Source organism: Gallinula chloropus (genome assembly GCF_964237585.1).
Source record: "Gallinula chloropus genome assembly, chromosome: 3".
Lineage (NCBI taxonomy): Eukaryota > Metazoa > Chordata > Aves > Gruiformes > Rallidae > Gallinula > Gallinula chloropus.
The window spans coordinates 10,344,472-10,597,748 of NC_140087.1; the positions used below are offsets into that span (position 1 = coordinate 10,344,472).

General features: G+C 42.8%; 4 protein-coding genes across 7 annotated transcripts; 1 reads left to right on the forward strand and 3 right to left on the reverse strand.

Moving 5' to 3' along the window:
• Positions 1-5,128: 5,128 nt before the first annotated feature.
• On the reverse strand, positions 5,129-17,501 carry RPF2 (ribosome production factor 2 homolog). The gene is made up of 10 exons (XM_084261263.1): positions 17,454-17,501; positions 16,830-16,962; positions 15,942-15,979; positions 15,210-15,249; positions 13,252-13,333; positions 13,083-13,159; positions 11,538-11,637; positions 6,630-6,732; positions 5,834-5,978; positions 5,129-5,509 (listed from the first exon to the last, which is right to left on the reverse strand). The coding sequence occupies exons 1-10, from the start codon at positions 17,474-17,476 to the stop codon at positions 5,330-5,332; spliced, it is 921 nt and encodes a 306-aa protein (XP_084117389.1). The 5' UTR covers positions 17,477-17,501; the 3' UTR covers positions 5,129-5,329.
• A 1,233-nt stretch (positions 17,502-18,734) lies between these two features.
• Positions 18,735-24,987, reverse strand: GTF3C6 (general transcription factor IIIC subunit 6). Of its 2 annotated transcripts, none has more exons than XM_084261376.1 (6): positions 24,857-24,987; positions 23,692-23,772; positions 20,918-20,981; positions 20,327-20,371; positions 20,078-20,188; positions 18,735-19,366 (listed from the first exon to the last, which is right to left on the reverse strand). In XM_084261376.1, exons 1-6 carry the CDS (start codon positions 24,938-24,940, stop codon positions 19,071-19,073), a joined length of 681 nt encoding a protein of 226 aa, XP_084117502.1. In that variant the 5' UTR covers positions 24,941-24,987; the 3' UTR covers positions 18,735-19,070. The 2 variants fall into 2 exon arrangements, with proteins under 2 accessions (XP_084117502.1, XP_084117501.1); XM_084261375.1 differs by having other exon boundaries at positions 20,078-20,191.
• Positions 24,988-48,604: 23,617 nt separating this feature from the next.
• On the reverse strand, positions 48,605-66,371 carry AMD1 (adenosylmethionine decarboxylase 1). Its single transcript, XM_084261842.1, has 9 exons — positions 65,855-66,371; positions 55,881-55,967; positions 54,331-54,457; positions 53,762-53,864; positions 52,870-52,912; positions 52,627-52,771; positions 51,464-51,556; positions 51,228-51,383; positions 48,605-50,724 (listed from the first exon to the last, which is right to left on the reverse strand). Exons 1-9 carry the CDS (start codon positions 65,983-65,985, stop codon positions 50,584-50,586), a joined length of 1,026 nt encoding a protein of 341 aa, XP_084117968.1. The 5' UTR covers positions 65,986-66,371; the 3' UTR covers positions 48,605-50,583.
• Positions 66,372-94,067: 27,696 nt separating this feature from the next.
• On the forward strand, positions 94,068-217,569 carry CDK19 (cyclin dependent kinase 19; the record flags this gene model as incomplete). 3 transcript variants are annotated; one of them, XM_084261241.1, is made up of 13 exons in its annotated part: positions 94,068-94,195; positions 112,110-112,239; positions 141,785-141,895; positions 153,507-153,647; positions 181,336-181,393; positions 182,703-182,834; positions 199,089-199,232; positions 199,469-199,538; positions 203,092-203,164; positions 206,965-207,062; positions 208,582-208,660; positions 212,572-212,838; positions 216,000-217,569. In XM_084261241.1, the coding sequence occupies 13 exons, from the start codon at positions 94,068-94,070 to the stop codon at positions 216,129-216,131; spliced, it is 1,563 nt and encodes a 520-aa protein (XP_084117367.1). In that variant the 3' UTR covers positions 216,132-217,569. The 3 variants fall into 3 exon arrangements, with proteins under 3 accessions (XP_084117367.1, XP_084117368.1, XP_084117369.1); XM_084261242.1 differs by having other exon boundaries at positions 112,164-112,239; XM_084261243.1 differs by lacking the exon at positions 182,703-182,834 and having other exon boundaries at positions 112,164-112,239.
• Between the last annotated feature and the right edge of the window lie 35,708 nt (positions 217,570-253,277).

The following is a 253,277-nucleotide window of genomic DNA, read 5'->3' on the forward strand; positions in this document are numbered from 1 at the left end:
GGAATTATTCCCCTGTGCAAAGTAAGCCAACAGGAGCAGAAATCCATCCCCTCATATGAATTAAAAGCTTATTACTGCTTCTTGGCATGCTGCAGGGGCACTTTGGAAGGTCTCAATTATTCATAATAATCTGTTTCCAATCAAAGAGAATTAAAAGGCTGTGATGAGAGGTGAACACGAGCTCTGCATCAGGCTTTTTGCTGCAAACCACCCCAATACAAACTTCCCAGAGGTGGCTGCCCGTCTTTCGGCGGCGATGCAACCAGCTGCGTGCCTGAGAACCAGGAGAGCTCAGCTTTGCTTAGAGACACAGCTGGTCGGTAGCCTGGCACAAAAGCCTCGCTGCTAAATACCTCCTGTTCCTTGCTTGCACCAGTTTGTGTCGTGACATGCCAGGAGAGAGAGAGGAGACATTCTGCCTCAACCTTTTCTTCCCCCTTCCTGCCCTTCCCCCTGAGGAGAGAGCAACCCCGGAGCCAGGGAGCTCAGTTTCCACTGCAGGAACCCGTTAGCAACCTGCAAGGAAATCTGAAAAGCCAAATTCATTTGGATTTGGGAAGCAGAACCCCTGACTTAGCACAAGGCACGTGCCTTTATCTGAAGAGCAGGCCAAGAGGGAAGAGGCTCTCCAGCTATCTGTTGGCACCAGGCGGGGCTAGGCCCCAGCGTGACCCTGGGGCTAATGGTGATACTGCTGCTGCTGCAGTAAGTTTGGAGCGTAGAGCAGCGTCAGGAACTCTCCTGCAATTTTTGTTTGAAGCCCTTCACCTGAGCACTGCCCTCCCCACAGGGCACACACTGATGTTAGGAAAGGGGAAGGTAAAGATGAGATTTTAAATTCATCTTACTTTGCAACACCAAATGTGTGAAAAGTACTGTTCATGGTGCCTCGCGCCGAGCTTTGCATGGCAGATGTACAGAACCCCCTGGCAGGGGGGAAATAAGTAAATGAATGAAACCAAACCAAGGATCTCCTTCCAAGTTTGCTAAGCAAAGCCTGGCATCATTCAAGCATGTTCTGGGCTCCATCAAGAACAGCGTGGCCAGCAGGTTGAGGGAGGTGATTCTGCCCCTCTGGTGAGACCCCACCTGGAGTGCTGGGTCCAGCTCTGGGGTCCCCAGTAGAGGACGGATATTGAGCTATAGAAGCAAGTCCAGAGGAGGGTTACAAGGATGATCAAAGGACTGGAGCACCTCTCCTAGGAAGACAGGCTGAGAGAGTTGGACTTGTTTAGCCTGGAGAGGAGAGGGCTCTGGGGAGACCTAACTACAGCCTAGCAACACTTAAAAGGGTCCTCCAGGAAAGCAGGAGAGGGACTGTTCATCAGGGAGTGTAGGGATAAGACAAGGGGTAATGGCTTCAAGCTGAAAGAGAGCAGGTTTAGGTTAGACATGAGGAAGAAATTCTTCCCTGTGAGGGCGGTGAAGCCCTGGCAGAGGCTGCCCAGAGATGCCTAATGCTGCGGTTGGCAGGACAGCTCTTCATCCCATCCCCTTTTGATTCTGGCTCCTGACTTCTGGTTTTAGAGACTGACTGTGGACGCTGAACATGGCTCCTGATTCCTTGTTTCAGTTCGCCCAGGCGTGCTCAGTAAGTGTCTCCATTGTTACAGCGACCAACTCAACACAGGAGGCATGCAGCAGCCAGGGCAGAGTCCAGAAAGCAGCTGAGAAAAGCAGGGGAGACCAATAGTGAGACCACCAGTAGAGCAGAAAGAAGAAATTAATGTAACAATCACAGTGAACAGTGAAGAACCAGCAACCCACCTTCTTGCCAGCACAAAGGGCTGATCTGGACTAATGGCAGGAAATGATGGGTCACAGCAGCTGTGTCTGGTTTGGAGGCTGCAAGAGCAAAGGAAGGCAAGAGGAGAAACTGGCAGCGATCAAGAGAAGACAAGGACTGTACATACATACTTTGGTATCACGGACTGAGAAGTACAGGTTTTATAAGTGTTGTGTTGCATCACAGGAAGAACTGCAGGATTATCAAGGGGAAAGAGGGAACATAAGGAGAATTTGGGGGAATGTCATTAATCACACATGCTGAAGTTCTGCTCAGAACTTTACCTCTATTTCCCCTGAATTACTTCGTGCTTATCTTAGAGAAGTGGGAGGGAGGGGCATCAAGTAGAACATGACTGAAAATGAAAGAAATTAAGAACAAACAAGGAACAGATTCCTCAGAACCTTCTCAATCTGTGTACATCTGCTGCATTCAGTAATTGCTCTTAGTTATTTTCCCCTGTGTTATTTACAATTGGGCTTAAGCCCAGATAACCTATACATTTTTCCTTTCCACAGCACTTAGGTCCCTCCTGCCTACCATGATGTGAGAGATACTCAATTCCCAACCTTGTGAGGTAGGTCCCACAGAAATCCCACGTCCCCCAAAAAATACCAACTCCTCCTCACCATCTCCTGCATAAACACACGAGAGCCAAGCTGTTATTCTTCCTGTACGTGTGAGCCACATCGCTCACTCTGAACATTCTTCCATTTACCTACACAGGCTTCCCATTCAGGAGCCTCCTGTCTCTTGTGTATTTTCAGGAAACCCAACTTGTGATACAAGTGACCCATTTCCCAGCTACATCACTGGATCACAGCTGGGATGCGCCAGCACTGCTAGAGGCACTTCAGCAAAGTCCAAGAAGGGGATGAACTGCACTTGGAAACAGAGAACATCTGGACCACAATACCCACGTGAGCACACGTTATGCACAGTTGTGTTAGATGTATCATGCACAGTTAACATTTTCCCCTTCCCTCTCTCCAATAATGAGAGTGCCTGGAACAGGGGTCTGCTCTGGCCTCCTCCCCCTCACATTCGATGGGCAGCAGAATAACCCATGGTCAGCTTTTCCTCCCCTGGCCAGCAGTCAGTGCAACATCCTCCCCTCATGGTGTTTTCCATCCTTCCCTAGCTGCAGCCAAGCCAGTGGGGGAGGGAAACCCGCACACTCAAACCCTGACAGCAGTGGGGAAAACAACAACAACAACAAAAAAAGGGGTTGCTAGGGAACCATAAACTCAAACCCACAAAATCCAGGAACAAGAAGGGAGTTCACATGCTCTTATCAAACACGCACCACTCCGGGCTGCCTGTCACATTATACCAGCACTGAGCTAAGGCTGTGATTATACACGCCCAGGGACCGATTCCCAAAAACATGGGAATGCTGAGGACCCAGCACGTTGCACCACTCTACATCTACCTCTCTTCCCACCTTCTCCCTCTAATCTTCCTGAATTACACCACACATAAAGAGCCAAATAAACTTGGAGTGCAGGCAGACCACAAATTCGGTGTACACCATGAGCTATATCTAACGGCAGCAGCCTAAGTTATCAGCAGCAGCAACACACAGCTGGGCAACATCAGCACACAACCCCAGGATGCAGAGAAGGCACAAATCACACCCTTCCTGCCAGAGCCATCCTGCCCGCGGGACTGAAGGCAGCACGGGCCTGACTGCTGATTTACAACCCCTCCTCCGCGGTACCGCAGAGGTGCAGCGGGGGGAGCCACGCTTTGCCCGCGGGGATCTTCTTGAAACCAAATCTATTACCACACTCAAGCTGTAAATAAAGCCCTCCCCGGTGCGTTGGGAGGTGCCAAGATGAAAGCCAGGAGAGAGGGGTGAACATGCCAGTTCTGCCTTGCCTGTGCCAGGCAGACCCTGGGCCCATGTGTACGTGGTTTGGGAGCCTGGTGAACTCTGCAAGCAAGGGGCAACAGAAGCAGCAAGACACTGTCACCAACTGGCCTTTGAGCGCCGCATGTTCTGTTCCCCATGCACACAGCTATGCTGCAGCACCTGACAGATTTTCTCATGCTTTAAAAGACTCCAGGAAATAAGAACATGCCAGTGGAAAGGCTATATTTAGCCCTCCTATCTCCATTCACCTTGAGTTAAATCAGATACTCAGAATGTAGCAATTGCCTACCGTGCAGAGGTGCAGCTGTACACGCTGTACATCCTAAATCACGTTCAGCACCGGCCTTGTGGCTTAATCAGTGCTTCACAGCGAGGCTGAAACTTCTCTGAAAGAAATTAGGTGAACTCAATTGCTCATTTGGCTTCATACCATCTTGTTACACAGTAGATTTGTGCCCTCAAAAAGACACTCAACTTTTAAAGCCCTTTTTCACACCACAAGCAGTATCAAACCAGCGCAGCAAGAACATCGTGTGCGACATTCGCACGGCCACCACTGCAGCTCAGCTCTCACATAAGGAGAGCAAAGCTGCCCAGCAGCTCCCACCCAGGACGCAGAAGACAAGTGAAACCAACAAACTGCTCACTGCTAATGTGACGCTTCAGCCAATTAACACAGAGAAGACTAGTAAGAAAGAAAGATCTAAAATGTAACTAGTATGAGCAAGATTGCCATGTTCATGTTAAAGGACATACACTTTTATCATATTTATACTAAAGGTCAGAGCAATAGCTTCCAATGAGACAAGCAGAAGAGAAAAAGGAAGGGTTTTCAGTATGTTCCAAAACATAGAGCACCATAGCAAAGTCTCACTAAGCTCTTAAACTCTCACTCCCTTCACCCAAGGCTTTAACTGAGTCTCCAGTAACTCAGGAGCACAAACTTTGTAGGAAAGCAAGGTAAGAAGAAAAGACTTGTACCTTTCATGGTTGCTCCACATACTTGCATTCCGGGCACAAATCAAGCATCAAAGATTGAAATTCAAACTGCAAAGGTTTCATTTATGCCTAAAGCAAACATCAGGTACTTTGCTACCATGGTGATGAACACAGTGAAAACACCTTAATCGCTCCTGGTTCTGCAAGCGTAAAGCAGGGCTTGGAGCAAGAGTTAAAAGCGCAGTGTGGCTTCAGACTAAGTGTATTGTGAGTTCACACTTGGGAAAACAGCTCAGTTTGAGCACTTCAGTTGTGCAAAACCTGAAATACACAGACAGAGAAGTTCCGTTGTGTGTATCATGCACACGCTACTCTGGTCCTGCGCAGAACATGGGATGAGCTGGTCGGAGAGGGGTTCCCAACACAACAACCATACAACTGTTTGGGAAATGAGTCACCTGCTTCAGTAGGGCATGTTTGCTAACACCAAGAGAATAAATACTCAGGTTTGGAAAACTAAGCAGGTTATATCACATTTTTTATTTTAAATAAGAGAGTTCCATGTTAAAGCCCCATGTTCCCCTTCAAGTGACAAACCATTTAAAAGATTTTTTGTTATAAAACTAAAGCTACCAGCAGCTGTATGTTTTTTGCCTGACGCATTTACACGACAATATATATACCAAATTTGAAAGTACAAAGAGTTTTCAAAGCTGTTCCAGACTATATCAAGCTGATTTTGACTTTTTGGGACTAACCCCACCACCTTCAGCCAACTTCTCCGCCGGCCTCTTTCTTAATCCTTTCATCTTCCGCGTCTGCAGTTTACCAAGGTCTTGCTTCTGCATGTGGATTCGACCGTAAGTTGTGCCAAACACATCATGGGAGATATTCTTTTTCTTCTTAGGCTGTGAGGGAGGAACAAGGTTAGTATTTTTGAGGAGAGTGCACCAGAAGCTCTGGTGAGAGTGAAGTAAGTAAAAGCAAGGCCGCATACACTGTTTGGAGCTTCAAGATTAAGATTTGTTCTGGGTGTTCTATGTGTTTCCAGAGGAGAGTTTGTATGTCAGCACAAAGGTGCTGTGGTACAAAGAAATAAATCTCAGTTGGTCTATATAAAAAGTAAAGCTGTGATCAAATATACAAGAAGTATATTTGAAGCAATTAATACTTCAACTTTTTCTCTTCTACGCAGATAGAACTGGGAGTAATACACTTTGTAAGGTGCGTACCTTCAGGGCTTTTGGTTGTTTTAAAGACAACTTATAAAGGTCATCTGAAGCCAAATGCGTCCTCCTCATAACCAGGTCTAATGAAGGTCCCATCTCTTCCAGTTCAATTCTTGGTATTTTACAGCCAGATTTCTTCAGAAGCACCCTAGGAGGGAAAAACAACCAAAATCAGTTACCCTCTGTGACAAAAGATTTCTCCATCTTCCTAAACGGCAGATTCAATCCTGTAGTTCAGAAGACTATTAGAAGCTCCTTCTGCTAACCCTCTTAATCCAGAAAGATGCCTGTCAATGACAATTCATAATTGTCCCATCACAATTTGAGCACACCCAAAATAAAACCTGGCTAATGTAGCTTTTAAGCTTCACCCCTGCCCCAACAAGAGCATTATTATCAGTACTACAGTGAAAACTCCGTCCCAGTACCCCGAAAGCCGCATCGCTCCTCAAATTCAAAACAGCACCCTGGGTATCAACAGACATGAAAAATATTTACTACCGTTTACAGAAAAACACTCTGAGCACTAACCAAGCAAGTTTTCTGTTTGTTTTGAAGAATGAGACAGAGGAAAGTGATTTTCTTATAAGATAAATCAAAATCACATGGGACACAAGCTATGACTGCTCACAGCCCACTGGCTTGCTCTGTGTTACACAGGAACACTGCTACACATGACACATTTTAAACACAGCAGACTGTGTCTCGAACCAGTTCAGACACCAAACTCCAGGCTCAGTTTGGGGAGAAGTCGACATGTGCACCGAAAAGCAAACCAAGAGAGAAAACTCATACTCACTTATAGCTTCGCATGTAAATTTTCCCATCCACAGCCGTGAAATGCAAGACATACTCTAAACCCGCCAGGCGAATACTGGGCACGCTAGGACCTCTGAAGAAATCTGAAAGGATTATTTTTAAAAGAATAAATTCCAGTTTCTTGGCTGAAAAAAAACCCCCAAAACCCCAAACCAACAGATGGCTATGAGAAGCCGGTTTATTTCAGAACAGACCCCCACATCACATCCCTGATGCGAACCCCTCGCCTGCGTCGGTGTTTTTATTGCATCTAGCTAAACAAGCCTATGGGTGGGATGGCTCTAGAAGAGCCAGATCTGTATGTTTAAAGGGAATCTCACAAAGGAGCCACTACTTAACGCTGCAGCCCTGCCAAAACACGGGAGAGAAGCTCAACGTTCCGTGTGTGTGAGCTTCTGCACTGGCAAGACCAACCGTGCGTAGAAACCCTGACAGGAGCACAGCGAGTTCCCAGAGATAACGTGGTAGTAACACACACTCTACCTAAAAATAAGCGCCCGGAGGAGAGCAAATATACTTTCAGAGCAGTAGCTCAGTTTTATTAAGCTAACAGGAATATTTGCATTGTCTGCTCTTCTAAACAGTCGTCAGCTCCACAGTCAGCAGAGGGAAGCGTATCCTATGTTACGCCGAGGCCAGTTTACGATCAGCGACGCGGGGATCGATATCGCGAGGCCATTCGCTCAGCTGTCTCTTTGAAGATATCATTCTACAAACAAATACTTCAGATTCTTAATCAGAGCCAGATCTGGACAGGTACAAAGGAGGATCAAACCCACGACAAAACAAATCGGGACTCTCAAACTAAGGCACTTCAGATACGTGCTGGGTGTGCGAAGGGAACACTGAAACACGGGTTAAACACGAACTGAGCCGTCTCCAGCGAGGTCCTTACATGAGGCCATAGAAATAAATAAACAAATACCCTGCAATCAGAGAGCTTGCAACCAGCACAACAATCTGTCCAACATATGCAGAGGGTGGAGAAAGAATGTGACCTTGACTGAGGGAACAAGGTGTGCTAATAAACATGACAGGGCAATACTGAAACTCGGGAGAACTGCTCACAGATGCAAAACACATCAGCCCCTTCCCTTGTGTCCTGTTTCCAGATCCCCCGGCCGGTCGTCTTTCCTCCGCTACCTTTTTCAAGAGTGTCAGCGCCCGAGCGACATCCAAAACAAAGTCCTGCTGGCAGATATCAGCTGGAGTGCAGCCAGGAAATTTCCTTGGTCAATTAAACTCTCTCCCTCCTCCTCTTGTGGGTTGAGCTGGCAGTTGGAGGAGCAGTTGCAAATAAAATATTTTGCTCGGTTCTGGGGTGTATTTTCCCTTCGACCGGCTCTCTGTGGGCATACAAAGCTTACAGTGGTTGCACTGGCAACATCTCCCTTCCCTACTTTCCTGTGGCATCATACATCTTTTTACCCACAGGATGATCTCTTCCAACAAATGCAGGTGGTCAGGAATTTCTGTTTCCTGGCAATGCTCAACAGCTGCAGAAACCTTACACTTCCCTACACCCAGAGAGCTGAAGGGTTTTTTTTTAATGTACTCTGAATCTACAGCTCTTGCTTTGGTTGGACTACAGACTTGCTTTCTCCTTTCTTTCCATTCCCTGTCCTCTCTCTCCCTTGCCCTCAACATGTTTCCAGTGTAATCTACTTTTTCCTGCAGAGAGCTTCACAGGACCTTTCCGTTTCCAGATTAAACTCCTAAATTATTTTGTAGCAGGAGCCTATACACTTCTTTTTCTATCAGTCTGTATCTGAAAAGCTGGTAACACTGGTTGGCATTAGCAGAGTTTAAAGTCAACTGCAGACATTTCCCAGTGACTCCCTTGTAGGGAATCCACCAATCTTTTGAGACACCCAGAAAAAGTCTACGTGAGAAGGGCTGCATGAAGAAAACACTGATGGTCAATATAAAACTGCAGAGGTCTCCTGGAAACCAACACTTCAGAAAGCATGTAAGCAAGTCACATAGCATCTGGGCATGTTTAGGATGAAACTGGTGTGAAAGCAAAGGACTTCAAGCAGGCAGCGTTGTAAGAGATGAGGCATTTTGTAAAAACAAGCACTAAAAGTTACTAGAATTGAATGAACTGCATTCCAAGGACCTACAGTGCAAACTGATTCCTACTCTACCACATCAGTAGGCAGTGAAAACCAGAAGAGAAAGAAGGGGACATCTTTGTCTTCCAGGTCTCTAAAGAAAGATGGAGCTGCCATTTACTTCTCCTGAGTAACCTCTTCCACTCCACAATTTAAGCACACTATTAAGGTTTGGTTACTGTGAAGACAATAATTCAACCTTGCCTTTAATTTTACCAAGAAACTGCTGTGATATGACATCCCAAACATGCAAAAATCCTCTTGGTACCACAAAAGCCAGTGAAAGTTTGGTTGCTCACCAGCACCAGTGGCATCGCGCTGCTTTGGCAACCAGCAGCCCTGAGCTATCTAATACTCCTTCTGGGATCCCAACACTCCTCCTACAGTAACAAAATATTTGCTGCTGCTGCTGTAGAGACCTTTTTCTATCTTTCTTACAAACAGGGCAGCACCTTAAAAGCACAATCTTTTGTAAGAACAAAAACAGTTCTTCCCCATCAGTCACAGGGAGTTTTGAAGCAGCTCAAATTAGTGCCCAAATTATTTTAATTGGTTAGTGATACCTTCAGGCTTTTACCCTCCTTAACCTTCTCCTTTGCCTATTGTTTTGCATGTAGGTATTTCTAAGAAGTCAGCAGAATATTAAGACCAGCAGTACTTGGAGTACATTCAAAACCAGAAGTTGTGTGTTGATCTGAGTGTGTTTGACTGCAGAGTCATTCCAGGCAGCTAACACGGGAGAGGAGAAAGGACAGACGAACATCGAAAGAAACAGGACAGGAAGGACTAGTCAGCTGTTTGGCAACTATTTGGCAACGTGTCTTCCATTCAAGGTGTCAAGCTGTGTGATCAGGGGGTGCAGGAGCACATCTGGATGCCAGTCACCAGCGCCATGCAGGTGCCCAAACACGATGCGTTCCCAAAAATACGGCCCCTCCTTCCTGCAGCGCAGACACTCGCTCAGGGGGGCACAACCCCGCAGTAGGAAACCTCACCTTCTCCACATGCAGTACTCACCCACCCTGAACAGCTTGTAAGGGCAGTTACTACCCTTTCACCTACCCCAAGAACCGGTTGGCTCTACTGAGAGGACATAACTCTTCTCCTGTTCCCTCTCCCGTCTCATTCCAGACAAAGCATCATGCTTTAAGGAATTACAATACCAAGGTGTGTGTGGGGGGAATATCTTAATTTTTAAGGTCTGTTTCTAAAGAGCACTAAGTTATTTGTTTGCCTAGGAGAAAAGAGCCTGACCAGCATCCGACTGATATGAAAGGGAGATTCTGCAAAGGTGTACAATTATAAATTGGTACAATCCAAGAATGGAACCAGAAGAACAAGACTGTTCTTATTGGGCCAAATTCAGTATTTTATCAAGAGCCTAAAAAAAAGTAATCTACTTTTAGAAAACCTATTAAAAAGAAAACCCACCCCCCCACACTTACTAGATCTAGCTCTACCAAGCAAAATGCATTTTTAAGTCTCAAGAGGTACAGTGCCATGTGATTTCTATGTCCCAAAAAGATGACCCAAGTACAGTAATTTTCTGTAGTTCCCCAGATAAAACCCATGATGTGCTTTATCACCCAGAGCCTCCAACCCTGAGACAGCAAAAACCTTTATGACAGTTTGTTTACAGAGCTCCAATCCTGCCTTGAAGTTATGACACAGCTATGATCAAGAGCTAATTTTTACTGCGCAAGTCCTTTCCAAGTATTCTGATCAATGGCACTTCTGTCAGAACAGGTCAAATTTCCAACAAAATAATGCTTTCATTATAGCAACACAAGCTCAGTTCTACTGATTGGACTTTTTTTTGTAAGCAAAAAGCACCCCACCTTCTGAATTTAATCCACAGACTTCAAATTAGATACTTCAAAAATATTATTTGGTTAGAAAATTGATGGTCCAGTACAGTTATGAGGTAAAGACTTTTTGAAAAATGCCAGAGTTTTCCCAGAATCAAAGTAATGAATTTTAGCATGTGCTGGTTTTGGCTGGGACAGAGTTAAGGTTCTGCACAGCACCCGGCACGGGGCTGTGCTGGGATGGAGCTGGAAACAGCGCTGCTCACACAGGGGTGTTTTAGTCACTGCTGAGCGGTGCTCACACAGAGCCAAGGCCTTTGCTGCTCCTCACCCCACCAGCCAGGAGGCTGGGGGTGCACAGGGAGTTGGGAGGGGACACAGCCAGCACAGCTCACCCCAGCTGACCACAGGGACACTCCACACCGTATCACATCATGCTCAGCATATAAAGCTGGGGGAGGAAGGAGGAACAGGGGACATTTGGAGTGATGCCATTTGTCTTCCCAAGACACGGCTATGTGTGATGGAGCCCTGCTGTCCTGGGGATAGCCAAACACCTGCCTGCCCATGGGAAGCAGGGAATGAATTCCTTGTCTTGCTTTGCTTTCTTTTACCTGTTAAACTGTCTGCATCTCAAGCCATGGGTTTTCTCACTTTCACTCCTCTAATTCTCATCCCCATCCTGCTCTGGAGGGAGGGAGTGAGCGGCTGCAGGGGGCTTAGCTGGGGTTCAGCAAGAATACAGTGAGCACAGAGTTTCATCTTCTGTTTTAGGCCAGTTCTTCCCCCCCAACAGACATAATGATTAGTAAATTTTAATTTCATTTGACATGAAACTTCCATGTGCTTGACGTGTTCTTCTGTGCTGAACATAAGCAAACATTTACTGTCAAACCAGCACTTCCCCACAGATCATATTACTACAGGTTTACACAACCCTACTGCTCACACAACCAAAATACTGACCAATAAGGAGGCTCTTCAGTCTTCTGTACTCTTCGTTTACCTCAAACGTGTCACCGGCAAATATCAGCATCGGCTTCGTCCCCTCAGGACATTTACTGTTCTGTGGAACAAGAATTGTACAAGGGAAGTCCAGACCATGTCAGGGAACATATCATTGGCTTAACAGGTGGTTGGTCATTCATTGTGGCCTGTGATCAACATGGACAGAAATGACACTATTTTTTCCACTGAAGAGCATCACCCGTGCATGGAAGACATTTGTTTTTTAAAGGGCAAAGTGTATGATTCTTTGTGCTGTATTAAAAAGAAGATAGATTTTCTTTCCTAAAAAACGTGTAAGATAACACCTTCTGGTGAGACTAAATTAATTGGCACAATTAATTGGCCACTGGGGAAATGGCATGAAGCTGTGCCAGGGCAGGGTTAGATTGGATATTAGAAAAAAAAATTTTAGTGAAAGAGTTGTCAGGGGCTGGAACAGGCTGCCCAGGGAGGGGGTTGAGTCACCATCCCTGGATGTGTTCAAAAAAAGGGTAGATGAGGTACTTAGGGATATGGTTTAGCATAGGATGGGAATGGTTGGACTTGGTGACCTTCAAAGGTCTTTTCCAACCTTGTGATTCTGTGATTTGACTGCAACTACTAACAAGAAAACTCAATTAGATGCAAACAAGTCTACTGCACTTCTGACACTGTAGAGTACATGAAAAAGGCTAAATGAAGAGTTTAGTCCATCACCTAATTTTAATTCTGGCCAACAAATACATTTACCTCATTGTAACCTCCCTGCTATAAACAGTGTTATGAAGGAACATGCTGTAATCTGGCTTCAAGGGAAAGATTCACCTTTATAAAATGTAATTTCTTCACCATCCCTCTCGACTGCCCTGTTAATTCATTCACTGTGATGAGAATAAGGACCATGGAAATTCCTTAGTTTTGCAGTGTATGAACTGCTTGATACACAAGTATACACACATGAAATATGTTTTAGTCTTGCCAAAAGGATCCTAATGTCACCACAAATGGTCAATTTTCTTTGGGTTTAAATAACCAAGATTTAGCTCCCTGTCTGAAACAAGTACAGTTCCCTGGAAACTGGCATTTATCTGCTACTAAAAGCTAAAATAAAAGTTTCAGAATCATCTCAAGTCAGCAGTGACCCTCTTTGGTTAGAAACTGAGAAGAGGGCTTCCACTTTTCAAATCCTACACCAGTTTATATGGGAATCTATCATGAACAGAAGCTGATCAATAAATTTTGTAGATGTAACTACAGTTAACAAGGAAAATACTAGGAATACACTAAGTTTAGGAAAAGAATTGCCAAGGAAGGAAAGGTGTAAGCTTACTCAAAGGAACCAAAATAAAATAAAAAGCAGAGCATAAAAATAACATTCTGGGTTACACAAATTACAGGTCCTCATATACTGCATGAGATACTTTTTAAAAACCACTCCTGTCCTTCAACGTGAGAAAGAGCCAATGCATCAAAAAAATCCACCAGTAGATGTCACTGAAATATAACGAACCAGTGATTCCTTACCTTTACATCTTTTAGGGATACAAACTTCTCAACGCCTAGCTCAATCATGTCCAGGACATGATAGTCAAACATACGACCTGTGAAAGTGAGAAAAGAAAATCCAGCTCTTCAAAGATTCATTTTAAAGTAGACCTTTCATCCAGATAAAAACCCAAGTGAGACGTATTACCTATTATCAGGTTGTTAGGTCTCTTCTTGTTATGGGAGCCAAACAGAAACAAAGAACAATCTGATTTCTTGGAAAAAAATTCCTACAATTGAGGAAAAGATCAAAATTAATGAGTTCCTGTTCACAATGAGCGTTGTTCACAATATACGGCAAACGTGTATATCACAAACATGTGAGTTCAGGAGCTACTTAGTTGAGAAGAGCAACTGTACTTAAAGAGTTTTGAGAACGTCCAGGTCCACATAAACTACACGGGACAGCTGGGTTCAATGTCACAACTCAGTTCATGATTCATTTCCTTTTCTCTTTCCCAGGCCATTTTATCTGTCATGCCTTTTTTCATAATTCCCCATGAGTTGCTTTTATATGAGGTAACTTCAACCCCTTCTCCTTGCCTGAATAGTAAGCATTTGCAAATTGGCTGCAGTCCTAATGCCCTGCTTTTAGTTACCCAGCAAGGCTTTATGCAGGATGTTAGCTCTGCCTAACAGCTTCTGAACAAGCAGGTGATTTCCTCAACAGCAGGCACAGGAACACATTCAGGATGGCTGCATCGCTGTGCTTCGTGCCAAGAACAGAACAGGAGCACACAATGCAACCCCTTGGCATCAGCATCAATGCAGATTAAGTAACTTGCTATGTTGGTGTACCTATGCTGGAGTCATGGTGATTTTTTTTTGTTCCTAATGCATGAAAAACGCTTTAGTTCAACTGTCCAACACAACTTCCAAGCTTCTGGCACTCACTACCGGCTGCCTTCCCTTCACTACCTCCCCCCTCCTCTCCCTTTTTAGTTAAGGGAACTCCTGAGATAAGTTTCCCCTTTATTTTCACAATCCCTTTCAGACAAGCAAGTGCAGTTGTGTCTGGTGTGTGTATATGAATATTTTTTTTCTTCACACAGAGATTTAACACAATTATCCCCAAATATTCAGGGAGTTCTCTCAGCAACACGCCACACACAAGCTGACCCTTGTTTCCCTACATCAGTCAGCAGTGGCACAGGGCCAACATTACCAAGTCATGACCACTGGGAACCAAACAATTTATTTGGGGAAAATTAATTTTTATCTTTATTGCAAAACCACAGCTGTACACCCCTGCCTCCTTCCTCTCACTTTGCTGAAGGAAACATCCAGGGCTTTTATGATGGATGTATTTCAGCAGTTAAGGTAATGCTTCAATTGAAGTACAAATGTGTGAGAGATCATCTTAGGATTAGCCCCTCTATTTTTTGCCTTCCAGCTCATAAATTATCTTGAGCTTAAAAGACTGAATCAACACCAAATGCAGACAGAGGTGTATCACAAAATCTATTCAAACACGACTCCCCTTCCAAAATACACTCCCAAGCCCCTGAAGAGCCACCTCTGCAACCTCTTTGCAGGCCAACTGCATGTATTTAACTGAAATCACACATTTTTCTGACTGTTCTTGATGGATTGTTGGAAGAGAACTCCCAGTGACCACCTTGCACTTGCACTGCCAGTGCCCAGGGTGCGCCGCTGGGATTTTCTCCCTCTCTTCAAACGCAAGGAAGTCACAGAGAGCTGAGACTCTTCCATTTACCTGTTGTAACCTATGAAGTCACCACACTGAAAACAAGTTGTTCATAAGCTATGGCACTTTAGAGGAGTGACTTTTGGAAAACCAAAATAAAATGCTTCATTCCTCCTTTCATACCAAGCACTGTTACCTACAGTCACACTGCAGACGCCGGCATTCGCCCGTCAGTTTACAGAAGGTAAAGTCCTCATAACATGACAGCTCTGTTTTGCAGCCAGAAGAAAAACACCTCTACTGGCACCAGAAATCTAGACACAGCACTAAGTCCAACCTACCCAAAATCCCTATTAACCTTGTTTCTCATCTAGCTCCTCACAGAGCAACGGCAAATTGCATTCTTCATGACTTTCGGGCTGTAAGATGTCACAAGAGAAGGTGTGGTTTGTACTCACCAGTGATGTCTGGTCCTCAAACGGCCTTGTAATATTTTTCCTAAGAGGAGGGGGGGGAAAAAACAAATGAAAAAACCCCATGCACAGAGAAGCACTTCTAATTAGTTCTCAATAACATTAAAACTCTGCATTCTACTGGAAACCCTGGCAGTTCTAGTTCAGTCCATAAGCTACGTTACTACTGCCAGGAGTTCCTTAGTGCTGCAGCTGCCACTCCAAGTCCTCTCTTCCCTGTGCCCCACCTCCTGGGGCCTGACCTCCCGACCACCACCAGAAGACGCTTCACTAACAACTGCCTTTGCCTGTTCATCCAACGTTAAACTGAGCTGTTAGAATGAACACCTCTGAGCTACACCCCTACAGATGCTGAGCTCCCATCCTGAGCAAGGCACATATAGAACCTGGAACTCCAATTTCTAAGAATTTGGATAGAAGAACTCCAGCCTACCCAGCTGACACAGAACCTCTCCAGCTGTTTGCACGGGTCAGTCAGGGAAGCCAATTGTCCAAGTCTGCTGAATCCTGCTCCGTAACATTTGGCACAGAACCAGGCTTGGCACCAACACTGATCACCTGTAGCTTGCTTTCAGTATACTGAGATGATTCTCAGTCACCTTCTGCAGCCCCTTCTGTTGCCCAAGCCCCCACATCAGCCAGCATCTCTGTTCCTGCTTTGAAATTACCAAATGCTCTTGTCAGAAGATGCAAAGATGCCAAAGTCAGACCACTTACTTTTTATACAGTACAGCAAAAGGTTTCTTCACAGCATACTGCAAAAGACAAAAGTTAAGCCTGTGTTACCTCCAATAAATTTAAGAACATAGCACTGCTTTTTCTAAGACACTGCAACTTACATGATCACATGAAATAAAGTAATTGTGCAAATCAGTCTAGAAGAGGGCACCTCAAAAAGGTTTGCTCATAATAATACCCTTCAAGCTGGTAGCAATCTTGGCTGCCAATTAATTGCAAAAGGGCTTATTTCTAGAAACTAAAAAAATAACAAAATAACTGAGAAACAGATTAAATCAAAGCCATGAAATGTCATCTCTCTGCTTCTAGGGGCACAAGGGAAAACAAGGGAGTGAACAACCACCTGACTGTCAGCAACATAAGATGGTAGGAAAGCAACACAGCAAGGAGAGAAAAGAATGTAGGAAGAGTTATAATATTTTCAGGTATGGAGTTAGGAGACAAGATTGGTAGGTTAGAAGTTTCAGGAGTGTTGAAAGCTCCATATCAATACACACAAGCAGTTCACAGGATTCTGTGATATCACTTCAGCTGAGCGAGCCAGTCCCAGTTCTGCATCTAATCGTTTTAAATGGACTTGTAACACTTCACCCTCTGTAGTGGGCAAACATGCTAAAAATAATACCAAAGAATAAATCTGGAACTTCCAGCAAAGAGGAAACTAGAAGAAAATAATCTCCATCAAGGGGTAGGTTGACCAGTACTCCAAGGGTGTTACTACCTAAGATTTGGGGAAGGGCAGAGTATGAAAATACTGATCTTGCAGCAGAGAGAATACACAAATTGCAAGAAAGAGATAGGAAGGTATCTTGGCATGACACAACAGGCTACAAGATTAGAGGTTGCATGCTATGTCCAACAACTTACAATGTCTTTAAGCACTTCAGTCACCATTAAGTTCGCGTTTCCTCCTTTTATGAGCATAGCATTTTTTGTATTTTCTTTAAGTTTGGGTTCTCTCTTCTCAAGAAACCTTTTTGCTCTCTTGGTTTTAGGCTTACTGCAACAATAAGTGAACAGTCAAACACTTGATGTCAGTAACAACACCCGACACGGCAGAAAACAGTAAAACAAAGCAAGGACTGGAACGAGATGCGCTCGAGTAACCTGTTTCAGTCAGTCGAGCCAATCCCAACCTAAGGAACTGCAAGCAACGCTCAAAGCCCGGTCTCAGGCGGCTTACAGCCGCTGCTCTTCCTCTGTCCCCATGAAGCCTTATTTTCTGCCCCAACAGCCCAGCCAAACACCCCACGGACTGAGGGAGCTGTTTATAAACGCCACAGCAGCTCCTTTCAGTCACCGGCCCAGCAAGGGCTGCCTGGCCACCGAGAAGAGACGGCAGCGCCCCGTTTTCCTCCCGCCGCACGTTGGCTGCGGGCCCCTTCCCCCCCTTCCCTCTGCTGCCCCCGCCACCCCCAACCCGCAGCGGGGCCACCCGGGCTGCGGGTGTCCCGGGCCCACTCACGCTCCCGACGCCCCCCCCCCGCTTACACCACACGGTCCAAGGCGTCCATCGCTGCCGAACCGCCTCACGTGCGCACCCCGACACCGTCACGCAACATCATCCGGTACCTCACATCCGCCGCAGGGAGAGCGCCAGAAAGGGCGCGGGGGGGAGCGGCGAGCATGCGCGGGGCAAGCCGCGCCTCCCCGCGGCCGCGCCTCAGGCGCCTGAGGCCATTGTTCCCGCCCGGGGACGCCGGCCCCGCCGCGCCTTCAGCGTCTCGCGTTACAGGCGGCTTTCCCCTGCTCGAGCCACCAGCCCTTGCTGCGCGGGGGCTGCACTCACCGGTGCAGGATCCCTACTGTCCTGCCGCTTGCTCTACCACTGGCCAGCATGACATCATACAGAACAGAATAGCCCCTGGGATAGCTTGGGTCGGCTGTGTCCCCTCCCAGCTCCTTGTGAAAGGTCCCCGGGCTTAACACCAGGACAGAGGCTGGAGGTGTGCAGCACACACTCCCTCCTCTTACCCACCCTCTTCCTGCCCCTCTTTCCCCCATGATTCGAGCCCCCTGGACAGAAAAAGCCAACAGGGGATTGATGGCTTGGAACTCACACTGCTTTACTGGCTTATCCTTACTGACCCTGTGCTGTGCACAGCCTCGGGGGTGACCTCTGATCCTTACTAATTATGTGTCACATAATTCTGCTGGAACTAGACCTGCCCATCCTCACAGCATCATTGCAGCAAACTAAGGTAGGAAGGAACAAAATGTTTCCAGTTTAACAAAAACCACGTGCTCTTAAAAACACTGTAATTAATACACTCAACTTTTACAGGAAATACTGTGTGACAATATAAATGATGTAGCAGTATGTAATAACCCACAGACCACCTAGGGACCACAATCCAGTCACATGGATCAATCTGGGAACCACTGAGGCACCATCACAGGATCCTAGGCATAAAAACCAGTTAGAAAATGCTGGAGGAGAAGAGACACTTCTTTTGTATACAAAACACATCATACAGAAAAACAAGAGATGTGGGAAGGCAGAGCGACAGATGCCACATTAAGACCCAGATTTCAGTTCCTGAGGTAGGTATGGCAGCAGCCAGTTAAGAAACCTCCTGAAGTCCCTTCCCACATGGGATTTCTCAGGCCTGTCAAGGGGACAGGACACTCGAGGAAATTCAAACTCAACAACTTGATGAGTAATCAGACAACTAATAAAAGCCCCATTTACTTCATTGTTTTATGTTCAGTAACTGCAGTATAAGAACAGACATAATATGCAGCTGAGTGACACACAAGGGGAAGCTACACTTGAAAAAAACCTCAATTTTATTTTAAACTTTTTCCCCACAAAGTGTCCCAGACTGTACAATGCATCAATATTTTTCTAAGGTGGGGTGGTTAAATTATGCAAACCATTCAATTCTGAGGGAGAGATACATATTTCCAATCAGCATTTAAAAAAATACTTAAGCCCTCCCCACCATAATCCAACACAGAAGCAATGCACAAGAAGACAATGTCCATTTTCCACACTATTAATTGCTCAGATAAGTTGGAAATCATGTCCTGGCCTATAAAAGTTGTCACTTAAAAAAGTTGACCCATTAACTGCATGAAGAAATCCTGAAAAGGATCTGTCTGGTATCACGGAGGGGCATCGTCTAAGGCAACACTTCCAGAAGGAGAATCCTCTGCCCCAGAAGCAGAGCTGTCCGGCAGAGGAAGAGAGGCATCTATTTCCAAGCTGTGCTGCTTCTCCAGATCACAATTCAGGCCATAAGTTCCTCCACCACTCACCTCTCCCTCTGACTCTTCAGGAAATTTGTCTTGGGCCTGAGTTGACTCCTCAGAATCTTCTTTTTCACGCAGAAAGCTGCAAATCGTATTAGGCCTGCTGTAGGAAAAATCTCTGTCCTTGATCTGCAACCACTCCACTCCACCTGATCCAGAGAAGGATAATTGGGATTGGTGAGAAAAGGAACTAACAGCACTTTTTCCTTAGTTAAAGTTCAGTGTCATTAAGGCAGAGCCTAACCAACATTTAACTGAAAGAATCAGTTAAAATAGAAAGGTAAAAGAATAAAATGTTTGTTCACCTAAGTCTTCAAATATCTGATGATATGGAGTGATATCAGAGACAGTGTAAGGATTTGTGTCATCTACTGAACTCAATAGATGTTATTATAACACTTATCAACTGGACTCCCAACAGAACTGGGATTCCTCTCCCACTTAGATTTCTAGGTATTATACATTGCCAGCCCGTAAGATGTTGCAGTTACTTTGCAAGCACAACTTGTGCCAGGGTACAGAAACAAAGTGGTTTTCAGCAGGTATCATCATCATTATTGCTGCTTCAAACCAAACAGGCCTTTGCATTAAGCAACAAATTCTCTAGTCTACTTCACAAAGTAACAGGTTCTGTCTAAGATTACCTACCAGCTACTTCAAGGCAGCACTGCTCGAGTATTTTTTGTATGTGTGCGTGCATGTTTTTTGTATTTTTCTATTTAAATATACACACTTGCCTAGAGAAGGAAGTTCTTCTAACTTCCTACATGCTCTTGAATCAAACACTTAATCAAGGCTGACACTAACACCCCTAGGCATAATCCATCCATGTACTCATGAATAAGAGCAGAGGCACTTACCAACACTTTCTTCTCCTTCCTTCTTCTCTGTCAAAAGCGTCCGTGTCATGTTCAACTTCTTCATTGTGTGGCACTTGTATTTCAGCTGTACTTTCTGGTTGCCTTCTGCATCTACTATGAAGACAGGAGGAAAAACTATACCCAAACCTCAATCACTGTAGTGAATTCCACTATCAACTGAAACAAGCTAAATGTAATTTTTAACCTCCCAGGCTACAAACGAACAGGAAATCAAATCATGCCAATTACCATGCTCGGTGTTTTCTTCAAAGACCACACAGGTTCCCAAGGTATCTATGGAAAACAAAGTGAGAAAGTCTTAGACATGAACTTCTATCAGCTGCAGATACCACACACACTGGCACTGCTCTGGGGGCATTCTGACTTCCAGCCCCTCGCAAAGGCCCAGCATTAGTAACCACTCTGCCAACTCCAGGACAGACAGGAGCATCACGGCCATTTAAAGCCACTACAAGGGGGGACTCCCAACTGTTTTCTTCCAGACCACTGTTGTTACAATGTTGTAAGGCAAAGGGAAGAACTACAGACTGCAAAACATGTCAGACCTGCTTACACAGGAGACAAAAAGCACTTAGTTTAAGGCATTTTATGTCCCATACTGTTCCCTGCCGAAATGCCAGCGGGAACACCTTGGAGTCAGCTTCCAGTAACATGGACACACAGCTGATTTAGCAATTAACTCAGACTGTACAAGCACCACCCAGAACTTCAGCACCTCACAGGCCCATGTTCTCTATTTGCAGTGCAATTAACTGACGTTAAGAAAGTTCCTTGGGTCACATGAAAAAGGAGATATGGCATCTACATCCGTTTTCCTACCTTCATATTCTCCTGCAAATACGTATCTGTCGACCTGTAAAATGGGCCTCTCTGTCTCTATGCCCTGCAAAGAAAGGGACAAAACGGCACAGACGTCAGGTCTCTATTAGTCCAGGCAAACTTCTTGCTCTGAAAGCAAAGAAGACAGACAGCAGGATCCAGATTACATCATCTCTTGAAAGATAAATATCTTAAAAAAAACCCCACAACAGTGTTTTAACAGTAAAATACATATTCCATAACACTGTAAACATATTCCATAACACTTTTGGTGTTGCAGAAAAGGAATGGTTTCCAGACTGCAAAGCTTTCTGAAATTATCAACTTCATATCAAGAAAGGTACATGTTTAAAACAGGATTTATGGAAGCAGGTAAGAGTTCTGCAGAGGCTATGATTTTACAGAAAGCACCAGATTCACGCTTTGGCAGGACATAGAATTAAATTTAGTAGTTTACCAAAAAACGTAATAAAAGTAGGTTTAGTCGTTACAATTGACCCTGAGGTCTTCTGCAATGTTAAACATTGGGGGCAGGGGAGAGGGGGTTTTCTTTCTGGCTTTGTAAGGGCCTTAGTTAGGCCATGGTAACAACTGTTACAAAGGGTTTAGACAATCTCACTACAGAATCAGTGTACTGGAAAAAAACCCAAAACATTTTAAAGGACAATTTTCCTGTAATGACAATTTCTGCTAAATAATAACTGTTCTAGTGATCACAACAGAGCCAACGATGCTGAACTGGTATAGAAAATGCTCTAGTATGTTAAAAAGAGCCAAAGAAATTTAGGTCAAGCTGCAGCCAACTGACTATTTAAGTTACAGGAAACAAATTTTAAAACTCTTATTTCCTCTAGGAAATTAACTTAGCCATAGTTTTAAATTAGCAATTAGTATTAGTGTTCGTATGAAAAAAATTAGTATTTGTATTTTAAAAAGGATGCTATTTTCTAAGCTCCAGTTAATACCAGTCCTGTGAAGCCAGGCAGCTTTCAAAATTCTTTGGAAAAGACACAAGGGGAAGAAGCCCAGCAGAAAGCAGAGGTGCAAGTCCAGGGTCACAGAAGTTGCTCTGATTACTGTGTGTCTATGTTGTGAAAGAATTAGAAACCACTGTTACTTTATTTTATTTTGAATAAGGAGAGGAAGGCAGCAGTACTATCAGCTCATCCCCTTCCTCTGAGGCAGAGCTTTTCCAAACACACAGGGCCAGAATCCCATTACTCCTAGAAGCTATACTTTTATAGAAATTAATGCATAAACAGAATACACTAACTTAAGGCAAAATGTCTTTACACTAAACATGAACATTATTCAGGACATCAAGATAAGCATGTGCTAAAGGTTTTGAAGATAAGGCATTATGCGGTGAATTGCACAAAATAGAGACCATCACACAGGTTAATAGGAATCTCTGCAATTTTCCTCTCATACTTTCAACACAAAAATATCTAATACCAGCAAGATTTAAGCTCTGGGATTCTCTTTCTGCTGCAAAAGTTGAGACCACCAATAGCATCAAGCTAGCATGTATAACATTTTTGATTTATCTTTTTTTTACTACAGAAAATTGATATGCAGCACTAGGCAGCAGCCTCAAGACTTTTAGTATTCAAAACTTTACTTCTTTGTCAGACTGCATTCAGTTTTGGACTACATAACAAAGGAGACTGTCTTCCCCTTCTGCGACCAGCATCACAGAAAACTTGCTAATACAAAGCAGAGTCTTTTACTGGAGATTAAACAACAGTAACCCATTATGAAAAACCTCAAGGAACCCCTACTCTGTAGAGCCTGGACTGGTAAATCTGGATACAAGTAGGATACTGTATAGATACTTAGAAGTTCTTCTAGCAACGTTCCAGCAGAAGCTCAAGGCATGATTTTTAAAACAATCTCATGGACAGTACTGAAAAATGTGCAGCCATTCAGTCACCAGTAATGAAGCATCTGTGTAATGCATTTCAAATGACCTAGGTCAGAGCCAGGAAGCAAATCTGCTTATCCATCTAGTGATGGGTAATTTATAAATTTTTATTTTATTTCTGCATTTTCAGAACTGACTTAACCACCTCACATACACTCTTATCAGTGGCATACACTTTGCAGTCCAGTTTCACAAAGTGTTTGCATATTGATAGTACCTGTACTATCTACCTACACAGCTCACGTAGTCCAAGTAGATTTTGAAAGGTAAATAAAATTTGTCCCATAAAAAGTATTTAAAAAAAAATCAAAATAAGAGGACAAGTAAGCCAGAATCTTATAACAACTTCAGCGAAGGAAACAACATCCAAAACCGTTCATCAAATGCTTCAGACCTAATTATCTTTTGCAAACTTGAACTCGCCAGGCAGTATCTAAAAAACCCAAAACCAACCCAGCAAACAGTGCAATTCAGAAAGATTTTGCTTTTACTTATCAACTGATTTCAAGCTCCTGGAAGAAATGTGCTTAACAATACTTCTTATTTGTGTTAAATACAAAAATTAAAATACTGAACTAAGAGCTTGAACTCAGAAGGAATAATGGTCCTACCTTATAAGTACTTCTGAAAGTAATTCCTATTTACACGACACCTATTCAAATATCATAAAGCCATTTCTGACCTAGAGAGCTCACAACCTGCTGCCAATTACAGTAAGACAGTATACATAGCTCTGTATCAAAGATGTGATCTAAATTGTTGTCGACTTCAAGGAATTCAGTTATAACCTCAGTCCCTTGTTCACATGTGTACTGACTTACCCCTTTCCTATTGTGCTGTAATCACTCACCAAAATCTTGCATTTGTTTTCACATCTTTCTAAAAAGTCTGAATCAATAATTCCTGATAGTTCCACCATGACCAGCTGCTCCTGCAAGGTAAGTTTATAATGTGCATCTATAGTTGATAGATGTGAACTCAGGAGAAAACCAAAACAATCCCACAGCAAATGTCTGGGCCCTCCCCACCCCCAGTCAAAGGCAACACCAAAAGACCCAGACCTTCAGAAAAAAAAAAAAAGCCCCCAAATCTGACTTATTCTGCACTTTGTCTAAAGAAAATGCTGGACAGATATTGTAAAGCCCAGGGGAACACAGCAACCCACTACTCCATCGTACACCTTCTCCACACCCAAGGTTTCTGGCCTTTCCTTTTTAACTGGCAAGGCAGACGATTTTTCCCCAGTGAAATCAATGTGTAAGTCCATTAGGAATGGCAGCAATGTAACTAATTACGTGATCCAAAGTGTAAGTTCTAAAACTTTGTCACCTATGTAAACAGGACACTACAGTGAGGGGTTAAGCTAAGCAACGTGCTGCTTAGCTCTGTAACACGTTGCCTTGAAAGCAATTTCTGTTCATAATTCCTGGCAGCTTTGGGTAAGGAAAATTAAAATATATAGCCACCTTTTTGTCTTTTATTCAAGGCAAAAAAGCGCCACTTTTTAAGAATGATAATCTACTAAATATCCGATAATACCCGCAGTATTAGCTGAGCAACAGCGTGCGGTTTTGGATGCTGCGGGAGGTAGGAAGCAACTGGCACGGGAAGAGCGTTTTGTGACAGCACCGCTCGCCAGAAAGCCTGAGACACCCACCAGGCCCGGGGGGATAGGGCTCACCCTGGGCCTGACCCCGCCGCTGAACCAGGGGCAACCGTGGCAGCCCCCGCGCCCGGCTCTCTCCTCACACGCCCGGCCTGCCCCCCCGACTTCCCTCAGGCACCGGCTCCCGGGAGCTAGGGGAGGCCTCACAGAGACACGGTGAGAAAGGCAAAGCCGCCCCTTCCCTCACAAGGGCCGCGGAGCAGCTGCTTGGCCCCGGCAGCCCACAGGAGGGCGAGGGGGCCGGCCCGGCTCCACAGGCGGAACACGCCCCGAGGGGGCCGGCCCGCGTCCCTTCGTCTAGCGCTGATCCGAGGATGGGGAACGCGTCCCGACGCGGGCATCCACCAACCTCCACCTCGTCGTCGCCGTCGTCATCATCATCTTCTGCTTCACCTTTCCTCCCGCTCTCCTCCATACTCTCTACCGCCGCCATGTCACCCGCCAGCGTCCCGTTTCCCCCTCACCTCAGCGCGCACCACGTGAGCCCGGCGCCGCCATTTTAGGGGGGACCGGTCCCGCCTCCCGCCCGCTCGCGCGCGCGGGTTCTTCCCTCTCCCTGCGGCGCCTCGAAACGGCGCCCACGGCAGCGGCGGCGGCTCCGCCCCGAGCTCCCGCTCGCGCCGGCCGCCCCCAGCAGGAGGCGGGAGCGAGGCGCACGCCTCAGCGGCCGTTAGGCGTTGGGCCGCGAGGTGCGGCGCTGGGTACGCAGCTGCGCTCAGGGGGAAGAGGGTGCAGCTCGGCCGGGGAGGAGCCCGAGTGGCTTGTGCGCATAAAATACGGGGCTAGGGGGGCGGGGGAAAAGAGGTGTGGTGGTCAGGAGGTGTGGCGGCGACGACCCCGACGAAGAAGGGTTTCCCAGGGCGGCTGGTTGTGTTCTAAGCAGTCGTCTTGTCCCTCCTGCCCGCCCGCTGCGAGCCCTGGCTCACCCCACCCCGTTGTCCTGCCGGCAGGGCGTTGCTTCCACCTGAGCTTGCCAGCGCCTGTGAGGTGTCTCACGGACCCAGCCCGTTCTCCGCGGTCGCGCCTCGTTGCTCAGCTCTCGTTTTCCAGGTTGGACGAGGCGCATCGTTCCTGTCACGCAGAGACTGGGTTTCCCTCTCCGCTTACGAGCCCGCCTGGGCACCTGTGCCGCTCCTCTCTCTCCTTGTGAGCTACCCTTACATAGAATAAACCGTGCCAGGCCCTTCCTCAGTGAAAGGGAAACGTTTTGCTTTGTGCATGATTATTTTCATGTCCTGATCTTGATGCTTTCTGGTTACATTGCCAGGTTTGAATACGTTCCTGTCCGATTTCCCTCTGACAGGGATTTCTGAGACAATGTGTTAATTTATTTCTTGGCAAGTGTGGGATGTTTCACTCAGTAATTCTCAGTCTCATACTGGGTTTTGTAATGTAATTTTCCCTTGTTTTCCTTCTGTATGCCAGGTTTCTGATTCTGTACCCAAAGTGTCTCCCTATACACAGTGTCAAAGTTACTAATTAATATGTTAAATAAAAAAAATAACCCAACAATTCCAAAGAGCTTCATGGTAGATGTTCTTCCAGCCTCCACTTAACCTCCATCTTACGTAAAATAAATATATCAGCGTAGAACCATATCTAGTGTTTAGTCCTGTCCAGGTATGAGTGCTCTAATGTGTCTCTCCTGGCCCTAGAAAAATCACTGATCTTAAACATACCAAGTAAGTTTAGCAGGAGTTTCCTTTGGGAAGGCAGCATTAGGTTTCATCTCATTTTTTGAAGCTTCATTTTTTGTATTTTTTGTAAGCTTTTTTATTTCTTTTAAAAGGATATTGTATACTCCTGTGGTAAGAGCAGCCTATACATTTGGATTAGCTCTGAATACAGAAAATGATGTTACCTTTTTGTCAAGCAAATTACAGCAGCTTGAAGTTTGACTGCAGGGGATAATATCCAATAAAAAAAAAAAAACCAATCACAAGTTTGCTATATCACGAGTGTGATCTGTCGGGTAAAGTAATAGTTCCTGTCATTTGCTCAGTGTGAGCTGCTGTATGTAAGGGTTTTAGAAAATAACACGTTTTTGAGTATCCAATTTTATGTTCTGCCACTAGAAGGAGATAGATAAATTATTCTTAGCTTGTTCAGTGTTTCTGATGGAGGTTTAAATGAGCTTCTTTTAAAGCTGTGTGTAAATGCTGGTAACTTGAGCTAGTTGATCTCATGCTGGATGTGTACATGTGTAGCAAAACCAGCCTTTAAAGGGTTCTTAACTACTGGCTGCTATTTGGTATTTTATTTGACAGTTGGACTTTTGCACTAGGTCTTCCTGCCTCTAGATGAAATTTTTGTTGCTTTAAAGAAAAGTTCTGGCTGAATAAAGCAGAAGAAACTCTCTGTTCTGGAAACACGTTTAAAAATTGTCAGAACTGACAGTGTGTCTGTAACATTACGTTAATACCACCCTTCTCTTTTTATAGACTGGGGGAGGTTCAGGGACTTAACTAGGACTGCAGAAAGCCCTTACAAGAGCATAAACGTGTGCCAGGCCAGCCCGTGTAAATAAATCACAGACTGGCACGAACTGCTGGTGAAGCAGGACCCAGTACATTTGCTTGCTTTTATACCAGCCTGAGTGTCACGGAGTATCTGGGGTCACCTCAGTCTTCTTGTTGTCATGAGTCAGGGTGTGCAGTTGGATGTTGGGAAATTTTTGGCACTTCAGTGCCAAATGTATTTTGAAAGAGACTTACCTTGCTGTGGGGCTAAACTTGGCGTGGGCATTAGTGGTTTGCCTTGGTCTATCGTACCCTGGCAAGAGCCTTTCAACAGCTTACCTCTTAAAAGACACTCTCTTCAGAGTCTGCCAGGGAGATTGAACTGCTTGAAGAGATAAATACGGAAATAGATGTTTGGAGGATCCAGGTTTTGGATTTCTGGGGCCTCAGCTCACAGTCCTGTCAGTAGTTGAACTGATTTATGTGTGTGTGCTGCCAGGGGCAAGTACCTATGTGGCACTTAGGTCAGTTTCGGTCAGTGACAAAAGAAATGGTACATTTAAAATAAACAATAGCATTTGGGATCTGTGGATGTGGTAATTTAAATAGGTTCACTTGCAACTGAAGCATGTTAATGCATATTTTGTTTGGGGCCCTGTTGTTTACAAATTTTATTTGTGGAAGTTCCTAGATTAGAGTCTTGGACTATTTTAGCAAGTAAACATTATTGCAGTTGAATTACATTACAGGAAATCACAGACAGTTCACCGAAACACATAATGAATAAATTCTTTCTCCTTTGTCTCATTTTTTGATTTTCTTTTGATTTTGATCTTCATTCCTGGAATTCCTTCTCAGTCCTTTTGCAGAAGGCAATTGCCCTTCCTCCATTCCTCCTGAACACTTATTTTCTTTGTGAGGCCCTGGCACTTTATCTAAGTAAAAGGTTAAATGTTTTGTAAAACACAGGATAAGATAGTCTTTGTTTAAGTTTTTGAGTTTGCCTGTTTTAGACTGCTTCTGGTCGAAAACCTTTTTTATTATGTAGTGAAAACCCCCAGAATTTAGTATTTAAAAATCATAACAGTTGATATATGTGTGCATACACATACACTGTATATATAGTCTATGTAACTGTACTATTTGGTGAACTGACTGCCTCAGGAGGAGAGTGTTGTAGTTTCTAGGCTTATTTTGAATTGGAAGTGTAACTAAAACTGATGATGTGCCAAAAGGTGATTGTGAATTTCAGAAGGGACTCCTTAGTAAAATGTTACCACGTGCAAAGGATACAGGTGATAAAGGTGTAAGGTGCAGAGAGATGCAGGAGAAAGCTTGTAAGACACTAAGTGTGTATTTCTGGCCCCAGCTGGGGCTACAAAAGGTAAATCAGCCCCAGGACATAGGCGATTTGCCGACAGTATTACAGAGGATGATTTCTGCTTCCCTGCAGCTTCATTGTTGAGCCTCTTCAGTTGGGAATTTGGAAGCCAAACCAGCTCACAGGCCTCACAAAAAAAACCCACCCCACCCCAAAACAGACTAAAAAACCTAATCAAAGCAACAGACTGCTGGATTCCTTTGCATCCATGCTCTGTCTTTTCAAGAGTCATGTACGGAAATCATAGCAGCACTATTGGATGAAACACTGAGAAGAGCAGGGTGCTGCTTCTGTCTCAGACTATGGAGTGAGATGCATCACTACAGCAAGAGGGACGGAAGAAGTTGAGTGCAGGAGACCTTTCAGTTCCACCAGTTCCTAATCTGGACAGTCTCACTCCAGTTGTCTTGGAATGAGCACAGTAAGGAGGGAGAAGTGGGGCTGGGAGGGAAGCTTGGGCACAGGTTTTCTGGGTTCCTCTTTTAGCAGCTTGAATCAGATGCCAGTATACTAGGAGGTTAAAGAAGGGGTTGGATGTTCCCTGAGCTTTGTGTTTGGAGGCTTCATGCCAGTGTAGGTGTCATACAAGGATGTCTGCCCAGGTGCTTGTTACCTGGCCTCTGCTTCTCCAGCCTCTTTTGTTTCCATGGTAGGAGCAGAAGCAGCTTGTGAGAGCATCCTGCAACCCATCACATCACAGCTGTGAAAGGGGAATTGAACTGAGAAGGGCTGAGGAATTGGAGGTAAAGAAGAGGCAGATGAGAGTGAGCACTTCTTACTGAGAACCTCTTATGCTTGCCGTGTGTGCACATGGAGTGCAAACAGCACCCCTTCTGCCATTCCCCCAGCACATGCTGTCCTGTGTGGGAGAAGAAGCACCACAGACTGTTCTTCTCTCCTGCTTCCCAGGCTGAGGTAGCAGATGGAGAAGAGTTGAGAGCAGGAGACTTAGGAGAAATTGTTTTACTATCCTTTTAAAAAAAATAACTGAGAAATCGTGCATATCTTAGCCTCCCAAGTTCTGCTTCTGGACAGATATTAACTTGTTCCCTATAGCCCCTTAAAAAGATCCATGTTATACACCAGCTCATCATCTGAAATAGTGGATTTTGCTGAGCTGTTCTTTGTCTTGTTGGACATGACTTTGAGCTAAAGCTGTTGTCCTTAGAGTTTGAAAGGGTTCTCTTCCGGACCCAACTGTTTCAGCTGAACATGCTGCTGCCTCCAGCTTCTGCCACTGCTGGGCAACAGGAACCTATCACTCCTAATCTGGCAGTTAAATCTTAAAACCACACAGTTAAAAATTGTAAGACAATTAGTAGCCTGTGAGATTACAGAATGGCTGAGGTTGGCAGGGACCTTTGCAGACCATCTGATCCCTTCACCCTGCTCAAGCAGGACAGCCTACAGACCATTTTCCCAGGACCATGAGCAGGTGGCTTTTGAGTACCTTCAAGGATGGAGGCTCCACAACCTCTCTGGGTAACCTGTGCCAGTTCATGGTCACCCTCACAGTAAAGCAGTTTCCTGATGTTCAGAGAGAACCTCTTGTATTTCAAGTTGTGCCCATTGCCTCTGGTCCTGTCACTGGGCACTGCTGAGACGAGCCTGACTCTATCTGCTTTGCACCCTTTCTTCAGGTGTTTATAAATATTGCTAAGACCCCTCTTGAGCCTTCTGGTCTCCAGGCTGAACAGTCCCAGCTCCTAACCTTTCCTCATACGGCTCCAGTCCTTTAACCACCTCAGTGGCTGTCTCCACCATGTCCATATCTCTATTGTACTGGGGAGCTCAGAACCAGACTCAGCACTCCAGGTGCGGCCTCACTAGTGCTGACCAGAGGGAAGGATCATGTCTCTCCCCTCCAAATGTAGCCTGGATTACTAATAGCCCTCTTTGTGTGAGAGCAAATTGCTATCTCACTGTCAGGGTGCTGTACACCAGGACCCCAAGGTCCTTCTCTGCAAAGTTGCTGTTCAGCTGGGCAGCCCCCTGCATATATTCATGCCTGGGGTTATTCTGCACCAGATGCAGAACTTCACACTTCACCTTGTTGATCTGCATGAGTTCCTGTCAGATCATTTCTCCAGCCTGTTGAGGTCCCTCTGTATGGCAGTGTGACCTGCTGGCATGTCAGACACTTATCCTAATTCTGTGTCATCAGCAAACTCTGCCCCATCATCCAGATAATTAATAAAGATGTTAAACAGGATTTGACCCAGTATTGACTCCCTGGGGTACACCACTCATTATTGGCCTACAACTAGAGTGTGACACTGGTGACCATGCTCTGGGCCTGGCCATTCAGCCAGATTTCAATCCACCATGTTGTCTGCTCATCCAGCCTGTACTTTTAACAGCTTGTCTAAAGCCTTACGTAAGTCATGGTGGACAATATCCACTGCTCTCCAAATCAGTCATTTCATCACAGATGGTTATCAGGTTGGACAAGCATGACTTCCCCTTGATGAAGCCATGCTGACTGCTCCTGATGACTTCATTATCCTTTGCGTGCCTGATTTCCAGTATTAATTGCTCCATCACCTTCCTAGGATTGGAAGTGAGACTGACCAGCTTGTAGTTTCAAAAGTCCTCTTTCTTGCCCTTTTTGAAGATGGAAGTAACATTAGCTTTCCTCCAGTCTTTAGGCATTCCTCCCAATCACCATGATGGATCAAAGATTATCAAAGAGTGTCTTCGCAGTGACATCAGACAGCTTCCTCAACAGTCATCCATCACTTGCATCCTACCAGGGATGTCCAATTTGCTTAAGTATTCCCTGACCTGATCCTCTTCCACCAAAGGTACCTCTTCGTCTCTCCAGCTTTTCCTCCTGGTCTCTGGGGTTTAGGATTCCTGAAAGCCCGTCTAGCTAATAAAGCCTGAGGCAAAGGAGGAGTTCAGTACCTGTGCCTTTCCCATGTCCTGTGTCACCAGGGCTGCTGCTCCGTTCAGCAGTGGGCTGACATTTTCCTTAGCCTTCCTTTTGTCACTTAGGTACTTACAGAAGCACTTCTTGTCTTTGACATCCGTCACCAGCTTCACTTCCAGCTGGGCTTTGGCAATGTCTCTGCATTCCTCACAGGTTTCCCATCCTTGCTTTCCTGCTCTGGCAGGGGGGTTGGACCCGATGATCTCTCGAGGTCCCTTCCAACCCCTACAATTCTGTGATTCTTTTTGTGTTGGATTTTGGCTAGGAGCTCCTTGTTCATACATGCAGGCCTCCTGCATTTTTGCCTGAATTCCTACTCATTGAAATAGACCACTCTTGAGCTTGCAGGAGGTGATCCTTGAATGTTAACCAGGTTTCCTGGGCCACCTCCTCTCTCCAGGGCCTTATCCCATTGGACCCCACCAGGAGTCCTTGAAGAGGCAGAAGGCGGCTCATTTTGTCATCTTGTCTTTTCCTCTAGGTAAAAGGGCTTAGGTGTTACAAGTGATGAGTGCTGCCTCCTTCACACAGCAGGCTCAGAGCTTCAACTCCTCCTTCCTTACAGCAAGTTCCCTTCTGCTGCTGTTGTGTCCTGGAGCACATATGGGGAACAGCAGTGGGAACATCCTGGGGAAACGTGCTGTATCCACGTGTGGGAGGAGTGTGTCTTCGGGTCTGTGAGCGATGGGGTGGGAGGAGAGTGGCGTGGCAGCACAGAGAACTGCTGCAGTGTCCTGCATGGTGGCCTAAAACTGGGACCCTTCCCAGTATAACTCAGCAGGTGATAATCTTGTGAATCAGGTGGTAACAAATAGGGAGTGAATGATGTTTACGTGTTACCCAGCTAGATCAGAAGAGGATGTCTATCTATAGAATTGACCTGCTAATTTATGAAATGTTAATGTTTGGAATCTTTTACATGACCTCAGATTATTTGGCATCAGTTATTTGAGATACCAAGATGTAAACTCTTACGCCTGCTGGGCCGAAAGCAGTTGAATGCCCTTGACTTTAAAGGCCACTGGGAACACTCATCCTTTTTCAGGGCCAAGCTGTTATTTAATCTCATCTGGCCTGTGTGTATTTGTTTAAAATATGTTTAAAACAAACTGATATAAAAAGCACTTGGATAACTATCTTTTTTTTTTTTTGCATATGTTTATGAAAAAGCAGAAGGTTATTTTTGTTTCCTATTTATTTACTGATTTTGATCAATGCTCCTGGGGCTTGTTTTTCATTGAAGTGAAATGTTTTTATTGAATTGTGTGTTGTTTCCCTTGTATGTGATCACTGCTTTGCTTGTTAGAGAAGTGTTGTTAGAAGCATGTTGGTTTTTACACACCTCAAGAACCACCAAAGCGGTTTGTAGTGCAGGAACTGAAAAATACTTATTAGTCAGTCTGCATCAGAAACATCAGAGTCTTCATTCAGTAGGTTTTTATTGAGGTGTAACTTGGCAGCAGTTTGGAATTCCTGGTAGTTCAGTGCTTTGGTAGGTATGCCAACTGACCTACAGAAAGTGTTCCTTACCCAGTATGAAAAATAAGAAGCGTATTACTGAAACCTGAGGGTAAGTGCTGTATGGCTTTGGATTTCTTACTGTGATATTATTACTACAAGGTGTTAGAATGATGCTTTTTAAATTGTAGTTCATATTATGTGGGTGAAATCATACAGGCATTCTATATCTTCAAAGAACAGGACGACTGGTGAAAGTGAAGTAGGAAAATAGGGAAGAGTAAGTCCAGTTGTACAGCCAGCAGATGGATGCACTGACTCAGTTATCTGTGTGTGCATCTCTAGAAGTACTAAAAATCTATGGCTCCTTAAACAGCGAAACCCCCAAATCCAGGAAAGGAGAATATCTAGTTTAAATTGGGATGGGGTGTTACTGTGCATGTCAGACATTTGAGGGAAGGAGGATGAATTATGTAGGCAAGGTGAATACAGCATATAAGGTATGTATGTCACCAAGATGAAAACAGCCTTTTGCACTGCTGAAGGATGTTGAGTCAAAAAAAAGAGTTACAACATCCCTTTAAAACTAGTAATGGACAACTTCTGTAAATCCTGTGTAGGAAATTCATCTTGTTATGACTGCAGTATCTGGAGAAGAGGAGGCTGAGGGGAGACCTTATCACCACCTACAACTACCTGAAGGGAGGTTGTAGAGAGGTGGGCGATGGTCTCTTCAGCCAGGTGACAGGAGATAGGACAAGGGGCAATGGCATGAAGCTGTGCCAGGGCAGGGACAGATTAGGTGTCAGGAAAAAAAAATTCTCTTGAAGAGTTGTCAGGGCCTGGAACAGGCTGCCCATGGATGTGGCTGAGTCACCTTCCCTGGGTGTGTTTAATAAAAGGGTAGATGAGGTACTTAGGGATATGGTTTAGTTTAGGATGGGAATGGTTGGACTCGATGATCTTCAAAGGAACCTACAGGATAGGAGCTAGCTCTGGACCTGATTCACCATTGTGCATGGTCTGCTTCAAACTTATTTGGAAAGAGCCATTCTGTAACAGTGATCCTAATGAACTTGCAGCTGATGCTCTTGCACCAAAATGAAGATGTTTGCATGACAGAGTGCTGCAGAATGGGGGTCTTGAAAGTAAGAAAGCTGCCAAGGAATAAGAAGTTGTTCCTATGGACTGATTAATGGTTAAAAGTTGGGAAACAAAGGGTTAGGAATAAAAGGTCTGTTTTCAAAATGAAGGGAGATCATTAGTGGAGTTCCACAAGAATTTGTGGTGCTAAATGTATTTCCTAAAGGAAAGCAATGGAGAGTGAGGTACTGAAGTTGGGTGACAATACTGTGTTTTCAGAGTTGTAAAAAATAAAAGCCTGCTGTGAAGATTGGCAGATGAATGATTGCATAGTCAAATGACAGATGAATTGCAACCATTCTCTGGCTAAGGAACTTCTCAGCCAAAGATAGCTGAAGACTGGGGAGATCCACAGGGGGGAATATGTTTGGGTGCTATTCCTGCCTGTTCTGTTCTTTTCCAGGCACTCACTGTGGGCTGATTTCCACAACAAGGGTACTGGCTAGGTGGATCTTTGATGTATCTGAGTGTGTGGCTGTTTTGGGCTCTTAAATACCTGTTTCAGGTACTAAGCCTGCTAGATGCCCCCTCCCCCCCCAAGTTTGTAAAGGCAAAACTCAATGGGAGACTGGGCAACTACTTGAAGGAGGGATCCACTGGACATTTTAACATGGGCAAATCCTATCAGGCTCAGGGCATCAGCTGAGGTGGGAACAGTTGGGAGTACACAGTACATCATACTCGTGTTCTTCACTAGGAGGCTGCTGTGGACACAGTGCTGAGCTAGCTAGACCTAAAAGATGAGCCCTTGTGTGAACCCTGAATTCTGTTTAATAGTTTCTCATTCCTGCTCTTGAACTCAAGTTTTGTTTGTAAAGAAGCAGAAGAATGTAACAGAGTGGATAAACCACTGCAAATGGCAGAATGGGAAGTGGAAATACCCTCGCAGTGCCCACTGCCAGTTAACAGCCCCTGACATTTGGCACACTCACAATTACTGCCCTTTACTGGTGAAGGTGTCAGCATTTGTAAAAGGCCATCACTGAGCTGTTCAGGAATTCTGTGTGGGGAGACGAAAAGCGCTGCTGTGAATGACTTTTAAGGCTTTAAAGCTATTGGAAAGTAATTCTGAGGAGTTGTGTTGGCTTGGTGTGATGCAAAGCATCAGAGCACTGACCCACTAGCACCATGTCTTGCCTCTGTTTTCAAGAGGAAGGGAGGGTAATGAATGGAAAGAAGGACAGAGCACACCTACCGTTTCCACTGCTTGAGTGGAAATGCCAGTCAAAGAAGAAAATTGTCATGGCTGACCACATTCTTTGAGTAGTTCTGATTTGCCTCATTGTTTGATAGACACTGTGTTTGGAAAGCAAGGCAACTAATGCAACATGATAATCTTTCCCAGGACAGCTGGATCTTTTTCAGTGTTTTACATGAGCTGCTGTTTTAAGAGCAGAGCAATGCTTCAGATGCAGCGACAGAAACGATCCTGCCACAAGTATTAGATGGCAATACAGACACATTCTATAGAGGATGTTTCCTGCTACAGGAGAAGATGTAAATTTTGGCATGTTTTTTCAATAATATTGAAAATTTAAAAAGAAGGAGGAAGTTAATGGATCTGTTTGGCTTTTTAAGTTTTAGGTTCATAGAGATGCTCAAGTGTCACGCTGCTGTGGCTCTGTCGACACACACTACTGTGTCCTGTAAGGTTTTGTTGCTTCATTTCCAATATGGTTTCTATTAGGTAATTAAAGTGCAATTATTTGGACAGCTAATCTTTTAAAATAGCTTTTGTTACAGCACACAATGCCTAGGGTCATTTGAGGATATATCTACACGGGTGGGTGAGGACAGTGATGCCTTCACTCTGCCTGTGCCCTGAACCAGCCAGCTGGGAGCCAGCGCCAGTGCAGCAGCTGTGATTCCTGTGAGCCCGAGCTCACCAGGCTGGCTGTGAGGCAGGATACATTGCACTGGGCTCCAAACTGGCCTCCTGTAGCCACATGATTTCTGGAAAGAAGCTGGTCTTGTGTCCAGCTGCCTCAAAAGGTGAATAGAGCAAATGCACGACTGAAAGCTACTTTGTAAGCAAGTCAGAAGTGCAGGTCAGGAGATGAAGTGTGAGAGAATTTCATTTTATTTCTATAGCTGCTATCTATGAGATTTTTTTTACTTTATTAAAAAAATCAATAATAAAAAAGTCAATGCTGGAAACTGCCTCAGTACAGTAAGTTCACACTACTGTACAAGGTCTGTACACTCCTGGTTCCCAAACTGTACCGGGCAGATTCTTTTTTAAAACATGTAAAGATTTTTCCTTCCTAGAAAAGCAGGTGAAGAATCTTTTTTAAAACCGAGGATCTTTTAGCCCTAAGGCTTAAAGACCTTACCCTCCTTTATTACTTGCATTTGCAGGCAGCAGAGCTGGTTGTTTTCCCAGCAAGCAATTGAGAGAGGGAGATACAATTGCCAGCTCAGATTCCAAATTGGACCTAGGCAGCCCTGGAGGGAGTTTTAGCTGTCTGAAAACACCTCACCAGTACTTACTGCTGATTTGATTTTTTTTTCCCTTGCTGTAGAGATCTGCTCTGAGAAGAGATGAATTTACACCTTCTCTTGTGGATTTCTGAATGGTGGATGGACTTGGGCTACTCTATACAGGTCTGTAATAAAAATGGTGATGAGTGAATTCTGATGGCCTTGGCCTGTTTAGCTCTCGTTGCTCGCTCCCTTGCAGATTCCAAAGACATGTTGTTTACACTTAGGATCACCTTCTACAGTCACAGCAGCACACTTGTATTATACCCTCTGCATACTGTTAATTCAGGACTTTCTTCTCCAGTTCATACAGGCATGTGTTGCATTCGCACTCCATTCCCAGCAGGTGAGCTTCTAATACCTTCTTTTGTAACTAATTTCATAACCTTTTATTGCAGTTCTTCCATTCTGAGCAGTTTAGACTGAACAAAATATCATTCATTGAATGCTGACTGCTGCTACATTACATTCATTTCAACATGTGCAACATGGGCTTTAAAAATCAGATTGCTATTAAGTACTGCCTTATCTGCCAGGGCCTTCACACCGTAATTGAGCAACAGAATTATAGGAGATGATGCCTTTAGGTTTGACCAGTCATATCTGTGTTTTGATCTGGTGTCATTGCTTTATCCTCTGAACATGACTTCCAAATGTCAGACTTGAACACTTCAGCCACAAGCTCTATCATTATTACTCACCGTGCTCCTGGGATTTCCCTGCAAAGAAGTAAGAGGTCTCTGGTTTAACAAACAGAAGTTTATGTTGGCATTATGTTTTGATGAAAAAACACCAATTTTAAGATACAAAAATACTTTCATTTTTAAGGGGGCAGTTTTTAAAAAGACTTGATGGCAAACCCCAAGACACTCTGTCTTTAAGTAATGGTTCTATAATGCAGTGTGCTTGCACTGTGCATGAAAGCATGCCCAGTCGCTTGGAAGCAGAGTGGTTTTTCCCACTGTAGAAGGTACAGAGTAGCACCTTCGACTCGCTCGCTCTCATAACCAGTGTGTTAAAGCACATAATGATGTGTAACTGGCACCATCTCAGTTTCTCTGAGCCATCACTCTTCTGGCAACCAGAAGAGGCAAGGCAAAGCAGTGCAAACATTACAAACACCCCTCTGTCATCTTCATTTTGGGATCAATCCAGATAGAAAGATTCCGTTGATACCAGGCCAACTTTGGACTGGTCTGGGCAAGGGATCATGTGTTTGGCAAGAGCTACAGAATGGCCAGTTCTGGCACTGCTAGCAAGAGCAGTGGTGGCTGCCAACATCTCTCTTTTACTGCAGCTCCTCTAATCAGCTCAGAATTAGCAGCCAGCAGCCCTGAATTTGTGACTAGAAGCAACAAATAAATTCCTCTCTTGCTGCTTTCTATGCTGCTCCAATCTACTTCCTCCCATACTAGCAGATACACAGACTTACCAGCACTAAATGATTCATTTAGTTGGCCTTGCTGCTTCTCTGGAATTCCCCAACAACACCCTCTTCTTTCTTTTTTTTTCTTTCCAGGAAGTATTCTCAAGAGTTTTAGAAACTGTGAAACTCCTCCTGTGCAGCACTGAAACAAGAGACACTGTGGTGAGCATTTTCACTCCTGGAGGCAGCAAAACACTTCACGAAAACTTCAGCCTCTACAGCCTTGGGCTGGTGACGTTAATCAGTGTCATCTTGGTTATTCAGGAGAGGGCGAGTAGCTCAGACCTCTTGACCTAATTTAGGGTACATGTATTTATTTTTATGTAGCCTTAAGATTGTCTTATCAAAAGAATCCTCATTGTATTGGGGAGTCAGGGCAGATACTAACGTAGGCTCATGTCATACAGCCCCTGCATGTTGCCACCTTTTCTAATGCTCTCATCGCCACTGGTGTTTCTGTGAAGCAGAATATTCTTATTAACATCCTCTATAACTGGTTCACAAGGTCATTAAGAGAGCAAGGACTTCCATTCCTGCAGGCAGTCCCATTGGATCACTAGAAGCCTGAGTTTCAAGATGAAGACCTGCGTTTCAAGATGAAGAACTCAGGTCACATCTCGTTCCCATTTGGTCCTTAAAGAATTTAAAGAGAAGGTTCTTTTCTTTTCCTGGGTGGTTTCAGACCATGTCAGATTTAATTGTATTTCAAAACGACTTGCAGTACAGTAAAATCCTGCTTGTCTCTGTTGGGATGCATGGCAACTTGCACTTACAGCTTCGTGCTGTGGTGTTCCTCAGGAGCCTGGCTGCACTCAGAGTGTTCTTTAAGGGGGACACACACGTCATGTTTCTATCCTCAACAGCAAACAAGCATCATTCCTCAGATCCCTGTAGGCTCCCTGTCATGGTGGGAAGAATGATCCAGCATCCACAAAAAAGGCCAAACTTCAAATCTTCCCATGGCTGTCCCAGGATACTCTCCCCTGGCTGGGACAGAGTTAAGGTTCTGCACAGCACCCGGCACGGGGCTGTGCTGGGATGGAGCTGGAAACAGCGCTGCTCACACAGGGGTGTTTTAGTCACTGCTGAGCGGTGCTCACACAGAGCCAAGGCCTTTGCTGCTCCTCACCCCACCCCACCAGCCAGGAGGCTGGGGGTGCACAGGGAGTTGGGAGGGGACACAGCCAGCATAGCTCACCCCAGCTGACCACAGGGACACTCCATACCGTATCACATCATGCTCAGCATATAAAGCTGGGGGAGGAAGGAGGAACAGGGGGACATTTGGAGTGATGCCATTTGTCTTCCCAAGACACCACTGTGTGATGGAGCCCTGCTGTCCTGGGGATGGCCACACACCTGCCTGCCCATGGGAAGCAGGGAATGAATTCCTTGTCTTGCTTTGCTTTGTTTTACCTGTTAAACTGTCTGCATCTCAACCCACGGGTTTTCTCACTTTCACTCTAATTCTCTCCCCCATCACAGCTGGGGAGGAGTGAGCGAGCGGCTGTGTGGCTCTTAGCTGACAACTGAGGTTAAACCACAACAAGTATGTAAAAATGTATTGTTGTGCAGAAGGATAGAGGTGCATTAAGAAATTTGATGGGACACACGATGCCTGGAATAACAGAAAATCCACATGACATTGTCTCTGAGCTCAGGAGTAGTCTGGTTATATCTGCCAATGGAGCGATCGAAATAATTTAGAGTGCAGTCACAGTCTTGGACAGTCTTGAGAACTATGGACACCAAAATAAAAAGCTTGAGGAACTGTTGAGCAAACAGTACTCTAGAATTGTTTGTTTTTTGTGTGTTAGTTTATAGTTTGCATACTTATATATAAATATATAACGGCCTAGATTTGTTTTGTATCTAAAATACACATTGCATATGGAATACAGAAATTGTATTAATTTCTTGAGGTTCCATCACATAAACTGAAAAACAGAATATGCTGAGAGATTCAGTTTGAGGTGACCATCTATTTCTGTAACTGTCTATCTTTTGTGATTTAACCCCTTTCCCCACTCCCCCCCCACTCCTTCCCCGCCCCTAGTCTTTCAAATTCCCTATTTTGCATACAATGCAATAATATTGCCTATCCCAGCACAGAGTCCTGCTTCTCTGAACACTGAACGAACGGAGTGGAGACTTAACCTTGCTCAGAGCTTCCACTCTTTTTCAATTAGCACCCCACCTAATAGTTTTAGTCATATGTATTTCTTTGAAGGGTCGTATTATTCACCCTTCTGTTCCTTCTGTAGCTATTCCTGTCTTAGTTCTTCCATCTAAAAACCACACACACAATGTAAATACACATGGAATCATACCAAGCAGTTCCCTCCAGTTTCTGAGCAGGCTCATGTAGGTGTTTACTTCAGACAACGGCCTATTTTGAGACCTCCTGACCTGGACAAGCAGTGGCTGCAATTACACACGGGTCTCAGCAAAGTTTAACCCAATGTACAATAATGGGCTCTGTTTAAGAACAATGCTGATGTGCTTCTCCAGCCCATAAAGTAGTTATGCTATAGAAGACAATGTGCCCTCCTGCCTTTGCTTGACTGAGGCCTGTAAGATCCAGAAACAAATGTCATCTGTAGGTCAGGTTTTACACTGGACTCCTCTAGTCAACCTTTATTACTGTAAGGAACTGAGAAGTGGCTCAATGAGGTGGCAGTTGTCCGGGTTCAGGAAGAATAACCAGGATTGTAGGTCGCTAAAAAGGAGTTAGGACAGTTTTATGAATGTGATTTAAACATGTGATTTCAATGTGTCTGTAATATTTTCTTTATGAAAATTAAAACCAAACCAAAAATAGATTGCTTTGCCCAGTAGCTGATTCTTTCCTTACCTACTGCTTGACACAGTAACATGAGGAGCTGAAGAGAAAATCGCCGGTTTGCAACTTGTCTGCTGAGCCCTTCTGGGTGGTCTGCATAGCTGGAATATTTTGGGAATGAAGTTTTTAAGAGATTACACTGGTAAGAAAGAAGGTAATCAGAAAACATATCTTCCTGTTATGTAGCAGCACATTAAATGGGCTGGGTGAAAGGCACAAACACAAACGGTTGGGCTTTTCCGCGCCGTGGTGCCTCACAACAGAGCGCAGCTGCAAAGAAACTTTTCACCAAGCTTAAAACTACAGAGTTAAAACCTATTAATTTACAGTTGACTGTCTGCCTAAAACCAGTGAAAGCACAGCTGAACAAATTAAACACTGCCATTAAACCCAATATCAATCATAGAAGGGTACACACAATTACAAGGATGGCTGCTTTGTTTGCTTTGCTGTTTCCACTGGTCCAGTCAGCTCCATGCTGAGAATCCTTCCATTGTAGGTACTGTAGCTTCAGCAATTACACCCTGAAGCCTTTGTACCTTTGTCTTGTTCTTATTTATGCCGCCTTTCACTACAGCCCACTGGGTAAAATACACCTTCTGGAATGGGAATGACTCATTTTCTTTATCTTTTTTCTCTGGTTTCCCTGCACCAGCATTGCATTTCACAACAGTTCTGGGGAATAAATAAATAAATCAGGTCTTTATTTAAATCAACAACTCTGTCAATGCTTTTGGTTCATATCAGGTTTTAGCTCTAAATGAAATCTGAGAATTTGAGAAACTATAAAATGTTTAATCTTCAAATAAGAAAAAGCACCCCAACTGCTGCATTATCTGAATGTGCCTGTAAAATACATGTCTGTAAAGACCCTTAAACCTAGCAAATTTGGGCTACAAGAGAGATGGTTTTGCCAGAGCCTCCTGGCTATAACCTAGCTCATAATGTGGCTTCAGGCAATATGCAGCAGATAGCATCTATAAGCAAATAAACACACGAGTACCCTTTATGAATCGTGCCTTGCAGGATGCTGTACCAGCACTGGGAATGCTTTAACAGCTGAATGAAACCCAATTCTTCCCTCTCCTCTGCCATAGTGCAGCGGCACTACCTTTGCTTTAGGACGGCATCATGAAATACAACCAGTAGCAAGATGTGCCTATCAGAAAGAAAAGGGTGAGTTTGGAGGGGGGGTACCTGTAAGGAGCCCCCAGGCTAACCAGGAGCTTGGGCCCTCTGGTTAGTTTTAAGTTTCACCCTGGAATAGTACAGAAGATGAAGGTTACTGCTGTCTAGGCTGTTAGGGATTCTGGCTGCAGGACACCAGAGCAGCTAAGAAGGCATCCGGCAGTCGAGTGCAGTCTATCTAGCTTCACCTGTCTTTTTATAGCCCAGATTCTAGCTTTGTCATTGGAAATCCAGCCTTGCATTCAGCTACACGTTTTCTAACCCTTAAGATCACGTGCTGTTAAAGATGTGCCTAGTGAAGCCAACAGACAGTTGCTCCAGAGTCAGTCCCTCTGGGAAGGAAACAAGCCCAAGTTTAGGGACCAGCAATGGCTGTGAAGCCGCAGTGGCTGGTGGGCTGAGGGAGCTGTCAGAGTGATTTAAAGAATAATGTCTGGCAGGTCAGTGCCTCTTCTGGAAGAGGTGGATGAAGAGGCACCAGCTTGCTCTAAGTTTATGAGCAAGAGAAATGGATTTGGCCCAGTTTTGTCTTGTGCTGTTACATCTGTGTGACTCCTGTCCCCGCAGAGGAGAGGCTGGAGGGCAGCACTCCAGCTGCAGCTGGCAGCTCTGTTCAGTCCTAGCTGCTCTCCTTCTTTTTATAGTTTCGCTGGTTAATAGCATAAAACAAGTAGCAAATCCTTACTTTTGCCTGTGAAGTGAGGCAATGACATTTAAGGTGTGGGAATTAGACCGGTGGAGTTACAACCTCCACCTTGCAAACTCAAGCCAGAGATTTGCAGCTTTCTAATGCAGAGGCGCCTGTCAACCTACCAGCAGCTGTAACACAGAGTGATCCATTTGCACAACAATTTCCTGCTAACGGTGAAATAAGAACACAATCACATGATAAACAACCTCCAAACAGAAGTTCTCAGAAAGATGAGGTATAATATCTAATTGTGTAATAGCTACACAGTCTGCATAGCTGTTACACAATTAGATATTGTACTTCAGATACCATTAATAATTGGAGATTCTATGTAGGCTGCGTGGCTGTTACTTAGTTGTGTTAGTGGCTCAATAGGTGGGAGTTGGACTTGATGATCCTCATGGGTCCCTTCCAACCTGACATACTCTATTCCATGATCTGAGACACATTTAATTGGCCAAACAGATCTAACAGTAATGCTTGTAGGTTATTCACTCTCAAAGTCAGAAAGCTGTGGTTACTTTCAGGGAAGTTTGTTTCAAAGCCCCCTGGCATTTCTGAATTACAGCCCCTAAGGTTCATCTCACTCAAAATGCATCACTACTTTGGACGCCAAGGTGAAATTCCAAAGATGTTCAACGAGTTACCATCCATTATGGAACATGCTCCTGTATGTCATTCCACTGAGCTTCCTGGGATTGAATTTACCAAGAGCAAATACTCATTGCAGCTCACCTTTCAGTGCCCCATCCCTTCCACTTTACCCTGCAGCAGTGTCAGCTGTGAGTTAAATGCCTGCCTGATTTCACAGCGAGTCCTCTGAGCTACTTCAAGCTCCAAACTGGAGAGTTTAGAAAGGCTTCACAAAATACATGTGTATGTTTTGTTTTAATATTCAGTAGTTATTTGTTTAAAAAAGAGAATGGGGCTTGCTTCCTGCAGCTTACACATAGGCACCTGCAAGCTCTGACACGGAATAAACTAGTATTATCTAGTCTACAAGTAGCTTGGAGTAAGTATCACATTGTTTTCTGCCTCCTCATGCTTGCTCCCAATGTGCAGGAAACCAAGCTGTAAATTGACAGAAGCTGACGTTATTTTCCTTATGTTTGGATCCTTTTTCCACGCGGCTTCCAGAGTCTCTGGAAGCCTGCTGTGCCCTGGTTTTAGAAGTAGGCACAGTTTATTAGCAGCCTACCAGCGGCTCAGGGAACTTGCAGTTTTTAACTGGCCATGTCCAAATCCAGTGTTTATAAACTGTGTGGCTGAGACTGAGCAACTGGTTCTGCAGCGAAACCTTCACTTCGCAGTGAACCGCTTCAGAAGCCACGAGCAGGAGGAGGTTGCGTTCCTAACTCACCTTCCACAACGGACATGTTTTTGGCCAGGGAGACCTTCAAGGGAAGGCCCAGAGCTCATCTTGAGCAGCCTGTTTGATGAGCCCCCATTTCTGCTCCGGAGGGTGTGGAGAATTGGAAAGCAGGGATGTGGGCTGGGGTCTGCCTGGCTGCATTTGTCTGTGCTGCATGCACCCTATGGTTTTGCATCAGGGCTGATCTTGCTGACCAAGCAAAATGATTCTCTTAACTAACCCATGCTGCTGCTCATGAGTTTACAGGAATTGATGCAAACTGTAGCGACAGCAACTCCACATTTACACAGAGTGGGTTTCACGAGGGATGTCTGAGGCCATTACACTGTCCCTAACACTTAACTGAGTAGTGCAGGAATGTTCTGAAAATCCATTTCTAATTCGGGCTTTGAGGTGAAATACTTGGCATATCATGCCTCAGTAGGGGGCTGTTTTCCAACTATGTAACTCTGCAAATGCTGCTGAAGAAATGAAAACTTAAAACATCTTTGCAAGCCAGTCAAAATTAGGTTACATATTGCAGGTAATTTGGTAGTTGTCCCTGGACTCACGTTTATTGCCATGAAGCTTCTGCAACGCTTGAAGCAGCAGCGAAACACAATTCCACAGCTAGCAGGGGAGGAGAGGGGGAAGAGAGGCTTGTACTTTTTCTATCCTGGGGTGCATCTCAGACTGCAGAGGTCAAGGAGACACTAAATGAATGGGTAGGTGTCAGTCACAGAACATGCTGTTCCCTGCTTAGCCTGTCTGGAAAGATCCCCAAGGATCCAGCTTGACGTCTCCTCTCGGGGGTAACAGGTTCTTTCTGGGTTTGCATGGAGCATCAGGCACCTTGCACCAGCATGCTTACTCACTCCAGCTGTCAGCAGCAGCTGCAGTGCACATCTTCAGATGTGCAGGTACCCTGCCTGCTACTCTAAAATCTTAGTATTTTAAGAGAAATTTAGTGGACTTGGTAGAGGGGGAGGATCAGTATAACCCAGAAAAAGGTATGCGGGGAAAATAACAGGAATGCTATAAATGACATAACCCCTACTTTAATTAGGTAAAGCACACACATAATAGGAACTAGACAATAGCAACAATGTTGTTTCACATTCTGGCTAATCCAGGAATGAAAAATGCTGAGATTGTTGTATTCATGTGTCTGAAGTTGCACCTAAACATGACTTTTACACATAGGCACCTGCAAGTTCTGACACGGAATAAACTAATAGTATCTAGTCTACAGGTAGTTTGGAGGGAGTAAGTATCACATTGTTTTCTGTATTAGTTTCATAGGAGCCGTTTCATAGAATCATTAAGGTTGGAAAAGACCTCCAAGATCATATAGTCCAACTGTTCCCCAACCACCTCAATTGCTTACTAAACCATGTCCCTAAGTACCTAATCCAACCTTTCCTTGAACACCCTGAGGGATTGTGATTCTGCCACACCCTGGGCAGCCTGTTCCAATGTCCAACCACTCCCTCTGAGAAGAAACTTCTAATTTCTAACCTGAACCTCCCCTGGTGCATCTTGCAGCCATTCCCTATTGTCCTATCGCTACTCATCTGTGAGAAAAGGCTGACCCCCAGCTCTCCACAGCTTCCTTTCAGGTAGCTGTAGAGCCCAATAAGGCCTCCCCTGAGCCTCCTCTTCTCCAGACTGAAGCCCCAGTTCCCTCAGCCACTCCTCACAGGCTTGTGTTCCAAGTGTTCAGTTGTGTATGTACATTTTACATTTATATTTAAGTGTACACATACCATTTAAATTTATCTCTCTGCAAAGGGAGAACTAAACATGTTACAGAGAACGTAAAATCTGTACCCAGTTACAGCACTCAGACAGCTGCAGAAGCTGAGAGGACTCTCTAGGGCCTGCTTTTTTTAAAAAAAAATTAAGTCTAAGAGCAGCTCTGGTACTGTAAGTACAGCAAGGAACAAGGAAGAGAAGCAAACTGAACAGTTAAACTGAAATCTGGCTAAACCTTGTTCCCAGCAGTGCTTCCTCGTGGGTATGAAGTATACTAACAGCAAGTATCCTGAGCGATTTTTACCTTAACCCCATCTCCCAAATAGCAGAGGCCTGCCTGAAGTGTAGCTACCATGCTGAATGCCCCAGGGACTGAGGCACCCGTAATGCGCGCTATGGAATGGGGCGGGATGAGTGGAAGTGTAACTGAACCCGAAGTCACAGAGGCAGTAAGGGCAACAGCACAAGCTGTCAGGAAATGCCCATCCCAGCAGCTCTCTCATGGCAGTGGGCTCTCTGTGAGTGCTCACCTGTAGGCACTCTGCAGTGTGGCTGCACAGGCACTGGAAATCAGGTGTTTTACTGGAGTGCATTTAAGAACACGCAGGGGATTTGCTGCACTTCACACAGGAGCCCTGTTTGCTCACCCTTCATCCTCAGTTGTCATTGCTTTGGGCCCCCAGAGCTGACAGACCAGCACTGAGCAACCCTGCTCCTCCCCAGACTCACCACAGGCTCTGCTTTAGCACTTCAGCAGCCTTCAGGTTGTGCACAATGTGTTTGGAAGGAATTTTTTCCCTCTGCAATGTCCCTCAGGCTGATCAAGGAATGGTTGGATGAGATACTTAAAGACACAGTTTAGTAATATGGATGGTGGGAGACAGTTGGACTGTATTATCTTGTCTTTTCCAACCTTAAAGATTCGGTGAGTGCTCTGGCTGCACAGCTTGGGGGAACTCCCCCCCCACTTCTGGAGCACATTCTCAGCACTGCTTCCTTGTGCCCTTCAGTACTAGTGGCCCTGCTTTTGGGACCATCACTAGGGAAACGTATCACACCACCCCAGGTGGGAAAGTGCACCATCTCCCTGCAAACATGCAGTCCCATGCCACTGCTGACAGCCAGTACCAGCTCTGAGTTACTCTGCACTCAGACCTGAGCATCGCAGCAGATTCATCTCTGCTGCACCAACAAATCCCATCAGAGGCCAGGGGCTGCAACCCAGCAGCTGAACACCAGGTAAAGGGCTGGACCAGCACTGCTGCCCTATGCTGAGTTCATACAGCACATGGAACCACCTTAGAACATCCTCTGCCATGGAGTAATCACCATCTCTTAGAGGCAGCCCAGCCCCCAAAGGTGACACCCTCCAGCTTTGCAGCAACCAATGCTCTTCAAATTGTCTCCACCACTTTTGAAGCTCATATCTTCTCCCTCTTGTTCCCCATCCCCCCCCAATACTCCTGACTCCAGACCAAGCTCAAACAAAGCATGTGCTCAAGAGAGGGAAGGACAGGCTACCAATGGGAAACATGGAGCAGTTCTGGAGCACACAGAGATAAAACTGGAACAGCCATTTAAAAATTAATGAGGCAGGTGACCTAGGACCAGCAGAAGCCCAATATGCTCCATGCCCCCTGCTGAACCTGTGTTCACTGAGCCAGTCCCCTCAAACCAGACCAGTGAAGTCTGTGGAGATATACTCCCTATACTACAGGTAACATCAAGTTAGGCATTAATAAAGCAGAACCTCACAAGCCCATGAGATTTTTAGGTGTTCTGGTGAGAGTAGGAGATCCACCTCTTTAAAAGCCACTATATTATTCACACGAATTAACTGGACACATGGACTTGCAGCCAGTTGCTTCCTCAGTTGGCCTATGAGCAATACAAACATCTAAGAGGTAAATGGCTATAGTGAGCTTCCTGTCTATGTATTGCTGCCATAGATGGAATTAATGTAGATACCACATCCTCAGGACAGGTACCAGTGCCATTTACAGGCAAGAAGGGCTGGCCTGAAGGTGTTGCCATTGAACACTCCTGAAGCAAAAAATGTGGAGATAAAGTAGCTTTACAGTAACCCTGCAAACTTCAGGCTAAGTTAAAATAGAGACATTAAGATGAACCTTCAGTTTTCTGAAAGTCAGCCTGGAATGTTCTTCAGAGGTAGGCTATGCAAGTGGCACAGCTGAGAGCTATAATGTCTATGCCTATAAGCTGGAATTTCTTCCTTTCACAGAAGACTTAAGCATGGTCAACAGTGTGAAGTACTTAAAATCAGTCCAAGTTATTCCTTAGTATCCCAGAACACAATTAGAAAAGCCTAACTCATAGAATAGGTTCTGGGTGACTACCAAAACCTGCATTCAGAAAGAACAATTTGAAGTCACTGGGCCTTCAACATAACACAGCTTTTCCCTACTGAGGTGGCTGTGGGGGACATCAGCATTGCTAAAACTCTACAGGAACAGTTAAACCCCAGCTGCTATCTTTGTACAACTGTTCACTTGCAGACAAGGAAGTTCCAGCTACACAGGTTGTATCTGCTTATGGTCTCACTGACTGTCCAGATTAGGTACCTGCCTTTTGAGGCAAGCTTCACCTTCAAGTCTCAAAGTCAGTCTAACCTGCAGTACCATAAATGTATGCCAGGATTTGTTACTTAAGACCAGCAGAAACTGTTGTTTTACTCCTCTGAATTCTAAATATTTAATGCCAAGGAGAAAAGACAGGCCAGATGAGATAGCAAACCTCAACTCTGTTCATCTGGACAAACATTTTTAGCCTCAAGAACAGCACAGCATTTTCTTTTGGCTTCCTCTGACACCACCTCATGTTAGGCTACCAACATGCAACAGATGAAGCTCAACTGTTAACAAGGGCAAGGTAAATTCAGAATAATCTTGGACAAGAAACACACACCTGTATTTCAGAATTAAACCATTTAGTACCAAAAAGCATGACATGTGAAGGGCAGAATTGCTGGATCATCACTACAAACAATTTAAGCGAACTTTTATTGAAGCATTAAGTTGTGGTACAGATATTTTTAAATGATCAAAGTCTAACACCACAGAAATTATAAACACCAAACTCCCCCATCCTGATCACCTTAGATAGTTCAATAACCCATTCAACAGCTTTCATTTTTATAGCCGAGGCTTATGCTTCTATTTGTCAACGGTGTATTACTTGAAAAGGGATCTTCAGTCTACTTAAAGGACCTCACACCAACAAATGTCAGGTCAGTTGGGACAATGTTTAAAAGAACAAAAAAACCACTGAATTGGTCCTCAATATTAACACCAAAAAGCATTAGTGCCATTTACAGCATGTACTTGGTAACACTGGTAAAGAACATTAACAATGTGCTTAAAAAAAAGTGTTCCAACCACTTGATTTGTAACCAAGCAGACTTGAGTTTAGAAGCACTGAGAAAAGGCTTCAGTTATAAATACAGAAGGAACAAAAAAATTGTGTCAAACCAGAAAGTCAAAACATCACAAGGACAAGAGGGGAGGAAAAATCATCTCAACAAGTTAACATGCTGGTCTCGCAGCTGTTAAAACCCCAGTATTTGCAAACATAGCTGAAAGTGTGCCAGCTCTTTAAAGCCTGCATTTTAGTCAGTAGCCATTAAAGTGACTTAGAATTACACACTTATTCATGTTCTAAGAATAGTGTTCTACTTCACCCCTGTCCAGGTGTCCCAGACAGCTCTTGTTCTCTGCCTTCACTTAATGCCCTCAAGTCACAGTAAGAGGAACCACCTTAGTAATTAGGAGGAAAAAACAGATGAAGTCACAACACTCAAATACAACATAAGTCACATGCACAACAATGTCACAGGACCGTCACAAGATAGAGGCATTAGCTTTGCTTGGAACAACAAAATGAAGTGACACTGGACCAGTTTAGAAGCACTTGTTACAGTCAGAAGTGGTAGGTCACACATTTTACTGACAATAACCCAAATCAATCACTCAGCCTGGCAAACTCCACTCCTTCACTTGATCTACCTGCCAGCACACGAGAGCACCGGCTCCTCAGCCTGACATAACCGGTGATTAGGAAAGAACAGGTCTGGTGCCCATACGAGCCTGCACTCTGCAGAGCTGTCACACAACTATGCCACAGCACTTGCATCCCGACTCGGCTCTTCCCCTGTCAAGTCTTGGACCTTTAAATCCTGCCACTGCATAGCAGGTGACAGCTTGGGGATGTGGACAGAGAAGTGAGCATCGAGGTCAGATGAGTTTTAACCTGCATTAGTACCTATACCCAAGGCTCTAAAGGTGAAAGACCAATGCGTTGGCCCAGCGCTACAGTACAGCTGAGCAAACTCCTGTTAGTTTGAGAGCATGAAAAGTCTGATTGAAAAATAAACCAACCACCACCTGTAGTAGCAAAACAATTTGTAACTGTTTTAAGAAACTTTCTCCAAACATGAAAGTGTTAATTAGGAATCAGTTTCATTAGAAATCATAAAAGTTTCTGACAAACTGTTTTAGACTGAAATCACAACATAGATTAAAAAAGTGACAATTTAACAGAGAACTGTCCCAGGTGAGTAAGCTGAGGCTGAAGTCTAATGAGGACGAAAGCCTTGTCTGTGGGGAATTTTTGGTGAGACCTGGAGAAAAACTATACTGTGTGTAATTCTACCTGAATCATTTTTACAAGTGTTGTAAAGTTCCATACAGTAAGATTTTTCTACATGCACTTCAATTTCACAGCAAGAGTGGCATAGAGTACCTAAACACAGAAGAGAGCATTCATGCAAGATATCTAACTCCTTGATATAATAATGCATACAATTCAAAATGGTTATACTATGATTACACCTAGGGCTTTCCACGACTACGAGGTGGTGGGAGTGGAAAGCATGGCCCCCTGAATCATTAACTAGAAAGCAGCCACCACCTTTTACACGGGATTTCTTTTTGCGCTTTTTCTTCATTCTTAATCAACTGTGCTGTTGCTGGCGGTTCTTGGTGAAACTGGTAAAAACAAAGTTGTAATCACTGAACTGGGCAATCTGGTGATCAAGACGTTTAAACCCTTCTATCTTCTGGGCAGAAGAAAACACTGTACGACATTTAGAGCTCTAGAAAACAGAAAAGGTGGAAGTTATTTAGCATTTAAAGATGGACCAGCACAAACCCCTTTTCCTTGTGCAGTTCTCGTGATGCTGTTACTGTGTTTCAAACCCGTGACTGACAGTGCTGCAGGATGCTTCAATCCCAAGCAGTGTTCTGCTCTGTATGGCACTGCTGTTCTGCAAATCCCTAGCTGGCAGCATCCCCATCAACAGCAGCGCCTCTACTGACAGCTAGAGCCAAATCCACAAGATGCCAAATCAAGAAGTTATGCCAGTGCAGAACTGTGCAGGAAGCCAGAACACTGAGACTGGGCTGCCTTAAGCTTTCAGGAAGTCAGCCTTAGTGCATATCAAAGCAATATTTAAGAGTATTTTTGCTTTCCAAAGAAGCTACACCATCTAAACAGAGGCAAACTGGAAACTACTAACACTCCCATGTAAACATCCCCAACCTCACTTTGTGTCTCTATGCATTTCAGAAGCTGAGAAGCTAATGCAAGAAAACTCACCTGATTAACAAAGAGTGTTGTCACAAATTTTCCTGGCTTGAAAACCTCTACAACTTTCCTAATCAGGTCATCGTAAGAGGTCTGACTTATGTTAGTTTCAAAACTAACATAAGAAAATTCTGGTTCTGGAGTGATGTGAATAGTCCAGTAAGTTCCCTGGAAAAAGTAATTTATTATTACTGCCAAATAATTATTATTTATTTTTATCATTAATTATCAATAAGCTTAAAACTTACATCCGATTTCATCCCATTCATTGAATACCCACAAGGATTGAACATTGTAGCATCAATAACAGAACCTGGTATCAGGTCACGAATTCCACTCATCTGAAACAGAAGATGAGATTAAATCACTCAGTTTATCATGCACCTATTACTTGTTCAGATTTAACTCAAAGGTGTAACAAACAACTTAGGGGACAGGACACCAGAATTCTCCCCAGGACAAGTCAGTTTGATAGCCTGTACCACTGTAGGTGAACTTGCTTTGCATCTTGTCACCAACTAAGTGACTGAGCGAGAAGTTGCATAGAAGCTGTCAGACACTTTGCCTCTTATAGAGCCAAGCCACATCCCTCCAAGAAGGGATTACAATTCCAATACAGAATTGCTTCTGCAACTAAAATATAAGACAGCTCCTGTTCAAGCAGGAAGCACAGTGAAGGCTGCTTACATTTACTCCAGAGCAAGAACATACTTTATAGTCTAGAATGAAGTGCAGTCCCAAAAGCACTCTCATTACCCACACAGGACTTGAGCTACAGGTGAGTCTCAACAGCCAATGCACTATGACAATCAAGGCCTAAGATGGAACACCATATGAAGTCAATGTACTGGTCAGGAGAAGCTTATTTACTTCACGCTGGGGTTTTGAACTAGATCTTTTGAGGTCCCTTCCAACCCGATTCTGTGATTCACAGAACTGTCTCATTTGGAAAAAAGTAGTAACACCATCAAGTTAAACTCTGACCTTAAATCCACCCCATTACAAACTAGCCAAACAGCTCCATGACTTGGCTTTTCTTGATACCTAGGTTCCCTTGGCATTCATTATCTTCAGTTTAAGTCTTATCCCTCTTAACCTCCACCCCTCAGTGCAAGTTCATCAATTTTTGAATTTTTATTCTTATTCCTCTGTTTCAGAGGATAAGCATCCAATCACCCACAGCACCACAAACTGCTCAAATTGCTCCTTTAAATAGATTAAGACAGGTGCATTGAAAATGTGAAGCTACATTCCCCCAAAAATATTCAAGAGTTAAATCCATTTTCACACTCAAGGCATTAACCTATGAGATCTTTCCTACCAAAAGATAAACCTTGTATTAAGTGAGTGAAGTACTTTGCTGCTCAATTTCCACCACTCTCTGAAACACTTAGTTTTCAAGCAAACATACACGAGTGACATCATTTGCGGTAACACCATCTTTCATGTAGAACTGGTCCATAACTACTGGGTCAAGCTCACTCATCAGAATTTCCAGTGTCTGATCAGGCTGATTGGATATCCGACTCTCTGGGAAATCCAGGGTGTACAGGTACCTACATAGAAAGAGAAATCACTTCTGTAGTAACTCTTAGCACCACCAAGTTAAGTTCTACTCCAAGGCCCAAAGATACCCAAGTCTTCCCATACTTACCAGCAATCAGAGTTCATACGCCCCATGCAATAAGCTGCTCCATCTGGCAAGACAAAGAGCATCCAGTCAATACACTGCATCTGATCCTTTATGTGAAGCTGTACTTCATATTTAAAGAAAGAAATCTTTCACAGAACACTAAGAGGGTTCAGATACAGCCAGCATCTGTATCAAATAAGCAGGTGTTTTAACTATAGCAATGTGAAGCTAATAATCAGAGGATGCTCAAGAAGGTAGTCTTGACATCCCAGTTTAGAGCCTACTGGCAGGAAATTCAGATTACAGCTTTTAGCTCTGCACCAACAGAAACCCTAGTTCTCTTCAGCATTTATGTAGTGAATTGGTGATTAGCATTTGTTTTCAAGTAACTCAGGTAAGTAGCACACCTCCCATGTTCTCTCAAAAACCCCCACTTTTCTACCATTAGTTAAAATTCACAATCATTCTTGTAGAGTTCATTGAATGTTTGAATTACATTTTAGTGCAGTGACTTTTCTGAGAAAATATTACATTTTTCTTTGGTGTATTCATTGCCTTAAATTACTATTACACCTTTTTTAATGAGGATTTTAGGGTTAGTCATAGCTGGATTCTGCCAACTGACTTACTGCACTCCATGTGGGAGTCTGAAGATGACCTCCATTAAAACAAGGTGCTAGTACCAACTTTGGTACAATTTGAATTTTGATCTTAGCAGCTTAAGCACTTGACAGAAGTATTTGTAGCTTCTGATTTTTAAGCAGCTGAAGCTTGTGCTGGCTGCAGAACTGCAAGCACTGCTGAAGGAATGGCCTAGTAGCCTGTACATGCTGTAGTGCAGCACTACCACTTCTCACTTCCTATCAACAATTCACACCAACTGTGCCACTTTGCTCAAGTTTCATGAACTTACTTGGGAAAATTTCATTAAGAAACTCTACTTCTTCCTGGAAATTCCTATGTGGGTACTCCTGGTGGGAAGGCTTCATGAAATTCTTACGTGAATAAAAGAAGCTCTGAAAAAAATAAAGATGCATCTTAGATATTAAATATCCACCTTCAATCTAAGCACGTAGAAAGATGCAAACATTTAGGAAAAGCTTTCATAAGACCTAAGTTTCCATTGTCACAATGCCACTACCTGTATTTCCATTAGAGACAAATTAAGCTAGGAAAAGCTTCATTTGTAAGCTACATAAGAGAACACAACTGAGCTCAGTACTGACAACACAGGCATGGAAGTTTTTTGCCCTTAAACCTTAACTCAGCACAACAGCATTTGAAAGTTTATGCCCTTTAAGGGGCAAAACTCAAGGGCAAGACTAAAACTTGGAGCAGAGCAAGCAATCTCAGATTACAATCTTCCATTATGGGAAGCATACAGAAATGGCAGAGCACATTTCAGAATATTTAATAAAGCAAATTAATTTGAAATATCAATAAAAAACTTTCAAGGAAGAAGCAGCATTTTTGGCACCTTACCTGAATTGAGTCAAACCCACTGTACTCCCTAGCAAGCTCCAACAGGGGAACCAGTGCTTGCAGTAAGAGGGTGGTACCACACGTCTTCAAAATGAAACGTCTCTTGGAGACAAACATGCTACTCTCACTGTGAAAAAAAACAAGATGTGTTAAAAATGATATTAAATGGTCTATATAAAACAAGCCAGGAAGGAATGAGGTAAGAACTGAGATTAACCAACCAAATGCATTACTTCAAGTGAACATTCAGCATATGGTACACAAACCAGCTTGGTAAATGGATCAAATCAGTAAGTTTTATTTAACATTTGAGAGTTACAATTTCCCAAAGCAAATACCTGCTGCAAACATGGTATTACACAGCTACCACACTTAGAGAAAGAGGTACTACAGACACTACATATCCTCTACCTGAGTAATACAAACATGCAGTTTCACTTAACCCAGACACAGAACAGGGTCTGACTCATGAAATGAGAAAAATTAACTCAAAAAATTGCAAAAGCCTTTAAATTGTCTGCCTTGCATCTTCTAGGATGGCTGACTACTGGAAAGCTACAAATCAGCACCCATCCACAGGAAAAGAAAGTCTCATAATGAGTATAGGAACATCTATACAGTATGCCTTATGCATAGGAGAAATTAACTATACAGGAACTGTAAATCAGAAAACCTGGGGATTAGCATTGAGAATACATCCAGACCACTCAAACATGTGTGTATCTTCTCACCAACTGAACAATGGGAGTAGGTCTAGCTTAAGTAACTCTATTTGGAATGCTGCTTAAGAATTCAAAGCAGAGGTTATATTTCAGTCAAGATAGTTGTAGCTTGTTACATTCTTCTCAGAATTTTGTTTTAAGCTTCCAGAAAACAAGGTTTCAGCAGTTCCTTTGACTAGTTTGCTCTCAGCCCAACCTTGCCCTCCAGGCAGTCTTTCAGAGTACAAAAGCTTCGTTTTTTGTAATCTGAAGTAAACCAGAGAATGTCAGTGTGCCTGTAAAGCTCATGAAGAAGCATGAACTTATTTTGCAAGATGAAAAACACATGGCAAAAAGTAGTGTCCTTACAACTAGCTGCTGCACAGCACAGGAATTCCAAGACTCCAGGAAAACTCCATTTTCACAGATGTCCCTAGCTCAGCTTTGAGAGTTGTTCCACTTGATTTCATTAGCTGGAGTTAAAGCTGATCTATCAACACAGTTTTTGCTGATCTAGAAGGGACACTGACATGCACTACTCTGAAATAATCTTAAATATCTTAATTGGGAAGACTTTATCCCTGGACAAAATTCAGCCATCAGGTGCAGAAACACCACTGCCCTGTCCTTAATCCTTTTAAGGAAAGACAACAAACACTGATAGCTATGTAGACATTTCCACTACTGAACAGCAGCATGACAGTAGTATGATTAGCAGTTAGACCCTTGCAACTTCAGCAATCAACAGCAGAACCTTAACCCAAGACTGAATTCTCAGCCAAGTGGATCCCACATGACAGCTTTTAGCTTTCTTACCTCTTAGACTAAAAGAATAAGCTAGTGGCTTACCTGAGTACATAAGCTTCCTGCTTGTCAGTTTTTGTCACACTTATGATCAAACAATGCACATTCTCCAGAAGTTTGTCCCACTCAATCCTGTGGAGAATTTACAGAAGCACATCAACAATTAAACAAACTGGAGCTTTCTGGTACCATGGGTAAAAGACACAGCAAGATGATAGCTCATCTTAAGTTGCTGGATTGGAGAGTACAAAAGGCAGAGGACATTTTATATAGCATCTGTCTACACCACCAAAGTAATACCCAACTCTTAGCTCTCAACAAACAGCTAAGTATACCTCAAGGTCTGTTACTGTAATCTGCTGCAGGAGGACAACTGTCAAACAGGCAAGTCAGAAAAAAAACCAAAGCCCTACACTCCATATTTACTAGGATAAAATTGTTGTAACTTAAAGTACACCTTTGGTTGAATCTCCATGTACTTCAGTTACAGTAATCACTGGCAGCTACTAGAATAAACCAGCAAATTAAGCTGAACACAAATGTTAACATTAAGTTAATCATTTAACTAAAACTCATCCTTAAAAGCTAATGCATCTTGATGACCTGAATTCCTCACAGATCAATCAATATCAACTCCTCCCTCTAAAAGATATAACACTTAGCAAAAAGTTTAGAATATTACAAGAAAACAAACAGAACTATTTTCACACAGAAGTCAAAGCTATAGTACTAGATTTTCTGTATAGTGGTAAAGTTTAGTATTTCAGTTCTTTACTGTCATTAGTCATTCTACAAGGAATTGTATTAAGAAACTAAAAAAAAAAACCCCAACAACAAAGGGCTCAAATTAAGCCCAAATACTTCCAAGTACTCATGAGAAGTGAGAGACTTGCAAAAACTACTTTTGTTGTCACTTCAGTCTCGTGTCTGTTCCTGACTAGTAGAATCCAGTGCTCGAATATGCAAAGCAGACAGGAACAAATATAGTTCCCTGAAGTTGCAGAACTATAAGGCTGCCAGCTGCCCTACTTATCTCACCCCTCCCCTTCCTACAGCATATTCCACCTGAAGGTTTGTGCTGGCTCTTGTGGTCAGAAAAGGCATGAACCAAGAAACTTACTAACCCAACATAAAACTAAGCTGCCCATCAGTAGAGCTGGAACACCTACAGGACACCCCAGCAGGGAGTGCAGAACTGCATTTTTTCATCACCAAGCAAGCTACTGGGCTCTGATGTCCACACAAATATCAACCTAACCCCTCCTCAGGAGTCAGACCTCTCTCCCTTCACTGACCCTGCAGAAGTTTCAATTTTACTTCAGGACAGAGCACTCACTGTTAATTTTAACAGCAGGGCTCCTCCAGCAGCCACCAGTCTTTCCCCTTAGAGAACTGGTCAGTTTGCCAAGTTGAAGTTTTAGATTCTGCTGTACTTATAACTATTCCTAACATGTAACTATGCTATACATATAACCAACAAATATTCCATGTTCTTCTAATCCCAGCAAATAAATGCTTAAATTTCTCCCTCACCAAAACCAAATTCTGTCCCTTGAGAAGGGAAAATCCTCAACTTAGTGAAGTGTATGTTGCACTAAACCAGTGTGTTTATACAGGAGTCAACTAGAACATACACAAACTCATTCATTATAGATGAGACTGAAGCTGTTAAAATGAGTTGAGGAGAACCCTATGCATCTTGAAATCCCTCATAATTAAGTGCACATGCAAACAAGTTTATGAACAGTGATAGCTGCATACTTAAAATCAAGTGGTCTTCTCTAGCATCACTTTATGAAATACTCTTCTGCAACTTTAGACACACCAGCACAGAGCATTTAAGTCTGCCTGTCAAAAAAACAATACTATTTTTAATGCTCAGATAAAGTCTCATACTTTTATTCAGCTCTACGCTTAGGTCATTGAAAGGGTTTAGCTCTGTTACTGATACTCAAGTACACATGAAAATGCAGGTGTCTGATCTTTGAAAAATCTGGTAAACACAAAGACTGCAAGAGTTTATACTAGTGTCTGACAGTATTTATGGAAGCTGAGGCACAGTTCCCTTCCAGTGCCTGATGCTGAGCTACAGTAACCTCATTTGTACGTAACCACAAATCTGATTTTGTACTTGTTTGAGCATTAGTGGGCATGTAACCATCTCAGGCTTTGCAAAAGCATACCCCTCTGCTTTCACAAGCTTCTTACCTGGCCACACAAGTCAAAACCTTAGCTTTCTGTAGACAAATGGGAATTTTTTTAAAAGTATCACTGTGCTGCAGCACCAGACATCTCAGGAAAATGGCTCATTTACGTTTCAATCACACTTTTGGTGTTTAAGCAAAAGATCAGCTCACAATATTGCCTGGTAAATCCAAAGGCTACCATGCAAAGAAAATTCCTGCTTATACTCACTAGTACTCTAGGTGGTATTCAGGTACTACAGCTGAAATATGCAGTTGCACAAGACCTTTGTATATTAACAGAAACCATAGCTAAGGATGTGCTAAACATTCATGTGTTCAGCCTCTACAGGAATAAGTTCATAATTCGATCTGAGTAGCATGAAAGCAAAAAGCCTGCTAGCTGAAAAACAGACAAGATGTCAGGCTTGATGTCTGCAGGGGGGTTGGACTAGATCTTTCCAGGTCCCTTCCAGCCCCTAACATCCTGATCCAGCAGCATACATGAAATAGAATAACAAAGGGTTTTAGCACCCAGGATGAAGCTTGGCCACTTCACGGAGACATTTCTGCAGAGATAGTGGCCTGTTACCTGTATGCATTTTAAAGTTAAAACTACAGAAAGGCCACTAACATGCTGGATTTGATCTCCATATAATCTGTGTAAGGATAACCTTGGTATTTGACATTCTCCATTGTTTAAAGAAGAGCTAAGGAAGACCATCTGGGACTACTCTGTACCAAGCAGACTGAGCTCACTAAAAGCCTAACTGCTGCATTTTTTCTTTTGCTTTAATCTATATAATTATTGCAGTGTTACCAGTTAGAAACAAGTAGTGTCCACTCCTACTTACTGTGGAAACAAAAAATCCACCTTAAAAATAGTTACATGTTACAATTAATCCCATTTTATGTTGTCAAGTAAAAATCCTCAAAGTAACTGTGAAATACTTCTCTCATTCCTCCCTTCCCATAGCATATTCCACCTGGGAAGCAAAGTCTACAGACTACTGCTTAATAGAACACCATCATGTGCTTCTACTCTTGAAATTTCTTCTTTCCATGGGAAGTATGTTGTTTGCCATACTACTTCCTAAATTATTTGCCATAGCCAGACATCAGGACAGTCCCAAACATTTTGGACACTTCCCTACTCTCAAAGCCAAGCATACTAAAATATGATGCTTGAGAATCATTGGTACCTAAATCAGCTCTGAGGCAGACCTCCACTGGAACTCCTTTGTGTATGGAGGCTTACTACACACTTCATTTCCAAAGCTGTAAGGCCTTGTTTCTGAAATTTCAATTAACTGACACCTACTGGAAGTCAAAAAACATCCAACAGGCCAGTGACATGCATCTTACATGGCTGCAGAAAATAGCTGTGTTCAATGTTCAGTGTCTTATCAGCACAGAGCTGTTACTGAGCGCAAATGACTTCCACTCAGGCTGCCACCCAGGTATGTCACTGCGGAAAACTTATTCACCAGAACTGAGAAGGATTTCAACTTTTTTTTTTAGGAAGCATGCTTAAAGCATGTAATGAAACCAACAGTCAACAGAACATTTAACCAAGTTACAAAGTATCACACTTGCTCCTTTATTTCATGTTTCTGTGAGGTAAAGAATAAGCTAAGAATCAAGTTTGCCTTGCCAGAGAAAAAACGTATTTTTGAATACAAGTTATTGGCCTACTGTGAGCCTCCCCCTTCAGGGATGAAAGATTCTTAACACAGGAGTTGAGCACATCAGGCAGTAGCACAACACTGCTGTTTCAGGCCAACTGGGAAGGCTACAACAGCTATTTAAAGAAAAAGAATACAGCATCAAGAACTTGTATAGTTTCTCATTAAAATAAAACAACAGACAAGTCTATATTAATGAAAATAATAAACTTTTTAAAGTTGTACTGTAAGATTTTTAAAAATAAAGCATTTAACTGCAGAACAGCTTTTATTCCCTCACCTGTTACCTACTAAGTTTATTTAGGAGACAGTAAATAGATCAGGTACCTCATTAGGTTAGTTAGGAAGGCAAATTCCTAACAAGTCCGTGAGGCAGAACAGTTAAACTTAATGCCCTGACTGAACTGCCCATGAAGAGGAGCTGCAGGAGGCACATGGAGCTGGCCAAGTATCCCCATCAGCAGAGTTGCAACATTGGTTTCAAGACCACCTACACAAAAATCCCCTCCTAGTAGCTGATGCCTTTTCATACAGACAGCTGCATGTGAATTGTCTCGTATCAAAATTCTTAATTTATAAATTGCTGTTGGAGATAGATTATCTTGAGCTACGTTCACACCCTGAGTTCAGACACAGGGCACTGGCAATTTGATAATTCTACTTCCGCAGTATCTGTGAAGTGCACAGGAACTACACACCCTCTACACACTCTGAACAGGGAGAAGGATGATCTCTCCCCAATCTTAAAACTCTCCAGGGACACATCACTTGACCTTGAATTCAAGGCAGGCACATGAACAGAAAATTGCATTCATATCAAAAGCAGTACTCATCACAAAATACTTTTTCTTACCAGGAAGATCCTAAACCAACCACTCCAGAGTATCATTCCCAAAACAGAGGCATTTCAGCAATGGCTCAAACATGGACACAGTACTTCAAAGGCTGTACATGGCTCCTGTCACAGGCCTTTCGATCATTACCCCAGTTACAGCAGTATACATGGAATGGCAACTCCATCCTTCACATCCAAAGACACTCAATGGGCATTCACAAGTCCATCATGCCAAAGGCAAATATTTGAGACCCAAGATGTGTAGGCAAGCATGAACCCCAGCAGGCACATCAAGGCTTCAACAATACTTGCAGGCAACATTTAGCACAGGTTTGAGTGTAATCTGCTCTAGAAGGAGCATTCCATAAGGCAGTAAGTATCTCCCATAAGCCTCAAATCTTCCTGTTCTCCTGGCTGAGCCAGGAGCTACTAGGAAACCCCTTTTATGAATACACTATATGCATACATGCACACAGCCCAATATACATTTTACCAGGACATCCTATGGATTCTCATTAAGGGACCAGATCTTTGACAGAAAATGACTAACGAGTTTCAGTGGTAAGCTAGGAAAATACCAAAAAGCCTTCAACGTTAGTCTTAGCTTCCCATAACCAGTTTCACAATCAGTAGTAGTATTGATCATGACAGGGTTTGTTAATTACAAATGGGAGTCAAAAGCAAGCATTTTACCTGGACTTTTGAGTGTTTGCTAAAATCTAGTTTATGAATATAAGTTTTCATGAGAATACTTAGTCCCTAACATAAAAGCTCTCCACATTACCTTTCATTTCCCTCTAAGAATCTCAACAGGTACAGTGATGGAAGCCCTCACAATGGCACAATGCTGTTGACCCCACCTTCTGCCCAGTCTCCGCACAGTAGGTCTACAGTGTTTTGTTCAGCAGCTCTGCAGGAGCAGTAAGAAACAGCAAGAAACAGCTCTCTTGGCTCAGCCTCCTCATACCTCCACTGTTTGAGAAAACAGGCAAGTAGCACTGCTATGGTCCTAAGGACTGGGGGAAGGGGTAGAGATGCAGCACACTGCAGCAGTGAGTAGACTCCGGCTATAGGGTGCAGCACACAGCAAGTATTTGCAGGACTATAGACACTTGGCTGTATCAGTGCTTAGCAGTGTTCATGTAGGCACAGGATGAGAACCTCCTATCAGTGTCCCTATACTGCTCATTACCAGTTTCTCTAGCTTGTCTGCCCACAAAATATAGACAAAAAGGAAGCACATTAAAGGTCCATAAACAAGCTTAATTTCAGAGTATTCTTTAAGGTTGAATGCTTCATAGGGACTCTTAAATGCCAGCATCGTTAACTTGTGGTTTCAAACCTGTGTATATTTAAGATCATGGTAAGACACAAGATGGGAAATGCATAGCTGCACATCGTCTGAAGAAATAAACAGCTCATTTTGCTGCAGGGCTAATGAATGCACTACTCAGTCACCACAGAGCTTCAGGGCTTGCAGCATGTTCATTGTATTTTCAGCAAACTCTCCTTTTTCATATATAGTTTAAGGCTATTTTTAACAAGCATGCTTTACAAAGGGTAGTGAAAACAAGCACTAAAGTTAAAGCAAGTTATTTTGAGACCACAAAGACATTAACTGCATTCTGCTTTTGAGTATGAGTAGGGTAGCCATCTTCAGATGCTTGCTACTACTTCAACCATAAGACCTTTTTGTGGACTGATTAGCAAATTAACAACCACCTCCCAAATCTTAGCCACAAAGTAAAGCTCACGCTCAACACCTAAGTTTTTTATCTGGGACCTTTACTAAATGTATGAAACCAGAAAGCACAGGTCTTTTCTGAAATACATCTATGAAAATTAGTCTCTAGAAGGCAGGCTCACCCATAATAAAAAAAATACAGAAATTTTCTTAACCACATCAGTTCTTGAACTTTTTGCTGATGGTATCAAAGGACTTTAACATATCTAATCCCTAGCAAGTGCATGCAACGTGGAAATTTTTAGCTTTGAACACCAGCTTAGTCATTCAGTAGATGAATGGCTCACATTTCACTACTAAGCAGGTATTACAATACAAAAGGCAAGCTCAACTGGTTTGCAACTTGACTCTAATTTAGCTATTGTTCTAGAGTTTCAGCTTTGATTTCAAGTTCTGTTCAACATTACTAGTTTGTTCAATAGCCAGTACAGAATTAGCATAGTGGGACATGTTGCATTCAGAATTTTTAAGAGAAGATGTTTGTAAAACTTCATTTCATGCTAGCAACACTGACAATTGCTCCTGGACACAGGTTAACAGCGATTTTCAGACATGTCACAGTTTCCTCCCAAAAAAGAACACCGCTTCAATTAACATCTTGTATTAAGAGTCAATTAACAAAGGCCTTCAAAGCTTGCTCACAGCTCTGAAACTGTGTTAAAGACCACATGTTCAACAGTAAACGGTTTGTACCTACTCTATTAAAACTTTACAGCCGTATCTAACCCATATAAAGGAAGGGTCACCCTACCTGCCTTGCAGTCACATTAAATGCCATTGAGCAGTTTTAAAAATTAAGTTTGCAGTTCTTTACACAAAAGCCTGAGCTGAACACCAGAGAGCATGAAGGAAAGCACTTGCAGAATACCATCCCTGAACTAGATCTCTATACTCCAATACCAGCAAATTAACACAGAGTCAAAATAAGTACTTTTGGAATCTCTTGCATTTAAAGTCAAACACAACAGGGATCCTGAAGTGCCTACATAATTTGCATCATCCACACTCTTTAAGCTAGGTTTTGCAATAGTCTACAGGTCTATATGCAACAGTCTGGACATTAACAAGTTGTTACCTTGTGGTTATCTGCTCCAGCACTGAACCTGGTAACTGCATAACCGCATCTGATTATTTCCATGTTAAGCACATTTTCCAAAAAGGTCTAAATAGCTTCCAAGTCATAAAGTTACACAAGGAAATTGCCTCCTTACACCAACAGGTATTTTGCAGTGCTTCTGGCATAGCAGAAATGCAGCTTCTATTATCTCTGAGCTAGTGATGTATATACATGTACATATACACACATGCACATATAACATGGGCCATTCGTTATTTCAGGAAAGGCAGTTATCTGCCTACTGTAACTCACACTTTTGGAGAGCTAACTCCACCAACATATACACACAGAAAATATGCTGAGAAATGCCAACAAAGGAAAAGAAAAACAGCATATGCTAAGCAACCCTTTAAATGGAGACACAACCATCATTACCATACCCCAAACACTCAATACTCCTCAAGCTCCCTGACCACAGGGTAACAGTGATGCACAAGCAGATCTAGATAATTGAAAACACCAGATCCTCCAGCTACCACCTGAACAGTTCAACAGTCAACCAAACCACTGACATAATTGTAAGCATAGTGGACAAATCTGAAGGTTAAGGCAAGCCTGCTTTTTTCAAGCATGTCAGCTGATGACATCTACATCCTAATCTTGTCCTTCCTACAAACCTGCACATAGTTCTGGGTCCTACAGGAGTGCAGCTCCTATTTTCTGACACTTCCAGGACACTTGTGCCAGAACATCATTTTCCACAAACCTACTGTTGCACCCCTTATTCCAAGCCCAAAGTCTAGGTATTCTGGTCAAAACCCTCCCCATCCAGTATCACAATGGGAAGTTTTATTATAGATTAAAGACATCTCACTCCTGTCTCGCCCAACACGGTTTCAAAGACGCCCTGTGTGCCGGCAGGTGGTGGCCATGGGCTATACCGCGCGAACAAAGGCCGAGCGTGCGTACCTCCGATACAGGAGGCAAGAGCTGCCGCCTGCCAGCGAGGGACGAGTTTGAAACACGTGTACGCATGAAGCTGTGTGGGCCTCGGGCCTTTCTTCCTCCCTCCCTGGGTGGCAGTGAAAGAAGCGCCAGCACATTCTTCAAATGCCCATTGGGTGACAGGCGCGGGCCCACCCCTCCGCGGCGCCCGGCTCTCATTGGCCTGAACTTGTCAATGGGGGGAAAAAAAAAAGAGGCAGCGCGATCTGGGAGCGGAGCCAAGAGACTCACGTGTAAATCGTGGCTCCAGCCACACTTCTGGAGGAGGAGGAGGAGGGGGCATCCCCCCCCCCCCCCAACCCCCGCCCGCCGGCTCACGCCGATGCCTCACCACGCCACAGGGAGACACGGGAAGGGTTCCCACGTACCGCCCGCTTCTCCCCCTGAGAGCCGCTGCACGAACCTGTCCGGCTGCGCAGTGCCGGAGGTCGCTGCGAACCCGGCCATGTGAGGAAACCACCTACCCTCGCCGCGACAGCGGAGCGGGTCTCCCCTCTCCCTTCCCAGCCTTGGCGAACCGGGGAGCCGGCTCCTACCCTCCGCTCCCCGCAGTACAGCGCGGCCGGTCCCCGCAGACAGGGATTTTCCGCGCCCTCCCGTTCAGGAGCCGGCGGGAGCAAGAAGCGCCGCCGTACGAAAAGGCTTCCAGGGCTCTACCTGACGGCTGCCGGGAGCCGCAGCGCGCGCGGGGGCCTGGCGCAGGCAAGTGGGCGCCGCTGCCATGCCCCCGGCCGCCAGCAGCACTGCGACACTCCGCCACCCGCCTCCCCCCGCAGGCACTCCTGGCCGGCGCGGCACACGCCCGGCTCTCCTTTCCTCTCCCCGCCGCCACATGTTGCCAGCAGGGACCGCACAGGGCTGCACGAGTTGGCGGCAGGGAATGGCTTCCGCGCCGTCCCCGGCACTGCCACCTTCCACCTCACTCCCCCCATCGCCCCCCCCCCCCGCCAACTCCCCCGCCTGGGACGAGGGGGAGATCCCAGCCTCCGCGGGCCGGCATCGCGGCCTTGAAGGGGAGGGGGGTGGTGTCTCTGGAGGGCAGGGGAAGGTCACCCCCCCCCCTCCCGCCTCCTACCCGCCCGGCTACGGCGACGTTACGCCGGCGAGACGGGAGAGGCCGGGGCTGTCACCGAGCGAGGGGGGGGGGGGGGGGGAGGAGGCCGGCAAGCCCGGCGGCCGCGCCAGGAACGAGGCCGCCACGCGCGCGCGCGCGGCCGTTGCCACCAACGGCTCTCCCGAGCCACCCCGGAACCAGCCGCCCGTCAGCGCTGCCGCCAGCCCGCGCACGGCCATTACCTCCCCCACCAACCCCCGCCCCGCTCCTCTCACACTCTCGCTCGCCACCTCCCTACCCAGCTCCGCACCGCCACCACCACACCCGCGCCCCGCCAGAGCCGGCCATTCACCGGCCTCTCCCGCCCCCCCCGGCCGTTAAGGCAACCCCCGAGAACCGCTTCCCCTGCCACCCACCCCCCCCCCCCCCCCAACCCCACCCCGAGTGTTCACAGACCTGGGTATGGTGCGAAGATCCCCGGACCCCTTGCTCTGGTGCGGCTCCTGCTGCGCGGGCTGCTGCCGGGCGAACCACACCTCCAACAGCTTCTCGGTCCCTTCGAAGAAGTGTGCACCGTTCTCCTTCATGGTGAGACAACTCGGCAACCAACAACCACAGAAATTAACGACAACCAAACTACCGCCCCCGGCCGCTACCGTTTGCTGCTGCACGGGCCGCGCTGCCGCCGCCGGGTCCCAGTCCGTCCCAGGAGGGTTTCCACCTTCTAAGGGATTTTTTTTTTTTAATATTAATTTAGAAAAAAAAATAAGAAAAATGTTTTGGTTTTTTTTCTTTTTTTAAACCAGCGAAAACCACCCGGAGTGCGCGGCGGCGGATGCGGCGTGAGCGTGTGTGAGAGGGTTACAGTCCGAGCGGGGGTGCGGGCGGGCAGGCGATGCGGTTCGGTTCCTTGTAGTCCGTGTGTTCCCCTGTTACAGAGAAGAGCGTTGAGCGAGCGCTAGCTAATGTCGCCGGCCATACTGTGTAAGCGAGGAGCCAGCGCGCACGCAGCCGCTTTTATAGCCCACAGGTAACCGCATCATGTAGGCTTGAGCTTGCCATTGGGTCGCCGCCGTTAGTGCTCGCCCATCCCCGCTTCCTATAGGGCGGCGCTGACGCCCGTCGAGGCATATGCCGGTTCCTCTGGCCCCACCCACTGCAGCCCGCCCGCCCGCGCTCCCCTTCTCCCGCTCCCGGCGGCCGGGCGGCGCGGCAGGGGCAGCGCCCGGGGCCTCGGTGTGGCGGTTGCGCCGGGGTCGGGGGGGAAGCGCAGGCTACGGCCGGCAGTGAGAGGTTGGGGGGTTGTGGGTGTGTGGTGCGAGGGGGAGCAGCGCTGAACATGGCCGAGAGGCGCCGGGGGAGCAGACCCCGAAACAAGTCGGCGCGTAGCGAGGAGGCAGCCCGAGAATAAAGCCTCTGGCCGCCCCGAGAGCTGCAGCACTCCCTCTGCGCCTAACGCTCCTCTCCCTCTCCGCTTTCTCCATTGGGAGCTAGTAAAGGGGGGGCTTAGCGGAGCGTTCGGCCGTAATCCTCGCCCCCCCCCCCCCCCCTCCTCATCCCTTCAAGGAGCGTGTGTAACCGCGAAGTTAGTTGTTGCAGGCGGGTGTGTGGCAGGAGGGCATGTGCAGCTGTACGCACCGCACAGGGGCCGAAGCCTCTGCCAGGCGGCAGCGGGTCTATGGCCGCGTGTGAAATGTTTGACTACTGGCAATATTTTTTTTGGTTAATATGGTACAATAAACAGCTTTATGGTGGCTTAAAACGTTTATTTTCATCAATATTACAATACCTCGCAGCCCGGTATTATTAATAGTTTACAGTCCGAGGAAACGCTCGCTACAGGAGAGGCGAAGAGAACACGACCTGCCCCGATGAGCCTGCAGCACGAAGCACGGGACAAGCAGCAGCAGATGGCTGGGGAGAGATGAATGAGTCCCTACTAGGAGACAGTGAGATCGTATCGGAGAACATAATAGGCAGTGGGCCCTGTCCACCAGAGGAGAAGTGACTCACTTGAGTCAGTGAGTCATTCCTGAGGCAGCTGGATGTGAATCATTCCCTAGGTGGCTGGTCGCCACTGTATGCACCCTTAACACAGCCTTAGAGCTGCCAGGGAAACATGTTCCCCAGTGCTGTGGTTTCACTGGTCTTCATTAACTTTGTGTAAGTTGTTACTACCGTCTTCCTTGCTCAACCAATTATTTCTGCCTGCGTTGTGCCAGCTTCTTTGTGGATGCACTTTGTGGCTACGTAGTGGACTGCATCAGGTTTAATGCTGACTACTTAGTTTTAATCACAGTTAATAGTTTTTCATAGTGATCAGCTTTAACTTGAATCCCAAGCCATTTCATGTCCCAGCTGCAGACATGCTTGTGTTGGTATAAATAAGAGGTTGTGCTTGGGCACGCACAAAAAAATTATGGATGGGGAGTGCAGGACCAAAAAATGGGGAGTGCACTTGTTTCAGTAGCCATGATAAATTACATCGGCTTGAAGTGCTTACTACAGCTGAGAGTTTGTGGGATCTCTCCAGCCATAGTACCCATTTATTTTTAATACCACTCCCCCATCCTTGTTTCTGGATCTGTGATACTAGTTTCTAGTCCTGTCTTCTGTTGGTTTAATGTTAGTCTCTGGTTTTCACTGAGGTACTCAACCCTACTTTCTGTTTGCTCCTGATCTGTGGGACATTGCTCCAGGCAGGTGTGTCTTGTCTTGGATCCTGTTTTATAGAGTCTCTGACTTCCTGATCAGTGACTGTAGTGTGGTCTCACTGCGTGTCTTGGACCACGTGCACGCAAACTCCAGCATTTCCAGAAGTCTGACTGTGTTCTTGTCTGCCCCTTTCAACTGGTGCTTTCCCTGACTTTTCCAATTCAAGACTTCAGTGTCTTCTCACCCACCAGCCATGACTGTTGTCTCTTGGTTTTAAGGGACATCAGTCATCCACAAGAATGTTTCTAAGACACTGCAGAGGGGAACAAGGTTCAAAAAAATGAAGTAAATTCATTTTTTATTTCTAGGAAGCTTCTTGGTGTGAAAGATGACCTATGAAACGATATGAAGTACTCGTTTGAAAGTCTAACAAGGGATGGTACAGCCCAGGATCAGCAGCTGACACGAGGAGGGAAATGATCTCAACACTGAGTAAGATGAAACAGTGAAAGAATTTGAAAACAAAGGCAAGGACTTTGATGTGATAGAAAAGTAGCAGGGTGATGTAGTATATTGAAGCCAGAGGGTATGGGTATGAACACCTAAAAAGAGGCTTATGTTAGTGCTGAAGGCAGCAGGGCTTCCTTCATGAGAGGCTGGATTGCTGAAAGATACACACGAAACAGGTGGAGGAGAGAGAGGAGGGAAACACTGAAAGCTCTTTTTTGAACTTGACTGACAACGAGACATGAACAAAGTATTGTCTGAGAGACAGGCTGAGGTTTCATGAAGGACAGAAGGAGATTGTTGTGGATTAGAGGGAGGTTCTGTGAGTCATCATTGGAAAGATGGTCACTGAATTCATGTTTACAACTGAGATTACCCAGAGATAAAGGGCAGAACAGGAGCTGAAGGACTAGCAGGTTTGAAAATGTCCATTCAGAGGGGTTGCACTAATTTAACTAGAGCAGTTTTTAACTTGGTTTAATAACATTAATCAGACATTTGAATCTGGAGGAAGGGAGGGCTGGGAAGACAGGAAGGCTCAGATATCATCATATGATTGTGACACTCAGGGCCAAAAATTGTTTATGATCTGATTCTTTTGTAGTAATCTGCTGGCACAACAGGCTGTAACTGGCCAGGGACATTACGCTGTGCGCAGGGGGAAATTCTATGTAGTAAAAAACTGTTGTAACCATATCAACTCCTTTTTGTAGTTTTTCACGTCAGGGGTATAACCAAGCCCAAGAGTCAAGAGTGGTTCAGAGTTCTTGCAGGCCAAAACTGAGCTTTGGGATGCAAGCCTGTACGTTGTCAAAGCTCTTCCTCATTTTCATTGATAAACTATCTGCAGAACACAGAGCCCACAGAGAAACAATCTCCTGAAAACAATCTGTGCTCTTGCCCATGTTCTACAATAGGGCAAGATTGGTGTCGACAAATAGTCGAGTCCAGAAAGAGAGATGAGAAAGTACGAATGTTTGATTGTTCGGAAGGACAATGATGAATTCTGCATCCTTACCCAGCCTCTTTACATTTTCCCAGTAGCACAAAGGGGCTGCAGAGTTCCTGAAATTTCTTCCTAGGGAATACTCCCTGTCTAGAGGTTTCCTCGCTTTGAACAGCTACTTTGAGCCGCTGCGATGATCCATAGGGGGCTGTGGCAGCAAAGTAATTTAGAGCTGCCAACTTAGATGAGAGGCACTGCCAAGAAAAATGAAGAATCAAATACAGAATAAAGCAGCCTTTACCAGCCCTCCACCCAACGGGCAGCAAAGAGTCGTGCTCAGTCTCTGTGAAGGAGAACATTCCTTGTTAATATTTATGTAAAGGTTATGTTACACCAATTCTATGCAACCCCGGTACGTGACTGTGAGAAGCAAGAACTACAGCGTGCTGTGAGGAGGAGCACTTTTGCTGTCTTCCTCAATTGTTTTGATGGAAAAAGAACACGAAATCAAGTTGCTACAGGGCCAGTGTAGGCACAGAGAATGCATGTCTTTCAAGGCAGTTTTTCCCCCCCTACTTTTAAAAACAAAAGCACTCATCTCTAGTTTTGCCAACCTGGCCCCGTTCCTCCATTCCCATTCTGATTTACTAGCCCCATGCTTGGATTTCTGCTTACAGAGAGGCCAGCAGTCGCAGCCAGCTGTGCAGCTCAGAGTCAAAAGTCATGGAACAGAATTTCCCAGCAAATAGGGGCTGTTTTTTCTACATGATAGAGATTCTGAATTGTGTCATAGTAACAAGCAGCAATGATCTTTCAGTAACCTGAGTTATTTTGAGCTCAAAATAGCGATCGCAAGCACCTCATATGTTTATTTCCTACTGAATAAATTGTCTGTAACCAGTAACTATCCTTCTAAATTAAGCAAGGAAAGTAAATACTAAGAATTGCCTTTCTGTGAAATCCTTTGCAGGATGCCATTATGGTTTCCTCTTCAGTTAGTTCTGATTTGACTGATATATCTAAGTGTAGTACTACCACACAGTTTATCTCCTGACACACAAAAAAAGGAAGTTTTAACAAGTAAGTCTTGTCAAATCCTTTGTATATTAAATCATATAGTCAAAGTAGCATACATGTAATGCTTGGACAGTGTATGTCTTATTAAAACCAGGCTATTTCAGAAGCTTCTCAAAGTTTAGCTTAGGTATCCAGCAGCAAATATTTGACAAATAGAATAATCAATCAACTGCATTTGGAAAAGATGAAAGAAGTGAAAAGACTAGGAATTTCAATTTTGGCTTAAATTGTAATGGCTACTAATTTATGTGTGTTCTGCAAGCCTGGATGTCATGGTGATTGGCTATAAAAACCCTGCCGCTGGAATGAAACACCTTTTCAGTGATAGGTGTGAAATTTGCTCCTCTCCATTCACCTGGCTCTAGAACCATGAGCTCCCATGCTAATTCCTTTCAGGAACAGGGTGGAGAAGATGTGGTCTCTTGAACAGGCTGCACTAATTTTCTGAGTTCTGTTCTACCTTTGTTCTGAACCATACTTTTCCACACACTCCTGCCACTATCTAAACTGTCTTTTCTCCCATGATCAGTCTCTGTACTCATTAAAAACTGAGGCAAAGTATTTGTTTCAGGCCAATAGCAACATGCAATTTATCTTTTGCCAAGATTATCTTGCATCTCTCTCCATTTCATATTCCGTAGCACTACAGTCCTTTCTTTATTGTCTTTCATTTAAGGGGAGGAAGAGTCTTTTTTGTTGTTTGCTTTTCCTATCTTTTTGGAAGTCTAACTCAGCTTGACTTTTGGCAATTCTCACTTTGTCCTTCCTTTTCTTGATGTCTTAGATAACATTTCTTTTATGCTTTGTTCTCTTTGCCATTTTGTAGATGTTTTGGGTTTTGCTTGTGGTTATTTATTCAATTAGTTCTGAAGCTCTCCAGTAGAACTTTCCCCACTTTCTTAAGACACAAAGCTCACATACTTTTCACTTAAAATATTTCTATTATCCTCAGTATTTGAATTCCTCAGTTCCCAACTTCACAAGTAAGTTCCCTTGTTTATCAAAGCTTCTCTGTTTGAAATCAAGAACATGGTTTACATTTTGAAGTAGGAGCTCTTACCATCTTTCCCCAAATCAATTTTGACCTGATAAAATTGTTTTATATCTTCTGTAGCCCCCTTCTTCTGTCATTAGTACCAATTCCTCTTTGTTAGGTGATGGCTATCATGCCTGTGCACTTGTTTATATGCATTTGATTAATTAATATAATGCACTGAAGGCAATAACAAATGTCATTCACAATGCAGGGATTACAACATAAATGTTTTCTCTTTGTCTATGAAGATTACTTAGAAATACTTCTAGCTCAGTTGTAGTTACCTGCCAGTTCACTGTCTATTTGTACCTAATTTACTAAATGCATATTATATAAACATATTCTGGACCAGTTACTGGTGATCTTAAAAGAGGGACTGAGGAAAGAGGACCAGGTAATCCTGCTTTTTTCTTATTGATGGGTTTTTTTTTCAGTTTCTGAAAACCTGTGTCAGTCCCTACATTTGGATAATTAAAAACTGTACAGAATCTGCTGCTTGAGAGGTTTTGCAGTTGTGTTGCCATAAAAGAAGACTCACTTAAACTTCCCTTATCCTGCCCTATGGCATCAGTTGTATCTTTGAAGCAATGTTGATTTGCAGTCACCACTACAAAGCAAGAAAATTACCATTTCTGATCCTAATAACATCCAAGACTGCCTTACTAAATGAGGCAAACCAGCATTCTTTCTTTATGACCCTAATCTTCCCCTGGCACTTGAAAGCAAAGCTGTCAGTCAGTAGAAATCTTATACATCGTATAAGCACAGCTCATACTTTCTCTCTTTCCACAATCTCCAACCCCCCCCCATGTCACACTGGTCATTTTAGTCCAGTCTGAGGGAAGTCAATATGCAAACAAAGGCTTTGCTCCCACAAACATTTACATGTTTAACATTTAAACCAAATTTGAAGTTGATAGAATTACACAAATCTGTGAAGCTATTCATGTACAGAAGTATTAGCGTGCAGGACAGAATGAGAGAGGCACATTCCTTGTAGCTCCTTTGAGAGGAAGAAAAGGTAATTTACAGTATTAGCTTTTGTCAACTGTCACAGGGATACAGGATAGTCAGACCTGACTTTCAGAGAGGGATTTCAGGGAAGGAAATGAACCACACCCTTTGTTCTTATGATTTTTTGGTCAAAGCAACATTTTATTCTGCATAGTTTAACAACCGGAATTCAGGTTGTGTCTGCTCTACATTCTCTCCTCCATCCACCTGTGTTGAGAGAACAAGAGACACAGCACAAAAATAAAATATATTAATGAAATTCTTTCATTGCATTGACATGTACTGTAGCTAAATACTAAATGAACACAAGAGAGGGCGTTATTAAAAACTTCCATGTCTCAGTTCCTTGGTGTAGCTTGTTAAGAGTCAATATCTGAGACCTCTCTTTCCATTCCCTTCTGAAAAGCAGCTGAACCAAGAAAGGTACAGTAGACAAAGAGGAAAAAAATGCAAAGGTTTTTTTATACTTTGAGGAAAAGATAAAGCACCATCTTTTCACATACCTAAGCCAGTCTGTACAGAAAACTGTATTTGAAGGAAACATGCCTGGGAAGGATGGAATTGCGACCACGCAGAGGTGTGTTACAAAGATGCTCTCATTTTCTTCTAATGACCCCATATGCAAGGCCTATGGTCAAAGCTAGAAGGATTCTCAGGACAATGCCACTGTACCACTGAAAGCCTTGTTTCTCCCAAGAGTTCATAGGTATTGCCAAAGTTCAGTTGAAAGTTATATTCCTTTTTGTTTTCATTTAGTCTGTCTTGAAGGTAAAACATACTCATTCCTTATTGACTTGATTGAGGGAAGCCATGCTGTCTCCTCTTTGCACTGGTTGCTTCTGCAGAGACATCTGATTGTGATTGATTTATAATCAACTTTCTGGAGGGAAAATTTCATCACATTTATCACAAAAGTAATGTAAAAATACTTATACATCTTGTAATTGCTTACATTGTTTCTAATTACTCATTTATATAAAGAAAGGATTTACATTGGTTGTATTATTCTCCATTTTAATAAGGCTAAGCATAAAAAATAACCAGTTAGGTCTTAAACTAATGAGATTTGTTAAAAAATAATGAGATTTCAGACATTAATAAATTGGGATTTGACCTCTGGGGCATTTGTCACTGTGTACATTCAGAATTTTAAAACTCTGAAACCAAAGCCAAAAGAAAACACGAGGCTATGACATGGATAGAAATACAAACCTTAAAACGAGATGCTGAGCGATATGGATATGATAAAAACAAAATGGCTCTTTACGTGGCTTTATACACATCCATAGCAGGAAAAAGATTCCTTGCAACAAAGAGAAGCAGATACCAGATTTAATGTATAATTAGCTGGTTTACAATTGAAATAATTTATTCTACTCTAGATGACAGCTTCATTTAAGTCTGTCTGTAGCAGAGTTCCCTGTTGACAGTGCTACAGCTTAGCTTGTTGGCATTTCAAAAATAAAAAACAAAGGTCATGACTCATTTCTGAAAGTTGCTCTAAATGATGGCAGAGGGCATATTTTTTGATGATACAAAAAGGTAACCTAGATGTTTTGGAGACTAGAAGGCAAAGCATTTACAGTTGGACCTAAATGGAACTGATCATAACATCCAAGAAGGTGCTGAAAAAAAAAATCCATTTTTGATGACTGTACTCCTTTTTTTTTAACCACAGATCACTGGTCTTCAGTTAAACCAGACTGTACTTTGCACCTTTCCTTTTCATAAATATTTCCATTGTAGTTTAATACTTCTCCTCCCTCTGTATTTTCCAAATACTAGCCTAGATCTGAATTGCCCAACTTTCTTTGATTGCAGCTTCGAATTCGTGCACCAGCCAGGCCAACTGTGGTAGAAGGCACACACTTAGTACTGACTGCAAGTGCAGGAGCCTTTTTGTAATTTGATCAACACATTGAGTATATCTTACTAGTGATTTCATTCTGTGTGCAATTATAGACTATCTGGTTATGAAGAAAGGCACACCTTAAGCAATGCAGTCAGTTTAATAATGATTTTATTTTTTTATTTCATTTTTAACTCAGTACTTGCAACTTATAACGTAGCTTGATTGTACATTAAATTGAAGTGAATCTATTTTATTCTCCTACTTGCCATCTCTCTGGTTTCTTAATTCATATTTCAGCAAGGCGTTCAAGGCTTTTCATCTGAAGAACTCTTCTGATCTGAATACTCTATATCCAAGCTTGGTCCCAAGAAGGAAACAGGTTCTTTGTAGTAAGAGTGATGCACATAAACAATCGTAGGAGACAGTACTGGTTTTCTTGTCTCACAGTCACCCGACATAGTTGGGGGCAGAAGAAAAGGTTAATAATTTCAAATTAGTTCTTTGAATTTCAAAACATCATGTACAAACGTTACTTTAGATTTCATTTCTGGGATTTAGAGCAAGGAGTTAATTCAGACAACCTCTTCAATCTTTAGTTTTATTAGGAAAATGGCAAAATGTATGCAGGTAATATAAGAATCTTTATCCAGGTCTATTTATGTCAGGAGAATAATGGAATTCAGCACACTAATGCAAGTCATTCTGTATCACTACTATAATAATGAAGTCTTACTTATTTCTCAGTTTAATTTTGTAGCCTATAATGGGATATATTTCAGTTTGAGAAACTTTCCATATTGAATTTTACACACAAAACTAGAAAATATTCTTTATGTAGACCCTCAGTAAATTCTGCCAGGTTCTACCTATTTCCTCTACCTCAGATTGTGGGCTCTGCACCTCTCTGTGTAGGTGTATTCTTCTCATCAATGTCTGTGTGCACAGTTTAAAGACATTCCATCACTCCATGGGAAAAAGATTCACAAAAAGGCTGATTGATATCTTCCTTTGGTCAAAGAACTCTGAAGTCCTTCCTTAGCTTTCAGAAAACACGTATTTGAGCTCCTTGGAAGATGTCATATGTTTCATTTTTGCTGAGAAATGTCTGAAGCAATTACAGACACCACCAGAGAGATTAATGTCATTTAACTTTTACATATGCAATGCAGAGGTTGATAAGTAAGATGTGTCACTCAGGGCTTCCCTTGGTGGTCAATGCAGAAGAACAGGTAGGTTTAGAGCGTGAGTCACCTGACCTATTTTAGACAAGGATGCATTATATTTTCTAGGTACACCAAAGGGTCTACTTGTTCTACTGGAAGAGTAGGCGTAAAGGCGGCAGTGAAACTATATGGTCAGTCTGGGAAGGGTGAGCAGTGAGTGACAGCTCACTTTAGATGTCTGCATCAGGCCTAGTTCTCTAGACTTCAAGCCAAAGCAGAGTAACTGGCAATCCCAAGGTTTAACAATATGACCATGCAAGAAAGTATGCGCTCAGCCAAGGGCCGCTGACACTGCAAGCCCAGCGTATTTCCACGCGTAGCTGCTCAGCCTGACACAACCCAGCTTCACCAAGTGTGGTTGTACTGGGTGGAGCCACGACAGAATGTGAGGAGGAGGTCTCTCTTGTGCTAACTTGTACTGAGCTCCTCTGCACAGAATTTTTTTCCAGTGGCAAGATAACAACATCAATTTCCCACAGTTCTCCTTTGCACAGTTTCCTAAAATATAGGGTTTTTAAAAAAAATCCATCATTTGCAATTTTCTCTCTGCCATCAGCATGAGACCTGTAAAAGGTCATGTACCTTACATTTCAGGTTTGCATACCTCTCACACGGGTGGAACTTAAGCAAGTCCTTCTAAAACGGTGATTAGTGATGGGAGGAGAATGATGAAATGTTGGAGAGGAGGAAAAAAAGTAACTTCACACTATGGATTAATGTTCCAGGGCCTAAAAATACACACCAGAAGGTGAAATCACATGTTGCAGGTTTCGGGTAACTAGCAGCAGATGAAGAAATTCAGAGTGAAGAAAACCACATAAATGAAATTGTATGCTAAAGAGGTACTGGCCCTGGTCTTCATCAAAGGGACACCAGAGTGAGAGCTGCTCTGATGACAGATAAGCAAATAGCATTCATGCTCTAGAAGTCAGCAATGCTCACCTGCCTCCCAGGTAGTGGGCAATCCGTTGGGCTGGAAAATCCACAGTGGAAACAGTTGTCGTGCAGGTCTGCAAGATCATTAAGCATCCACGACTTTCCTGAAATTATGAATCAGGGTGGTGCCTGGGGCACAGAGGAGTCTGAAGCAGGGGATGACGAGGTTGTGGTAGGGAAATAGGTTGGACGCATCCTGAGTCTGCATCCTTTGAATACAAATGGGCACATTTGTCCATGATGTAAACCTTGGCTGATGAAGGGAGATACACAGTGTTACAGGAAACATTTTTCTTTGTCTCTTTTTTTTTTACTGAAGCGTGGGTAGCGAAACAGCCTGTGTTTCCCAAATACAGAAACTAAAAAGAAGAGATTCAACATTTGTTTCAGCAGGGACAAGGTGAATTTGAATGATTTAAGTAAAATCCACAAGTCGCACATCCTATTAAGCCCAGTCTGAGTGAAATGAGCATGCTGTTGTAACCCTTGCATACTTTCTGTGCAGGTTTTGTGAGGCCTGCTTTAAGCAATAGGGAAAGCATTGCAGTAGATTGGCAGGTTGAGTAGGCAAACATCAGCCTAGTTACTATGGCGTTGTTTGGTTAAGGGAAACATTAGAACCCCGTAGAGTTGTGTTCTCGGGAGGGCTGTTTGCTGATAGTCAGTTTTCCCATTACTGACCTTAGAAACAATAATCGGTTTCAAATTAACCACATTCATTACTGAATTCTCCTCGGTTTGAGGACAGAGTCCAGAGGCTGAGGGAGGGTTTGGAAATATCCAGAAGCACAGGAACACACTTCAGAAGCAAAGAGAACATCCAGCACTGATGTAAGTTACTTCTGGAGGGTCCTCCTTTTCCTGCCGCACGCATGATCAAAATGTGAGCCTCTAGGAATGGATCTGCAGAACAAAAGATCTTCCAAACCAAAATATAAACATGGGTGCACTCACTGTGTGGACAGAACATTCTCCCTGAGGTTCCCTTCCCTTCTCTCCCCACCCCCAGGAGTTCATCACTGCAGTCCACACTCTCCTGCCAGTGCAGGAACTGCGTGTCTGCAAGTAAGTCAGGAAAGACAAGTAAAGGGGCAAGGCAGACTGGGCTGCTGGGTGTTAGAGACAAGGTGCATGGATGTCTGGGACAGCTAGGAATGAGGAGAGAGCTGGGAGTCAGACCAGAGGGCCCTAAGGACAAGGGTGTTGTACAAGGACATGCACTCAAGCTTTAAATGCAAGGGTTTTTACAGAAACTTTTGCTATTCAGTCAGCAGTGTCATTGCAAAGCAAACCTGTTTTTACCCTAAGGAAACTACTGGGGATTGACTGGTTTTAACATTAGTTATGAGCGCTCAGTGTAGTGGGAAGGTACTCTGCAGCTTTCCATTCAGAGAACAGCTGAATTGGTACTATAGACAACTTCACAGGGAGTTAATTTTGTAATTTAAATATGCTTATTGAAAGCAAACACTCAAAAAATAGTCAGTGATAGAGTACATACACAATCAGAAATCGATCACCACTGCGTTGGATTGTTTGACTAATGGGCTAAACCTGTTCTTACACTGCAGTGCCTCTTCTCAGCTAGCCAGTATGGTTTCTGTACAGGCAGTCACATTTTTGCTGGTTTCCCTGGCTAGGGAGTCAGGCTGGTGAAGAGGCTGGAAAGAGCTGCTGTTCACAGGGCGGGCCGGGAATTACAGCTGGGCAGCCATGGATGTTTGAGAAATTCCATGGAGGAATTAGAGAGCCTGAGGGAAGGCTTGTTTCTTTTGCTCCATGATTCCTAAACTTGTCGTCTGAAGAGCTGATTGATAGCAGATGCACCTATCTGCCTTTGTTTTTCTTGAAGCATGTTTTTTTTTTTCCAGCAACAGGATTTTTCCTGTGATCTCCCCAGGATATTTCTCTCTCTACAGTGTATGCTCCTGGTCAGCATTCTCTATGGAATAAAAAGGCTCTGGAAGTGTATTATCCCTTGTTTAACCTGCTTTTCCCCTTAATCCACAGCTGTCCTTCAGCAACTAAAAAGACTGTGTTTTTCTAGGACCCTCTGTCAAAGGTGAGATTGTCAGATTTGCTCTGTAACAGGAAGGAGAAGGAATTTGGAAATTCCTGAGACTTCTTTCCCTATAGGAATATGTGGCTCCTTCCAGACAGCTTGCTCTGGGTAAAGCATTGCTGCAGGGATGCTAAATTGCTGGGGACTGCCTGTGAGTCCTATGAAAGGGGGAACTGATGTATGAGCACTGGAATAGTGCAGTCAGGGTAAAACTTAGTACAGAAGCAGTGGTTATGACCACCATAACATCCCCAGCAGTGACAAAGGCCTGGGTACACACAGTTGCAGGTTCTCAATCATCTCCACTGCAAAGATCCAAGGACATACCTTCACGGAGTGAAGAGAAGAAAAGCACAAGAACCCAAGAAAATTACATGAAGGGATCAAAAAGGATCCAGGAGGATAAAAAGGACATTTTTCTATGGGTAAAATATATATTCAGAGGAAATCAGAAAGCCAGAGAAAAGCAAGCTACCATTAAAAGCCCCTTCCTTTCTTATGCTAAACCACAGAAGACAAGAAAAGGCTGTTCCTTTGATGAGAAAAAAGTCAAGTTCAAGCATTGCCACGAAGGTAAAAGCATACCTTTTAAATTAAAACACAGAGGACATCCTTGAGCTCCTGTCCCCTCTCCTTGCTGTATTCATCTTGACTCTTTGGGAATCTGTCTCTAATCCCACCCTATTTCAAAGAACCCCTGGCTCTCCACACTGATGCCTGCCCTGCCCTAACGCTTTGCTCTCTGCCTGCCTTTCAGAGGTAGGGGGTTAGCTCTGTTGCAAGTGTGAGTTGTTTGGGGGAATTATTCAGGCAACACAAAAGCTGAGTTTTCACATCAGTTTGATGGTGGAAATGTGACAAAATTTAACACTTTAATTGGGGTAGAGTATGTAAAAAATAAAAAGCAACTCTGTGCTATGGCATCATCATGATGGAGGTCGAGGAGCAGAGCATGCTCCCTGCAGCCTCCTCTCGTTTGCTTTTCACAATGATACATTCCTTAAAAGCAAACAGATTTATGATCGATAATCTGTTTGTAGGTCACAGTAAAATATGTGGTCAGCTCTTCCAAGACCTGCTGTACCAGAGGAATGAGAGGTACAAAAACATCTCTAAACCTGAACCTTTGGCTCCTAGAATTGCATCCAGCTTTGATCAAAACTGCGGCTGTTCATGGGCTCTCACATCATACAACAGAATTACTTGAGCAGGGTTGTTTATTCCCAATCCTACCAAAAGCTCTGGGTGAGCCCAGTTTAGTCAGGTGTTGAATATGATTAACTGCAGTGGCTTTGGGTGGCTTAACGTTTCATTCCCAACACCTTGTTCCTTCCAGCGCCGCAGTACACGAAGCAATCTGAAGATAACACGGCGATTGATTTTTCTAAATGACACAAGTGCATTGAAGTGCAGTATAAAAAAAGCAAGAGCATGTATGGTTAGTATCAGTATGTAAGGTAATGTAATAAACATAATGCAAAAGTAGTATTTTTAGTACAAATTAACCACTAAAATGGTTCATTTTGCCATGTAATTGCAACTGATAAATGGGGACTATGCAGAGGTTGAAACCTTTCTGAAAACGTGCCAACACACAGCTTGGGTGCTTCATTGGTTCAAAAATCAATAGGGACAACAAATTCCTTATTGTCTGGAATTCATACTAAATTTCTGGAAGATAACTGGCTCTCATACACCACCTTAAGCCTGTCAGTTAAATGACAGACTGCCTTCCTGCCAAGCCCTACCTCCAACAGGACTTCTGCCAAGGCATGGCAAAGGATGGGCACAAATTTGGCGCTCTGAGCATTGGGTTTATTTAGCTCTTGTGGGGCATGTTGCTCCCTGGGCTGATACAGCACCATATGTGAGACTTTATGCAAACCACTACAAGGTATTTCTGTCTGTCAGGGACACACCTTGGACCAGTTGCTGAGCGGTCCCACATTTTCTGCATGAATTCAGTAGCAGCAGATAGGTGTCCTGCTGAGATAACGTGGAGGCACAGGGTCTGCGATCCCTGGTACAGCACAGCCACATGTTGGTCTACTGGAACTTGGGGCAGTGAGAGATGCACGTTAAATGCTCTGTGCCAGGAGTTGAGATCATCTCTTCTGAAAAAAGGGACATGCCACTCCCTTGTTTTCTATCAGCAAGATGCAAGGTGGCCTTTACTACACAGGAGAGTGCAGTGATAATACTGCAGCCTGCCCACCCAGAGTACCAAATGGTCCAGTATCTTTCAGCTGCTAAATGATACAGAGTCATATTTTGCCAGACCTCTTATGAGACAGGGTGTAAAGTTTTGGGTTTTTGTGTCCTGACTTTTCATAGGAAGTGTTAGTTTTTTGCTTCAGGGGTGGTTTTTCTTCTGGGTCCTTCTCATGGGTTTCTGATTCCTGACGTGGGAAGACTTGTGCATTCTCTATCAAACTTGCTCTGTTATACATGGTTATTCTAAAAGCAGGAAAACATAGTAGCAATCTCATTAACTCCAGCAGAATTAAATAACTCTTACAGCCTGTCAGTATGCAGTCCCAGACCTTACCTCTTCTCTGGGATACCCATACACAATATACCATCATTCCTGGGTATCAGCCTCTTTTTAGTACCTGTCAAAATGTTTTTACTCCAGTAAACTGAGCCTTGGCTAGAAAAAATAGCTAGATCTATGTCTTAGTGTACAATCTTTCTTAAGTCTCACTTATCTCAATTACTTAAATCAAGAAACTAAGCTTCTTGTCTGCATACACTGGGCTTGCTAATTTTTGTAGTAGCACTCTCTTTCTTCTATTAATTACACTGGAGCTTTCAGAGCGACTTAAGCTTCAAATCCTCTGACTAAGAAAGATATCTGAGTTTGCTATTTTCATGCAGAAATTGTCCCACAGGATAAAATGATTGGATTTGGATTTGCTATAAGATTACAAAGCAGGAACCTCCTACCAGGATCAGAGTGCTGCAAAATATTTGCATTCCTAAGACTTGTAGAGTGCCTAGGTGGAGCTTTTACCCAGAATTAAGCCACTTCTGAAGTCTCTAACTCTGCCTTTGGGAAGGTTGACCTTGGGTTCTTACTCTGTTAGGGACCTGGGTGGCTGACAGCCACAGTATGGGATTACTTGCCCACCATGTAGCCCCTGCTTGCCTGGAAGTATGGCTCCTCAGGTCTGGTGTGTGTGTATGCAGCTTTACAGCTCGCTCCCTTCATCAGGACAGTAGGTTTTGAGGGCTTTGTGATTCAGGAGAAATGAAAGGGAAGAGCAGACCCACAGGCAGAAGGCGTGGTGCTGAGCTGCACCAGAAGGAAGGCTACACCTCAGGCAGTGATTCTCCAGCTATCACACTGACAGCATGCAACACTGCTATACAGCACGCTCGCAAAGCGAAGGTACAACCAGAAGAAGCAAAGCAGGTAAGTAGCCTCACCCATTAATGCAACCTTACAATTTGAAAAATACAATAATTTTATGTTATGTATTTATGCATCCAATATATATTTGCATATAGGAATGACTTCTGGGTAGGTTTCTCAAGAAAGATATTTTCTTAATAAGGAGCATCACTGAGAAATATACTTTGTAATAAATACAATGATGGGCCCAAAGGATTTAAATATCAGAAGTTACCCATTTATTCTGCTGGTTTATTTGGCTTCAAACTGTAGCCTTTCACATGCCACAAAAAGGGCATTCAGGAGACCTGGATACAGTGGGGGGCTATTAGCACCCCGCTCAGTGTGGCACACTCCGTGCCACAGAGCATGGGAACAATGTAGTAACTTCCAGCCTGTCTCAGATATGTTGCAGCTTCATCTGGCCCTGCTCACTATTTTTGTGTGTTCCTTTTGCTGCATTAGGCTAATAAAGGCGTCCCAGAAGTACTTAAAAATCGCACTGTTTTACATTAAAGTATAATTAGATAAGATTAAATTAAAACGGTCCTGTAAGATGATAGATAAAGAAGTAAATACAGAGAAGTGAAGCTACTCATCTTCTTTTGTGCTTATATATTGGCTCAGGAAGCAGCACAACTTCCTGCTGTAGATTATGATAAAACAACATTGTATGGAGATAAATTTCTAGGAATATCACATCAGTGAAAATAACGCCACGTTTAGGATGCTATAAATACACTTGCACGAGGGGTTTGCCAAGATGGCTGTACTGATTTCTAAATCTCTGTAGCAAGAACAGCACACAAGGCTGTGTGCAGTCATGTGTTTTTAGCTCTGTTTATACTGGTTTATCCATCAGCAGGGCAGCAGACTGCCAGTTCCTTCCCAATGTAGCTGTAGCAGATGAAGATAGGACGTCTCGCTGCTTGTCACCATCCTCCAGCAGGCTACTGTACCCACATGTATTGCGTAGGCGCTCCTGGCTTGTCCCCTTGGACACTTCACTAGAGGTCATTCGCCAGCCTCCCTGGCACAAAGAGACCCATTTTAGAGCAGGCTGGCAGAGCTGGGCTTAGACATGGCCCTCTGCAGAAGGTCAGTGGGAAGGGCTGGGGAGCAGTAACATCTTGGAGTGGAATAACCGTTTGCAAACTTAATTTGCACTCATGGCTGAAATGCAGCCGTCAAACAAAGAGATAAACATAGTTTTAAGTCAATATAAGAGAAACCACACACCAAAAATTAACTTGCTTAGTTAATACCGTTTGATTAAGTTCATATAGCTCCTGGATGGAGGAAATTGCTCCTGAAGGAGAGCAATTCCTGCTCATCAGTAATTTAACCAAATTTACTCCTTTATTTTCAGTCCATTCAGTACTGGTATAACCACCAGATTGCCTTCAGGCACTAAGTTCTTCTTAAACAGCTTTTTGACACTAGATGGCTTTTTCTACCATTTCAGTGACCTGGTACACTTCCAATTGAAACTGAATTATTGACAGAAATAAATTCATTTGTAATGCCCCCGAGTTCTGTTCATGACTTTGTTTTCTTTCCATCAAAGGCATATCAAGGTGAGTTTGACATTTGGCTTCTCCTCCCCAACTTTTAATGTGTTCTGGGAGGAAGAAGGCTGACATGTGGTATCAATACCTAAGTGATAGCAAGCAAAAGAGATTACACACAAAAGAAAGCATGCAATTTTATCAGACTTCAGAACAGGTATCACATTACCTGCACTGTGCCAAAACAAGTTCTTTTCATAACTGAATTTAAGTCAGATACAGTCTGGGATGTTGAAAATGCGTTAAAAAAACCCCACAAACACTTAATAATGGCAGAAAATAGACTTACACATACACAGCATATGATTCTCATCTGTGGATGTTCAAGCAGAAGACCTTTCATATGCAGGAAGTCCAAAAGGCAGTGAAAATCTTTCATTCAGCAGAGCTGCATAGTATGGGCCTATGAAGAATACTTTTTCTTTTCAATTTATAAATAGACTGCCATAGGTTCTGACAACAAACTACATTTATGTATGTTTGGGAAATGATGCCTAACTGCTGGAGCAGAGATACCTGACAAAGCCTCATGGTCTGGCTCCTGAAATGTGATCCCAGCCTCTACTGATTTCTGTATTAATCCTGATGAATCAAAACAACTGTAGGTTTTTTTCTGCTGTAACGTCACTAAATGACTTTGGAGATTGCCCTTAGAAGTTCTAAATTGTATGTAAACTTTACATTTTGCCCAGATCTTCTGTCCTCAAACCTTATTTATAAACTAGTGGGAATTGTATCTACTATATTGTCAAATTTATGTATTATATTGTGACTGTAAGCCTCAGGAATCAGAGCTTAGGTGATATGCTGTTTACCTACCAGTCCTGTCAGATCCTCCTGTAATAACTTTTGAACCTATGAGGTCATTTCAGTTACATTTTACGCAGGAATAGAGAACTTCAGGCTATGAAATTGCTCCAAGTTTCATGAAACTTAACAGCTCAGTAAAGAAAAGATCACTCCCTTCAAATTATTACTGTGACTGAAAGGCTGTTGCTGGAGCTCAAAGGTTATTTATTATGTTTAGTTTGCTGGCAGCCAGCACACGCCTAGCTCAAAACCAGCCACATCCCCTTGGTTCTCACCCAGCTGGTAGCTGGGAGGCAGGAGGAGGGAGCTGTGGACTCTGAGGGAAGGGAAGATTGATGATGGGCAGTGATCCTGAACTGTGGACACCAGGAAAGGATGAATGGGACAGGGATCCCAAGGCTTTTTTTCTGCCGTATCATGATCCCTACCTGAGGATGACTTCAGTCAAAAGCTTGGCCCCCAAAATGGATTTTTAGATTTTCTTTATGTTAGTTTATGTTCTTTGCTGTAAGCATCCAGTCCGTTATATACAGTATTCAGGATTTCACCACTGAGAACAAACTGGAAGGCTGATGCTAGTCTACTGCCACTGTTTCTGTTACCACTGATCCTACAGTTACTTCTGTTCCAAGCGTTTGCTCGTGTAACAAGCAGCTCCTTGCTTTTGTCTTACACCAGAGTCCATTGCAAGTGACCGACCTGATAGGCTATATGAAGAAGGTTTTGTTTGCACTAGCAACTATGATTTTGCAATAATAAAGTAATAACAATAATGGTTAATAGTGTCCAAAGTTTCCAATTGGATTCGAGATAGCTCCTAAATATTATTGTACTTTACTTTATAGACGCAACAACTGAAGTACATTCCGATGGTAACAATGAGTTTTGGAACAGGCTCTGGAGTAAACATGGCTCTGTTAACTTACTACTGAAGATCCATTTGGTTTAAAGAATTGTATTTCCCTCCCTAGAATTAATTTCAGTCCCTAAAAACTAAGTCTCCTTATTCTGATAAACAAAAACCCTTCCTTACATGTATTTTGCTTCCAGATAGTCCTGAAAAACTCATGCATTTGTAGAATTCAAATTCCTATAGTTCCTCAGAAGTCACGGGGTTACCAGAAGAGCTTATTTTGCCACAGGTTTACCCAACGGTAAGCAAACTCCAGTCAGAGGAAGATTTTGGTTTGGCTGTCATGATATCAGACTGTAGCTGTGCAGAATCAAACAAAACAGTTTCCGATTGAGGAAGATGAGAGATGAAAGCTCAAGTTCATGTGACATCTCATCACGCTAAGGAGAGGGCAAACTCTGTAAAACAACATTACAGGCTGTTGGTAAGCATTCTGGTGGAGAGTAGACCCAGGTCCAAGGTGACAGAGTAGTTTTGGCTTCAGTGGCTCAAATTTGTTTACTTTTTCTGACAGATGGACACACAGAATGTGCAGGAACTTCTGTACTTGCACTGCCTGCTATCCATCATACAGTTTAGCCCTTGCAGAAACCACACACAAGCATCATGTGGTTTAAGCACTGCAGGGATTGCCTATTCCCTGCATTAGAGGTTGGAAGAAGCAGCATGTTTTGTTTGGTTGGGTCACACAACAGGAACTGTTATCAGTTTGTAAATCCTTTTGAGATCCATACTGGTTTTTTGCTTACCCCAGTAGATGGGAGAGAATGAATTGTACTTCCACCCAGTCCTAACAGTAGGTATTTGTTAGCTTCCACACACATAGCAGAAGATGAGAGCCATGGCAAAGCAATTAGCCTTGTAAGATGCATCCTGATTCCTTCCCATTCTTTCCTCAGACCTTTCCTGTGGGTGGTGGGTTGACCCCAGCCAAAAGCTAAACACCCACCCAGCTGCTTGCTGGGGGAGATAATCGACAAAAGCAAGAAAAATGTATGGGCCAAGATGAAGACAGTTTCCTAAGTCAAGGAAAGAAAAAAGAAAGAAAGAAAAAGAAAGAAGTGATGGAAAGGCGCTTACTCACCACCTCCCACCAGCAGCCTGGTGCCCAGCCAGTCCACAAACAATGGCAACTTTGCAAAAATTCCCTCCTAGTTTTATCCTTGAGCATGATGCTGTACAGGGTGCAGCATCTCTCTGGTCAGCTCGTGTCGGCCCACTTCTTGTGGGGGCAGAGTGAGAAACAGAGGGGGCCTTGATGCTGCTCAGCAGCAGCTAAAACACGGGTGTGTTATCAACACTGTTTTGGTCACACATCTAAAACACACCACCTCCAGGCTGCTACGAAGGAAATTAACCCCATCTCAGCCAGCCACAATACACTGTTGGAGACTACAAGGAACCAAGGGACACTTTATCCTTCAAAGGAACATTAATGCACCAGCTGGAAGTACTGCAGCTTAGAAGCATTAATACTTCTGATTGCCTGAATTTTGCTGAACGTCTCTGTGTAAAATTGGAGTGAGGGTAACACAGAAGTGAGGGATATGGTAAGAAGTCCTACCCAGCAGCAAGGGCATTCACGTTCTGTAGCAAGAGCAGCTAGTGATGGTCTATGGATGCATCATCCCCACTCTTCCCTTGTATCAACTCTTGTTTCTGCATCTGCTGTGAGGCCAAAGTCATAGTCACCTTCTCCTTAATGCTTTTTCCAGCCAGCAGCACTGTAGAGGGTTGACAATAAAATTTTGAGGTATAGTGGCAAAGATCTAAAAAGTATTTTTGCTTCAACAGTTAGTGCTTGGCTTTTTCTCTATATGATATTGACAATAGGTATTTATCTAATCTTTTTTTGAGTTGTAGTGACAAGATCACATCCCCAAGTATAAAAATACTTTGGTCAGTTCATTTTTTCAGGCTGACTGAAATTTGGCTGACTACAAATTCTTTACTGGTCGATGCATATAGCTTGTAAAGCTGATAGGTTTAGTGATACTTTAATCCAACAGTTCTCCAAAAGATGCAAAAATATTCTGCCTTGCATTACAGATAGAAAACCTGGTCCCCAAAGAAATAAAACCATGCAGGATAATGGAACTCCTGGTTCCTGTTCTTATTAGACCATCTGGCTTTCTTTTAAAATTTGGAGTTGCTCAACTTGTTCAGCATAGTGAGCCAGCAGCCGATGCTGTCATTTCCTATTTGGCTGTAAATATAGTTCTGGAATCTAGATAATTCAGGATTTTGCCACTGAGGCACGGACAGAGTTTGGAAATAATAAAATTAGGGTGGAAATAAGAAAACCAGGACTTCAGTAACACACTGAGGCTCTCAGGATAGGACTTCATAGATTTTCCTAAATCTAATTCCACCATAGTTTCACAAAGCTCAAAATCATTCACAGGCAGGAAGGATTCCCCTCCTGGATCGCTCATTTCTTTTGTTGCTACATCTTCTCAGGTTCTAACAAGCTAACTGTCTTTTAGTGAATTCCTGAGCAAGAAGTTTCCCCTGGACCATGGTACATAATAGCTGCAAATGACAGTTAAGTATGCCTTTTGGATCCATTTATTGTTTATCATTTATAAACCCCTAATCATTTATTTCCCAGCTAACAAATACAAATGTATTTAGCCTCTCCTCGTGGAATTGTAAGAATGGTTTAAGTAGATCAGCACAGAGGCCCATCTAGCACACAAGGGAAGAGAATAAGAAAAGGGCAAGCAGATAGCAATAATCCCTACTGTGTGCCTTCCCAGCTTCCTGTAATCTGAGTCCTGCAGACTCCCTGAGACGGAGACAGGGTTTTGTGTTTAGGGGCTGCTAGTGTATTTGTATCCCAGCATTTTGTCATTATATAGTTCTGAGTTTTGCTAATCCAAGCCCAAACATTACCATAATCCTACCATATGGATTTTGAGATGGGGCAGCTAGAACTGAAAGCAATATGAAAGTAGTGCACCCATTACATTCAGTATTACAGATGTGGTTTTTATTTTCTTACCCTTTTCCTAAAAGTTTAGCTTTTCTATACTGTTAAACCACTTCTGAGCAGTGGTGAGCAGTCTCTTTGTTTGGAGAACTACTTACAGTGAGTTTAAGACTTTATAACTGACTTTTAAGAGTTCATCATCATGCCTGTGTGTTTTTACCCCAGGGTGCATTACATTGCACTTTGGAACACTTCTTTTCAACCACCACTGCTACTCACACAGTGTCGTGGGAGCCTCTAGCAGTGCTTTTCAATCAGCTTTATATCCGAATTACTAGGTATGTTCTTCAAATGTTGTCACATTTATATCTTCATTCATTCCTTTCCCCTGTTCATTTATGAACTGTGAACAGCTCAGCTTTAAGTATGAATCCTTGTGGGATAACTAACTCCTCTGCCACAAAAACTCATGGTTTATTTCTGTCATTTGGTTTTTGTCTTTCAATTGGCTAGTCTATGAGATGAGACTCCTCCTTATGTCCTACAAAATAACAATCATAGAAAAATAGGGCTGGAAAGAAAACCAAGAAATGTAATTTCCATCCCCTCTCCTCATCATGTCAGAGCTACCTTAGCTAAAAAATGCCTGACAGAGGTTAATCTAACCTTTTCTTAAAAGTATCTAATGATTATGATTTTTGTCTAATGATTGTACAGTATCTGCAGACAATTTCAGTATCTAACTGCCTTTTCTCACTCAAAGGTATATATAAATCTGACTTGGTACAACAGAAGTCTGTTATTCCTTGTCCTATGTCTTCTACCCAAGAGCAACTTATTAAAGCCAAAGTTGAAAGCGTAACAGTAGGATCTGATAAGGTTCAGGTTATGTGTTTAGCACAATTATGTTTCTTCTGTGGGTACAGATTTAGCTTCAGGAATCTATCAGACAGTGCAATCTTGCCATATTCTCCTTTATATGCTTCAAGGATAATTAAAGAAACATCTTTCCTTTTTCATTATGAGCCACTATCTTTCCCAGTTCATGGAAAAAGATCAGTTGGTCCTATCGGGAAGTTTAGAATGATTTTAGCTTCTGAAAACTTTTAATGGCCATCAAGGAAATACAGTCGGTAGAATATAGTGGTGCTGGAATAAGGGTGCCAATGATGCTGGTAGACTGAAAACATATGTACCAAAAAAGCCAAAGAAACTCAGTTACACTGCCTGTGCAGCTCCAAAGCATGACATCAGGGGCTGCTATGTTCAGAATTAGAGCTTTCTCCATAATTGTGTAACTTGTGTGTTTATGGAATTCAAAGCTTTCTCTAAATCTCTGCTGTGGAGGTACTGGCTGATCCTAGAAACCAGCTGGCATGCCGATTCTCAAATGTGAACGCAGTGGCAGTACTTAACAGTATCCTCTGGCTTTTGTGCTTTTACTCCTAACAAACTGAACTAAGTCTGCAATACTGCATGCTCTACCCCAGAGGAAATAAGCTCATGCATCTTGCTTCACAATTGGCAGGGAGTAAGTGGATATGCTAAGAAAGATACACACGTGGTTACACCAATTGACCAGCAATAAGGTTGAGCTGTAGTTGTGCAGTGATGAAATGTGGCACACCACGCAGTGCAGTTATTTCACTTTTACTCTGCTGTCTCCCACTGGTTTTAGTCACTCAATGCTGAATTCCCTTGGTTTTGTCAGGTAACTTCCAAATTGCTGGGTGATAAAGAGAAGGTAGGAAATGTTCTGATTTTCTGAGGGTTTTCTTTTTCTCAGGAAAAAGAAAAAAAAAAACCATGGTGAAAAGTGGTGTAGCCTATTTTGAGACTGCTTTCTTGGATTATACTCAAGAAAAGCAGCACAAGGTTTCTATTTTAATACTCCTTGGATTATGGTACTATAAAAACGAATTAAAAGAAACAGGACTAGCCAAATAGTTTGTGCTGGTTTTGGCTGGGACAGAGTTAAGGTTCTGCACAGCATCCGGCACGGGGCTGTGCTGGGACGGAGCTGGAAACAGCGCTGCTCACACAGGGGTGTTTTAGTCACTGCTGAGCGGTGCTCACACAGAGCCAAGGCCTTTGCTGCTCCTCACCCCACCCCACCAGCCAGGAGGCTGGGGGTGCACAGGGAGTTGGGAGGGGACACAGCCAGCACAGCTCACCCCAGCTGACCACAGGGATACTCCATAGTGTATGATGTCATGCTCAGCATATAAAGCTGGGGGAGGAAGGAGGAACAGGGGGACATTTGGAGTGATGCCATTTGTCTTCCCAAGTCACTGTTAAGTGTGATGGAGCCCTACTGTCCTGGGGATGGCCAAACACCTGCCTGTCCATGGGAAGCAGGGAATGAATTCCTTGTCTTGCTTTGCTTTGTTTTACCTGTTAAACTGTCTGCATCTCCACCCATGGGTTTTCTCACTTTCACTCCTCTAATTCTCTCCCCCAGCCCAGCTGGGGAGGAGCGAGCGAGCGGCTGCCGGGGGCTTAGCTGCCAGCTGGGGTTCAATCCTGACACTGCATCAGCACAGTTAACAAATGACAGGGCATTACATACTAAAAATGTTACAGTCATTTCTCTTTTGACAAGAAGCGAATGATACAATTCGTAAAACACTTTTAAAAGATGTGAATGCTATTAAACACCTATTACCAGTATCACAACCATTCTACTGACATGCTAGAGCAAAGGCCGATCTGCTGCTGCTCAGATTCCCCTCTGCTGCCCACCACTGCTCCTCCTCTGAGGACCACCCGGAGAAGGAGATGCCAGGCAGCTGTTCTTCAGCAGGCCTGACGGCGTCTGTCCACACAAGCAATTTTCTCCACCTTGCCGAAGTGGAATCCCACCATGCACTCTGACCTCAACAAGAGGCAGATGTGCTCAGTACCATCTTTTAAGCGTGGCTCAATAAAACTTTTGCTTCAGATGAGAAGGAAGCCTCAGTCTTCTCAGCCTCTGAGCTGGCCTATGCTTGGAGCTGCTTAGTTGATTCTACCCTTTTCATGGCTTCTACGTGGCAAACATAAGGGTACAGAAACTAGAGGCAGGGCTGTGTCATGAGAAGGAGCTGGGGCACAGGTAGCGTTCTGTTCCTCATAACCAGCTTTGTACTGGTCCAGCTTGCACTGGGGGGGGGGCTCACGAGGGGAACAAGAAGAGCACAGCTTGTTTAGTCCAGCAAAATAAAGGCTGCGTGTGGATGAGATTGCTGTCTATAAATACTTTTGGCAGGGAATACATACAGGAGAGCGGGAAAGGCTACTTTAGGTCAGTATTTGCACAGGAAGAAAAGATGGATGTGGGCTGGTGAGAGGGAAACGTGGATTTGGAATTTTAGAGAAGCTTACAGTTAATAGCGGCGTCTCTCGGACAGGCTCCCAGTACAGCAGCCAGGGCCAAAACGTTTACTGGCAAGGCAGAGGTTATGGAAGGAAAAATAAAAAAGGCTGTTTGCAACACTAGGGAGCTGGGTACAGTACAGGGGCAGGAACAGCTGCTATTTGGTCAGAGGGCAATGGGAACTACTTGCAGAGTTTGTTACCAACAGCAAGGTGGTACTTACTCCTAGTGACTTTGAGATTGGATGAACACGACTGGGTAGCATAACCTTCTACAGCTACATGCTTGTCTTTTTAAGTCTGTCCCTCTCCTAGTGTTGGCTTTGACTACGAGGTGATGAAAAAGATGAACGCTTCACAAATTTAAATGGCTATCTCTAATTTTAGCAAATGTCTTTAATGTTGATCCTGAAAGATCAATGGCTTTCTCTCTCTCCTCAGTGTTTAGGTAATTTGCCAGTTCATGATTGAGCCTTGTTCAGAAAGATCCCTATCTGCAACTGCAGAGAAAAGCACTTGTAGTTCTCTGGAAAATATTACTTTGGTAGAGGAGTGATGAAGTTTTCCGCTAATTTTGGTTGTTAGCTACCTGGCACAAGGGGAATTTTGAATCATCTACTGCCCTCTGGAAGAAATAATCACTTCAAAATGGTTACACGCCTTCTGCCACTGCTTGAGAAACAAATTTCTGGTTAGGACCTCATGACTTAGCTATGCACTAGTAATCACATACAGCACCTTGCCTTACAGTGCAGTTGACCCCTCCCTTTGCACTGTCAGCGATGACAGCTTCTCATCAGCTCATCTACCTCTCCCATCCGGTGTGTTAGGCAGTGGCAAACCTTTCCATTTAGGTAGCACATGCTGGCTGGGCAGGTGATGAACCCAGATGGTTTCCATACATGGAGAGCCCCCGTTTTCTACTTCTCTAGTCTTGCTCTGTTTCATTCACTTGTTCCTGGCTGTTACAAACTTAAAGTCAAATACACTGGGGGAGGATGATTACTTGCTTGTCTGACAAGACAGAAGCTTGATACTCAGTCAGCTCTGCACAGTGCTTCCACAGGGCAGGTGGGCTTGCAGAGAGTCACGTTTTTCTCCCTGAACAGGAGAGCCTAAGATGCAGGTTTAGAAGGCCTAGATATTTCTGTGATCTCAAAACACAAAGCATGGATCCTTAAGCTGGAAGTAGCATCGTTTGTCTGAGCTCAGGCTCTGTGCGTGGAGCTGGAGGGACACAACTCTGCTACCACACTCCATCAGGCAGCCTCAGCAATCAGCCCGGGCTAGCGCGGGCAGGCAAGCCCTGCCACCTGCCCCCGCCACCCTCGGTGTGGGGAAGGAGTTACCCAGCAGCGGCTCCGAGCCCCGGGCGTCCCGGCTTCCACCGTGGAACCGCGCGGACACAAAGGTGGCACCGTACAGGCCGCCCCCGCCTTCTCCACCCGGCCTCCCGCCCCTCCGCCTGCTCCCCCGTTCGGCCCCAAACGGCGGCGGGGACGAGGCCGAGGCCTCTGGGCGGGCGAGGGCGCTGAGCGCTGGTCCCCAAGCCGAGCGTCGCCACCCGTCAGGCGAGCAGCGGTTCTTCCCGAACGCCGCCATCCCGCGGGATCGAGCCGCCGCCTTGAAGCGGCCCCGCAGCCCGGGCACGACCCGCACCGCTCCCCCGGCGTCGGGCGGAGCCAACGTCAACCTCCCTTCCCAGCCGCCCGCAGAGACCCTCGGCCGAGCCACCACGGAGGCGGGGCTAGGCTGGCCAATCAGAGGGCAGCGTCCAGAGGGGGCGGGGCCTGGCCTTGAGTGGCAGCTGGCGAGATAAACAAGTCGCCGCACTATTCGGCGCCCTGAGCCCGCTACGAGGCGCGGCGGCGGCGGGCGGGGGCGGCGGTGGGCATCGCGTCCTCCCTGCTTCCCAGCGAGAGGCGCGGAGCTCGGCCGCGCTCGCCGCTCCCGCCTCTGCCCCGCAATGTGAAGAGTCAGCAAGTTCCCAGCGGCCGCTAAAACGCTCGGTGTCCCCGGGGAGGGCAGTGCGCCGACGCGGCCTGGCCGGAGCGGCCCGGAGCATGCCGGGAGTTGTAGTTCTCCCGCCACCGCGTCCCGCCCGCGGCGCCGAGGACGGCGCCCGCAACCGCACTACGACTCCCGGCAACCCCCGCGCCGCGCCGCGAGGAGCCCAGTTGAAGCGGGTGGCGGCGGAGCGCACCCCCTCCCCCCGCTGAAAAGCCCCAAACCAAAACAAAAACAAACCACCCCCCCCACCCCACCCGCCCCCCGCCTGCCGCCCCCGCCGAGCCCCGGAAATGGCGGCGCCGGGAGGGGACTCCGCCAGCCGGGGGTGCTGATCTGGCCGCCGCGTCCCCTGCCCGTCCCTCCCCGCCCATGGGCGAGACATGGACTACGAGTTCAAGTCGAAGCTGGCGGCCGAGCGCGAGCGGGTGGAGGACCTGTTCGAGTACGAGGGCTGCAAAGTGGGCAGAGGCACCTACGGGCACGTCTACAAGGCCCGCCGCAAGGACGGGTAAGGGCCGCGCCGCCCCGCCGGGCCGCGCCGCCAGCGGCCGGCGGAACCCCCCCCATTCTCCCCCCGCCCCCCCCCCCCCATCCCCCGTGCGCCGGCGCCCTCCCCTCCCCGGAAAGTTTCTGGCGACGCGCGGGGGCCGGAGCGCGGAGGCGGCTCGGGCAGCCCCCGCCCCGCGCCGGGAGCGGGCCCCGGTGCCCCCGGCCCTACGGTGAGGGGCGGCCCGCGGGCCTGTGCGCGTACGACCGGCGATCGGTGCCCGGCTGGCTGGGCGCTGGAAGGAAACCGAGCCCGCCCGCCTCTGTCCCGTGTCCGCGCCCGCCGCCCCGCTAGCGCCGTCCCCCGCCTGTGCCCTCCGTCCTGGCGGCCATGGGACGCGGCAGCGCTCCGCCACCGTCTCGGTGGTGGCGGCGGCCGAGGCCCCGGTGGCGCGTCCCGCTTTGCCCCCCCCCACCCCCCCCCGCTTCCCTTCCCTTCCCCCGCCGGCGCGGCGGGCGGAGGGTGCTGTGTCAGCCGTTGGGATCGCCTTTGGCTCCCGTACCGGCTTTCACGTCATCGCTTTCATCTTTTGTGTGGCCGCGTTCGCGCTTTGACGGTTCTGCTCCCGGAATCGGCCGGGGATGGGGAAAGGAGCAAGTTTGAGGCGAGGAGCCCCTGGCTACCGACCGCCCCTCCCCCGGCGTGCCCGAGCGGCCCGGGAAACCCCCGGGGAGCGCGTTGGGGCCGGGGTGCTGACCCCGCTGCTGGGACAGGCTCGGTTAACGGCGCGTCTCCCCACAGGCAGAGCTGACAGCGCCTGGCAGTACGTACGCACTGGTGTACAGGGGGGTCGCCTCCATAGGCCCCTTTCCTACCCGAGAAGGGGACCTGTCCCTGTCCTCCCGCACAGCTGCCCGCTAAGCCCACGTACGCTGGGTAAGCGGGGCTTCCTTCTTTACCCTGGGGAGCACACAGCTGCCCACACGGGACGGGTGACCCGTGGATGCCGCTTTCGCTGCGCGCTGGTTAGGGGAGTCCGCGGGGAACTCCGCTTGCCCTGTGGGATCGCCTGGCCGGTGCGCAGTGGTTGGGGAGGAGCGGTCCTCGAGGCCTGAGTAAGGCTCAGGTGCAGGTGCGAGCTCCGAATACCACCCTAACTTTGATAAAATACACTCTGGAGCGGGTGCTTTTCCAACAGTAAGGCCGAGAGTAGCAGCCTCCCGTTACAGGCCACTGAAACTTTGAAAAAGGGAAGACTGGATACTGGGGAAAAAATAGCTATTTTACAAAATAAAGTTCTGGAAGTGGTTAAATGGAGCGCTGCTGCTTTAGATTAATGGAGAGATCCAGGAATTTTTCAGTGGGAGTAAGTCTCCTTCATGTGTGTCTTGAAAATTTAAACTCCGAGCTAAGAGGCTGTAGTATCGAAGTGATTAATAACTGAGGGGTGGCACGCTCATTCAGGTGGAGGATTAAACGCTGGGAAATGGGCTCGGGTTTTCATTAGCTCGCTCTGCAACCTGAAGGATGCTAAAGCATCGCCAGCTTGAAAGGCTTTAAGGTTTCCTTTGCTGGGTATTACAGCTGCCACTGAGCTCTTCTGGTATTTGTGGGTTTAGTGGTTGTGGGGTTTTTAAAAAAGTTCTAATTAATTTATATTATATATAGAAATATATATGAGAGGAAACACCCAAAATGCTGGTTAAATGTGTTTTGCTATTCTGTGATATAGTAATCCTAAAATTGCTTGTTAAGAACTGTATAAAAGAGGCAGAGCTTTGAGTCAACCGTTTTATGAAGCAAAACAAATTTGATGTCTGCTTCAAGCTTGCAGTTTCATTTATGTCATTGGCAATGGAAGACCATTGCAAGACTTGCATTGATACGACGAAGCACCATAAAGGCCATATCTTCAAAATCCTTACAATAATAATAGTATTATAAATACAAATGGCTAGTAAAACAAGAGTAAACGTGATAAAAAAGGATAGCTGTTGTGTCAGAGCTGGGATTAATCAAAGTGAGACCTCGAAGCATAAGAAAACTGCCTGGTAAAAGGAAGTACAGCGTGTCAGGAGGCAGCCAGATTGAAATCCAGATGTACTGTACACTCAGAGGTTTTACCTCATGAAGCCTGGAAACTGGGTTATTCTTCCTTTTTTTTTTTTTTTTTTTGATTTTCCTTTTTATGGCTTTGGGGAGTTCATTCTCAGTTGTGCTTGCCTAACTTTAGGACCTTGGGTGAAAGTAAGATGTGAACCAGCTAGGAAAAAAGTAATTAGAAAACAACCAAAATCCTTAAGATAAGGTGATTTCCGTATGAAAATATCTGACTAAAATATCTCTGCATGGTGGAGGATGCTTAACATGAGTTCTTAACTTTAAAGGGTCCTTAATGATGGAGCAAAATGTTTTCCAGTTCTGGCAACCGAAACTCAGCAATGGTAGATATTTGTAGTGTGCTCATCACTGGGGGATTTTGAGCCTTGTGTAAAGGAATTCTTCTTTGGCTGATCATAGAGGTTCAGTATCTCAAATTTGCAAGGCATTCCTGTATAAAAGAAAAAGATTGTGGCTACTTGCTGCTTCCTATAGTCAACTTGTTACCTCTGGAGGCTGAGGGCAATCAGAGCCTTGTAGCTCTGCAGAAATTCCGCTGAGAGCCTGTCACTTTATGTTTCAAAAACTTGGCGTATAAACTTTATGAAATAGTAAAATGTGTTTATATGGAGCTTGGCAAGCTCTTCGACAAAATGCTTGTAAAAAAGAAAAAAAAAGAAAGAAAAAGTGGTTGCATTTCTTAGATCTCTGTGAATGTTTTGGGCACAAAAGCAGTTTTTTGACAAAGTAACAGCTTAGTTTGGCTTTTTCACCCTTGAGTGAAGTATCATTTGGGCAGGTTTCTAGTGAGAGGATTGATTTCTGCAAAAGCTGAGAGATTTTTTTCTAATTTTTAATTTTTTTTTAAATAGGTTTGATGGATGCTGGTGTGATATTTGCATGCACTGCATGAGCGTATTGGGAAAGGTGCTGAGCACCTGCAGCTCCCATTTGCTTCAGTAGTGTTTGTGTGCTCTGACTGGGGCTTAGAGGCGTGTTCCCTGCATTATGCATTGAGCTAAATCAGGGACCTGGGTTTCCAAAATTTGCATTAATATCTGTGTGATTCAGAAGGGCTTAAACATTGGGGTCTTTTCTGTAAAGCTGTGGTTTATTTCAGTGTCCACAAAAACTGGACCAGTGCCTTTGAGGGGGGTAAATAGTGAAAAAGGCCTCATGATTACAATCTGGTTGCCAGTGTTTTTACCTCTCTGTGTAGCTGGAAAATCTGTTACAATTTTTTGTGTGTGTGTGTATTACCTCACATAATGTCATATTGACTTTCACTAACCTTTTTGGTTGTTTTTTTTGGACACTTGTTTGCATTTGCCCAGTAAAACAAAGAATGTGATTTTTCCAGTCACGGTCAGGGAGGAATGATTTAATTTCATGCCTTACTTCTCCTTGCCATGTTCCTTCCCACTTCTTTGGTCACAGTTTAAGCCATGATGTTGTACTTAGTTGTTTCACTTAACGTGTTGCCTTGTCATGTGGGAGGCGGTTTTCAGGATGGAGGGAGGGCTGGAGGTTCTGTTTGTTTGCTGTAACACCTGAATTATTTTCCCTTTGCTCTTCAGCCTGTCGGCCCAAGCCACTGGAAGGTATTTCTGTTCCTACCCGAGGATGTTTGGACCAGTCAGCCAGCTGAAAAGACACTGCTGTTGGCTAGTCAGGAGCACGGCAAGGAGTATTGTGTCCAGTTCTGGGCTCCTTGGTTTAAAAAGGCCAGGGATCTCCTGGACAGAGTCCAAAGAAGGGCTACGAAGATGATTAGGGGCCTGAAACATCTCCCCTATGAGGAGAGGCTGAGTAAGTTGGGACTCTTCAGCCTTGAGAAGAGAAGACTAAGGGGGGACCTAATTAAAGTCTATATCTTAAGCAGGGGATGCAGGGGGAATCAGCCAGCCCCTTTTCAGTGGTCTGTGGGGACAGGACAAGGGGCAATGGCTGCAAGTTGGAGCACAGGAAGTTCCGCACCAACATGTGGAAGAACTTTTTCACAGTGAGGGTGACAGAGCCCTGGGACAGGCTGCCCAGGGAGGTGGTGGAGTCTCCTTCTCTGGAGATATTCAAGACCCGTCTGGACGCCTGTCTGTGCAATATGAGCTGGGGAGCTGCTTTGGCAGGGGGGTTGGACCCGATGATCTCTCGAGGTCCCTTCCAACCCCTACAATTCTGTGATTCTATGAATTCTAATGGGATGCACAAGTCAAGTAGAAAATAGGCCACTCTGTTCTTCATTCAGTAGCTGCAACAGCAGATGTAACGCTTGCAAAAGCCGAAATTTTCATGTGAATAAAAGCCTTTCTAGTTGCTGCTGCTGCTTACCTTTAAATGATTGAGCTGGCTGCTTTCCCTCATGCCATGGCTGTGTTATTTATCTTTGACTCACTCAGTACCTGGCTTTGGGCAACAGAGGTAATTAAAAAAAAATTGCAAACATCTTTTTTTTTTCTTTTCTAATAACTACAGAGGTGAGATTTGTTTTTTAATCTGTATGTTTCACAACACCTTCTAAAAAGCAGGTATGTGCTTTTTAACCGTGTTACACAGGGAATGATGGAAATACAGGGTGATTGGTGCCCAAGAGGACGGCAGCAGAAGGTCCAGGAGTTGTACTCCAGGCAGCTCCCAGGCTTGCTGCCTGCTCAGTGTTGGGCGCTGCCTCTACAGACCTTCCTGCCATGTTATCTTCTGGCGGCTGAAAAGGGTTTGGCACTGCCCTGTGCTGCACAATGAATCAGCCGAATCAAGTATGTAGGTGTATATGCTGATACAGCAATGTACTTTTGTGTAGAGAAAGTCGCTATTTGTAACTTTTTTGCTAATGGATCTGTGACTTTCAAACAAGGGAACTGGTGTAAAACAGGCTTCACCTTAGTAGGGGAATATGGAATTCCTTTGTGGAGACTGAGCAACCATGGTACAAGTCCAAAAACTTCACTGTAAAGTGCAGGCATAGGAAAGGGACACAAATGAAATCTCTACACCCCACCTCCTATCCCCACCCCCCCGCCCCCCCCCCCACCCCGCCATTTTTGAGCACTATAAGCTTTGTAACGAAAAAGGAGTCTGTCTTCCTTGGTGGACTGATACCTGTGTGCAGAAGCATTAATGTAATGTTCTTAATGTGGCTCTGAAGTGCTTACAGCATCCAAGTCCACATGAGAGTTGAGTGAAAGTTAGTGCATGGAAAGAAAAAGGAAGGGGAAGTAAATATGCAAGGCAAGTGTGTCATCTAACCTAGGATTGCTGGCTGTGGCCCTGGCCGTGTCACCTCTTGCTTGTTTTAGTGTGGTTTTTTTTTTTAATTTGATAAATCTTAATTTGTTTAAAGAAGAAGTGGGAACATGTTAAGAGGGGGGAAAGTCGCGTGCTGTGAGGCATGGTGCTTGTAGGAAAGCAGGCTCTCTCCTGGGGTGTCTCGGTGTGTTTGGTGTTCCTGCTAATACTGTTATGGTTCAGAAGCTGCCTCTGGTCACACTTATGGCTGAGATTGCTGTGGTGGTGGAAGACTTTCAAGTGTAAAAGAGGCAAAGGTAATCAATCTGCTTATTAAGTCAGTATTTGTATCACAGGAATCCATGTGCTGTTCTCCCCATATTGTTACTCTGCAGAACATGACTGAAGTCACACAGCACAAGTGCATTGGGAGACAAAGTGAAACGTGCACTTGAGTTGACTAAATGTGACAGATGAACAATAGTGGTGGTCCAATCACAGGGGAGTGGGTACGTGTGTACTGCAGTTACATTTATTCTTGAGAGGCGACTGATGTGGCAAGGACTGTACTCTCTTGAATGTGGAACTGGAGTGTTATATACCAATTCAAGTATGTACTTGCAAGATAGTTAACAGTCTATAATAATTTATGTGTATATATCTCATTATTTCCATTATTTGATGTTTTCTTGGATGGAAGCAATTTGAGTTTTCAGCTGTAGTTGCTGTTTACTAGTGTAATCCTGTGACAGACTAAGTCAGAAATACTGACCCAAGTGAAAAGCAGTGTATTTGATCCTGGAAAATTACCTTTCTCTGCAGCAAAATCTCTACCAATGACAGCAGCTGAAAAACCTGTCTTGCTCCTCACTTTTTTTTTTCCCTTCATGAAATTTATCTTGAGGAAGGTAGGAGGATGGCTGAAGGCATTCATGCCTCCCTATAATCTCTGAAGAGCTAAGTAAATGTAAATACTAGATTTACCTGCAAATCCTGAAAATGCTTGTTACCACTGAGTGCTCTTAAGATGTGTGAGAAGGAGCAGCAGAACTAAACCCAACCTGTCTAACTAGTTGCCTGCAATATATTCTAATAAAACCCCCAACTACAGGAAGAGGTCATTAGTATTTCCTAACTCTGCCATGCTGAGAGCTGCTGGTGTGACTATACAGTGGCTTTTCTTCTTGCCTGAGGAGGGTAGTGTAAGTGGCAATGAGTAATTTTTAGTCCTTCCCACAGGCTCTTGCATATGCTCTCTCCCTTGGCTATTCCGTTTTGCTTCTGCTGCTCCCCCTGAAATCAAGTGGAGAAATGAGGAGTACAGCCCATAGCCTTTCAGGAAGCAAACAGCATTCAGCTGGTGTTGTGTTTGCTACTGTGGCAAGGACAAAGGTATGGTGGTGGTAGGAGGATGAGGAAGAAATGAGTGTGAGAAGAGGTTGAATATGTTTGAAAGAGAAACAGATGAAGACTTTTGCCAAGCCTGCAAAGGAAGACTGGCAAGAAAATATGCAGGAAAACTTCTTAAGATTTAGTGAAGTAACAAGTAACCAGAGTTTCTGTGGTATGTTCTAAACAAATTCCACTGGAGGCTTGTTAGTAACATGAACTTTTTTCATATCTCCTGAAAAAACCCTACTGAATGGGTGGGTTTGCCTTTTCTGTGGCCTTAACCATGCTCATGATTTCTATTGATGCTTCTGACCCAAGTCTTCCTCTTCAATTTTTAACTGTCAAGTTTCAGGCTGTGAATTAAAATTCTATTTGTATTTGCTCACTGCTGCTTAATGTACAGTTTGGGAGATGGTATGGTCCACGTGTCTGGTTGAGGAAGGGATCGTTAGTGGAAGTGATTAGCAGCTCTTATATTCTGCTTCCAAAGATACGTTTCTTGAGCTTCTCTGCTGGCATCCAAGAACTGACCCAGGCTCCAATTTTTTATTCTCTTACACTGAAACAAAGTACTGGAGTTTTAAAAAGATTTATTTGTTCCAATAACAGGGTGTTTGCCTGAAGGAATGCTGAAACTGGTCCAGAACAACTGCTTTTAGAGAAAAACTTGGCTAACTCAGCATGTGACTTTAGGAAATGAACAGTTTCTCCTTGTGTAGCAAATACAAAAATTTTACTGTTTTGACTTGACTTAGAGTGTCCTGTATCTAAATAATTTAGGCTTATAGAAGACCTCCAAGCTCTGGGGACTTGATTTATATGGATCACTTGACTCTTAAGTTAGATGACTGACGGATAGAAATGCTAACTGTGATGATACTGGAAGTTATTATACCTCTTGTGAACGTCAACTATCTTAATAGATTCAAGAAGGAAAAAAAAGTACAGAAACCTCTTAGATCAAAATTACTTGTTAACAAAATCCTGTGAGTCTTTAAATTAACTGAAACTTGTGTATCTGGATTTATTATTAATACTTTCTTAAACTTTTATGTGGGAGGACAATTATTTCATCTAGCAGTGGGCTTTTTAAAAGAATTTTTGAAACATGAGTGTATCTAATAAGACTGTCTGAAAGGGAAGGAATCTTGTAGGGGTAGTGTTAACTAACCTTTGCAGAATTCATGTCTGTAAATGTAGGCTGGGTTTTTTAGGGTTTTTTTGGGGGGTTTTTTGTGGTTTTTTTTTTTTTTTTTTTACTTTATTGGAAAGCAGAATTGACTCCTCTGGTTGTGAGAAATTTTGGAGAAGCTGTGATTGCTGGAGCAGTGGATGTCTGAATGGCATTGCCTGTGCTTGCCTCTGTCTGTCCTGGGATTAGCAGTTTTTAAATGAATGTTTTCAGATGAGGCTACTGCATAATTGCATGTTTCTTCCTCAGTTGTCATCTGTTTTCTACAGAGTTTGTGAAATGATATTTGAAAGATTCTAGGGTCACCTGTCTTGTAGGTGAAATCACGCTGAGGTCAGGCTTTCCTATAGGTGAAGCAACATCTATAGGTTCCGGTGCGTGCAGGGGGTATTGGATCACTTGCTTATGGTATATGGGCTTTGGTCTAAAGAAGAGCAGAGGTGCAGCCTGGGGACAGTGTCAGACAGTGCACAGGATGATTAATTTCTTTTTTGTCCCTTCCCTGCTGACATAAGTAGAAGGTGCTGTTGATTTCTTTTTACAGTCAAGTGAAAGTAAATGTTACGGGTAATTGACTGGGAGGCAGAAGTTAGATCTGCTGCAGTGGAAAATAGATCTGGAGGTATGTTTCCTTGTTTTGGTTTCTTCATGTATTAACTGCAAGAAGAATCAATCCTTTCCATGTGGCCAGAAGGTTTTCTGCCTCTTCTGTCCCTCCTTTCATTCTCTGTACTGGAACACTTGGAAGCATTCACACAGGTAATGCTGTGACTGTGGTTGTCCTTGACTCTCCCACCTCTGTGGTATGTCATAGGGTCCAGAGTGCCTGAAGAGATCTGATGATACAAATGCCATTCAAGCATGAAATTTTAGCAGCATGACATTAACTGTTTGGCTCCTAAGTAGATTCTTTTGAGAGATGTTTCTTACCTCATGGCTCATTAATTCTGCACATCCAAAGGAGTTCAGAGAAAATTCTTACCTGTATTAATATTTGCATGGATTACCACAGACTTATCACCTTGCTCATTCAGAAATGCCATGTTTGTTGCTTTGGTTCATTATCATTAGTGTAGCTAAGCGTGGGTTCCAGCCTGTGTCTTTCAAAGTGCTGTTCCTGTACAAGTTGTTACCATGTTCTCAAGGGTGTTGTAGACTTCAAAATTAGCTTTTTATTCATACCTTTTGATTAAAACCAGTTATTGTGCCGGATAACTGGTTGTTCCCTTGTCCAATTCTGTCATGCTCCAAATGGGAAACAAAGTTAGACAAATTGCCAAATTTAATTTGACCTTCAGTTCAGAACAACCAGAAGACTGACAGGTCAAATGGTGTTTATTCTACCTTTAGCATGAGTTCAGTGGTGGGGGAAAAAAAAAATCAGTGTAGAACTTTATCCAAATGATGAAAGAGCTTTAGAGAAGCATGTTCTTACAATGAGATGCACACTTTTGACGTTCAAAGGGGGCAGAATGTGACTTGGATTCTGTGGGAACAGATATGATGATTGCTGACTAAAGACCTTGTTCCTTATTGGGAAGTACCAAGACTCTCATAGTGGTTGGAATAGAGACATCTGTAACTTTGTGAAATCCTAATTGCCTGATATTGACGGGGCAGGGGATCTGTATATGGCTCCATTAACAGTAATGATTTTTTTTCCATTTCAGACTGAATTAAATTAGACCCCAATGTGATTTTCCAGAATTATATTCTGGTCCTTATACCTTCTCGTGAAGGTATTTTTTTCTATTCAGTAACATTCCAATTATAACAAATACACTGTTGTGCAGAAGATGTCTCTGATAAATCTGAGCTTTCTGTGTGCTCAAGAGCCCTTTCTGTGTGCTCCTTTTCTAGCCCATTGCATTTGGTTGTGCAATGGGCTAGAAAAGGAAAACTAAACAACTGGAGGTTTTAGGCTGTTGTCCTTGACATAGCTTGACATTGAGCCAACGGTGTGTGCTGTTGAGTTGCCACAAGCTGCATCTGGAGCTTGTGGCTGGTGTGTCTGGTGTGGCCCATGCCAACCGTCTGTAGGTTGAAGATGTTGATTTTGAGGATATTGCTGGTTGCTGGAGTCAGTTCTAGTTCCATCACTGCTACTGTGCTCAGAGTTTGTCCTTCATTGATTTGGGTGATTCTTACTGTAATACCATTGATAGAGCGTATAGCAATTACAGTAGTGTTATCATACAATCACAGGGTTATTTAGCAATTAACATCAGACAATTTAAATAATAGGCTTTTCTTACCCAAAATCCGATCTGCTTGGGGTACAGGTGGGACTTTGCCATCCTTACACATCACCCACCAATTGAACCCAGGTCGTTGAGCAAAAGCAATCCCATGGATGGGTTTGCCTTTGCCTGAAGCAGGGATAACCCAGACTGTCTTCCCTAACAGATTCTTCATGAGCACCACATTGACTTTATCTTCTTCTACAGTACATGGAAGCTTTGATTGGGCAGGGCAGCTTGACTGGCAGATCCCTGGGTGTCAACTAACCAGGTGGCCTTTGCTAGATGTGCGTCCCAACATTTGAAGGTCCCACCACCTGTTGCTCTCAAACACATAGTCTTTAGCAGTCCATTTTTTTCCCCCATGGATCAGGTGTGATGGTAAATCAATTCCAAGGGGTGTCATCTGAGGTATTGGATGCAACACCATGTACAAATACCAGCTTAACCTCATGATCAGTGATGTTACGGTATTGTAAGTCAACATTATGTGGTATGGCAAAATGAGAATCCTGATCCCTCTCCCAGAGGTGGTGAACAGTGCTGTAGGGAATACACACAATAAGTAAGTTTTTGTGTAACACAACTATATAAACAAAACACCACTGTGACCAGTGACTGTTTAACTAATAAATGCATATAACAAATCTAACACACTCTGTTCGGATCTGTCATTATCTCAACCCTTTGTGCTCCATATTGGGTGCCAAAAATAACTGGGGTGGGGAGGAGAATCAGATGACAAAGGCAAAACTTGTGGGTTGGGATAAGGATAACTTACTAGGACAGCAAAGGGAGAGGGAAATAACAAAGCTGATACTATAACGGAATATACAAAGTGGGTGATACACAATGCAATTTGATCACTGCCCAGAAACGGATGCCCAGCCCTTCCCCAAGCAGTGATCCTCCCTCTCCAGCCACCTCCCTCCCTTATATACTGAGCATGACATAATATAACATGGAATACCCCTTTGGCTAGTTTGGGTCAGCTCTCCTGGCTGTGTCCCCTCCCAGCTTCTTGCGAAAAATAACTCTATCCCAGCCAAACCCAGGACAGCAAGTCTCTAAAACTAAAATGGAGTAGGAAACCATGTTTAGTGTTCAGGAATTTGATATTGTTGCAGTTTTAGAAGAATAGTATCTAAAATGATGGGAACTTCTGCCTTTTATTTCTGCTGTTGTTTCTGTTGGTAGATTCCACAAGGGCTTCAGGTATGGACTTCACGTCTTGGATGTGGCAGAAGATGGGAGGAGTGCTGCCTTCTGTTGTTACTGAATGCATGTGCTGAGATAGCTGGTGTCTGGGATGTTTGGAGGGAGACCTAGCAGAGTTTAGTGGGTATCATCAGGCAGTGACAGCAGTGACCTGCGTAGCGTTCAGGCCCCTCTTTGAAGAGTGAGGTTGTAAGGACTTTGAGAGGCAAAAGGTTCAGAAGTGCAGTATGAAATGTAGCATTTGTTTCTATTTCAAGAAGTGTTTTCCTTGGGGTGTACCTGGATGAGCCCTGGAGATTAGTTTCTCTTTTTACTCTAGTTCTTTTGATACTATGTAGTAAAGACCGGTCTCTTTTGTGGGTCTGTTGCCTTACTCTCTCTCCCCAGTGTTGTTTTTAGATGTTGTTTCAGCCAAGACACTCCCTCAGCTTTCAAATACTGCATAGCAGTTGCCTGCTGGGGAGGTTGGCTTCCCACTCTGCCACTAAGAGAAAAGCCCAGGCCCAGGCTCAAGCAGATGAGGCAACGTACGTGTCTGTGCTCTCGGTATGGGAAGTCCTTTCTTGTGCCCTGCAGACATGTAACACAGAGAAGGTTCCACAGACCTCTGAGGGTGCATCAGCAGGCAGACCAGCTACGCAGTGCATGGATGTTACCGAATCAGTAAACTTCTCACCTGAGCAGGGTGAGGTGAATGGCCACTGGTTTAATCTGTTCCTTTCATGACCCAAACCAGCCAAACGCAACTCGGGTATCTGTGTCATGGAACTTGCCTGGTACTGGGCTGTAGGAACAACCTGTAGCTGCTGGGAAGTTTTTTTTTTTCAGCAGAGCAGCAGCCAGCTGTCCTTGAGGTGAAGACAGACAAACCTTTCAAGGGATTGATGCGGTCACAGTTTTTTTTTACACTTCTGCTTAATGTCCTTACTGGCTCACATTGGGTTTCTTGCGTAGCTCTCAAAAGGAGCTCCTATGTATGCACTGAAATTCAGCGTGTGTGCTGTTCTCTAGGAATGAATTAAGATCTACCTGTAGATTCCCAGCTTCTGTCATTTGTGGCTGGCTGCTGCGTGGGTGACAAGGAGCTGGCTGGGCTGTTGACTGGATAGGGCTCAATATGGCTTGAGGATAATGATAAAGAAAACGACTTTCCTCGTCTGTTGAAGCACATGTACCCTAGTGACACCGTGTGTGGATTCTTCTTCTCTCTTTTCACCTTGTAATTCTTTCGTAATTTCTCTTTGTGGCTATTTCTATATCCATAAAAAAGCTACTAAAGCTTAAGAACTGATCACTTTTGGGGAAAGGTCAGGCCCCTTTTTCCAGTCCATCACAGGCACTTTCATTACCTTTGCTAGGGGGCTGTGGCCACGTGCTGTGCGTAGACGTAAATCTGGGAGCAGCTTGCGTAAGGTGACCAGTGCCCAACGCCACCAGTTTAGTGGCTTAACCGCCGTGCTCCAGATACCGCAGAGGGGCTTTCAGCTAACTTCTCTCTGTACTCCAGTGGCACAGCTCTGCCTTATCTCGGTGGGTGGGGAAGTTTGTAACTCTTGCTGAATGATTAACTTGGTGCTGTATGGCAGCAATTAAAAAACCCAGTGATTAGAGAGTAGCTGGATCTCTGTATGAATGTTGTGTTCCAGGCACTACCGTGTTTGAAGGACATGGAACTCCGTAGCCTTCCCAGGCTTTGTCCTACAAAGTCACAAATGTTTAAATTCCTTTAGTGTTGCTTACAAGGGTGAACTATTGTTGTTTTCTATTAGTTTTTTTTCCCCAGCTAGGTCTTGGAATGGTTTTATGGTGTACTTAATTTGTATTAAGAAAATGTGCACTGTAATCATTACTTACATGTATTTATGATACTGTGCACTTTAAGAAATTTATTGTTAGTATATGTTGTACTGTTAATATCTGTATTAACTGGTGTGATAGTCACAGCTGTAGGTTTGGTGCAATTGTAGCCTTTCAGGCCAATTCCTTGATATGGGTAATTCATTCTCAAGTTGGGATGTATGTTAAATTATCTGTGAATTCAAGAGGGAACACCATCAAAACTTTAAAAATGTGGATGGTAGCGATAAAACAATAGTTTGAACCATGCACTGTATCCAAATCCTCCTGTTCTTTATTTATTTATTTTTATTGGATGGTCTTGGGCAAGTTGTTTCTAGTCTTCCAGTGGCCTGTTTGTAGTTTCTCATATGGTGGGAGTACTCTGAAGTACAGTTGTAACAGTTAAGACAGTTTAACTCCTTTGAAATGTTTTAATTATTACAAGTCTTCTGAACTGCATCCCTCTAAAGTGAAATTGGTACTACTTTTCAAAGCATTTGGGAAATGGAAACAGAAATTGTTACTCAGGAGTAGTAACCATACTTTCATTTTCTGCATTGAATACTGCAGTTGGACATAAGCCAGCTGAGTAAGATTTTTTTTATTTTCAACAAAAGGACAGAATTATCCTTTGTGCTGCACAAATCAAAATGTTAACTTCAAGGGGTATTTATTGGGGGTGGGGGAGGAAGAAAAGCTTCGTCTCAAAGCCCAAGTTACAGCCTTTACACTAATGCAGATTTTGATAATGCTGTTCTCAGTTACCGCTGGTAGGTGTGAGGACCCCTGTGTTTGGATGCTGCCTACGGCAACCTGAAATGCCCCCCTCCTGCCTCTGTATCTCGTATCAGCATTTTCATTCCTGTAAAAAGTTAATCCCTCTTAAAATAGCATGAATTGTAATGCCTCTGGAACTAGAAACGATGGTGATTTTAGTCTTTGTCCCTGGTTTTGGAGAAGCCAACTTGAAGTGTGAAGAACCCAAATGGTGGTGATAGAATACCTGTTTTATCAGGCAGGTTCTTCTGCATCAGTTTTCGAAAGGTTTAATTAAAAAAAAGTTAGGCTGCTGTCTCTTAAGGAACAGAGTTCCCTTTCAGTTCTGTTTTGCTATGCTTTTTGCTCAGATTCAGTAAGCACGCTGCTGCCTTCAGCCTGGGGTGGCTGTTTAATGGCACCTGCCTGATTAAACCTTGGTCTGTGCCGCTTGCTCCCTGCCCTCAGCCAAACCCCCACGCAGCAGGACCTTCAAGTTAGCTGGCCTGCTCCCAAACCAGCATTTCTGTGGATGGGATGAAAATGATTACAGATTGCTCCTGTTTGGCTGTCCCTAGCATGGGTGCTTTTTGCCTCATGCCAGAGCTGCCTCATTTTTTTTTTGTTTGGGTTTGGTTTTTAAACTTACTCATGCTTGCCCCGCTCACTAGTGAGAAATATACTGATACAGGGTCTGTGAGGAAAGGATTTGTGAAAACTTTCCTGCTGGGTAATTCTGTACAAGTTCTTGAAACACGTTCAAAGTTCACTACAGTTTTTGTGCATATTCAACATGAAGTAGAAATACTTCCTCCTGCCTCAAGTGTTTCGCAAGAGGATAAGTGTTTAGGGAGTTGAATGGTATACTTGCCGATCATACACGTCGTTTGACGTTATTTATTGAATTCTTACAAGTGGGGAAATAGCTAATAAAGTGCCCATTTATCTTTTTCTTTGGCTGTTTAATACCATTTTATTCAGTAACCGTAATTGTGTATCTCATCAGATTGCACTGGCTGATTTAGTATTGAAGTTTTAAATGTATTTCTTTCTCAAATTATCCTAAGGTTACTACCAAATGGGAAATATTACTGGTTAAAATACCAGTTGGTAGAGATCTTTTGGAAAGTGCTTTAAACAGTTATTATGTTTGCATAACAGAACAGTTAACTTTGGATAAGTATTTATATAGTCTTGCATTTCTGCCAAAGCAAGTAAATGATATTTATATGTTTAAAGGAGGATGTGTTTATGATTCTGAAGCTGTTACTTAACAAATCATTTTGTGAGATCTAGAATATGGTATCTCTGAAGTTCTTTATCCCTGATACTCATTTATTTTAGTAAGTATTTAATTACCTCAATTTTTGCTCAGTGTTCACAAAACCCAGTGTCCTAGAAGTAGGTTCTTCGCGGTTCAGGAATATTGCCTTCTTTTCCCACATGCTATAATATGTTAAGTTGTTGGATATTATTGAAAAAGAAAATAATAAAAATCCTTCATCGTTTTTCATTTGTATCTTAAAATCCTCCCTAGAGTGGCTGGCTGTCAAGTGATGACAGAATCACAGTGGCGGTGGTGTTAAGCAATGCTGTTGGAGGCGGCGTGTGCCAAATACCATGCCCAGTATCTGCAGTGACCTTCAGCCTGTGAAGGTCTGAGTGACTGAATGCAATGCTTGCATCTGTGGAATTAGTTCAAGGGTAGACCAGCCAAGGAGAAAAAAAAAAGGGTATACTGCACTGATTTGGGATTCAAGCTGGTGGGTGTGCATAGGATTGTTCTGTACCATGTACCTTAAACATGACCGTGGTTTAAAAGCCACAAGCAGTTTTAAATGTCCAGAGTTAATTTTGATTTTGCAGACAGTGTCATTTTCTCTTCACAGTCTCAGTAAGCGATTGGAGATATGGAGTTAATACTTTGCAGTTTACACAAATGTTGTGTAGGAGAGGGGATGAGCTTTGTTAGTTATTCTTTAAAATTAGTAGTGAAATCAAAAGCAATTTCTCTTAAATAAGGTATGAGCTTATTACCTGTAATGTTACACATTCCTTGGTTCTGCATCTAGAGCCACGCTCTTGTAAATGACTAATGTAGGATAATAAAGGGCTGCTCAGTGGGGAGCAAAGGAGGAACCTGAATCATTCTATCACCAGATCCTGGAGAACCCTCCTGCTTAGGAAGCAGACATGTCCACTTCTGAAGTTACCACTGAAAGTGTACATGGTGAACAGCTCCTACGAGCTGTTATGAGCTGTTACTGCTGTATTTGGCTCAATTTTACTTATGGTAACTTCATGGGCTTTCTTTTACCCTTGAAAATATTTGGGTGTCCCCACCCAACTACAGATTCAGAAGTTAAAAGCTTAAAATACTGTGATATGAGGCCATTTCATTTCAGTTAGCACAGAGGAATAAAAGTTTGGTTTCGAAGAGTAGAGTCCAATCTTCCTGTGCTTGTTTTTCATGGGTGTTAATTAAGATTTGCATCTAAGTGTCTGCACAGGTGAAGGTGGTGGGAGTAGTTGGAAGGCATGTTGTGAGTTGCCATCCTCATCTCTGTGCAGAATGAGAACATATTTCTTCTCTATTTGGCAGTTACAATATTATCTAGGTCACCTCAAAGTAACCCATTCCTTCAGTGTCAGCTGCAGAAGGATCTTCTGATTAATCTTCCAACCCTGTCTAGAGAAAGAAGTCCTTCAAGCCTGTAGCCTGACATGCTTGGCCTTCCTTCCCATCCACACTGGAACACCATGCTTAAAATAAAGCAGATTGTAATTCCATTAGAACTGAATTTCTCTGGGTGTGTTTTCAGTTTCGTTTTGTTGTTCTTGGGGGTTTTTTTGTTGGTTGGGGGTTTTTTTAGGTGGGTTTTTTTTTGGTATGTTTCTTTTTTAATTTGGAGGGAATATCTTTTCAAAGATTTTCATAACTCTCATGTAAGTGTTTGTTTAGGGGAGGAATAAAAACTTTTTCTGAGTTAAGGTGCAGCACCAGAACTTGGTTTTCCCACTTGGAAGAGCCACTGAGTGACTCCCTCCTTCAAAGGCAGCTTTACTTGTTGCAAAAATTGCAGCAGAGATGAGTTTTCATGTGTTATCAGAAAACATCTGGAATTTTTCTTGAAACAAAGTCAAGTGAAGTTTTCAGCTTAGCAAAAGGAAGTGATTTGGGACTGGAAGAAGTGGGAACTGAAGTCTATCAAAAATACCATTGGGAATTTGGATGGTGGCTTGTGGGTGTAACTGGTGAGCCCGCAGAAGTGCATCAGGACTGTGGGTGTCAGTGCTTATCAACACCTCTCAATGACAGCTGAACCTTGCAAAGCCTCAGCCTAGGCAGTAAGCTGTTAGGTTGTATCACAAGGGCTTTGAGATGCTACTTCATTTTCTTGTTCTGTTGGGCTTCCCTCTAAATGACTTCAAGCAGATTATTTAGAAGGATGGTACTGGATTTGGGCTGAACAGTTTCACGTTCTCCAGCTTTGTACCTCAGAGCACCCAGTTTCATATGCCATGTAGGGGTCTGTCAGTAGACAACGCTTAGGTAATAAGTATAATTAGTTTAATAGTATTTCAGAAGTAAAAGTGGATTGGAAGTGGCTCGTAAAATCAAATAAGAATCTTGCGGTTCCTAGGTATTTCTAGGAGAGTTTTCAGGGTATGGGATACAACTGTGCAGCATTTTTGTGGTAGTACCTGGTGTCCTAGAATTTAAGGAAAAGGGTAAAGCCTCCATAGATGTGTTTGCAGCTGTCTGTGTGGATTCAGAAAGGAACAGATAGAGGTTAACAAAGACTTTCTTTGTGCATGACTTTCTGCGGGGAATTTTTTGTGGTCTGAGTTAAAACTTTTTCTTTTAATATCAAAGTGTAATTCATGCATAAAACCAGGTTGACTCTTGAGCTTCTCAATCCACAGCAAATTAAAAGAAGTTGTTATACATGTATTGATCACTGTAATATGTCAGAGCTAAAAATATTTCTCTTTTGTTTTTTTCCTTTTTATGTGTGTATGTGTACAGAAAAGATGAGAAGGAGTATGCACTGAAGCAAATTGAAGGTACAGGGATATCCATGTCGGCCTGTAGAGAGATTGCAGTAAGTGTACACAAATGAAAGTATTTTTACTGACTATTATTTGATACATGTTTTATTTCTCTGAATTAAGTGACATAAAGATAGTCTAAATGTTTTTTTTTTAACGTGTGCAAGCCTAAAGGTTATTGAAGCATAAGATTTTCTGAAAATACCTTCTAAATAGTAATAATTTTTCTTTAGTGGAAAGGGGTGTTCTTGCTAGGTAATAGTAATACCTTTCCCTGGTGTAATTTTATCTGGTTTTGTGTTGAGAGGGGAAATACACAAGAGCCTTTTAATAAAGATTTAGTTTAAATAGGGGTGTTTTCAAAATGCCTTGAAGGAAAAAGGTTCTGAAAGATTGCAACTGCCATAAGAAGTCTGCTTGATAATAGTGTTTTTTACTTCAGACTAATGGCAGCTTGCTCTCCTTTAATACCCAAGAACAGTTTGTTCTCCTTGTTCCTTATTTGTTTTGTGAAGTGTGGAGAAATGTCTACCACTTGTGTCTTAGTAGAAAAAAATGAATTCAGAAACTGCATGCTTTGGAGTGTGCCCATCGTTCCTTCACAGTTGGTAAAAAAGTAGGTGTTTGTATATGAAGGTAGAATTTGATCTTTAATTGTTTATTTTATGAGTGAAAATGTGCATTACTGTCCAAGTGATGGACAGCGAGTGAAAGTTTGTAACGCAAGAATTTCTTGCATTGCAAAAGAAGTGCCATGGCTTGATTAAATATTTACCTTGTTTTAATGCTGTCACTGTACCGAGGGCTGTTGGAGTGTATGCCAGGATTGTGCCTGAAGCCCTCTCTAGTCTGTCAGTGTGGCATTGAAATACAGCACTCAGGTGTGCAACGCGGTGCGAGGCATTCAGCGCTCCTCGATGTTCATGAGCTGAACAAACCACTGCGTTGTGTTCAGCACAGTACAGTACCAGTACAGTACTGTGTGAAGAGACTTAGCAGATAAACCTACTATCCTTTTAAAGTACTTGTCAATATCAGGTCAAGGTCAGTCATGGATTTGAGAGGTGGCTGTGTGGTTGTCTGTCTCTTTACACAGAATCTGACCAGTGACCTTTTTGCTGATATTTCTGCCTGTGGAAGAAATTAAAAAAATCCTCTTTAAATATCAGGACCAGGTTATATTCCTGTTACTATAAAGTCAGTTTTGACAGCATTTGAGGCTTTAGGGTTTTATTTATTTTTCTTTGGTTCTTGTCCTTTGTCTGTTTTAAATTGTACTAAAAAATTAAATTGTTTGGAGATGATGTGTGGAAGAGTCTGAAGGAGACTTTCCTGTTGTCATGGTAGCACTGTGGTATGGAGCTGGTTCCATCATACCTGGACACAACATTGTGGGGAAGTGGTGTGTCAAATTATCTTTTTTCCTCTGATGATACATCACCATTTCAGGATTTTTGTGCTTTTTTATTTTATTGTATGAATCTCAGTACAGCCTGGGAAATTTTACAACCACTGTGGAAGTTGCTTGGAACCTCACAGTGGGTCTTCCTGTAATTCTTCCTTAAATGATGTTTTACTCCAGACTTTCTTATAAAACAATATAGCTTGAGATACTGTAGCAAATTGCTGTTTGCTTCACTGTAATTTCAGGTTGGTCAAATATGAGAAGTGTGAAAAAGGTTTAAGGTGAAACAGTTGAAAAAGAAAGGTGAACTTTTTGTCATATAGAAACAAGAAGAAACAAGTGTGTTTTCCATAAAGAGAAGCAGACCTATAACTAGTGCATTAATAGTTAATCTTATATTTCAAAGCTTAGGTAATGTTTACTGATTAAATAAAGATTATCAGCATGGAAAGAGGCCACATTAAAATGACACGAGTAGTTCTTCTGACGTTTAAAACCCCTCCTACATCCCCCCACCCCAGCACCAAAAAAACCCCAAACCATGTTCTGTGAAAGGTGAGTAAATGAAAGAAGCACCAGTGTACGTGGTTCTCCACATGTTCAGAATATTTTAATGAGACAATAACTTTGCTGATAGTTTAACAAGAAGGTGATTTGTAGTAGTGTGGATTTACAAAGGTGAAGTTGTCCTTAACCACCCTGATAGCCTTCTGTGATGAGATGACTGGCTTGGTGAAGGAGGTGAATGCTGTGGAGGCTGATTACTGTGACTTTAATAAGGCTTTTGTTACTGTCTCCCATAACGTTTGTGTAGACAAGGTAACAAACTACAGGTTAGGTAAGTGGAAAATTAAGTGTGTTGAAATCTGGCTGGGCCCAGAGTGCTGAGATCAGTGGTGCTGAGTCCAGTTGGAGGCAAGTCAGTAGTGGTCTACCCCAGACCAAAAACTCTGACAAAGTGGCTGATAGACCCCATGGTTGTGCTGCTGTTTGGAGAGTTCTCAACAGGCTGGAGAAATGGTCTGAGAGGAATCTCATAAAGTTCAACAAAGGGAAATGCAGAGTCTGACATCTGTAGTGGAGTAGCTCCAGTACATGCTGGTGGCTGACTGTCTGGGAAACAGCTCTGCAGAAAAGGTCCTGGGGGCTCTGGTTGACAGCAATCTGACCACAAGCCAACAATGCACCTTCAGGGTCAAGACAGTCAACAGCATCCTGGGCTGCATCAGGCAGAGCGTTGCCAGCAAGTCAAGGGAGGTGATCCTTTTCCTCTAATTTCAGCACTGCTGAGGTGATACCTGGGTTCTGTGTCAAGTACCGGGTTCCCCCAGTACAAGAGAGACTTGGAACAGTTGGAGTTAGTCCAGTGCAGGGCCATGAAAATAATGAAGGGACTGCAAGTATCTGACATGAGGAGAGGCTGAGAGAGCTGGGACTGTGTAGCTTGGAGAAGGCTTGAGGGATCTTGTCAAGATACAAAGAAGCGGAAACCAGGCTCAGAAGAATAGTTCCCAGGGATTGGACAAGAGGCAATGGGCATGCATTAAAATACCTGAAATTCCATCTGAATATGAAAAGACACTTCTGTACTGTGAGGCTGACAGCACTGGGGTAGGCTGCCCAGAGAGATTGTGAAGTCTCCATCTGTGGAAGTGCTTAAGAGCTTGACTGGACAGAATCGTGGGCAGCCTGCTCTACCTGACCTTGCTTGAGCAGAGAGGTTGGGCTAGATCTCAAGAGGTCTCTTCCAACCTGAAAGATTCTGTCATACCATCTTCTCTCCATTTAGAAGGGATAGAGCCATGCCTTTCAGATGTATGTCTAACAAACATAAGCATTTTGTACTAATACAGGAGGACTTGGCAGTGAAATACAATGAAGAAACATTGGTTTGATAAGTTCCACCATGCAAGTCCCTCTTGTATCCTGAGTTGTTTGTCCAAGGTTCCTGACTGGTCACTTAAATTGTCTTACACAGTGTTCTTGGAAAATTTTGAATGGTCTGAGCTTTATTCCCAAATTAATTTTTGGGGACTGTTTCTCACCAAAATACACATTTAATCTAGCAGTTACAACAGTTCTCAGGTATGAGTTGCACATAATTTAAAAGAAAAAAAACCCCACAAAATTAAAGTTCCATAGAAGTATATTAAATATGGTAGTAAAAGTGTCCTGGAAACCAGTGAAATGTTTCTAATGGTCGCTTGCACTGCAGTGAATATAGTCTTGCCTTGATACTCTTCTTAACCTAAACCAGGACCATTTAAGGCTATATTCTTCTAAGATCTCGCTCCCAAAATCCCAGCCTGTGGACAAAGAGGACTACTACTAAAGGTTCCATGTGAACCTATAGCTTGAGTTAGGTCCTAGGAGGGTATTCAGTCAATTCCTGGTCCTTTCCATCTTTTTTTTTTCCCACTGCTAACACTGAGACCTTCCCCTCTTCCAAGGATAAATTACCAGGTCCTAGCCATCTTCTCTGTAAATAATGATCTTATGATTAATTCTAAAGTTAATTAGATTTTTATAAATCAGAGGGTTAGGGTTTGGTTTTTTTTATAATGCTGTTACAGGTGATTTAAATGGGAGAAGTATAACCACGAACCAGCAGCATTTCTCTCCAAGCCTTGCATGAGAGTGCCCTGAAATGCTGCAGTTTTGCCCTGCGTGAATATTGGGTCTGGGACACACAACCAGTTTAGTTGCCACATCCTTTTGTGCCTGTGTGTGCTGGCTGTTAGCAAAGCTGCTAGAGGCAGCTCCTTCTGGGAGACCTTGAAACGCTGCCAGTGCACTGTGGGACTCCAGTGGGAGCATTAGTTGGCCTTTGTGTTCGTACTTGCATTTATGGGTACAGGCTAAAATAATTTGGGCTGTGGTGTTAAATGAGTTACTGAAAGCTCATTTGAACAGTTTTAGTGTGCACAAATCATTCTCAGGCCTTTTGCCTATTGATGCAATGTATAGGGCAAAGTGCAGTTTCTGAGGGTAGGCAGGGTTTTAGGAGCCTTACAGGTTAAACTATAGGTTTACTGTAACCTTTTTTCATGTGCTCCTCAGCTGTCTTGAGCAAGGCTGTGCCTCACTGTATTTATGTTCTTCTTGTCCACCTCCCTGCTGTCCCTGGCCTCCCCTTGCATGTAGGCAGCTCTTTGGGGGATGCATCTCTTGCCTCTGGGCTTTGGGGCATCAGTGGTGCTGAAGCTGAGCCAGGGAGGGCTGGCTAGATGTACTGTCTCTGTCTTGAAGCACTTTGTGCCTTTGCGTGTGCTTCTTGGCAGTGCCGCTGGCAGCGTGATGCAGGGACACTCAAGGGGACATGTCATGCCTTGTTGGTAGAGCTAATAAAGCTTATTTACTTTATTATTATATTTATTGTTACAGCTAATTTCCTGTGTCAGGGGCTGCACCTCACTTAGGAGCTGCTTTTGGCCAAACAAACTGAACATGAAGCTGCTTAGTGTGGATCTGTAGCCCAGGCTGGCTGTATAGCCTGTTGGACCAGACCAGCTGCACAGGAATAAAGTATAACTTCTCAGTATTAATACAACACTTGGAATTACAGTGCTATTGCTTTTCTTCGACTGCAGTGCCCTAGAATTTTGTAATAGATATGAGTCCTCTGCTTTGGCTGTATTGACCTTGTCTTTGACCTTGACTATCACAGCAGATTGCAGTATTTATTTACTGTTATGTAGAAAAATTAATTCCTAACCTTGGTCCCTGGGCTTTGTTTAAGGCGAGGTTAGGTGATACAAGGCTTAAAAGAAAGCAGCCTGTGTCCCTGAGTATATTTGCTGTAGGAGATTCCTTTTGAATGTCAGAACTTCTTTTCCCTTGCCAAGATAATATAAATGTGTGGAATATTTGGCAATGTAATATCTCCCCATAAATTCCCTACTACCTAATTAGAAAAGATTGTTAGATTTGTTTGTGGAAACTTTGAAACTCCACTCCCTCTTTCAATATCTGGAGGTAGTGAAATAAATAGAAGTTTAAAAAAGAGATTAATTTTTTTTTTAATTGGAGAGTTAAGGCATGTGTTGGCTAGGGGTGTCTGTGCATTGTGATTTTATAAGTATGAATCAGCTGGAAAGAGGTTTTTGGTTCGGCTACATGACAACTCATGTTTTGCATGCCGTAGGAAGAATAAAAGCTCTCTGTGTTACATGGCCTAATCTTGTATAATCTGTGTAATTTACATGCTTTTTGTGTAAGGGAGTACTTACATTCTTGCTTTGGTTATTCTTCAAAAGGGCTTTGTGGATATTTTTTTGTCTTTTATTTTATTGTATCTGAAAGAACAATTAACTTCATTAAATAAAAAAGTATGCAGGTAGTAAATCTGTGGAATGAAAAGAGATTTTTTTTATTTAATCAATTAAGCTTTTTTCTTATGGGCCCACTGGCACTGTAATGTTTCTGAAAACAAGTTTTGCAGCTTGAAGGATCATTTTTTTTGTCAAATAGTTGTAAGGAAAGTGGAGCATCATCTGGAGCAGGTAGTCAGCTCCATTGTACAGCTACAGCCACCTTCTTCAGCAAGTGAGCAACAACAAAGGACAGCATGCAGAGGAGAAAGGAAAAGGGAAACGCTCCTTTTAGCACACCATTGCTTCCTAAGTATAACATTTGAAGCTTTTTTTAAAGAGAGATGTTACTTTTCCTTTTCTTGAAATTGTGTCTCTGCTCAAAGCAGGAGAGCAGTATCAACAAATCTGTGGCAAGTGTGTTAAGAAGAAAAAAGATTTTCCCCAGTCTGAACCAGTGTGAGCCAAAGAAGCTTCTCTAAAAATTTGGTGCTTGACATCAGTTAGGATAAAATCCAAATTCCCAGTGCAGCTGACAAGGGAAAATGGGTGTTCAGCGCTGTCCAGGCTCGGTTGTGCTCACTTGGAGTTTGCTGTTTGCTTCTGAATCTGAATATCCTCAGAACACACAGATGAACAGCCAGCTGACGGTGCCTTCAGCAGAAAGGAAGGAAAAAGCAAAGCCAGGCCTCTTCAGGGTGAGCTGTAGGCAGCGATGCACTGAAAGCAAACAACTACTTTATCACTCAAAGAAAAACACAGTTGTAAATAATGCAGGAAAGGCATTTTCAGATACTTATTTGCCAAACTTAAATACTCCCTGCAAGATTGTGTGTGCGTGTATGTGTGGCCTCACATGAAGATAAACGTTTTAAAGCTTCATTTGGAATGTTTTGTAAATTTGAGGTTCTCTTCTGCATCTGTGTAGCAAACCTTTTACTCCTTTCACATTTTCTTTCTCATTCCATGTTTTCCTTATGTTTCTCCGTTTGTATTTTCCCCGTAGTCAAGAAAAAGGAGTTTATACATGGCTTTATTTTATTGTGTGGAGTTTTAAGATTGTTTAAATGATATTTTGACTTTACATAATTCTAGAAAGTGTCATTCTCTATATTAATGTTACATGTGGCTGTTTTCGATGCCTCAGACCAAGAAGTGATGGCAGAGGGGTTTTTTGGATTTTTTTTTTGAGGGGTCTTCTTTTGGCAACAGGCTCATATTTTCTTGTTCAGCCTTTCACAACCAATTCAGTGGCAGAAGCTGCTTTTGTTGCCCTCATTCCTTGCAAGTGTCAGCTCAAGGTGAGCTTTCCTGACACCATCCCTTCCCGCCTCTAAACTCCTCCTACATAGTCTGTCCCTGTTTGCAGCCCTCTGTATACTGTCCTTCTTGGTTGGAACTCTGACGAGGTGCTTAGCTGAGCTGGTCTCCTGATAACTTGTATTTTTGAGTAGACCTACCAGGTTTCCTGAGCTCATTTGCTCTTTAGAGCTGCTTCCCATAGCCGCCTACGAGTTCCTTCAATAAGCCGAAGTCTGTTCTCCTGAAACTCCAGGTCTGTGCTCTGATACTTAACCCTCTTTGGTCAGGATCTTGAATTATTACAGTTGATGATTGCTACAACTAAAGTTGCCTTTGATTGCCACATCTCCAACCAGTTCTTCATTGTCCCTCATACCTCCAAAAATTACCTGAGTTGCTTGTGCCCTTCTATGTTGCCCTTCCAGTGTCAGGGAGCTTAAGGTCTCTTAAGAACCAGGGATTACTGTTCAGAGACTTCTTTGAGTTAGAGAGGAGACTTCATCTGATTCCCCATCTTCATCAGGGGGTTCTGTAATGTACACCCAACACAATATCATCCTTACTGGTGTCTCTACTGATTCTGACTCACAAGTTGTCAGAGGCTTCTCTGTGCCGATTGAGTCTGTGAAGCAGAAATAAAAGGTTATTAGCAGGGCCTAAACTGGATAAAGTAATACAGAATAGAAGATAGTTGGATGAAAATGGAACATCAGTGGAAAAATCTATAGGGCTCAACCAAACAGTAATAAAAAGTTGCTTTTTTCAATGCATTGTTTGGCATCGGTTTGTCCTTTGTATGGCTAAGTGGATAGTGGGTTTAGTCTACAGCTGTATTTTACTATGCACATTTTTGTATGTAAATTGTAATTAGCTTTCTTATTGAAGACAAGATGTCACGTTACCATCTACTGAAACTTTACTTATGTTGTTGTGTTAAAAGTTCCAGTGTGGTGTTTGTTTTCTGGTGAACCTCTGTGTCTGTTTTTGTGATAAGCTGAAAAATAGCTCAGTTTAAATACAGCTTCCACTGTATCATACTGATTGTTTTTTATTGTCTTTAAGATGACTTGATACATTATTACATGGGGATTTTGAGACTACAGTTTCCAAACTGTAGTTAGTGGTACAATAGTCACTAAATAGATATCCTGGATGTCTTTAACTCTGCGATGTGTCTTGCCCACAGGCTTACAGTGGGAGGCTGTTACTATGCAGAATGTGCTTAATTTGCATTTTGATAAGAAAGATGTGAGCATCATGGTTTTGTTCTCTGCTCTGTTTAGCCACCTGACTGGCAAAATGCTCTGCCCTGTAGGAAGATCATTGTGTGCATCCTTTGTACCTCACCAGCAGCGTCAGGAAGCTTCCCCAAACCTACCTGTTGTCTCTCGTGTACTAAATTGTGGGGACGTGTCTATCTGTGCTCAGTATACATGACGTTGAGCTCTTTCATGTGCAGCCAGCCACCCAAGGATGCTGAAGTTAGGGTAGTCCAGACAGGCTATACTATTGGAAAAAGTTATCAGTTTTTTGAATATGTGAACAGCATCATGAAAGAAGCTGTCAGTAAAATAATTTGGGTTATAGACAGTTATGAAATTAGAGATCTGCTGCCAGCTTTTGAAGACGTTTGAGGAAGCCTCCGCCTTTTCTTTCTGTTCTAATAAATTTATCCCATCCCATCACCCCTGCAGAGTTTGTTTCTCAACTCTCATTGTCTTTCCATATTTTCACTTGCTTATTAGATTATTCTAGTTTCTTTTTCACCTCAGTTGCCTTTTGTACTATTTTACTTGCTTGCTTCCCCCTTTATCTCCAGATGCTTTTAATATTTACAAGCAATGCCACAGTTTCCCATCCACTAGCTCTGTCTTGGATCCATGTTGGTTCGACTTCTCTAAGCTTCTACTAAAAAAGAAAAGAAAAGAAAAGCTTCCTATTACTATAATTAATGATTTCTGTCTCACCAGTCTCCAAGGTTTGTTCAGTGTCCTCATCTGCCTTTAGTATCTTTGCTCTTCAGATTAATAATTGTTCCTTTTTTGACATGTGATTTTTGTTATGTATTAGTGATTTTTGTTCTTGCCTATGTTCCATTTAGCCAGTTTTATTTTTCTGAGGATCCACGTGGCTTTATGTTATGTTACTTAAGTATTTATTATACTTGTGGCCTAAGGAATATTTTACTGCTACTAAAATGTCTCCTGTACTGTTACACATCTGAAATTCACTTAATTTGCTTGAAGCTTTGTAGTCTAAAAAAGGAATTCTACTGTGATTTTAAGTTTTAATCATTTTTAGCTATCTCTATTGTTCAGATTTTCAGACTGAGGCCAGATGAGTTATTTTTCTGCCTTCGGGACATCTCAAATCCAGACCATTTTCAAGCTCTTCTTATCTTTTTTTCAGGACTCCCAGAACTCATGGTTTGGTGTTTTAGGTTTGGGGCTGGAAAACCAGATTTATATTCCTATCCCACTGGGATTACTTTAAGTGTTATCTTTCTCCTATGAAACCTTGCTTTATATGGTGCTGCTGTCGAAGACTTCCTTTAAACCATTTCTGTTTTAACAAATTAAGTGGCCTTGAAGTCCCCTTTAAAATGCAGGATCTGCAAAACAAATAACACCACACTTATCTTCTATGGTTAAACTTTATGCTCCTCATTGCTCTTGTTAATGCTCAGATTGCCATCTACTTGCTTATCAGATGTTCGTATAATGATTTTTGTGTTGTTCCACATACTAGTGGAAAAATATGGAAATGCAACTTGTCAGAGCATTCCCATAAAAGTACTAGTCATGTTTGCATTAGTAAAGTCCTAAAGTGTTCGGTTCTTTTGTGTGGTCTGTGGTCAACCCATTGCTTATATGTTGGTTTAATAGCCTTTTCTCCTTTTCTTGCTTGGCACTTGTTGGTCCTGTTGGCTTGTAGTGACTGTAATGTGAAGCTTTAAATATATAACCAAAGTATGATTGCTGTTGCATGTACAAAAACAAAGGTATAAAAGCTATAGGTGTTCTACTTAAGTTCACCTCCCTCGCAGCCCCAGTAGGGACATCTGCAGTATGCATTTGAGGATAGACAGTGCTGCTCCTCTTCTTGCAGCCAAGGTAGGAGAGGGAGAATGGAAAGTATTTTAGCATGCTGTCAGTGCAAAGATGGAGATCAATTTAGGGTAATAGTTGAGTGGTGGGATTGTTTTGTTTCTTCCTCTGCCCCAGTGAGCTCTTTTTTCCTTTCTGAGTGCTTAATCTGTAGGTTTCATCCATCATTTGAGTTTCCATGTTTGTTGGTCCTCCATCACATTCACGCAGGAAAAAAATCCATCCATGTAACGAGAGCACGCAGAGAATTTGTCATCTGGTGCACTTCATTGTTAATGTTTCATCCATACCTTTACAACTGTGGTGAGTTTGCTAAGGCAACCAAAGACATCTTCCAAAGGTTAACCTGCTGCTGCTTTCCTTAATTTGACTGGAGGGCACTAGTGAATGCTGGTACGGGATGAGTCCTGATGGTGCTTGAATATCTCCAGTAGCCCAGGGGCATGGCAATGAAGGTGACTGCTGCTGGACACCGTTCAAGGGGACTGAACTAAGATTTCTAGATTTGATATGAGTACTCTTGAGAGCAAGTCCCAAGCTGTAGCGCTTTCAGCTTGACAACTTGGCAGTCACAGGAGTGGAAACTGGCCGGTTACAGTGCCTCAAAGTGACTGTTGCTTGGCCAAAAGACAGTAACACAGCTGTTACTTTTAATGTATGTGAAAGTGGGCCTGATTTTATGGGACCTGATAAATACAGGCTTAATGTTAAAAAGTCATGTCGGTTGGTTGCATTAATGATGATAAGAGAGGGGTGAGGGGAACGAGTATAAAGTGTTACTTAGGTTGATATTGCCCTTCTATAGTGCATGATGCTCAGAAGGATTCTGTTGTCTAGGTAACAGGGTCTGTACTTCATTTCTTAAGAAAGATAGAACAGATGTTCTTGCAAGAAGCAACCAATTATCACCAGTGAGAATATTGGCAGTATTTAAACTAATTGCTCTGTTGTTGCATACAGTCCAATTCATGTGCTATGAATAGTAAAGAAAATTTAAAGGAATCTTCTCTTGCTTGCTTTTCCTGAGGTTTTTAAAAGATACTTGCAATTTATAAAATAGTACTCATCAGTGTGTCTTTTCATACTTCCAATTATCAGCGTATTTTCTTCAGTATCATTCAGTCTTCTCATTTGGTATTTGTAATGTCTTTTATGACTGTTGGGTCCTATTGCTCCATCAAATCTTGGTCGTATCACATTAATTTTGTTCACTTAAAGTACATACAGATCTGAAAGCCATGGGGTAAAAGAATACTTGCAGTGGAATAAAAGACCAAGGGGCTTTTCTTAGTCATGTAATTCTGTTCTGAGGTTTGATTTTTTTGGGTTTTTTTTTTGGGGGGGGGCAAAATGCAGGCACAGCTGCTCAGATAGGGACTGTGCCATAAAAAGCTGGGAGAAAAAGGAAGCCATATAGACATGTACATCCATGGAACCCCACTATGTGCTGCTTAGGTGTGGACAGAGCATGTGTGGGGTGGGATATGCAGGTGGTGACAGTGGCTAGAAAGATAGAAGGAGGAGAGCTGAAAGGGGCAGCCTGAGCTCTCTCACTGCAGCACCCATCAACAGTGTGTCTTGTTTGTGACACAGGTTGTGCTAAAATAACTTCATATATCTATTAAAATACTCAATGTGCTTATGGATATAGGGTGATTGTCTTGGGATATTGTTGCAGCCTTTAGAGAATAGGATATACTCTTGTTTTTATAAGAGGTTGGGGGCAGAGGTATGTAAATATGATTTTATATCTTTGTAATAAAATCCCGTGCCGAGTATTAAGTAAAAAGAGAGGATGCTGGGATGAGATTCTCAGGGCGCTGTTTGTGGGTTCTCAGCAAAGCCAACTAATTATGCATTTTAACAAAACATCTGGCCCCTTGCCTGAACTTTTCCATGCTTCTTGCCAAATATAAAAGGTCTATTCTATGTCTTTTAGGTAGGGCATTGCAAAAACAAGTTTTCTGTCTTGGCAGTAATGGGATAAAGGAAGAATCCTTGACCTACTCTCTTTTTATCAGCTCTGATTAAAGGACGTACTGTTGTTGATTTTTATCTAACTGTGGAAAAAAGTCAGAATGAGTGGAAACAAAGTGCATGTTGCACTACTTGGAGTATTTGGCTGAGTTATCCTATTGTATAGTAGTGACATGTTGATTGGGACAAAATGTCTTATTACATTTAGTTATTTCAATACCCATTGTAAAACGTTTGTGGTCTGAGTAAGAAAAAAATAATATTTGTAGGGCTTTTTTAATCCTCTTTACCAGGCTACTTGCATGTAACTTCTAATCTTTTGCTTGTCATTCTTCCTCTGACTCTGGCTCCTGGCTCTCTTTTTGTGAACTCTTTTGCACTCATCCTCTGTAATTTAATGCAGACGATGCATCTGGATGCATAGCTGTATGTAATAGCTTGTGTTTGCCTCTTCAGTCAGGGGGCAACACCAAAATGCTCATGTTCACTACCAGATCTGCTCTTTTGTTGCCCTTGTCAAATGCTATTGTCTCTCAAATTTGTATTCCAAACCTTTTCTTTGACATATAGCTTCCTCTTTGTGTAAGTATCCTTCATATTCTGTTGGTTGGACTTCCTTATATCTGGTGTGTAAGTATTCATGACTTCTCATATCCTCTTGTTCCCACTTGCTTCCCTTCTCTTGATTCACTTTTTGATTCTCCTCATGTTTCCCTGTTCTATCACAGGGTCTGTCTGCAGTAAGATTTACTACTTTTGTTGCCTTTTCTGTATGCCACGGTTCTTACAATAAAATCTTACCACCAGCTTCTGCAAGTTCTCCACCTACTTCCGAGAGTGTTTTCTCCATTTTTTCAGTTTAATTAAGTCGCACGTTGTCAGTCCCAGGTTCTTTTCACCACCCTTGACATACTCTTTGTGCCCCCCTCTTTTTCTGCCTTCCCTTTTCATACACATCTGACTGATTGTATTCCTGAAGGCCACACTGAAATGAAAAAAAAAAAAAACCAAAAAAGGATTTGACAGCTACTACATATTTTTCGATTTTCTATCTTGAAAATACCAGTGTCTTCTTTATGCCCCTTCTGGTTTTGGTTGGCTTTTTTTTTTGTTGTTTGATTTTGTTTTGTGGTTGGCTTTTTTTTCCAATGTCTGTTCTCTTATGCCTCATTTTCTCTTCATTTTTCCACAGTCATTGTTACCCTGCAGTCTTAAGGTGCCTCACTGTCATGGGAGCTAATGCTGGAAAGAAGAGGAGGGTGTGCTTTCCAGAGGCTTGGTGGGCTTCTAGACTCGGTGCCAAAGTTAGGAGGGGCGTTTGCTGTGTTGGACACTTTTCTGTTTATCTCTCTCCCCTTCACATGTTCTGTATTTGCCCTTTGCTTTCCCTCCAGTAGTCTTTTTGCCTTAGTCTTGTTTTTCCTACCTAGTTCATTACTTTTGTTCTACTCTTAGTCCCATTTTGCACTCTTTGCCTCACCAGCATTGGTTTTTCTTACCCCCCTACAGCTTTGCTAGTGCCCCCTGCTTTTTATTCTTCCTTTCCCTTCTGTTTTCACTGATACACTACTGTAGTCCATGTATCCTTTTCCCATGGTCCAAGCTCTTCTGTAGTGTCCTTCTCCATGGTCTGGTGTGTCTCCTCACTTCTGATTCCAGCTCCACTGTTCCTCTCACTCCTGGTGTTGCTGAACAGAACAGCCAGGGAGCTGCAGCCGGTGTCCCTCTCCTCCTCCTGGCTGCCATGCTGGTTTCCTTCTCCATAGGGCACTTCTGATTGACTTTTCCTTCACTTTTTTCCTACCTATCTTTTTTCTGGAGTAAGCTTTGTGTCCCTTGCCCCAGAAAAAAACCAGCCTTCTCCTCAGAGATTGAGTTAAGCAGGAGAAAAATGGGGGAAACTTTCTCGTTTGTTTTTAGTGTCAGAGCTGTCTCTGAGGTGCATCATTTAGCAGCTCTAGAGGTTTCAGAAGTCCATTTCTACAGAGTAGGATGTGTAAATAACTTTATTTTTCCTGAGGGAAAGTGAAGCATCAGATGGCAGTTTGACGATACAAAATTGCTTTGCCTGGTGTCCCTCTTTGCTCGCCTGTGCAGAAGCACAAAGTATCTCATAATACTGAGTAGCTTATGTGATAAAATTATGTTTGTATCTATCAGCACTGAATTTTAATGTAGTGGAAATGAGAGGGGAAACAACCCAAGCTATTTACAGTCAGCAATTGCTTTTTTGAATGATCATTATGCTGGTGCAGGTTGAGGGTAGGGGGAGAGTCTTTGAATCTTCATCACTGTTTTTCTGGAAACAGCCCCAATTTCAGGAGCAATAAAAAAAAGGCAAATCCAAAATCACTAGAATGGCTTTAAAGTGAATTACTGAAGTCAACACCTGAGAACAAACCAGACTTGGTCAACCTCATAAATCCCTGGTGTGTTCAGATGTTGACTGCCTGTATGCCATCCTGATCCCATTCCACTGCAGAACAGATACAGCAGCACTAGAAAAGGTAAAGGGAAGGGGACTCAAGATAAGCTTGTGCTACAAAACTGCTTCCATATGAACAGACAAAACAGGTTGGAAATCTCTGAGTTATGAGGGGGGGAAGGTGTGGGATGTCTAAATTCAGATTTATATGGAAAAGTTAATGAAGGAATTGTCATTCAGGATTTATCAGAACAGAAGCACTAGGGCAACTGAAGGAAGATAGCCAGTCTCTCTCAAATCCAACTTAATTTTGAAACACAGGTCCTCATCTTGTAGGGACCAGGGGTATGACTAAGTTGGGGAGGAAGGATGTGGTTGGGGCCTAATAGAGCAAATGCACAAAAACAGTGGAGAACCTCAATTGAAACTGGTTCTCAAGTCCCTGGTCTTTGTTCCTGATCTGTGGTCTGCTGGAAACAGACTGTGCATATGATGAAAAACTTGAAAGGCAGCACATAGACAGCACATGCTCTTTGGTATTTGCCTCAGCTCCGTTGTGTCAGGGTAGCAAGCAGACGTAAAACAAATCTTGAGTCTGAATCAAGTACAGCAGCTTTACTTCTTTGAGTAGGAACATGCATGTCTTATAAGTTTGTCCTTAGTGGTGTTCTTGTAAATGGCTAAATGACTTATGCAAACAATCAGATGTTCATTAGTGCCCAAACTAGGAAGATCTCAGCCCAAACAACTAGTTTGACAAAATTAGGAGCTACAAACAGGCAGGAGGCTTGCTGTAGTCTTAGGGATTTTTAGTAGTGAGTGATGACATAATTGGGTAAGGATTTTCCTAATTTCTGAAATACGTATTCTTCCTGGCAGTCTGAAGTTCTTATTCTAAAGGAAGATGCACATAAATGAACTCTGTTAATCTGGTTAGGACTGTAAAAATGTTACTTGCTGCCACTAAATGAGATATTCCAGATCTAGAGGAGTTCTGTTGTAGGTCTTCAGAGTGAGTGACTTCCAGTTACTCATTTTTGCATAGTAAACAGGGATGGTCTCTGCAGGGAGGGTATCTGTGAGTGCTCCTGGTATGTCATTTCATGGCTTTTGCTGCCTTGGGCAAAAAGTCGGTTCAGCACCCATTTGCTTGCAGTAAAAGTTACTTTAGAGAAAGATTATATTCAGTGGAAGATTAAATGCAGAATGCCACATGCCTAACCTCTCGTGGTGGTAAATATTAACCAGTTACTAGTTTCTACTAGTTAGTAATTCCTTTGCCTTATTACCTGATCTTTTTTCAAAACCACTCATACAAAACTGATTTTGTTTGGAATCCCTATGGGTTTCCATAAGAGCACATTTACCATACCTGGCTTATATTTGCTCACCAAATTTCCTGAGTTGCATTAAGCCACCTTTTGAGGCTTCCCAAACTGTATCAGTCCTTACTGGGGGAAATACTGGTTTTTCTGCATTTGTTGCCTCATTTTAGATTTCTTTTCATATTTAATCGAAGAATGAGGAAATAAGATTTATGTTCCAAACTGACTCTTTTTTTTTTAATCCAGTTGCTGTCTGATCCTGAGAGTATGAGAGGAATCTTGTGGTAGGCGTTTAATGACTTGGGAGACTGCCAATGAACGTTTTCATTTTAGCTTGCTTCACACATTAGATTTGTCTAATGTGTGGCTAAAAAGATTGTGGAAAATTTGGGTAAAAAGTGAAAACCTGTCAGCAAAAGCAGAACAAATGTAATGGATAATGTTGTTAATAAACACTAAGAACCACGTAGCCTTGTGCTTCCTGAGTGAAATGCTGAATTTGCTTTAAATCACAGAATTGTAGAATATCAGGTTGGAAGGGGCTTTAAGGATCATCTGGTTCAGACTTCCTTGGCAAACTCACGGTCTAGACAAGATGTCTCAGCACCCTGTCTAGCCAAATCTTAAGTGCCCAGTGTTGGGGAACCCACCACGTCCTTGGGAAGATTATTCCGACAGCTGATTGTTCTCACTGTGAAAAATTTTCCTCTTGTGTCCAATCAGAATCTCTCCAGGAGTAACTTGGAGCCATTGCCCCTAGTCCTTTGGTGGCCTTTGGTCATCCTGGTGGCCTTCCTCTGAACCCTCTGCAGCCTGTCCACATCTTTAGTTGTATAGTGGGAACCAAAACTGAGCACAGTGTTTCCAGGTGTGGCTTGACAAGTGAAGAGTAGAGTGGGGTAGTGACTTCATTATCTCTGCTGGTGATGCCCTTGTTGATGCAGCTCAGCATCCTGTTGGCTTTCTTTGCTGCTGCAACACACAGTGCACTGCTTGTCCACCAAAACCCCAGGTCCCTCTCCACAAAGCTGCTCTTCAGCCAGGTAGATCCCAGCCTGTGCTGCACTCCTGGATTTTGCTTTCCTAGGTGCAGGACTTTACCTTAAATAATTGACAACAGACTAATGTCTATAATTCTTGAGTAAAAGCTCTGAAAGAGCAGTATTCTTAAGTCAGTCTTAGGCCAAAACAGCATACAAGAAACCTGAGTGCATAAACTGCTATTTTGGACAGACCCAAGTTAATGAAGAACCAAAAAATACATTCTCACCTCTAGTCTGCAGGTGTGTTTCTCAGTCGGACCGTGGCTTTGGACTCAACTTATGCTTGCAACTCTAGGCTTGTCTATTAGCTTCTTTAACTAGAGGCATAAGACATTAAAACAGATCAGTTGAAGTACATCAGATTTTAATGGATGCTGTCATTCAGACCTAAAGCAGCTTTAACTTGATTCCCATAAGGAACAGAGGTTTAATGTGTGTAATATGTTTTGAATTCATACTTCTTATTTGATTTAATTTTCCATTTAAAGAAGACTTGAACTATAAATTATGTATGTAAACTCTTGCCTCCCAGTCTGCAGTATGTAGAATTGAGTACATATGAAGAATAATTGTTAGTTTTCCTTCCCTTCTCCCCCCTTTAAATGTAATAGTGTCATTTTTTCTTTTAAAATATGAAAATATGTGCAACTTATATCACATAGTACTGTCAATGGAAACTTAGTGTGATGTACAAGTTTATATTAGTACTTCCTGAAAAAATATAATAATATTTATAATATAATCTAATCAGGACCTACCAGGATTGCACCCTGACTGCAGGTTGCTGTTTTGTTGGTGAATCAGTGTTTGATCCAGATTGGGGCATGGGCACACGATTTATTTTCTACTCATTTTCTTACAGCAGTGGCAGTCTGGCTGCAGGACGACCAACACCAAATCTATCACAAAACCAGTAGATGCAAAGTTAAACCATCAGTTGTTTTTCCAAACAGTTTGGAATCACAGGAGAGTGTTGGATTAACACTTTGTATTGTGAAATGAATGCCTTTTTAGTATGCCATTGCAAATTCTAAATTACTGTTATTTCGCTGCCTAATTATAACACTTGATTTATATTCCTGTGTATTTTTGTATCTGAGAAATAATTGTATGCAAGTTGAGGTCTTGGATGTGATGGTTTTCAGCAGCAGTATGTTTTTCAGTCTTGAATAATACACCGAGTCCTTTCCAAAGCAGGAGCCAGAGCTAAATTCTGGAGTTGGATTTGTAACATTCAGTCTGTACACTTGAGAAGCTTTCTCAGATTTAAGTTACATGACTTATACAACATTCCTTGGTTCTTTCCAGAGCTGGGATACTTTGGGTCAGGCTGCAGGGAATCACCTCTTACTCACCTGGAATGTTGTCATGAAGTCTTGCATGCTTCAACTGTGTCCTCTCAGGCCTTTCAGCAGGTTGGAGTGGTAGAGAAGAAGACTGAAGCCAGGTTTTCACTTGGTGGGAGTGCTTTAGTTATTGAGCTGTTAGATTGAGGAGATTCCAGTGGTCTCCCAGCCAGTTTGTCACTGAGCCCAATCTGTAATGTATCATCTGAGAGAACTGTTCATGGACTAAGCTTTACAGGTGGCTTTGGCAGAGATTTTGGATTCTGAGTATAGGTGCGAGAGGGATGTTGAGCAGCTCAGTGATGTCACACTTGATGTGCTCTGGGTCTTCATAGAAGCAAACCCAGGAAATTTTCATATCATATGATAGTGAACTTCAGGATCAAAAGCAGAAACAGAGTTGTGTTTTTCTCTTGAGTCCAGTAGATGTATTTACCACGTTGGTGCCATAACTGATTGTGTTGAAGTTGGAAAAACATATTTTTTTTGGCCACTGTTCTGCTGAAATACTGTTTCTCTTAGTTGGGTTCATACAACATTTATCTTTCTGAAGTCTTTTTGAGAGGAAAACCTAATTTGAAAAATGGATGATTGATAAGATTTCATCAGGTGTTTTGGAAAACCACATTTGCTGTCACTGTTTATTTTCTATGAGGCACAGTGCAGAAACAAGGTGCTAACTGGCTGCCAGCAAATCAGAAAAGTGTAGAAATGTTGGAATAAATACTGCAAGGGAAACTAGTTTCAGTTTAAAAACCCAGACTGAAATGTAGGTTTGGGGAATTATATGATTCTGCTAATTTATCTCTAAAATTCAGAAGTGGTGTGTCATTGCCCCTGCCCCATTGTGAAGACTGTACTAGTACAGCCTTGGGTTTAAGAGTCTTTGCTAGTTTGATAGAAAACTTCCTTATCTTCTCAGTAACAGAAGAAGTGTCTTTTTTAAATGACCAAACGTGAATCTGGGGTATCTTAGGATCTTTAGAAATGACAAACACTTCATATTGCTTTATAGCAGGTTGCTTTCTATGGATAAAAACATCTGTTTTTCAATTTAGCTGTTTGTGTTACCTGAGTGGATGAATGGTCTTTTATTTATCTCTGTTGGGAGAGGTGAAGTTTAAACTTCTCTATACCTTTCAGCTGGGAGGAATATAGTTGTTAAATCTGTCGGACTGACAACATTTGACTACAGAGCTGCTGTTAAGAGAGACCAGAGAACCTGGCCATCCTAAAGGAAACAAGGCTTTCCTCTGTGAAGATGCAGAAAATAAAAAATAATTCAGATATAGGGAAAAGATATGAAAATAACTGATATATTTACTGTATGCCATGGAGCTAACTTGATACTGTATGCTTCTAAGGTTGGCATTTCTGTATACAGTTGTAATAATTTTACAGTAGTTCTTTCTTTTTACTTAAAGGTCTGAGCCGTGGTATGCTGTGTTGCTAACTATGAAATGGGAAGAATCCTTATACTTGGATTTCTGCCTCTGTTCTTCAAGAAAGATGCTGAAGTTACTTAGTTTTCTCATGCTGGGAACCTCAACAATTAAAAACGCAGTTACCCTAGTTTCTATTCCTTTATTTTAGTTAAAATGCAATACTTTCAAAATGCCTTTTGCCAAGCTTTTGTTTCAGAATAATAATGTCATTTAGCAATGCCAGACCACTTTCAAATCCCCAAATGAAAATATTTATAGAATAAATACTTTCTTAATCCTTGTCATAGGAGGAGGGTGGGGCAGGTTTTTGTCTTCTTCCTGTCCTGACATTTGCCAATTTACTGACCAGATTCTGTTCAGTGTCTTTTTACTTAGTTTTAAAAAATTATTTTATCTTGTGGGAGTTTGGTGACTCTGTGCTTTAGAAAGAGAAGCCTGAAGAGGGAGAATGTTGAAGGAAGTGTACAGCAGACTTGGAGGGATGTTTAAATGTGAATGACTGCCTGGGATAAAACTGATGAAAATTGGGTAGGAGAATTGGAGGGAAGAAGAAAGTCTGCTTAACCTCTTGCTTTAAAATGTTTTAGCTTTTTGTAAACTGAGGCAGCACTCCCAGCAGTTCTTTGAAGTTATGTCAGTTATAGTTTTGGCAGTTCAGTCTGCATCCACAGCTTGGTTTTAAGCTTAAAAACTTCTAGCTTTCATTCTAACCTCTTTGTACAGTTTACCTTAACTTTTTGGAGGTGTGTGCATCCGTAACCTACATCTTCTATGTGTACCTGCCACAGTTACTTTACAGCTGGAAGGACAAATAAAGGCTTGGTTCCTTTTTTCATTTTTTAAAAAACAATACCAAAAAAACCCCCCACCCACAACCTTTTAATTATATAGTAACCCTCTGAGGGGGAATTAGTTTCTTCAGCTAGAAAAGGGAATCCAAATTGGGAAGTCCCAAACTTGAGAATCAATTGGGTCACTAAAAGCTGAATTTTGAGTAGTTTTTTATGTGGTATGCAGAATTGCCCTCTATTCCTTTTCTTCCTGGTAACTTTGGGACCTTTAGCACAGTTAACAAAAGACTGTTCTTACAATGTTAATAAAATTAATAGCTGCCTGCTTTTATTTTTTATTTTGAGGGGTCCATATATACTTCCCTAAGGGAAAAGCTGCAGCATGAGCTCAGTGTGGTTGGTAATAGGCATCACAGGGTCTATGTAGAAAGGATAAGATTAATAAGAGAGGATCTAGACTTGATTAATAACATCTAAATAAGCTGGAATTTTTAAAGAGCTTCTGAAGGACTAAAATTATGATCTTTACATTCCTTTGAAAACCCAGCTTCAATTTAAAACCAGCCCCAGTGACCCTGGAGGTTTTGGATGTATTCATCACGCAAGAGAGCGGCTTTAAAATTCTGCTGCATACAATTGCTTTTATGAGCAATCAGGCTCGTGCTTTGGTCTTTCCTATGACTTCTTGTGACCCACATCTGTGAGTCTGACAGCTAAAAGTTTTGTTCTGGCCTTGGAAATGGTGACATGTGTGACAAAGTGCATTTCTAGCAAAGAAGCTACCAAGCTTCTTCCAGGTCGGTTTAGTGATGTAGATAAAACAGCTGGAGTAGGCTGCATGAAAGAGAGCAAAGCTCTCAGATGAGGTTGGCCTCAGAATAAATTTCAGAAGGTGATTATGGGTTTTGTCTTCAGTGACACAGAAATACATGTTTACTGCAAGATTTACTAGTGTGAGAGCAGTGTTTGTCTTTCTGTTTTCTCTAATTCTTCTTCGGTGTCCTTAACAGAGAGATGAAAGTGTCTGTCCTCACCCCGCTTTAGGAGGCGGTGACTAGAAAGCATTATTCATGCATCCTATGGTGAAAAAGTGTTTCTGTGGAAGCTGTTTCCTTGAGGGGTGTATCACAGAATCCTAGAATGGCATGGGTTGGAAGGGACCCCAAGGATCATAGAGCTCCAACCCCCCTGCCACGTGTTTTAAAACATGCTAAATGCTTGCATAATTGATCATGTTATTTACATTAGGAACAGTGCAACTCTTCTGTCTCACAGAAGATGTCTTTTTCTTTGGGGGGTGGGGGGGTGGGGGGGAAGGCAGATAACTCCATACCTCAAAACAGCAAGAGGCTTTGTTGTTGGCAGCCTATGTAGCATAAAAGTTACTCCTGTTGTATGGCGGTGGATAAGTTGTAGCCTAAGTTCAAAGAGTTTAAACCAAGTTACTGTAGGAGTTGACTGTCAATCAGCACGTGATCTTTTTCATCTGCTGGAAACATCAGTAAAACCTCACCAAACCCACACTTCATCCACAAGAGCACATACTACATAGACATTGCATCACTGAGTCTAGTGGCTGGCTGTTCAAATAACTTTTTTTCCAGTGAGGATCAGGCTACAAATGAGAGATGCTGTTTTCTTTACTATTGAAAAACTCTTCCTGAACCTTCCTGTTCACAGGATTCCATCTTGCTGGATTAATTTATCTATGATCAGTTGTATCTGTTTGTTTGTTCTCCAACAGTCATTGACATCTAGGGTAATTATGTCTTTCATCTTCAGTTCTCACGCCTTTGTATTTCAGTGGATATCAATCCCATTTTCTTTCAATATTTGATTAGCTACAGTAATTGAGCAAGCTTTTTCTACCCTGTTGAGGGATAGATTGTTTCCTCCTTTAATCACCCCTTTGTCTCTTTCAGTGCAACTTCATCTTTTTCAATGTGTGTGGAGAGGGTTGTGTGTGTGTTTGAGCAAAGGTAAAGAAAACTGTATATAGTGTTTTAAAAAAGTATCACAGAAGCCTTTTATGTATTGGTATGGATACAACCCTTTCTGTCCTGTAAGTACCTCAACTAGTGTATCTAGTGTCAGATTTGCCCTCTTAATCTTCTTTGTTTTATAGTAGTCCAGTTATATTTTTCTTTTTTCACTTGCACCTGATGACTTCTCAGGCTGTAGTGGAAATTCTTGGTTAGTTTCTAAGTGCAGGAATTCAGATTTTGTGCCATTTCTGTTACCCTTTGTTTAGTCAGTCATAGAAGAAAGCATAGTAAAAGTTTTCTTCACTGGGAATGGCACCTTTATTTAATCACATAGTTTCATTCACCCTCATGATTTTGATGCTAAGATGGGTTGTATTAATAATCACAATACCTATTCTTTGATAACTCTGCGAATAGTTAATATATAGAACAACTTTGGAATATTTTCTGCCTTTTTAGGTGGCTTCTTGCTCACCTCAAACTTTCAGTCATCATCTTTTCCATCTGACAAAGTACTTAATGCTCTTATAAAGTTGAAATTTGAACACAGATCTTCTGTCTCTGAAATACCAGCAAGAAAACCAGCATACTTTCACACCCTTTTCTTAATATTTGCTGTTTCAAAGTGTTGGGGTTTGGGTTTTTGCGTGCTTTGGATTAACATGTCTGTGAATGTCCTGTCCCCTTTTTAAATGTCTTTATTATATTTGCTAATAGTATGATGCCGCCTCTGAGTTCTGCTCATATCTGTAATTTTAACTTTCTTGAACATGAGACGTTTCCCTTATCTGCGTGTTTCTTCTTCCTGTGATCAGTATCATGGTGGTAGTTAAAATTAGATCATTATTTTTGTCTTTGAACTTTGATACCCCACTTTTTCTTTCTTGTACTTGCACGGTCTCTTGTGCTCCTTCTCAGGCTAGATGATCTTTCCTGGTTTTTTTCACCTCCCATGCAAAGTCTAACTCAGCTTGGCTGCTGACACTTTCCATTTCCAATGCTTCAAGCTTCTATACCAATTGTGTTGCAGTCTTCACTTGTTTTTTCTTAGGCATCACAGAGTTTCCCATCATGATCCCCTCTCCTCCCCTGCTATAAGAGACATTCATTTGTGAGGGGAAAGCTCACAAAGTCTCCTTCATGAGAGAACTTGCTTATCATACAGCAGATGAAACTGTGAGCACTTCTGCATCTGCGGTGTAGCTGCCTGGAATCCTACACGCTGTTCCGTGCTCATCAGCCTATCCAAACACAGCATTTTAAAATTTGAGACCGTGGCATCAGCCAAGAGTTGTAACAATCAAAGAAGTTGGTATGATTCTCTTGAGCAGAAGAGTAATTAAAAGGAAATCTAATGGGTTTACAAGAAAGGTGTTGTACAGGACAGTTACACAGATGTCGACAGTTCAAAATGATGTCCTTCTCAATGACATTCTGACTAATGCACTTTGTGTGCTGTTACCAAGAAAGAAATGTACTGTAACTCACCTGAGACAGGGTTTTATTAGCATTTTACTGCAAGTTGGGCATGATGGAACTTAAATTTTAGAGCAACAATAAGCTGAAGTACTATTAAAATATGTTGCTGTGTTCACATCACAATAAATTCCAGCATTTCCAGATCCTTTTTATGTTCAGGTAGTTATTTTGTAATAAAATGTCAGTTACACTGGAATCTTTCAATTACTAGGACAGTATATTAATTTCTCCTAACTTTAGACTTGAATTAAGTCTCCAAACTGATTTACTTCTGCACAAGACTGAAGAAAAATAGTATCAGTGTGATGCTTCCTTTATCCATTCTGTATGTTTACAGTTTGTACTGCAATTTGTAGTACAGAAAAGCTGTGGATAATGATTTACCACATCTCTGAAGTTGTCCTTGGAATTCTCAGTATGACTAAAATGCAAATTTGTGAAATGTGTTTTTGGTGATGAAAGAACATAAAATGATTCTGGAAAAAGGTGTGTGACTTCACCTGTTAGATGTATATGGCATGTGACAGCTAATAAAGTGAGTGGTGGAAGGGCAAGACAGGAAGCTGAGCCACTAGACTAAGCTAAAGTCTTATCTACATGTAGTCTTCTGAACTGTATTTGGTATTTGGACACAAAATTAGTTCTGAGTCAAACAATTTGAAGTCATGTTTGTTCACAGCCTGCACAAAGGCAATAGGATTCCCCACCCCAGCTCTTCATAGCAGAAGCTGTTGGAAAAGCTGAAGTGGCAAATCAAACAGGGGATGAGTAAGGTTTTTCTTTTCAAGATGAGGGTTAGCTGAAGAACTAGGTACTAGCTGGCATCCTTTAAAGCAGTACATAATTCAGAAGCCATTTAGACAGAAATCAATGACAGTACAGTTAGGTGGTTGGAGTAGGAGTTAAATAGGGAGAAAATTCTAGTCAAGCATAAAAGTCATAAAGGTAGGTAGTTGATACAACTGTGATGCATCTGGCTTTAAATATGTCCCTGTGTTTTCACGTTAATGGTTTCCACCTGTCTGCTTTAATGAAAATACAGTTTTCAAGGTCTCTGATTTTTTTTTTAGCTGAACCTTAGATCAACCCTTGTCTTTGAAACACTTTCTCCAATTCGCTCTCTCTTGATTTCCATAGCTATGTGTTAGGTTCTGTCCTATAGTCCTTTCTGATCACGTCTTTCCAGTGCTTTTTGAATGACTCTCAGCATCCCTGCTCTTTTTGTACCTGTGAGAAACGTGAGCTCAGTCCTTGTGGTCACCTTCTTGTCTGTCTCTAGTGGAGATTATTTTTAGACCTAAATCTGACTTAACTTTTCTGTTCATGACTCACACTAGTGACTACCCTAAGCTTTAGCTTCTGATCCTGTCTAGTTGGTGTCTAGCATGGATTGCAACACCAGCACAGCTAGGGCAGAGCTCCCGTTGCTGATGCAGTGCGTTGTATGTAACAAGTCCTTTAGAATTGTTCTGGTTTGGATGTGTGATGCTTCTTTCCACTTTGAGCTTTCTATTTCATGTGAAATTGCTTACTGTCTCCTGTTAACATAAGTTGTGGCTCAGTAGAGGAGGAAGGTATAAAGGTCAGTTACTTGCTAAAACTACAAAAACACTTCTGAAGTGACTATCCATGGTAATTGCAAAGCATTCATTTACAATAGACAAATGAGAATGACAGATAAATGGAGTTGTCTTCTTCCTTAAGTAACAAGTTTCTTCATCTGTTGGAGCACAGAATAGATGATAATGTGTTACTTAAATATTCTTAGAAAATACTGGTAAGTTGTTATTATTATTACACACTGTTAGATGAAGAAAGATATTGATAAGTTTTCAGTCTAGTTTTTTATATTGGTTAGTATCCAAAACAACTACAGAATGAGTTTAAGTCAGGGAATCAAAACATTAAATATTCTATATAAATTTTGAATATCCTTTAAAATATAACTATTAGATAAGATAGATGTATTTTGATAAATGTTCATGTCCCTGATATGTTTTGCTTTGTAAATGCTTCTATTGAGGGAAAAAATAACACATTATTGTTTGTAGGGCTGCTGTAGCCCCTATGATTAAGCTATCAGGAACATCTCAGCATCTTCCAGATTGTAACTTTAAAAATAACCATACTGTTTTTAACATGTTCATTTATGATAGGGTTTAGCAAAATTGCTAGGTTTTCCAAATAGAACAGATTTGAGTGGTAGGGGAATAGAGAGTGTCTCTACCGTTAGTGTAAACAGACATTTAGTTTGGTGGGAACTCTTGCCATCTATGGCTCTGTGGTGGTTTGATGCTGGCTGGAGGCCCACTAAAATCACTCCATCACTCCACTTTACAGCTGGACAAGGGAGAAAATAGATATTGAGAGGCTTAGGAATTGAGATAAGGACAGGGAGAGATCATTCTGCAATCAGCATCATGGGCAAAACAGACTCAACACAGAATTAAGGAAAGAAAACTCTCTAATTTATTACACTACATCACACACCTAGTGAGACCAGAGTTGGTCTTCTAGTGAGAAGTGCCACCAGATCTTAAAGCACATTCCTCCACCCCTCCCTTCTTAGCAGACTTTGTTCAGGATTTTGCTCCCTTCTTTCCCCCCACCATTGTGGCATAGGGTTTCAGCTCTTCACCAGCTGCCCCAGCATGAGTCACTGCTATGGGGTGCAGTCCTAAATCATAGAATGTCTCTCAGGCCCAGACAGCTCCAGCCTGGTCCCCCATAGGGTCACAAGCACCCCCTCAGCAAACCTGCTCCGGCGTGGATCTCTCTTGCTCTCGCTCATCTCTATGTCCCTTGCTCTTGCTCATATATGTCTCTCCATGGGCTGCAAGTGCAGGCAGGGGCTTGCTCCAATGCGTTTCACAGCATCTTCTGTATGTCTCCATGGGCTGCAGGTGGGGTCTCAGCCTTTCCTATGGGCTGCAGGGGGACACACGCTGCACCATGGGTTTCTCCACAGGCTGCAGGGGCATCATTCTCGCTGGCACCTGGGACGCCTCCTCCCCCTCCAGCTTCCCTGGCCTTGGTGCCTGCACAGCTCCTTACATCTTCTCACTCCCTTCTCTGGTGGCAAAAAGCTGCTGCTTGATTTCTTTTCTCCTAAAGGTGATTCCCAGAGGCGCTGTGACTGTTGCTGATGGGCTCGGCCTTGGTCAGCAACGACTCCGGCCTTGAGCCAGCTGGTGTTTGCTCTGTGGGGCCTGCAGAGAGCTTCTGGCTGCTTCCTGCAGAAGCCACCCCTGCAGCCACCCCTTCTCCACCAGAACCCAGCCACACAAAACTACAATAGGCTGCAACTGTAACCAGTCACCCAGTAGCTGAAAAATACAGCAATGGAATGTTTTTTGCAGAGACTGTTCGCCTTTGAGTGCTTTATTCTTCTGCCTAAGGTCAGGTAGAGGTGTTCTCTGTTAGAAACAGCATGTGTGGTATAGAACTAACATAATGATTTCTTCTTCACAGTCTTGGTGATTTTACAAAAAAGTCAGTGTTTAAGATCATACACCAGTAACAGTTCGATTCTGTCATGTGAAAGATGGTGGTTTTCAATAAAGATTCTTGTGTCATCTAAGTTTAATCAGAAGGGGAGAACAGTGCTTTAGAAATAAGTTAATTGTAAACGTGTGTGTGGCAGTGTTGGTTTGGATAAGAAATCTACCAATTTCTTTAGTAGGAAGGTATCCTTTTTCATGACTTGCATGAAAAGGACAGATGTCAGGTTTCATTCAGTGGGCCGGCTGTTCCTGGTAGATGGTGACTATTCCTGCATCCAGCTTCTCTGTGGACTGACATGAGAGCTGCAGAACATACACAGGCTCATTTTCATACAGCATCTCTTGGTGCACACCACTTCTGGCATTCTTTCTGTTCTTATGCTCTACATAGTATTTCTGTCTGTTTATTTCTCATGTGCTAGTGTTTGATATGGAACTATATTATATTCTTTTTGGATGTTTCTTAGTGCAGCGTGTTACTAGTTATGAGAGAACACTTTATTTCACCTTAAAAAAAAAAAAAGCCAAAACAACAAAACAGCAAACCCAGAGAAGTTGGAGTTCTTTTAATGTTGCAGTCAGTGGTGTCTTTGAGAAAAATCTAATAGTAATTTAAAAAAAAGGGATTTTTTTCTTCCCCTAGTTTAAAAATTATCCTAAAACGAAAAGAGCTCTTTATTAGAAAAGAAAATAACAAAGGCACCACAACAAATCCATATTGGAGAATAGCTTAAATATTGCTAATGATGAGGTATATAGCAGCATGTTGAAGAGAAACCATTTTAATCTCTAGTGTTTTGTTAGTTTAGAATTCTGCAAATTGTTACTATTTGTTAAGCGTCAAAATTATTTTTACTGTAATTTGAAAATGATACCTGAGTGTGACTGTTGATCAGTTCATTAGGGTGAAATTTCTGTCTTCTACAGCTGGAAATGCTGGGTGTTAGGGAGAGGAAGAAACAAAGAGAAAACATTTCCTTCATGGTAGAAAAAGCATTTAAATTACTTCTTTTGCTGGAAAACTAGAATAGATTTAAGCGGTTGCAATATTCTTTACATTTCTTGTCTTGACAGATATCTGTATAGCCAAAGGATAGTATAATTTTAAATTAATCCTTTTCCTTATTCCCCCTTCTTCCCCTCCCAAATAAACATCTCGAGTCTTTTTCTGTAAGGTGAAAAAAGATTCATTTCTCTCAAATGTGCCTTGGAACCTGCTCCATTTACTGTTTTGCCATTTTAAATTGATTCTGGGCAATTTATATACTAGTGCTGCAGATGCAAGCAATTTCCAGATAAAACAGAAGCGATCAATCATTCTTGTGACTGCAGTATGGTGGGGAGGGGATGGGAAAAAAAACTGATTCCATGGAAATGATATTTTTGGGAGTACTGCTTCCCAGCTCCTTGGAAGGGCTGATTTAATCTGGCAGAAGGGTGACTTCAGCAATGGTTCCTGCTTTAATGTGCTGTTAATTAGTCACAAGACATAGGGTATTTTTTTCTGGCAAGCAGTAAATAATTTTGGGTTTATTTCTGGATTGCAGGACAGTAGTAGAAACAGCCATTAGGAAAATGTTTTTTGGTAATCTTTTCTCTGAAAACACTCTTATGTTCTGGGAAGAACAACTCTGTAGGATTCTGGGCAAGTGAGGCAGGGGTCTGATGCAAAAGAAAATAACTGGTTAATACAATAATTAGATGGTGGTCAAGAGCTGTGTGGCCCCACAAAGAATTGGCCCAGCTGCACAAGCTTCCTTCTTGGCATCCTTAAATCCCTATGTTCACCTCTGATAAGAGAAACAGTCACATTTATGTGTAATAACATCCTTGAAAATAGAAGTTGAGGGCAAGCGGGGTGAATAGAGTGGGTGGGATGGGCAGCTGTTTGCTGAGCAAGGGGCAGAGGCACAGGTAGCCTGTGACAGGCAGCTGCACTTGCAGAACAGCCACTTGTGCCACGGGGGCTGTGGGTATCCTGATGTTGAGGTTTTGGAAGATAATGTGCTGAATTGGTGACATCTTTTCTTCTGGGGCCTGTTTAAGAATTACTTGTTTGCTGTAAGAGCCGTTTGGCATCTGTGTTTTTGTTGCTGTGGTGGTTGCTGTCCTTAACGAGCACAGAAGTAACAGCAGCTTCTCTGTTTCTCCGTAGCTTTTACGAGAGTTGAAGCACCCGAATGTGATTGCGTTGCAGAAGGTTTTCCTTTCTCACAGTGACAGGAAGGTTTGGCTGCTGTTTGATTACGCTGAACATGATTTGTGGGTAAGTACAGATTTCCCTGAGTCTTCAAGGTAGTGTGATACCAGCTCCTTCAAACCAAAGCTCGCGTGGCATACCTGCATTTAGTGTAGAGATGCATACATTTCTTGCTCTTTAATTAAGGGTCTAACTGACATCTTCTTTGTACACTTTAAAACCTGCAAAAGCCTGTGTAGAATTTTTTAAAGTCAGATTTTATTTGCAAGCTCAAAGAATTTTCCTGCAATGTTTTACTGGAGATAAAGAATTCTTAAATTGAGACTTCTTGAAAGAGTTTGGAGTTTTCTTTTTCCTGCAACATGTGCACACACAGACCAAAAAAATTACTTTGCTGATTCCTCTCACTGGGATACACTGGAAGTGATCAACATTCAATCACCTAATTCTAAGCAGTCAATTTGTGGCAGTATGAGGGGAAAGCAAAACAAAAAAGAAAAGCACTATTAATTGGGCCTCCTGATGGTCTGTCACTACATGGAAGAGCAGTAGGGACTTAGACATCTGTTTTTAAGTTTCCCGCAAAATATGATATGATTTGATTTCATCAAGAGGTGGATATCAATGACATCATGAGTTGAACTCAGATAGAAATATTCAAGCTCCACACTTGCTGAGATGTGAGTTGCTTGCACCTGAATTTGTGTTTAAACTCGAAATATATCAAACACTTAGTAAAAGTACTCAATAGGTTTATAATTTCTTTGAAAATACTGGCAAGGAGAAGAAGTGGTAATATTAATTCTGATTTCTTTTTAAGACTTCAGTAATATAGAAGTTGCTGTTACATATTTTAGTGACAAATTGCTCAGGTTTTTTGTACTTAACTCTCGAGAGCTAATGAATATGTACGCCTAGATAACACAAAATTGTAGTCTGGAAGAAAAGTAAACTTAGGCCATGTGAAAAGAGATTTCTGGCTCAGAACAAGTAAAGCCATAGTACTGCATTTCCCCTTCATAGGCTTTAAAAATGTTTGGTTTCTATTATGGTGTAGCAGCTTTGTGTTGTAAAAGTGTTCTTCATCAGTGTTCATTGTGCACTGAGTTTGTATTTCTCCCAACTGGTGACAGTCATGATGAACAGGAATGCAGCAGCTAAAATCCTGTATGGACAGAAGTTGTGCATCAATTGAGTTTACTCATTTTATAGAATAACCACAACCACTGAATGGCATGTTTAAAACACCTTTTTTCTAAGCTTTTCCATTTGAATTTATTTTGGGCATGTGTTTTGTACACTATATGGTGATTTCTCACATGATTTACTAGCTTTAAAGAATCGCTTCAGTCTGATGTTCTTACCTCTCCTCACTTTGGTTGGGTGTTGGTCATAATCTCAGCGAAGTTTGTTCTTTTCTATTATTTGAGACTGAAATGTTTGTTACCCTAGTTATTTGGTGTCAACTGGTCTCCCACTTCCAAACTCTCCTAATGTTATTTTGGGTTTTTTTGTTTTGGGTTTGTGTTTTTCCTATGGGACATGCTACACAAATCATTTCTCCTTTCCTGTATAATTGCCCATGTTTCCTTGCTTCTTAAGCCTTTGCCAGGAATTCTTGTTCCTCTTTTGCATAAAGTTAGCCATTTTCAAGGCAGTCTTGGTTCTGGCTTAACATTGGTCCTCATTTCCTTTACTGTCAGCACTTCCCAAGCATCGCTCTTAATTCCCCTTTGTCTCTTTTGCTCACTCCCAACTTTGTGTCTTTTTCCACGCTGCCTCCTACACATGGAACAGCCTCCCAATTAACGTACGTAAAGATCCTTCACTATCCTCCTTCAAAAACCTCCTGAAAATCTGCTTATTTTGTAACGCATTTCAGTAATAACAACCACTTGTCATTCTGTCTGTGTTGTGTTGTGTTTTGCATTTCCTGTGCTTTACAGCTTGTGCCCTTTCAGCTCTTCGGGGTAGAAATCATAGCAGGGGACTGGCACATTCTGTTATTGTTTAGAACCATGTGCTCCCCCCAGCACTACATAAAACCAAAATGAGCCTATTCATTGTGGGTATCAGTTTAGGAGGGTTTTAAGTTTTGGGATTGTAGATGTGCTGTCATTAGAGACATGTAGATTCCCAGAGACCAGCTGTCTCTAATGTAGGTAGCTTAGAGTTACGTACCAAAATTGGTCTGTAGGTACAGGAGCCATCCTTCTGTTCAAAGCTGCCCAACTTTAGTAGCTCCTATTGGCTTCAATGAGAAGAGTAAATGCTCATCACTTACAAACATCAAATTAATTAAAATTGTTACATTTTCGGCTTCTGTACTGGAAACGTTTGGCAAGAGATGAATAAGCTGCATTAGATGCTATCTTCTTCTGTTCGTTTTGTAATACTGAAAAAAATCGTCCCGTTCTAATGAGGAACAGTGGTGGTGCCAATTAAGCTTATTAAAAAATTCTTTTATGGTGAGCAAGAACACTTTTTCCACTTTGCATTTAACTCCCAAGGATTAGACTGCTCAGATCTGAAAGCTGAGTATAGGTAGCAGCATACTTTTAGAATTTGCTATAAATTCTGTTGATACCATTACCAAGGGATGAAGAAAGCTATGCTAAGTTAAACTGCTTTTGACAAGTATCAGTGAAGACTTACTGTGTTGTCCTTGCCTACAAACACATTCACCGTTTCATAACTAAGCCCATCGAAGGTTTTTCCTTCATCACCTCTCAAGTTACATTATACAAATCAATGCAAAGCCATTCATGAGATTTACAACAAAGGATGTCTGCAGAATATAGGAATTCTTCTGACCAATTGATTTATAACTCTTGTTTGCTTTAATTACCAACATTCTTAGTATAATCCACAAATGACTTCCTTATGATTTTTCTTGGCTATTACTCTCTGTCAACTGGTAAAGTTCTTAGGCTGTTGGATGTGCCACACATTTTAATTTATGGTGTATTGTCTACACTGTCATCAGTGCTTATATATGCTCATGCTATGAAGTAAAATTCCTTAGCTTGTATTTCGGTGTAAAAGGAGCATCTGATGCAAGGTTAAAAACATGTATCTCCTCAGATGGTGTTGAATTTCTTACATGTTTTAGGTCACATCCTTTCTTCATTCCTGGTAACCTGCTTCAGTCTTACACCTTTGTATTCCAAATGTCTGAAACTTCCAGCTTCAGATGTTCATAGCCATAAACCAACCATCTCCTGCTCCTTCTCTTGTGAGGGACATTCCTTTTTCAATGTCTGCTCATAAGATCTTGGATGTTTTTAGTCCAATATTTTTCTGCTGTTTTTTTCTGCCTTGATTAATTTATGCTGTTATTAATACCCCCCCCCCAAGTAATTCACTTAACACATAGTTGAGTTAATCTGAAGTCCACGAGTGGAACTGATACTATTTGAAAGTTACCTCTTCCAGTACACTGTTAGAATTTCATAGTCTTACAAACTTCATGGATGAAATCTTTCCAAGAAAGAGTAATTCCTTCAATTGATAGGTGTATTTTTCTGCCGTGTTTTTTATTGACTTTTAATGAGCTTTTTCTGCTTTATCACTAACTTATTTTTCTATACAGCTGTCATATATGTTCTTGTTTTACCTTAAATTTAAGTCGTATACTGCTGACCAGAACTGCCTATGTAAAACTCATGCACTTCTAAATGTTATTTAAATTTATATTAAATAGATTAAATGCATAGTGATTAGGAGTTTTCTTAAAATTTGATGTAAAAGAGACCTCTGTAATATTTTTAGTAGTATTTTTGATTGTAAGGAACACTTTCATAACTCTTAACATTTTGCATTGATAGGGTGTTTGCTTTTTCTAACTATTGTCCAGAGTTAATTCTTAGTCTGTGTGTGTGTAACTTAACCTGTTCTGGAAATCTGTGTTGTACTTTTACATCAGAAACTTCCAAACTTATTTTTTTATCTTAATCTGAAAAAGTGACACTTTTATCATAGTAAAATGTGTTGAACATGCTTTATAGCAATAAAAGACACTGTTGGTGCTGAATCAGTGATTAAATAAATTATTAAATGTGATTTTCTAAAGTTGAATGTGATGATGCATTCACTCTCTGAGACCAGTTAAACCATGATCTGGGTATTTTTTAGGCTTGGTTGCATGTTTCTCTCATATGATTAGCTTCCTGTTATCTCTAACAACTAACTGCTTAGCAGCAAATACCACTGACCTTGGAGTAAACTTCATCCTGAAACTATCTTTGATAATAAAAATTGTGTAGATAGACTGGCATTGTATTATATGAAATACTTGTTATGTGTATATTCTGCCTTTTTAAAACGTGGGATAGAGATTCTAGGCATAGTCACGTGTACCTAAAAATAATCAAGTATCAGAAAGGAGAAAATAATCTTCCTACATGTGAATTTCATGGTTCTAGCTGACAGTCAGTATACAAATAAAAACACTTAATTGCAGCTAACAACATTTTGAATAATGTTCTTATATGCTAAATGGACTTGTGAGGGTGTTGCATACTGGCTTGTGCAATAAACTCGAACATTTGTTTAATTACATAACAGATCTATTAGAAACATTTATAGTCTTCAGCTCTTGTGTAATCAGTTGTTATTCTTGCTGCTTGCTTCTAGGCTTTTTATAGTCATGAGGAAAATTCAGGTGCTAGCTGATAACAAACATTTTTGTATACATGAAAATACTTTTCTCAGTGTATGTATGGGGTTTGTTGGGTTTTTTCTCTTCTAGTTTTCTTCAGACATGTGTATGTTTTGATTTTAATTCAGTCCTGCTCCATTAGGTGATTCTTCATGCAGCCTTTCCTGTTGTTCCTTATTTACCAAAGTAAGATTCTGCTACCCAGCAAAAAAACTGGAATATAAGATTTGTTGGGGCAGAAGGGAGTGGGCTGGCATAGTTTTTACTTAAAGTTACAATTTTTAACACTGGCCATTGTTATGGGAAGTCTCTATGACAGGATTTATCACCTGAAAATATAACAGATAAAGTCTCTTTGACACTGAAGTGAGGGTTGGATTTCTTAGAGAGCAGCGCCATTCCTTGGCGACAGCTGTCTGTTCTGAGAAGGCACTTGTCACCTCACAAAACTCACTTTTTCTGGCAAACTGTAAGGGATTTGAGGGTAGTTTCTCGGTTCATTTTCTCTACTTCAAAGCATAAGAATTGGAGGAGACAATGGGTAGGAACAGACCTCAAAGGTGGAGGCAAGCATTCAAAAGTGTAGTGTGTGAATGAAGTGTCATGAATACTGGTTCAGGTATATGCTGAAATGCTGGTATAGACTGATGGCTTTTATTATCTTTATATAGAGTCATTTTGATACCTTTAGGTTTGAAGGATTTGAAGACCTAGAAAGACCCCAGCAAAAGCTGGGAAAATGAGGCTGATTCTGTTTGTTCTGTGCTTCAGAGTTGAGGTATTTAAAGCAAGTTGGAATAAGCAAAAAATAGTGTGTTAAAGCTCCTTCCACTGTTACTTAAAGTGTTGACCTCTTGTCACTTGGAAATATTTGTTTCATTAGGCACTTTGGTTAATGACGTTCTAGAGAAGATACTTGATGATGGCAGTGTGCTGACATTGCTTAGAGGAAGCCTGATGAGGTGTATTTTTTTTCCCTCCTCCTTTTCTGAAGGGCTGTTGAGTTGATTGCTGCAATGCTCCCAAAATTGGAAGCTTAAGTGATGGTTGTAGAAATACTTAAACCTGCTTCTTGATGTTATTTTACTTGTGATATATCTTTGAGTGGTTTTTGGGGTTTTTTAGTGTCTAAAGACTTGGTGTCTGAAATGAGTCCTGTGTGTAGGTTTATGGTGCTGCGATTTATTTTTGGAACAGCAAACAAATGTTATTTAGGTTAGTTGGGTCTATCTTTGCTTCCTCTTTCTGAAAATTTTGCAAACAATGCACCTTTAGTTTTTATACCACCTTTAGATTTTGATTTTAATTGCTTTACACCTAACACTCAACAATATTTGTCACCTTTGTTTTGGTATTGATTGTAATGTGTATGCAAGCTTCCATCTCTTCAATATTAAAATGTAATTCTGCTTTATACTGATGTATTGACCTAGTTCTGCTTTGTTCTCAAAGGTTGGATTAGGGATTGGATAAAAAGAAGGGTTTTTTTTCTAAAGTGTAGGAGTGAACAGGCAATTTACTTCAGCAGGGAAAGGCGTCTGTGTTCACTTGATTGCATTTTGGTTTGATGGAGATAAGCATTGCTGTAAGCAGTAGAACTCAAGGAGTCAGGTGTTTCAGTGGATGGTGTCTTGGTGTCAGTGGGTCATCTCATGTCCATTGAGGTGGGAGCTCACGCTGTGTAAGCTCATTTAGTGAGATGTACATAAGACCTCTTGTTTAGTTGGCTTCCGCTTCCATGAAAACTTTCCATTTCTGACTTGTTTGTTTGTTTTAATGTCTGTGATGCTGAACAGCAATTCTTGGAATCAGGAATGGGGTAACACATACAGAGAGAGTATGTTTGCATCAGCTTGGCTTTCTTGGAAGCAGGCTAAAATTAGGATCTTTTTGAATGCTTATTGAACTGCTGGGTAAACAGTGGAGGTTTTCATGGAACAAACTAAACGAGTTTGCTCTATATTGTCATGCATTATGTTTACCTTGCTTATGAGGGAGGATTTGGAAAATGTACACAGTTCCTCATCAGCCAATTTTCAAACCAATTTCAACACAGGTAACATAGGAGACAGATGAACTACTAGATTGAATACTTTTTCATGACTCATCGCTGTATTTTATTTTGGAATGCTTAGCTCTCTTTCACTTCTTTGTTTATTATCATTTATAAGGTCTGTGCTTTGCTAAAACTAAAATGGTTTTGCTGAAATAAGCTGTTTCATTTTTCTCCCTCAAAAAAAAGTCATAATAAAATTGAAGTTGAAAATTGGGAACAGGCAGTTAGTAAATAAGGTCGATAATTCTGGAGGTTGCAAGCAGCAAATTACAGCAGGCCTCTGCGAGCTTCATTACTTTTCTAGAATGTTAATTAATTTATACTGTAATGGTGGTCAATGAAGTATTAATTTAATTTAGAATACAGACTTAAAGCCACTGCTGCAACGTTAATGCCTTGTTTAAATTTAAAGCAAAGTATGTAAAAGCAATAGAAATATTTTACTTTATGTTTATTTTCAGAAGTGAATGTCTAATTGGCTCACAGTGTTGTTGGAATCCAGTCAGCAGCAGCATGTTTTAAAGATTTGGAAACCTGAAAATACAGTTGTATGGAAAAGAAAAGGGACTTGGCTACTGTCATGTCCTACCTGGAGGGCAAACCAGGGAGAATCATACCTGTCTGTCCCGTCCCAGTAGAGTTAACCTTTACTACCTGCCCCAAAGACTAGGTTAACCCTGTCTTAGCTAGTCTCTTTTAACAACCACACCAGTGAGACGGGCTTCTGTAATCCTCTGTGCAGTACTCAGGGGTAACAATTACCTAGGAGGTCCAAGGAAAGCACAACTTTACTTAAAAGCCAGTAGGATTTGGTTTAGCATAGGATGGGAATGGTTGAACTTGATGATCTTAAAGGTCTTTTCCAGCCTTGTGATTCTGTGATTCTAAAGCTTGCAAACAAAACCACACTACACTATATATTCAGAGCAACATATTACAACTAGGAGAACTTAGCAAAAGTGGAAATGCTGTTAATATTATGTTCTGAGAATACAGTTGGAAGTTGAGAGAGAGAGGTTGAGAAAGAGAAAGGGAGAGATTAAAAAAAAGAGAAGAAAAAAACCCCATGTCACCACCCAGGGATCCAGTGTAGATTGTCATAAAGCCATAGTCCTTGGATAATGGGTGCATGCTAAATGTCTTGAATCAGCATCTATGCCTCGTGGACCCATCCTTCTGGGGTGGGGTGGGGGGGAGCTACCATATCTTGCACAGACCCATTGCAGAGTGTTCTGGAAATGAGTTGGTGGGGAATGGGGGTCCCAAGTGGTCATTTGTCCCCTGCCCCCAGCTGGGCTGATGGAGCAATGACCCCATTCAGCGGCCTCACACTGGATTTTAGCAAGAAGGCGCTCTGCGTCTGCAGGTCCCCGCTTGCCTGCCACTTGTTCCTTATCGGATAAGGACAGTATCCTGTTTATCAGGGTGGCTACTGACTGAGGGGCTGGCCTTGCAGGGACAGTGTCCAGATGGTTTATCAAATGAGGAAGCATAATGTCCAGTTTGTCAGGGCGGCTGCTTTGAGATCACGAGTCTACAGGCCCTTCCCGCCTGGGGAGGATGGAGGCGCTAGTCCAACGCCCCGCGGATGCTCACAGGAACGAGCCGCTTGTGAGGCGAAAGCCAATCCACAAAGTGTTATCCTGCCTCTGCAGGTTCTGTTATCTTGCAAGACAGATTGTTTGAGACAAACCACTCATCCCGGTTCCCACGAAATGGTATTTGGAACAATACAGCTACTCTTGCTGAATAGACTTGAGTATTGCTTGGAGTTTCCTTTACCTTGTATGACAAACATTCTTCATTTGTTTTGAGGCGTCTTAGATGTCTCACAAGGAGAGCTTGCATCTACAGTGTTCTCATAAACTCATTAAAATTAAATTGTGTCTGGCTACTGTTGGGGATGAGTTTCTGTTCTGTAGCGTGCGACTGATACAGTGCACACTGGCCCCTAAGACTTGCCTAAACATTTGCTGAATGTGGCTGGCTGTTTCCCAGTTGTGGCCAGTTATGTGTAAAGAACATCCCAGTCTGCAGTGGCATCTGCACCTGTTTCTACACCTGAGGTCTTGGATTTACACTATTAAATCCTAACTGTTTCCACCTAGAAAGAGTACATCTCCCTGCCATAGCAGCAGTCAGCAGAATTAGTAAATGTTGAAACGTTCCTTTAGCTTATTCACACTGGTATGGCATCCTTTGCTTTGGAGCTTTCTGTACATCCAATCTCCAAAACTTCTGTCAAAGTGTTATGATCATTCATTTATATCTGTTTTGAGGCTTGTGTTTGAGTTTGGTTTTAATTTGAGGAATAGTTTCCCACAACAGTGGTAGGGCCATATACGTATATTTCTGAAAATACAAAGAATGATGAAAAAGCTTGAGCTTGTTGCCTCCAGTAGAAGAGATGCTGATCAGCATCTAATCTGTGTCTCGATGGATGGTGCAGTTAAAATGGCTGGGACAAACTGGCATCAGAGCAAGATGATTTAGGATGTGTCTAAGTGGCATTTTAGAGGCAGGTAAGAGCAAGCTGTGCTTTGGTAAGTGTGGTGGTGAGCCTTGGCTGGCAAGTCTGGCTGGGTAATGTAGCTTAGCATTGTGCTGATTTAGTTGTGCTAGCTCTGCTTTAGAGGTAACTTGCTTACGTAAAACTCAGCAATTCACCCCAAAAGTTCACCTAGGTGTTCCTGCGGAATGAAGGGAATAAAGAGGGATGCTGCTGCTTTGAGTCATGGCAGGAAAACTCCCTCTCCTCCATAGTGGTATAAACTTTATTTTGGCTATCTAGTGGACGGCCCTGGCATACCAGTAGCTGCCTGATTAATAAATAGCTTATTGTTCCTGAACAGATTTTTCCATTGCTTTGAGCATCTCCTTATCCTTTAGTTTCTCACAGGACAAAACCTTCATCAGGGTTCCCAATCTGTTGGAAAGAACCAAGGAGCCACGGTGGAGGGAAGGGACAGAAACCAAAGTCGCTCTTTCAGTTTCATTTTCTGTATGCCTTTATTGTAAGGAATAACATTAAGGGTGGCTACTGCTCAGTTTTTAAATGAGTACAGAAATTCCTTTTAGTGTTTTCCTGCACCTTGAAATTGGGCCAAACTTGGGTGTATTGGTCTCTAGTTGTGACCTTTGCTCCTGTATTTTTTCATGCTGTGTGTTAATTAGTTTAGGGAGTTAATGTATTGTTACTGCTTTATAAATCATGCTGTAATTACACATGAAGGTTTTTATCCAGTGACCATTGTGTGGTACTGGAAGGTAGGGGCTCTCAGCTGAAGTTTTGGCACAGAATCTTCTTGTGACATGACAAGAAAAAACTTTCCTAAGGAAATGATCCCTCTAAGGCTTTCCTTTATCCTTTTCAGGGTGCTTGCACAATTGAAAGATCAGTTATGAAGAGCTTAATTTGTTTACTAATCCTTACTTGTATATTAAAAACGGGTGATTCTACAGACTTCCTCTGTACCGCTTTTCAGTATGCCGCCGTCACTGCTGTACGTGTGGCATGTTGCTGGCGATGGGGAGTAAGCAGGCTCCTGTTCTGATTCATCTGGGGAAGGTTGCCCCCCCCCCCCTTTTTTTTTTCCCCTCTTTAAACAATATTGTCGACACCTTTGCCAAGTACAGTTTGACCGCAGCTGAAGTACTGGTGACGGTCAGAGGTAACGTTTAGCATGAGGAAACATGAACCCGTTACTACTGTTCCCAGTGCAAATGGTGACAAACTTGGCAGGGGGTGGTGGTGGAGGGAGCAGAGGTCTGATGAAAACGCAGCCATTGGCTACCTCTTTAACCTGAGGAGGGGGATGATCTTGAAGGAGACAAATCCTATTTAAAGAATCGGGTAATTAGCAGTCCTGTCACTCTACAGATTAGCATTGGGAATCGCTTTCAGTAACTGCCTTTATTATTTCTGTCTTTCAAAAAGCACATAATGGAAAACTATTCTGTTATTTGAGATGCTGCTTTGAATTGCCTACAAAAAGAGTTGGATTTTTTTCATCTGAATGAATGGATTTAGTTGTTTGCTGAATGCTAGTAAGTTAAGATTGGGTTTGTACCTTGCAAAGTCCCACCTTGTCTGAGGATTGAAAAGGTAGAACAGCCTCACCCCACTTTATTTCTTACACAGGGTAGCAAAACCAAACCTAACCCATCATCTCAGCATTGATCTTACAATAAATATTAATTAGTTTATGAATATTTCATGATCTCTCAATAATCTTTTCACAATCTTTTGTTCTTTCCTTTAACTGACTAATGCTGGGGGTCCAGCATTTCTACGTTCCATGATTTCAAATGGTGTTTGTCCTTACTGGAAATCAGTGGGCTCACTGACTTCTGTAATCCAAGTAGCTTGTCATCATCAATGAAGTATGCAGCCAAAACTTGGAAGTGAGAGTATAACCATTTTTAGATGTTTGAACATGGTATCATTCTGATATGGTGGTGTGGGGTGTTTGGAGTTGATTCTCCCCACTCCCTGAAATATTTTTTAGTGATCTACTGGGATTCTGATTTAGGAGGGAACAATAATGTAGTTGCAAGCACTGTGGTGGGCCTTTGGAGAGGAGGAGGAAAGGTGTGAAATGTAGAGTGCAGTCCTCTTCCTGGTAAGGTATTGTTGGTTTGGAAGCTTCTGCTCTAGCAGCTAAGGATAAGACGATCCCAAATGGGGGAGGAGGGAGGGAGGAAAGAAAATGTCTAAGACCCTTTACTGCAGGTAAGTAGCCAGTCTTCAACTATTAACAAAAGCTTGACAGTTGTTCTTTCAAGTGACTCAGAAAAAAAAATTGAAGAAAATTATGAGCACATCACTATTACTTTAATTGCAAAGTTCAACAAACTTTGTATTTCATTCCATTATTTAGTGTTTGTAGTTTTAAAAAAATGACAAAACCCCTTCTTATCTAACATGCTTCATATTTCTGCTTGTTTTATCTACTTTCTAGCATATCATCAAGTTTCACCGTGCCTCAAAAGCAAATAAAAAGCCCATGCAGTTGCCAAGATCTATGGTTAAGTCCCTTCTCTACCAGATCCTCGATGGAATCCATTACCTCCATGCAAACTGGGTGCTTCACAGAGATCTGGTGAGTGTTGGGTGTTACCTGGCTAAGTAACCTCCACGTGCGTGTTGTTGTGTAGAAGAAAAGCCCCTGTTAGTAATCTCGCGTATCGATCCCTACAGCTTTTCCTGTTATTGTTGTGGGAGACCAATGGAGACGTTAAACATGAAAACAAACTGTGTTTTCCACATTGTTTTGATCTGAGTCATCTGAGCTCAGACAATGATGGTAGATCCGGTAAAAGGACTGCAGATATCAATATCCCAAAACACTACGTGAGCTAGCTGATACACGTTGGGTGAGCATTCTTACAACTCCGTGCCCGGCTTTGTAAAGGCGTTTAAGTAGGAAAGTGATTGATACCCTCATACATTGTTTGGCTTACGTGCAAGTTACCATATAAGCTAGTGAAAGAGTAGTTCTTTCGTGGGGTATTTCTTTTCCATGTGATATTTTTTTTCTGACCGTGGGAAGAGAACTATGAAAGAGTTGTCATCTTGAAATTTCTCATGACCTAAAGTAGCTCTTTAAGTTGACTGCTGATGATAAGGACAGCAGCCAGTTGCCTTGTCCTAGTTACCCTTTTATCCTTTAAAGTTTCCCACCACTCCTCATACTGAACTCAAGTGCTAGCAGGAGAAGAGTTGAAAAGGAGTACTAATATGTGTATCATGGTTGCTGTCACTTGCATTGTAACTAGAATTTTTGGCGTGAGACAATGATGTTTAATATGCCAAATAGTTATGCTGTTACTTATGAGTAGTAGGTATGGCAGGAAATCTGATGTAATCTGTGTGTAAAGCCACTGCTTTTATTTGGCTGTATTTCATAGTTGCCCCAGTATGTCAAACTAGGGGATGCGTGACCAGAAACTTTCAATCACTAATTAAGTTTTGAGAAGCGTAAGATTGTTCTGGAGTCGTTAATGGTAAATAGGAACTTGGATTAACTATTGGAGGTGGAGCAAATATTTTTGTAAAATATATGAGTTAACTGAGGCAGACCTGGAGTAGAAGTCACAGACGTCTTCTGAAATAAATTTTACCTGATTTTTGTCATAATACCTAATAATGGTGACCAGAAGCGTGGGGTTTCAGGTTTTGATATGGATCACTGATTTTACACTTGTTCCCTGGTATTTATTGTCAGTTGTTCTGTTTAAATTCCAGATGTTACTATATGGGGGGTGGGGCTGATTTTTCCCCTTTGGCATAGTAACCATGAGCAAAAGCAGGAAGCAAATACAACCCTGATTTTCATGCTACAATTCTAAGATTATGACTTTCCTAAGGAGACAGCTGTTGCTTTGGCAGAATCCTGAGGTGTAATTAGATACAGCTTGAGAAGGAACACCTGAAAAGTCTTTATTCAGATATGTTTAAGGGAATCATATGTGTTCATGGAACCATTAAATATATATATATATATACTCTCAAATGCCATACATGAACTTGATATCTTGATAGGAAATACAAGATGGTCTCTAGGATAATAATAACAAATACCCTAGAGACTTTACTTACCAGCATTGCTATTTCCAGCCTGCAGCACCAGGTGTTTAGTGTGGCTACTGCTGCTACTTCACAGGTCCTATCTGTTGCTGATGAGTTGCAGCAACGCTGGTGCCTGATGCCTCTGCCATTTCTCTTGATACTTTGGGAGGTGATGGTTGCTGTTATGCAAGAGGACTATTTTTCCTGGCTCTGAAATGGCAGTGCTTGGCTGATGTTGGCATAATTGAGAAAGAAGAAGAACAAAATTTGTTAAGTCCTAATGTGGTTTTGGTATGTGAATACATTTTAGCTGATGGATTCTGGGAACCTCCATGACAGAAAGGAAAGCATTAAAAAAATGGTTTTGGTACACTGGTGACTTAAAGGTATATTCAGAATCTTTTGCCTTTTTAAAAACAGGTAGAGATTTCCAAGGAATTTGGGTTTTCCAAATAGCTGTTTTGTATCTTGAACTCAGTAAGAAAAAAACTGATGTCATTCTGGATGTGTCCTGTCTGTTCTTGAACTTAGGAGAGAAACTGATTACTGAATGATTCTGTTAAATTCTCAGTTAATCAAAATTTTTACATATCTCTAATTTTTATTCCAACCTGTGAGATTTTTTTTTTTTAATGCTTCTAAGAATGTTACCTTAGGCATGATTTCCCTGGGATCAGTTTATTACATAATACCTAAATACTGATTCTTCAGTGCCATCTTAATATGGGAAGCAGTTTCTCTGATGTCTTTCTCTGAGCTGTTTTAATTTATATCTGTTGGAAAAATATTTTTCTATTCTATGTAAACCAAATTTTGTGCTGAGACACCTTGTACTTTCCTGGTTTAATATAACTCTGTTCTTACTATTTTTAGCATGCATTTGGATGTAGACCAAAGATGGTGACATCCATAAAAGTCATGTTATGCTTATTTCATTGCTGTTAAGAAAAATAAATCAGATTCTTCAAGAGTATTTATCATAATATTAGTTAAATTCTCCTGATCCATGGAAATGACCTTTAGAATTTATTTAACAAATGTTGCAATGAAAAACAGAAACATGGGAGGTTAGGTATTTGCAAGAGTACTTGCTTGGTGGTATGTGAGGAACATTGTTTAAGTCTTAATTTGGAATTGTCTTAAATCAAAGTGTTTTTAAAGAAGCTAGAATACAAAACGTGCTTTTCAAACAGTATTGTTTCTCAATGGATCCTTATTTTTAGATACCTTAAAATTGTTATATTTAAGATCAGCAGTGGCAGGAAAAAGCATGACTGAGTAAGAAGACCAGTGAGCAGTGTGCTCTTGCAGACTTGCAGTACAAGTCCTGTCCTTGGGCTGACCTAAGGGATAGTTTCTGCCACAAGGAGACAGCCTCGTTCCCTCTTTACTACCAGGCATTGCCACTCATTTTAATGGCCTGGTAGGTGACACTCACCTGAGTCATGGTGAGCTTAATTGGTGAGTTAAATCCACAGAAAGTTTTCACTCTTCTTCTCCAGAGCTTGTTTTCTGCAGGATTAGCTCCTTGGGGGATCTCATTGGGGGCCTACAGGTGTGTTGGAGCTGTTGCAGAAGCAGCATGAGGCTGGGGGTGGTGGCATAAAGTTCAACAGGTCATTCTAGCATCATCTGCCATTAGAGCAGATTATTTTATTGTTAAAAGGCTCCTTTTTAACTCTTGGATGGAAGTCCAAGTGGTTTTGAAAGATTAAATTCAACTGTGGTTCTAAATTAGTCAACTTTTATGTTTACCTTGAATCTCTTCTGATGTAAGGCTTACGTCAACTTAAACTCTCATAAGGCAAGTCTGCATTTAGGAAAGTACCAAACCTGAGGTAAATGATAGCACAGAATACAGTCCTGCTTCTAGAACTATGAAACATTTCTTGTAGTGCATCTTTCAATTTCTTTTAGCATTGGGGTTATTTTATGTCTGACTTTCTTACCCTGTAGGTAGCTGAAAGGTGCTACGTGATATTTTAGGTAGAATTCTTTGGCTAAACTGTTAATTTCTGTCACTAAAAATATTCAGCAGTAACTTTATGGCGACATTCGAAGCGGTACATTAGTATGGGACAGGGAGGAGGGAGGCTTTGCTGGTTCTGCTAGCTGCTGGGGCATTTCACTGTGAGCAGGAGTTTAATATAGGCAGGTATTTTGGAAAGAACCTTTTGGTGCTCAGCTTCTGTTTTTTAAAGTGCTCTGTCTGTGCTGTGGGCTGTCCACTTAGAGGACATTTAAAATTGTGCTCTATACCTCGAGTCAATGGCAAGTTAGAAAATGCAGCACAGGCAGTACGGGATTTCAGGGTGCTGGGATGTTGTGGATCCTGTAGGAATGTTCAGGAAAGGCCTTACTTTGCAGAGACATCTCAAAATGGAGATTTTCTGTGTGCTGTTCACAGTGTGTGTTCATGTTAGCAAGCGAAAGGATTTTGGCACCTTTTCTTGTGCTAATAACTCTTCTGTAGTTGATGTTAGTTGCTTACGGACAAAAGCAGGCAGGGATCATATCCTTTAGAACTCGATAAAAGCAATTTCTGTTTGTAATAGGATGTATTTTCCTGGAGGGAGGTATTATCTATGAGACGTTTTATGTGCACAGAAACCATATTGTGGAATTCATTTAATATTCCACTTACGTCCTTGAGCATTCCTTTAGCATACTGCTTAACGTTATTAAAGCTGCTGGTTGAAAAAACAGTGTTGGAAATCAAACTCATCAGAGAAATGTGGATTATTTCCCCCACCCCCTTCCCTCTAAGGTTGTGTTAATCTGTTGCTTTCAACATTCTGAAATCAGAAACCTGCTCGTTACGATACTCATATAAACTGAGTTTGTAAAATAACCCAATTTCTTAGTGGTTTTATTATAAATACTTGTTGGCTAAAGACTTTCTCAGCTTCTCTTGTGTTGTCCCTCTCAATCTTGAGAATGTTAAATTGACTCTGTTTTACAAATTAAAGAGAATAGTTTGTAGCAAAAGTCTTCTAGATGGAGCAACAAGGAAAATACTCAATGCACACCTTTGAATTCAGGATTTTGGTTAGTATGCAGAGGGGCAGAGTTAATGTGTTCTGATAGAGCAAAATGTGCCAGTGAGTCTGCAATTACAGAGATTGAATAAGAAATTTGTTTTCACTCTAGAAATGGATTTGTGTTGTTCTGTGTAGAAAAAGATTCAGGTGTCTGAAGTGTAAGACAAAAGGTAGATTCTAGATGAGGTGGTTCCCTGGATGCTATAACTTACTGTTGATGCAGAAGGTGGCCATGCTGCCTCTATTCCTCTCCGCTCCATCATGCTGCTGCTACTCCTCCTCCAAGCTGGGGACTGGCAAACTAAAATTAGACCCTTGAGGAATCCAGCTGTGGTGAGGACTTTGCCACTGGTTTCCCATGTCTAGCTTTTGTGTTACGGTCCTCTTGTCCCTTAAAGCAGGAGAAGATCATGTATGCATTCTGTAGTTCTTCACTATGTTGTCTGTATTAGCAGAAGCTGTTTTCATTGTGTGCTTAAGCTAATGAGTTTGTTTCTTTCCGGAGTGGATTATGGAGTGTCCATGCACTTCTGCCACCTGCAGAATTTATGGAGTGCTAATCTGGCGGTTTTGATGGAAGGACATAGCAGACAGCTGAGGTTTGATGTAATTTTGACTCCACATGTCTGTTTATATAGCTAGTGTCTATAGACAGAATAATCAGACACATGAGCTCCCAGATTCAGGCTTCTTAACAGGTCCCCTGAATATCTAGCCACTGTAGTAACACTAAATCCAGTATCTTTCCAAGGGTGAATCTTTAGTAGAGCCAAGAGGTGCCTGTGTGGTGACTGGTACTGGCTCTGGCTGGCAGTGACTGTGCTTAGGGCAAGCTGTCTTCCCCAGCGCTCCCACCCTACATGTCCTGAGGAGCGGTGTGTAGTGGACAATGCAACAGTTGTCCTCTCTCAGGGAGGTCTGGAAACTGCAGCCATCTGGAGACTGTGGATGTTCTCTCAGAATTAAAGCAGAAAGGGAAAGCCCAAACTGACAGGACTAGATAGATGACTTTCTGTGGGAATCAGCAACTTCTGTTTCCCTCAGAGGCACAGCTTATTCAGAAATGATTAAAACAATCAGTGTTTCATCCTCCAACTCCAGTAATCTGTGAATTATTATTTTATCAGAATTAGTATTGTAAATAATCTGTCATGATGTTTATGTAGAACACCAACATTTTAGTATATTTTCAGCAATTCAGTTAAATTCAATAGAGCTCCAACAGTTTTCAGATTTTTTAGCTTAGGAATTAAAAAAACAAGAACAACCCCACAACAGTTTTTTTTCTTATAATAATTTTCCTCTAGTCAGTTCATAAAATCTACAGTCTCTTACTGTGGACCTAACACCTGGACTCTGCTCTGGAACATTGCTGTCACATTACACAACTCATTTGTCTTTATTTTGCTTCCCAATCTTTTAGCTATTTATGTGTTATGCAGTCTTTGAGTGAAAGCAGTGTATGTCTGGTTTGTGTATTTAATTATTTTTTGTTGTTATTTGGTGCTCCTCAAATGAGCTGGAAGTATTGGACTAAGAATGAAGAGAAATTGTGCATTGTATGGAGGCAGCAGAAAATGTCTTTAAATTTTTTGAAGTGGATACTGATTTTTACTTCTGCTTTCATGTTAAAGCCTTTGAGAAATGAGAAAAGTCTCTCAGTGCTTATTATTACTAGTTTGTAGTGTTTAACTATTCCCTCCTCTTCCTCCCTGTGGCCTCCTGAGAAGATCTGCCAGGCCAGTAAATACTTAGGAAAGTTACCTAAAAAGCAGCAGAACTGAAGTGGTTTTTAAATATCCCAGATGCATTATGCTAAGCAAGCAAACTGTGGGTTTGAAAGATAAAATGATGAGTGTAGGGAAACTCCCCTTTCACCAGTAATTCTAAAAAAGGATTTTTATGTGCTGATATCAAAAGGTAAATATAGATGTAGGTTCGTGCACCCCTCTCTTGACAAGCAGCTGCTGCGCAGGAATGCAGAACTGTTGGGTCCTGCCTTCTGCCAGTAATTTTGCACTGGCTTGTAAAGCTTCTTGGCCCCGTGCACCCTTTTGGGTGCACACACCTCCTATAAATAAATAACGAGTCAACCTGTCTGCCAGTTTCTTTAAACTCTTTAAAAAACACCGTAATTGTAATCCCCACCGCTCTGTGTCATCCTGTTTGTGTGTGCGCCCATCAGAAGGGTGCATGAATGTGTGTGGACATGCACCCCTGACTCATGCCCTTCCCTAGATGTGCATGAGTTTGGGCCTCTTAGTTCTTTATTGTTCCATCTCCATGATCTCCTTGGGGTGACGGGGGCTTTCCACAGTGTCAACGAACTTTACAAATGGCCACACTCAGCTCACAGGTTTCCCAAAAGAAAGGAAATGCAAGCTAAACCTCTGTGCTTTGAGGGGTTAGACTCTGTGAGGACTTTAGAAAGTGGTTTGAATTTCCTAGCTGATACCTTTTGTATCTGGTTAGAGAGAGGATACACGTCTGTCTTTATGGCTGAGGAACAACAGTCTGTGGGTGCTTGTATGTGCACCTACATGGATACAGGCTTCTAGATGGATAAATGAACCAGAAAAATTTACATGCTGAATAGCAGAGTGAGTTTACCAGCATAAGCTTTTCTCTTTCTCTGTTCAAGTATTAAGCATATATTGAGGGGCACCTACTCAAAACCAGCGCATTTCCCATTACTCAGAACTTTTTCGCCTTCAGTTGTAAAAACTAATCTTCATGTGATTTAGAAAGGTGTGTGAAGATGTGCAGAGTTATTACCTCTCTGTGAGTTCATGGAAACAGCAGTTTTTCCAAGACTGACTAATGCATACCTTTTGGTTTGTGACAAGGATATTAATAAGATGTTTGTAGATTAATTTTTACTAATAAAAATAATTACACTTGAAGAAAAATGTTTTACCTGGGGTTCTAAAACAAGCTTATGCCCATAAAACCCTGACTAGATATAAATTCAGATGAGTCAGAAGAAACAAAGGCACTGATTTAAGGTTCTTTTGGCTGCGTTTTGCTGCTAAAGTCAACAGATGACATATGGTTTCAGTGAGCTTCGTATCTCTTTTCCTGAGGTGGAAAAAGGGTGAGAAGGAAGCAAAAGTATTAAAGTAATTCTAGAATTTATTTTTATATAACTATTTTTTTAATATTTGTTTTATATAAATTCTAGAATTCCTTTAGTACATCCTAGAATTCTAGAATTGCTTGAATACAATTCTAGCATTACTTTAATACAACCTAGCAGATACATGTTGTATTTAGCATATTGGTGCAGCTTACTGTATGAGTAAGCAAAGTGGGATTTGCTTTCTAAATGAGAAAGGCAAAGTTTAGAAGCAGCTTTGAAAAGTTTTCTGTTTGTAAAAGGCTTACCACTTCTTTTTTTTTTCCCCCTGTTGGAGAAAAGTACCTTTGGGATAATGGGATTGACTACAGTCATTAGAGATTATTTCTGTTTGGTCTCGTTACCCCTCCTGAACAAGGCTACAAAGGTTGGCGCCTTGAAGTGTTCGTATTTATAGCAGTAGAAATTAGTGAAGCTTAAAAGTATGCTGAAATCAATGAAAACACAGAACCTAACAACATGTAGTTGAGAAAAAAATGGGAACACTGCGTATTGCTTGCCTTCTTGTGCTTTCTCTTGTGCATTTCCAAGGGTACTGTAGTTATTACTGCTGTACTGGAAATTATTTTATTCTACTTAAGTAAGGCTGTAGCATTTGAAAAATAGTTTATATGGTGCTGGTTACAGTTTAGAGTTCTGAAACAATCCCCCTAATTCCCATGCTGGCCCCCTTCTTTGATGCTCTGGTTCCTACTGGTATAATAAACTTTAAATATAAATTGTGGTTGTTTTTTTGTATTAGTACATTTTATTTTTATTTAATCACTTCTGTTTCAGTTTATTGTTGAAGAGTTTTACCTAAAAAAAGAAAATAATCTAAACTCTAATAAAAATGAAATCAGGTGGTACTAAGAGTTTACACTTGCTTATTCTGCTCGCTTAAATATCAAGACCAAATCCAAAAAGTTTGCATTATAATGATCTGTGCAGCTCATGTTTGGAAATATAACTTGGGTCTCAGAAAATAATTCTGTAGACAATATTTTGCATTCCTGAAATTCCCCTTGGAATGGGGGATTTCAGCTACCCAAGCCATTTTGTCTTATGCTGTAATTGTTGCCAAAGAGTGGGGTTTTCACAAATGTGTCTGGTTCTGTTCTACATTTTTCTTTAATCCATTAAACATGCTTGTACATTTTTACTTTGATTTTCCTTTCACATAGTTACTTTTGATGTAACAGTTCCAGATGATATTGTTAGAATTATGGATCAAGTGCAAACTCCAGTGGGTTGCATTTTAATGAGCTGATAGGGACTTCTAATCCTATAAAATAATAATAATAAAATAATACTATAAAAATTACTTTTGTGGATATTGAACTGTATTAGTTGTTTGCCAGCTCAGCTGAAAATAAGTCTCTTAAATGGCATGTTAAAGGCTTTGTGTCTCAAAATTCAGGGATGTGAATTCCAGTCTCAGCTCTAAATCTGATTTCTTATCAAGTAGGTATTAATTTGAATCCTTGATAGGAAAAAGCAAGAGATTTGCAGACCCATGTAGGTTTTGGGTAGCATATGCTTGAAATTCTGGTTATCTAGACAGTATAATAATTTTGCAGTAGCTTCTTACTGATTTCACTGCCAGCAAATACAGGTGTGCTGTGGCTGACTGCTCTTTGCTAGGACACAGGGTGTTTCTCTCGGAGGCTTATTTCTCTGTGCATGTCCCCGTGCGCTGGCAAAGCCTGCATTAACTGCTGAAACATAACTAAATTGTGTTACAATTTGTGGCTGTTCTGAGTGATCTGAGAACTGAGTGGGGCTCAGCTCAGCTGTGCCGATGTGAGGTGGGGCCGTCTGAGACCACCCAGCCCTTTGCCTCGCTGGAGACGATGCTGGGTACCACACAGTTGGTGATGGGAGTGCGGTTCTCCGCAGCAGCTGTCCCAGACTGTGGTCCCAGTACTAACTTTTGCCTTCAGTAAAAGTATATTTATTCCCATCAAGGTGCTAAAGTGGGCTGGAGGGCTGCAGCTGAGGAGCCTGTTCACTGCAATAGTGTGCTGTCTGGTGACTATCTCCAGTGGAGAGAAAGCATGGACTGCTAGAGGCAGTAACGTTTGAAACTGTACAGATGTTTTTCTTGGTGCATGCAGCTTGGAACCCTTGTTCAGTATTTAGGTAGTTTAGTTTTTCAACTAAACTTAAACTAAATCAGAGGTTATGGCTATATGAACAAGTTACAGCAAGGTAGTCTAGGGTGTGGATTTTCTCTGTGTTAGTTGCTCTGTAGTAACTGCTCACCTGCATGTTTTTATCCTGCAGAAAATGCGTAGTCCTTTGATAGCTCACTCCTTAATGAGAGTGAGATAAAACTGCCTAATCACAGAATCGCAGAACGTTAGGAGTTGGAAGGGACCTCGAAAGATCATTGAGTCCAGCCCCCCCCCCTTGCCAAAGCAGGATCACCTAGATTAAATCACACAGGAACGTGTCCAGGCGGGTTTTGAGTGTCTCCAGAGAAGGAGACTCAATAACCTCTCTGGGCAGAGATGTACCATCATTAAAATTGATGTACCATCATTAAAGTAATGTACCATCATTAAAACTGGACAGCTACAGTGTTATTTCCAAGTGCCTTACATTGTTTCTGAGGATGGTAACAAAAATGCCAATATGATAATCATAGCATCACGGAACAGTAGGGGATGGAAGGGACCTCTAGAAATCATCTAGTCCAACTCCTCTGCTAAAGCAGGATCACCTAGAGTTGGTTGCACAGGATCATGTCCAGGTGGGATTTGAATGTCTCCAGAGAAGGAATCTCCACAACCTTGCTGGGCAGCCTGTGCCAGTGCTTTGCATCCTCACAGTGACAAACTTTCCCTCGTGTTCAGACAGAACTTATTGTGTTCCAGTTTGTGCCCATTGCCCCTTGTCCTGTCACTGGGCACCACTGAGAAGTCTGGCTGCATCCTCCAGACATCCACCCCTTAGATACTTGTAAGCACTGATCAGATCTCCTCTTGGTCTAAACAGGCTGAAGAGCCCCTGCTCTCTCAGCCTCTCCTCATAAGGGAGATGCTCCAGTCCCCTCATCATCCTTGTAGCCCACTGCTGGACTCTCTCCAGTAGTTCCCTATCTTGAACTGGGGAGCCCAGAACTGGACACAGCTGATTCTGTTGCCTGGGTGTTTTTCTGACCCATATGTTGAGCTTGTAAAACAATTCAACCTTCTGGGTACAGCCCTGCTATAGTACCCAGTGTACTCATGTCTAGTGTAGTCTTTGGTAGGCAAGAACCACTTCAGTCTTGCAAAAAATTGTGTTCAGAATTAGGGGGGGGGGGGGGGCAGGACGGGGGGGTGTGCATATTCATTTTTACCATATTAATACCAGATTTCCAGTTGTCAAGTGAGCTGATAGCTTCTGGATCTTTATTAGTAGGGACATTCTAGCCATTAAATGGGTACTGAAGCTATCATTGCCTCTAAAAAAGCTTCCTTAAACTTTCACCTTGGTCCTAAGTTCGTAATGTGACTGTTTTCAAAATGGATGTTGCAACTGTAATAGAGAGGAATTTCAGCTGATGGGCATAGGGTGTAGAAAACATGGGGCAGAGTAATGGAGTAGAAAGTGCTCTGATGGTATGCTCTGAAAGCTAGGGGGTTTCTCAAAGGCACTTCATTGCACAGAAGGCTTTTCAAAAGTCATAATCTGGCTTTGAGGAACAGGAGCTGAGTGCCTAGCCTATTTATGCAGTTTGAGAAAAGAAAATAAAAATTCCCTCAGGGTGTTTATTTACATTTTTAGCACTTGATGTTTTGTGAGAATGTCCAAGGAGTTATTGGCAACGTTCAGAGTAAGATAAATCATAAACCTCAAGCACTAAAAGCATGCTTTTCCTAGTAAATTTGGGCAAATTCGCTGTAGCAAGGACAGTCGTGTCTGTCTTTAAAAGTGTACTATGTGTTTGGAATTGTTGAAGTTAAAAGAAATAATAATTAAAAAATAGGACCTGCCACACTAACGTGCTCATGCTTTTGGCATGAATCACAGAACATCTCTCAGGAATTGGCGTATCTCACAGCCACTGCATGTCTCTGCAGGTTGTTTTTCATTTTTCAAAAGGCTGTAATTGTTGAATGGAAAAATATTGTAATTAGTTCTGAACTATTTGAGATTTTGTTTTGGGCACGTAGAACCTTCTTCACAACTCCTCTGTTTTCTTTCTCCATGCAAATCTTTTCATTTGCTTCCAACTTCCTGCTCCTCTGGCCACGCTCCCCTATCTGTTGATCTGCCTTTTGCCACCTCTTTAACATTACTCATATAACCTTGACTCAGCTATGACTTTCCTGAAATACTCCTCTCTCTTCATCTTCACAGCCCTAACTTTTGCTTCTCCCTTTGGCCTGAGCTCCGTGGTGGCTGGTGCTCGTGGAACACTACATTTCATACCTTCACTGACATGTCATGGGTGGGGAGCTCACTCATTCCAGATGAAGTGACTCTCCTTTATTTTAGCATCTCATTAAAAGTACTATGCTCATTAAAAAACTTCATAGACTCATTAAAACCTAAGGGTCCCTAGATTCCAAAGTTGGTAATGGTCCGTGTGGTGGTTCTGCTTCAGAAATTATTTTGAGACTCTTTTTCTTAAGGCTTTTGCCTCCCAAAATAGCTTTTCTTTGTTTTTTCCACTCAAAATTATATGTACCAGATCATCTTTCCTTATGCCTTCTAGCTTTTAATTTCCAATAGCAGCTTCAAGAATTAATGGTGTGGTAATGGTTGTGTATGTTTAAGCTACTGCAGTCTATAATTCTCAAATGACTTAGCTTATATTTAACTCTTGTAAAGCATTTGGAGATGATTGGGAAAATTCCTTATGAAAATAAAAGGGAGTTTTATCTATTTGGGGTTTGGCAGGGGTTTTTGGGTTGAGGTTTTTTTATTTTAACTGCAGATAGCTTTTTTGTCTTTAAGTTGTAAAAATAATTTTAAAAATGCAAACAATTTTTGACTTTCTAGAAATGCTTGAGTTGTTTATATTATTAGAAATATATGTATTAATGACTACAGGCTTTTTGGAGATGTCAAGCCAATCCCACATCATGATTAATTAACTTGCATTTATTTTTGCATGACAAATTTATTAATGTGTCTAAAAAATCTTCAACCACAGACTTCAGTCCAGAATGGACCTTGATTGCTGATTGACTGCATAACCTCTTGAAAGTGGGTGCTGAAAACTGACTCTAGGTGTTCCAAGCCAATAACTAATGATCTCTTCTGCCATGGTATTGGCTACAGGACAGCAACTTCAGTTCAGTGCACAGGAGAGGTCTTGGTACTTACTATAGAACTGTTATAAAAGTGTTGCAAATTGCTACAGAGATGAAGAAGTTAATAAATAATTGATAACAAGTTAGGTTAAATTTTTCTAAGATGACTCAATGATTATTTTTTGTTTTGTTTTGTTCTGCATATGCTATTTAGAGGGAGCCTAATCTTCAAAAGCGGTTAAAGATCAGACTCCCACACCTTGTTTTGACTACCTAAAATATTTAGGCACCACCTGTTTATATCCTGCCAAGATCTGCTTTTTGGTTTGCATTAATGAGGATAATTAATATCAATACCTAATGTATTTGTTCATGAAAGTATCTGTTGACATAATTGTCTTTTGATGTATTTTTATTAGGTAATAAAATAAAAATGAAGATATTAGCATTATACTGAAGAAAAAAACTTTTAGAATCTGAAATGCCGTGTTGTAGCAGTACAGTGTACTAAGTATTGTGAAATAAATATATTTTACATATATTATATTTAAATATAAATATATTTAATTTTCCTATAAATTCTTGTACACTTCTGAACAAAGGAAATGGGGAAGTTACTTGCTTCTTGTGTAAATTATTCTGGCCTTTTGTTTTTCTTGTTTACATCCACGAATCAATACACTTTCAGGACAGAAGATGAACATTTTACTAGCTGCTGTGCAGCTTTTAGTAGACTGTGGTAATTTCTGTGAACACTTCAGGTCACTATATCAAACATGCTCGGTGTTAACACTCTTCTTTATCTTACCTGGGTTATTTTAAATCTGAGGGCTGGGAAGATGCCGTAAGCGTTATGCAAGCCTCTAATAGAATAATCATGAATGTGACAAAATGTCATTGCCTCAACCTTGTGTTGATTTTGTAAGCACAGGAAGAAATTGAGGCAGATGGATAAAGTCATTATTACTCTAAAAAGATTTGTCCACTGCTCTGCTGCAACTCAGTTATCATATACATAGTCTCTAAGCTGAGGAAACTTGGGACTTGCAGGTCAGCTTGTAAATACACTGTCTTGATGGTGACAACTTTGGTGTGAGTGCAAGTGTGAATGAGATCTCAAAACACTGAGGCTGCTCTACCTGCCTGTGGCCACACTTTTATCAGTGGTATCCTGCGGTAAGTAAGAGATACCTTCATGAAAAGGAGCAAGTTGCTTAATGCCTCCTGCAAGATACCCCCTGATAAGAGTGTGCCTGTGGCAGTTACCCACATGTTAGTGGAGGTGCTGACAACTCATGCTTTCACTTAGTCTAATTTGCTCACCCAGCTGCACAGATTTCTAAGACTCTTCCAGATGTGCTACTCTGCACATGGAAATGCTTGTAGAAGAGAAATACTAAGAATAGCCATGACTGTTTAATGGATGTATGCACCCATTTAAGGTGGGATCTTGCACCTTGTTTATGGTGTTAAGTACTAAGCCTGCAGTGCTTGGTTATTCAAGCAAATGTACTAGGGGTCCACCAAAGTGCTGTGTGAGCAGTTTGTGGCCAGGGGTTTTAGGTTCAGGACCAGGATGCCTAGAAACTCTTGTGAAATTTTTGCCCTCTACAGTCTGTCGTTGCTAGTAAGAGATTTGTAGATGGAAAGGAGGGAGCGGTGTTCACATCTCTGAAGTCACACTGTTGTGGAGTTAAGAATCTTCCTTAGCTGTGTCCAGCATACTCCATAGCTGCAGGATCCTTGCTTTGAAGTTTGAGGTGCTGGTTTGAAATGAGCGGCTGCAAAGTATTCTGCAGAAATAAAGAAGTCATGTTTTTCTGGATGAAAACCATAGAAGCAGTTATGGGTAGGGAAAAATTCTTCTCATGCCCAAGACAGCAGGGTATGTAGCAGTACTTACAGCCTTTGTTTCCAGCTTGTCTTAGGCTGTGACTCTTGATAATAAAACACAAATTACAAATGCCATTCTACAAAGTGAAACTGGTTAAAAAAAAATAAATTGAAATTTATCAGGCTGTGTAAATGGTATGGTGTCTGAGAACTAAAAGTAATTCTCTTTTTCAGGACAAGGAAACTTAACTATCTTGGACTATATGTACAGCAGCTAAGTAACTGGGATAAATGCTTGACACTCTTAAAAGACAATTTGTGGTCCCCATAACTTTTTAATTGGTGTATTAAATATTAACTTTAAGTAGGTGGTTTGGGTTTTGTTCTTGAACCAAATTAAGGTTTTCAGTTTCTGCATTCTAAGCCAATCTCATCCCTGTTGCTCATATACCTTTCCTAGCCTCCACCAGCTACTGTGCCCACAGACACTTTCCTTGGTCTCTGTCCCTTACTTCTGTCAACTCTGTTGTTTTATGGGTTGGTCTTTGCATCAAAGGCCCATTCTCCCAAGCTCTCTCCCTCCCTGACATCAACCCCCTGAGCCCTGTCCGGGCAGTTGCTGTTTCATCTCTGCACAGCGTGCACCACTCTGTGTTGGCTCCTGTGCCCAGTTGCTATACTGGGTAACTTGGGGTTGTTTATGGTTGTTAAAGTACATTCTGGATTGAAATGGTTTATGCCTGTTCATGCCTGGCCTGTTGGAAAATTATTTTAAATTGGTGGAAAGTCTGCTTAAGCACACATGGACTGTGATTTATCTCAAGAATTGTCTTTACAAGAAGGTTTCACATTCTTCTGAGATGCTGATAATTTTGAATTAGTGTTGATTGAAGGGTTAGGCCCTCGATTCTTTAGCAGATCTAAACCATGTAGACCTCTTTTGTCAGCCAGAGTTTAGGCTGTAGTGAAGATCAGAGCTTGTACTACAGAAGGAATGCCATAAAAATTTGACTGCCAGCTGAATGTTCGGCTCCTTTCCATAACATGTACTGATGAAATGAGCAGGAAGGGAATGCAGTATTCTAAACCTTACAGAGAGTGCATACATTAAAACTGCTTTGTTTTCAGAAACTTTATAAATCCATCATCAGTGTAAACACGCACAGATGTGCTGCTTGGTATCTTTTAATCTCATGTGTGTGGGAGTATCTCAAACTCGCAAGTAAGTAACAATAAATCTCAAGCTTCAGAAAACAAGTAGAAATATTGTAACTCAGGAGTCTATCTCTAAACATATCCTTTGTTACCTTCCCATAACTTTTTAGGCTATTCTCGGGTCGAACTTAAAGAGCTAAGGGGATCTCTCTCATCCTATCCTGCTGGTCTCTACTAACTTTGTGATACCAAAGTCCAACGCTGAATACCGGTATGGCAGCATATCAAAAGATGTTCTGCTATGTCTCTGGCTAGGTTCACAGCCTTGTAAGGTCTTATTAGTGCCTTTTGGTAGAAAGGAGCTGTTGCAGCCCCAGCCCCAAGGGAGCAGCTTGAGCCCAAGAGCAGGCTGTTGCCGCAGCAGCAGAGCACACCAGCTACCTGGGAGCTCTGCTTTGAGGGGCACGGTTGTGCCACTGTGATCTGCGTGATGACAGCTCTTGAGAGGATGTGGGGGTTCTGCTCTCTTGGCTAACCTTGTGAAGCAGTTGCATTTCTGAATAACAGTGGAAGTGAGATTGGGCATTTCTTACCACGGTTGTAGCATGCCCCAGGCAGACCACATTTACTGGCTACTCTTTAAAGTCCATGGCTGCTTGGTCAGATGCAGACACCTTGGGACAACCTTAGAGAGGAAACAAGGTGAATCAATTTCCTCTAACTTTGATAGAAGTCTGGATTTGAAATGTAACTGTTGCAAAAAAACCCCAACCCTGGCTGTTGCTTCTCAGCTCTTTAAAAATCAGAGCCTGAGGATCCTCCAAAAGTCAGGAGACTGAGGAGTGAGGGAATAGCTTCAGCATGATCTGACTGAGAGATTATGTTAGGCATGGGGTGAACAGAGCATTAGTGATAAACTAAGGAAAGAGTTTCCTGTTAGATTGGATTTTAAAGCATATGTTTTGCTTAACTTCCTTTGCAGTGAATGTGTCAGCTCACTTCATGGTCCATAGCTGCTTTTTTTTTCCATTGTAAGACTGTGAGGTTGTGCTGCCTCAATGGATGCATTATTAAGTCGTCTAGATAGTGGTAACTGGGTGGTGAGTCTGAGACCTTATGGTCTACTGGACTGTTCAATCCAATTAGTTGTAGGTGTCAAAGCTTGTATTAAGGTGATAAAATTTCATCCTGAAGCCTGAACACTGATCTGCTGGACAAACAATGGTGAGAAAGGGACATGTAACTTATCCCTGCAAGTACTAGAAGCCATCAGCTTGCTTCAAGAAGATACTTTGAAAAGGATTATAGAAAGGTTGGGGTTATTTTGTAAATGATTTCCACACAATAGAGAACGTGATACAAGAGTATAACAGCCACTTAAGTTGATCCTATAAGGATTAAATTATCTAGTCTTTAGACTCGACTTGGAAGATGCAGAGAGGAAAGATGGTTCCTCATCTTTTTTTCCCTTGAAATTATAAGTATAGGAAAAGCGCGTAGATGAAAAGTGGATAGATGATGTAGATTAATGCTGCAAAATAAGGTATGTAGTAAACTGATAAGAGCTAGTTAAACAATGTGAAATATTATTTTATTAAAAAACATTTGATTTTTAAAGTTGTGTAAAACTTACTGCATTTATTGCTTTGCTAAATCTTACCAAAAGTTTCTACCCAAAAATAATAAAAGAAATGTGTTCCATAGTTCTGAGTCCCATGTCCATGTGCAGACAAACAGGAAAACCCATTCAACATGGAAGTAGTCTTTCTAGATTGTCATGCTACCTTTTTATTATTTTTCTTCTCCCTTGAAATTTCCACTGAAGGACTTTTTCTTTTTAATATTTCAACCTAATTCAGTCAATCTAAGCTATCCAAGCAGAAGGCAGTTTGTGATGTAAATGGATTACACTTATATCTATTCGTTTGGTGCTGTGTTATTTATTGCAGTCAGAAAAGCTTTGTTAATTCTTTGACTCTACCAGGCTCTTAGGGGAATGGAGGTATTGGACTTTTACTGCCGAAGATACTTTGTGAAAGGCAATTAACAAAATGTTTTATGACAGTGTCAGAAGTCTCACTTTCAGTTATTTGTCCTTTGATTTGATAGAGGTTTCATCCTCCTGTCTTAATAACCCGACTGAACTGGGAGGGCTAGTCAGAATATTGTCTAAAATAAATAACCAGGATTTGGCAGTGGTGAAACTTAGTGCTACAGTTGAAAGAGTTACCAGATACAGCAGTGGTGGTGTCTCATTTTCACGCTGCTATAGCAGAAACAAAGTAATGCAAAAAAGTGAGGAGTTCCAACAGCAAGAACAGGTAGGTAAGAATCTCACCCTCTCATTTCCCCCTCCTCTCCAGTTCTAGTCCCAAGGTTAGTACAGTCATAGGCACACTCATGTTAGTGTTCTGTCAGCCTTGCTGTCTCTTGCCAGCATTTAATGTTTCATATGTGCGAATACCTTCTCAGTTTATTTGATTGTGTGTGGTTATTCTGAGTAAAGACCACATGTGAAGAATATCTATTAAGGACTTGACAGCAGAGGTGCATAGACTTGGCTTGTCTGCAGTATCTTGGGGCATTCAGGATGTCTCTTGAAGCCCCAACAGAGGAGGAGATTGACTTTCATTGGATGGAGTGAAATTTATTTCTCCATCTCCTTTTTGAAATGTATTAAAAAGCTGAATATTCTTCCAGATTATTTCTGAGGTGAGTCTTTTTTCTGTTACCATGCGTGGTGGGCCTGCACATCTGCACTGCTCAGAAATGGGGTAGCAGAGGTTGAGAAATCTGTCTCGTCCTGTGCTCTCCTTGGCACTCCCAAAGAGCCCAGGCAAGGTCTAAAGACAGGGACCTAGATGACTGCTGAGTAGCTTCATGGGAATTTTGCTGGAGTATGTACTGTAATGTGTTGAAAATCTCATGCACAATATGAGTTCAGGGTATTATTTAAACATTTGCTTTATGGCATTTTAATTTTCATTGATAATTTATGGTGATATTTTCCTCTTTGTTTCCATCTTCCCCCTTCTTTGTCCTTCTCAAGGTTGCGTGTAACATTTTAAGTTCAAGAATGCTATTGCAGCACTAGCACCAGCAGAATGCTTTGGATAATGTTGCATAGCAACATAAAATTTAATTTGTGTCAAATGTTTTGGCATTCTCCTAATGTGAGGGGTTTATTCATTCTTTTCTTTTTCAGTTGAACTGCATTGTCATTGATTGGGGTGAAACCACTGGTACATTGTGAAGGTTGTTAGAATAGCAGCAATGTCCGGCATCCAAAGTTGTCTGGAGTTTTCATTTTTGTCTTGAAGTAATTTAATGCTCTGTCAGCCGTAAGAAACCTGAAAGAAATGGTGTGTGAAAGGAAGATTGTTTCATTTCTGAACTTTTATGTAGCCCAGCATTATATTCTCCTCTTGTGATTACTCTTATTTCATATTCCCCTTGTGCTTGCAGTCCATTTTCCAGTGACATAACTGCAACTATATTATCCATTGATTAACCAGGGAATAGAGTTTGTTGAATAGTCTTTTCCTGTTTCAACACGATGAAACACTTTGAGTTTATAAATTAAGTATCTTTTGTAGCAATTGCCTAAGAAATCATTGTTTCAAATTGATTTTGAAGCAGATCATTCTTACGAGGAGCATGGATGTTTTGGGGGAGTGCCTGGGTAGAGCTGAGGGGATTGAATTTAAAGAATTAATGTCAGATGAGATATATGCTTAATTACACTTTAAGAGAGCGTTCAGCCTGTGAAAAATGAAGTAAACCATAAAAATGAGTACTTTACCTGACACTGATTTAATTATCTCCAGGGTGTTTATATATGAGAGCAACTGAAGCCATATGACTTGACTAGAACGTTCCGGTAGTTTGTCCATGTATGATTATATGTGATTTGGTTACAATGAAGGGGGGTGGGGGGGTAGGATACATTTGTAGTGAGCATGTTCCAGAGTCTGGACTTTGAGGCTGACTCTGCAATCTCAAGTGTGCATTTCTACTGTTAGGTGTGTAGCTGTGGAACTGTTCAGCCAGAGGTGCAGTGGGAATACCACAGGGTGACAGAGACAGCTTAGCGTGCGTCATCTTTACTGCTGCCATGCTCAGCAGCGTGCAGCGTTCTCAGTGTGGACTTAAATTGCCTAATGAGAGGTTCTAGAGAAGATAAAGCTGTTCTAAGAGACATGCAAAGGAGGAAGGGGCACACATGTTTCTATAAGAGACATTTAGGAAACAATACTTCATCATGAGAGTGGTCAGATAGTGGGGTTGGACTCGATCTCTAAAGGTCCTTTCACAGAATCAGAATCACAGAATCACAGAATCTTAGGGGTTGGAAGGGACCTCAAGAGATCATCGGGTCCAACCCCCCTGCCAAAGCAGGCTCCCTATCTCATATTACACAGATAGGCATCCAGACGAGACTTGAATATCTCCAGAGAAGGAGACTCAACCACCTCCCTGGGCAGCCTATTCCACTGCTCCGTCACCCTCACTGTGAAAAAGTTCTTCCGCATGTTGGTGCGGAACTTCCTATGCTCCAGCTTACAGCCATTGCCCCTAGTCCTGTCCCCACAGACCACTGAAAATGGGCTGGCCAATTCCCCCTGCATCCCAAGTCTAAGATATTTATAAACACCTTTCCAACCCCTACAATTCTGTGAAAGGGTTGCCCACCAGAAAGCCCAAGGAACCTCCATCCTTGGAGAATTTCAGCTTCCTTGGTTACGACACTCAGCAGCCTGGTGCAGCTTCAAAGTCAGTTCTACTTTGAAGTTGGCACTGCTTTCAGCAGGGTGACCTCCCTGTTTTGAGCATCAGATGATCTCCAGGGATCCTGTCCAGCCCAAAGCATTGTATGATTGTGACTGATTCCCCAAAGAGTACCCAGAATCATGGGCTGGTTTCAGCCAGTCTGTAATGAAGCCTGTGTAGGCACATCTTTGCTGTTGTTGTAGGTTAGGTAATCTTGTTTTGGGCACCTTTTTTTTTTTATATAAAAAAAAAAGTTTAAAAGTTATGTGCAGAGCTAGGGTTGCACTCTGAAGGCAATTTTTTTATAGCTAGCTTTGATATGAAAACAGTACATTTGCTCTCTCAATACATCATGGATACAGACAAGGAATGAGTTTAACCAAAATCTTTATCTAAGTCATGTCAAAGGAATATTTCATATATCTTCTGTACAGTTTGTTCCTTTTCTAGCTACTTACCATCAGTTCCAGAGCATGAGGTAAATTATACACTTCTGCTATCTGGAATTAATGATTATTTTACCATATCAGTTCAGCAGCTGTGCAGTACATAAGTCCCTAACATACTGTGACACCGTGATGGAATATCCAATTTCCATCTCTCAGAATTAAGGAATTTTTTTTCCCCCACTCCAGTGGTGTCACACACTTCCATGACTTTGTCAGGTCTGTGTGTGTTTCATTCCTTTTATAACAAGCAAGAGAGGAGATAAAAATATTTGCTACCATGTACGTATTACTATCAAATTAATAAATATGTTTGTATGTGTTACATGTAGTTTTCTACATGCTATGGGAACGTTTGAGAATGTTTTTGTCACTGATGTTCCTCTGATGACTATCAAGTACATTTTTGAATGTAAAGATAATCTGGTGACACTTAGCTGCAAAATTTTAAATATCTGCATTTGTTTGTGGTTCTGTATTCTTACTGCAAAGATTTTTGGACTGTTTTTTCTATTTAAAAAAATTGGCAATAAAAGCCTTCTGTGGTACTCTCTGCTTCCTCTGTTGGCATATATTTACTTAATGAGCCTGCCTTTGGGTTTTTTTCCTCCTTTCTAGAATTAAACAAGTTTTATTTCATTTGAATAATGTATTATATCAAAGCCTTTTGCATTCCTTGTGATTTTGATGCCTCATGTGCTCTAATAAGCTGCTTTATTTTTGGCCCAGCTTAATTTGATAATATTTGTAGAAACATTATTGATTCAAATCGAACGATAAATATATCGATGAGACTTGTTAATGGTAATGCTGTTCAAGGTCAATCATCTTAACAGAGCAGAGAAACAGTAGAAGCAAATTGTGTGGAATTACAAATCTAGGGAAAAGATATAATTAAATAGTTTTGCTTTTCCAAAAAGATAACAGCTGACAAAACCCGAGTTGAAAGTGATGCTGTGTAATCAGAGCAGCGACTCTAATATGAGTTCACAGGATGTAAGGCTTGCAAACAGAAGCAGGTGTGAAGGTGTTTTTCTTTATAGGGTGTACATTAGTGCTTCAGTATCAGAAAAACGTTGACCAAGCAGTTTTCTAAAAAAGGAGAGGGAAGGGATGATAAATTTTCTATATGTTGTTCAATATATGGAAGTAATGCAAACAGATGTGATAATGGTTTGGAGGTTTGTGGTGTGTAATAGAATCTTTTAAGAACCTTTTCTTGTTTTGAAATCCTGCATTAATTATCGTTATCAAAAGCATTAGCACTGGTGTGCCAGTGTATTGGCCTGAAAACAATGTCTGGGTTTGAATAGTGTTGACTTAAGGCAGGGAAGTGCCTCCATTTCCGTGTGGATGAGAAAAGCAAAAGTTTTCTTTGCAAATTTCTGTGAACATCCTGCAGCTCCCTCTTAATCTTGAATTTAAAGGCTCAGTGGTCTTTTGAGCAGAGCCTATGGAGTGGAACCCTCTCATCTCATTTAGGACCTTTGTCATTTGTAGAGAGGTGTGTTAAAAGCTGAGACGAAATCACTGCTGCTCCTGGTTTTGGCATGTGGGTTGAAAGTGCATCTATGTGTCAACATTGTGAGGTTTACAATTGCTTTTTTAAGTAATTGAGACTTGAAAAGACCTCATCACAAGCCAGTTTCTTTAGTTGTGGGGAGAGCTTTCATCCTGAAAGACTTGCAGTATCTTTTACAATAGAAGCCTCTTAATTTCAGATTATTCTTTGTTGAGTGACACATTCCAAAAGGGAAACACATTTGCTTTGGATATAAACAATAAAGAATGGTGTATGGAAAATGGTAAGTCCCTATGGATGTTTTCTCATAGGAATGTAATTCTGCACCAAATCTCTTAAGAGTTGTGTCACCACTGTACTTGAGGAGATAACAACAATAACCATTAAAGCTGAAGTATTGCCATCTATTGTTAGGCTGTTGTTCTTGTTTTGACCCATTATTCTTTTAAAACCATAGATGGCTTCTTTTCCTTCAACCTTTATTCTGATCTATTGTCCAAATATTTAAATAGGAAGCATATTGGTTAGGATAACATGGATGTCCATGTGAATCCCATTTCATGATATTTATGAAAACATACTTGTTAACCCAACATTTTCACTTCTCTCCCACCAAGATGTGTTAATTGCCATATTCCCACTCTGGAGAAAAATAGATAGGTTATCCATGCTTATTACTGGAAAAAAAAAAAAACCCAATAAATTGTTGCCACCTGCATCTCTTTTTACAGGTATTTCAGGTTTTTCTCCAGTTGTTTGTGGGTGTTGACCTTGTTCTTTTTACAAAGATCCTTTAGACAGTCAAACCTCAACTGCATTTCTCAGCAGGGATTTTTCTGTTCATTTTTATAGCTGATGCTAAATGTGAGACTCCTCACCATTACTGTTTCTGTTGTTTCTATAGCAACTAGATAGGTGGAGACGCAGCAGCATCGCTTTGCTTCCCAGCTGGTGTTTTGTGTTCTCAGCAAGGGCAGAGTTTGAGGAAAATAGAGAGGGTATTAATTGGGATGTAACTGGCTGAGAAGTGTAGTCCTCATTGATTTACCTCACCCTTCACTGTTGAGTTAGTTGGTTAATGATTTTAAGCAGGGCTTCTCAAACTTACTTGAATAAAATTCTTGGAAAAGAGACATGATTTACTCTAAGCATGTGTCAGGTTTTGGTCTCACCTGCTTGGGCCTTCATGTTTTCTTCTACCTAAAACCTTGTTTTCTTCATCATGTGGACAGCAGTAAGATTTGGTTCAGGAACCAGACTCTGGTGCTTATAATTTGCACATAGCCTGAACATAACTGAGGTACAGGGCTCTCTAATTTCTCCTAATTCCCACTTTTTAATGTGATTTTTGCAGCTGTCCATTAACTATATTACACTAGACAGTAGTTCTATCGTAGACTATTAAATTATTGTCTCACAGTAAACAGTTTTGATACTTAAAGCCCTACCTATCCAGACATTAGACTAATACATTCTCCCTTCTCTAAAGAGCAGAAGTTGTTTGCACTCCCTTTGGTAGTCTTCTCTCCTCACAACAGAAACCTTTATTACCTGCTTTCCTGAGGATGCCAATTGAATCCCTCTGAAATAACCCAAGGTCTTGCCTCCATACCTGAGGATGGGAAGTTCTGCTACGCTGCCCAGGTGCCATGAGTTTAGCAAAGATCACTGAGTGTTGGGTTCCTCTCAGCATGTCTTGTGTATCATGAAGACTCTGGGGAGGTGAGGAGTGTTATTTTACAGTATTTAAACCATTATTATGTAAAACAGCTGCAAAACACATAATCTGAGTTCTGAGTTCTTCTGAAGCTGTTGTATTCCATCACATTTCATGAGTACATGAGCCAGATATTGTTTGCCTCACCTCAAAGACGGGTCTTACTACATTAGTGTTACTCTTTGGCTGCTTCAGCATACATACACTTGGACATGTTTTCCTAACCAGCCCAGCCCTGATTAGCAAGTGGAACTCAGAAAGTTCTTATCTTTTTAGTAGCTAATAACCAAGAGGTAATTGACTCTTGTGGGACATAAAAAGCAAGCTCAGGTGTGTTGTCCTTCTGACTTAAGGAGCAGGTATGAATGAAAACTTCTCACCTCATAGGAAGCTGCCCCAATACAAGCTGTTCTTGAGACAGTGGTCTGCAGGTCAGTGGGGATCCTGCAGGCATCAGGATGTCATCCATGAAATGCCTGCCTTTTCCACATTGGTGGTAGCGCCTCAGAGGAAGCACTTGCTCTTTTGGAAGTAGGACAGTTGTTTCACACTTCCTTCTCCATTTTCCCTCTCCATGACTCTTTCAGATAGATTTACAAGAACTAATGGCTATGTACTATGGTAAGTTTATAACTCATCATGCTGGCTGCCCAAGCAGGCTTCTGATCCTCAGTGGATTGAATATTAGTACTGACTTCAATTTTAAGTGGAACAGGATCTCTTCAAAATATTCTAGCTTAAACACCTAAGTGGACAAGTTCCTTGCTTCCAAAGATTCTAACCTACTGTACCCTCTGTATGTATGGGGCTGCTAAGTCACTTAGGGGTTTGGAGTGTCTTTCTGAGGCTGAGGGAGATGGAACTGTTCATCCCCAAGACGAGGAGGCTCATTAGGGTTCATACCGATGTATTTCCATACCTGATAAGGAGTAAAGCAAAACAGAAGCAGGCTCTTCTCAGTGCTGCCCAGTGGTGAGACAAGAGGTGATGGGCATTAATTAAATGTATGAAGAAACCTTTTTTTCACTGTGAAGGCGGTCAGACACTGGAAGAGGTGTCACAGAGAGGCTGTGGAGTCTCCATCTCTGGAGATGTTTAAAACCCAACTGAATGCAGGCTTGAACAATCTGCTGTAGTTGACCATGCTTTTGAGTGGGAGGGGTTGGACTTGATGATTTCCAGAGGTCTATTCTGACTTGAACTACTCTGTGAATATAGTGGTTTATGTCAACAGATAAAATAGTACTTTTCTTCTGTGATGAAATAGTTGATTGAAGAATCTTGTAATATTACAGGTAAAGTATGAATCTTAGGAGATATTTTGCTTTGAGAATCCTGTTGTATCTGCTTAGATTTTATCTTGGTACATCTCCTGGTGTTATACAGTTTCTCTCTTACAACATGATTGTTCTGTAGGAAAAAAAACAAACCCTGAACTAGAAATCAGTGCAGTAACTACCTTTTGATCACCTCTGTTCACATGACACATAAATGAATCTTGTAATGCCTAAAATCTGATCCTGAATGTAAAGGTCTGTTGAAGTGTTCTTGATTCATACTCAGCTCTCAGTCAGAGTTGTTGGGCGATATTTTTAGAGCAGAATTCCAACAAGGAAACTGGAATGTCGCTGTCTCAGTTGTGACAATTTTAGCTTTGTGATTTCTAATAGAGGTAAAGTGTAGCGTTAAATTGCATGTTTCCCTTGCTGCCTGGTTTCTGAATATGCAGAATGGGATTCTTAAGCTCTCTGGAATATTCAATTCAGGGTAATACATAGAAGTAAAATCCGAGTTTGACCAGTTGCCTTCAAGCGTTGATTTCATTATCATTAAATATTAGCTAATAGGAAGCACAGTCTTTTTCTTTCCTGGATTTGCTGGTGAGCATTTACTCTCAATTAAAAGAGCTGTTGCATTCTCCAAGAAGGGAGTACATATGCTCTCTTGAAAGGTTACAAAAATATTTTGGGGAATAAGAAGTCAGGGATGATGTCGAGGATTATCCTGAAATTAAAAAAGGAGTAAAAGAGGCGCTGGCATGTGGAGCAGGGTTGTAAGAGGCTGTGGCTGGAGCCAGGGAAGAAACTGTGTCTAGTATGGGGAGGGGAGGTGGGAAGGGAGAACAGCTTCCTGGGGGAAGGAGAAACAGTAGGTGAAGTAGGACTTTTGTTTGTTTGTTTTAAGAAAAAACACCCTAAGGCTTTGCAGTTTTGAGTCAAATTAGTAACTCTAGTTTGAGCATCTCATTTCAGGTAAATAGCGTCAGTGTCAGCAACTGAGGAAGTCAGATTCTGATGTTGACTTTCTGGACATCTTTCAGATTCTTGAACAAATCCTGCTCGAGCAAACATCTTCAGGCATTAGGGATTTTAAACGTAATTAACCTTCAGAAACCTTCCAAAAGCTCTTCTTTTCAACATTGTTATGGATCTCCTCATTCAACTCACTTAATGTTTTCAGTCCTGTTTACTTCTTTACAGCTGTGAACACAGTTCCAAGGAACCACCATGGGTGTCAGTCCTGTGCTCTGTCCTAGGGAGCCAGCTTTCACGATGGCGGGGGGAGGTTGGACTGGATGATCTCTGGAGGTCCCTTCCAACACCTAAAATTCTGTGATTCTGTCTGAGGGAACCTAGATCCTAATTGCAGAACAATTGCTGTGATGTCATCTGCAGATTTTACGTGGTATTCACGAGGGGCTGGTTGTGAATAACTGCAGATTGTATAAAATGCCTGTAAAGGTTTTGTTCTACTTGTGAAGCTGCTGTCTGCACTCTCAAAAGCTTCTGGGTGTAGCTCTCTGTGTATGCTCCTGTTGTAGGGGAATTCACAGAGTGTGAAATCAACTTGCTTTATGGGGAAAAAAAAAAATCCTTCTTCCAAAGTGGGTTTTTTATCATTCATAAACTAAAACCAGGCACAGCTCTAAAAACGAAGTTATGTATGATGGTAACAGAAGCAACTCTCATCTGTGCATCTGCGTACCAAGGTTTTGGCATCATTTTCAGTAAGTTACACTTGCAGAAGTAGTTCTTGCCAGATTATTGGTGCATAGCATAATTGTTAGCCTGGTATAACATTTTCCTGTAGAAGTAAATCTCTCCAGTGGATGTGATCATTCTGGTAAAAATGGAAATGCAGATCGAATTAGAGATGACAGTTCTCATTGTGAACTGTCAGTGTGCTTTATTTTTCTAATTGTGAAATTGGTAACTAGGGATAAAAACTAAATGCCAGTGAAACAGAAAGGTACGGTGAGTTTAGACTTGTATTTATAGAAATGTTTCATTATAAAATAAATGTACATATTTTTATTACTCTTGAAGATAATCATGAAAGATTAGTCAAATATTCTGCTTTTTGTTTTCCAGAAACCAGCAAACATTCTGGTAATGGGTGAAGGTCCTGAGAGAGGAAGAGTCAAAATAGGTAAACATTTTTGAGAAAATATCATTATACAGCTAAAGAATTACTTAAGAAATTGTATTTTCTGTGTAAGACAGAAACAAATCTTCATTATTCTTTGTGAGTATATATGCGCAACGTCTAGTTCAATTTTAATTCTCATTTGCTTAGCTTACAATCTTAAGAGATTCTGAACATATTATTAGATATATATAAACCTTGCCAAGGATATCTGGTGAGATACAAGCATCTGTGAGAAACAAGGAAGTAATAAGCATGTAGAACAATGGCTATGGCCAGGGTAATTTTGACTTGTCCTATGATTAGTTAGTATAACATTGTTATTTATAAATTGTATTTGTACTTAATTATTTTTAAATCAGTGACATCAGTGCATGTGTTTATACAGGTCCAAAGGTTTGCTGTGCAAAAGTCAATTCAGTGTCAAGGTGGGAAACACATGTAACCATGGTGGTCTTTATCCAAAATCATAACTTTTTTAATAAAGCATGTGGCAGTCATCATGAAGGAAGTAGTATACTGAAACCTCCTTTCTGTTCATCGACTTCTGTTGTATTCAGCTGACCATTTCTGATTCATATGATTGTGTTAGTTTGGGTGAATGCAAGAAAATTGTACCTGGCATTTCATAACTTTGGCAATCAAAACTATTTAGGTGCAGTTGTGTAAAAGATAAATTTCAGACTTGGATTAAAACGTGTGGTTTTGAACATGCATCCAAGTTTTGAGCTTTCCCATCCAGCACTTCTTAACATTACTTGTAGAGCTGTTTTCTAGAGAGTTTTTGAATTGTATAAAATGAATGCTTGCACTCACTGATTTAATTTCCAGTTAAAAACTCCTGATTCTCGAGTTTATTCCTTCAAGTTGCAGGCATACTTTGAGAAACAGTGCAAAATGATCTACACTGTAGTAGTTTTGGTTTTGCACTGCACATAGCAGTTACAAGGGCTCACAGGTTTCTAACCATGTATAAAAATAAAAGCTAAAGAGCACATTCCAGACCTGCTGCTATTTACTGAATTAAACACAGTTCTATTTAAACAACAGGCGTCTGTGCTTTACAATGCTGCAATGAAAGCACTTAGAAGTCAAATGTCATCCTTCATAGTCTTGTAAATGAAGTAAATGAAATTCAGCCTTAGATAAACTTGGCCCAGTGTTGTTATGAGTAACTTGTTGCTGTCTTAAAAACTCTCAATTTGTAGTTTTCAAAGGGTTTGATCTTTTGTTATGATTGGTTTTTGGCAATACAATTAAAGTCTGATTTATTTGTATTAAAATTTTAAATGTTCTTTTCTTGTCTCCCCAGCTGATATGGGTTTTGCAAGATTGTTCAACTCACCTTTGAAGCCATTGGCAGACTTGGATCCAGTTGTAGTGACATTCTGGTACAGAGCTCCAGAGCTGTTACTTGGCGCCAGACATTACACAAAGGCCATTGGTAAGTTCTGTGTAAGAAACAGTTTTACCTTTAAGAGTTTGTGGAGGAGGGAAGCCTTATAGTTGATATGATCAACTGACCAGCTAGTTTTTTCCTCAAGTAGCAGCAGATGGAGTATGATCCAATCCATAAAAGACAAACCCAGATTGAAACCTTCTAAGGGTGCTGCTTTTATATTTCACTGAGTTAAAAATGTTAATACTACACACATTTAAAATGCATTGCTCGTTTTTGCTTTGTTTTAAAATAAAAATATGCTTTGCATTGGTTTTTATGGGTTTCTGGTAGGGGCTCTGAAATTGTGCCACCTTGTAAACTTTCAGTAGGGAAAGAGCTGTGGCTGTTGAAGTGGTGATCTGCTGGGATGCTTCAGGTCTGGATGATTCTGTGAAGTGTGTGGCTGTGTAAGAAGGGCAGCGTCCTGCACTGTGCACTATCTGCAGATCATTCACTCCTGTCCACTTAACACAGTTCCATGTTTAGGAAATGCTGGTGGCCAGGCTCTTGTCTTCCTTCCCCCTTAGTAAATTACATAAGCACAATCAGCCCCGGTGCCTACCTGTGCAGAGAATAACAGCAGTGAGATGCACAGAAGGTGTCCTGTTTGAACGACTGGGTTATATATTGAAGAGAGCTGCAAAGGAAACGGTGTCCCTCTGTTAACAGGTTTAAATAATTCCTGCATGTACAGGTGTCACTGTCTTGGGATTTACAGGCATTTTCCTATTATAGAGGTTTATGGAGATGAGAATTGGGCCTTTGTTCAAAGAATTGCAAAACATCGTGTTATACGAACATCTCCATCGAGTGTTCGGTTGAGTGGACCAATGCTTTTAATGAAGACCAGCAGTCTGTTTATCAAAGCACCATGTGCAGCAAAAGGTTTAAAAATAACAACAAACTGTCTTCTACTTTGATGTGGACTTGCACTTCCCATCAGATTTCTTTATTGCTCTTGTATCCCATTTGGAATCCTCCAGTGCAGGAGGACCCAAGCTCTAGTGAGAATAGGTATGTTCAGTCTTGCAGGCTGGTAACATGCATTTCTGTCCTTGGACAAAGTTTGTCAGCATCAAAAAGCCAAGAAATTGGGGTTTACATGCTAGCGTTCCTTTTCATCTGCTGAAATGGAAAAACAACTCCTAGGATGACACTGTCTGTATTAGCAAGTACTCTGGCACAGCAGATGTCTGTTAAGCAAAATGCTGCTTAGTATCTAGAATCTGCATTATACATGTTTTGGAGAAAGGGGAGTACCTTGGGCTTTCTCTGACCTGGTCTGATGGACTACTGCTCATCTGTGGCTGATGCACACCTTTTGGTTTGATTTCGTCCCAAAGGAATTTACTTTATATACTGTGAGCAAACTCTGCAGTGCAAGCTGAGGTGTCAGAGGTGGGGACAATCTGATCCACCTCAAAAGCAAACTCCTGGTCCAAAGTAAAATACTAATTGCAGATGGAATTAGTCAGGTTGAAAGAGACCTTGGGAAGTGTCTCATCCATCCTCCTGTTCAAAGCTGGGTCTGCTCTGCGTTCGGGCTGGTCTGCTGAGGGATTTGTCTAGCCAGGTCTTGAAAACTACTTAGAACAAAAATTCCACGCTTCTCTGAATGACCTGTTCTAGTGCTAAACCATCCTCACAGTGAAGTGACTTTTCATTATACCTTATCAGAACTTATTTCAGTTTATGCCTGTAATCTTACCCTGCTGTTGTAAGAGCCTGGGTCCATCATACTGGTCACGTCTCCATAAATACCGGGGATGCCGCTCTTCAGCCTGAACAAGGCTGTGTCCCTCAGCCCTCTCTCCTAAAGCAAGTTCTCTATACTCTGACCATCCTGGTGACTTATCACTGTACTTGCTCCAGGTTATCAAAGTCTGTCTTGTATTCAGGTCCCCAGAGTGGCCCAAATGTGGTACAGGTACATTTTACTTGGTCTACTGGCTTTGCTCCTGTTGACACAGCCAACAGGACCAATAGACCAATAAATCTTGTTGATCTTAGAGGTCTTTTCCAACCTTAAAGATTCTGTGATTAAATTAGATGCTTAAACTGCCCTGACTGTGCTGATTTTGTGAAACAAGGATGTGAGTGGACAGGATTGAGTGACCTGCATACATGGTAAAGGGAAGTTACCCTAATTGACAGTTACCAGTTTTCAATAGATAGCAATTGTTTGCAGATTGAGGTGAGTGATGTGTACCATTATCTCAGGATATCTCTTTGAAGAATGAATTAGTATCATGCCCTTGTTTTTTTTGTAAATTGTAAATTGTGCCATGAATTACTTGGCTCTTGCCCTGGGGGGGGTCTGTGTTCTATACTAAAACACAGTCAAGGAGTCCCTATGAAACTTCAGAGAATGATGCTTCACAGAGATGTGGTTTTGTTAGCAGTTTATTATTTCTGAGTCTTTTATTTCTTGTGTCAGACCCACACCAGTGAATCCCCAGGAGTGGTGTGAATGGGTCACATAGAGCCTGGTGTGCTGTGCGAGTGCCGAGGGCACTTCTTTGGAGCAAAGGGAAAAACACATAAATGAAAACAAGGAGAGCTGCACAGTGAGATTTGTAGGCTGACTGAGGGATTAGAGGAGCGTGTGGCTGGAGAGAAAAGAATAAAGGTACCTGAAGGTGATCTGTGTGCAGCTTTAAGGCAAAGGGAAGGAGTGGGTAACAAAATGACAGCGTTCGTGCAGTTTGAGTCCAGACTTGTGTTTTGCTTCCAGCATTATGTGCACTTAGGGCAATCTTAATGAGCTAAGCATGCTAGCAAGAGTTTAAATTGAATGCTAATGTTTTTGGCAAAGGGTGCAGCTCTTAAGGCACTCTTTTAAATCTCTGTGTAAGAAATAGAATTTTAACATCTTTTAACATCACGTAATTCTCAGGAGCCTTAACGTATCGCTTTTAGTAAGAACTCATAAATTGCAAAAGACTCTCATGTAACTGCTCTTCATTTGGAAATAATAATTGAGAAGAAAGGTGAATTAGATATATTAGTTTATGAAAAAGGAAATGACAGCCTATTTGGTATAGATGCTAATTTTCCATAGCTATTTTCTTATGCCTTTTATAAAATACATAGTTTTGTGTAATTAGTAAATATAACATGGCTTTTAGCCTGATTTTATTGATACCAGCTTTAGTCTATTCTCTCTCAATTTTGTCATTGAGAAATACTTTTGCTTGAATTTTACTAGGAATGCATTGTCATCAGTTCTCTGCTGCAACACACTGTATATTGCCCAACAGTTGCTACAGATGTTTGCTTAGTTTTTTTATTGGTTTACACTTTATTTTTATTGTCTTTTAAATATATTTCTGTATTCTGTATCTAATATTATCTTCCTTATCTTAGCTTCACATACAATGTTAATTATTAGCAGTGTATTCATAATGTTCTGGATGCTGTCTTCTGTAGTGTGCAATTTTGTTTTGTTTTTTCTGCTTGCAATGAAGCATTTAAGTATGTTTGACTGCAGGTAAATAATTTTCATACACAATCAAAGAACGAATTTGAATTTTACTTTTGTCTCAGGTGTTTTGTCTTTGCTATCTGGACTTGGTCTTAGATACCTTTTGTGGGTTTAACTTTGGGAGAAAATTGGATTAAATCCAGTCTGTTTGGAAAGAACTATGTATTACACAAAATAATGTCTAAGCATATTTCATGATTTTAGTGACAAATTTTCGGTGACTTTTCCCCCTTTATTTAATTTGTTCCTTCATATTAGTGAAATGCTCTTCATTTATTTGCTTGCAGAACAAGGAGCTGTTTGACACATATATAATATTGTGTTTTAAGAAGATACAGGCATTAGGAAAATACTCTTGCTGAAAACCAGAAATAGTTTTTCCTTTCTGAATGTTAAAAGGATAATAAAAAGCCCATGTTAGGGTTTTATGGGGAATAATATTTAGTTTTTTGAACTGTGAATGCTTATAATCTAAGCCCGACTTGTTCCTAAAGTTTCCTATATAAGCTGCTACCACAGTTAGTTACAAGCAACTAATTTACCAGATGAATACAGATGGGGAAAATGGTGTTGTAGAAGCCAGGGATCACTTTCTGTTCTGTTACTATGATATAAATGTGTACTCAATTTATTGTAGCCTGTAGAAATTGGTACCATAACTTAAAAGCAGAATCTGTTCCCCTGTGTTCATCAGAGTCTACATACTCTAGCAAAGAAGTCAGATCTGCAAAGGAAAATAACTTGAACAAGCTTCAGGTGAAACAAAGTGACTGTGAAAAGGTGAAATGCTTGCAATCATGGAAACGCTAATAGAATTACTGAACTTTCAGAAGGTCTCCAGCACAGCAGAAAAGGCCTTTATACTCAAAATACTAAAGAAATAAAGTTGAAATGGCAAGGTACAGTGATTCTTTCATTTATGGGCAAAGACTTCTGCACTACCATTTTAAGGAAAGGAAAGGAAATGATTGTGGCACAGTGAAGGAGAAGGTAAGCTGGCTTTCAGCTTGAAAGATGATATTAATTGGACTTTTTTTATTTTCACTCTGGGAACATCAAAATAAAAACTAATCTAAGTAAAGTAAGTAGTAAGAATTTTTTTTTTTCTCATAGGTTTTTAAGAAAGCATGTGGCAGTCTCTACCATGATTGATTCTGGGGTATCTTGTAGCATAATATCCAGGAAATAACATAACCAAGACTTGTTTGTTATCAAGTTGCAACTTGGTATAGTTAGCAGTTCTGTCAAACAAGGTCTTATCTTACCTCTCTTCACAACTTGCTTTAATTATGGAAATGGTGTGTTTGATGTATGGCATCACAGGATGTACAGTATTTCAGATGGTCTGGGTTTAGTTGGTAAAAGAGCTCTTTAGAGTGATCTTTCAGCCCCCACATAAGCATGGCTAAACCACTGCCCTGCACTGAAAAAGGGTGGGGTTGTTAATTGTGAAAAAATCAGAGAACCCGTGACATTTCTATCGCTCAGTTACCTTTCCTCACTTGTCTAGATGATATGTAAGGCAGCAGGAATGTCAGAAATGGCCATGTGGCAACTGCATTCACCAGCCCGAACAAGATTTAGGTATAGAGAAACTGTAATTCAAAGCTTGGGCAGTGCACTGTCACCTCATTCTATTCCCAGCCTAACATATGGCTATGGAAGCTGGAAATGTGTGAAAGGTAAAAGCAGATATCAAAATGCCTTTGAAAGCAAATGTCACAGGAAAATATTAGGTGTATCAGAGGGAATGATTTATAACAAATGCTGGGATCCATCAGAGCTTCAACAACTCCATTTGACTTTGTCCGGGGCAGGGGCGGTGAGGGGTGGGGGAGAGAAGGAGGTATCTGGGGTGTATTATGTAGGATTTAGGATGGAAATATGTGCATATGTGTTCCATATTGCCTATGCAGCGAGTCCCACACGTTCCGAGTGCATCAGATGTCCTCACTGTGCGCGCACAGATTGTTGGCACGCTGGCCAGGCTGTGGGGCCTCTGGAAGTCTTGGATCGATGCCTAAAGCTCTTCTGGTCTCTTGTTCTGGGAGAGGGAAGGAGGAAAAAATCAGACCTATCTGGAAAATCTGGTAAACCAGGCATTGCAAACAGGGCGAAGCAGAAGATTGAAAAATCTGTGGGGGAAAGTGCACAGGGGAGGTTTGCACCTGTGGGCTGTGGAGCTGTGGGAGTATGGGCACTGCTTTTAAACGTCCCTGGGAGATAATTAAGAGCAAGTCTGCAGTCAGACAGCTTCTGTTTGCTGCACAGTGATCCACATACTTGTTTGTGAGAGGCTGTGATTCCAGGGGGAAGGGGTTGTGGAAAAACTAGAAAAGAACTTTGGAAAATAATTCATCTGTACGCTCTGAAAAGAAAAAACTCAGGCTACACCAGAAAGGGAGCCTTGTTCATGCCCTGGGCAATGTTATACGACATGGGAAGTAATTGGATTCAGATGATATTTTGTGGTAAACTTTTTCTGGCATGGGGTAAACTTTCTTCATTTTGATTATCGCAGTTGTTCTCATGCTTTTTCTGAGAGGCAAAATATTTTAATACCAAAGATTAATTGTTGCTCTCTTATCTAGTTATGGCAGGTGCTGCATGATTTACTGCTGTTTTTTCCTCTTGTTTGACAGTGATCTTTAAAATGCTATACATGCTGCTTAGAGGGAAAAAAAGCATTTGCTACACTACACAATCTTATCACTGCAACTGCCCAAGAAATGTAAAGTTTTGTAAAGGATTAGTAGGTCACTTAAATAGAACATTTAAAAGCAACATTAATAAGTATTTTGGGAAGCAAAATCCAGCAACTCCAGGTATATTGTCCACAGGTTTGTTACACTAACTGTTTGAAATCTACTGTGTTAGTTCCTGATGCCTTCTAACTGCTCTTTTCCTTCTCAAATATGTTGATGTCTGGAAATTAGCTAGTAGAGCTGTTGGACACTGTCAACTCTGAGAGTTGTGTTAGAGTGTGTACTGGTTCCTAGGCAGGAGGATAAGGTCAGTGCAGTGGGTCAAACTTGTCTCTGCTGCTGTAAAACCAGTGGAGGTACTCTAATGTGGGGTAGACAGTAGGGTTTCCCCTCTTTGGACAGTCAGCTGGGTCTTAGGAGGCTTTGATCTAAATACTGATTCAGTCCCAAGTGTTGTATGTAGCATGTCAATTAATCCATCCCATGTGGTGTTTCATTATCTGTAAAGTGGGGGATGCTACCTAATGGTATTGTCCTGAAGATAAAATCAGTTAATGATAATAGGGAGCTCCAGTACAAGTGTGTTATGAAATTTTAACTCAGTGAATGGATTAATTTCTCTGAGAACATCTGCAGTGGGCTTGAGAAATACACACATTCTTGGCAGTAAGAAAAAGGAAAACTAAACCACTGAATCTTCAATCACAGCTAGAATCTGCTAATTGTCATGATTTAGATTGCTCTGTAAATTAACCTGTAAACTCCACCAGTGGACACACAAAACTTATTCCTACTTTCATGATTCTCTTCTCTTGCAAAACATGTGAAGGGAAGAACCATGTGTTTTTGCCTTTTTATACAGTATTTGGGGGCAGATTTGTTATTGCATGATGATTACTGGGACTTAACTTATTTTAGAGCAGGAAAAATAAATAAAAATACTTTCAAAGCAAAATAGCCTTTATAGATGTGATGAAAAGCCACTTGTGAGCAAGAGGTGCTGTCAAAACCCTATCTACACTTAGCCCCATGTACATCAAAAATTGTTGGTGATATGTGGGCCATATTCCCCTTCCTGCAGGTAACAGCCTCAGTTCCATTTCTTTTTTCCTTTTAATTATCAGCTTTGTGTTCTTCCAAACTATGAATTACCATAGGCTCTCTAATATGAGCAAGCTTTTGTCTTCACTAGCATCTCACTGACTTAGCCCTGGTAGCAGCAGGATTGATTATCTCCCCGAGCAACCCACACTGTGAGCTCAGTTAAGGAAAAAGATTTAGGGATGGAAGGCAGGAGTTCTTGCAATGGATCCTAACATGGAAATGGAACGTGACTTGAGGTCATGAGAAAGCAAGACTCAGCGTTTGGAGAAGGTTAGGAGATGCATTTTGCCCATGTCTTCTTCATACTCAATTCCATTCTGTACATGTCCATTGGGGTATGTTGTGATTCTTTGGGATATACTGCAAATATGTCCTTCCTTTTATATAAAAGCAGGTGGATGGTTTGATGCAGAGTTGAACTTGTATCTCAGAGGTGTTTGATTCAGTTGTATTTTTAAGGCTTCCTTCACAAAGGAGCGGACTAAGGGCTGATATCATTTTCTTACACAAGACACGAAGTTGCCGTTTAAAGATCCAAAAGTTTGTCTGTTGTAAAACCTGGGTCCATAAAGGTTTTACCCTAGCTAACTAGTGCAGTAATGAGAGTTCTTAATGTGCTCTATTTACTACCTTATCTGAAAAGTTCACTCACAAAAGATGATTTTGGATGAAAACCAAATAGCTCCTATCATAACAAGTTGAATACTTCTGGTGTGGAGGTTTGTGGTTGATTTTTTTTTTTTCTTTTAGCTAATCCATCAGTTTGATCTTCAGGTGTGATTATTTCAGCAATATGGGCTGAAACTTTCAACACTCCAGCACTGATTGAGTAGAACGATTTGTTCTCAGGACAGGAGGGGTTGCTTCACAAGTAAACCTCTTGGCAGTAGCTGTGATTGACAGCAGTATTACATTTCATAGCAGTTTATTTTTTTGCTTATCCAAGGGAATCGTCTATAATTATGGCAGAGTCATTGTCAGTGCCTTATTAGAAATAGCTCTAAGGCTTGAACCCCTTAGTAACAGAACCCTTCAGATATTGTAAAGCACTGAGTTTAGAAGGACAAATAAGCTTCTCTAAGTGTGCTGTCTAAGAAGCAGGATTTCTTCATGTGCATTCCTCTCTGTTGACTGAAATAAGGTAGGCATCAAAAGCTTTAATAGCTCCCAGAAAAGACTGTTGTGGCTTGTGAGTTGGAACAGGGCAGGAAAGTACTCTTCACACATGTTCTTTGTTATAACTCGATCTACCAGATAGCATGCCTTTTGCTCACCTTATGTTAGCTCTGAAGGTGTTGACATGTTGGGCCTGGTAAAAAGTTGTAATAGTTAATGACACAAGCCAAGGAAGAGCGAACAACAGATTACGAACTCGCTGTCCCTCTTCATTTAGCGTGGAGTTACCCTCCAAAGAGACCTCCACTGTGTACAGAAAAGCTGGTTTGTTAAAGTACTCTGCATTTAATTAGGAAAAAAAGAGTGTATTTCCCTTTCAAAGAATATATGCCATTCTCCTCATGCGCTGCAGTTGAGAAGAGCAGAGAAAGTGGCAGCAACTTCTAATATGGTAGGCTATTTGTACAACATAGATTATATGATATTGAACACTTACCCACAGTGGTAGAATAAGATGGGAAAGAACTGGAGGAGGCAACATGGAAAATAGTGTTAAAGCACCACAGTTAGGAGTTCTGGCTTTCCAGTCCTCTATGATCAGACAATCCCAGCAATGGGTTGGTTTTTTTTTTCTTACGATAAATTGCAAATGCAAAGCTGTGGGTGTTCCCTGAGAAGTTTTCTAGGTCCTGTTTTACCAAACAGCAGCATATCTTACCTGTTCTTAATTCTGTCATCATTGCAGGAGGAAATGGTAATAATTTCTGGTTTAGACCTGCCAAATGCTTTGCAGTAGAAGAGACTTGTGACGTTTGCAGTGAGAAGCTTTCATACTTCCTTTACCCGCTGCAGTTGTTTGATACTTGGTAGGGGGAAGTAGCTCAGAGGCTACAAAGCTGCCTTTTGTGTTACCCATTGCATTCTTCCTGCTTTTCATGAGTTGTCACAGAAAGAACATTTTTCTTCTTCACTTTTGTTTCTGTGAAAAGCTTAGGCAGCCTGCCAGAGAGTACCTTTTGGACCCTCTGAGGTATAAGCTCTGCTGTCGCTGGAACACAAGTAGCAGTACATTCTTTATTACATCTGGAGATACTGGAGTTGGCATAAAAATGAAAACCCTCTGCCATCTCCCAGACATCTGAAGGCTTAGGATTAAGGGAGAAAACAAGGCTGTAACACACTTCCCTTGCCAGAACTCAGTGCTTGTCCCAGTGACCTAATTCCCTGCCCTGAAGTGACATCACCTGACGCTGGAGCCCACCCCAGTTTCTGGAAGCAGAACCGAAGGAAGAAAAGAAAGAAGGTGGAACCATCACTCTGTTCTGCATTAAAGCAGCCATCACTTTGTGCTGCCTATTGAGCATGTTAGCCTAATCTAGTGCCAGCTAATGTAGTTAATCTGTAGTCGATATAGTAGCAGTCTTGGTGACACAACTGAAGAGTTAAAGAATTGCTGATAAAAAAATATGGTACATAGGATTTGGGGAGGCAGAGGGGACCATTTGGGTAGACAGGCACTGAAAATCCTTACAAAAGCAATATAATATTGGTAAAAGTTGAATTCTCATCCTGTATGGTACAATTGTTGGTAAGATTGCATTTTCCTTGCCTTGAAGATTCTCTTTATCTTCAGTACATAGGTTGCAAAAGGAAAATGCAAGGTTGCATATAGAACCATAAACTTGGAATTTCTAAATTTTTGGATGTGAAGTCCTGTAGATTTTTTTTTTGCGTGAGGGGACTACGTAGGGCCTCTGGTCCAATTGCCACTCCCCATATTGAATCTATTGTATCTGCATTGTCAAGCAGTAATTTCAGTGTAATGTTCCAATCTAGATAATGTGTCTAATGCACAGCAGAAGTCTGAAATCACATGGTTCAGGATCTCTATTTAATACTGATATAGTGAGGAATAGAAATCTAAGCAATAAAATAAGTATTTTAGCGATGTAAAATAACTCTGTTTAGAGAGTGATGAAATCCTGGCACAGCAAAGCCCTGTAGAAAATTACAGTTGACATCAGAATTTCTGTTAAGATGCTTCATAATTTTTGAGGTTGTAGTAATTGAAATGAACTAGATTCGTAGAACAAACAAGCAAAGAGGGCTGCTTACTTAAAAAAAGCTAGGATGGAGGCATACAGGTAAAATAATGTGCAAGGATAATAGATTTCATGGCTAATTTGAATTACTAGGGTCTTGCCTTTAAAAGTCTTGAATTACCTTGACTCAGCATCATGGTATGGGAGTTTATGCACTCTTAAAATAAAAACATTGCTCTTAGATATGAATTTGGTTGGCTGCAAGCATCCTTCAGGCTACCAAGGGGTATTCTTTCTGTCTGCAGAATAGTCATTTTCATGGCTTTACAGTACAAACTTCTGTTCTTCTGTCAAGTTCTGAAAGATGTTCTTTGCTGAAGATCAGGATCTATTGCCTAACTTACCAATGAGTAATTGGAGATTTTGGACCCTTATCCCACTGACACTGTTTTTAACTTCCCTGTGAAAAGCCTGTTTGTCAAGTGTAAATATTTGACCCCATTCTCAGATCTTCATAGAAAAGTGTCACATTTAAAAGGCTAGTAACTACTGTTTCCTTGACTTTTTATTTTGCTGCCTAAAGCTTAAATGAAACATACTCCCACTGAGACCTTCACATAGGAAAGGGAAATCCTTTCCTCTGTGTGTGTGTGATAGCAACAGGTATGTTCTGTTAAAGTTTTTGGACCAGAAAAATGAGAAATTCCCCTGTAAAGGTACAGTGTTTCTCTAAATCTAATTTATAGTTATTTAAAACCAGTATGAAACACTTTTTCTATAGTGTCTCTGTGTTTCTAGGTCACTGTATAAAGATGCCACATAAGTTTAGAAAGTGCTGCTGTGCTCAGTGTAAGAGGTACAAGATGTTTTTATAAGCAGTTACGCCTTTTCATCAAAACAATTGATACTTATTTACAAAAAATGAGTTATGTGTTTGCCTCCACAGCCTCTATTCGGGTTTCCAGCTTGTTGGTGAGTTTATTGTCCTTGCCTCCACTTGAAAGCTTTGGCAAATAGTACATGAGTGTAACCCTTATAGTTGGCCCAGATTGCCTTGCTAGGCTAATCCCTTAGTTCCCCTGGTTGTCGCATTAGCCACTGATGACATAGAGAAGTTGTATTCTGGCATTCCTGTGCTCTTTGCTTCCTTTACCAGCATTAGGATGTGTCCTAAAGTCTGGATTTTGTGTGCAAAACAAACACACAGACCAGGTTGGTGGAACTACTGATGCTGCTAAACCAAACCTCGCTAATGATGAATTCCTCATATCAATGGCAGCTAAGCAGATGTTTTACAATTCATGAACTAACTTTCTTTAAAAGAGTTTTATTGAATTACACAAGACCAAGCTCCATAAAGTATTTATTTTCTTTGATATAGTTAAAAAACATAAAATAGTTCCTCTTGGACTCTGTCCTGTCTACAGTGAAACATTTAATTAATATGGGAAAAGATGTTTCATTTTGAGAATCGAGGCTATTGCTCAATAAATTGTCTTATTGTCTTACATAGTCATTATATTCTTAAAGAATGTTTCCAAAATATTGTAACAAATACAGCAATGAGATTATTGTGCCATAGAAAGGAAAGAATACATGAGCATTTGTCTGCTTAATCAGCCCTATCATTGAAACAGCTATGTCAGCATCCTTTTGTAATCGTTCCTTGGCTGCAGTGCTAAAGTAGACCAGGGCATGCAGGATTTTCTCAGCTTTAGTAGCTGACCTATAAAGCTATTAGAGTCCCAGGTTTTAAAACTGGGGCATGGGCAGCCATACAAACACTCAAATATTCTAATAATCTGTGCACCCAGGCATACACGTGGGAAGTCTGTTTGCTAACCACGTGCCACCATCTTTAAAAGGCGATTTTTTTTCCTTATATAAAATTCATAGAATCATAGAATGGTCTGGGTTGGAAGGGACCCCAAGGATCATAGAGCTCCAACCCCCCTGCCACAGGCAGGGACACCAACCTCCAGGCCTGGATCTACACAAGGCTGACCAAGGCCCCATCCAACCTGGCCTTGAACACCTCCAGGGACGGGGCATCCACCACCTCTCTGGGCAGCCTGTTCCAGCACCTCACCACTCTTTCTGTAAAAAACTTCCCCCTAATATCTAATCTAAACCTTCCCTCCTTTAGCTTTAGTCCATTCCCCCTTGTCCTGCCATTATCTGCTCTTTTAAAAAGTCGAATCCCCTCCTGCTTATAAGCTCCCTTCAGGTACTGGCAGGCTGCAATGAGGTCCCCCTGCAGCCTTCTCTTCTCCAGGCTGAGCAAGCCGAGTTCCCTCAGCCTCAAAATTATGTAGTACTTGAGAAGTACTGTTAAAGTGGAAGGATATTTCACTGGTGAATAGGTTTGAAAGGGACCTGAGCAAGCTGTTTTGTGAGGAGCCTAGGGAAAGGGGTATGCTACAAAAGTATGAAGGCCTTTAGTGCCACCCTTCTTTCTGGAGCCAGGAGGCAAAATTACCTTGCATTCAGGTTCAAGTGGGGGATCTGGAAGTCTTGGAGGGCAAAGTAAAAACAAATTATCCACCCTCTCACACCCCAAAAAAAACCCCCAAACACAACCAACCAATCAAAAAAAAAACCCAAGTAAAAACCTTTTACCGCAAATCATTCCTGAAACCCAGTGATAGTAGAAGAGACTGTAGGAGACAGAATCATCCTTACAAGAATGGTTGTGTTGCTCTGGTAAATGTATTGGGATCCTCCAGGGACATCAGATGGGAAAGCATTTAGTATCCAGTGCAACCTTGTAGGACCTTTGTGTCCCAGTTTTCAGTTTAGTTTGGCTTTGGAGCAATGAGACAACTCAGCCTCTTGATCATTAATGGAGGGGGGAGCAGAGAACCAATTACTGGAGCATTTTTGCCACTTGCTTTCAGTGGTTGCTTTTAAAAAGAAATTTTATTTATAATGAAATCATTGTGCAGCATTATAAGGAATTCCTCTTGTGCTAGAGGCAGATGATATGCACTAGAGTAATAATGCACTGTACTTGGAAAATACTGCTTATGTGTTTTAGCTTTGCCCTTGCAAATGCCTGCTTCTGAGGGGCAATACTTCTTATTTAGAGTAGATTTGGAGGAGATGGAATGATCATTAATCTCTGTTATAGACCCTGAACAGAAAGCATATGAAACAGCACTAGATAGAGAAATCGCTAATTATTGACAAATTTTTCCATAGTTAGAGCTGAAGTTTGTATTTGGTTGACTAATGTGCATGATGTATGAGATAAAGACCTATTAGGGCTGCTTGTATTGACAGAGCTTTTAAACTTGCCAGAATTTAACGAGGCGTTTCTGCTAGAGAAAATTCCACATGTGATAAATAATTACTGTAAATGATGAATGTTATTAAAAGAAAAGAGACTAGCCAAACTTGGCAGAAAATCATTGACTCTGTGAATGGTTTCAGTATGTGCCAAGGATGTGTTCAAGATCAGGTTACATAAAAGTTAGATTCACAAAGGGAAGACACTGACCTGCTTGAGCTGTGAGGGCTATAAGGCCTTTTCCAGCTGTTTAGCCTTCACTTAGGGAGATTAAGGCTTCAGGTTTTCTGTACTAAGTGTTTTGTGTTACTTTATATTAGTTTTTTGAAGCTGAAGAGTATCTGGCAAGAAATCTAAAAGGTTGACCCCCAGCACTATGGACTTCTAGAGAACATGATGACTGAATAAGTATTCTCATGCTTGGCCATCCCATAGAAAATACATCACCAGCTGGGGAGCTACCAGTGTTTATTCAGATGTGACTTTCAGTGGGTACCATGTGTGTCTTTGTGAATTCTCAAAGGGTTTAAAACATGCTCTCTGTCAGGAAGTGGGGATGCATTGCCACAGTGGTCCTGCTCTCACACCGTTCATCTTGTGGAATAGAAACAGAGTTTTGAAGTTTGTTGTGTCCCATCAGGGAGATTTCCCAGCTCAGCTTTGCTGTCAACAATAATACTGGATTTTTCTTCCTTAAAAGAAAAAGGTCAGCCTGGACAGAGCAGCAATGAGTAGAAGAACAAGCAGTGCCCAGCTGCTCCCTCGCAGTGAGCACTGCAGAAAGCCATGAAAACCAAGAGGGCTGCAAGCCCTTTGGCCTCTGGATAAAGCATCTCCACAAGGGTTTGCTGTCTAGTATGAAAATGAGTGCATAGCTACTGTTCTTCAAATAAATTTCCGTTCTCGAGTAGATAATTTATGCCTACTACCCAGGCAGGAATTGTGCTTAATATGATACATTAGCTGCTTGAGCAGACAAAATCTCAAGAGCTAAAGATCTTGTTTTCATGCAGATAAGTCTAATAAGAAAATCAAAGGAGGATAAAACCCTGAGAAAGTGAAGTAATGCACGGAACAAGGTATATCCTGTTAGAACTGTAAAGTCTGAATGAAATGTTACCAGATTTTCCTGTAAAGGAAGCAGGGAGAAAGAAACACAAATTTGGACACCCCGAGCTCCACAACTGTAACATGATGGAAATGGAACTGGCCTGTTTTGGCACAGGAGTGATGGCTCTTTTTTCATTCCCTACATGGAGGGCAGTGCTTTTTGGTTCCTTCAGGAGACCGTGTGTCTCAGGCGATGTGGGCTGAGCACCACTGCTGGCAGCAGGTGGGGTTTTGCATCTCAGGGTAGTTGCAAGTAGATAACAAATGAGAGGCTTCTCTTGTCGTTCTGTTTAGTCTGAAACTAATGTGCCAAACTCCAGTTTGGTAATTTATTTTAATCTCTAAGACAAATAAAATAAGGGCAGAATGTTTTCTATATTTACACGCTCAAAGTCAGCAGTCGGAAAGGTTTCCTGGGTCCTCTAGTTCAACCTCAAGTACTAAGCGAGTCTCCACACTCTTGTTTTCAGCAATCTGTGTTCATTATTCATACAATCTCAACATCTTTTTCCAGAATTCTATCCCAGGCACGTATTTGTCAATGTAGCAAATCTATTTCTTTTCTCCTAGTAACCTTCTTGTCACCGAGAAATCCACATTCCCACTTGAAATGCATAATGCAGCCTTTGGGTCGCATAGAATGCTAAGAGGGTTGGCGATAGGAGTAACTAGAACAAATTAATATAATCTAGGAATTTCTTATGTAAATGAAACTAATGTTCTTGCCCACAGTAGATTTCATTTTGGAAAGCATATTAACAAGAAATTCTTGAAACAGAAGTTGTTTTCAGTGTGTTGTGCTGTTATTTTTCTGTACATACATGAAATGTAGATAATACCATTCCAGTATTGTTCCAGTGGGAGTCAGTTGTCAAATACGGTTTCTTTTTTCTTTAAGTTTGGCAATCACTCATCTACTTGCTCTTCATTAAAATTAGGGTCTTGTTTCTCCATTTTTAACTAGCTTTGTCTAAACATACGAATCATTAGTCTTTTCCTCCTTGGTATTTGTTTGGTTATCAGTTACCTGTTTGGAATTGTTCTGAAATCTGTGGTAGAACTTTTCTTTCAATATATCTTTATGGAGGGTTTATGATTTGGTTTTGATAATAGTTATGTAATCAGTAAATATTGTATAGGTTTCTACCATAGACTGTGAATATGTTGTGCTGGGCTGACAGTGTATAACTTGAAACGGAATTTAGAGACTCTTAATTTTGATTGAAAAAGCCACATGTCAAAATTTTATCCTTTTTATGTATTATATTAATGTATTATTTTTTTTAAGTATTGAACACAATTGTACTGTGAAGCATTTTATCTTGCTGTGGTTATACAAGTGCAGAAACAAAAATCAGAGTGATGAAGTAGAGCAAATTTGCATGAATTATGTTCCTTCTTTCTCAGATATTTGGGCGATCGGCTGCATATTTGCTGAACTATTGACTTCGGAACCGATATTTCACTGTCGCCAGGAGGACATCAAAACAAGTAATCCTTTTCATCACGATCAGCTAGATCGCATTTTCAGTGTAATGGGATTCCCTGCAGGTAATTTATTTTCATTAAAGTGTCAGATGTATACTGAGTTGATTTTTTTTTGTAAAGGAAACGACTGGTTGTTTGTATAGGTGTGAAGCAGCTGTCAGTTTGATGGATTTGGAAATGCTGACAGTTATGGAACAATAGCACTGGGCAACTACTGTAGTTATTTCTTCTCCTGTATTACTTAACCTACACTTTCAGAATTGTAAATGCTTCTCCCTTTCTTTTTTTCCCCAACAAAGATAAAGATTGGGAAGACATAAGGAAGATGCCAGAATATCCAACTCTTCAGAAAGATTTTAGGAGAACAACGTAAGTGATGGCAACCAAACAACAGTTCCATGAATTTAGCAGATAGGCAGGAATTGGCTCCTATCCTCTGGTTTATTGGGGAGGGGATTTTGGAGTGTTGGGGTGACAGCTGTCCTGTCCGGAGTTGGCTGGTTTGCTTGAATGGTGGCCTCTCCCTCAGCAGCTTGCTGAAAGCATGGAGTGGTCTCCTCATTTCTATAGAAGGGATCATCATAAATGCTATTTACTCTATGGCTGGCACAGGCAAATAAGTTGACTTAAGACACTTGTATTATCTATTCAAGATAACTTCCTTCATTTTGTGTGAGAAAGAATAGGGAAGCACCTCCCTGGTCCTTCTGACCAGTACATAATGCAGAGACAGTAAGTGTTGGGTAGAAATTTCAGTGGAAGGTAATGTGTTCAATAGGTTGTGATGCAAAGCCTATTTGGGATCTGAGAATTTTCTACTTTTAGCGTTCCCTAGTGCTTTGGCTAAATTAGTCAAGTGGTGGTGACAGATCAGAGGGTGTAAGGAGTAGAACAGACTCTGCTCTAAGGCAGAGGACATGGATTCAGGAGTTTGGGATTCTGTTTCCAGCTCTGCTATGAATCATAAATTACTTAGGTTGGAAGAGACCTTTAAGATCATCAAGTCCAACCACAGGCTAACCCTCCCTAGTCCACTTTTAGACCATGCCCTCAACCACAACATCTACACACCTTTTAAATACCTCCAGGGATGGTGACTCCACCACTTTCCTGGGCGGCCTGTTTCAACACTTGACAAGCCCTTCAGTAAATAAATTCTTCCTGATATGTAACCTAAATCTCCCCTGGTGCAATTTGAAACTATTTCCTCTTGTCCTATTGCTTGTTACCTGAGAGAAGAGACCAACACCCACCACCTACCACACCCTCCTTGCAGGTAGTTGTAGAGAGCAATAAGGTCTCCTCTAAGCCCCCTTTTAAGGCTAAAAAGCCCCAGTTCCCTCAGCCACTCCTCACAGGACTTGTGCTCCAAACCCTTTACCAGCCTTGCCCTTCTCTGGACACACTCCAGCATTTCAAAGTCCTCCTAGTAGTGAGGGGCCCAAAACTGGACACAGTACTCAAGGTGCTGCCTCACCAGAGCTGAGTATAATGGAACAATCACTTCGCTACTCCTGCTGGCCACACTATTCCTGATACAGGCCAGGATGTTGTTGGCCTTCTTGGCTACCTGGACACACTGCTGGCTCATGTTCAGCCAGCTGTCCACTAACACCCCCAAGTCCTTTTCCTCCAGGGAGCTCCCCAGCCACTCTGCCTCAAGTCTGTAACACTGCCTGGGTTATTGTGACCAAAGTGTACGAACCTGAACCTGGCCTTGTTGAACCCCATAAAGTTGACCTCTGCCCATCAATCCATACTGTCCAGAGATCCAGTTCCCTCTTCAGAGCCTTCTTGCCTTCCATCAGATCAACACTCCCACACAGTTTGGTGTTGTCCGCAAACTTACTGAGGGTGCACTCAATCCCCTTGTCCAGATCATTAATAAAGATGTTAAAGAGGACTGGCCCCAGCACTGAGCCCTGGGGAACTTGTGACCTGCTGCCAGCTGGATTTAACTCTGTTCACCACAACTCTCTGGGCCTGGCCATCCAGCCAGTTTTTAACCCAGCAAAGTATACCCATCTAATCCATGAGCAGATAGTTTCTCCAGGAGGATGCTGTAGGGAACAGTGTCGAAGGCTTTACTGAAGTCCAGGTAGACAACATCCACAGCCTTCCCCTCATCCACTAAGCAGGTCACCTTGCCATAGAAGATCAAGTTGGTCAAGCATGATCTGCCTTTCTTAAACCCATGCTGATTGGGTCTGATTGCCTGAGTGTTCTGCATGTGTTGCATGATGGTACTCAGGATGATTTGTTCCATCACCTTCCCCAGCACCGAGGTCAGGCTGACAGTCCTGTAGTTCCCCAGATCCTCCTTCCAACCCTTCTTGTAGAATGGCATCACATGTGCCAGCTTCCAGTCAAGCAGAACCACCCCAGTCAGCCAGGACTGCTGGTAAATAAGGGAAAGTGGCTTGGCAGCACTTCCACCAGCTCCCTTGGGTGTATCCCATCCAGACCCATCAACTTGTGTGGATATAAGTGGCTGAGCAGGTCACTAACCAATTCCCCTGGGATTATGGGGGCTTTGGTCTGCTTCCCATCCCCATCTTTCCACTCGGGGGTCTGGGTATCAGGATACTAACTGGTCTTACTACTAAAGACTGAGGCAAAAAAGGCTTAAAGTACTTCAGCCTTTTCTTCATCCTCTGTCACAAGGGTTCCTCCTGCATCCAGTAAAGGGGGGAGATTCTCCGTGACCCTCCTTTTGTTATTAACATATTTATAGAATTGTTTCTTGTTGTCTTTTACAGCAGTGGCCAGATTGAGTTCTATTTCGGCTTTGGTCCTCCTTATTTTCTTCCTGCATAACCTCACCTCAGGCCTGTAGTCTTCCTGGGTTGCTGGCCCCTTCTTCCAGCAATTGTAAACTCTTTATCTTCTTGAGCTCCAGCCAAAGCTCTCTGTTCAGGCAGGCAGGTTGTTTTCCCCACCGGCTTGACTTTCAGCACAGGGGAATGGCTTGCTCCTGCCCATTCAGGACCTCATTCTTGAGGAGGGGTCAGCCTTCTTGAGCTCCTTTGTCTTCCAGGACTTGCTCCCAGGGAACTCTATCCACTTGGCTCCTCAACAGCCCAAAGTCTGCCCTCCAGAAGTCCACGGTGGCGGTTCTTCCTTCCCCAAGAATTGAGAACTCTATCAGTTCATGATCGCTGTGCCCAAGGCAGCCTCCAGCCATCACCTCATCCCCAAGTCCTTCTCTATTCATGAACAACAGGTCCAGCAGGGCACCTTCCTGAGTGGCCTCACTCACCAGCTGTGTCAGGAAGTTATCTCCCACACACTCCAAGGACCTCCTAGATTGACCCCTCTCTGCCTTGTTGTCTGTCCAACATTCTGTTCACTGGCTTTCGACAAGATATGAAGCTTATCTGTGCATGAAGCTTATTTCTTTTGAAAATGGCTGTAGATAACCTCTGCATTTGTAGATTAAAGGCAAGGCACAGGTCTTTTGTACTTGGGGCTTTTTTTAGCTTGGACTGTGTGGTTTGCTGCATGTTGGGCTTGGAAGGACAGAATGGTAAACTAACTCCTCTGCCAAACTGTGACTGGAAACAACTTCATAGCTTATCTGTTGTGCTGTTACGAGCTGCTGTAAGCTTTCTGTGGTAGAGTTGCTTTAGAAAACTGAGGTATAAACTTCAAGTTGAGTTTCTCTGTCCTATGTCCATGTCAACAGCTTATCCATACCCTACAAAAGTTGAAAATAATCTGTACACAGTTGATACTACTACTGTTAGTAGAAAACACAATTTATGTGTGCAGCTGATAAATACCTGACATGTTTTCTGATGGCAGTTCTCTTTACAGTTTACTTGCTGAGGGCTGACAAATGTTTTTGTGATCACTTGGTACAGTTCCATATTCTTAATGTTGTATTATATCAAAAATGTCTTTGTTTAACTGTATTTTTCAGATATGCCAATAGTAGCCTCATAAAATACATGGAGAAACACAAAGTCAAGCCTGACAGCAAAGTTTTTCTTTTGGTAGGTACAACTTGAAAATCACTGTGATGGGATTGAAATGCATTTCTAAGGGTAATGTCTGAGTCTGTTCTTCTCTCTCATCTAATGAACACTGACATTAAAGCAGGCTGTTTATTATGAACTGGCCGTTTTGGAGATGTGTTTGCTTCATCAGCATTCATGCTGAGGGTGTGCTGAAGCTGCTGGTATTGAAGATCTGAAGGTCTTACTAAGATCTACAACATACTTGCGTACCCAGCCTTACCCTTAGGTCCTCTGTGCAAACAGGGTAGTGAGTATTATGTATCCTGTGATGCTGTGTGGTTTCAGAGAGCTAAAAAGTTTTGTGAAGAAGGGAGAGGGGAAAGGACAAATGTATTTCCTGTAGTAAGAATTCTTTTTTTGCCCCTTCCTTTTCTTCCCTCTGATAGTAGTCTGCCTCTGTTCTGTGGGTGACTCCAAACAATACCTCTGAACATGTATTTGCTGGTTACCTAGTTGAGTCACTCATTGTAAGTGACTACAGAGTTGCCCTGTCTAATACAACATCATTTCTGGATGCCTCTGTGATGACTTAGTGCTGTCTAAATTTAGGAATTAAGTTCAAAGTGACTTTGGTAGTGCTGTGAACAGGGATTTTCTGTATGAGGCTGTTAGAGCAGCATGAGTTCTGATGGTTTGTTTTCGTCACTAGTTACAGATTCAGTATAGCAGTCTTCTCTAGGTCCTGGCAAAGATTTGCTCTTTGACTTGTTTGTAGCTGTTGGATGATGACACAAATAGGTGTGGAAATAGAATAGATTGGTCCCAAGTGGGTGAAAGGGAAACATTCACCTAAGCACGACACTTCAAGAAAAAAATAATTAAAATTTCTTACACTCAACTTACTGGGCACATACTGGAGTGATCTGAAGGAAGATTTCAACTGAAAAGATGACAGTTGTAAATGACATTGTTTGTTAGCACCTGAATTTCCCCCTGTTTTCTTACTAAAGGTGGAAGCTACCAGAAAGCCTGTTGGAAAGGCAGAGAAGCAATTGGGTTGCTGTCAGCTTATATGGCTAATTCTTCAAGTCTATGAACACAAAGTTGAGAGTCAGCTTCAGTGGTTAGGCTACTTTTTCAGGGGGAAATATTAACCAGATGTCTGAAGAATGCAAAACTAACTAGGGTGGTAATACTTTTTTAAAATTTTTTACACATATATATACACATACCAAACTTTTCATGGTGAAGAAGTAAGACAAGGTTATTACAGGGTGACTGAACAAATAGATAGGTGTCTACCTATGTATTCCCCTATATAATTGTGAGAATGAGAACTGAGATTTCCACAAGTCTAAGAGCTCTTTTCTGAACATCATGAAGAAGATGTAGTTTGCTTAGCTGGGTAGGTCTCTTAGTCCAATTTTTCTTCAGTGTTCATAATCAGGGCTGAATAAGGGTAATTTAGTGATCAACCCCAGAGATAGAGGCTGATGTCAAGTAGATTGGTCTCCCAGAGCTCTGCATACGAATGACCAAGAATATGGAACAACCTCCTTGATACCTCCTCATTGCTGCACTGTGGTCTAGTCCAGATACCTAAATTGCCATAGCCATGCTACAGCAAAGAGGCTCAGTAAATACTTACCTAGTGAAAGATCATAAAAACCAGCACAAAAGGTGTGCATTGTTCTTCCAAATCAAGAGATGAGAAATGTGTCAGCTAATGACCTCGGAGGTACATGTATTCTGAAGCAGACCCCTGAAACTGCTTATTTATATCCAAGGTAGTTATATTATTTTTTGAGGTAACCTCCTTCTTGCAGGGTGACATCTGAAGACGTCTACTTTGTCAAGACTTGGTGCTTATGGGCACAGAAAGCGTGGCACGGAGAGAAAATAGGGCATCAAATAGACCAGTGCAGGGTAACAAGTGACTCCCGACAAAGAGGAGGGTATTGTGCCGCTCTGCTGATTGACATTGAATGTTAATATCTGTATCAAGGGCAAAATATTTTCCATCCAAGAAAAGACAACTGTTCTTGCCATCGTGGAAAAGTCACAAGCGTAGTATTTATAGCTATTGCATCAGGCCAGTAAAGCCTGACAGCGAGCAATCTTGAGAGCTGCGGAGAAGTATGAGACTGTTGATGAAATACAGTCTCACAGGCTTTCTGTGCTCTGTTAGTAGCTCTTACCCTGAAAGCAAATTGTGTCCAGTCGTTTTTTAATTGACTTTCTTAGGAGCGACAGAAGCTGCTGAAAACCAGACCTCGTCAAAGAAAGTAGGTTGACAAGTGGCGTCACTGATAGGCAGGGTGTCTCACCCGGAGTGATGCTGTGTGTGGTGTGGACAGACTGATTATGTCCCCTGAGGCCGAGGGGCATCGATCGTTGAAAGGTCCAAGGTATCTTGAGGAGTTCTGCTGTGGCCTTATCTGTGAATGACAGAGAATGCAGGTCATGTCTGGAGGCAGCTTGTGATGAGGGTGCTGTTTGGCAGAAAGCTGGAGGAGCTTTCTCTTGAATAGCACTGCAACAGCCAGTTCTGATGGAGGAGTCCAGGGAGCAGAAGCTGGTGTCCTGTGCTCATCTGTCAATGGACATATCTGGTACTGAAGACCAGGACTGGCTTTATACAGAGCATGAGTGTGTGTCCCTGCAGTCATTGTGGAGAAACTGGGAAGAAGGAATTTGCACTACCTGTAACAGTGTCACAAGCCACTAAAACTAACAAAAGTTTGTGGCAAAAGCACATAAGACCTTATCTGTAAAACAGGGGTAACCACAACTATTGACAAAGGAAATACAGGGAATCACCTCTCTTGATGAGGATACGTGCATTTACCAAAGCTGTTTACTGTCCCATAGATACAGAATTGTATATCAGGGTTTTTATTTATTGGAACAAAAAGTCCCAAACACCCATGCCAAAAATCACATCCTTTTGCTGATTGTCAGGGAAATTTTGTTGGAGGCCAGGAAGATAGAGTTTGAGCTAAGATGTTCTTTGCAAGAAGGGATTTTTTCACTGTTGACTGGAAATAAGAATATTCTGTGAGAACAAGATACTGTATGATGTAATTTAAACACCCAGATTTCCTACTGTGAGTTTATCAGAATGTGATAAATAAATAACTAGAACTGCTATGTTATCCCTATAATTCCTGTTTTATACTGTTAATATATCATAATCCTCTTTTATAGCCTGCAGCAGTCAACAGCATTTTAGCTAATAAACTTATTATTGCATTCCTCCTAGCAAGGAAGAAAGGTTGCTAGGAAGGGTCTGCTCCTCCTCTTTCTCATTTCAATGCCAATTAGAGTGGGATTGGGAGCTGTGTGAGTGGCAGAGTGCTCTGACTGTGGAGTGTTGCCAGTGTAAGTGATGAAGATTTATTGGGTTTGTCCCTAAAGTGATACAGAGAGTCCTGGTCACATTCAGTCTCTTCTGACACTTTTTTCCTGTTGTGTCAGCAGTACTGAATGCTATAAACATTACACATGTGCCACAACGTCACCTCATGATTTAGAAATGATGCTTTATGAACTTGTAATAGCTGAATTAAGTGTTGCTTTAGCACAGTGGGTTTGGCTGTAGCAATTAATATTGCCTGATACATGTAACTGTTTCTTCCATGAGAGGAGCTTCACCGCCGTAGTGCTTTGATGGATGTGCATTCTAGTCTTGGGAACTTTACTGAACAAGCAAAGCTTAGACTTGTCTGGACCAGCCACAAATAATTTAACAATCTGCAATCCAAGACATATAAGTCATAGTTTGAAAAGTGATAGTTTGATAAGCGTTTTGTTATTTTTAATGTTATGCTTTGCAGCTTCAGAAGCTTCTTACTATGGACCCTACAAAGAGAATTACCTCAGAGCAGGCTTTGCAGGACCCCTACTTTCAAGAGGATCCTCTGCCTACATCAGAGTACGTATTCCCTCTTCTGTGCTCTTCAGGGGTGTCTTCTTTCTGCTAAATGCTAATGCCTGAAAGTGAGGTGACAGCTGAAACTTTCAGAGATACCCACCAATATCCCCAAGAAACAGCTCAGGCATGCTCAGTGGAAACTGTAGTACTGAAGTGACTGTATCTGCTGGTAACCCAGCACTGCACTAGTGTTGTATTCTGGACATACTACCAAAGCCAGTGTGACAATATTACTGCAGGATTTAGAGAATTAACCTGTGCCCTGTTCTGTTCTGCCTTACACAGCCTCAGAGAGCCCTGTTCACCATTGCCTGGGTTCGCTGTGCCGGTCCCTAGGACTAGGACAGTTCTCTGACCTACAGCCCCTTCCCATGCCCTCAGGGTATCAGTATGAGGAAAGAAAAGTGAAAATATCAACGACTGCCTAAAATCCCACAGGTCCCTTGTTTGTAAGGCTTGGCAGTACAGATTTCATGTCTATATATATCTCTTTTCTTTTCATGAAAAATTCAGATGATATATTCAGTTCCTACTGGTGGACTTTCATCTTCCAGTTTCCCTTCCCAGTCTTTATAGCATTGTGATCTGTAGGAGCTGGATGCAGGGAGTCTTCCACCTTTGCTTTTACTGCTTCCTCAGCTAGCAGGCAACACTAAAAGGAGGGAACAGCCACTGGCCTGCAAAAGGAGTCTAGTTGAGACTAGTTGGGTTGGGGTTTTTTCCCTTTCTTTTTCTTTCTCTGTTGGGATAAGCCAAACACTACATAGCAGCTAGATTGGGAACACTTTAAAAAATCATGTCACCTTGATTGTATTCTGAATGCTGGCATGGAAATCTAAGAAACTGATACTGGGCAAGATCTGCTGTATTTTTTATTCAGTGCTTATCTGATACTATCCTGTGTAGAGCTATAGCTCCCCATGGATTATGGAACAACATTATGATAAAGTCTCTGCCATAAACATTAAGGAACATTCTAAATCCTGTTAGCCAGCCAAATTTAAGCACTGTCTTTTTTTTTTCTCTGAACAAGACTTGATAAGCTAATTTAAAGTAACCCTGCAGTTGTGCTTGGCAAATATATTTAAGCCCACTGTAAGCCAAGGTGGGCTCATGAGACATTAATACTCTTTGGGTCAGCCCCTTCATTCAGCGCTCCATGCACGTTCCAAAGAGATGCTGTGGCACCTCCGACATGGTGTTTGTTCATTTTGCCATCTGGATCAGCAAGTGGTTGTTCTGGCATTTGAACATGTTCAACCACACCATGATGGCTAAACAATGGCCTCATATCAACAGCAAAGAGATCTGACATTGTGATCAGCACCGAGCTGCTGGTATCTGCTTGTGCCTTGGGTGCTCACAGTGCCTCTCACTTAGAAAAACAGGACTCATGATATACACGAAATTAAATTGTGTTGTATTCACCTGGGTTAGTATTCAGTATGAGTATTGGTGTTAAGTATATGTATGTCATATGTACATAGTTGTTGAGTGTTTACTGTTTGCTGTGTTTCAGTGTATTTGCTGGCTGTCAGATTCCATATCCTAAAAGAGAATTCCTTAATGAAGATGAACCTGAAGAGAAAGGGGATAAGGTATAATAAACTTATTTTTTTCTTTTTTTTAAGTGTGCAATAAGAAAGAGCTGTGGTGCTACCAAATGAAAACCAATGTAACATGAAGAGTTAACCGAAAATGTGTTTTCCAGGCAAGGCTCTCAAGGCTCTCTTAAAATTGCTTCCTAGACAGATTAAAAGTATCAGATGTCTTTGGGGCGTCTGAGGCAGTATCACCAGCACGGTTTGCCCTGACCTGTGGGGAATGAGCTGGATGGGTTGCTCTGTCACCAGTAGTCTGCTTTCAGCTGCCATCATTTCGAGAGGACCTTGCTACCTCCTCCTGCACCGCACGATGAAAATACATTGTGATCACATGAAAAGAATGGCATTCCCATTGTATGACTGGCATACATCCAGCCATTTGAAAATAGATGGCTGTCAGGGTCTCGAATAAATAGTGGCAGCCTGCTTCTGGCACTACATCAGAACGTTTCATCCATCTGCACACAGTTTCCTGATCGTGTTTTGAGGGCCCTCAGATAAAGGAGTAGTAAGGAGCATGAACTGTTCTGGTAGCAACAGTCTGCTCTGAATACTCTCTTTCCCATAGCCCTGTCGACACGGGTAAGAATTTGTTGGCGTGCCTAGGAAATTTTAGTGTGTGTGCAACAGTCTGACCTGCTTTGTGCCTGTAGCTCAGCCGTGCTACGTGACCGCGGTGATCGTCCCATCGGGCTGTTAAGGCAGGGCAATACTGCCACAGTGTATGAAACAACTTGTTATTCTCCCTTAAAAGTGTACAGTGAGATGCCAACAGCAAGGTATAGCCAGCAAAATGTGATGAAAACAGCCATAAACTGTAATTATCTGAGGAGTACATGAGAAGTGCTGTTAATCTTCTGGAGAAACCATCTGACTGTGTGCATCTTCAGGTTTCAGATTTTTCTGCATAACATGAGTTGAGTTTAAAAGTATGCCCATCACAATTCACTTCAGACAAAAATACTGTTTTCAGAACAGATGTAGATTCTTCTGTACTGAGAACAGGTGGTAAAGACCTGCATTTTTGTGCCCAGATAGTTTTGGGGTTTTTTTTTAGAGAGGAAAGAGACACCTACGCAAAAGCGCAGTGAAATTTGATTGTAATTTAGGTAGTAGCTTTGCTTCAACTCTCACAACTTCAAAACCATGAACAAACCTTATGAATTTAAATGACTCTGGCTTTTGTTAGGTCAGTGCATTTAAAAGTAAATATCAGTGTTTTTCCTGGGAGTGTTGGAGGGGGGGAAACAATGGCATGTTTATATTCAAAACAGCCATTATATAAATGTTCTTTGAGATTGTTGGGGACAGTCACGTATTTGTGTGCTCCAAATGAAACCTATTTCAGACCATTCAGGTACTTTACTTCACGCTTTCTCCATTGAATATGTTCTCACAATATAGAAAATGTGAAGCTAAAGGAGATTTTGAAAGGTGGATCTGTGCCAGGTTGTGTTTCTTCATGATGATGTTGCAAGTGAAAGGATCCATACTTTTTTTTTCTTCCTTTTAGTTTATGGTTCGTTTTTAAACCCATAAATATCTGTATAGTCTTTTGGAAACCTAGAGAAGTTCTCTGTGTTTGTTCATTTGGAATTTGCATCTGAATTAAATAACCTTTAGCATAAGCACCCATTCTTTGAAATAGCCAATCCTTAGGCAGCAAAACTAAATCAAGAGTTTACAAAACAAAGTGAAGAGATTTTCTCATTCAAGTTCTATTAGGTGGGTTTCTGCCGGGTTCATTTCTGGGTGGGGCTGGAATCTTGTGTTGATTATTTGTGCCTGAGAGATGACATGTGGTAGTACATTGGTAATTTTGGACATTTTATAGGTTTATTCATTTAGGAACCACCGTGAACTAGACTGACCTGGGGATGATGTGTTTGCTGGCATGAGCTGGTTTTGTGCTCTAAGGTTGTGCAGGCAGCCCGAGCCAGAGTCTGACAGAATAGACCTCGGTGTCTACCTGGGCAGTGGCAGTAGTAGCTACACAACAGAGCAAGCTCAGAGCAGTAAGGTAAATTTTGTGCTAATATCCAAAGCACAAAACATGGCACCTATGACAAACTATTGTCTTCCATTGTGGGAGTACCTGCAGTATTTGCTTACCTGTAAGAAACTGCAGTTTTTCAGCTCTCACAGTAGCAATCACCTCACTTGCATCCAAACACCCCTATTTAAACACAAATTGCAGAATTCTACACAAATACTGCCTTAGTTACTGGTGTTTGTGTAAGTGAAGCTCAAGCCATTTTGAAAAGAAATGGCCTCTTAACAGTATTTTTTTTTTTTTACTAGCTAGCTTGATTAACTTTTAAAATTACATTTAAATCTCCCAGGAATGGAATCTGACTGAGATGGGATTTGAGGACTACAAGCTAGAGGATACATTATTGCTTTTGCTAAATGTTAAATGGAAATGCAAGCCAGCTCTTAAGTCTGTGAAGATGCAAGGCTTATTTGTAAGCTTAAATGAATACATCATTGCAGATTTCATCTAAATTTATCTTGGGAGACTGTTGTGATGAATGGCATAGATACAGATCTTTTATGTCATTTATCTGAGGTAACTAAATGCCTTTTGGTGACTGGGGACATCAGGAATTTTTGCTAGTGGCAGCCAGTTGTCATGATATCTGAGAAACTAATAAAGCAAGGTTTTTATAAAAAGGCTGCCATGCTAAAGCTTTGATAATTATGTAAGCAGATAACCTATCCAGAAATGTTCAGTACAGTGCATGGCGGGAGGAGGAGGGTAATAGGGCTCTTTAATTCAAGCCATGACAGTGGTAGGGATTTTTTCTGTGGTGAACAAGTGACATATCTCACATTTAGAGCGAAATTGCTTTTCTTTGCAATTCTCTCACGTGCTCTGATGGAGCAGCCATCCCTGGTGCTCAGAAGCAGACAGATGGGTGGTCTTTCCTTCTAACTGTCTAACCACAGAGAGCAGAGTTGCACTCTGCTGGTTTTCTAACCTTCCCTCCAGTTCCTTAATACTCTCTTCCATCTGTAGCCCTCTGAAGCCAGAAGCGTACAGTGTCTTCTGCTCCCGTGTTCTCCTTCATAAGTCTCTTCTCCCTTTTGTGGCACTTTTTTCTTTGTCTCTTCCCAGTGTCATCTTAATTGCCTGCCTTCTGTCCTTTTGCTAGTCTTCTTCCCATGCCAGATTCTTCCCTCAACTGTTTCCTCCTCTTTTGCCTTCAGTGGTTTGTCTCTGGTCAGTTGTCACTTTTCTGCTATTTCTGCTGTATCCCCAGCGTTCCCCTCTTTATGAGGAGCTTAAACCCCTTTCTGGTTTTGCTCCAGAACCTTCCTGATGCTGCTACTCGCAACCTGGAAGCAATGAGATCATTTATCTTGGTCTCAGCTTGCTTACCTTTCTGGTGATAACACTGCCGACCTCCTTTGGGTTGTTTATAACCTGCCATTTGTGAAAGCTGGAAAAGTGTTTTGGATTCTGAGTGAACAGGCACTTGGAATAATTTACTCTGGTTCACCATAGCTGCCACTGAGCACTAGTGAAATGTTGGGGGTTTTGATACAGCTCCTTAGGCAATTACTGCTCTCTAAACAGTTCCTTCCACCCTCCTCTCTGAGTTCTTGGCATGCTGTAGGAGTCACTAGGCTGCCCTTCCAGCGTTAGTCTAGCTTGCTGTGTCAGAAACCCAAACCAGCCACAGCAAACAGCAGAAGGGAACCGCAGATGCGATACCCCCATGAAGTGCACAAAGGCATTGGCAGGATGTGTCTCTCCACACAGGCGGCCTTGCCGTGTGTCCCCATCGCAGGGCGGGCTTCCCTCCATCCCCACAGGCACCGTGGCGCCGGGGCTGGCAGCTCTGTAGAGCTCACAAACGAGTTCGGAGCGAGTGACGGTGTTGTGTTGCTCCTTCCCCTAGAATCAGCAGCCGCAGAACCAACATCAGCAGCAAACAGCACCTCAGCAGCAGCCGCAGGCGGCGCCGCAGCAGCCGCAGCCGCAGCAGCAGAACAGCACCCAGACCAACGGGACGGCTGGGGGCGCTGGCGCGGGAGGAGGGGCCGCGGGCGCGGGGCTCCAGCACAGCCAGGACTCCAGCCTCAACCAGGTGCCTCCCAACAAGAAACCACGCATAGGGCCTTCAGGCGCTAACTCAGGCGGGCCTGTCATGCCTTCTGATTATCAGGTACCTCTTGATTTTTTTGCTGTTTTGCGATTCTGTAGGGACAGAAGGTCGTTTTCCCCCGTCCCTGCTGCAAGAGCAGATCATGGTTTACTGGATTTCTCCTGTGACCTGAGTGGGTGTGCTCTGATTCTTCTGTGTGGGAAGCAGAAGCAAAACGCAGACCAGGCTCCCTCATTTGATTCCTGCCTCATTCTACCTCCTATCATCACACCCATGGAGGGGTTCTGTAGTTTATTCTAAGTCTGCCTCTCATGTTAAAGAAGAAAATGCATGTTAGCACAGGAGAGATGTTTTGGTTCAATAGTAAGATTGATGCTGAAGCAGGGCACAAAGACACACCTTGTTTCTAATGGGACCTAAGTTGAATGGATTTCATGTTTTCCAGTACAGTAGCATTCATAAGTAAAAGCAGAGCAGTATTACTGAATTATCTTTGGATTTGCATACTTGACTCTGCTTACTAGTATTATATTTTCCACTGAAAAAGAAAATAGAAGTTATTGAGCTTACAGGGATCTTCAGTACTTGCTGGGGCGGTGATGAGTTTAAAGCAGAAGACAAAGGTAGATATTAAAGGTAGATTTAAGCCATAGAAAAATGTTTGGGATTCTGCCACTAGCCTTCAAGAGGATCCCACCTTGGAGAATTATTTTCTCAGGCTGCTTTAAACTTAAAATAAGCAGCTTTTAGAAAAAACAGCTCTGGAGTTGCCTTGACTCAGCCCTCCACAGCTTCTCCGCAGACAATTGATCTCTCAGTGCCAGACATTTTTCTCCCATTTCTGTTTTACTCTTTTAATTACAAATGATCATGAAGGCACTGAGGGCAATTTAAGGGTAAAGACAACTCAGTTTCTTTTTTGAAAAGTTCCAGACAAGCTTGAGGTCTGGACAGATCACTACAGCTGTCTGACTACACAGTATTTATGGCTGGCCTGTTTTGGTCTGTATTTTGATGACTGGTGTGCAGCATTCGATGATGTCCATTATAGAATCCTTATACAGCTCTGAATTGTTGGCAGAGTTCCCCCTTACAAGTTGCTAGCAGTCTAAATCATTTTTTTTTTTTCCCCTCCCAGATATTTTTTTAACCCCCTATGACTCCTTCCTTCTAAACCTTAACAGCACGGGCATCAAAATTAGGATCTGTATGTTTCCCTTACATCACTCGCTAAATTGTATGGTCTGATTATCTGTTTTTACACTTGCATTTGGTTATCTCTCCTTAAATTCTAGCTGACTGTCTTCTGTTCCAGAAAGGAATGTCTGCAATTTGTCCAAGTCTGACTTTGTTAAAAACAAATTCTCTTCTATGGAACCAAAATAAGCATGGACAAGTTAATGCATTCCTGTAGTCTTATGGCATTAATTTTACTCCATTATATCTTATTCAGAAGTAGGAAGATTCCCTCTGTGTATTATTTAGCTTGTGATTTAAAGCCTGTGTTGAAATTTTTTTGTGGTTCCCCCACCCCTAATACATGCTGCTTCCACAAATGACAGTGCAAATTCCTTGTTGAATTTTAATGAGCATTCCTTATGTGACCTTGGGGTTTCTGCTTAGCATGGTAAGCTGGTGCTTTTCACCCAGAACGAGCTGCTATAAAGTCATAGCATTTATCACAGTGCTTTTTCTTTTCTGTTAGAAGTTGCAAAAACTTTCAGGATTTTGAGGTGATTTCCAGATTTCAGACACTGTATTAACAACTTAACCACATGGGCCAAGTATCATTTGCCTGGTTATTAACAGCATACCTGCTTTTGGGAGGCATCTCTTCCAACGCCAGTGTGCTGTTATCTCCTAAATGATCCCTTAGAAACAAGGGGAATTACTCCATACAACTATTAGTTATATTGATATTATGTTGAGATAGAGAGGTCTTTCTCTCTGGCTTCAGCGTGCTTCACCTTGAAATCAATGTTCACATACTACATTAGCCAACACTGAAAAAGTACTGTGATGTTTTTCAGGTTAAGTATGTTCTACAACTGATGTAGAATATGTGCAGAAGCAAAGGGCAGAAGTGTTTTGCACTGCCTGAACCATAGGTTCCTGCTGTTCATTGTCCAGCTCAGGAGTTGTCAGGAGGCTTTCACAGCTCTCCTGGGTGGGATCTCATAGTCAGATTAGAGCACTGGCTGGGGTATTGCCTTCACTGAGCAGATGTTTGGTCTGCAGAGGATGTTGTATCCTTACAGACCCACTACCTCCATGCAATTTCCATTCAGAACTCAAACTTCTCCGGAGGCTTTCTGTAACTCATAATCCTGATGTTTAATTAGGATTTTTCCTGATTAAACCCTGAAAAAAACCACTTTTTTCTAGAAAATTGCTGTTCACCACATTCTTGCTGATGACCCTTGGACAAAGCCAGGTAAAACCTGGATAGGCAAATGATGTATTTTCATTGATTTTGGACAGGCAATGGATATGGTATGAAAAAGGCAAATTCAGCATGCTGGAGGTCACAAATGGTCCATGAATTTGGCTTGCTGGGATTGGGGTCCACAGAGCTGGCATCCCAAACCGTGGAGGAATGAAAAAAAACCCAACCAAACCTTGGGAAAATGAATGTAAAGTTATTACACATAAATATGCTCATCTTTAAGTACTTGTCCTTGCCTGCAGTAGATAAGGCAGCAGGTTGAAAGACTCAACTGAAATAATACTAATTTTTAAATGCTACTGGCCATTTTTTTTCATTTAGATAAATTAGTTAATTCTTAGGTGATGGTTGTGTCTTTCTCAAGAGCAGAGTAAATTGTTTCTCTGTAACATTTAGTATTGCCCATCTCAGAAGGGTGTTTGTGGCCTGGCAGTTTGGTTGTGCATGAATAGCGCCTACAATAATGACAGACAGATGTTGAAGAAACAGCTGCATTTACAAGTGGAATCTGCTCTCTCCTGTGTATTTTTCCCTCAAAAACCGGTGCACATGCTGTGCTTGTAGGTGTCTGCCAGTGACCCTGTGTATTTTGGGTGATAAGGCTGACTGCAGATCAGATCAGTTACTTCTTTGTGAGTCCTTCAGCAGTAACCCTGTTGAGTGGGTTTCTCCGACAGTCGTATTGTCCTGAGCTGCAGAGGTTAACAGTTCCCTGGGCTGCGTGGTCCTCACAGGCTGGTTTTCATTCCCCTGATGCCACTCTCTTTTCCTGCAGCACTCCAGCTCACGCCTGAGTTACCAAAGCAACATTCAGGGATCTTCTCAGTCCCAGAGTACAATGGGCTATTCCACGTCGTCTCAGCAGAGCTCCCAGTATCACCAGTCTCATCAGTCTCACAGGTACTGAGGGAGCTAACAGACTGCACTCAGAAAGGAACGGACTAAAAGCCAGAAGACTCCAGCAATATGAAGTTCATAACAATGAGAAGAACCAAAAATTAAAAAATAAAAAGCAAACAAACTGTGATGCAGAATTGAAATTCATGATGACAAAAGGAAAACTTCACTCACAGAAGACTTTTCCCCCTCCTCCCCCTCCATCCCTTTATTGCCATAAAGGAGATTCTCGTGAGGTTTTCCTTCCTCCCTGCCCTTGCATGTGCTCCATTGTGGTTACTCTAATGAAACCTTCTGATCTGAACCCAGCACTTAACTTCTTTAACCTTTGGAATTTTGAAGGATTCCTGGTGCACCTTCCTTTATGCTGTAGTGATTGCCATAAATCTGTCTTTTCAATCTCTTTGATGGGATTTTAAAGTTTTAAAATCTTGAACTCCCAGGCTTTCAAGCTTGTATATAGTTAGTTTTATACTAGGCAAACCAGTTTAGCTATACAGGTATATTGCACCTTTTTAAAGCACTATGTTATTTTCACAGGATATTACTGTTTTGCTCATGGATGTCAAGAACAGCAAAATTTTACTGTTCCAGAGTATTTTACTATTCTGTTTTTATTAGTCTAGTTTTCAGGCGAGGTCTTAAAAATAAAAAAATTAAAAAGTAAATAAAATTTTAAAAAAAGAAAAAGGATAAAAGAAAAAAATCCCATCCGAGTCTCTGCAGCAACAAATATGCTTCATGCTACTGGACTGAATGCCAAACAGAAGATTGCTGATATTTCTTAACTCGTTCACATTGAATTCTTGAAATCACAGTGATCATGCTGTGACTAGTTTTAAATTAAGCGTTATTTTAAGTGGAACCAGGACAGTCACATAGAAAGGAGATGCTTTCAGGATCTGTTGGAACAGAAGAATGGAATGTCTTCCCAGGCTGGACACCAAAATAGTCAGGAAAAGGTATTTACTGCCCTCAAGTCTCAGTAGGAATGTGGATGGTGGGCTTGTTTTTTCTGTTAAGCAGCTGATTAATGTATGTGAGAGTTCTACAGATTTAGCTTTCTTTCACATTCCTGAGTCAGCTTCCTAAATATAAAGGTGACAGAAATCCTAAGACTTGCAAAAACAAACGCATTTAATCACTTCATGTTAGAATTAATAACGAAGAGAAATTGCTGTGCAGTTTGAAAAGCATGTTGAAAAACCATTCCTTTTTTTTCCATGTTTCTAATGCATATTCCGTGTCCCCCACATTGCTATGATTAACCCAGATTAGTTACACCAGATGCGCTTGATTGCACTAAAACGTTCCTTTCTCCCTAGAGCAAACATGTTTTGATTGTGCCTAAGGACTGTAAGTGGATGGGGAGCTGGCAGAAAATCCCCAGTAAATAAGCAGGAGTTCAGAAGCATAATCAGAGGTTCATTGTCCAACTTCTGCCACCACAGTTTATTCGGAGAGACACAACATGTAATTTGGGACAGCTCCGTTTTTCCTGCAGAAATAAGGCTGGCTCTTGTTGCAGAAAAAACCTGGAAAAATGTGTTTAGAAAGCTAATAGGGGCGTGACGTCAGCGAGCTCCTACAGCTGGGGCGCGGAGAAGAGCTTGGATGCAAACGGTGAGCGCTACCGGCTTCCGCGCCGCGGTGTGTTCCCTTTGTCCCGTGTCCCTGCCAAACGGACGCGCCTACCCGTGCACCTTGGCACCGAGGTCGTGACCACGCCTGGCAAGATCTGTTTGCTCTGAGGAGAACACTTCTCATCGCAGCCAGACATGTTTCTACTGGATTTGATCTCCCAGTCGCCTGTAGTGCCCCCTTCCCCCTGGAACACGTGTTGTTTTCGTGCCTTTTGCGAGCAGTTGGCTTGCTTTGGCCATACCTCCCATCGTAGATGTTGTTCTTGACAACACCCAGCTTCTCTGGAAAAGCAACTAAAACCTGCTTTTGTCATCAAATGAGTAAGAAGGTGATGAAAATCAAATGAAGCCATTCGAAGCAAAAACATCACAGATTATTTCTGGGGAAAAATAATCTCCCAAAGGATACTTCCAGTGTGTAACCCTTGACATACTACGTCTTATACAGACCCCAGTAGCCTGTTTGAAATAATGCATTTTAATCATTCCTTTATTTTATTTCAGTGAGCCTGGGGTTTCCATTCTTGCTGTAAGTGGGGTGTTTCACCTCTTACTGATGTTAGGAGGAGGTACCTTTGAGTGAATGGATATTTGACCAATACCATAAAGTAACTTTTATTTTATTTTTTAATGGAATTTCACATTTCTGGAAATCAACCTTTGGCAGAGTAATTTTTGTCCCCTCCTGTGCTTTTCACCCTTCTCTTAAAATCCTTTTACCTTTTCCATTACAGTAATCTAGCATATCTTCCCCCTACTGTGACCTGCAGCAGATATCAAAGTCCATATGTCAGAAGGTGGCGGGCAGATGTGTTACCGCTCGGTTAATTAAGGTGGGCTCTTGTGCCAAGAAGGCAAAATCGTGGTATAGACTAATGTGTATGGGGGGGCTGAAACGTCACAGCACTGTAAGGTGCTTTAAGTGAGTGAGTTTCCAGCTTCTAAAGTGACTGCCGTGGCCTCTCTCTAAGCTGAGCTTGCGTTTCTGCCTTGGCTAGGACTGATGCGTGACCGCGTGTCGATCCTCTCCAGCCTTTGTGTGCGCACACAAAGCCCAGCTGACTTCTGCCATTGCCTTCAAACTCACAACTGGGACGAAAGCAGATGAAAGCAGAAGCGTTAGCTGCGACATGTGGGCCCTGCACACTCTTGTGCTTCCTTTTTGGTGGTGAAATAATTCACCTTCTTTCCTGGGGCGCTTGGCACACGTTGCCAGGGTGGGCAGCAGGCATAGGGAAGGAAGCCTTGCTCGCTGGGGGTCATCCCATGAGGTATAAATGCTCAGCTTTCCAAAGCGAACTGTGCAGGGTGCCGTGGGAAGCCAGGACCACACCATAATTATGATGGTTTTTTGCCTGTGCGATTTCATTGGTACTCAGCTCTGTCTCTGCCTGTAACCTTTACACCCTCACCAAAGTGTTCCATACCGGTACCAAGAGAAGCAAGTGACACGGGCAGAGCTGTCTTCTCCATCCTGCTGGCCTGATAGGAGAGCAAGCTGTTGAGTACAGCTCTTCCTGTCTTGCCTCAGAGGAAGCAGAGGTGTGGGGAACAAATGGGATGAGCAGACCAGCCCACATTGGTAAAGTTTACGTAGCGCAAACTGCACAATGAAGGAAAAATATTGGGAAAGCTGCGAGTCCTGCACTGTACCTGTGACACTGTATCTGGAGAGGGGGAGGGAAGAGCATTCCTAGCAGGAGGGGTGGCAGGAAGCTAGACGTGTTCAAATATGTATAATATTTTATATAAACATAATAAGCTTAGTTCCCCTTCATAATCTTCAGGAATGGTACTTTAACACCATTAAGCAAAGAATTGTTTTAGGATTAAATAAATGTATTGTACATAAGGCCATACGTAATCTTCTAAAAATGTCGCCAGACAGGAGCGATGTGTATTACTATATGAAAAAAAAAAGTCCTTAATGCACTGTTATCTCCTAAATATTTAGTAGTAAATTAATACTATTTAATTTTTTTAAAAATTTGTCTTGTGTAGACACTAAAAAGTATTACACAAAATGTGGACAGAACATGTCCTTTTTAACAGCAATTTAAAGAACTTTTTATATATGTAAGGTAGTATCTTTTCAAATTGTTCTAGTTGTATTTTCCCATGTTTACTATTTGTGGAAGTGTGCCTGTCTCTCTCTTCAGTTTTGGGTTTTTCTCTCAATAGCTTCACGCACGCATCTTTCGTTTTTTATAGTTTTCATTGGAAATGACTCTGTGTGCGCCTCACGCTGCCACAGCAACTTTGCCGCTCTAGATCTGTGGAGGCCACATTTGGCAGTGCCCGTGCCAATGGGCTAGCAAAACCACAAAGCAAAACACTTGTTCCTCATTCTAGAGTTGAGAGTTTACTGGGGTTTTTTTTAAGTTGTCCGGATGTCACTCTTGCAATGACTGTTAAAATTAAACTATGAGTTCCTTGCATTTATTTTATATTCTTGGTTGTAATGAAATGGAATTGACTTTGCTTCAGTGTGAATTTTTTTAATAAAATAATATACATTTGTAATAATAATAATAAAAAGTTCAAATCAAGTAAGCGTGCTGAAAAGTTTCTGTAAACATTGGCTTTGGGCTACCGAGGGGGAAAATAGAGCCCACAAAATTGCAGTTGTAATTACATTCAGGATGTTTATGATATCACACACCACACAAAACAAAGCTTGCAAAACCTCAGAGCTGAAATTACAGCTTTTAAAATGCCCACGAGGATATTCATGGTTATGTGTCTATCAAAATAGAATGAAGCCTTATGGAAAACAGAATTGATGGAGTTGGTACTCTTCGGTTTTGCCCTCAGCTTAAGTGTTCGGACGTGCCACGCCAGTGCTGTTTGAGATTCATTGTCTCTTGCATGTAAATCCTATAGATGTGTCTTCTGAAAGAAAAACAAGGCTGGTTTAACTGCATTCTGAAGCTTCTTCCTGATGGACCTTGGAGGATTTCAAGTATTTTGGGTGCCTGCATGGAAAGCATGAGCTAGAGCATATCGGCGGGGTTTTGTGTGCTTTGCTAACCTGTGTGTCTCTGTTCCATCTAACCATTGTCTCACAGGTGTTCCCCACCCACCTTCTCCATAAGCATTGCCTGCCTAAAATGCTTGGGATTTGCTGCAGGTCACATTATGAAAGAGGCTTCACTTTCCCATGTGCCTTTCAAACAGGGTTGAGAATAGAAGTAGCCTGTTGCCAAAAAGCTTAGTCTGCGTCTCTGACACCTCATGGATAAAGAGCTGTTGCTTCAGCCTCAGCACAACTAAGCGTCCCCAGCTCTGTGACCTTCATAGTTTACTTTCTGCTTCTGCTGTCCTCTTTGTTGGTAAGATTGTGCTTAGTCAGCAGGTTTGACTTGGATGGCCTTAAAACTTCCTATGTTGGCGCTTTCCCAGTCTTTATTCTTCTACAGCATCTCTCACTGGTTTCCCTACCTGGTCATGCAATTCACAGTCTAATCCAGGCTCATCATACTGATCCAAGTTATGGTGTCATCTCCTTTTCTGTCCTTGACAGCTAGACAACTTAGATTGCACAGCTATCCAGAAAGTTGCAGAGTAGGTTGTTTCTTGGCCTCTTGCTTTGACTTGTTGCTTCCCACTTCATGTCACTGCCCTGCCTCTGCCATCACTGTTGCCTTAAATGTAAAGCTGTTCTCTTCGCTTGCACATCGCTGCCAAAGCGTGCGGTTACCCCATCCCTCTTAAATCAAGTTACCTCCTGGTCAGCTGCCACATCCCCCGTATTAGATTTCCAAATAAGCACTGTTATGCTCTGTTTCCAACTGCCCGTTGTTTCTGAAGACCTGTTGCATGTATTTCTGCATCATTTCCTCCAAGGTGTTGGGACAGATGCACTTCTGTTGCAGCTGAACTTTGGTTCTGGCAGATGCTCAGCCCGCAGGCCTAACCGCAGCTCATCCTGTCGTGAGGCTATCGGGGAGACCACAGCGCCAAACCAGAATCCAGATCCCAGTTTGGCTGGAGACTGGGCTGATGAGTGGCCAAAACTGCAGGAATGTGGCAGAAAATACAACTACAAATCAACCACTTCACGCTATAAATATCTGCAGCCATTGGCGCCCGTTGAACTCTCCTTCCATAGCAGCTGGCTGTGTGGTGGTCGCCCCTTGAGTAGGGACAACTCTCAAGGTTACTGCTCAAGGATGTGGGATCCCTTACCTGACGCCAGGCAGTCACAGCTGGGTAAGTGACATTTTTGATGTGTGTGTAACATGTAAGATGTGTATAGTAAGCTTATGCAATAAGTTTTATATCCCATACTAACTGTAGGCATAGCAAATGGTATTGACACCAATCTGTCAATACTTGTCAAACCTTTATGTACCTACATTCACCGATTAAAAGTCAATAAACTACTGGGTGAGATCTGAGTGATCTCTGACTCCTCTGCAACAGGTCTCATCTGCATCCCTCATCAAAACCCTTCAGCTTTGCTGTCTATGGAAGTTTAATTTGCCACAAGCTGCTTCCGTGTTCTGAGTCATACCCATAGGGTTAATGTAAGCTGTCCTGGTGTTGCATTACCCCTTCTGCTCTGTCGTCATCCATCAGTCACCTCCCTGTGCACCCGTCGGAAGCTCCCCGAGCCAGCAGCAGTCATTTCGCCCTGGTATGGTGGCTTTGTGACCAGCACTCCAGGCGCCCTGCGCAGCAAACGATCATCCCTGTGACACCAGGCTTTTGCGCCGCTCGGCAACGCGCCGTCGTAGCGTCAGGAGCGACTTCCCCGGTGCTGTTTGAACACAAAAAGCAGCGTGTTGGTGCCAGGTGTCAATTTGATCTGGCTGAACGTGGAACTGGAGTGAGTGTTGTTCCAATAGCCAGCAGAGATTAAAGATGGCTTTACCTGTGATGGCTTTTTAACAGGCAGCTACTGCTTTTTTACATTCCAGAGAACTCCATGCCCTTGTTTAAGATCGCAGAGAAACCAGCAGCTCTGGTGTATTTTGGTATTTTCACAGTAATGTAGAAAAACATTATCACAGGATGGCTGCAGTTATTTGTTTCATTTAGGAGAAACGTTTATTGGAACAATAATTGTTCGAGGTAGATTAAAACCACCACCAAGGTTGTGAAAGATGTGTGTGTACAGTCATAGCTGAGCTGCCGAAATCGCCGTGGGAGTACCACAGTTGTAATGTAACAGATCTCCAAGATAATCCAGGGTGGGTGTTTAAAAAATATAATTATTATTTGAAGCCTGAAAGCAATGCCAACCTACCTAATAATTCTAATGTAACATGCTTGCCTTGGAATACTGCTATGGGATTGCTTTTTCCAGCTCTGTGTATTGGCAAGGGCGTTGTTCAGACCGTACTGGGCCAGTTCTGCGATGGCTTTGAAGTGTGCTCTTCAGAGCATCTTGAAGTGGAGTGTGTAATGTTTCCATGCACGTTGCATGTGTTGTTCACAGGGCTGGATGACATGTTCAGCAATGTCTGCTGTTAGCTAGAACGCCTTGTGAAGGTGTTTAGTAACAAGTGACATGAAACTGGTGTTTGAAGTCATCACGGGAAGGATACCATGGCCCAAGCCCATTGGCAGAACTGAGTCTTGCTTTGCTCACATTAGCAGTATGTGCCATGAGCACATTAGTAAAGGAGAGGCTGCATTATTTTTTATAGGTGACTTTTTAAAATAAAGAACAAAAAAAACCACCCCCAAAATAAAATCAGGTATCTTCTTCCGAATTGGATGTGATGTGGCAGCCAGCAGTAATGCATTTTATGCAACATCCATCCCACAAAACTTCTCATGTGCCATAAAAACCCCAGTATGCAAAGCGCTGAAGCAAGGAATTCTTCATACCTAGCATCAGCAGACACAGTTTTAATTACGGACCAGGTCCTGATGAATCGTGTGGCTCAGATGTCCTCTTCATGGCCTGCATTTGAGCCTGCATTGGTAAGATTCTTCCCTACATCCACAAATAGGAATTCCTTGGGATGTTAGGGAAGTAAAAAAAAAAAAGGGAGTGGGAGTGTGGAGAGTGTGCAGCCTTTTGATTTTGTAACCAAATTTTAATGCTATCAAGTTTAGGTATCTGAAGTTCTTTAACTTTTAAATGTATTTGAATGTATATTTTTAACATTTAGGTGCTCAAAAACATTTTCTACCCTTATCTGGGCAACCCTGCTCTGGAGAGACAACCTCTAACTCTGCGTGCTGGGCAGGGGCACGATCGTCAGTTCGGAGTGTGTCAGACACTTACATGAGCAGCTGCAGGTCTTTAACCTGTAAGTTTAGGTGACACGGGTCTGTGGAAAAGTTGTTGGAGAAAACACAGCTCTGTGGCAGAAAGGTGAGCCAGGGGACTGAAATGAAAGGCTTAAACTCTTGCAGCAAAAAGCTGCTCTAGTCTTCCAGTTGGACGTTCCAGATTTCCAGTTCGGTTGTAAATTGTCAGATGGTGTTATTGTTGCAAGGTTGTACAGTTCAAAACCAGCTGTTGTTTTCTTGTCATTATCTAACGTGATGAAGAATGAGTAGTTTGTGAAATTATAACCGTGATTTGCTGTTTTCAGCCTATTTTAATTGTACGACTTGTTCTTGCAGTGGTGCAGAAGAAAGAAGGACGGTTTCCAATAGTTTGGGGCTTGGCAGCAAAAGAAGCCCAAAGGAGATGGGGCTTTTCTCTTGCTGGTGGCCTCTTTTCACTGCAGCAGAGGAGATTCAAGCAGACCGATTGCGTTGTGGCGTTGTGTAGTCACAGCAGCTCTTGGGAAGCATTTGGGTTCGAAGGAGAAGCGCTTGTCTCGGGGGTGTAGCGTCACGAGTGTAGCAGGTACACCCTGCAAAGTTGACAGGACTGAGTCACCTTTACAAAATTCCCTGCACATAGCAAGCAGACCGACTCAATCGTGTCAGGAAGTTTATAGACCTTGGCCTCAACCACCCATAAATGCATGACAGTCTGCAGAGTTTGTGGTTTCAAAATTCTTCCCCTGGTAAAAATGGAGCTTTTGTTTAAACATTTAAAAGTTGCTTGCAGCTCCCAGTATCCCACAAGCAGAGAAACACATCCCTGCCCAGTTAAGAAACAATGGGGACATCTACTAACACGCCCTGGTGGGTATGTCCCCACGGGGATTATCAAGAGTTGCTTCTACATCATGCTGCTGCTAGATGAAAGCTGGAAGTCCCCTGTGGCTTTGAGACAGTCAGTTCTGGGAAGCAGGAATGAAATAACTTTGGTTATCATCCTGTGGTGGGCTGACCCTGGCTGGAGGCCGGGTGCCACTCTGTCACTCACGCAACGCGGGTCGAGATAAGGACAGGAAGAGATCATCCACCAAGTACGGTCATGGGCAAAACAGGCTCAACTTGGGAGAATTAATATATCACAAATCAAATCAGAGCAATGAGAAATAAAACCAAATCTTAAAACACCTCCCCCTGCCCCCTCTCTTCTTCCCAGGCTCAACTTTATTCCCAAATTCTCTCCCTCCTTCTCCTCAAGTAGCACAGGGGGATAGGGAAAGGAGGTTGTGGTCAGTTCACACCTTGTCTCTGCCACTCCTTCCTCTTCAGGGGGAGGAATACTTGCACTCTTTCCTTGCTCCAGCATGGGGTCTCTCTCATGGGAGACAGTGCTCCATAAACTCCAACGTGAATCCTTCCCATGGGCTGCCGTCCTTCATGAACATGGGTCCCTCACAGGCTCACAAGTCCCAGAGGTGCTACCACTGTTGCTGATGGGCTCGGCTTTGCCCAGCGGTGGGTCAGTCTTGGAGCTGGCTGGCATTGGCTCTGTCAGACACGGGGAAAGCTTCTAGCAGCTTCTCATGGAAGCCACCCCTGTGGCCCTCCCCTACTAAAACCTCGCCACCTGAAGCCAATACCCAGGGTGATACTAGAGCTGTGTAAGTGCCTTTGAGTCATCCGAGACTGTGATGTGTGTCAATCTGCCCCGTGGCCGTGCGCTCTCATCCCCAAGGACTCGGTCTCGCACGGTGACAGTTGCCTACGTTGTCTGTGGAGAAACGCTCAGCTGCGGTTTGGTAACGTACATCTTATACAACACTTGTCAGGGGATCGCGTGTGCTGGAGGACGTAAGCAGTGACCTGCCAGCTAGATCAGCAGCAGGCATGTTCTTTCCCACCCAGCGTGCCAAGCTCATATATCAGTGGTGGTGTGTCACGCTTTTATTAATACACAGTGGCTGGGCCGTTCCATGGCTGCGTTATCGCTGCAGCGCCTCGTGTATGGGAGCTGAGGTGATCCATTTGTGTGCTACCTCCCTCCTTCGTGAAGTTTTGTGTGTGACTGGGGGGGAGACCAGCAATTCACTGGTCTGGGACTCTGGGCTGTCCAGACACTACCTTGAAAAGGAACTCAAAGGAGCACGGCAGCAGGATTCGGCCTTGGCCTCGTGAGGTCCCAGTGTGTGGGACGTGGCCTGCTTGTGGAGGGGACAGGGAAAGGGAGAGGGGAGGTTCCCTATTTCTGTGGGCTCAGGGATGGGCTCTGGATGATGCTACGTGGGGATGTCAAAACACACTTTTGCTTTTGGATTTCAGGATCTTGCCAGGCAGGTGCACTCCAGCAGTATGCTCATTGAAATCACTGGGGTATGTCCTCAGTGTGTTTAGGCCAGCGTGGGTAATAAAACCATGTTGACACCTGTCACCTGTCACCTGTGACAGTCATCTGTCACCTCTTAAATATAAAATAAAAGAGTAACCAAGTTTCCTATGCCTTGCTCCTCTCACACCCATCTCCAAACGTGGAGCTAAGGGGTGATGTGTTCCCCGAAAATGCAGTGAGAAAACAGGATACCCCATGTAGGCAGAGTAGCTGTGTGTACTAAATATAACAGTGCTGAGCAGCCATCGAGCAGGTTTCAGGTTTACATCATGTACTGCAGCTTGGGATGTTCGGGGCCAGCCGTCCCCACCGCACAACACGATCGCTTCCTTCAGCTGGATGTGGGACCAGCTCCCATGCCCACAGCTGCTGGCAGGGAACAGCAGAGTTACCTGACCCAGACCCACTTCTTCCCAGCCAGAACCAGCCCTCCTGCAAGAGGGACATAACCAGCTCTGTCAGCCCCTGCACACACCGTGGCACCTGTCTGATGGCAACTTCAGCTACTGTGGATGCGTTTGGATGTCTGCAAACTGGTGAGTGAGTTGGTTCTCCAAGAGGGTGTGGAAGTGGTGGGGTCGGTGCAGAGGGTCCCCTCTTGGGTTACAGCTGTGATGATGAATGGAAGGGGTGGGGATTTCAACACACCAATCCGGGGTGGCTCCAACTGAGGCCCACGTGCAGAGATGGAGGGGGAGATTATCCCTCCCCCAGGAGCCACAGGCCGCCTTACGCAAGCTGTCAGCACACGTTGCAGGCAGTGGGTGTCTGGAGAAGGTGCCAGAAGTGCCTGAAGCGACCCAGGAGAGGGTAGCACTGCTGCTGCCCTTCTATCTGCTGCAGGCAGGCTCTGGCAGCGTGGTCTGCTTTCTCGGGTGCTTTGCAAACATCATGGTGTTGGAAGAAAACTCTCTGGACCCCCTGGGGCCTGATCACGATTCCCACCCTTGTAAACTGGAGCAGAAGCAGCTGAAAGCACGAACGAGATGGGAGCCAGGAGCAAAGTGCCAGCCAGCACGGCGACGGGCATGTTGCACGCTGCCTCTCCTCCCCATGCAGGCTGCTCCTGGGGGCCTCCAGGCAGGAGAGGCAGCGGTGGAAGGTGACACGTGAGGACCAGCTCCCTCCTGTCTCTGGAAAGGTGACGTGCTGAGTTGCCACAGCTCCCTGGTTACGTGCCTCCCTGGCACAGGCCTGCAGTACCCATCTTTCAACACGTTTCAGGCCTTGATGTTGCTCAGAGAGTCTGACGAGCCCCGTGCGTGCGTGAGGGTAGGACTCTGGGGAGCATTGTGAAGCACATCCTGCTGCTGCTTTGTGGTGCCACAGATCCAGACCTCGTTTTGCTGTCTTCAAGGTCTGTCCTACAGGAGGTCACACAGTAACTGGCGTTCATTGGATTGGGATGGATTTGGAGGAGGTTTGAGCCCCTTCCATCTTCCCTGCTCTGTTCTCACCTGCTAGAGCCCCTGTAAGCTCTGGCTAAAATGCCCCTTTTCATACTGCAGCTCAGCATTGCCCAGTCCTCCACAAAGCCTCTCTTCTCCAAAGCCCTAGCAGCCTGCACCTGGTGATACTGTTTTATGCCTAATGGTAGATGCATTTGAAAAAAGACTATATTCAGAGAATATATTCACTTCCCTTTTTCTGCCAGAGATGATACTCTGCTTCCAACACTGCTGGGTCCTGGCTGTCCTGGGCCACCTCCTGACAACTCCACTGTTTGTCCAGCACTGCAGGTTTTTGCACCAGTACATTAGGGGTTGACCTGCTGGGAGGCAGCACTGCAGAGAAGGACCTGGGAGTCCTGGTGGACAGCAAACCCTCTGTGAGCCAGCAGTGAGTGTGCTTGCAGCCAAGAAGGTCAGTGGGACCCTGGAGGGCATGAAGAAGAGCGTGGCCATCAAGGGAGGTTCTCCTCCTTCTCTGCTCTGCCTTTGTGAGGCCACATCTGGAGTTCTGTGTCCCATTCTGGGCTCCCCAGTTCAAGACAGGACACTACTGGAGAGAGTCCAGCAGCGGGCTACAAGCATGGAGAGGGGACTGGAGCATCTCCCTTATGAGGAAAGGCTGAGAGAGTGGGGGCTGTTCAGCCTGTTTAGACCGAGAGGGGATCTTGATCAGTGCTTACAAATATCTAAAGGGTAGATGTCTGGAGGATGGGGGAAAGCTCTTCTCAGTGGTGCCCAGTGACAGGACAAGGGGCAATGGGCACAAACTGGAACACAGAAAGTTCTGTCTGAACGTGAGGGAAAGTTTGTCACTGTGAGGGTGACAGAGCACTGGCACAGGCTGCCCAGAGAGGTTGTGGAGTTGTCTTCTGTGGAGATACTCAAAACCCACCTGGACATGATCCTGTGCAACCAGCTCTAGGTGATCCTGCTTTAGCAGGAGAGTTGAACTAGGTGATCTCCAGAGGTCCCTTCCAACCCCTGCTGTTCTGTGAATCAGGACAGCTAAAGTTATAGCACACATTTCAGGGCACAGCCTGAGCCCTCTTGGGATTATTGCCTTTACATTTTCTTGCATGTTGTACTGCTGTGGATGGAAGCATCATGCACCAGGTGGGAGAGTACTGAAGAAACTAGAAAGACAAGAAAAAGTTACGTGGGAGAGAACCGGCCTTGAACTAGGAGGGAGCTCAGCAGTGTGGCAGACATGAAGCTGGATCTTCTGCTTGGAGAGCACAAGTCAATGCATCTCATTGACCTGCAACTCAGAGACAGGACTGATGGAAACTCAGGTTCCTTGGCCATGTCATGCAAAAGAAAGTCTGCAAATTCCATGCTCGTGCTGGTTGTTTGTGCAAGCCCTCTGCCTGCAGGAAGCTGCTGCCTCTGTTAATCATTCCCTGGGATGTAGCCTGGTCCCACCAAGGGAAGGAGGAGGGCAGCAGAAGGGCTGAAGCAAGAGGGGAATCTCTAGCATCACGTGGCGGGGCTGCAGGATGACTTGCTGCCTCAAACAGCAAGGAGAGGTCTGGCTGTCCCTGGCAGAGGCACCCTTAGCATCCCACCAGCATCGTCTTCTTGGCTTTGTCCCTCTGCAGCCCTACCTGCCTGCCCCAAAGTCCCAGCTGGCAGGTGTTTTGGAGGAAGACTACCAGCAAAGGACCTGCACTGATCCAAATGACTTTGATGCTTCAGAAGAGGGCAAGAGCTGGACCTTCCTGGGAAAGCCCTTGAGAATGAATCCTACTTCACTTTGCAGGCACTGGCTGGGAATGAGCATGGAGTTATTTAGGGAGGGTGTGAACAAACCCTGCCAGGGCTCATTAGAAGGACTGACGTCCTGGGAGGGGGGGAGAGAGGTGGGGGTGGCTGCCAGGCCTCAGGGGCTGCTCTTTTATATTTCATTTATGATCTGTTGATTTGCATCTGGCTGGGGTTTGAGCCCACATGATTCACGTTCACACGGGCAGGTGGGAGCGGCTCCATTATTTTCTCTTGAATCACCCCACATTTCTCTGTCACCAGAACATGCTTTAACAGCCGTGTGTGTGTGTGTGTGTGTGTGTGTGTGTGTGTGTGTGTGTGTGTGTGTGCATGTATGTATGTACACACACGAGACCAGTGAGCCTGCTGGGAACAGAGTGGGTTTGTCTCAGCTTGAACAGTGGGCAAGTGCCATTTGGCAGGAGTTTCTCCCCATTTCTGTTTTTCACACAAGGTTCTCCAGCAAGGGGTCAGGAGCCCCTTTATGATTCCACCTCTGGGCTCTTGGACTGACAGTGGGGTTTCTCTCCTTGTTGTGAAGCTGGGCAGCAGGAGCCTGTAGCAGTCAACCCTGTTGGACGTGAGTGGTGGTTTGGTCATCATGGGCCCAAGGTTCCCATCTGCTGTCCAGAGATGTGCAGACTAAAAATTTCTCCCCTGTTGCATTACAAAGTGTAAAAGGGTGGGTCAGTTCTGACCTGTTTAATACAGAGAGTCTAAGTAAATCTAGCTACGTGTGAACAAGGCTGTGTGGGGCAGCAGCTTCCCAGAAGATGGGATTATCATCTCATGCCACTGTGTTTAGTGGAGCACACCTTAGAGTCACCCTTTGGGAGCACACCCAGACCCAGAGTTCATGGTGTAGCCCACAGCAGCAATATGACAGTGTTCACCAGAAGCCGCTCCATGAATCTGCTGGTCTGAAGCATGACTTCCCTCTCCAGAGAGTTGTTGGAAGCTCCAGAAGCAACTTGAGACTGGGAGTGAAGGGCCTGAAATCCCTCTGAGCCACTGGGTAGCCCAAAGGTGTAGGACCATCCCATGGAGACAAGGTGAAGTGCTGCCCAGGGCTGGGCTGCAGCAAATTCAGGCAGCAGGACAGCAGAGCTGTCACTGAGCCAAACTGCAGCTCTGCTCAGAGGAGAAGAGCACAGCAGGCACTGCTGCAGGGGTGATGGCTGTCCTGGCTCAGAGGAGACAGTGCAGCCCCTGTGGAGACACATAGAAGATGAGAGCTGTGGGGTAGCACACATCCTGTGCAGTCAGACCTGGCTCTGTGTAGGCTGTGCTGTAGTTCCTGCCATGCTTGGAGAGGAGAGCAGCCCTCCAGCCTGTGTGTTGTGTGTGTGCAGGCAGGGTGGAGGTGGCTGGGCTGGTGAATGCTGTGGTCAGCAGTCCCCAGGCCACGTGCCATCCAGCCCCTTGCAGCATGAAAACCTGGTGGTTCCTCTGGTTAACCAAAGCTTGGGAGGGATGTTTCACGCTTCTGATCTCCTACGTGTTTGTCTGCAAAGGGAGAGCCACGGTGAGGAACACCTTGGGCTGTGAGCACCCAGGCCCTGCAGATCCCTGGTGCCAGAGCATGAATAACCTACAGGCTGCATAGGATGTCCTTTGGCAGCTGGGGAGAGTCAGAGCCAGCACCACCCCACTGGTACCAGCTGTGGATGCCCAGAGTGCCCGGGGAGAGCAGGGTTTGCAGGCCTGCTGAGAGGGGAGTTGCTCCTTAGGAAGCAGGGTCTGTTTGTCAGTTAGGGGGCTTTTTTTTTGTGGGGTTTCTCCTTTTAAGAGCTAGATACAAATATGGAAATTCATGTTTCTCAGCAGGATTTTGGCTGAATGCTCCCTGTTGTATCAGTCACAAACAGTTTGAGTGCAGGTCTGAGCCAGCTCCTTTCCTAGGGCCTTTCTGCGCAGGCTTGTCACTGGTTTCACTGGGAGGCTTCAGAGCAAAGCTGTTTGCAGTCCGACTTGCTTCTGCAAGCAGCTTCTGGAGACTCTGTCCCTAGCCATTGCTGTTCTCTGCTCGGCAGGCCTCTGTGCCCACAGGTCCACAGTGTTACCCCCGGGTTTGTAAATGTGGCTTCTGTTTGCCCGTGTCCTGGGCAGAGAGTATGTACGGGGACCCTGAACTTGAGGCCTGCGGTGTGGTATCTGCTTGCTCACCGGTGTTAGTCCCAGTGCCTTTTATAACAGGCCTCTTTTTTCCTTAAATACCAAAAAAAAATTATAAAAATAATAAATGAATGCCAAGGGTTGTGCTGACAGATAACCCTACACAGGGTCTGAGGCCTTTCTTTTTCCTGTGCTCTAATGCCAGCGTATTTCTCGGGGAGAAGCGGCCTCCAGGTAGCTAAGGCAGCTCTCTCCTCCGTGCTGCTGCTGAGGGAGCCCAGCCCCTCCTCTCTGTCCACCTCCTGTGGGCCGCAGACTCCCATGAACTGCACCCACACGCCTGGGTGGTTTGGTTCAGGCACAGGCCTGGGGATGACCAGAGAAGGGGCAGGGGAGCTGGGAGGAGACTTTTTTGCTGTTTAGATGAGGCTGAGATGCTCAGCAGCCAAGTGAGGCCGGCCGGGACCTATGTGTCTGGTGAGGACCTCTGCCAGGGGTTGCCTGCCATCTGCTGGAAAACCCCAAGGGATGGCTGGAGCCCAGGAGGAAGCTGGAAAAGGAAAGCTGTTGTGCTTTGGTGGTATTGCTCTGGCGGCTAGAGACAACACTGGTTTTCTGGTGGGACTGGGGTCTGGCTGAAGGCTGGGTTACCGTCCACCCTGTTTCCATAAGCCCATAGCTCTAGCCTGGCAAAGCTAAACCCTCAAACACCCAGTCTGCCGTTGCCTGGCGTTCAAGTACATCCTCACACTGGCATCTTGCCTCCATGTCCACTCTTTGTCCAGTTTCAACGGGGCCTGCAGTGACCCCCACCCCAGGGGCTGTCTGTCATCTTCACAGTTTTGTAACCCCTGAGCTCTGCTGGATTCAGGGCTTAGGCATTTTCTTGCTAAAGCAGGTGCCCTTCCCCTGGGGCTGGAGGAGAACGAGATGAGGATGGTCCCACAGCAGAGGTTGGCTACAGGGCAAAGAGGGCAAGGCCACAAAGGGCAGCAGCCCCTGGGATGAGCCCCTCACCTGCCCACAGTGGGACCAGCACCGAGGCTGATCTCCACAGCCTGGGAAGGAGCCTCTGAGCTGCCCGGCTGGAGCAGGCAGAGCAGTGAGGTCTGTCTGGGCAGGGGGAGCAGGCAGCTGGGCACTTTGGGGATGGCTGCAGCCGGTGTCAGTGAGTTCAGACTGGCCAGACGGGAGTTTTGCACCTCTGGGCAGCAGTGCCTCAATCTATTTACATACCAGAGTGCTCTTGTGGTCTGGGGCCCAGGCAACCAGGCAGAGAGGATCTGCATGTGTTGCTGGTGCAGGAAGAATAACGCTGTGATTTACAGCAAGTGCCTCCCTCCCTCATATCTCTGCCATGGAGATAAGCAGTGTTTTGCCTGAGCCTTGCTGCTTGCACAGGGAACCTGTTTTCCAGATTACTGGGCTTGGTTTTTTGGTTTCTTCAGGTCTGAGTTTCCAGATCATGCTGGGGACTAAAGTTAACACACAGAGCAAAGGCACCCTGAGAGCTCAGCCTGCTGACTCAAGCACCATCACCAGGCACAGCAGATGCATCTATGTGCCACGGGGCTGGTGTGGCCAAGCTGGGATGTTCTGTGCTCCCCACTGGTGGCTGGGGCTCCTCTCCTGCAACCACCATGCTCCCCTCCCTTGCTGCAGGGGCTCGCCAGAGTGTCCTGCCAGCAGCAGAAGATATTAGGCAGCCCCCCAACAGCACAGGAGAGCAACAACCAGTCCCTGCCCCAGCTGCTGGTCATGCTGTTGGCTCAGTCTTGCTTCTCTTGGCTTGGTCTTGCTTCTCTCTGCTTGGGATTTCTTCCCCGCTCTGTGAGAAGCCAGGCTGGAACACACCCCTCAGCACTGCCTACCATGGCCATGGTTCTGATTTTTATTTCTCTGTTCCCTTCCTTTTTTTCCCACTAGGCTGGGTTAGGTGGAGTTCTGTGGCTGGGCAATCCGGGGTAGTGCCGGACCTTGACTGTGAGCAGGGGCAGTTGTGCAGGACAGAGATTTGGGTGAGTTTTCCTGGAAGTTTGTGGCATCCCAGCACATCCACCCATGCAAAACCAGGCAGCAACATGCCTCCTCTCACTGTGTGTGAGTAGCTCAGAAATTAAGCCAGTATTAGTTCTGATGCTGGCAGACCGGTGTCCCCAGGTCTCAGCTCTGGCTGCTGTGACAGTGATTTCTTCAGCCCTGAGAGTTACTGGCACAGGTACCTGTGATGCTTTTAGCTATGCCTCAACTCTGATTTTTCTTTTTCATCCACAGATTGTCCCAGCCTGTTTCACTCTCCTGTCTCTCTCTGGTGTGTTAGCTATGCCTCTTCTGTCATAACTTTTTAAACACTCCCAAACACAATTGCATCCCTAACCCAGGGAGCTCAGAGCTTCCACCTGGCAGCAGCAAACCCCACTGCAATTGTGTGGTAACAGCAGCTGAAGGCAGACACGTGGCCTCAGTGTAAGGCAGGTATTTGTAAGTGGGATGGGGGCTGTAAAAAGAAGAAGGACCCTGTTAATTCATGAGAATGGCCCATGCCATGTATCATCCGCAGTAAAGCTGTAAAAACTGCCCACCTTCCCAAGTCAACTTTCTGGCTGTGGTTCTGTATCCCCCCAAACCTGAAGCTGTTGAAAGAAACATTCAGGGTATTGCAAACTTGAGATAACACTGCCAGTCTTGCTCAATGGCAGAGGGATGATAATGGCAGAGGGATAATAATGGCAGAGGGATGATAATGGCAGGTTCTCACAACAACACCCGCGGGGAGAGATCCTGGTTTCTCTTGCTCTTTTGTGTTGAGCTGAACTGCCTATAAGCACTTGCTGGTGCCAAAACCTTTTACTCCCTCAGCCATATGACTGAAGGCTGGGTTGGTTACCTTAACATGCAGCCTGAAACAATTCCTGTGCTCCATCAACTGCTGAAAATCACATGGCTGAGGAGAAAAGAATTCCAGCTTCTTTCTCTGGAGCCACTTCAGCAGTGAAAAGGGAAGGTGATGCTCAGGGGGTTGGCACCTCACATGCAGCTCTCCCAGGAAACTCTGGGTCAGGGAGCAGGGAGTAACAGCACTTTGCTCACAGAGCTGCATCCTTTTACTCCGCTTTCCCTGAACTACCTCTCCCCCTGCCTATCATTAATTACGGTTAAAATCCATGTGCAATGAATTGCTGTCATTAAAAATAGAGGGGTTTCTGTCCTGTGCCAACAGAGAGGGTATCTCTGCCCGGGAGCACAACCCCTGAGCCCTTTGGCAGGGGTGCAAGGGCTCCTGTCAGCTCTGGCGGGTGCTGGCAGCCAGCCCAGGCCAGCGGTGGCTGCCAAGCCTCTCTCCAAGGGAGAACCCGATACCAGGGCAAAACCCAGGACAGCTGCAGCAGTCACACACCAGGGCGCCATTTGGGGACTTAACACAGGGGCACAGAAATGACCTGTGCCTTAATATAACTTATTACAGACAGCTAAGCCACGCTTTTCAGAAGAAAATGATGTCCTCCACCATACATCCTAAAGCTGGCGCTGCATCGAGGCGTTCCAGAGGCACAGTGAGATCTTGCAAATGCCTCAGACGAGACAAAGTTGTTTTCTTGGGGTGTCACAGCAACCCCAATTAGGGCCGTAGCGCACGGATGTGTGAGATGCGTGGTGTCTTCAACGGGGGCTGTTCATGGAAGCGCTTCCTTGCCGTGCCTGCTGGGAATACAGCCTCGGCAGGAAAACGACATTTGCAAACAAATGAGCAGAGAGACACCAGCAAGTTCTCATCTCGGAGGGAAATTAGCATTTTAATATTCTGCACGGGGCTTTGCTAGATGGCCTGGGCTCATAGGTGCTGTGTAATAATGACACTGATAATTAATAATAAATCTGGGGCTGAAATGCCACCGAGTCGGGGCTGTCTGCATCCCTGGCGTCAGTGGGGGCTTGGGGCGAGAGCTGCTCTCGTGACAGATACCTCTGAGAGTATTTTACAAATGGGGATAAGTGACTCATGGCTAAAATTAAAGGATGAGAGAGACGGGTGGTAAAAGAGCTGAGCGGCACGGCAGCCATGAAAAGATTTGATGCTGAAAGAAGGGAGGACAAAGGTACTGCCAGGCTGATGCTGCTCCTGACGTTGCACTGGGACTGAGCATCTTTTGGCAGTTCTGGGCCAGGCTTTCCACCCCAGCTGGTCCCCTCCGGGTAGAGACATCGGGGACATGGGGCTTACAAGATGGGGACCGGAATGAGCAAGGATGGAGGTAGGGGGCAATGGGGTCCCTGCAGTTCAAAGGTGGCACAGTGGGAAGGCAGAAGGGATGGAGCATGACCCAGGGGACAGCTCTGAGGCCTCACCCAGCAGAACAGAAGGGCTGGCTAAGCCCTTGCATTGGCAGGCTGGGGGGGCAGCATGAAGGGAAGGCAGGAGCCGTTGCCTGGCAGGGTGAACCCCCCGTGTGTCTGCAGGGAAGTGGATGCAGCCAGTCTGGGTTTGAGTGCCTGGTCTGGGGACTCACGTTTCTCCTCCGCAGCCTTGCGCAGAGCTGGGAGGAGATGCTGCCGCGGCTCCCGGCTGGCCTGGCTCTGCTCTCCATTGCAGCATTTGCAACATCTTGTAAAGGAAGGGTGCAGAATTTATCAAAACCGTAAGGAACAGCCTGCACAGGGAACAACTCCTCCCACAAGCAGCTCCTCCTGCACCAAACCCACTGATTCAAGATGACAAAGGTTTGAAGCCTGCTCTGGCACAGGCTGCTGAACCTCTGCCCACACCAGTCTTGTCCTGGGACTGCGGCATCCCGGCTAACTGGGAGCATTTCTCTGTCAAATGGCTTGAAGTGTTTTAATGCCCAGCAAGCTGCTCGGAGGGGTGCAGGGAGTGAAAGTTTTTTTGCAGGTGAGACACATCTTGTAACACTCTGATGTGTCGCCGAGCCACGGAGAGGCATTTCTGGCGGCATCTGATGCTGTGGCAATTAATTAACGCTGGGCACAGCAGGTGCCTCTTTAGCCCGAAGCTGCAATTTCACCGCAGGCGTTTTCCCATAACCTGCTTCTGATGTGATGTTTTTCTGTCACATGTATCTGTTGCTCTCAGTCTTTCTTTTTTTTCCCTTTTTTTTTTCCTTTTTCTCATTTTAATGATGGTTTTTACTGTTGTCACCAGAGCCATTTGCCAGCTGCCACAGTCAGCTACTCCCCACACACGCAGGGGAGCCTCCGAGCAGGACTTCCTTTCACAGAAGGTGGGAAATGCTCAGGCTGGGGCTGCTGACCGGCCCTGCTCCCTCACCACGGCGCCTCTCCCAGCGCCGACTGCTTTTTCTCTCCGTCCCAGGCCTGGTTGGCATAACCTCAGCCTTGCTGCTCTGCGCAGGGGTTTCTGGAGACTGACTGCCCCTCAGTGTTTTATCTCCTATTTCTGTATGTGCATTTAGGAGGCCTTTCTCTGAGGTCTGCCCCAGTGGCTTTTGCCTCTTTTATGGGATTCTAAAATTATCGGCTGATGGTTATTCTCTTCGTTGGGTGAAATGTTTGCAGCCTCTTGCTAAACCCAGATGGTTCCTCTCTAATTTGGTTTTATGTCTTCTTCAAACCCTAAGAAGAGAGAGATATTTTGAGTCGAAATTAGTTGTCTGGAAATTGTACTTAGAGGGAAAAACCATGCTGCTAACTGTGCAGGAGGTAAGGCTGAAACCCAGCCGATAGCTGTGTCCTCTAGCTGGGGAGGTTTCCTCTCAGACACCCATCTTGCTGGGCTACCAGTACTGTTTGTGTAAGAGGGAAGACTGAGTTCCATACTTGTGCCACAGTCTCACATCAGTACCATCATGAACTGTCCACAGGTTTGGCATCTTCTGTAGTCCTCTGTAGGCCACAAGCTGGACAAATCCCAAGCAATGAAATGTCTGTACGGGCTGGTGGCACTGAAGCTACAGCTTGGAACACGCTTGGAGGAGAATCCAGGCAAAACAAGGATGAGCTGGTGAGTCTGTAAAGTAAGTTCTCCAGGCAATGGAAATGGGAACTTCGAAGAAATGTGCCTGCCAACAATGGGCGAGCATGTGTGTGGTTAGCTATGGTTTTAGGACAGACAAAACAATCACACATGTAACCCACAGAGCTTCTGGGAGATTAGGCCTGTAACTGCACCAGGGGAAAGAAAGATCAGCTGTGGTCCATGTTTTTTCAGCCACTCCTAGCATGCCCACAACAGCCAGCCACGCGACTTAGCATTAGGCAGGGCTTTCCTATCCTGCCACCCTTTGTGCTTAGGACCACATCATTCATCACCACACCAGTCTTGCCCCAAAGTAAATGATATATCAATAAATGACAGAATGTCACCATTGCCATTTCAGGCAGGATTTAGCCAGATCCAGTCTATTTTTTCTTATGATTGGGTTAGTTCTTGCACAGCTCAGCTCTGAAGGCAATTTGCAAGAGCTGGAAGTGTGAGTACCTTTTCCAGAGGACTGTATAGATCAGAGGTTTAGGTTTCCACTTGATACAGGGAGAGAAATCTGTAAAATATAGGGAGCTTTTCAAGAGAACATGATCACTAAACCAACCTCCAGGATTTTGCTTCACTGGAGATGGCAAGGGTGCTATTTGCATTCCCAGAGATAAATAAATTTCCTTCATCTCTTCTGGTGCTCAGCCTGTGCAGCTGCCACGCAGAGCTGTGCCTCCAGGCCTCCTCTCATGCTCTCAAACACACACACAAAGGATCACACCAAGAACCAAGTGAAATAGTTGAAACTGCAGTTTTTGCTGCTCTGAAAATCTAGCCAGGATCCCTGAGTGGGGTTGGAGATATTATTTAGACCTCCAGAATCAGCATCTTCACAAGCAGGAGGTTGCCAGGAGCCCGACTTTTGGATTTTTTTATTTATTTCTTTTTCTTTTCAATCTCTTCTTAACCAGGCTGTCATGCTGCCTCCCTGGTTCTCCAGCGTACACATGCATCTTAGATGGAGATAAAGTATCACCATCTACTGGCGGCTGAAAGGATAACGGCAGAAAATTGCAGAAGGTAATGAAATAGAAGAATTTGCCACGCTTTTGCCAGGTGCCCTCGTGAGATGCTGTGGAGAGCACCTTTCCAAAGGAGGGGAAGGTGCCTCACAGCACCACTTGGCACCTCCGCACCCCGCAAGTACCCTCTTCCCAAACCGCTTTAGAGCAGCTGAAGCCTGGCAGGGTATTTCTAACCCACTCTTGTTGGGGTTGTGCCTGCCTTTTGGCTTTGTGTGCAGGAAAGGGTGATGAGGGTGATCCTCCTCATGCCCTTTGCCCAAGGTCTGGGTGACATACTGGGTGACACTCTGATGGGATGGAGAATTTGTGGTTTGGTTGCTTGGTAATGGGCAGCAAAGGCTGTGCCTGTGAACCATGCTACCCCAGGAAGCAACCAGGCCTTCCCTGCAGGAGCTGGACTCAGGTCTTTGGGCCATAATGGGCTCTGGCCAGCTGGGCAGCTTCCAGGCTGACACAGCCAGGTGTCAAGTGCAGAAAAGATCCTGTTTCTGCTGTGCCCTTTGCAGCAAAGAGTCTGGTGAACCCGGAGCAGGGGTGTGTGAAGATAGGAAGATGCTATTTGCTGTCTGGATTCACACGTGTTGATGGGTTGTTGAGATCAGATAGGGACATGACAAACTGCCATGGCCTGGAGGACAGAGGGGAGGTGGGGTCATCTCCTGGGGACAGGGAGGGTGCTCCACAGCCTACGACTTTGCTGCTCTCCTTATTTGAAGAGTAGGAAAAAGTACAGCCATGGCTTGGCTTGTGCTTTCCAGAAGTCCCCCAGCAGAGGTGTGGGGGTCCCACAGCCAATGCACAGGCCTTAGGAAGTGAAGGCACAAGTGGGCATGGCTAGAGACAGTGATGCAGGGAACACTGCTGGGGATGTGATGTCTTTTGCTCAAAGACCCTGCAGCTACCAAGTCCTGTCTGCTGAAGGCAGCGAGAGGCAGTAGTGTACAGGCAGCGGTGAGGATGGTGAAGGGTCTGGAGGGGAAGACTTATGAGGAGAGGCTGAAGCCCCTTGGTTTGTACAGCCTGGAGAAGAGGAGGCTGAGGGGAGACCTCATTGTGGCCTATGGCTTCCTGACGAGGGGGAGTGAAGGGACAGGCACCAATCTCCTCTCTTTGGGGGCCAATGCTAGAACCCAAGGGAACAGTATGAAGCTGTGAGAGGGGAGGTTTAGGCTGGATATTAGGAAGAGGCTCTTTCCTGAGAGGGTGGTTGGGCACTGGAACAGGCGCCCCAGGGAAGTGGTCACAGCACAGAGATTGGCTGAGTTCAAGAAGCCCCTGGACGATGCTCTCAGTCCCACGCTCTGACTTGGCTGGCCCTGTGTGGAGCCAGGAGTTGGACTTGATGATCCTTAGGGGTCCCTTTCACCTCAGGAGATTCTGTGACTCTATGAAATACTTCAGCTTATTTTTCTCTACCTTTCTCTTGTGGGTAACACAATCATTTCCCAGGGCAGACATATAAAGGCCCAACAACTAAGGGTGCAGAGGCAGCTGTAAATCTCGTTTCTCATCATTTTCTGACTTGTAGTTTTGGGGGGGAAAAAAGAGAAAGAAAATATCACTTTTTAATGTAACGATTTTACATGCCAGCGTATGTAATAACACAGAAGTGTGGCTTGGAGCCAGTGCAAGAGGACGACAGTCCAGCATGCAAAGCAATCATCCTTCTGGAACAGCAGAGGAGGAAGTGTCAGTCAATGGGGCTGTCCCCCTAGCTGGAAGGCACAGCAAAACATTTCCTACCCCACAGCAAATGAGCTGCAGCAGCCACCTGCCTCTCTGAGGAAGCAGAGGACAGAGGTTTGTTTTCCTAGGTCGCTGCTGTAGCTGTTAAGATTTTTGTTGTTCTCAGATTATTTTGCTTTGACTTATTTTCATTGGAGCCAAACGAAGACAGTGGGAATTGCAGATGAGTAATGTCTGATCTCAGAGGCTTGAGCTAAATGTATTTATTACATTTTCCTTGTACTGCCATGAGATACAAGGGAGAACCAAATTCAGCTTTGCAGCCTTTAATATTTTGAAAATGTCCTTCAATATGCCAGTGACTGCACGTGGAATACTTGTGTGACTTTTGAGATATGTCCATGCATCCTTTGCTCTGTTGTTTTTCCCAGTACTAGGGTTTTTGCAGTTTATTTTGGCTATCTCTTTAAAGTAAAAGGAAAAAGTAAACTTTCAAGGATAACTGCAAATCAGATATTGTTTTGTGCACCGTGGTTATCTTTTGCTTCTCCGGTGGTTTCTACAGAATAAATAAACTTCTAACAAGGGCATTATGTAAATGCCCACAACTGAAAAAAAATAATGTGGGTTTAGTATCAACATTTGTGCCTGAGCTATTTTTCACTGTTTTGTTGGCAACCACTGCTGTTGGATCAGAGGGAAAATATGTTCCAAAATACATTTTGCAGTGACTATTTTGGATTCAGTTGCCCATTGGATTGTGCCAAGCAGATCAGCATTCAAAACACCTTATTAATAAAACTTTCTTCTGCTTGTTTTCAAAAGCAAAACTCAAGACCTGTTTATGGAGAGCCCCACTTTAAAAAAAAAATATTCCATGCCCCCAAATCATGTGCACTACAAAGCCAGCTGCTTTCTTAGTTCATTGTCATTTCCACACAGACAATTTTGCTCTTTTGGGGGTATTGTTTCAAAGAGTTGTTTCCTGAATCAGGGTGCCAGCAGCCCTGGGTCTCCCCTGACAATTTTGGGTTTGTATTTTTGTCTCTGACACCTATTGGAACTGAGTCCCCTCTGTCACAGGGGAGAGGATTGGGCTTTCCTTGGCAATAAATGTCGGATATGCTGACACAAGTTGAGGTGCTCTTTTATTAAGACTTTTTGACCAGGACACATATTCCTCTCAGCCTTTTTTATTTTTTAGCTTCTGCAAAACCCTGTGGGAATTACCTCATCTGAGAGACTGGGGTTCTTTGTGTCTTTGCACCTGAGTTGTCCCTGCTCTCTTTCTTCTCCTTTCAGTGAGGATTGGGTGTGGGGTGGTTTTTTTCCAGCACATTTTTACAGTGTCTCTCTCATTCTACAGCAAAGTAGAGACCCTTTCCTGAGTGACATTTGTGTCAATACACAGTGACCTCGTTTTACAGCCTATTGCAAGGTAAACAGTACCATGGCACTGAATAGGAGCACTCACGTGGGGACAGGTTGCAGGTTCAAGCCCTTGATCTAAGTTCCAATACATTTTGAAGCTAATGCAAGAGAAAGCATTGATTTTACTGTGTAACTGTTGGGGACATCTTTATCAGCTGTGTAAAGGGGGTGTGTTTGCTTAGCTCCAGATCTGCCCAGTAGTAAATGGCTTGGTGCTTTACATCTACTCCTGAGCAGGGGCCCTGAACTTCCCTGGGATCCTTGGAACAAGCTGAGCCAAGAAACTCAAGATGCAACAGGTCTGCCACAGAGGGGCCAGGTAATAAGACTTGATTCCTGTTGCATCTGTACTGCATACATAAATTCAAAATGAATTTGGAGGTAGGGAAAGTGTGGAAACAAAATGATATAATAGTAGTTTGATTTTTGCAGTTGATGAAGAAGCCAAAAACATAATACAGAGCAAGTATCCTTTTGTCACATCTGGGTAACAGAAACAACCAGCTGGAATTTTAAGTTTCTGAAAATGTTGTCTTTCAGGGAACCAACTGAGGAGAGCTGAAGTCTAGAAAGAATTTTGCTACAAAGGTTTTAACAAGTCAGTATATAATTAGGAGGGAAGTGCCAGCAGTGCCCTGCTGCCTCTGCTCGCTTTCCAGAGGAAGGTTTTGATCAGCACTTCCATACTGGGCATGACCAGTTGGTTGAGTTACTTTGAAACTATGGCCCATAGCTTTCAGCCAAAGCTTCTTATAGTTTAAATTTTATACGTAAAATAAATTTAAAATAGCATACACTTTTTATTCCTAATATGATCTGCTTTGGGTGTTTGTTTGTTGTGGGTTTTGTTGGTTTTGTTTGTTTTTTTCATTTTAATTCATAATTCAAGGAGAAAAACTACTCTGAAGAGTAGTGGGACATCTCTCTCTGGGTAGAAGTGTTCGTCTCACCTGAGTTTCTAACACTGAGCTGGTCAACTCCGTGAGCATCCTTCTAGCAATCCTTCGTCCTTCATCCATCAAGCTATGGTTAGTATGACTGTGACGTGTTATAATTAACTAAAGTATCACTTTCATTGTGAAGCAATGTCCCAAACATAAAGATACTTGCCACATCTGTGAAAGCTTTCAGGCTCCAAGGATATTTGGGGTGTTATGGAGAAATGGAGTCACCCCATCAGTGCATGGAAGGGGCTCCAGGAAAAGCCTCTGGGGGTTTTTGGCAGCTCTTTAGAGAGTTGAGAATCCAAGTTTACCAGGACATACAAGTTTCATTAGATGTTGACACAAGATATTTCTCCAAACACTGAGGTGCTTTTAGAATAGCTACCCCAGAGTACATTTCTGCCCAGTCACTAGGTAAATCCAGGCTCAAACTACAAATCACACTATGGCAGAAAAGATTTCAGGATTTCATGTCATATTTAAATAAATTTACATCTACAAGGAAGTCTTCAGATGTGTTATAATCCTGCTACAGTAATCCTTAAATAAATATTTAATCTACTAGAAATAGGAAAGCTGAAACAGCTTGCTCATTCAGTTAACAACAGCACCGGGGTTTATGGCTAGCCTGGTGTCAGTGGTTACACTGGATAGGAATAAATTCAATAAATACATGAGACTGATATTTTTCTCAGCTGTACTGGTATAAATCTAAACTATTTCCCTACTAGCGGAAGAATTATCCATATTCCTGTACTAGTAAGATCCATATAAGTAGCAATAATAGAGCTATATCAACTAGCTAGGATTATAAATGTGCCCCTTACAGTTTAGGTTATAATTATGTACTTAATTTCAGAAGTGGGACCTAGTTCCATATGGTGTAATTAAGAAGAATAAGAACATAGAATCATAGAATTATAGATTCATAGAATATCCTGAGTTGGGAAGGGCCCATAAGGATCACCAAGTCCAACTCCTGGCTGCACACAGGGCCAGCCAATCTGAGTTATCTTACATAGTGTTTCTTTGCAGATTTTTTTAAGAAACCTGGTTGATTTGGTCAAGAATTTGGAATCCTTCTTACAGAGAGAAAAAATGGTTCTACACAGTTTAAGCAAGAAAGTGGCTTACTGAAGCATTTCAACACTTACAGTCTCTACAGTCACTTGGTATCATCTTCCCTGGAGCTGGGAAAACTGGTTTGCTCAGCCACCAAATATGGTTCCTATCAGATGTCCTATGAAGGGACTGAATTTGAAAAGATGGCTAAGAATTGTGCATAGGCACGTTATCCCCTTTCTTCATAGGAGGTAAGTCTTGTCTTCAAGTGCAAATATTGTGTCTCTTATTTTGACAGATCCTTCAAATGTGTAAACAAATTCTGAAGAGGATTTTTATATCAAGCAATGGATAAGAATGCCGTTTCTTAGTGGTCTATAGAAGTTATAAGCACTATAAATAAGATGCAAGTAATAATCCTGTTAATGATTAAAATTGACTATACTTTCTTTGCAATGATTAAAATTGACTATACTTTCTTTGCAAACAGATATTTTTTTCTAGCCAGCTCATTTTCTATGGCTTCATTTAGATGCTGTGAAAGGGAAGGAGAAAGGTCCCTTTCTAGAGACGTCTCCTGGTCTGGTCAGAGAAGCCATGATCTGCAGAGGCTCTCGGTGCCTCTCTGACCCTATTGAACAGTTTGCTTTAATACCAAAGGGGCACTTCCAAGTTTCTACAGTGACATCTCTTTTCCACTTGAAGTGAAATACCTTTTACTTCTCACCCTGTTTTAAACCCTTGGACACCTTCCTTAAGTGCACAAACCGAATGACACCATTTGCCTACATTGCAGTTTGAGTTCCTTGTCCTGAGGAAAACTGCAGAAACAATGCAGTGGCTGCTCAGAGAAAGCTACTGAGCTGGGAAAGAGTGCTGTCATGCAGGAAGAGAAATACCCCTTACCTGAGACCACCCTTTGGGTCCTTTGATGCCTGCAGAGGCTAATGTTTGCCTCTACTCTACCCTTTAGTCCCTACAGCCATTCACAAGCATCCACAGCTTGGCAGTGCTGCCAGGGCTGCCTTATTTTGCCAGCCTGGAGCACATCTTTGCAGGGACAATCTTGATGTGGTGCTGGGACCAAGACCTTGGTCTTTCACTTTCCTGTGGCTGTTATTGGCACCTGGTTATTGACGTGTTGGTCTTTCCCCTCTTGGAGGTGTTGCATGCAGTATAGGTGTTCCTCAGGTCAGAGGCTGGAGTGCAAATCTGCTATCTGTGCCCTCACCACTGTGCCAAAATCAGTCACTCACTGATTTTCAGTTCATTATTTATTGATAGTGGGGGGTTGTTAAACTCCCAGATGCTTTCTGGAAGATGGGACAAAGTGGAGATTTGTGTTTACACCCACTGAGCCCCAAAGCTAGCAGGCAGCTCGTAGGCATGTCATTATTGCAGAGCCTCCGCTTTTAAGTATAAAGAAGTCACATCTGTGCATTTTAGAAGCAGTGCTGAAGGCTGAGAGCACAAAATAGAACCTGTTTCCCAGCAGTTAGCAGCTCCTGAGTCTATTCCCTGCTCACACAGGCTGCTGTCTTTCTCATGTGCTGCTAGCTGCTGAAACAGAAACATTCAGGCTGACTTGTGGAGACTGCCTAAGCCTGGAAACTCCAACACCCCCTTGCCCCTGCATCAGGGTACAGATTAGAGCGTGTCCCCAGCTCAGCGTGTGCCTCCTTCTTACAGGGTCCCTGCCGGGGAGCAGACAGGCTTTAGTGGCCGGGGCACTACTAGCATTGGCCCCCAGTTGTCAGATTCCTAACCCCCAAATGCCCCGTGTCCCTGGGTCAGGGGCACTGTTGGCACTAGAGGAGGCCAGGCCTGTGCCTTGGAGGGCTTCTCTAGCCTTGGCATGGTGTGGTGCCCATAGGCTCAGGCAGTTTTGCCTGTGGGAGAGTGACCAGGGTTAGCATCATTTGTTATTGCTGTTATTTTCCTTGTACGTGGTAAAGGACAGAAGATTTATCTGAAAAGCAGAATTCAGAGCTGAAATGATTGGCTTGCTCTTGATATTAAAAAAAAGTTGATAAATAAGCCCCTGAGGTCAGTCTGTTTGAGAATACATTGCATTTCATTTCAACTGATGGCTATGTTCAGCTGCAGCAGTGTGCTGTTATAGGAATGTGTTCTAAAAATGCAGTTTAGTTATATGAATAAATATTTCCATAAATTTGTTTTGATGTTTTTAATCCATGCCTTTACTCCTGTGTGATGAAAGACTATGAATGATTTTAGCTTGTCCATCTTTTCTGTGCCATTCCTGATTTTTTGGGCCTCTCTCATATAACTTCTCTTAGCTGGGGACCCAAGTATTAGTTTATGTAGTTCCCCATCATATGGAAATTACTTTCTCCTCCCTCTTTGATTTCATTTTCCCTATAGTTCTAATACATCTATTTTGGGATGGGAGGACAAAAGCTATGCATGTGTGAGACAGACGTGCCTCCTGGATTGGCACAGGAGTAGACTTTTTATTTTGTTCATTCCAAATGAATCACAAAGTCTCTGATCAAGCATCTTGGCTCAGTGCAGCTCTAACTGAAGGAAGAGATGAGGAAGTTGCTCAATAGCATATTGGGAAGGAGGAGTGTCTCTCTGAAAGTGGTGCTGCCATCTGGAAACTTTCCCTGAGCCAGTTAGTTGCTATCTTTCCCAATGATTCATGGGTAGCCTAACTCTTTCTAAAGAATCTAATATGGTTTATAGCTTCATGCAGAATTATAGAATAACAAACCTGCTATAACATGGGAAACCCATGGGGAGTCCCACAGGAACATTAGCTGTACAGCAGGAGTGTGTCAGGCTGGAAGAAGGGTGCAAGAGAAAGCTGGAACTTCACCTGCTTCCACTGTCCAAGTTTTGCTCACCCTTATGCTCAAACACTGGCTTCCTCAACTCCGACTAGCACTGTCCCTTGTGACAGCCAGATGACACAAAAGCCTCATGTACCAGTTCAGTCCAGTGTCTTGTCTTGATTTTGATTTTCAGATGAACTGGGTTTGCTGTGTATTTGTATAATCAAGAAATGATGTGGACGCACAAAAGGGAAGGGAAGGGAAGAAAAGGGCACTTTGCCAGGAAGGGACACAGTTTGTCAGAACAAGCATTTTGGTAACATATCCAAAGCCACAAATTGGCTTTTTGTCCCCTCTGTCTTTTTCATGTGTGCTTCAAATCAACCACAGCTTGATGTTTCTCAAATAAATGGAAGAACATCCAGAGCTTCACTATTTTACATCCTTCATTCCACAACTCTCTGCCTGTTTTCCCCATCTGAAACGCAGCAGTGATGGAGGATGGCAGACCTGATTTTTCCCTCTACCCAAGTTTATGTCAGGAGTTGGGGGATTATTGGTGTTTGTATGTTGGGGAATCTCAGAGAAGTGAGATGTACAGTAAGCAGACAAAAATCACTCCTGATTTAGTTTCCTGAGTTGCTAATACCACAGCTGAGTGGTTTGGTTTTGCAGTCAAAGTGCTCATGTGAAGCCACATGTGTTTCAATGACGTCCTCCAGAAAATTCAGCTGTGGATCCTGTCTGAGTCATTCCAAACACAAACAACATTTAGTACCTTAAAAATAATTGGCTTGAGAGGACTGGAAGTCCTTGGGCATGTGAAGACTTAGTTCAGCCCCTCTGGAGTCAGCCAAGCAAACTCCAAAGTAACGGGAGGAGCATTCTGAGTAACTGCTGCTTTCTGCTGGAAATCTCACATAGGCCAGTGGGACGGGGTATAGGAGGAATACTAAATAAACTGTTAATCCCAAAGGCTTCACGAGAATTTGCTGAGCATACCTGCCTCACTGTGGTCTTTTAGCATATAGCAGGCATCAGCACATCCAGTAAAAGGTAAACTGGGATAAGAGCAATTGCAAAAAAAAAAAAAGGTAATTAAACAAAGTGGGTGTAATCCAGGTAATTTTTACTGCAGGATTTCAGATCCAGGTGTATCAAAAGGAAAGCAAAGCAGCAGAAATGCTGCAAGGGTACTGGCTTTGCTAGCATGTCATCAAAGTTCATCTTGTACTTTCCCACCAACATTTGTCCAAAGAAGAACGGGGTTCTACAGTTCTTGAAGAATCACATGTGCCAGTTTTAGAAGTGAAAAAGAGGCACAGCTTCAGCTGGTGCTGTGTTGCACTAGTGGTGGCTGTTGGTAGCTTGCTTAGGTGAAGTGAAACGTGGGAAATGCCTCAGTCTTTTGATGCGGGGTGCGTGCTACAGAGTGAAATGCCCTCTGTTGTGGAAGTCTCTACACAGACATGGACAACCCTGTACAGGAAACTAAAGAGTTACAGTTAAGAGCATGATGCCCCAAATTACTAGCAAATTTTGCCAAAATGTGGATTTTTTTTCTTGCCTCTGCTGTCTAGGAGTGGTGGTGTGCCTGTAAGGAGAGACAAGACCATTGCTTGGTAGGATTTATCCTGGGATGTCCTTGCTGTAGTATTTGCTGTCTGTGCTACTTGGCTTTGGCATTATCCTAGAGTCATAGAATGCTTTGGGTTGGAGGGGACCTCAAAGATCATCTAGTCCCACCCCCCTTGCCATGGGCAGGGACACCCTCACTAGACCAGGTTGCCCAAAGCCCCATCCAACCTGGCCTTAAACACCTTCAGGGATCTTTATCTACTCCGGCTTCCCTTGCACTACTATGTGGAAAAACCCATCTGGAGTATTGCTTGATCAGAGAGGCTGCTCCATACTTCTCAAGAAATAGTGGATGTGGCAACAGGACTTGCTGCAATGTTTTCTATGGGGATGAGCTTGGACATGGTTGTAGAACTAGAGTTTGGATTTGCTTTTTAGCCATTTGTGGATTTCACCTGGCTCAGCTTTGCAGTAATCTTTAACGCTTCACAGTGCTTACGTATCCAGTGTCAGCCTGGGATTAAACTTTCTGAGTAAGGGGTGCTTGAATGTGTATTTGGAGACTCAGCTAGTCAAGTCTCTTTTTTCTTTGGTTCTTCGTAGCCTAAATGCAATCAGTGCAGCGAATGCAAACTTGCTGGTGGCATTTTGTGTCCCCAGCTGGCAGGTAGCACAGGAATGTTTCTATAACCGTGTGCAGCAACAGCTTTTGAACCTGATGGCAAAGTTGCCTAAGAAGTTTGCCTTTGAATGAGACTTTTTGATGAGATTACCTGACATTGCCTGGCAGTATATCTGCTTAGAGTCTCTGCCTGATTTTTGCCCAAAGCACACAAAGCAAGCCTCTCATTTTTAGCACATTTCTTACAAGAAGGAAGTATTTTTCTCAACAATTTCAGTTACATTTCATTGTTCTTCACCTTAAGTTGAATATGTCTCACATTAGAAAATAAGTAGCTCCTGCTGATGTGCGCAGTATCATTTCTGCTTGTCTGCTTCATCAGCCAGGGGGCTGTTTTGCAGTATACAGGACAGGTAGCATGTATTCCAGGTCCCTGAGGAGCTTGTGCTTGGCACTCTTCCTGCTGTGAGATCTGTGCTGCCACTTCCTCGCTGCCAAGACCACCAAGGGACAGGAACTGGGAGTCCAGTGCACAGTGGTTTAAGATGCTACTGGCACTCAGGCCCAACCCACCTTCCTGCCAACATAGACAGGGCCAAGTAATCTGAAGTCTGTACCTCAGCCAGCCTGTTTCACAGACCATATATTTGCTGAGGCATCAAGCAGAGGGCCATGGAGCAGACAGCTGGTATTGGTGTCATCTTCAGTCACTTCATCTAAATCTGTCAGATCTCTCTTGACTGCGCCCATGGTTATTCATGCTAAATAACTTAAGCTAACATGATATGCTGCTGGTTTTTTTCTGGACTGTTAAGAAGCCACACTGCTTGTCTGTGGGGTCCCAGAGAAATTAGTTTTCAGAGATAGCTCCATTTATCAGTATGGCAGCAGTGAAAGGAATGTAGTCGTTGCCAGTTTGGGTTAACTAATCAGCGGCAACAAAAATTTCATCTCATCAATTTTCTCTCCAAGTACACTTATAAGCTAGAAGGCATTACTTGCATGCCTGATCACTTGCATGGCAAAGGATATAGACTTTCAACTTGTTTTATTACTAGCTTATTTGATAAATATCTCTATATATGAAAATATCTCTGTATATGAGAATATCTCTATATAAGAGACTATCTATCTATAATTAACATCTAACTTGATGGTGTTCAGGAAATTTCTAGGGGTGGAGAATCCATCAGTTCCTTTGGTTGATGGTTCCAATAACTATATACACTTTCTGCTACAGATGTGGACCTTGTTTCTCCCTTCAGTGAATCTAGCTTTAACCACTCAGTAACTGTATTTTTTTTTCCTTCTTCGGGTTCTAATGCAGTGTATATTCTAGTGACGTCTTAATTTTACTTCTAACAAGATTACCAAATTAAACTGTGAGCTCCATTCCTCCTCTTTGAAGCCCTTTCTTTCCGGTATCTATTTCTGTCCTCCTGTACGTTTTTTCTGTACAAACCACCAAAATGTAAACAGAATACAGGAAATTCTAAATGATGCCTATGCTAGAGATGACTTCTTTGTTCCAAATTAAAACCAGACTGGAGGAGAACAATTTTGTAACCCTGATAACACTGCTTTTGCAATCATCCATCTGGTTTAGGAGGGCTCCAGAGACTGCACAAACTGCACTGTCACTCCTCCAGTCCCGTTAATGGTGAGGAAGTTGTGTGGAAAACCTTGGAGCAGAGAGAGCTTGAGAGAATATTGTCCAGACTTTGTACAGTGTCCCTGACGTGCTTTCTGAAGCTGTGTCCTGGCTAATATGTAGTCACTGACAGAGGAGAAATAATGATGATTGAAACAAAGTTCAAGAGAGGGATTTGAGTGTACTGTGTTCCCTTTGAGTAGAGAGGTCTCTTGGGAATTTCTCTTTAGATTAAACTTTTGCTAGCAGTATTTTTAAGATGTCTATCAGATTTCTCCAGCTTTTATCAGGAATCCCTGAAGAAGACTGTCATAAAGATATCATGGAGTTTAGCTTCCGCATTCCTTAGAAGGCCAGGCCTATGTGTACACACTGTAGGCGTAGTCCAGAGCTGAAACAATGTTCAGATAAATTCTCTTTCTCCTCCTTATAGACTAAAGAGGTTCTGTTACCCCCAAAATTTTAGATGGAGTAATGACCTGCAAAGCTCCCCTTGGTTTTGTGCACATCCATCTTGCTTTTCTGAATTTCTGAATTATTTTTTCATTCTTCAAAAAGGCTGTTTATTCATATTGGACCAGTATAGACATTTTCCACCATGAAGTACTCTGTTCATAGGCACTCGTTGTCTGCACAGATAGAATAACTCCAGACAAAAGGGTACTATGGAGGAAGAGTCATGAAAATGTGAAACCAAAGTAGCCCACGCTGAAGTATCATGGTTAGATGTATCTCTGCAGATGTCCACAGTACATCTGGGAGACACTCGCTAGGCTTCCAAAATCCTGTCTGGGCCTTCATTGCGCTGAATATAAACTCTGAGTGAGTTCTCTGGAGGAGACTCTTGTGATTATTCCAGAGTCCCAACCAGGAGACAGTGGAAGAAAAAACACAGCCAAAGCCATAGCGAATGACTTCAGGCTGCTACAACTGCCTCATGTCTGCCTGGCCTGCTGTTAGAGTAGCAGCAGGGGGGGGAAAGAAGGTATATTGAGCATATTTGTCTTGTGGCAGCTGCTGACAAACCACTCTCACGTCAACCTTGCTATGGCTCTGTTTTTTAAGGTTGATGAGAAAATGCTTGGACTGGCATGAGAAGGCAGGGAATTGCATGGTTCCTTTCTTGTAGTTCAGGAGGATCCCATAAGATTTTGCATGGGTGGGTACACATGCTGATCTTCTTTATCAAGATACTTGCTGCATTGCTAAACACATTTTTAATTCTGTTTGATGTAAATCTAATTGCAGAACCCCAAAACCACTCATATAATGCCTAATTTTACTTTGAGACAAAAGCAACATCTATATTACTTCCTTGTTTTTTGTAGACAGAATATCTGGATTTTTTAAAAACCAGCAAATTCAATGGCTGTCAGGCATTTATGTGGGCAGGACCTGTTTGGGGCTTACTCTCTAGAAGCTTCCATTGCATTTTCATGGATAAATGAACTTGTAGTCATCCTGCAGCTTTTACCTGGAAAGCAATGGCAATTGGCAACTTCAAAACAGAAGAAGGTTACGTTCAAACTATGATTTCAGTGAGGGATTTTTTTCACTGGTGTGATAAAGCAGATACCAGAGACCGCTCAGGGATGGGCTCTACCCATGTGCTCAACTTGCATGCTCGTGGCAGTAGTTAGATCATCTGTGTTTCTCACTTGACGCAGCTGCAGTTTCTGCGCTCCCTGTAATACTGCTCCTCATCTATGGGTTACATGCCTTGTCAAAAGGAGTGAGGAAACAGGTGGGTCAGAAATTGTCTCCCTTTAAGAAGTCATTACCTGTGTCCATGGAAAGGTGTTGGCAACACTACCAGCTGTCTGCTGTTCTCACCACTTTGGTATTTAGGGTTCAGCTGTAATTTGAAGCTCAGCATGCGCATATGCGTGTATGAGAACGCATACAGAAAATTGTATCACAGGCATGTTCCTTGTATACCTCTCATATTTTGGTGACACTGTCATTTGACTTAGAAAAGAGAAGGCCAGGAACAGCCTTTACCAGTAGAAGTCGGACTTTTTCTCGAGGGAATGACAAACTGAAGGAGATTGTTTTGTAAGCCATCTTTTCTCTCATTAAGATCACTTCTTCCTCAAGGATTGTGTGATATTGAGTATCTCTGTTGAATAGCAGCTTCCTCGAGTGCTAGAAATGAGGTTAAACTTCTATCTGATCTTTTTTTTTGTGTGTGATGGGCTGTTGCACATTCCTCTTGTGTGATTAGAAGACCAACACTTAAAACCCCTGGAATACTTTGGAGAGTGTTGTCTGTTGTGAGCACCTTCAATCTTCCCATCCCAGTGGTTTCCAAAGACATTCTAGGAAAGGGATTCCATCTCTTCAGTTCCTTCTGCTAATAAAATCCTTACCATTCTCAAGTAGAGCTTGGATGTGGATGGTCTCACCCTGACACGTATTAATTACAGGTATCTTTCATTTCTTCTTTAGATACTCCCTGTTCAGATATTCCCTATCAGCTGCTTCTGTAGCACAAGAGTTTATCACGCAGGAAAGAGAGCTGTCTACAGTATGTGAACAGTACTGTGGCTGTTTCTCAGAGACTCTGGTGAAAAATAACTCAGTGAGGACTATCAGTGACAAAATGCATTGCTTCATGTAGCATAGGTGTAATAGGATAGGAGGAAAGCAGGCTTCAAACATGTCGTGCATCTTCTGAGGCTTGAAAGGAACAAGGCAAATCTGTGACCACCACATGCTTAAGAGAGTGGACATTGCAGGCATTGCATTAATACCTTTTGGAA

Excerpts from the sequence above, each read along its gene's own strand:
- AMD1 (XM_084261842.1), bottom strand. The coding sequence starts at position 65,985 with ATGAAGGAGAACGGTGCACACTTCTTCGAAGGGACCGAGAAGCTGTTG. Across the intron at positions 53,865-54,330 it reads GTGGGTTTGACTCAATTCAG|AGCTTCTTTTATTCACGTAA; the intron begins GTAAGGTGCCAA and ends TATTTTTTTCAG. Across the intron at positions 52,772-52,869 it reads CGTATGAACTCTGATTGCTG|GTACCTGTACACCCTGGATT; the intron begins GTAAGTATGGGA and ends CTTTCTATGTAG.
- RPF2 (XM_084261263.1), bottom strand. The coding sequence starts at position 17,476 with ATGGACGCCTTGGACCGTGTGGT. Across the intron at positions 16,963-17,453 it reads GACGCCTTGGACCGTGTGGT|TAAGCCTAAAACCAAGAGAG; the intron begins GTAAGCGGGGGG and ends TTATTGTTGCAG. Across the intron at positions 11,638-13,082 it reads TATCCCTAAAAGATGTAAAG|AACAGTAAATGTCCTGAGGG; the intron begins GTAAGGAATCAC and ends CTTGTTCCACAG.
- GTF3C6 (XM_084261375.1), bottom strand. The coding sequence starts at position 24,940 with ATGGCGGCGGTAGAGAGTATGGAGGAGAGCGGGAGGAAAGGTGAAGCA. Across the intron at positions 23,773-24,856 it reads ACGGCGACGACGAGGTGGAG|GAGCAGCTGGTCATGGTGGA; the intron begins GTTGGTGGATGC and ends CTTACCTTGCAG. Across the intron at positions 20,192-20,326 it reads TGAAGAAAACACCGAGCATG|TAGATGCAGAAGGCAACCAG; the intron begins GTAATTGGCATG and ends CTGTCTTCATAG.